We start from the raw sequence: 288,358 nt of genomic DNA on the forward strand, positions 1-288,358 counted from the left end.
CATCTAAGCTGCTATAGATAGGTGCAGGCACTGATGCATGCGCAGAGTGCATAGCGTCTAGGTTGCTATGGATAGGCGACAGTGCTCTGCGCTATATGTCAAAAGGAGCTGACGTTTAAAGAGATCTATGAAGAGGGATATGATAGAGTCTTAGTAAAGTAAACACATATGTTATATATATAACATATATATAGAGCTCCCGAGAGCTCGCTGACGTCAATGGCTCTCGAGAGGGAAAAAGGGAGGACGGCAGTCACGCTGTTGGCGTGAATAATTAGGATAATGCCAGAGTGTTAAGCTCTCTGTGTGACGAACACAGGTGTGCCACACTTTCATTAGCATAATTTTAAAAACGCTTTACCGAAGAAACACCTCCATTCTTGGCCAATACCTGTACCAGTTTAAAAGTTTGTTTGCCTAATGATGGGTGTCTCTAAATGGTACATTTCCTTTAAACCCTATGAAGCCAGATTATCATTACCATCTACGGCAATACTACTGTATTGCATTAGATGCAGTATTGGAGGAGATCTGTCACTGCCTGTAATACACGGGCAGCGTCAGATCTCTCCCATTAACAGGTGCTGGAGTCATCTGAAGACTCCAGGCTGCCATGGAAATGGATCATCGCTCCCCAATGACATCAAGGGGAGTGACAATCCTCCCAAGATGGCGGCGCATGAGATTTAAATGTCATTAGCGACTTTGCCAGCAGCATTTAAAAGGTTAACACCGATGTTACTGATGCAAATGCAGCAAACTACTTGAGCCCTCTATATGCACCCTTAACAGCTCCATAATGGATATATCCGCCATGGAACACTAAGGAGCTAAGGAATCTTCAAATATTAAAAGCATGTCATTGTGTGTTTTTATTACCTTGCACCTTGACAGAATCATCTGCTAAGGGGTTGGGCTTTGGTTTGCATTCATTAAAAATTAAACATGTGACTTGTCTGTGCTGCTCACTCCTCAGCTCTCAGTCCCCACCTTTGTGCACCTATACAGCTCCTCCCTCTTGCTTCTTTATTCACAGAAAATGAGCTCTTAGCCTGTCATCAGTGGGGGAGGGAAGAGCTGTACAGGAGCACAAAGGTGGGGCTGAGAGCTGAGGAATAAGCAGCACAGACAAGTCACACTTTTTTTAATGCATGCAAACCAAACCAAATGAGGGTGCAAGGTAAGTAAAAAAAACACATTATTTTGTAATGTAAATGCTTAGAAAAGGCATAAAGGCATATTTGCAATGCAGCTGTAATGGGCTTCTGCAAAAATTATGGCCCCGGGTGACAGGTACCCTTCAAAAGCTCCAAATCATGCCATTGTAAAGTTACTAGTGGCAGGAATTCATTGACAGGATTAATAGTAAAACAGAGAAATTTCCATAGACTCCAATACAAAAATATTGCATTGTATGGTATAAATAAGGCAAAAATTGCAGGTTGTAACCCATTCAGTGGAGGACTAGAAATTGTCATAAAGCAACACTGCTATTCTTTGTGCCTGAGAACTTCCTGCATAATATGTGGCTGTCTATTAATTCTGATGATTTCAGTGTTTTGATGGTCTAATCCATCTGCTTTAGATATTTTATTCTAGTTAGGCTACATTCACACTATGTACGGCGGGCATACATCGGCGCTTCGGAGAGGAGCAGGGGATGAGCACTGCTCAACCCCGCCCCTCTCCATAGGAAGATACAGCGCACGGCGCCGTATCACGGTAAAAGATAGGACATGTCCTATCTTTTCCCGGGCTACGGAGCGGTACGGTGCCGCACTTGTGCTGCACAGTACTGCTCCCGTACAGGGCCGTGAGCTCATAGAAGTGTATGGGGGACGTATATCGTCCGTATATACGTTGGCCGTATATACGTCCCCCACACATGTGTGTGAATGTAGCCTTAGTTGAACAATATGTCTGAAAAATATATAGTATGAGGCCATTCTACATTTTTTATAATTTCTCAAAAAAAAAACATAACAAGACTAAAAATAGAAAATTCCCCACTTACTTGACAAATCTCAGTTAGTTGTAGGGTAAATCCTCCTACTGATTTTTAAAGGAGGGGGGAGGGCAACAAAAATATTCTCCATTTACCCAAAACTTTTTACGCAAATGGAATAGAAAAATAAGCAAATCAGTTATTTGCTTCTTCTTCTGAGCGAAAGATATTTATTAATGCTTCACACTGAAGCAAAAAAAGTTAAATTCCAGGATTTAAGGAGCCCATACATTACATACTGCACATCTGAGAGCCCATGATACCCTAAACCCACCTCCAGACACACCCTACACAGTGAACAGCCTAAGACTATAATACACTAAGTTATTGGCATCAAGAGAGCTTCATCGGTGGTGATAATAGGCAGAAAAGTCTGGTTGGGTCTGTATGTAACTAAGAGTTGTTACATGGGGTTGGATCCCTGGATCAGACAACACCAAGATACTTGAGAGTGCAGACCGAATATATTATCTAGGAGTTGCTTGTAAACTGGACATTGCTGGAAAGTTATTCCTGTGGACGCTGCAATGGCTTTTGATAACGTACTGTGAGGTGGCATGGGTGCAGGATAAAATGATCTCTCATCCTTTTTGTACAATTACTATACAGGCAGTCCCTGACTTAAGTACACCCGACTTAAAGGGGCATTCCCATTTCAGCAAATTAGGTATAATGTTTTTATGACAAAAAGTTATACAATTTTCTTATATACTTTCTGTATCAATTCCTCACTGTTTTCTCGATCTCTGCTTGCTGTCATTCTATAGAAAGCTTCTATGTTTACCAACAGTGGGGAGAAATCTGACCATGGTCACACAGGTGCGAGACTTGTTAGTATCACAGAGAGTAATCAGAGCTGTGTGATATAATGAGCCCCGCACCTGTGTGACCATGGTCAAATATCTGTCCACTGTAAGTAAACGCAGAAGCTTTCTATGGAATGACAGCAAGCAGAGATCTAGGAAACGGTGAAGAATTAATACAGAAAGTATAATGGAAAATTGTATAACTGTAATGGGAATACCCCCATAACCTTTTCCCGCTCTGCCGTGGATATATGCGCTGCTGAGTGCAGTGACTTAGTGCTGCTGATCAGCGGTGCTGTTGCCTGCTCAGCTCTGGATCAGAGCCGAACTGGCATCAGGATACACAGGGTGCCGGTTGTAGCTAAAAGCCTACATCCCAGTGTAACACCAGTTTAACCCGTCAAATGCCGCGGCATTTAACATGCCTTCCAGGGGGTCTTTCCCCCACGATGACGCCCCCCCCCCCTGGGCGCCATCTTCGGAGGGAGCCAATTGTTGCCATGGCAGCCCTGGGGTCCAATTAGGACCCCAGAGCTGCCTGTAGACACTGCCTGAAAGATGGCGTCTCTGACAACATCTTAAAGGCACATTGTCAGCCTATGCATGTGACTAGGCCTAGGCAGACACTGCTAATACCCTGCAATACATCAGTGTTGCAGGATGTTATCATGAAGAAGCAATAAGATGATTGCTTGTTCATGTCACATGGTGGAACTAGTAAAAAAAAGTAAAAAAAAAGAGTTTTAAATAAAAAATAAAGTAAAAAATCTATAAAAATGTCCATAAGCCCCATAACATATAAAGAGACAAAAATTGTCTAAATCATCAAACAAACCTCACATATATAGTATCACCGCGTCCGTAATAATCCGTAGAAAAAAAGTAAATAATTATTGAACCTGCACGATGAACACTGCTAAAAAAAACTGTTAAAAACCTGCTAAAAATTATTATTTCTACCTATTAAATCCCACAAAAAATGCAATAAAAAGTGAACAAAAAAACACTCCAGAATAATACTGGTGCAAAGTACATGTGCTCAAAAAAAAAGCCATCAACCAGCTCCATAGCCAAAAAAGTAAAAATGTTGTGCCTCTTGGAAGAAAGTGATGCAAAAATAATAGATTTTTCCACACATTAGTGTTTTATTTGTCAAAATTTAGTAAAACGTATTGAAGTATGGTATCGCTGTAATCATATTGACCCATAGAATAAATATAATATGATTATTCAGCTATACAGTGAACACCAAAAATAAAAAAGCAAAAAAATCCAGTATAGAATTTTGCTTTTCTACTCCTGCCCTAAAAAAAAGTTCCTAAATTTTCAACAATAGGGGATACCAAATCCAAAATGGTAACACAGAAAAAAGAATCTCATTCCCCCAAAAAATGCTGTCACATGGCCCCATTAACGAATAAGCTAAAATTTTATAGCCTACAAAAGGAGGCAACGAGAAAACTAAAATCCTGGCAGCTGCAGGGTGCTTCCTCTCTCCTGCGCCTGGCTGTGCACCCATAAAACAAGTAACGGCCACATGAGGGGGGTCTCTGTACTCGGGAGACATTGCATAACAAATTGTGGTGGGTTTTCTCTTTTTATCCTATGGAAATGTGTAAAGTTTAGGGCTAAATGAGCATATAACCGACAACATTTAACCATTGTAAATTTCACCTCCATTTTGATTCAATTACTATGAAGATCTCAAGGAGTTAACAATCTTCCTAAAAGCTGTTTCTGATTGGTGCGAATTTGAAAGTGTGTTGGTTATATAGGAGGGTTTTGATGTTAAATATGTAAAGTTTAATTCAAAACAGTATTTATCCCAAAAATAGTCAATTCTGAAATTACGGAAAACCGATATTCTATTTGTGAGCCGTGTGACATCAAAATTATCCAGACATTTCAAAAATTATGAAAATGTAAAGTAGACACATGGTAAATGTTATTCAGCAATTTATTTAGGTGGTAAATCTATCTGCATGAAAACGAGATGATTTAAAATTTCAAAAATGACAGATTTTTCAAAAAAAATCTACATTTTTTCTTTATTTGTAAATAAACGCAAATAAAGCCAAAATTTACCACTGAAATGAAGTACAACATGTGGAGGAAAAACAATCTCAGAATCGTTTTGATAAGTAACAGTGTTCAAAAGTTATAACCATATAAAGTGACGCAAGTCAGAATATGAAAAATGGGGCTGAGCCTTAAGCTATAAACTGGCTGCGTCCTTAAAGAGTTAAAGACAACACCTAGTTACGACTGGACCTCATTGCCCACTGTGACCTCTGGTAAAGCTCTTTGTAAGCCCCTAGGCATATAGCCGTTGGGCTAGGGACTGCAGGCAGGTTTAGGGTCAGCTGGAGGTGAATGTTACATCCCCTTTAAGAATGTTGGTTGGGGTGGTCGTAGTGGCTACGTGACTGTGGGTGGGTATAATGGAAACCCTGCCCGGGGGGGTGGTACTATTACTTTAAAAGAGGGCTATTGGTGTCACTCACCCTCTTTCCTGGATTGCTTCCCTTCCTCCCTATGTACACAATAAACATACAAAATATCACAGCTGGCGGTTATTATTTGGGGGTGAGGACCTGAATGCCCTCTAACGAGGCTGGCTTTTCAACTGCCCTTAATCCTTCAATTATGGTCAATATGTTATTAAAGTTACTGCTCTATGAGTAGGTGTTATAATGTTAAAATATTTGAATAAAGCTGTGGCCGACTCCCTGTTGTCACTCCACAAGTTAGAAGTTAACATCTGTGTCTGTGTCATTTTTAAGGGGACACATTGAGCAGGTTTGTTGCGGGCCTATGCATGCAGTCCTGCACGCTGTTGATTTACTGAACTTTGCAGGTGTCTGCAATGAAGATTTATTGTTAATCCTTGCTCCCATGACCATCCAAAATTTTGAAAATCCAATAGTTTTAGGAAGAGTTACAATTATAACATACAACAGTTTCAAATTACTTACAAATTTAACATAAGAACAAACCTTTAAAACCTATCTTGTAAGTAACCTGGGCACTGCTTGTATTGGAATTAATATAATCTTCCTTTTCTTTGTAGTTTTGTAGTAGAGGACAAGACAAGATTCCCCCTTTTTTGCTTTTCAGAAAATCCCCAGAGAATGAATGTAAAAGATTTTTACTTTTAAAAATTTCTCTCAAAGTGGGTACAGTAAGATAATCTTTTGGGATATTAGGGTAGATGTATGTATGTATGTATGTATGTATGAACAGTTCACATATATATATATATATATATATATATATATATATATATATATATATATATACACTCACCGGCCACTTTATTAGGTACACCATGCTAGCAACGGGTTGGACCCCCTTTTGCCTTCAGAACTGCCTCAATTCTTCGTGGCATAGATTCAACAAGGTGCTGGAAGCATTCCTCAGAGATTTTGGTCCATATTGACATGATGGCATCACACAGTTGCCGCAGATTTGTCGGCTGCACATCCATGATGCGAATCTCCCGTTCCACCACATCCCAAAGATGCTCTATTGGATTGAGATCTGGTGACTGTGGAGGCCATTTGAGTCCAGTGACTTCATTGTCATGTTCAAGAAACCAGTCTGAGATGATTCCAGCTTTATGACATGGCGCATTATCCTGCTGAAAGTAGCCATCAGATGTTACAGGGTACATTGTGGTCATAAAGGGATGGACATGGTCAGCAACAATACTCAGGTAGGCTGTGGCGTTGCAACGATGCTCAATTGGTACCAAGGGGCCCAAAGAGTGCCAAGAAAATATTCCCCACACCATGACACCACCGCCACCAGCCTGAACCGTTGATACAAGGCAGGATGGATCCATGCTTTCATGTTGTTGACGCCAAATTCTGACCCTACCATCCGAATGTCGCAGCAGAAATTGAGACTCATTAGACCAGGAAACGTTTTTCCAATCTTCTACTGTCCAATTTCGATGAGCTTGTGCAAATTGTAGCCTCAGTTTCCTGTTCTTAGGTGAAAGGAGTGGCACCCGGTGTGGTCTTCTGCTGCTGTAGCCCATCTGCCTCAAAGTTCGATGTACTGTGCGTTCAGAGATGCTCTTCTGCCTACCTTGGTTGTAACGGGTGGTGATTTGAGTCACTGTTGCCTTTCTATCAGCTCAAACCAATCTGCCCATTCTCCTCTGATCTCTGGCATCAACAAGGCATTTCCGCCCACAGAACTGCCGCTCACTGGATGTTTTTTCTTTTTCGGACCATTCTCTGTAAACCCTAGAGATGGTTGTGCGTGAAAATCCCAGTAGATCAGCAGTTTCTGAAATACTCAGACCAGCCCTTCTGGCACCAACAACCATGCCACGTTCAAAGGCATCAAATCACCTTTCTTCCCCATACTGATGCTCGGTTTGAACTGCAGGAGATTGTCTTGACCATGTCTACATGCCTAAATGCACTGAGTTGCCGCCATGTAATTGGCTGATTAGAAATTAAGTGTTAACGAGCAGTTGGACAGGTGTACCTAATAAAGTGGCCGGTGAGTGTATATATATATATATATATATATATATATATATATATATATATATATATATATATCCAGCAGTGTTCTTTTTAAAAGCAGTCTTCTACTGTCCCTGATGAAGCTTTGCATATCCTGGTCTAGTTCAAGAGACAAGCAGAGCTTAAATCACAGATGCGTAATCACAAACAGTGTTTTTTGCTTTGATACATTAATTTGACTTCTGTCAAATGAATGATTAATATTTTTTTTAATGTAAATCTTTACGAATAATTTTTGATTCAAATCACTCTGATTGTACTGTAAATAAAATCAGTAGCTGCGTTTATGAGGAGTGCAGTGTGTGTAATTCCCTGTTTCATTATGAACTAATCTACTTAATAGTACTATCTTTCCATTTTTAGATTGAGCAGTCTGCTTCACTGTCAGCACCTGTTACCTTAAAGAGACAAGCAATGTCTCCTATCAAAATTTCTTCAAACACGCTCTACTTGGCTGATTGTGATGATTATAGGCACTCATGTTATGTAAAGTTTGTGGTCCACAATGCTGGTTAACACTAAAGAGCCACATCGAGACTAAGTGAAAATATACACAGTGTCAGGGAGTGTAAAGTCACCCACTGCATACTATACCACACAAAAAAATAGATTTTATATGCTATAGATCACTGTGAATATATAGCAACCTAAAAGGAAGAGAAAGAATTATCTCTATGAAAACTGAAAATGAGGGGTGATCTACATCATCCCATGTATCTTTGCCTTTTCTAGTCCATTCAACATGTGAGGGGGGTTGTCAATAAACCCAGAATAGGAGATACATATTTGTTTTCTTTGGGGTTCAGTCACTAGGGCACCTGGAGACTGACAGAACAGAGAACCATCTTCTTAAAGGGGTTTTTCCACCAAACATGTTAGGCCCTATCCACGATGGGGTCCAAGGTACTCATCGCTCTGCAAGACCCAGACCAAGGTGTACTAGAAAAAAGACTGCAAAAGTCAGATACACACAGTCAGCTCTGCTATGCCCCCCTCTCCCCTAGGTATGTAACTAGTAGAGTAAGTCTCTTCATCGAAATACCCCTTCAATGTATTGGACCTCTATTTTACTTGCAATATGCTCAGACAGTTTGCACAGGAAGGGCACATGTATATTTCATTTATCAGTAAGTGAAGTGCTATACATCCTACCTTCCCAGAAGATAAAGCTTGTCAGGCCAGCTAGCCACACTATGCTCTCCTTGATATCATTGGCTATGTTCCTGAATATAAATCTACCACTCTGCAATCCATTCTAAAGCAAGTCAATGTCACAGAGAAACAGCACTTGCACTGCCTCCACAGTGATGATAGATAGAGAAGTACAACATCATCCTCCTACATTGGATTTGCATTTTCTAAATGATGGAACTGACAGCATGCTGGACAGATTTAGTTAAGTATAAACACATCCTTTATTTCTTCTATATCGTTCAAAGCACTTGTGTGTCGCCCTAGAATCAGAATCAGTTGGCTTCATGTGTTTTATCATTTTCTAATAGAAACTATAAACACATAATGCACGTTGTGTTACTAAACCCATAGAATAAAAATTCTTTTCAAATAAAAATAAAGATAAAAATCAGTTTTCACACCCTGTCCATCTTGAAGAGAGGGAAAAAAACACAGCACTGGGATTTCCATCTGCTGACTCTGCTGTTCCGGATTCCCTTGGCTTAATGCTTCATGTTGGCTCATTTGAGTTAGGATAATACGGTTACTTTGAAAAAACAAAAGACAGCTAATATGCCAACATAATCCAAAGAAGACAGTTCTGCTGGGCAGCCAGAGGAAGCTGGAACGCTTTCCTGCATGTGTAAATAAAACATCTCCCTGCCAAATGGACAGAAATGTCTATTCATAAATCTAGTCATTATCATATCTCATTAATGACATGTGGTACAGGACCGGTGACCAGCTGGGGCAAAATAGGTTAAAAAATACAATAGAACCAATGAGTTCCTATTCCTGTTAGTATCCAATGGGTAGGGGAGAAGTTTACCTACCTTCAGGAATTTTCAGTTCTATGTACATTTGATTTCTGCAAATAATGTGTCAAAGGAAATTAGATAGATTGCAAATGCAGTGGAAGTGACAAAAAATAAATCATACTTTGACTTCTGCACATGACTGTGTGCTCACCGGAGCTGGGAGCCGAGTGTAGAACATGGCCGGCTAGAGAAGAGAGGGAGAGTGAGCACTTCTCACCCCTCCATAGAAAGCTGTGCCGATAATTCAACAAAATTTAGAACATGTACTATATTTTGCAGCAAAACTGACGGTTTGGTAACAGTGCAGTGAGATACTTTGTGATCACTGCATGGTCACTGGGTACCATAGACCTCTATTTTTACCGAGATCAATTTCTGAAGCCAATTATGGTTGTGTTTATGGGGCTTTAGTTATGACTTTTACTGTACAGCCCAAATGACACCTCCCCGTTATTCTTAAGGTCAGTATGATCATTGGCATGCCAAATTTACATGGTTTACATACTAGTTACATGTGGTGTAAGGGACATATATTATTTAGCAACACAGTGTGCATTGCTTATTATTATACAGTGGATATAAAACTGTAAGAGACTGTGTTTTTAAGTTTTTAAAATGTCATAACTCAGTCCTTTTCCTGAGCAGAGAAGTGACCTGTAGGTTGGTATATGCCACTCCTGCCTGTGTTTGATCAATACTGTGTAAGAGACAACTCTCAGCATGTGTAATGTAATTCACACACGGGTCAATGATCCAGATCTGCCTACTTAATGTGGACTAGCCATGCTGTATAGCAATGTATTTCTGTTGTTATTAATTTTGTCAGCATTTTTTGATTTGAGTGTGGGCATTTGGTGGCAGGGCGGGCACCAGCATGTGGGCCCAGAGCTGCTGGGGGGCCCACATAATGTTATACATAAGGATTGTATCTGATGAATCCATAGGGGTTGATGGGCGCTTTATATTAAAAAAAAACATGATATATAATGTATAGGGAATATTTTCTGGAAGTTTTAGACACTAGTTTTAGTGTCTAGACTTTTAATGCCACCATGTGAGTTCACTGCAAGGGAACCTCATTTTCAGACAGATCATTTTACCACCCAAATTAGTTACTAACTAATATTTCCCATACGTCTGCTTTATGTTTTCATAATTTTTTTAATAATTTTTAAAAAGCTTACAAATCAAACAGAGCTTTTCTGCATTTCCAATGAGATTTTTAAATCTGCAATCCTCTAACTATTTATAAACTGCTTTTGCAAAGCCTGTTGACCATTTGAGTTCTTCATAGTAATTAAAAAATGGAGGTGAAATTTAGAATGTTCAAATTTTGTTGGTAATATTTTCATTTAGCCCTAAAATTTACACATTCAAAAGGAAACCCATCAAAAATTTTGTTATGCAATGTCTCCCAAGAACGGAGACCTCCCACTTGCGGCCATTATTGTTATTTGGGCGCACAGAGGGGCGCAGAAGGGAAAGAAGGCCCTGCAGTAGCCAATTTTGCCCTAAAGGATGTAATGGTAGCTTACAATATTTTATATACTTTTTGCAGAATAAAAAAATCTATAGTTTAACATTTTTCTACGGAGCTGGTTAAGGGCTTTTTTTGTGGAACATGGTATACTTTATACCAGTACCATTCTGGAGTAGAAATAGTTTTTGGGATCACTTTTTTCAGGACAGGTCATTTTTTGTAGGGTGAGGTAAAAATCATAATTTTTTTGAAATGTCGTTCATCATGCGGGTTTGGTGATGATATAGATTTATTAAACGGGTCATTATGGACACAGGAATGCTTTATGTGCATGGCTTGTGTGATGAGTCTCACTTTTTCCCATTATAGGTAACTTTTATATGTAATGGGGGCATTGGGACATTTTTATTCATTTATTAATTTACAAACTTTCTTTTACTATTATTTTTTTATTACTCCCATTATGGGACATGAACAAGCAATCATCTGATTGCTTTCTCATAGGAATACCCTGCAATACTGTTGTATTAAGGGGTATTATCACAGTCAGCCTATGATACCGTGCCTGTAATATCCAGTCTGTTTTTTTTTTTTAATCAGACACATTCTGATAAGATAGATATGCTTTTGTGCAATTTCTGTTAAAGGGTTTCTCCAAATTAGCCCCAGATTTTATACTGGGGTGTCAGCTGTTAGTTACAGCTTACATCCCTTGAATCTTGATGCTAGTTCAGCTCCGGTGACATGCTGAAATGGCATCAGCACAGCAATGGATATATCTGTCAATGAGCATCAATTAGCACAGCTCAGCGAGGGATATATCCGTCACTGAGGGGCAAGAGGTTAACTAAATCTTTATTAATTTTATTGTTTTTATTTTATTTAATTTTATGACAGTATAAAATATACCATGCAAGATATATAGAAAACAAAATGTGAAATACTAGTGGAATAACAAAGTTTGCCTCAGTACCCCCTTATGCCTAAACCAATGTCCCCATCCTCCACATTATGCTTAAGAATACACATATACTGTATATACACTACAAAGACATATATACACAAAGACTATGCAATACACACATATATGGTAAATACATGCATGATTTATACCCTACATATACATAGACAAGATATATGCAGCAGATACACCATATACAGTATTTTTCGGACTATAAGGCGCACCGGAGTATAAGGCGCACCATCAATAAATGCCTGCTGAAACGTCTAGGTTCATATATAAGGCGCACCTGATTATAAGGATGAATGACCAGCAGGTGGCAGACCTGTGCACAGTTCAAGGCAGCTGTTGTCTGTAAGTATGGTTCATATATAAGGCGCACTGGACTATAAGGCGCACCTTTGATTTCTGAGAAAATCAAAGGATTTTTAGTCTGGAAAATACGGTATGCTACATACATGTACATGCATGAAACATATTTGTTGAGCACAAATTATTTACAGTATGTTAAGGCTACACACACATACAAACCTATAATAAAACATGTACTTGCAATCAATATAAAGGAAATTATAACAGTAATCAATATCCGACACATAAATATAACAGCAATAAATGTACTACACACCAGGGCTGCCATCAGGCAGACATATACATCCCATACTGCTAATATCAATCATAGCTAGTGCCTGGGAAGGGGCAGTGCTTGTCACTCCATAGGCAGAGGACCAGACAAGTCCTATACCACGGTCACGGTGTGATCACCGTGCCATGACCTGGAGCCACAGGAATCCATGGGTGCTGTGATGGGATTATGCAATCATACAATCATGCCACCAGGTAACGGCCCCCATAGCGGTAGTATAAGTGAGCTCTTAGTTGATGATTATTCACTATCAGTTACAGAATCTCACAATGACTTCCCGATGACTTCTACATGACTTATTGCTGTAGAATTTGGTGTCTTCAGCATCTTGTACCACATATTCACACTGCACTCCTAAGCAAAACTGACAATGCTGTGCCCTCCACATGTTCCAAAAATTGCACTGTGACCTCCTTTATATTTATTATAGTACAATGGAATGCAAAAGTGTTCATAAACCCTGAACTTTTTCTAAATTTTAAATGGTTCATTCACAAACATTAAATTATTTGTTAATGCTAAGCATCAAGTGTTTTTCAAGTGTAAAGAGTTAAATTTTATACTGATTCCATTTGTAAAAAATACATCACAGGTATGACTGAAAATGGATGTACTATTACTGTGGCCTGTGGCAAGGGGTATGTGGAGAGGGCTCAATGTATAGTATGACTGTTATCACTGGCAACATATAAATACCAGTGGCATATGCACACAGCCAATTTGGCCTGTGGGGTGTTTGGTTGCTTTGACGACTGGGACTCCCAGGCTTGTCATTTATCATATTGTGTAGGGTTCAAATAGCATTGAGGATTTAAAAAATAGTGAAAAGTGTGAATCATTATTTTTTTTTACAAAAGACTTACATTGTTTTAAATGCATCAAATCAGTATAAAACCTATAAAAAATGTGTTTCCCTGTGATCATATAGAAGCATAAAATAATCTTTTTAACAAAAGATTTACAATGTTTTAAATGTATCAGTATAAAACCTATTAAAAAATTTAAAAAATAAAAACCACAAGAAATTGATGCTAATGTGTTTTTTATTGGCCAATTTCACTGCATTTGAAATTTTTTTTACAGATTCCCAGTAAGCGAATACAAAAACATATCATAAATAATGAATAGAGAGGGAAACAAAAGATTGTATAAGTTCAGGAGATATTTCTGTATTCAGGGGACTGTTGGGTCCCAGCATTTAAAGTAAGAATCAACCATTGAATGAAGCTCAGCGGTTAATTCCTACATTCTCCTAATGTGCTCTATTTCCACAAACCAGTCTTGGGATGACCGTTCTAGCTGCCACAAGAAGGTGGCTGATAAAAGAGTGCGAAGGACGTCTGATTGGGACTAGGAATAAAGAGAGCAGAGCTAAATCTGGCGAGTTCTCTAGTTGGACTCCCAAGATCTTATTAATGACGCCAAACTTTTTGTCCCAAAACACCAGTGACCCTGTACCAGAGAGATAGCACCTTATAGTTGGTTTCTTGAGCTTTGTCAGCCAGGTTCATGCTCCCAACTCTGGACAAACAAGGGACAAACAAGTTATCTATCAGGATACTATGGACACAAGAAAGGATACCTGTGACCCACATTATCTGTGATACACAGGGCTTCAAATGGTGTTAAATCCCTATTAACTTGCAAATGTGTCATGCAAGAGTCATAAAAATGATGAAGGTGTCTGTGGAGAATCATGAAGAAGCAATCCTAGGGAAAGCAACGTGGACTGATTGGTCACATCCCCGAATGTCAAGGGGGATCTCGCTTATGTCTACCCATTAAAAAATGGACAAGGCCTGGAGAAAACTTTTGTTATATTTATTACTCAGTTTAATTTACCTTTCTTTGTATTTATCTCTCGGATTTGATCTTTTATTTTCTATTAATCTATCCATTATTATTTATCATGTATATGTGTATCTATATTTAGTATATCTATTCTTTATTTGTATACCAATTTATCTTATGAACATTTTATTGTCAGTTAGCCAACTTGTATTTTCTAAGTGAAATTTCGCTCTGCTAAACCATTATGTGTTGACCTCACACCAAAGTCATAAAGTGCTAGCTTGTCCGAGCACACACAACGTTCCTATTAATTACCGCTGTGAAACGTTGACTTAAACCGAACCAAGTGAATTAAGATAAGTAAATTCACTGATCACTCCACAGGATCGGTCTTAGTTTTTCTCCCCTGTCAGAGTGAGATTATTAAGGACACTGCTTCTTCCAGGCTGCTTTGATAAATATTCACTCAGGCACCTCACACAGAATTTGATCCTGTTTTCAGGGCAAGCAGCATTGCTGTGAACTGTAGGTATTCATTATAAGGTAATCAATTTAAGCCCCTTGAATTTTGGAAAGCATGTTTTTCTTATCTCGAGCAGTTTGAGAGGAGATGGATCATTTGCTGTGTGGGTTGCAGAAGTGTGAAAGTGTTACTAACCCTCTGCTTTATTTAAACTCGCACTTCCAAGTAGGACAGATGTAATATGCTGAGGTTCAAAAAACATGATGGATGTCTTTTTGTAACATTTTCAATGTTTACTATCCCGGCTCTTGCAAACACCGGAACCTGTAAATCAATACAAATAGCCTGACAGCAAACGTGTGCGAGTTATTTACACAATGTGCCGAAGATTAGGCCAATTCCATTTAAAAAAAAATAATTACTCTCAACATACAGAAAATATGCAAAGATATTTAATCCATATCACTTTTTTTATAATTACCATATATACTCGAGTATAAGCCTAGTTTTTCAGCACAAAAAAATGTGCTGAAAATCCAAATTCGCCTTATACTCGAGTAAAAAAAAATATAGGTTTTGCCAGGTTTTTGTTGTAAAATTAGGGGCCTCGGCTTATACTTGGGTCGGCTTATACTCGAGTATATTTGGTACATATTTTTTACTTTTCCAGATGTCATACTTTGTTTATCATTTTTAGTTAAAATACTCATTATAGAGGTTTCACACTTAAATCTGAAAGCATATTCTTTAAAGGGACACATGTTTTACCCCACTAAACTATGATATATTCTTTTTAGAATTCTTAACTGTCTTAATTAAAATAAATCTCCTCCAAAGTCAAAGGTAAATTAGCTGAAGAGAGGCTGGAAGGGAGGGTCATTTCAGATGCTTATCTCTTATGCTATATAGTAAAAACCATGATTTTGGTTGTGCAGGGAGGGGAATGTGTCAGGGGAGGGTTTGAATCATATGCTGCGCATCATGCCCCAGTATATAATACATCCTCCCCATAGTTGGGAACGTGAGCTGCAGATAAATATATTGGGGCATATTTATCAGGACCTCTGCGCCACTTACGTGCCCTGGAATAATCACAAATGCTAGCTTATTGCTAGCACTTGCGATTATCTGACCCAATCCGCCACCTTCACACAAGTGGGGCGTGAAGGGGGGGCGTGGCAGGCCAAGCAGAGGGTGCGGCCAGCCAGGAGTGGGCTGGCGTGGGGTGTTACTGTCCCCGCGCCAGCGCACTTGCTGCCTCCTGCGACTTTTCATATGTGGCGTAGGATAAGCGCTTTGCAGAGGCGGAAGCCTCTTGATGTATCCCGCTTCGAATATGCAGCGGTGGGGCTATCATATCCTCTTCCCACCGCTGCCCCTTTTCATTTTTGTGTTTCCATTTTTTTGATACCCTCTTTTAAAAATCCATAATTTTTTTATTTATCCATTGACAGAGCTGTATGAGGGCTTGTGTTCTGAAAAAAATAAGTTGTACTCCCTAGTGCATGTGCATCATAGAAACCTGGAAAAAGGTGCGGTGAAAGTTTTTATTTTGTGGAATGTGCTGCCATTTTCATTGTTACCATGGGAACTGTACTTTAATAATTTTTTATTAAAATTTCTGTGTGTTACTAAGAGGCGATTTGGACATTTGGGCCCTATTTTCCATTACGGGGTTCACTTTTGGGTCAGAACTTTTGGGACATGGTGGTACCTAACATCTTTTTGATTATGTCTGTTTATTTTTTTTTTAATTTCCAATACAGGGAAGAGGGTGGTTTGAACTGTTAAAGATGTTTTTATATTTTTTAATTTTTTTTTGCAGATCTGTAACAGTGTGCCAACACAACTTGGGGATGTTTATGTGTCATATTTATTTTTGATAATGGAATCCATGAAGAAGCCAATTATATGTTACATTACAAAGAGGCCAGCTTTATCCACACAGGCTGTGGAGTTAGTAAAAAAGCACACCCTGTCCCTGAGATCGACTCTCAGGAAACTCATTTAGGTATTTTAATAAATACCACATTGAATGCCCATTGTCAGTTGCAGTTATTGTCAAAGAAAATAGTCAATGTAAATTCTAAATTAATATATACATATATGTTTGATGATTATATATTTACACACAATGGCTCTTCTGCATACAATTGTTGCCAAGGATCTCATGGACATTACCTTCATTATGTTCCTCCCTTAAGTGTCTCCTGGTCTAGTTACAGCCCTCACAAAACTCAGTTGCAAGACAGCATAGGTTGCATTTCATGTCTTGGTTTTGTAGCTGAGAGCTGTTTCACACAAGCAGGTTTATTCCGACAATCTTGCTTCCTATCCAAACCTAGACTAGCACATTAGTTTAGTTCAGCTGCTCTGCGTTCAGGCTGGTAAATCCTGCAAATAAATTCACTGGTGTGCACCTGTCCTTTAGTATAATTTTGTTTGTTTGTACCAGAGGATTTTGCATGTATAGTCTGCATCTATAGAGACCTTGATGATACATTAGAACTACCCTGTTGAGCTGCCCAATATTGCTCTGGAGTATGACCTTTGGCATGAAACTGTCTTCCACACCCTAGCTTTTAATAATTTGGCTGTACTGTATCCTGATAAAGAGTATATGTACACATAGAGTTTACACAATTTTTTAAATGCAATTTTCACAAGATTTTGAGGAGGATTTTAATGAGGGTTTTGAGCTTGCCATTGGTACAGGCTATCCTCCTTTATTAAAAGGGTTGGCCACTAAATATAAGACCCTAACAGGGTCACCAATATCATAATTATCAGGATAAAATTTCACTGTAGTTCGTGGGAGTTGCGTGTCACAAGACCCCGCTGGCAACAGCACTCAGGACTTCTTGTTTCATCCCCTTTTAGACCTTTTTTTGGGCACCATTCAGACTTGTCCAACTAAAAGGGCATGGCATTTGGAAAATGGAAAATGACCTCACAGGAAAGGGGTGTTGTCAACAGAAAATGGTCTGTACACCAAAAAATTCTGGTGCACAGTTTAGACCAACTAAAACTATGTCTAAAAAAGGAACCAACGGTCTTGGGACTAAAGATATGGCCACCTACTTTAAAGATAAAATTTACTGCAGTAAATAATTTCCCAATCCACTAACTCGATTAATCCCCTTCCATCCTACTACTTGACCCTGTCTGCTCTCTTCCCTTGAGCCAGTCACTAGCTCAAAGTGTCCAGACTTCTTTCCTCTGCTTGGAACAGAAAGGAGAAATTACATGCTGCACCAGGTATGAATTAAAACCATAATATCCTTTCTTCACGATTCAAAAGTAGACTTGACTGTAGCCACGCATACTGAGTGACACTGGGGTTAGATGTAGAAAGAAGAAAACCTACGCATTTTGTGTGTACAAGAAAGCTTTTCTGGACTCATCCAGTGCTGCTAACTACCGACTAGTCCATAATCTCTCTTTCATCTCCCCTACAGTCTGGTTTCCATACTACACTTTCTACTAAAACTGTTCTTTCTAAAGTCTCTAATGATCTCCTCACCACTAAATCCAAAGGGTACTATTCTCTCCTCGTTCTTCTGGATCTCTCTGCAGCGTTTGATACTGTGGACCACAAACTCCTCCTCAAGATGCTTTGCTCCATTGGTCTTAAGGACACTTCTTTCTCTCGGTTTTCTTCTCATCTCTCTGTCTGTTCCTCCATCTCTGGATCTCTCTCTTCTCCTCTTCCCCTCACTGTCTGAGTTTCTCAGGGCTCAGTCCTAGGTCCTCATCTCTTTTACCTCTACACTGCCGTTGGAAAAACCATCAGCAGATATGGTTTTCAGTATTATCTTTATGCTGATGATAATCAGCTATATAAGGTTTCATGTAATATCACTGCTGTCTATCTGCTGTCTCTAACATAATGTCCTCGGTCTTCTTGAAACTTAATCTCTACAATATGGAACTTCTTGTCTTTCCACCATCTATTATCTGACATAACCCTGATCTCTCCATTTCCATCTGTGATATCACCATAACCCCAAGCCAACAGGCCTGCTGTCTTGAGTTGTGCTGGACTCCAACTTCTTCTTTGCACTGTATATTTCTCACAATTGAAACCTCTAAAACGCTAATTGTCGCTCTGATTCACTGGAATCTAGACTACTGTAACTCACTACTAATCGGTCTTCCACTTACTAAACTATCTCCTCTATAATCCAACAGCAGTAGCCAGGCTTCTCTTCCATATCAAATGATACATAGATTCCTCCAGTCTATGTCAGTCCTTGCACTGGCTCCTCGTCTCCTTCGAAATACAGTTTAAATTATTTAAAAGAAGACGTCTTTTCCAGCACTCGTTCTTTAAATTCAAAATCCATCTCTTTATTATCGCTTTAAAAACAGTGTACAATCCTGCAGGCTTGCATCGTAAAAGAAAAACCTTTTTAGTTTCGAAACTAAATGTTTTGAACAAAATACATACATATCAGTCCTTACTCAAGGTCAAAGGAATGAGATGTATGTATTTTGGCCGAAACTAAGAAAGTTTTTTGCAAAAATAGGAAGAATCGAGGAAGAATGGCACTCACCACTTGGTTGCAGATCTTCTTAATTGAACAGTTTATTCATACTTACAGGCACAAAACTAGCATGAAGGTATCAAGGGAGGACTTAGATAGGATGTAGAGGAGCGATGGCCATTTTGCAGCTTGCGATTCTTCTGGCTCCTATACAAGCACGTATATGTATATGATCATACCAGCCCAAAGAATAAAGCAGATATGTCATTTGGGGAGCACAGTGAAAGCCGTAAAAAAACAAAGCCCACAAGAAAATGCATTTTTTCTCCAATTTCATTGCAATTGGAATTTTTTTCCTGCTTCCCACTTCATAGCATGGGATATTAAATACCTTCACTATGAAGTGCTGTTTGTTATGCGGAAAACAAGCCCTCACACAAATCTATGAAAAAATAAAAAAGCTATGAATTTTTTAAGGTGGGGAGTAAAAAAAAAAACGAAAAAGCACCTAGTCATTAAGTGGTTAAAAACCCATCTACTTTTGTAGGCCTATCACAGTTCCGAACACACTTCCTAACTTTAATTCTTTTTTTATTAACCAATTCTGTGTTCTCCCCCCCATCTTGGTATCCGGCAAGCGCAGAGTACCAAGCTACAGGCCTCTCTACAGTCCCATTTACCCTGGACTATGTATATAAAATGGCAGCAGATGACTGGTTTGAACAGCAGCATTGTTATTTATTCAATTATTTTAATTACATTCCCTTATAAGGATTGGATGGACCATTTTATAAGCTCTTAGACCTCTTGTGTCATCCCTTTCATCCTCATAGACTGTAAATTCTTTTGTCACACCCTCATCCTTAAAGACTGTAAGCTCTCGGGAGCAGGGCCCTTACTATTGTTTCATATGACCATGTTATTACTCTGTAATGTCTTATTTTATTTGTATATGTTCCCCGTAATCTGTAAAATACTATGGAATTTGCTGGCGCTATATAAGTAAGGATTATTATTATTATCATTATTAATATACTTGTACAAAATCTGCATGGAATCTTTTCCTTCTTGTGGTTGGAAAAAAATTCTCACCTCTTTGAACAGACAGTGTGGTTTCTCATAAAATACTTTTTCTAAGTCTTCTACACGGATTTTGGTGTGTAAATGGTGTAAAGGCAAATTGGAGAACAACCCCTAAGCCTCCTGCACAGTTGTTTCAGTTAGTGAATGTTTTTCAACCTGTATATGAAAAAAATTGTACTTTGTGAAATTGTACCTAAATAAATTGATTCTGGTCTTCAAAGGGATTGTCCGGGTTTTAAAAATACAGTAATGATATAAGACTTGAAAGGGATATAAAACAATATAACAATTCTTAAAAGTCCTCTGTGAATAAAGCAGGGATATGTGGCTATTTTGTTCATTCACTTTGCTGGTTATTGATTGAAATAAACTATTAACATGTGCAATCCTTCTTTGCACTACTTTTTCTTCCATATCTAGCTAAAACTTTTGAACAGAACTGTAACTGTAACTTAATTAAATAATTTGGATTGCATCATGTTTTTCTCTAGTTATGATTCCTATGTACAGTATATAACACAAACATGTTCAGCCTGTGGAAACGGACCCTTACGTTGGCCTTATCCCACAAACTGAAAACATTGCACAGGATGGGAGTCTTTGCATCATTTAGAAATATGATGCAGGAACACTGTCTGCTTGGCAAACAGGAGCACTTTTAATATAATAACTGTTATAGTGTTCAGTCTGTGGGATCAGATTGTACGGTTTTACAACATGCTCAGCACCATTTATTGTCATAAAGGATCAAGAAATATTTTAAATATAAACTTTTAGCAAAAATATAGTTGTTGAATACATACTTGTGATCACATTTCTAAAATACTTTTTCATTCTACTGGGTGGGAATAAACTTCCTAAGGGAGCTATATTTATATCATAATTGACTGCATCATACAATAAATAAGAACATTTCATTTGGCCATCAGGAGATGAATGTGACAATATACTAACTTAATAATAGAAGTAATAATATAATATATTTTCTAATGTACAGCTTTTGGGTTCTGGAAACTGGTCCCTCAAAAAGAAAACTATTGCTACATGCATAAGGATGGAAGATATAAGGAACTGTTGTATTCATTCAGTGTTATCCAAACTGTCAGCAGAGATGGATAAAAGTTCCTATCATCAATTGATCCCTGAAGCATCTTTGCTGGCTATTTATTCTTTGATTATTCTACAGTCTGTTCTGTGACCTTTCTATTCCTTGCGTCATGTGGGTTTACTTTGTTCTTATTTTTATCACTAAAATACATTCCAGTAGAGCCTCCTTCTCAGCTATGAAACAGTTAAACCTACTTACCAGTAATTCTCCAAATGGAGGAATGTGTGATTATTGTGAGCTCAGTAAGTGCCCTTTGCCCATTCATATTAAGTGTAGTGTCTTTCTGAAAGCATCTGCCATGGCCTTCAGTGTGCGTATTGTACAATGTTCCTCTCTCAGCTGAGGTTCAATTCACTCAAATGGCTGGCTCCACTCTATTCTTTAGAAATGGCACTTGACTTGCAATTAAGCTCAGCACAACACAATACAAATGGGTTGCTGATGGCACACACTTAGTGTTCATTCACTGATTGCCTTCTACAGGCTGCCTTTCTTTTTACACAGTCCTGTATGGCTGTGTGATATCTGTAACACGTTGCTGTATAGGGGGAAGCAAGACCTCTGTTATCTAGGGAGACGCACAGTTTGGAATATGGCGGTTAACATTCAGCAAAATGCCGGTTGTGTGTTCCTTGATTGTTGCCATTTAGTGGTAAACTATAATTCCTCATATGGTATACCTCAGCAGGTTAGGAATAGACATAGAGGTAAATGGGGTATATAGAGTAATAATTTTGTGCATCCCTCATTGTCATAGAAAGTTGTAAAGCTGGGTATAATACAATAAAATAACAAGGGTCTGAGGAAAGTAATTCAATCATCAGAATGGGTTCATCCCATTTTCCATTCTTCTAATTGCATAGTAAGTTGCAAATTTATTTAAAAATCGACTTGACAAAAAATAAAAAAAACAGATCAGAATATAAGAATACCTATGCTTTGAGTATAACTGGCATACATAGTGCTACATAGTGTAATCAAACCACAAATGGGACAGGAACTACCAATATATAGAATTGTGATGCAGTCCACGTATCCTAAAAGTACATATAACCACCAAAAAGACACAAGGGAGGATACGTACAATGGACTAGAATAATGTCAAAAAAACTTTATTAGTACAAACATAAGTGTACTTATGTTTGTACTAATAAAGTTTTTTTTACATTATTCTAGTCCATTGTACGTATCCTCCCTTGTGTCTTTTTGGTAGTGCTACATAGTGAGACATTATGAGACATTTTCCTGAGTCTTGACTTACCCAACAAAAATAGGAGGAGTACTCTACCACCCCGCCTGCTTGACACTTTAAAGGGTTATTTAGAGTGCAAAATTATACCCAGTTGATCAGATAAAATGAGCTACTGGCCCACATTTGTTAAAGCGCCTGCACCAGTTTTTGTCTGACTTTGAATGTTCTTTTCAGTGCAAACTGCTTGCACATGTATTTATAAAGTGTTTGTGGCACATTTGTGTCGTGGCTGTTCTATACTCAATGCAACACAAAATTCTGCACTGAAAGGGGCATTCGGTGCACAGTTGGACCGTGCAACACATTTATCATGCAATGTCTGGCAGAATTGTGTTGCACACTCTGTTAAAGGTAAACCAAAAAGAAAAGTTGAGAGCAGTGCATGGAGCGCCATATTCATGAAGAACGTGCACCACATTTTCATTACACAGCTCCAGTACTGTACAAACATTACATTGCACAGATATCAGTGATACATTAGGAAAATTACAACATTTACTTACCCGTCCCGTTGACGCAGCTGATCCGGAATGTCTGACAAGGATTCGGGTCTGCCGCGATTCACTAAGACCGTGCGTCCAATTTCCTGCATGTGTCGCTTCCCCACTGAGGTCCGTCAGAGTTCACCTTCTTCTTCCCGGTGCATGTGAGTGCTGATCCCGCAACACAATTTGCTTTTTAAATTCCGCGGTTTGTCCGAATCAGTCGGGTTGTCTGACGTCCATGCCCCCCATTTTGTGTTGCATGCAAGTTGGTGCCGAAGCGCCACAATCCGATTGCCTTCGCCAAAAAGCCGGGGCAATTCAGGGGAAATCTGAGAAAAATTGCGAAACCTGATGAAAATTCGGTGTTCGGACACTTAGTAAATATATTCCATTATGTCTCATTTGTGTCTAGCCTGTATGAGGTATTTCAGCAGGTACTTTGACAGCAGGAGATTGTAAAGTGCCGATACAAGGCCTCTCATGCTCCCTGAGTGTTCCAGCAGTCCCAAAATGGAGAGGTTCCCAACCGCCGGGTCTACCTCTTTAAACTGTACAGATGTGCGCCAAAATTCATGAATCTGCCACCCACTGCACACTTCACCTAGTGCAGTTTGCAGTGGTTTTGATAAATGTGGGCCACTGTATTTTTAAAAACCTTATATTGGCTGTTATTTCAAATATTGTGTATGTTACATTTTCTTCTAAAACTCACTTATGTCTAGGTAACAACAATACAATTGGCAAAATTCTTTTGGGTTGTGACATTTTCTTTGAGTTGAAGTAGAGTATAATGAGCGTCATATGAATCATCATTCAGAAATGAATCTTTGATGTCACGGGTGCTCCTGCAACCCATGTTCTGGGTCGCAGCCACACCCATATTCCTCCCTGTGCCCCTTCATGCCAGCAGCCACCGCACTTACTTAGCCATTCTCCAGCGATGGTCTCCACACTTCAGCTCACCTCAGTGCTTCCTAGGGCACACGCCGGTCATCTGAAATTTAAAGGGGCAGCACACCACTAATTGACAACCTACACTCACGGCCACTTTATTAGGTACACCTGTCCAACTGCTCGTTAACACTTAATTTCTAATCAGCCAATCACATGGCCGCAACATTTAGGCATGTAGACATGGTCAAGACAATCTCCTGCAGTCCGAAAAAGAAAAAACATCCAGTGAGCGGCAGTTCTGTGGGCGGAAATGACTTGTTGATGCCAGAGGTCAGAGGAGAATGGGCAGACTGGTTCGAGCTGATAGAAAGGCAACAGTAACTCAAATCGCCACCCGTTACAACCAAGGTAGGCAGAAGAGCATCTCTGAACGCACAGTACATCGAAATTTGATGCAGATGGGCTACAGCAGCAGAAGACCACACTGGGTGCCACTCCTTTCAGCTAAGAACAGGAAACTGAGGCTACAATTTGCACAAGCTCATCGAAATTGGACAGTAGAAGATTGTAAAAACGTTGCCTGGTCTGATGAGTCTCGATTCCTGCTGCGACATTCGGATGGTAGGGTCAGAATTTGGCGTCAACAACATGAAAGCATGGATCCATCCTGCCTTGTGTCAATGGTTCAGGCTAGTGGTGGTAGTGTCATGATGTGGGGAATATTTTCTTGGCATTCTTTGGGCCCCTTGGTACCAATTGAGCATCGTTGCAACGCCACAGCCTACCTGAGTATTGTTGCTGACCATGTCCATCCCTTTATGACCATAATGTACCCAGCATCTGATGGCTACTTTCAGCAGGATAATGCGCCATGTCATAAAGCTGGAATCATCTCAGACTGGTTTCATGAACATGACAATGAGTTCACTGTACTCAAATGGCCTCCGCAGTCACCAGATCTCAATCCAATAGAGCATCTTTGGGATGTGGTGGAACGGGAGATTCGCATCATGGATGTGCAGCCGACAAATCTGCGGCAACTGTGTGATGCCATCATGTCAATATGGACCAAGATCTCTGAGGAATGCTTCCAGCACCTTGTTGAATCTATGCCACGAAGAATTGAGGCAGTTCTGAAGGCAAAAGGGGGTCCAACCCGTTACTAGCATGGTGTACCTAATAAAGTGGCCGGTGAGTGTATAAATGCTCAGTATCTTGCTGTGACCCCTGCCAGATCTTTGTGCTTTTATATCTGAGAGACAGCTTTGTTCCATGCCCTTTGTGATTATCCTGATTTCCCCTTGAGACCTCGATTCCGTTCCTGACTTCGCTCCTGTGCCTCCTGTCCTAGCCTACTGCTACGTCCCTGACTCTGATCCTGTGCTGTCTTGACCTTTTGCCTGTCCGCAACCACACTTCTGCCTCATAACTCTGTACTATGCCTTGGCCACCACCGCGGACAAAGTCGTGTCTGTGGAGCGATCTGGTGGTACCACGCCGCAACAAGTCCAACCCGCTCTGCTGCAGGCTCTGGTGAAAACCGTGTGCCACTTAGACTCCACTCCCAGGTGTCGGCTTACGTCATCGTCCACGGTGGTCCAGTGGGTCCACTACCTCTGGTGCCTGACATTTGACATACATCCGACCACTACATCTTTCAGTCTTTGGATCATTAAATCTGCATCTTTAGGAAAGAATGGGAGATGTACGTGCTCTTAGAAAGCAAGTCTTCTGGTACTGCATAAGTGTTTTAATATTACATTCCCCTGTGGTAATTGGCTACTATAACTTATAACATTCAAACACAGAAGTGTTCCCAAAAAATATAAATCTTCTCAGGAACTTCCTCCAGAAGTTAAGCTGCTGCCTAAGGTTTCCAGTTGGTGTCTGGCTTAAGGCCCTTAAGACAGCTATCTTTCCCCGCCACCCTAGTACACATGCATAATTGTGTAATTGTTTATTGAAATACAGGCAGACAAGCAGGATAAAAAGGAAGGGGAAGTTGCTGATGTTTCACTTATTAGTTTGGCTGTTTTCCATAAGAGTCTCATGGACATTGCTGCTGCTGGCATTTGCTTCGAAGGAATCCTCTAGCTGTAGTTTATAACCACAGAACAAAGGATAGAGGACTTGACCTCCACCTTGTTCTATCATTATCTCCCCTGATATTAGGCATCTGATCAGTCAGGGGTCCCAGGAATGCCCAATAAACCCATAAAGGTTGGATGATTTCCATGTAATTTTATGAGACCTCTTCTGCCCTATCCCTCCTGAAAACACATGTACACTCACCGGCCACTTTATTAGGTACACCATGCTAGTAACGGGTTGCACCCCTTTTTGCCTTCAGAACTGCCTCAATTCTTCGTGGCATAGATTCAACAAGGTGCTGGAAGCATTCCTGAGAGATTTTGGTCCATATTGACATGATGGCATCACACAGTTGCCGCAGATTTGTCGGCTGCACATCCATGATGCGAATCTCCCATTCCACCACATCCCAAAGATGCTCTATTGGATTGAAATCTGGTGACTGTGGAGGCCATTTGAGTACAGTGAACTCATTGTCATGTTCAAGAAACCAGTCTGAGATGATTCCAGCTTTATGACATGGCGCATTATCCTGCTGAAAGTAGCCATCAGATGTTGGGTACATTGTGGTCATAAAGGGATGGACATGGTCAGCAACAATACTCAGGTAGGCCCCCAAGGGGCCCAAAGAGTGCCAAGAAAATATTCCCCACACCATGACACCACCAGCCTGAACCGTTGATACAAGGCAGGATGGATCCATGCTTTCATGTTGTTGACGCCAAATTCTGACCCTACCATCCGAATGTTGCAGCAGAAATCTAGACTCATCAGACCAGGCAATGTTTTTCCAATCTTCTACTGTCCAATTTCGATGAGCTTGTGCAAATTGTAGCCTCAGTTTCCTGTTCTTAACTGAAAGGAGTGGCACCCGGTGTGGTCTTCTGCTGCTGTAGCCCATCTGCCTCAAAGTTCGACATACTGTGCGTTCAGAGATGCTCTTCTGCCTACCTTGGTTGTAACGGGTGGCGATTTGAGTCACTGTTGCCTTTCTATCAGCTCGAACCAGTCTGCCCATTCTCCTCTGACCTCTGGCATCAACAAGGCATTTCCGCCCACAGAACTGCCGCTCACTGGATGTTTTTTCTTTTTCGGACCATTCTCTGTAAACCCTAGAGATGGTTGTGCGGGAAAAGCAGTTTCTAAAATACTCATACCAGCCCTTCTGGCACCAACAACCATGCCACATTCAAAGGCACTCAAATCACCTTTCTTCCCCATACTGATGCTCGGTTTGAACTGCAGGAGATTGTCTTGACCATGTCTACATGCCTAAATGCACTGAGTTGCCGCCATGTGATTGGCTGATTAGAAATTAAGTGTTAACGAGCAGTTGGACAGGCGTACCTAATAAAGTGGCTGGTGAGTGTATACTTGTAGAATTGGCTGAACTAAAGGTGTAAGATGGAGTCATTAGAAATACCTGACAGACCAAAGACCATTCAACAAACCAATATTGAGATGTAAAGACACCAAGATTCATATTGTTTCTTAATGACAGATACATTGAATTTACTCATACTCAAAAGGAGGGCAACCTTTCACATGGAAGTCCTTGCTATAGTCAAATGTACTCTCATGTTGCACATTTCCTAAAAGCCATTTATTTCTAAGATCCCCTATTCTCATAAATGCAGATATTACAGATGTTGTTTAAGACAGGTACAAATTAAGCATTAAGTGAAAGAGTTTACCATGCAATTAACAGGACCCACACAAGGATACTGTAGATGAAATGACATTCATTTACACATACCCCTGTCCCCATCCTTCAATAACATTGAACAAAACTTTGAAATACCACAGTTTGCAAATTAAGACCTTTAAAATAATTGAATGGCTTCAGTAGCAATGGGATTATTAGGATAATGTGATGTTTAAGACGGGCTTTTGTTTTGCTTCTCAAAGGAGTTGCTTGAATTTTTGCTGAGCTCATTCCACAAGGGACCTTCTAGCGAGAGATCAGTTATGACTTTTATTAAAGTCAGCCAGGCCCAATACCTGGATGTGTGAAAGCCTAGAGGAATTTCTCTTTCTGTAGCTCTGATTGAAGTTTAATGGAAACTAGACAAAGGAAACACTCTTAACCTGCTCACCCACCTCTTCCAGTGTAGAAGTGTACTGGGGACATGTCCTCGTCCTCTGAGACTAAATCAAAACTGATAGCTTTTTCCGTCATCTCAATGCCTTGTGGAGAGAAAAATCTGGAGGGATTAAAAACTGAAAGTGAATCATGACCCTCAAGAGGCCAAGTTTTTGTATGAGTTCACCTTTTCCCTGCCCAGATCATCCAAGTAATGTGCTGTACACTGAAACAGAGTTGTTAATTCAGCAGCTTTACTTGATTTGGGTAAATAAATAGGTGTCAGTTTCTCCCTATTTATAAAAAACTGTCACTTTAATAGCTTTTTTTAAGCAAATAACAAAATAAAACTTAAAAAAAAAACCTTTAGAGTAGAAGTATAATGTCTTCTTTTGGTCTGTGTTTATTAGACTGTTGTAAACTCGGAGGTATAAAGGGGGTGCATTGGTTTATGATGCAGCACTGATATCTTTATCTTCATAAAATCATATGGAATTGAGATAGGATGAGGGGAGATCATATAACTAACATTGGATCCGGATAAAATGCAATATGCATCTGCATTAGAGATGAGCGAACATACTCGTCCGAGCTTGATGCTCGTTCGAGCATTAGCGTACTCGAAACTGCTCGTTGCTCGGACGAATACTTCGCCCGCTCGAGAAAATGGCAGCTCCCGCCGTTTTGCTTTTTGGCGGCCAGAAACAGAGCCAATCACAAGCCAGGAGACTCTGCACTCCACCCAGCATGACGTGGTACCCTTACACGTTGATAGCAGTGGTTGGCTGGCCAGATCAGGTGACCCTGGGATAGACTAGCCGCTGCCCGCGCTGCTCGGATCATTCTGTGTCTGGATGCCGCTAGGGAGAGAGCTGCTGCTGGTCAGGGAAAGCGTTAGGGTGTTCTATTAGAATAGTGTTAGGCAGGAGTGATTCTACAAGAACCCAACAGCCCTTCTTAGGGCTACAATAACGTTATACTTTTTTTTTTTCTGTTTGCTTGTGGCTGGGCTGTGCAGCTAGTACCATATTGTGAGGAATTTGCAGGGGGACTTGCTACCGTTGTGTTTAGCTCTTAGTGACACACATATCCACCTCAAACACCAAAGTGGGAAAATTTATTAGGGGTTGGATTTCAATTAGGCACAGTCTGGCAGTTTCTTTTTATTTTACGTTTATTTTTTCATAACTCAGCGTCATCTCATCAGTGTGCTTTCATACTTGGCTAGAAAATAGCCAAAGGAGAATCCAAACGGCTTACTTACGCCTACAATAGCGTTATATATATTTTATTTCTGGTTGATCTGCTGGTGGCTGTCCTTGCTGCAGTGCATATACTAGCCAATTGTCAGGAATTTGGAGTGAGACTTGCGACCGCTGTGTTTAGCGCTTAGTGACGCACATATCCATCGCAAAGACCGAAGTGGGAAAATTTATTAGGGGTTGGATTTCAATTAGGCACAGTCTGCCATTTCCTTTTTATTTTACGTTTATTTTTTCATAACTCAGCGTCATCTCATCTGGCATAGCAGTGTGCTTTCATACTTGGCTAGAAAATAGCCATAGCAATAGGATAGCATTGTTTGGTTTTAAAAACTAAAAAACACAAAAAAAAAACTAAAAAACACAAAAAAACATTAAAGTTATAACTTTCATTTTCAAAATGTTTAACCCGAGGGCTAGGGGTAGAAGACGAGGTCGGTGACGTGGGCGTCCAACTACTGCAGGGGTCAGAGGCCGTGGTCCTGGGCGGGGTGAGACACCACCTGCTGATGAGGGAGCAGGGGAACGCCGCAGAGCAACACTCCCTAGGTTCATGTCTGAAGTTACTGGGACTCGTGGTAGAGCACTGTTGAAGCCAGAACAGTGCGAACAGGTGATGTCGTGGATTGCCGACAATGCTTCGAGCAATTTGTCCACCAGTCAGTCTTCCACGCAGTCCACCCATGTCACCGAAATCGGCACTCCTCCAGCTCCTGCACCTCAGCCTCCTCCCCCCCAGTCTGCCCCCTCCCAGGAAAATTTGGCATTTGAACTGGCATACTCTGAGGAACTGTTTTCTGGACCCTTCCCACAGTCACAAACCACTTGTCCGGTTGCTGCTGAGCAATTTTCCGATGCCCAGGTTTTCCACCAGTCGCAGTCTGTGGGTGATGATGACCTTCTTGACGTAGTGGAAGAAGTGTGTAAAGAGGTGTCCGATGATGAGGAGACACGGTTGTCAGACAGTGGTGAAGTTGTTGTCAGGGCAGGAAGTCCGAGGGGGGAGCAGACTGAGGGATCGGAGGATGATGAGGTGACAGACCCAAGCTGGGTTGAGAGGCCGGGTGAACACAGTGCTTCTGAGACGGAGGAGAGTCCTCGACCAGAACAGGTTGGAAGAGGCAGTGGTGGGGCCAGACGGAGAGGCAGGGCCAGAGCAGGTGCATCAGCGCCAAATGTGTCACGTAGTGAAGCTCCCGTGGCGAGGGCTCCCGCGGCGAGGGCTAGATTTTCAGAAGTCTGGAGGTTCTTTAAGGAAACACCGGATGACCGACGGACTGTGGTGTGCAACCTTTGCCAAACCAGGATCAGCAGGGGTTCCACCACTACTAGCTTAACTACCACCAGTATGCGCAGCCATATGAATGCTAAACACCCCACTCAGTGGCACCAAGCCCGTTCACCTCCGGCCGTGCACACCACTGCTCCTTCCCCTGTTTCAGCTGATAGTCAGCCCCCTGCCCAGGACCCTGGCACAAAAACCCCATCGTCGCCTCCACGATCCTCCACAGCATCCACCAGCGTTCAGCTCTCCATACCCCAGACGCTGGAGCGGAAACGGAAATATAGTGCAACCCACCCGCACGCCCAAGCCCTTAATGTCCACATCTCCAGATTGCTTAGCCTGGAGATGCTGCCCTATAGGCTAGTAGAGACCGAGGCCTTTCGCAACCTCATGGCGGCGGCCGCCCCTCGGTATTCGGTCCCCAGCCGCCACTACTTTTCCCGATGTGCCGTCCCAGCCCTGCACCAGCACGTGTCAGACAACATCATCCGTGCCCTGACCAACGCCGTTTCTGACAAGGTCCACCTGACCACGGACACGTGGACGAGTGCTGCCGGGCAGGGCCACTATATATCGCTGACGGCACATTGGGTTAACTTGGTGGAGGCTGGGACCGAGTCTGACCCTGCGGCTGGTCATATACTGCCGACGCCAAGGATTGCGGGGCCTACCTCGGTCCAGGTGTTTCAGGCCTACTATGCCTCCTCCTCCTCCCACCCCTCCTCCACCTCCTCCTCCGAACTACCATCCGTGGGCATGGCGCCATCAGTCGGTAGCTCTAGGCACAGCAGCAGTGCCGTCGCTAAGCGACAGCAGGTGGTGCTCAAACTGCTGAGCCTAGGCGATAAAAGGCACACCGCCCAAGAGCTATTACAGGGATTCACGGCGCAGACTGATCTGTGGCTGGCACCGCTGAACCTGAAGCCAGGCATGGTTGTGTGTGACAACGGCCGTAACCTGGTGGCGGCTCTGCAACTCGGCAGACTGACACATGTGCCATGCCTGGCCCATGTGTTAAATCTGATAGTTCAGCGTTTCCTCAAGACATACCCCAATCTGTCTGATTTGCTCACAAAGGTGCGCCGCATCTGTGCGCATTTCAGGAAGTCCAGCACAGATGCTGCCACTCTCAGGGCAGCGCAGCGCCGCCTCCAACTGCCCGCTCACCGACTGTTGTGCGACGTGCCCACGAGGTGGAATTCAACATTAACCATGTTATCCAGAGTTTACCAGCAGCGCAGAGCGATTGTAGACTGCCAGATGTCAACTTCCACCAGAACTGGTAGTCAGGTCAGTCAGCTTCCTCAAGTCTACAATGAGGAGTGGACGTGGATGTCTGATATCTGTCAGGTGCTGAGTAACTTCGAGGAGTTAACACAGATGGTCAGTGGCGATGCCGCCATCATCAGCCTCACCATCCCGCTGCTTGGCCTATTGAAAAACTCTCTGATCAGCATGAAGTCGGAAGCTTTGCGCTCGTCACAAGAGACGGGGGAAGAAGATTCCCTTGTTGATAGCCAAAGCACCCTTAGGTCTGTTTCTCAGCGCATATCGGAGGAGGTGGAGGTGGAGGAGGATGAGGAGGAAGAGGAGGAGAATGTTGGTGAGACACAAGAGGGGACCATTGTTGAGTCCTTCACTGTTCAGCGTGTATGGGCAGAAGAAGAGGAGTTGGAGGAGTTGGAGGAGGAGGAAATGGACAGTCAGGCCAGTGAGGGGAGTGAATTCTTACGCGTTGGTACTCTGGCGCATATGGCAGATTTCATGCTAGGCTGCCTATCCCGTGACCCTCGCGTTCAAAGAATTTATTCCAGCACCGATTACTGGGTATTCACTCTCCTGGACCCACGGTACAAGCAAAATCTTTCCACTCTCATCCCTGGAGAGGAAAGGAGTGTGAGAATGCATGAATACCAGCAGGCCCTGGTGCACAAGCTGAAACATTATTTCCCTTCTGACAGCGATAGCGGCAGAGTGCGTAGTTCTGCGGGACAAGTAGCGAGGGAGAGTAGGCGAGCAGGCAGCTTGTCCAGCACTGGCAAGGGTACGCTTTACAAGGCTTTTGCCAGCTTTATGTCACCCCAGCAAGACACTGTCACCTGTCCCCAGTCTCGGCAGAGTAGGGCTGATCTTTACAGAAAGATGGTGAGGGAGTACGTATCTGACCATACCATCGTCCTAAATGATCACACAGCTCCCTAAAACTACTGGGTTTCAATGCTGGACCTGTGGCACGAACTGGCGCTGTACGCCTTGGAGGTTCTTGCCTGCCCTGCCGCTAGCGTGTTGTCCGAGCTGGTTTTCAGTGCAGCTGGTGGCATCATCACCGATAAGCGTACACGCCTGTCGACTGACAGCGCTGACAGGCTGACGCTTATTAAGATGAATAAAGCCTGGATTTCTCATAATTTCCAATCTCCACCAGGTGAAGGAAGCTCAACCTGAATAATTTATGCACTCCTCCTCCTCCTCATTTTCCGCCTTCTCCTCCTCTTTGTACACTAAAGCAGAGGAAACTGGCTATTTTTTGACAGGGCCCACTGGCTCTAGCTATAGTACTTTATGCATTTAATTTTTCTGGAGGGCCACCTACCCGGTCCTCTGTTTTAAACAATTTTTGGGAGTGCCACATACAGGCACTCAATCTATTTCATTTTTCTGGAGGGCCACCTACCTGCTCCTCTGGTTTGAAAACTTTTTTGGACTGCCACATACAGGCACTCAATCTATTTCATTTTTCTGGAGGGCCACCTACCTGCTCCTCTGGTTTGAAAACTTTTTTGGACTGCCACATACAGGCACTCAATCTATTTCATTTTTCTGGAGGGCCACCTACCTGCTCCTCTGGTTTGAAAACTTTTTTGGACTGCCACATACAGGCACTCAATCTATTTCATTTTTCTGGAGGGCCACCTACCTGCTCCTCTGGTTTGAAAACTTTTTTGGACTGCCACATACAGGCACTCAATCTATTTCATTTTTCTGGAGGGCCACCTACCTGCTCCTCTGGTTTGAAAACTTTTTTGGACTGCCACATACAGGCACTATCCAAATTAAATTGTCTCCATAGCAGCCTCCACACGTTGTCTCCATTGCTACCTCCAAAAGTCGTCCATATAGCTGCCTCCATACATCGTCCCCTTATCAAACGAGGTGTGTCAGGCAGAAATTTGGGTTGTTTTCATGGATTCCACATCAAAGTTGTTAACTTTGTCGCCACCCTGCTGTGTTATCCACAAAATATACTGGCAAACTTTTATCATTTACCAATATTATTTCAGCGCTTCTTGCGCATCTGTTTACATTCCCCTCACCCGCCATATCCCAAACTTATAAGAACGCTACTACACTTGATCTTATACAAAAGGTTCTTAGAAGTGCTGTTTGGGGAGTAGCCTAGAGACAGGGGCTTGGATTGGCGAAAGCTCGCCTGGCAGCGGAGCGCCAGCTCCATGCCAAGATCCAACTAACATAGTTTTAACTGCAGCACCTTTAATCTACTACTAGTTCACTGCCTCCATACATGGTCCCCTTATCAAACGAGCTGTGTCAGGCAGAATTTTGGGTTGTTTTCATGGCTTCCATGTTAACTTTGTCGCCACCCTGCTGTGTAATCCACAAAATATACTGGCAAACTTTTATCATGTACCGATATTATTTGAGCGCTTTTTGCTCACCTCCTTTGGTTCCTCTCTGCCACCCATTGGTTTGAAGCCTGAGTCCATTTAGGGTATGTCGCCATGCCACTCTCTAGCCTGCCGCTGCTGCCGCTGCCTCTGCATGCCGTCCCCTATAGTGTCAGGGTCAATTATTGGATGTTTTAGATGCTATCTAGCTTCATTCTGTCACTCTGTCATGGCCATGCTGTTGCCCATAATTTTGGCATAATGGTGCGATTAAGCAGCCTCAGAGGCATCCATGCATGCTGCCCCTGCTGTTTCCTGTCCATTTCCGTGGTGTTTCCATCCTTTTCTGAGGTTCCCAGGTGTTTGGCCAAGCTTCCCTGTGCAGAGCCTTGGTCCCCTTGAAAAATGCTCGAGTCTCCCAAAGTTCGTCTCGAATAACGAGTACCCGAGCATTTTAGTGCTCGCTCATCTCTAATCTGCATGTATGTACTTGCATACTACTACATAAGTGCTCCATCTAGATAACTAATTCCTAGCGGAATAATTTAATTATATAATTGAAAGGGAAGGGGAGGGGACATAAATCTTCTAATCAGGGGCCCCAAAATTCCTAGTGGCGGTCCTGGGTATGATACCACATAATTTTAGTGTGGATATCTGGGCAATGCAAGTAACATCACAGCCAGAGCACCAATTATTTATAACTTCCCTATCCTCTTGATTAGATCTGTCTATTTAAAGGGAATCTGTCAGCAGAAAGTGACCTAATAAACCACTATCAGTATGTTGTCATACAACTAAACACCTTCCAGGTTATGTTTCTTTCATGTCCCAGTGTGGTGGTATCATCCAGAAAATCAACTTTAAAGTAAGATGTAAATTGGTTGTATAAGGTCAAGGTGGCAGAGATATTAACACTGAAATAATGTTCCCTTTCACTGCTATTAATGGTCCTGCATCCAGACACATCACTAACCTGATCTCCCGAAGTCCGATGCATCATGTCAATCACAGAGGAGGAGGTCTTCTGAACTCCCTACCTTTAATTTAGTGTTAAATTCTACTCCTCCCTGACTTTATACAACCAATTTACAGCTCACTTTAAAGTTGCTTTTCTGGATGATACCACCACGCAGGACCGTGAAAAAAACACAAACAAGAAGGTGTTAAGCTGTTTCATAATATTCTGGTAGTGGTTGATTAGGCCAATTGCTGATAACAGGTTCTCTTTAAGGATTTCTCCATTTTGTACCCCCCCCCCCGCTCCCCCCTACCACTGTGTTAGATCATAGCAGGCAGAGGAATAAAGGGAAATGCTGAGTGAGCAGGAGGAGAGAGTGAGAAAGTTCAACAAACTCTGAAGCTAGAGCACAGAGGAGCTCTTATAACCCCCATGCAAGAGCCTTTCTGTCTCATTAGCATAATTTCAAAAGTTTATTTTAAAGGAAATGAAGCCATGGACAACAAATAGAAGAATTATTACCACAGTCATGGTGCCTGGATCTAAGAGTAAGTGTCCCTGGTTTATCATGATGGATTTTAATTGTAGATTTACTATAAGACTGTATTAGATGTATAAGACCATATCATTTCACAGTGTACTAAATGTGTCCAAGTGTAGCTACTAAGTGGTTATGTTGTGTTTTGCAAGTTACGGGTGGTCACATTTGTACACGGACAGGGAAAACTCCAGAAACTCTGCAGCACAAAATGTATGGAAGGTCAACACATCCAATCCTCTTAGAATATATGCATTTATTGTAGTATCAAAATTCAGTCCATAAAAGCAGTATAATTCACAGGCAGCTGTCCACCACACAAAATCTTTAAAATGTAGGAGAAAAAAATCAGTCTCTCTTCAATTTATATAACATTCAGATTGCTGATAGGTCATAGATTTTATAACAAAACCTAAAATTGGTATATGTACATCTTTAATATCTCCTCATCAGCGCTAACATGCAACTTCGCATAATGAGTGGTATATGTTCCATACAGGAAACCTTGATCATCTGTAACTCTACAAGGACTTTATTACAGGGGATGACAAATCTCTCTACTCAAGTGTTTCATTTCATCATTCGTCTGAACCTTCTCAGATCCAAGGCCGATAGGAAACTCACAATCTACTCTGTTTAATAATATGCATGTCCTAACCAGTATCAAATCCCATCTGCAAAGTAAGAAGATTGCATGACAGACACAGATACAATCTGACGTCCTGGAGGACGTGATTTATTAATGGCCACCTCACTGGTGGAGAACGTGGCAGAAAGCTAGAGCACAAATGGTGATGATGTATTGACCTAGAATGCTGGAGAACAAGTGTTGCCTGCATTAATTCGAAAGTTTGTTGCTGATAGTTTTTCAAATGTGGTATTTACTGAGGAAAAAAATGGTTTTCTACTCAAAACATTGACCATTTAACAGTAACTGCGGAAAAAACTGTATAGCAGGGAAACATGTTAAATAACATATGTTAACTAGTAAAATACCAAATGTTTGATATTAAAATATTTACATGTCAAATTCATACAGTATTCACCAAATATAAGATCCTGACACAGAAGAGACTGTTATTGTCGTAGTCCTATAGCTATGTATCATACAATACCAGTCACTTCTCAATGTATTCATATGTCTGATGATTGAAGGCTACAGCTAGTCAGTGTAGCAACCAACCAAAACCTAACCATGCCACAATGCCCAATTGCTACTTGGCTATTGGATGCTGTGGGTGTGTAGGGAAGTAGCCTATACAGTACACTATAACTAATTGTAGCCCTGTGATCTTCAATACAGACAGTTCCTTATACTAAAATTCACTATTCTTGGTAGCTTTGCCCATTAATAATAATAATAATAACAATAATAATAATCCTTATTTATATAGCTCCATTATATTCTGTAGTGTGTTACAAATCATAGGGAACATATTCAAATAAAATAATACATTGCAGAGTAAAAACAGTCATATGGAACAATGTGAGTGAAACCCTGCTCACAAGAGCTTACAGTCTACACACATTTACCTTCCTCTTTGATGTGCATATCAAATATAACAAAATATTTTGCTGAATGCTCCTATCTGTGGTTGTGCTGTGAACAGTGTTAAACTAGGGTACTGTGGGCCCACCAGTGCAATACCTTATGAGGGCATACCCATGATCATTTGGTTTCCCTCAATAACATATTGGGGGTTGTTACAATACTGTTGTAACTGTTGTTGGTAGGACATTATTTTGGTAGGACATTATTTTGTTTCCTGTTTTTGGCACAATTTTTTTTTGCACATTTAAACTAACAAAAAGTAAGTCTATCAACTTCTAAACCTTTGCCTGAATGGGGAGTATAATTTCTGACGCCCGTCTTTTCTTGTAGGAGTGCGCCAAATACAATAAGCCCTTGCCACACAATAAAAAATCACAGTACAAAACAACACTAAAGTCTGGCACCAGAAAGCAGACCTTGCACCACAAATAAATATATGTCTCCCATTTAGTTTACTGAGTAACATAAAATAATGGTTAATATAGAGTTTCTTTCATATCTCTTTGAAGGCTTCATGAGATGATCTCAAGTGCAGATTCTATAAAATTGATGGAAGCAATAATGGTACATGGAGCACTATTTCTTCCAGAACCTGACGGACCTCATTGTAAGTCAGCGGGGTCTATCCAGAACAGTTAATGTCTGACATATGACCCATCCATCACAGCATAAATATAATTTCTCAGCTCCTATGATAGGACAGAAAATAAAATTTAAAAGTGTTTCACCCAGGAATATAAAAAGTTGATAAAAAAGTGTGGTTCTCCCCAGTGCTGCTTTGGTAAGGCTATGTTCAAATCTTAAAGCTTCTGACTTACACCCTGAACATGTCCATAGAATTATGGACAGAGGCCTACTTTTAGCAACAGTTTTCTTAGTATAATCTGCATTCAGCATGAAACACTGGTATACATTCAGCGGAGGCAATTACAGCATGTGGGCTAGATGCAACTGTATGGCATCCATCTCCGTCCTCCGCTGAACATACATCAGCTGTTACATCCCTACGGAAGCTTCCTGAATAGAGATGAGCGAGCACTAAAATGCTCGGGTACTCGTTATTCGAGACGAACTTTTCCCGATGCTCGAGTGCTCGTCTCGAATAACGAGCCCCATTGAAGTCAATGGGAGACTCGAGCATTTTTCAAGGGGACCAAGGCTCTCCACAGGGAAGCTTGGCCAAACACCTGGGAACCTCAGAAAAGGATGGAAACACCACGGAAATGGACAGGAAACAGCAGGGGCAGCATGCATGGATGCCTCTGAGGCTGCTTAATCGCACCATTATGCCAAAATTATGGGCAACAGCATGGCCATGACAGAGTGACAGAATGAAGCTAGATAGCATCTAAAACATCCAATAATTGACCCTGACACTATAGGGGACGGCATGCAGAGGCAGCGGCAGCAGCGGCAGGCTAGAGAGTGGCATGGCGACATACCCTAAATGGACTCAGGCTTCAAACCAATGGGTGGCAGAGAGGAACCAAAGGAGGTGAGCAAAAAGCGCTCAAATAATATCGGTACATGATAAAAGTTTGCCAGTATATTTTGTGGATTACACAGCAGGGTGGCGACAAAGTTAACATGGAAGCCATGAAAACAACCCAAAATTCTGCCTGACACAGCTCGTTTGATAAGGGGACCATGTATGGAGGCAGTGAACTAGTAGTAGATTAAAGGTGCTGCAGTTAAAACTATGCTAGTTGGATCTTGGCATGGAGCTGGCGCTCCGCTGCCAGGCGAGCTTTCGCCAATCCAAGCCCCTGTCTCTAGGCTACTCCCCAAACAGCACTTCTAAGAACCTTTTGTATAAGATCAAGTGTAGTAGCGTTCTTATAAGTTTGGGATATGGCGGGTGAGGGGAATGTAAACAGATGCGCAAGAAGCGCATGATGCGCATGGAGCTGGCGCTCCGCTGCCAGGTGAGCTTTCGCCAATCCAAGCCCCTGTCTCTAGGCTACTCCCCAAACAGCACTTCTAAGAACCTTTTGTATAAGATCAAGTGTAGTAGCGTTCTTATAAGTTTGGGATATGGCGGGTGAGGGGAATGTAAACAGATGCGCAAGAAGCGCATGATGCGCATGGAGCTGGCGCTCCGCTGCCAGGTGAGCTTTCGCCAATCGAAGCCCCTGTCTCTAGGCTACTCCCCAAACAGCACTTCTAAGAACCTTTTGTATAAGATCAAGTGTAGTAGCGTTCTTATAAGTTTGGGATATGGCGGGTGAGGGGAATGTAAACAGATGCGCAAGAAGCTCTGAAATAATATCGGTAAATGATAAAAGTTTGCCAGTATATTTTGTGGATTACACAGCAGGGTGGCGACAAAGTTCACAAGTTTTCTGTGGAATGCCCTGTAATAGCTCTTGGGCGGTGTGCCTTTTATCGCCTAGGCTCAGCAGTTTGAGCACCGCCTGCTGTCGCTTAGCGACGGCACTGCTGCTGTGCCTAGAGCTACCGACTGATGGCGCCATGGCCACGGATGGTAATTCGGAGAAGGAGGAGGTATACTAGGCCTTTGAGACCTGGACCGAGGTAGGCCCCGCAATTCTCTGCGTCGGCAGTATATGACTAGCCCCCGGGTCAGACTCGGTCCCAGCCTGCACCAAGTTAAGTGTAGTAGCGTTCTTATAAGTTTGGGATATGGCGGGTGAGGGGAATGTAAACAGATGCGCAAGAAGCGCATGATGCGCATGGAGCTGGTGCTCCGCTGCCAGGCGAGCTTTCGCCAATCCAAGCCCCTGTCTCTAGGCTACTCCCCAAACAGCACTTCTAAGAACCTTTTGTATAAGATCAAGTGTAGTAGCGTTCTTATAAGTTTAGAATATGGCGGGTGAGGGGAATGTAAACAGATGCGCAAGAGGCGCTGAAATAATATTGGTAAATGATAAAAGTTTGCCAGTATATTTTGTGGATAACACAGCAGGGTGGCGACAAAGTTAACAACTTTGATGTGGAATCCATGAAAACAACCCAAATTTCTGCCTGACACACCTCGTTTGATAAGGGGACGATGTATGGAGGCAGCTATATGGACGACTTTTGGAGGTAGCAATGGAGACAACGTGTGGAGGCTGCTATGGAGACAATTTAATTTGGATAGTGCCTGTATGTGGCAGTCCAAAAAAGTTTTCAAACCAGAGGAGCAGGTAGGTGGCCCTCCAGAAAAATGAAATAGATTGAGTGCCTGTATGTGGCAGTCCAAAAAAGTTTTCAAACCAGAGGAGCAGGTAGGTGGCCCTCCAGAAAAATGAAATAGATTGAGTGCCTGTATGTGGCAGTCCAAAAAAGTTTTCAAACCAGAGGAGCAGGTAGGTGGCCCTCCAGAAAAATTGAATAGATTGAGTGCCTGTATGTGGCAGTCCAAAAAAGTTTTCAAACCAGAGGAGCAGGTAGGTGGCCCTCCAGAAAAATTGAATAGATTGAGTGCCTGTATGTGGCACTCCCAAAAATTGTTTAAAACAGAGGACCGGGTCGGTGGCCCTCCAGAAAAATTAAATGCATAAAGTACTATAGCTAGAGCCAGTGGGCCCTGTCAAAAAATAGCCAGTTTCCTCTGCTTTACTGTACAAAGAGGAGGAAAATGAGGAGGAGGAGGAGTGGATAAATTATTCAGGTTGAGCTTCCTTCACCTGGTGGAGATTGGAAATTATGAGAAATCCAGGCTTTATTCATCTTAATAAGCGTCAGCCTGTCAGCGCTGTCAGTCGACAGGCGTGTACGCTTATCGGTGATGATGCCACCAGCTGCACTGAAAACCCGCTCGGACAAGACGCTAGCGGCAGGGCAGGCAAGAACCTCCAAGGCATACAGCGCCAGTTCGTGCCACATGTCCAGCTTTGAAACCCAGTAGTTGTAGGGAGCTGTGTGATCATTTAGGACGATGGTATGGTCAGCTACGTACTCCCTCACCATCTTTCTGTAAAGATCAGCCCTAGTCTGCCGAGACTGGGGACAGGTGACAGTGTCTTGCTGGGGTGACATAAAGCTGGCAAAAGCCTTGTAAAGCGTACCCTTGCCAGTGCTGGGCAAGCTGCCTGCTCGCCTACTCTCCCTCGCTACTTGTCCCGCAGAACTACGCACTCTGCCGCTAGCGCTGTCAGAAGGGAAATACTGTTTCAGCTTGTGCACCAGGGCCTGCTGGTATTCATGCATTCTCACACTCCTTTCCTCTCCAGGGATGAGAGTGGAAAGATTTTGCTTGTACCGTGGGTCCAGGAGAGTGAACACCCAGTAATCGGTGCTGGAATAAATTCTTTGAACACGAGGGTCACGGGATAGGCAGCCTAGCATGAAATCTGCCATATGCGCCAGAGTACCAACGCGTAAGAATTCACTCCCCTCACTGGCCTGACTGTCCATTTCCTCCTCCTCCAACTCCTCCAACTCCTCTTCTTCTGCCCATACACGCTGAACAGTGAAGGACTCAACAATGGTCCCCTCTTGTGTCTCGCCAACATTCTCCTCCTCTTCCTCCTCATCCTCCTCCACCTCCACCTCCTCCAATATGCGCTGAGAAACAGACCTAAGGGTGCTTTGGCTATCAACAAGGGAATCTTCTTCCCCCGTCTCTTGTGAGGAGCGCAAAGCTTCCGACTTCATGCTGATCAGAGAGTTTTTCAACAGGCCAAGCAGCGGGATGGTGAGGCTGATGATGGCGGCATCGCCACTGACCATCTGTGTTGACTCCTCAAAGTTACTCAGCACCTGACAGATATCAGACATCCACGTCCACTCCTCATTGTAGACTTGAGGAAGCTGACTGACCTGACTACCAGTTCTGGTGGAAGTTGACATCTGGCAGTCTACAATCGCTCGGCGCTGCTGGTAAACTCTGGATAACATGGTCAGTGTTGAATTCCACCTCGTGGGCACGTCGCACAGCAGTCGGTGAGCGGGCAGTTGGAGGCTGTGCTGCGCTGCCCTGAGAGTGGCAGCATCTGTGCTGGACTTCCTAAAATGCGCACAGATGCGGCGCACCTTCGTGAGCAAATCAGACAGATTGGGGTATGTCTTGAGGAAACGCTGAACTATCAGATTTAACACATGGGCCAGGCATGGCACATGTGTCAGTCTGCCGAGTTGCAGAGCCGCCACCAGGTTACGGCCGTTGTCACACACAACCATGCCTGGCTTCAGGTTCAGCGGTGCCAGCCACAGATCAGTCTGCGCCGTGATGCCCTGTAATAGTTCTTGGGCGGTGTGCCTTTTATCGCCTAGGCTCAGCAGTTTGAGCACCGCCTGCTGTCGCTTAGCGACGGCACTGCTGCTGTGCCTAGAGCTACCGACTGATGGCGCCATGCCCACGGATGGTAGTTCGGAGGAGGAGGTGGAGGAGGGGTGGGAGGAGGCATAGTGGGCCTGAAACACCTGGACCGAGGTAGGCCCCGCAATCCTTGGCGTCGGCAGTATATGACCAGCCGCAGGGTCAGACTCGGTCCCAGCCTCCACCGAGTTAACCCAATGTGCCGTCAGCGATATATAGTGGCCCTGCCCGGCAGCACTCGTCCACGTGTCCGTGGTCAGGTGGACCTTGTCAGAAACGGCGTTGGTCAGGGCACGGATGATGTTGTCTGACACGTGCTGGTGCAGGGCTGGGACGGCACATCGGGAAAAGTAGTGGCGGCTGGGGACCGAATACCGAGGGGCGGCCGCCGCCATGAGGTTGCGAAAGACCTCGGTCTCTACTAGCCTATAGGGCAGCATCTCCAGGCTGAGCAATCTGGAGATGTGGACATTAAGGGCTTGGGCGTGCGGCTGGGTTGTACTATATTTGCGTTTCCGCTCCAGCGTCTGGGGTATGGAGAGCTGAACGCTGGTGGATGCTGTGGAGGATCGTGGAGGCGACGATGGGGTTTTTGTGCCAGGGTCCTGGGCAGGGGGCTGACTATCAGCTGAAACAGGGGAAGGAGCAGTGGTGTGCACGGGCGGAGGTGAACGGGCTTGGTGCCACTGAGTGGGGTGTTTAGCATTCATATGCCTGCGCATACTGGTGGTAGTTAAGCTAGTAGTGGTGGAACCCCTGCTGATCCTGGTTTGGCAAAGGTTGCACACCACAGTCCGTCGGTCATCCGGTGTTTCCTTAAAGAACCTCCAGACTTCTGAAAATCTAGCCCTTGCCGCGGGAGCCCTCGCCACGGGAGCTTCACTACGTGACACATTTGGCGCTGATGCACCTGCTCTGGCGCTGCCTCTCCGTCTGGCCCCACCACTGCCTCTTCCAACCTGTTCTGGTCGAGGACTCTCCTCCGTCTCAGAAGCACTGAGACCTATCAACCCAGCCTATCAACCCAGCTTGGGTCTGTCACCTCATTATCCTCCGATCCCTCAGTCTGCTCCCCCCTCGGACTTCCTGCCCTGACAACAACTTCCCCACTGTCTGACAACCGTGTCTCCTCATCGTCGGACACCTCTTTACACACACCTTCCACTACGTCAAGAAGGTCATCATCACCCACAGACTGCGACTGGTGGAAAACCTGGGCATCGGAAAATTGCTCAGCAGCAACCGGACAAGTGGTTTGTGACTGTGGGAAGGGTCCAGAAAACAGTTCCTCAGAGTATGCCGGTTCAAATGCCAAATTTTCCTGGGAGGGGGCAGACTGGGGGGGAGGAGGCTGAGGTGCAGGAGCTGGAGGAGTGCCGATTTCGGTGACATGGAAGACTGACTGGTGGACAAATTGCTCGAAGCATTGTCGGCAATCCACGACATCACCTGTTCGCACTGTTCTGGCCTCAACAGTGCTCTACCACGAGTCCCAGTAACTTCAGACATGAACCTAGGGAGTGTAGCTCTGCGGCGTTCCCCTGCTCCCTCATAAGCAGGTGGTGTCTCACCCCGCCCAGGACCACGGCCTCTGACCCCTGCAGTAGTTGGACGCCCACGTCCCCGCCCTCGTCCTCTACCCCTAACCCTCGGGTTAAACATTTTGAAACATTTTTTTTTTAACTTTTTTTTGTTTTTTTTTTTGTGTTTTTTAGTTTTTAAAACCAAACGATGCTATCCTATTGCTATGGCTATTTTCTAGCCAAGTATGAAAGCACACTGCCATGCCAGATGAGATGACGCTGAGTTATGAAAAAAATAAACGTAAAATAAAAAAGGAAATGGCAGACTGTGCCTAATTGAAATACAACCCCGGGCCCTAATAAATTTTCCCACTTCGGTCTTTGCGATGGATATGTGCGTCACTAAGCGCAAAACACAGCGGTCGCAAGTCTCACTCCAAATTGCTCACAATTTGCTAGTAGATGCACTGCAGCAAGTACAGCCACCAGCAGAACAACCAGAAATCAAATATATATAACGCTACTGTAGGCGTAAGTAAGCCGTTTGGATTCTCCTATGGCTATTTTCTAGCCAAGTATGAAAGCACACTACTATGCCAGATGAGATGACGCTGAGTTATGAAAAAAATAAACGTAAAATAAAAAAGGAAATGGCAGACTGTGCCTAATTGAAATACAACCCCGGGCCCTAATAAATTTTCCCACTTCGGTCTTTGCGATGGATATGTGCGTCACTAAGCGCAAAACACAGCGGTCGCAAGTCTCACTCCAAATTGCTCACAATTTGCTAGTAGATGCACTGCAGCAAGGACAGCCACCAGCAGATCAACCAGAAATCAAATATATATAACGCTACTGTAGGCGTAAGTAAGCCGTTTGGATTCTCCTATGGCTATTTTCTAGCCAAGTATGAAAGCACACTACTATGCCAGATGAGATGACGCTGAGTTATGAAAAAAATAAACGTAAAATAAAAAAGGAAATGGCAGACTGTGCCTAATTGAAATACAAGCCCGGGCCCTAATAAATTTTCCCACTTCGGTCTTTGCGATGGATATGTGCGTCACTAAGCGCAAAACACAGCGGTCGCAAGTCTCACTCCAAATTGCTCACAATTTGCTAGTAGATGCACTGCAGCAAGGACAGCCACCAGCAGATCAACCAGAAATCAAATATATATAACGCTACTGTAGGCGTAAGTAAGCCGTTTGGATTCTCCTATGGCTATTTTCTAGCCAAGTATGAAAGCACACTACTATGCCAGATGAGATGACGCTGAGTTATGAAAAAAATAAACGTAAAATAAAAAAGGAAATGGCAGACTGTGCCTAATTGAAATACAACCCCGGGCCCTAATAAATTTTCCCACTTCGGTCTTTGCGATGGATATGTGCGTCACTAAGCGCAAAACACAACGGTCGCAAGTCTCACTCCAAATTGCTCACAATTTGCTAGTAGATGCACTGCAGCAAGGACAGCCACCAGCAGATCAACCAGAAATCAAATATATATAATGCTACTGTAGGCGTAAGTAAGCCGTTTGGATTCTCCTATGGCTATTTTCTAGCCAAGTATGAAAGCACACTACTATGCAAGATGAGATGACACTGAGTTATTAAAAAAATAAACGTAAAATAAAAAGAAACTGGCAGACTGTGCCTAATTGAAATCAAACCCCTAATAAATTTTCCCACTTTGGTGTTTGAGGTGGATATGTGTGTCACTAAGAGCTAAACACAACGGTAGCAAGTCCCCCTGCAAATTCCTCACAATATGGTACTAGCTGCACTACTAGTGCCAGCAAGCCCAGCCACAAGCAAATAAAAAAAAAAGTATAACGTTATTGTAGCCCTAAGAAGGGCTGTTGGGTTCTTGTTGAATCACTCCTGCCTAACACTATTCTAATAGAACACCCTATCGCTTTCCCTAACCAGCAGCAGCTCTCTCCCTAGCGGCATCCAGACACAGAATGATCCGAGCAGCGCGGGCAGCGGCTAGTCTATCCCAGGGTCACCTGATCTGGCCAGCCAATCACTGCTATCGACGTGTAAGGGTACCACGTCATGCTGGGTGGAGTGCAGAGTCTCCTGGCTTGTGATTGGCTCTGTTTCTGGCCGCCAAAAAGCAAAACGGCGGGAGCTGCCATTTTCTCGAGCGGGCGAAGTATTCGTCCGAGCAACAAGCAGTTACGAGTACGCTAATGCTCGATCGAGCATCAAGCTCGGACGAGTATGTTCGCTCATCTCTATTCCTGAACAATAACTGCAGTAAATCACTACCTAATGTCGATGTTCACTCCTCACGCTAGGTATTATCAGTTACCAGTTGTCTCACCAAGCAACACAGCTTAGTGTTACCACCAGCTAGCTACTATAATTGTCAGTAATATAATTTACAATAGACAATGAGCTTAACTGGTTCAAGACCATCGACTGTATATTTACAGCTGGTCGTCCAGATCCATAGAGCACTTTCGACTAAAAAATATCATTGTTGGCACCACCTGTGTCATAGAGAGGACCCCAGAAGCAGTGTCATCACGCTGCCAGTGTTCTGTGTGAGAAGAAGCACAGTATACGAGTACACATTTTTTTAATTTCCAGGTTGTGCTGGGGTTCCTATATACTGGGGAGATGTGCAGGGCTACATATATAGTGGGGATATCTGCTAGGCTGCCTGTATATTGCGGAGATGTGCAGGGCTACCTATATACTGGGGGCTGGTGCTGGGCTACCTACATATTGAAGGCATGTGCTAGGCTTCTTATATAATGTGGACATGTGCTGGCTTATCTATATATCAGGGTGTCCTGATATAGGTAAGTCAGCATGTCCTGACTTACCTATAAACTGGGGGCATGTGTTGGGCTAAATATATACTGAGGCCATATACTGAATATTGTGCTTGGCTACCTATATGCTGGGGACAAGTGCTGACTTACATATATACTGGGGGCATGTGTAGGGCAATCTATATACTGGGAACAAGTGTTGGCCTTCATATATTCTGGGGGCATCTGCTCAGCTATCTATATACTGGGGACAAGTTCTGGCCTACATATATACTGGGGGGTACCTATATACTACGTACATATGCTGGCTTACATATATACTGGGGGCTGTATTGGCTAACCTATATACAGTGGGTATGTGCTGGATTACCTATATACTGTGTATATGTGTTGTCTTACATATATGCTGAAGGCATGTGCATGGACAACTCCTTTAATTATGCAGGCCACTGTATATGTTAGTGGATCAGTAGGGGTAGTGGGACTTGGTTTTGGTTAGTTGGCACATTTAGGTTCCTGGTGGTTATGTTCAGACACTGTGCTTGAATTACATTTGGGAGGACAATTTACAGTGGGGAAGAATTTCTCCTGATTGCATATGCTAAACACAAGGTGCACATTCCTGATCGCAAGCATTTCAGTGTAAATGTAAATGTGATTGGGAGGAACTGTCCCCACTGTATTTGAATCGTGTTCCTAAACTTAATTCAATTGCAGATTGTGAACGCAACCGGAGGCCGCATTTTGATTATGTGTTTGCAATTCAAATGCATGTTGTAAGTAGTAACATGTGTTTTGTCTTTTAACATTAATAGTGATCTCTCAGATGTAACAATGTCACAGACCACATGCATGTTGTTACAAAGAAAGTGTATTTACATTTGATGAAACATTTTGCCAATGCATTGTAAAACACAATCCAAACGCCTCCTGTGAATGCAGCCTAAAGCAGTTTTTGAATCTAATACTAGCAGTGGATCATTGAAGAGACTTCTCCTGGGTCCGCAGCGGCTCTTTCCTAGTAACATGCTGAAGGTTATTGGCAGAGATGTTCACTTGACAGCACCAATAGCCTAAGACATGTGCTGGGATACATATATACTGCGGGCATGTGCTGAGCTACCTATAAACTGAGCTATACCCTGGCTTATCTTTATACTGGGTGCATGTGCAGGGCTACCTAAATACTAAGGGCATGTGCTGGGCTTCTATTTGCACCAGATTTATTGCTGTTAGGCCTAATTGTAGATCCCATAGCAGATGGCCTCTTTTTTAATGGGGGGCGGAGTCGGCCCTTTTTCTGCAGCATTTCCACTACAACTTTACAAGGGAAGTGGGGCACAATTTTGCTTGTCGGCCTTGTCCCAGCCCTGGTCACCAATATTATACTTACACTGTTAAAGCGTGCCACCAGGCTGCAGCAACTTCCTGTTATGTTATATGCTGATTTCCAGCGGTAGAGGTGGGCTTGCAGTCTAAAAGCCCCTCTTCATCATAACTACACCCACATCATTGGATGGAGGGGCATGCAATGCTTTATGCTGCATTAGTTTATATTTATGCCATATATTATTAATTTGAACAAACAACATTAATATGGACTGTTTGCCCTTTATAATGTAGTATTTTATTTGCACATGTCCCATATGATTTGTAAAGCGCTACGGAATATGATGGCGCTATATAAATAAAGATTATTATTATTAATACATTTTGGGGCAAGAACATTTCTTCCACTGTGTCCTCTATTTGCATTGTGGCTACAACTGTGATATCCAATCAATGACACAAGACCACTGCAGATTATTACAGACAATAGCATAGATGAGGCTAGGGATAGCCTGCAGTGGGCATATACCATCAATGTGCTGTCAATTCTGCAGACGTCACTGGCCTAAGCTAGGCTATTGCCAGTAATAGTCTGGATATGGTCAAATAGCCATCAGATGACATCAACTTTCCCATCCCAGGATAATAGTGGAAAAGATTCACAACCTTCAGGATACAGGGAAGCAGGAGAGAAGAGGGAGCGCAGAAGACACCAAAACCTCTGGGCAATTCCAGAGCTTATTCTGCTAGCTCAAACACTACTCCCTTCACCTCAATACAGACTTTCCTTACAATAAACCTGCCAACTTGTTTTACTCTTACCTATTGTGAGTGTGCACTGAGCTTAGGCAGGGGGTTCCCAAGTCAACCCCTGACAGAAGAGGAAAACCCTCCTGCTTACCTACAGAGCTACAAGATTCAGGTGGAAGCACTGCACCATATTGAGTTTGAAGTCACTTTACACCCTTCCTGCAGAGGTTGGCCTGAAGGGGTGTTACAGTGGAGGCAGTGCTGAGATTGAACAAAACAGAAATAGCTGTGCACTGTTAAGAAACATATTATGCCTTATATGGTAAGTTCCTTCATACATCTGATGAAGAGATACTGCAAATAGTGAATGGACCTCATGGTATCACCCATGCAAAGGTGGTCAATCGCACGGGTAATGAGGACACCCAGTTTCCAGCAGCACTCTTAGCTACTGAGAAGCTTTTGGAAAGAGAATACTTTGCACCAGTTAGAGCTGTTCCACCAGAACACGGTCAGCAATGGAAAATCATATTGCCTATAAGGCCCACAGCGATTCTGAAACAGGATACAAACACGAAGCATACTATCGCATATAGTTTACCTACTATCCCACTGCCAGCCAGATCTGAAGACACACCTGCTTCTACTGATGTGCTAGTAGCATCTATGGAGAGGTTAGTGAGCCAATTTGCAAAGATACAGCCAGAACCAAGTTATGGTCGTCTGAGGATTTTTTCATGTGTGTGTCCAAACCCAACTGGAGAAGAGGGGTATGACGCATGGAGAGATGTTGCTCCGCAGTACCTGCAAAAATGGCAGTGGTCTGATGCAGTAAATAAACAGAGAATAGTGGAGTGTTTGAAGGGTCCCACTATGGAGGTAGTACAGGCATCTTGGCGAAGTAATCATCAAGCAACTTATCAAAACTATATGGTTGCTCTTGAGGATGCTTTTGGGACTGCAATAGATGCCACAGACCTTCTTTATAAGCTCTGCACCACTTACCAAGAACCAGGTGAGAAGCTATTTGACAATCTTTACCGACTAGACAAACTAGTTCACAGGATTGTATCCAAAGGCGGGCTCAGTTCTCAATATGTGCATTAGTGCCACCTAGATCTGGTACTGTGGGGTGCTTTTACCAATAATCCTATTGCTCAACAGCTAAGGTGTTGTGACAAAGAGAAGATTCCTCATTCCTTCCATCTGCTACTTAAGGAAGTCAGGAAGAAGCTTCTTTGGCAGCCAAGGAGGTAACATCCAAAAGAGTCACTGCTGCTGCTCTAACAACTGAACCAGGTCAACGAGAGGAGGAGTTTCTGAAAATTATTGAGAAGCAAGCAGAAAAGATTTCTCAACTTCTAAATAATCAGACTAAAGTAATGGAGCAGTTGAAAAAAAATGCCAATGCCGCTCCTTAGAGTCAGAAACAATCCACAGAAAGAGCCAGTCATCAGCGTAGAGATGGAGACACAAAGACATAGGTATGCTATGTCTTTGGGAATCCTAGCCATGTAGCTCGCCACTGTCCAAAGGGGTGGAATTATAAGAAGTTCCTTCCCCGTTATGAGAACAAGCCGTCGGGAAATGGGCAAGGGGGTCAGTAGTTTCTCATACTGGCCTCCCTTCAATATCAAGTGCATGCCCCACCGCACCATTCACTGATGCTTAAATGGGATAGTTTCCTAAAGACCTGGTGGGTCCAGACCCACATGTACCAGCCGGTATCAATGACCAACACTGAACTGTGCTGTTGTATAGCGGGTCTCAAGTATCCACCATTTTTGAAAAGTGGTACAAGAAATACCTACCAGATGTGCCCCTTTGGCTGGACTTGTTGTGTGGGGATTGAGTGAACATAGCTACCCATACAGAGGATATGTGTCTGTCATGCTATGTTTTCCAAAGACAGTTGCTGTAGTGGATAAAGAGATCCCCGTCATAGCACTAGTCTGCCCAGAGACAGAAGGAGACCAGAGATACACCTGTCATAATAGGGACAAATGCCACCATCACAGTGGTGAAGAGATTTTGAGGGTGATAATTATTCAAAAACCCTTACCATTCACCCTACCTGAGAAAGGAGGAAGAAAAACAGAAGCTACGTCCCGAGTGTTTTCATCCCTGCTTTGAAGACCTGAGAAAAGATGAAAAGGAGTCACTGCTAAAAGGCATGATGGAACTTAGCAAAACCTTCTCCTTAGGTGATTGGGATCTAGGCCTGGCAAAGGGAGTCGAGCATTGCATTAGGCTGACTGATGAGAAGCCTTTCTGAGAGAGGTCTCAAAGGTTAGGTTCTGCATATATTGAAGACATGAGGCAGCACCTACGAGGCCTACTAGATGTAGGAGTCATAATACAGTCCAATAGCCCATATGCTTCTCCCATCGTTATTGCATGAAAGAAAATTGGGGATATTCGGATGTGTGTAGACTACCACACGTTAAATCAGCCCACAGTCCCGACCAGTATACTTTCCCTAGGATAGACGCAGCTTTGAATTTCTTACAGGGCAGCCAGTGGTTTTCTGTGCTAGATCTTCAAAGTGGTTATTACTAGAGATGAGCAAACATACTCATCTGAGCTTGATGCTCATTCGAGCATTAGCGTACTCGCAACTGCTCGTTGCGCGGACGAATATTTCGCCAGCTCGAGAAAATGGCATCTCCCGCCGTTTTTTATTTTTGGTAGCCAGAAACAGAGCCAATCACAAGCCAGGAGACTCTGCACTCCACCCAACATCACGTGGTACACTTACATGTCGATAGCAGTGGTTAGCTGGCCTGATCAGGTGACCCTGGAATATACTAGCCACTGCCCGCGGTGCTCGGATCATTCTCTGCCTGGATGCCATTAGGGATAGAGCTGCTGCTGGTCAGGGATAGCGTTAAGGTGTTCTATTAGATTAGTGTTATGCAGGAGTGATTCTACAAGAACCCAACTGCCCTTGTTAGGGCTACAATAGCGTTATTTTATTTTTTCTTTATTTGCTTGTGGCTGGGCTTGGCACTAGTAGTGCAGCTACTACCATATTGTGACGAATTTGCAGGGAGACTTGCAAACATTATTTTTGGCTCTTAGTGACACACATATCCATTTCAAACATCTAAGTGGGACAATTTATTGGGGTTTTGATTTTTTTTTTCAAAAGTGAAAGTCGCAGCACAAAATCCTTTTGTGTGCTGTCAGTGGTGCAAATGCAATTTCATCTAGCTTAGTCTGCCTACTAGCAAGCTAGTCTCCAGAAATCCCAATCCACATTCTCCCTGCCGGTGAAGCGTACGGTACGTCACATGTGGCGTAATCTAATACGGTTTTGTGTTCACATTAGTATCGGGACATTCAGCAATCCGCATTTCAGTTTGCTTTCTGACTTCTTCTGCGTGTTTCATTCATAAAGAAATAAAAAAAAACAAAAGAAGTTATAAAAACCAAAAAAATAAAAATTAAAAATCTTCTCTTTCAAATTTTTTTGGGGGTGGGAAATCTCCGTTATAGCAATCAAATTTTGTCTACTGTAGTTGAATGGTTGTGCCTGCTACTGTTTAGCAACCTAATCTCCAGAAATCCCAATTCACATTCTCTCTGCCGGTGAAGCATACTGTACGTCACGTGTGGCGTAATCTAATATGTTTTTTTGTTCACATTGGTACCGGGACATTCAGCAATTTGCATTTCAGTTTGCTTTCTGATTTCTTCTGCGTATTTCGTTCATAAAGAAATTAAAAAAAAAAAAAAAAAAAAGTAGCAAGGACAGAGTAGGCGAGCAGGCAGCTTGTCCAGCACTGGCAGGGGTACGCTTTACAAGGCCTTTGCCAGTTTTATGTCACCCCAGCAAGAACCAGGGAGGACCTGTGTATCGTTGGGTACCACATGTGGAACCTTGGGTACTCAGCTGGACCAGTGTAACCCTGCTTTAAAACAGTGTCAGATTAAGACTGTCATGGCCCTAGGCTCTATAAATATTACAACTCCTGCAAGTCTGAATTCACTTCCTACATGTGGTACTAGAAACAGGCTTCTTGGCGAATGGAGGATGCGTTCCTTCTGCCTGCTTTCAATCTGTGGTTTCAGGACCTTTGGGGGACATTCAAACTTCCTGACTGACTGACCTCAGCATTTTTATTGTTTTGTAGTTGAGCAAATGTATATATTTTATAGACCCAAACTATTTGTAAAGTATCCATAGAATAAGTTTGTGGGATCCAACACTCAGTACTGCAGACCAGTTATTTTTAGCAGTTAATAAACAGAGAATAAAGCAGGAAACAGATAGCTTTGTTCACTGTATAGTGGTTACTGTATACTGGTTACTGTATATTGGCTTGTGGCGATTTGCTGCAGTGACTTATTTCAGCCACTAGACTGAGAATGTAGCTGATTCTATTCTTTGTATATCAGATGCTGAGAACAGATTATCTGTGAGGTTCATTGTGTGGTGACCCCTTCTAATCTTGTCTTCAGGGCCAATTCTTATTAAATATAGTCCACAAAACCCCTTTATGTGAGGGAAAGGGTAAACAAATCTGTATATTTTGTTTAGAACATACAGCATGGGACTTAATCAAATGTATTACCACAATCCGTAACCTCCAGTTTATACATATATTGTAACAATAATCTGATTTCATATATCATTCCTTAACTATTTTAGAAAGGGTTAATAGAGAACGACTGGGAAGAGCACTTTGTGTCTACTTAGCAATTTTGATCCTTTAGTGTCACAATAAATTAATGTTGATGTGATCACTTTATTCATAAGCAGGGGTCATTGTGTCTACTGTGCTAACCATAATGGTGCTTTGTGGGTTGGGAATGTCCATGAGATCAAATGCATCTTTTATACTGTATATCCCTGGTATCCATTGTTTGCCTGTTCATATGGAGACAAGGAGACATCTAATGCTTTGTGATACACTCTACTTTATTCAGGATGGTTCACTGGTTCGTTTCAACAAGTCTGAGTTCTTCAATAACACAGATATGATTCTCTGCCAGACACATAAGCATACATGCCATTGTGATCGGTCTTGGACCTTCTGTATAAATTACACCTACTTTCCTCAGTTACATATATCAGTATGAAGAAGTGAAAAGGGGAAATTGTAAAGAAAATGGCAGGATAATAGAAAGGCTCATGACTGGGACAATAGACAGTGTTATGAAATTATTTCCTCTATTTCAATGAAGAAATATATATGCCTCTTCTTTTAAGGTGCTCAGGATACAAAATAGGTAGAGGAGAGACATGATACACAAGAAGCTATTACTGTATCTGTAATGCAAAGAACACACAATTAAAACGGTTTCCAGCCGCAAATATTAATAACATACTGAAAGAAGAGGCCCTTAATATCATGCTTGTATGGTCAAAAGAAGATATCAACTATTCTCAAAACATTATAAACCTTAAATGGAAGCATATGACTCCATTCTAAGTGTAGTGGTCAGACCAGGTCAGTACAGATCAGCAAAATAATTTAAATTGGTGCCAAGCTGCAGCGACTAAGTTAATTCACCAATGCTCTTTGGGGGTTGTGGATGAAGGGCCTCTGCCAGTCTGATATTGTGGACCTATCATTAGGCAATCAGTCTTTTAAGACTGTTAAAAACACTCCTTACCATGACCTAATCTGAAGAATTACATGTCAATATAGTACAGTAGGGGATAGTAACTGGAAAATGGCTATATGATATGGCTATATTATGTGATGTGATAGGCTGTATATGCAGTAATTGCATACAATATTACAGCTTAATGTCCCCTGCTAGTCAGTAAGCCCCTTTAAACACATCCAGCCTGAGTAAAAAGAGTTCTGACCCACAATTAATTAGATTAATTAATTAGATAAAGCCCAGTTTCAAATGGTCAGCAGTCTAGTCAGTATTTGGGTTCTTGGACTGTTTTAAAGCATGCGTTTTTGAATGTGTACCATGTGTTTGGCTGCTTTGATCCTGTTTATCTTCATTTCTAGAAGCGTGGGCAGCTGTGAAAAAGATTAAAACCAGCCAAACGCATAGTAAACTTAGAAAAAAGCATCTGTTTAAAAACAAATGCGTTTAAAACTATCTAAAAACTATCCAAAAATGTTCCAAGAACGCAACGTGTTGCAGGACCCCTTTGCATCAGTATTTGTGAGCCAAAAAGTGGATCCTAGATGAAAGTCCCCGGGTTACATACAAGATAGGGTCTGTAGGTTTGTTCTTAAGTTGAATTTGTATGTAAGTCGGAACTGTATATTTTATCATTGTCATCCCGGCCAGAACTTTTTTTGGTCTCTGTGACAATTGGATTTTAAAAATGTTGGGTTGTCATAAGAATCAGGATTAACACTAAAGCTTCATTACAGACACCTGTGATAACTGTTACAGCTGATCATTGTAGCCTAGGACTAAAGTACAATAATTTACCAATATCCAGAGGTTCGTTTGTAACTAGGGGTCGTATGTAAGTCTAGTGTTCTTAAGTAGGGGAACGCCTGTATCTATAAATAGGAAATATTATGTATGATCTTACATCAACCTAATGTAAAATTGGATAATTGTAAAAAGCAATGTATATGAACATGTTATGCAATTCTAACCAATAAACACAGAATTGACAAAAAAATAAATAAATAGGAAATATTATAAATTTTCTATCAATGTGAGAAAAACTGCATGTATCTATTTATTATGTTGCTTTAATTGTAATAAAACAAGCCTCTAAACAAGTCTAAACAATGGGGTACATGTATGATAGTTTTTCGGCTGCCAGTTGTCCTACTTAATCATTGTAATGTATCCTAAGTTTTTTCCCTTTGTGATTCATGTGATGTGTTGCCTGTTTAGTCTCACTATTGTAACTTTTTGCTTCAGGTTGCGCAAATAGTAGCTGCGATCATTACAATTTACGACACCACCTGCCATCAATAAGACTCCAAACAGCATTTAAAATCTGCATCTAAGAAACTAAACGTGTGAACACACCCTAAGAGAGTCTAATCCTGGCTCTTCTGGTTGGACATTATATTTGGTTTCGGAAAGTATTCCTTCTGCATAGCCCCCTGTTGATGGGTTTGAGGAATCTGATTTGGAGACAGAATAAGCATTTAATTGTGGATCTTTACATCTTTTTTTAATATTTGTGGTGTCCAAAAAAGTGGATTTTTAAATCTGCCGAGACCTGCTTAATTTCCAGCATGCTTGAAAGGCTGTCAAAGGTTCACAGTTTTTGCATGGGTCCAACAAATGGCTTTTGAAAAATGTAAAATATATTTTAATGGCCTAACAGCAAAATAGTGTCGGAATTATTTGTATTGTCGCATTAGGCCATTGTTGGCTAAATATGTTTCCTTTTATTTTTGCTGACATTTTATTTTGAACTTGAAAGTAAGTCTGGGTCTAACATGTTCTGTTGTGCAACTTTTTAGGTGCAAAAATGCGACAAATTTGCAGTGAAAAAGTCACAGAAAACAAAGTGGTGTATAAAGATACATACGGCACACTGCATGAAATCTTTGGATTTCTTTAGATTGCTGCTAGCAAATGCGACTAATTAGTCGCAAGTCAATTAAGGTCACAGAAAAAGTCACAAGTTAAAAAGAAAAACAATGCCAAAGGAGTGATACATGTCCCCCAATGATTTAAAAAATGATGTACAAGTATGGCTGCAATATTATCCAAGCATTCATGGAGAACCCTATATTTCCTCTATTAAGCAGTAGAAAACATAATACACAAGATGGATCAGCTGGCAGTTGTTCTGTTGACACCACCTAGGGAGGAGATAACATTTGTAAGAGTTTACGCTGTTTGTTTTGTGCCAGAATTGGCCATTGTAGACACACAGGGTTAAACTATCCCTTTTTATGGCAGTGACAATCTGCACAAGAGCTCCACTAATTTCCCATCTCAAGTGATTACAGCTTTATGATCGGATGAATATTTGTAATTAGTGCTTCATAAAAAGCTGCAAATTACTTAGTATTAGTAGAACAAAATAATACTGCAGAATTCACTGGCCCCTTACAACAATGGTGCTTGGGATTTTTCCTGTATATGTTCTGCATTAATTAGTCTACCTAATACCTACAGGATTAAGATAATTTATCTGTATATTTTGGATTGGTTTTGTGTGTGTTTATACATATATATATATATATATATATGTATAGTTATGAAATCTAATAATCAGAGGGTGCACATATAGTTGGTGATGAAAATAAATAATAACATCTTTTAAGGTATGCTATAATGTATAGTACTATTTTATCAGAAATGATATGGATGATATGGTGTGTGAATAAGATCAATACCAGATATAGGTAGTTCTATAGATAATAGATAATGGGTAAGCAGTTAGAAACATAAAATGATGTGCAGGTGATATAAAAGATAGATATTGAAATAAAAAAGAAAGACAGATGGAAAGAAAGGTAGGGAAAAGATGGGTGGAAAGGCAGATATATATACTGACATCAAGCAAAATGATACTGGTGGATGATAGATACTGTAGATAGATTTCTAGATGGATAGATAGATAGATGGATAGATTAGACACCTTACAGCTGATCATTGCAATCTGGGACTATAGTAAAGCATTCAGAGACTTCACCAGAGGTCAGAGGGGTCTGTCTGTAACTATGGGTTGTCTGTAAGTCGGGTGTCCTTAAGTAGGGGACCGCCTGTATATATATATATATATATATATACATAATGTAAAGATAGAAAAGCAGAAAGATAGAAAATAGAAAGATAGGCAAATAGCTAGCTAAATTAAAAGACATGTATTGTATATAGTTCCTTATTAAATAGATAAGCGGATACAATAGATTGAAATACAGAAAGTTAGAGAAAGGTGGTGAGACACCGAAACGTCATCAGATTTGGAATAAACTTGCTGTTTCAATTTCTGGATTTGATGTCTACATGCACTGTTCCTGGACACTATGTGGATTTTTTTTTCTAGATAGATAGATAGATAGATAGATAGATAGATAGATAGATAGATATAATATCCACAAGATATAATGCTGTAAACATAGATATTATATATTGACCAAATATTGAATTATACAGGAGAAATGGTATAGGACTAACAAAAAGTCAAATCCCCAGTAAATCACTGAACTCTACAATGACCATGAAACAAGAAGTCTAATGAATTAGATGATTGATTTTTGTTTATTTAATTCAGAGTATCACTGGATATTGCCGGTTGGCTAGTAGAGGTCAGGAAGGACAAGCTAAGATTTAATTATTTGGTAGTGGGCTTAACCTTTCCCTACAGATAATTATACTCCTGGTAACAACCAAAGGAAGCAAGAACACAAGGAAAAGTATAAAGAAATCAATACATGTACATATACCTCCAGATCTTCCCTGTCCCAATGCTCTAATGTGTATATATGTATATATAGTCATTGTGAGGAAATGGAATATAATAATATTTTATTACTCTTTTTCTATTTTGTACTGTTAGGATTTTCAGATAAATGAACAATATATAGTTGCCTCTTCAACAGTTTCTTAAGATGTTTCACTATAGTTTATTAGATGGATATTAACATATACAATACAATGTGTGTCAATTCTGCTTTAAATATATCAGCTTTTATGATATTCAGTACAAAGAGTCCATTATTGTCCCTCTTTGTGGCTGTGTAAATATGAGATAAATGTGTCTGAAGAAAACAGAGTAAATAATTAAAATGAGTGCTAATCAGGACACTATTATTTGGTAACCGCCTTGGCCTGTCATTCCATGTACTTAGACATAATATCGGTGCACTTACCACAAAGATTTCCACAAAATAGTAGTTAATTTGCCAGTGTTCACTATTACTTGTTATTCTTCTTTCAACCATGTTAGTCACTTCACCCAGTGACTATGACCCCATCAAAAATGCAGCATTGTGGATCTGTCAAGTAGCACTCTCTGACGTGCAAAAGGAATGTGTTCAATGTCTTTATCTTAGTCAGGCTTCTTAAAGCGTAAGGTAAAAGAAAAATTTAGAATTTGAGTGTGAATGTTTATTAATCTAGCCATAGAAAATGTAGTAAAGAAAAATGGGAAAGCATTGGTTTTTAAACCTGAATACCGACTAGAGGTTGAAGGCTCCTGCCTAGAGCACCATTGTGGGTGAGCTGAAGGGACAAATTATTGACATTTGTTTATTGAAATTTATACCAAAGAATGTATATACTCAAGTATAAGCCGACCTGAATATAAAGCGAGGCTCCTACTTTTACAAAAAAAAACTGGGAAAACTTATTGACTCAAGTATAAGCCTAGGCTGGGAAATGCATCGGTCACATCCTCCCCCGAGCCAGCATTCCCCCAGTAGCCAGCCCCATTATATAGCAAGCCTTCTGCCCCTGAATATTGCCAGCCCCTGTTTATAGCCAGCCCCTGTATATAACACACATGTCTTTTCCACCATCCATCCTGCAGCAGCGGTTCCATGTCACAGTCTGGCACACAAGCAGTGACGTCAGCAGCCGCTGACATCACAGTGTGTTCCAGAAGCCAGCACTAACAATATTATAGCTTCATTGGCCAGCGTCAGAGCCTGTGACATCATAGCCATAAAATTGTGTGCCCTGGCTAACAGCACACACTGTGATGTCAGCGGTGGCTGACGCCACAGCTTGTGCTTCGGACCATGACTTGGACCTGCCGCTTCCTGACAGATCTCTGAGAAGACCATGGGGGGGGGGGGGAGCATCGAAAAAGGTGAGTTTTGACTTTCTTTTATTTTACTTGAGTATACAAACTTCCTGTTTGTGGCACATTAGTATATGGGAAGGGGCAAAACTTTTCAAAATGGGTGTTGATCATGGTGGACATTTTTGGTGGACATCATGGTTTCCCGTATTTTTCTGATTTGTGCCGTTTTTCCCTGAAATGCCCCGGGATTTTGGCGCACACGATCGGATTGTGGCACACCAGCGCCGGCTTTCATTCAACGGAAATCGGGGGCGTGGCTTTGGGAAAACCCGACGGATTCGGCAAAACCAGGAATAGGATAGTGAACTCCGGCGAACTCCAGTGGACCTCGGCGCAGCAGTGACACCTGGTGGACATCGGGTGCACTACCTTAGTGAATCGCTGGAAAACTCGAATCCTCGATGGAGAACGCGCCGCTGGATCGCGACAGGACCGAGTAAGTGAATGTGCCCCATTGTATATGTTGTAACTACAACATATAGATTTACATGTACAATATTACATTATGTTGCACACATTAAATGATTGGAACAGAACTGATAAAGATGACAATATTATTAAATTGTTAGTAGGTCAGGAAAGTTGAAAATACATAATACTATCAATAGTGCATAAATGAGCATTATTATTATTATTATTATTTTACTGTACCTAAGTATTCTGCACTGTGTCTGCCTTTAGATATTTTGATTCTATTTAGCAGTAAGCAATAGTGAAGAAAATACTTATCTGATATCAGCATGCATTGACTGCTGACAGGACTTCATTGTGTATTCCCTAAATGGTTCATTTTGTTTTCCTAAACTTCTGAAACACTCGATCCATTGAATTTCTCCAAGACAGAATCGATTTTATTCTTCCTTTTCTTTTTTCTTTCTTCCTTTTCCTTCTTCTTCTAAACTACACCTTGTTATCTTTTCTTTAGTAATTGGCGACTCGTAATGACTTTGGCAATTTAGCTTGTTCTTGTAGACACTTTCTCTCATTCCCCCTGATAGCTGGAGTCAGGAGAGAGGGCTTGTCTGTCAATCTCTACAGCCTGTCAACGCCTTTGATTGACAGCTCCTACTGCCTCAATGGAGACCACTTTCCAAACCCATTTCTGTTCTGTGTATTTCTGTTTTTTTCTTCTCTATTTTTTTTCTTTTCTCTCTTCTACGATAATACTAGAGGGGGTATGCAGTTCACTTTATAATCTGCATTTAAATCCAGCTTGATACAAGGCCATTCTAGACGAAATGATCACAACGTCTTGTTAGTTTGCATTGAGAAAAAACCCTAGAGGTTTTCCTAAGCTATGATTCCATTGTCAGTTAGTGACCTCCACAAGCACCTAAGCTCTCATCTCCAGCCCCCAAATCCCCATTAATTTCACTGAGAAAAACACAACATTCTTGTCCACGAGTCCTTGAACAAGGCATTGAACCAAAATACTATCTGTGTTGTCCATTATTATTTTTTTTTCTTTAGTTAGAAAATCTGAGCAGTTAACAATGCAGCAAATTGGTCTCATGATGGCAGAGATGCTAATATTAACAATACTAGTCATTTCCATTGCCAAATGATCCTTGCTTATCAGTCATATGTTGCAGATTACAGGTTGTAAAATGCTTTAGAGAAAAGATACTTAAATAGATTCTTTCCTAAAGCATATCATTATTTTACTGTTTTATTAATGTAAGCCTTAAGGTTGATCAAAGTAAATTTGCACTCAAACCATTTTATGTACAGTGCAGAAATGTATGAACATACTGATCCTTCACTGTTATCATAGAACATATTGTATCTAAAACCTTTAATGCAATAAATGTCTGAATAATTTTAGCATCGGTATTGTGCAGTAGTGCACTTATTTGTACAATAAAGAAGTTTGCCTCTCAAATATATTACCTTGTATGAACTTAAAGGTTGCCCAGGCTTTTTAAAAAAATATATAAGATTTAGGGGGCTATACAAGCAGAAAATATTTTTAAAACCTAGACAATCCCTTTAATTCACTTTTATGATGTTGAGCTATGATATACATTGAGTTACATATATATACTGGCGGTCTCCTACTTAAGGAAACCCGACTTACAAATGACCCCTAGTTACAGATGGACGTCTCTGTAACCTCCAGTGACGCTCTCTGGATGCTTTAATTTAGTACCAGGCTGCAATAAGCAGCTGTAAGGTGTCTGTAATGAAATGTTATTGATAACTCTTGTTCCCATTACAGAAAAAAATTTGAAAATCCAATTGTTACTGGGACAAAAGTTTTCTTTTGTCAAGTTATACTTATAAAATATACAGTTCCGACTTGCATACAAATTCAACTTAATAACAAACCTAAATAAACTATCCGGTATGTAACCCAGGGACTGCCTGTTTATATATGTATATATAGGCCGACCCCAATATAAGCTGAGGCCCCTAATTTTACCACAAAAACGGGGAAAACCTAATTACTCGAGTATAAGCCTAGGGTGGAAAACATATTGGTCACAGCCTCCCCCCAGTATATAGCTATTTAGCCTCCTGTGCACCAGTATATAGCCAACCTCTTGGCCCCCAGTATATAGCCAGACAGATCCCTTGTTACAGTATATAGCCAGTCACCCCCCCTGCCCCCAGTATATAGCCAGCCAGTTTCAAGTATATAGCAAGACCTCACTATATAGTCAGCCAGCCCCCAGTATATAGCCAGCCAGCCTACCCCCAGTATATAGCCAGTATATAGCCCTAGTATATAGACAACCAGATCGTACCCCCAGTATATAGCCAGCCAGCCCCTGCCCCCAGTATATTTTTGTTTTATTCCAGCTTCTAAAATTAAATAGTTTTGCCAGGTACGGTCTTATGCACAGTAGCATAATTTTAATACATACAGCAGTGTTTTCCATGGCTCCATGCATGAGACATTTGCCAAAGACAGAGCAGGTCCTATTTCTTCCTGAGTTTGCAGACAGTCTCTTCTCCACTTACATGAACCACAATCCTGTCCTTAGCAGAGTTTTTTTATTTACTTTGCCTCTTTCAGAAATAAAAAATTTGGACACTTTTTTTTACATCATTTTTAAAACATCTTAATATTTTATAACGACATCACATAACTATTTGAACAGCACATTTCCAGATTTTCAAGGAGGTTTCAGAATTTACGTTTCGAGGGATTTTAGTTTTAAATGAACTTTGAAATATGTAATATTAGAAATTGTATCACCCCATTTTCAAATCTGCAACCCTCCGACTATCAATAACCACTTTTACAAAGCTTTTTAACCATTTAAGAGCTTCATACTAACTTCATACTAATTTTGTTAGCAATACATTTAATTAGCCTAAAATTTTCACATCCACAAAGATAAAAGGAGTAAACCCATTTTAAAATTTCTTATCCCTCCATGTGGATATTGTATGGGGGCACATATCACTTTTTTATCACTTTTTATTGCATTTTTTGTAGGACCAGATAAGTAAAAATCATCAAATTTTGATGTTTTTTTTGTTGCATTCATCGTGTTCAATAATGATTAGGTGTTATTATGTGATCTGTTATGGACACATCAATACCATATGTTTGTTTAATACTTTTCACTTTTTACCTTTTATATGTAACGTTCATATGAAATGGAGGTTTTGAGGCATTTTAATAATTTATTTTATTTTTTTTCACTCTTCTTTATTAGTCCCAATGTGGGACATGACAAAGCAATCATCTGATTGAAATGAAGACACATAGGCAGACACTAAGCATTAGCTAGCAGATCTCAGTGAAGGGTATATGTCTGTCGCTGAGCAGCAACCAGGTGTCTTGGGCTTTTGGCTCCTTGCACATAGTCTAAAAACATTTTGATAAATGCCCTATATTAACTTGTATGGGAGAGAATTGTGGGCATGCTCTGTGACTGTGCAGAGGCCATTGTGCAGGAAGGGGAGTGGACCTGTGACCATCATCTACTGAAAACAGGGACTTTAAAATTCCTCATTTTGGAATGATCTTGCCAGCTGTGTGTCCATCAACTTTCCTGTCATGTTTCTTATGTATTTCATAATTAGATATACAAAGTAAGCTAGAGACAAAATCTAAAAAAAAATAAAGCATTTTGTTTGATAGTATTTCTCTCCAATTTCTCTGTATTTCTTCCAATTACATCCAACATTGTTTCCAAAGGTACCTAGCAAATAAAAATGCTAATAATAGAGGCAGGTGATGAGTGTGTGAGTTCCTTAAATTTATAACTCAAATTTGAAGCCGACCTGCTTGCTCTTAAGTGAAACACCTACTAATCATACTTTCAGCAAGGGATCCCCATGCTGACATTTTAATTATGGCACCATTCTTTCCCCGGCTTGCTGTTTTAATAAAGAGCCTTTCTGTTGCTTTAAATCTAAAATTAATTAAGTCAATGTACTCCTTGGTAGCATATGGATCATAGACAATGGACAAGAATGATACTAGAAAATATAGTGCACGTAAGGAAGTTGTTTGACAAGGAAATGACAATAAGTCTGCCAGAGAAAACGTTTCTTTCAGGGAATGTGTTGCTATCGCAGAGGTTTGCTGATTTGTAAGGATATTACAGCAAGAAGCCAATTGACATAAAACAAGCTTAGCTTTTTTTCTTCTGTTTTCTTTCAGACTGACAAAAAATTCTTTATCCCAGCAAATGAGGAAAATGAGTTAATGACCTGAATTATAGTAGGAAAAAATATTTACAGCACAGCAATTAGAGCATACAGTGTATGCCAGCCACTAAAAGATTTGTCTTTTTAAAGTTTGCTTAGTCCATATAGCCCTGTATTAGTTTACCATGGCATTTCATAACCCTTTACTACTGTCAATAGTTGAGCCATATTTTTTAAAAAATTGCTACTAACACAGGTTTTGTTTTTTGCTAGACAAGTTGCATTTTTTAATGGCACTGTTTTCAGGGCATACATATATAATGACCCAGATCTAATATTGTGTCTGCACCAGTTTTTTGTCCATCTTTGCACTAAAAAGAATGTCTTTGGAGCTTGCACATGTATTTATAAAGAAATTTGTACCACTTTTGTGTCGTCATTGCACTTTGACCAAGACTTTAGAAAAATGTGCACCAAGGAGGTGTGGTAGTGCTTATTCAGAGATTGTGAAACATTTATTACAGTGACTCAACACAGTTGTGTTGCACACTGTATAATGAAAGTGCACCAAAAAAAAAAAGTGAGCTAGATAATTCAACACCATTCAGTACTCTTGAATTATCTGAGGCTACCTGCATATGAGTGAGGCAAACTGCACACATTTTGATATATCTGGGCCAATGTATACATTTTGGGGGAAGAAGAACAAAACATATTAGGGCACATTTACTAATGGCTTTGCGACACACTTTTTTTGGACTTTGCCCTATCTTCATTGGGAAAACGGCTTGCACAGGTATTTAAGTAGAGGGTGCATTGTGATTGTGTCGCACATGACCCTTTTTTGGCGCAGCTGCGCTGACTTCCAGTTTAGGGGGCGTGCCATCGGACAGTTCGACTGATTCGGGCTGAGCGCATTGTTTAAATTTCAAATTGTGTCGCAAGCCCAAGCACTTACATGCACAGCTATAAAGATAGTGAACTCTGTCAGACCTGAGCGGGGAAGCGACACATGCAGGATATTGGGTGCACGTTCTTAGTAAATCGCAGAATGGTACATTATAGTAGGACAATGTACTTTCTGGGAACTCTGGGAACGGGGTAAGCAAATGTGCCCCAGTGACTCTTTTGGCAGATTCACACTGGCCTGTGCATTGCATTGTCCATTGACAACAGATCCATTTTGTTTTCGTTATGCTTCCATTTTTTGGCCACATCCCTTTTTTTTAGAACAGTCTCTAAAATTATTTCACTGGACAACAGTTGAAAACAAAAGAACTGTGAAAACATACATAGAAAATAATGTTTTGTAAGGCTTCAGTGACAATCAATGAAGCCTTACATGTGAATGAGTATTCACATTGGGTTTGGCTTTTAGCATATTCTTTTTTTTGTCTTTCACCATTTCATATTAAAAGAAATCTACGACTGCTTTATAGCTGTATTCACCCTTAATGGAAATCTACCATTAAAATCAAGCATGATACAGCTACTCATAGACCCAGGCAGTGTTACTGTGGTAATCCTATTATATTTGTTATCTATGGTCTCCTTCCTTCTAATATCAACTTTTACAATTATGCTAATGCAACTGAGGGGTACCGTAGCCTCTCTGTTTTACAGGCTGTTACACTGTCTCACCATCCCCTCTGCTTCCTCAGACCTTTCTGAACATAGTTTTTTGCAAATAATAAAAAGCACTACTTCTCTTTTTGAAAAAATAATACTACCAACATTGAATGATGGAAAACAACTGAAAAAGATGGATATATAGATATGGAATCTAAACGGATGTGGGCATACATTACAAGTCACCTTATTTTTAGTAGCCGTTTCTTCTTTTTATTAACAAATGCAGTCTATCATATATTCTGGTGGATCCTGACTGTATGAGATATTTATTTGAATTTGTTTAGTAAGAAAGAATGCTCTTTTAATAGACCCTTTATAAAATTACGCTTTCAAGAGAGACCTCAGATCAATACGCTTTTTAAAATTGCATCCGAATAAGTCACGGCAGTTAGGAGACCACACTGCGATTTATAAACATGAAAATGAAAGCCTCCATCATTCAGATATTCTATCTTTACATCTTGTATTATTTCCTTTGTATAAGTAGCTCATATTTTGAATCTATGTTTTTCTTTAATTTTGTTTCAAGTAGAATTAAACTCAAATGTTGTAGTCCTTTAGAGCATTGCCTTCAGCTATGGAACGATGAATGTATTGATTCATTTGTTCCATTAGATGTATCTCCATGTTACATATGAGGATGTTAATGAACTGTATTTATACACATGAAATGAAAGGTATCAAAACCATGGAGAAAGTATTAGTAAGAGTTTTACAATATTTATCATATTGAGTTTCTATAACACACAGGGAGATAAGACTGTAATGTATACTAAAATTGCTTTGTTTTGTAATCATATTCAGGGTTATTTCATTTTCTCCATAGTATAACATATCTCATACTGAGTCATTAGTTTGACCTACGTTTCCTCAGAAAGTAATATTTATAATAAAAACAATGTCTCTTCTACTTTGGTTCTCCTGTCTATGTGTTTCCCAGAAGAATTGTTCTCTCTTTTATTCAACTTTAACTGTGGTCCCTAAGACTTATCTTGTGCTGCACATATGTGTATAATTTGTACCATATCCTACAGATTTACAATTTTTTATTGACCATTTGGACCAATATCAACCTAAATTGATGTGTGTAAATGGCTATTTGATCTGACAGACATCAGTCTCATCTCCTGGAAGTCTGATCTAATGTGCATAGAATTTGTTTGACAAGCACAATTATTAAAGTGTGTATTTATCATCTGACAGATAACTCCATTATGGAGAATATTTGCATTGGGATGATAACAATATAGGACATAGATGAGATTTGTATATTCTATCCTATATCCTAACTAAATATGGGACCAATTTCATGATTCGAAAGCTTGTTCTGGTTGGTCTTCTGTGTCGGTTAACACTTAGCATTAGATATTTTTAGCTAATGACTTTTTCGGTGATTATCAATAAGACTCACTTACGACTTTATTCTTTTTACCTAAATAGGTATAGAAACATGTATATTAACTCTTATTTTGCTTATTAGTCTCTTAAAATGTCCATCAGTTTTTTCTATTTCCTTTAACATTAGTAAACATTATAATTGCAGTTCTGCACATTTTAAAGCCCATAATTACAAGGAATCAATTAGAGGACTTGGCTTGAGATCTAGAATAAATTAATATAATGTATAACATTCCTACGAGTGATATCTTTTAGGTTTATCATATATTGTAGATAATGAATGCTGTAGGTCACCTTCTGAAAGTGAAGGGGTTAATTTTCCATGCACGACTTGATGTTCAGTCTCCAGATTTCCCAGCATGGATTCGAAGACCGGAAAATATTCTTGGCCTACCGTAACTGGACAACAATGGCAGCCAAAAATAAATGGAATGACATTGTGGTCAATTGCAGAGTGAGTTTGGCAAGTAGCCCCTGTAATTGAATGATCAGTGCAATCATTGATCAGCATATAACATTGTTACAAAATGTAGTGGCTGTAGACAATTAATTCCTCCAAGTTTGCTGGGAGGCAATAAATAAATAAAAAATAACATCTTAACTGCCACGCAGAAAGTGATGAGGATCAAATAATAGGAATGGAAGACTAGTGACATGTTAAACTATAATCTTTATAGGATAAAAGCATTATATACAGTACAAAGAATATAAATCCCACATCATGGAAACTTGCTGAAACCAACTTGCAATTCAGTTATTAAACTGAAGATATAAACCAAGTTCTATAAATTGATAACTATCCTTAGAATAGGTGAACAATATCTGATCAGAGGCGGCCCAACCCTGCCAATAAGCAGTTTGGAGTGGTCTCACCAATCTGTCCATCACATCCATTCTTCATAGTGTCTGATTTCAGCTTTATTTTATTCATATGAATTTTAGAAAGTCAAAGTTAGACTAAACAGATTTACCATAGTGTGTGATGCGATATAAAGTAGCGCTGCAAAAAGTGAACTAATTACTATAGATCAGTGATGGCGAACCTTTTAGAGACAGAGTGCCCAAACTACAACCAAAACCCACTTTTATGTCGCAAAGTGCCAACATGACAGTTTGAGTAGTAACCACTTGATCTCTGCTGTATCACAAGTTTCAATCGCATTGGCGTCCTGAGGACACCAATATAATAGAAAGCAGGAGACATTTGGATTGTAGCTTCCCCTCCAGGCTCCCCTGAACAGGAAGAATCAGGGGACCCAAAGCAGGATCTCCAAAGATAATCCATCTCTGCCCACACCTACTCGCTACTCCTGTAGTCCTGGCAGCAAATAGGTGTCACTTTAAAATAGCACTGAGCATGGCGCGCCCTGGGCTTTCTTGGACTGAAGGAGGAAGCCTTGATCCTATCTGGTAAATTCTGTGCTGGGTGCCCACAGAAAGGGCTCCGAGTGCCACCTCTGGCACCCGTGCCATAGGTTCGCCACCACTGCTATAGATACTCTCATACTTTTCACATATACATGGCTAAACAACACTGGGAACTTTACAGTAGTGCTAAATGACAACCCTAAGTTGGACCATCTACAGACATCATTTGTCTTGTATTGAAGGAATAAAGACACCCACAACCCCTGGCTATCATGGTGTAATGACTGTACACCCCCGTTTATCCACTTGAAGTAAGCAGGACATGGGACATGGGAAGTCCCAATTCCTGATCCTGTGGCCACGTGACCCGCACCTCCTGGCAGGGAACAGGAAACTTGAATATATGAGCGACACTGTTTAGAGTCTTATACTTACCCTGTTAAAGTTTACTATTTGTGGCCAACCCCTTTAAGGAACTAAATGTAGATGGTTGAGGTGATGCTCACTTCTAAACACATATCATCTAGTGGTTACTATAACTTGACTATTCTTTATTAATTTTGTAAAAGGATCCTTCAATACTGAAGAAAATTGTGTCTGAACTAGATCAGGCTAGACACCCAAACATTTAAACACTGCGTTCACTGTTTAATTTCAACTTCTGTTCATTGCCCTATTATGTCTTATGACATCAAAAAGTCTTCCTTTCATTTAAATTTGAGAGCGTCTACAAGGATTTTTTCTTTCTCTATGAGAATTCAATGGATCCCATGCAGTATTACATTTTACTGCAAGGAAATTGAATAATTGCACCTGTCTGACATGGGTCCTACCAGCTTGTTCACAGTTGATAAGCTTAATGTCATGAGAACTGCTTCAGTAAAGGAGAACGCTTTTTGTTGGTTAAAGAAGATTCAGCCCATAACATACCTGAGCTCCACATTTTTTATTTTCCAAATATGTTACTGGGTTTTTTTCACTAATTATTATAACAATAAACATGGCTGCAAAATCATGGTAAGATAAGCAAATAAAACACATTAGGGCTCATTCAGATGGCCATCAACCAGATCTCAGCTCCCATAGATATGGTGTGTCACTGCTACACGTGTGACCGCTCGTCTGCCTATGGAGGGAGGCGGGGTTAGACTAACCCAAGGGTGTGAAATCGAAAGTACCCCGACACCTGCTGGCTCCGCCCTCTATCTGCAATGGTTCCTTCCCTTGCCACGCTGACCCCACTCGGTTTTTCAGTTCAGGACTTCAACTCTGTGCCCCATGGGGTAGAAAGCAATGATGATGCAGAGATCTATGAGCTTCTTTCATCATCACTGTGCCTCACTGCTGCATATGATGACATCATCACCTGCCAGCCTGTTGTACCCAGCAGCAGCAGCGAAGAAGAGGAACTGCTGGGGAACGTGCAAAGGTGAGCATGTGGTGTATGTTTTTTTTAATTATGCTACCACACTAAGAGGGGGGGGGTGAGGGGGACCCAGAAAAGTATGGTGAGATAAGTGGGGGCCACATTAAAAAGAAGAAGATGAGAAGGGCAACAAAAAAAGAGGAAAAAAAGTGGGAGCCAAGAAAATGAAGGGGCCAAAAAGATGGGGGGGAGGGGCACAATGAGAGGTGGAGTTGAGAGTGGGTCAGAAAAAGAGGGGTAGATGAGAGAGGGAGATACCAGAGGCCTCATAATAAGATGGAGAGATACAAGGGGATAACAACATTAAGAGGAGGGAGGTGAGAGCCATAAATGAGAGGGGTAAAAGGGGGAACAGAAGATTGGGGACCTACAATGAAGGGGAGATACCTGGGGGCGCACAATAAGAGGGGGGAGATGAGGGGGCTACAAAATGAGAGGGAAATGAAAAGGGGCAAATAATAAGAGTAGAAGATACAAGGGGGCAACAATAAGAGGAGGGAGTTGAGAAAACCACAAATGAGAGGGGAACATAAGATGAAGGGGGCAACAATATAGGTGCATATTAGAGTGGGTTAGAAAAAGAGGGGGAGATGAGGGGGGAATACCTGGGGACTCACAATAAGAGGAGGTTGAGGGGCTACAAAATGAGTGGGAGATACAAGGGGCAATATTAAGAGAAGGGAGGTGAGAGGCAGCAAAGAAGATCAGGGGGCCCACAATGGGAGCAAGTCAGAAAAACAGGGTGAGATACCAGGGGGATATCAATAAGAGAGAGGGATATGAGGGGCTACGAAATGAGGGGGGGGTTAAAGGGGATCCACAATAAGAGGGATATTTACAAGGGGGGGGGGGATTAAAGGGGGAAGAATAGAAGGGCCACAATAAGAGGAGGTAATGAGAGGGGACCCACAATTTTTTAGTGTGGACTAAAAATGTACTGTATGTACCATAAAACTGGGTAAACCTATTGACTTGCTTATAAGCCTAGCATACAGCTTGCCCCATCATATAGCCAGAAGCTCCTTGTCCCCAGTATATAGACAGCTCATGCCCCCACTATACAGCCAGTATATGTTCAGCATCCCCAGTATATAGCCTGCAGCCCCTTTCCCCAGTATATAGCCTGCAGCCCCTACCCCAGTATATAGCCTGCTGCCTCTGCCCCTAGTGTATATCCTAAAAGCCCCTGCCCCCAGTATATAGCCTGCAGCCCCTGCCCCCAAAATATAGCAAGCAGCCCTTGCCCCCAGTATATAGTCAGCAATCCATACCCTCCAGTATATAGCCTGTATCCACTGCCCCCATGTATAGCCAGCAGCTCATGCCCTCAGTATATAGCCTTACAGCCCCTGCCCCTGTATATATATACAGCATCCCCCTGTCCCCCAGTATATAGGCTGTAGCCCCTGCCCCAGTATATAAACAGCAGCCCCCTTTCCCCCAGTATATAGACTGTAGCCCCTGCCCCCCAGTAAATAGCCTGAAGTCCCTGCCCCCAGTATAGACTGTAGCCCCTGCCCCACAGTATATAATCTTAAGCCCCTGCCTGCCAGTATATAGCATGTAGCCCCTGCCCCCCAGTATATAGTGTGTAGCCCCTGCCTCCAGTAAATAGCCCGAAGCCCCTGTCCCCCAGTATATAGCCTGTAGCCCCTGTAAAATGCGGAGATCACTCGTAGGACAATAGCATTTAGAATGATATGAACTCCTTAATGACTTGTGACATATTACGTGCTACAAGCCGGCAGTCAAGAGTCTTTATAAGACTCCCGGACCTGTCACTGCTGAAGATTATACTAAAGCATGAAAATGTTATTAGCGTTAGACGATGTCAAAATGAAGAAATTTATTTTTAACAGGTTGTACAGGTTTTAATTTTTTAAAATGTGTGAAAACATAATAAAGTCTGTATAGTTATGATATCCCCATTTTCGTACTGACCCAAAGAATAAAGGAGATTTGTCACTGGAGCTCGGAGTAAAAGTTGTAAAAACTAGTGTACAAGAAAAGGTGCACATGCATTTTTTTTACTAATTTTACCGCATTTGTTTTTTTTCCCCCTTCACATTACATGGCATGGAATAAGAAATATTTTTGAAGGTAGAGAGTGAAAACTGGAAACACAAAAAAAGGGGTTAAAGAAGGTATTTTAAAATTGCTGACCAGAGTGAACCAACTGACCAACTCAGTTGAGCACGTTCATTTAGGGTGCTCCCGTAATATGAGATCCTTGTAACCTGTTAGCCACATTGGCTAGGATAGTCACAAATGAAATTGGGGTATCACCCCAATTCTATCTTTTAGAACAAGTTGGTTTAATAAATAGTTTGAAAAAATATAAATATTGGGCTACATTTATTAAAGTGTTTGCACCAGTTTTCTGTCTGACTTTGCACTGAAAAAAACCTGTTGCACATGTATTTATAGTGTCTTTGGCAGTTTTGTGTCACAGTTGCACATAAAAAATTTGCACCTAAAGGGGGGGTTCTGCTTAGTTGGAGTTTGCAGCACATTTATTACTGACATGCAACACAATTCTGTCTGTGCCACAATTCTTCAGCATGAACAAAGTGCATTAAAAAAATGGCGCACACTTCCAGAGCAGTGCAGGGGGCACCAGATTAATGAACATCATGCGCCAGTTTTGATGAATCTGGTGTACCCTGCACACTGCACAGGCAAACTGCACATAATACAGACTGCACTAGTTTTGCTAAATGTGGGCCATTATGGCTGAAAATTAGTATGTTTATTAAAAATGACTTTGCAAAAAGTCTGTGTAGTTTGAACTAATGTTAACTAAAAGGGAACCTGCCATGAGGATTGAGGTCCATAAAGGCCCAGCAACCTGTTATCAAGGACAGTGACATGATCACAATGCCCTATAAGCATTATGTAAAAGTAGATATTTGAAAGCTCTTTACAAAAGAACAGAAATGAGTCACACAGGAGGAGAAGACCAGGATGTCCTCACCTGGCTTTAATTAATGTTCCTTAGTCCAGGTACAACATCACAAACTTGGGTGACAGTTGCTGAAGATATCTGGACAAAAAAACTGTGCCTGAAAAGATACCTCAACATTATACAATTATGATTTTCTCCTTTAATTTTCAGTTAAGTTAAAGTTCAGTTTTTCAATTCTCCAAAATCTTATAAAAAGTTTTCTGATAAACCAATATTTTCCCCTTAAGGACCTTTCATTCTTAAGTGAGAACAAGCAGCTCTAAAGAAAGCATAGAAATATTATAAGGTCTAAATATAATCTAACCTCATCCCATCACGCATTGATCCTGACCATATCCATCACTACTTATAAAGCCCACAGGAAATCTGCTTCCTCCACTCAATACTAGGGCCTTAAGATGTCCTGAGCAGACCATCCTTCTTCAGGAGTGGGAGAAAATAATATGATTATTTATACTCTCTTATGTCCTATCTCCCCCCGGACTGCATTACTAGAAAACAAATGTGAAGGTGTTCCTACGGAAAGAGGGTCAGACACTAATAAATGCAAAAAAATGGGACATCTGAGAAAGCCCTAGAGGACCAAGACTTCAATTACATGAATTGGTATCCAGTCTAAGACGCCACTTAAAGTTCTTATTTTTTATTTTAATTAATAGCCACAGCTGGAAGGGCCCCTTTTTTCCGCATGGTCTTTTTTCTCTGTTTGGGCAGATTTCACCCAGAGAGATAAATGGATCTGGAAGCAGGTACATTTCTATCCTCAGCGTTAATCATTAGAGCTATTGAATATATAGTTACTGCAGCATTACCGGAGTGAATAATGGCTAGCACTAAAATTTAATGTATTATATAGATCAGAGCTAATTCCAGCAACATAACGATGTGTGTGGAACACCAGGCTAACATCTTTTCCTCTTGTTACCTCTCCTTGTTAACCCTGTAAAGAGACATCCAATTGATTATATGTTTTAAAGGAAGAGGTGCCTCCGATTTTCCTTTTATTCAAATCCATTACATTCCTCACTAATTACATGATCATGTCTTGTCAGACTCACACTTTTTGCCCAATGTCATGACAAATTCTCCAATTTGAATTATGAACTTTATGGCTTAAAGTGGTTTGAATATACCTCCTAATGTGTTGAGGTTTGTGAATTCAAGGAATGTGTTTCTGGCACAAGCACTGTATGGTCTAACATGGTAAACAAGATCAATGCTGCATTTTAGTAGGAAAAAATTGTGAAATATTGCCCGGTTATTTAGGTGTCCTATGATTTGACAAAATCATCAGTCACTATTTTCATGTCTATGATCCATGTGTCTGAGTGTGCTAAGAAAACCCATTACATCTTTTTTCACTGCATCAATCATCTGAAGTATTCTCTCCATAAACTGAACGCTAGCTAGTATTTGTTAACTATGTATATTGTTTAAACCTCAATATGCGGCACAAAGACGGACAATGCAATGTTTATTTATTATGCATCATTTATTTATATGGACTGACATATCCAGTACAGGAGGCGGTGAAGGCCCCAGGGCAAATATTTAGTAGTGACTCTATTGCAAGTAGAAGGGTCATGAAATGTAGGGATAATGTAAGCCATACATATTGGATACGGTAAAAGCTGGGAGATAACTAATGTCCACAGGATCTGACGTCAGTCATTTTTTAGACAGCCCTCCGGTGTCCACATTAAATTGATAGAATTTACTACACCATAGCCTTTGTGTGACATAAGCGATGCCACAGGTGTCTAGGAGCTACTTATCCTCACTCTCTACATATTCATACAGGAACACGGAAGCAACTCACTGATGCACAAGTAATTCAACTACGCAAAGGTTTTACCTTGGTTTGACTTGCACCCATGGGGGGTTATTTGTCATTCGCGGGCACTCTTGCGGCACTCTTGAGCAGACCGATACATCAAGTGGCTTTGACATCATGATGTATCCGGCGGGGGCTTGCAAAGCATTTATCTTTATGCCAGGCCCCGCGTGGCATAGAAATAAATGCAGCCAGCAACTTTTCACATGTGAAAATTTGCCTGCTGCAGCGAGTGCATGGGCCTGGGGACAGTAACACCCCGTGCCGGCCCACTCCCGGGTGGCCATGCCCTCTGCTCGGCTGGCCAGGCCCCCTCCTTCACGCCCCACTGGCATGAAGGTGGTGGATTTGGGAAAATAATTGCAAGTGCTAGTAATAAGCTAGCATTTGTGATTATTCCAGGGCTTCTACGCCACTGACCGAGGCCCTGATAGATATCCTCCATGTGGTTTGTTCTTCATGCTTCAAACCCTCGAGAGTTTACCATACCATAGTACTACCATCTATTCAGGTAGATCCAATGGTAGGTACCTCCAAACATCCTATGACCTAAACTATCTTTCCCTAATCCTTTACTACTTTCTAACCTGATATAAACTTTAACTAATATGATTATTTTTGACTGAGGCTACTGGGGTGTGGAGTAGACTCTTCAGGCAGTGTGAGTAAAGGCTACTCCACACCCCAGTTGCGTATGCTGTTCCGCCTCCAAAAACCAAACAGTGTGTATAGTCAGCCTGCTATAATAGACTCTGGGTGGACTACCCTTATAAGAGATATAAGACCTCATCACGTGAAAGGTGCTTCTTATATATACAAATTATATATATACAAATGCCCAGTCAGCCAGAGTATGACCCCCACTTTACAAGTTGCCTTTAATCCTTTAAGCCTTATCTTTCAAAAACTATTCGTATAACTACCAGTGTTAGAAAAATATGGACTGAGCGAAAGCATGGTTAATATACAATGATCATTGGTTCTCCAGGACTGGTAAAAAAAGAAAGATTTTACTGACATTCTTTGCTATTTATCGTTCAAAATTGTGCTAAATTGTTATATAGCATCACCTGATAAAATGCTAGATTTTATTATTGTTTCTTTTTATTGTAGAATATTTATTAAGGCAAAGTGAAGTTCATATGTTTGTGGGATATTCCCAGCATTATCGTTCTACAAGGGAAAATAGAAGAATTCACATACAATATTGTTCAACACTAGGGATTCAGATTCAGTTTAAGTAAAACCTTCTTATTCACTGTCTCTAGATAAAACTTGCAGGAATGCCCCTGGTGCCTCATTGTACCTATATTAAAAGGAATCCTTTTGTAATGATTGTGGGACTTAATTAGCTTCCTCGGCCCTGGTTGTAAAACATAGTGATAAATGAGCAAACAGGCCCGTGGATCATTATTCTTTCAGAGATGAGCTTATTAGCTGATTATGAATCATTAACAAAGTCTACAAGGGATTTCCTTATCTAATTCCTCTGTCTTTTGTTCTCCTCCTTTAACACTCAGTCCTATAATGTTTAGGTTATAGATAGAGATGTGGAAATTATCATTGCCGTCCTTAGAGGCTTGGGCTGACACAGAAGGTACAGCAATTACTGTATTCTCTGTACTGAAGATGCGAAAAGAAAGAAACCTTAGACAAACGTGTAGAATATAATGTATTGCAATAAAAAAACAATAAGTGATTTAATTCAAAAATTTTATCATATTCAGATGCAGCAAATTCACAATATACTGCAAAGTAGTAGTATGTTGTATGAGCGATCAGACCCACTTGGGTTCAAGTACCAAAGGGAGCCTAAAAAACTGTAAAAAGAAAAAGTTTCAAGAAAGAAATATAAAAAAAATTCAAAGTTCAAATCCACTTTCCTTTACCTAGAACAAAAACAAAATTAAACCTCCAAATGTTTTAATTTTTTGTCACATAAAATGTAAATAAAATGTGATGAAAAGGTTGTTCAGTTCCCAAAATGGTAGTAAAGAAAAGATCAGCACACCACACACCCAGTATGAAAAAGTTATTGTCCAAATATGGCAAAACAAAATATTTACATATTTTATATATTTTTTTATTAAAAATAATAAAGCCTAGATAAATGTAATGTTTCTGTTACCGCCCTGAACCATAGAACAAAGGGGAGGTATTATTTGGACTGTACAGGGAAAGCCTTAAAAACTACCAGTAAATGCATTTTTTCATCAATTTCACTGTATTTGAATTTTTTTCCAGCTTCCCAGTATATTGCAATGAAAATTGAATGTTGCCAATGGGAAGTACAATTTCTTCACATAAAACAAACTCTGACATCTGGCGGCAAAATGGTATTTTATACATAGACAAAATTGAAGCATTGAAAATACAACTTATCCCTCAAAAACAGACCCTCTTAAGATAACATTAAAGGGGTATTCCGGGAATATGAACGTCTGACACAAAAACCCATGAGGATATAAATAAATGAATACAACAATACTCAGTGTCATTAGTCACAAAACAGAGCTTACATAGTTTAATTTTATGATTTACAAAATTTATGGCCTCTCTAAAGTAGGTGATGTTATCACCAAGATGGCCACCACTGGAAACTACAAGTTCCATGATCCTTTAGTTCTCAATAACTCCTCCTACCTCTTAGGCCCCTTCCACACTTGCGTTACAGATCACGTCAGAGTCTGATCAGGGTTTGGTCAGTGAAAAACGCAAATTTTGCATCAGAGTGCAATCAGTTTTCAGTCAGAGTTTGTTCAGTGTCTCAGTTATTCACGTGCGTTTTCAATGCAATTTGTATGGTATGGTGCGTTTTTCACGCGCGTGACTTGCAAAAGTAGAGCATGCTGAGATTAAACGCAAGTGTGAAAGGGGCCTTATGCTCTGCTCCCCGTGATGATGTAACAGACTTTCTTGCTCTGTTATCATAGTAATGATGTGTAACTGCCATCCCTGCACATCACCACCACACTAGTCACACTGGATGCACTGCAACCAACTGACTACAGCCAAACATAGTGGTGATCACATGACCTGCCCAGGCAGGTGCAGGACATGTGATGTGGACATGTGACCAGCGGCCATCTTCTGTTCTGTGACTGCTCCACAATGGACCGCGTGGAGGAAATTAACGGACTGATTAAAGGGCCAGTAGCGTTTTAATTCTTCATTATAGTCTATGTCAGTAGCATTTTCTGCTAAAGGATGCACAATTTTAAATAACAACTAATAACATATAAGCTTATATTTTGAGAACCCATTTGTATATGAAATATGCGGATTCCTGGAATACCCCTTTAACATTTTTTTGGTTAATACAGGTTGTACTTAGGTTGTGAAATCTTCGCTCATATACATACAGTAATCAGGACAATGATATTTTGTCATTTATAAATTTTGGCCACCAGGTGGGCCGCTACTTAAGGACACCCGGCTTACAGATGACCCTTAGTTAAAAACAAACCCCTCTGCCCCCTGTGATCTCTGGTGAAGCTCTCTGAATGCTTTACTTTACTTCCAGGCTGCAATGATCAGCTGTAAGGTGTATTTAATGAAAAATTGATAATCCTTGGACCCATTACAGCAAAAAAATTTGAAACTCCAATTGTAACTGGAGCAAAAAAAATCTTGTCTAGAACTACAATTATAAAATATACAGTTCTGACTTACATACAAAATCAACTTAAGAACAAACCTATGGAACCTATCTTGTACGTAACCCAGGGACCGCCTGTATAATTGGACATAGTAAGTCATGTAGTATTGAGTTTAGTATTTAGCTATGGATTATTATTTTTTAGCTATAGATTATTGGTTGGTTGAGTCAGCCCTTTATTTTCTTGGCTAGAAATCCTGTTCCTGTGTTGTAGTACCACCTCCATGAGTTTTGTATCTCCTTTTCTGAAGATGACAAAAACGGGGTGGATGAGTGTTATTTGTTGGACAATCTCTCAATATAGTAATATATGATCATATGATTATTTTATGCTCATTGTTGACATGATAACATAAGCATCAGAAGGTGCACAATATTTACCATGGGTTGCATGCCTGAAAATAGGCATACAAGCCGTGATTTAGACGCAGAGCTGGAATTGCATATATTTTGCCCCCCTAAGCAATTTGGGTGAGGAGGGGGCCATACAGTGGATGGGTATGCCCCATGCATGTGCACTAGCTATAATTTGCACCAGGTTCATGTGCAGGCTAGTAGTTTTACACCAGTCACCTACATAGTTCCCTACTTTTGTATACTTTCTATTAGCATGTTCTGCATTGGTCAATATTACAACCCTTGTAGAGACCTGAAAATGAAGCAATTTAGAAGTCTTCACGTAAAATTTAGGTGCATGATAATTGTTCTACAGTGATGTCTAAAAGATTTGGGTGTGCAGCAGTAAGTGTGAGATTGAGTCCATTACGCTTTGGTGAGCAGCAAATAGTGTTACATTTTGTCCGTTAAATCTAGGTGTAAGAAAATTATTAGTGTGATAGGTTACTTCATTGTAAGGGATGAATACTTTGAATTGCAAATATATACTTTCAAGCAGACAGATACATTAGCTAAACCAGAAGTTAGGACAGGGGAGCTTAATCCCACATATGATACTTCTGCCATTTTAAATTCAAGGCTTTTAGTCCAAAAACTACCTATTACCTATTTTATATAAGACCTATTTGATTTTTACATCTTACTAAGATCAAACTCTCAACACGTTTTAATTGTGTGCTTTATATCTCTTGTAAATTGAATATAAAGGATCTATGTTTTGACTTATTACAAATCTAGAAAAGACCACATACTTAGGTAATTGTACATTTTTTTGCCCTCAGTGATAATTAGAGTAACCGATAAAGTCCCTTGAGTCCAATTAAAGTGGACTGGGTATAGTCTGTGGCTGAGACAAAAGCTTATTCTAGAACATAATATAACATTAGGCAATGAAGGAAGAGATTCAAGAAGCTAGATTCTGTTGAGAATTATGTACAGAAACTGGAACAATCTAGCAACCTATGAAAATCTCTAAAATACATGAAAAAAAAATCCTTAACTAAATGCTACATAATAACATATTACAACAATGCATTGTGATCAAAAATTTCCATAGGCTGTATGACTTAATTTTTCAGTTGGAGAGTGGGGTAAGCAGATTGAATTACTTTAAATACTGGTCAGTTCTCATATAGTGTGTGCCTCCACTTTGAAATAAAGATTTGTTTTTCTCCATCGATCTTCACATTGCTTTACTTTTCATGTTATAGTAGTAATATCAACCTAATCAACAGTTAATTGTACTTACCCCCTAGTGACCAGACTATTTTAGGCCCAAAAAATTAAAGGAGTTGTCTACTTTTAGCAGATAATACCATTTCTAACATACTTTCTGTTTTAATTCCTCATGTTTTCTTAGATCTCTGCTTCCTGTCCTTCTATAGAAAGCTTTACTTCAAGTGCATAGCAATCTGTCGATGGTCATGTGATGTCACACAGGTGCAGGAACCATTATTATTACAGAAAATAATCAGAGATGTGTGATAATAACTGCTCATGCACCTGGGTGTCCATCACATGACCATCGACAGAATCCTATCCACTGGAACTAAACAGGGCAGCAAGCAGGGCATCTTACAAACAGCAAAGAATTGATACAGAAAGTAAAACTTGTATAACTTTTTTTTACACAAACAATATTAATTATTTGCTGAAACTAGGGAACCACTTTTTATTGCAATTTTTTAAATTTATTCATTGTTACATTCTGAGAGCCCAGCATAATACTGTGTTGAAAACCAAACCACAGTAAATCTATGAAATACAACAATTTTATGCTAAGAATGGCAGATAAAGTAATGGCAGCGATCAAGTTGCTAAAATTGGATACATATACCATTGCAACAGATCCTTTAGTCAAATTCTACAATAACCCTTGTGCCAATGTATGTACTTGTTTATTATATACAAAAATCTGTAAAAATTCACAAACACAAGGGGTGGTCAAAATTATAAAATTAATTATGCCATATGATAAACACCATAAGTGGTGGTAAGCATTTTACAGATCGAGTGTCCAAACTACAACAAAAACCCACTTATTTATCGCAAAGTGCCAACATGGTAATTTAATCAGTAACTTTTCGCTCCCTGCTTTGTCACAGCTTTCAATCGTATCAGCACCGTGAAGACACCAATACAGTAGAAAGAAGGAGGAGAAATTTGGATTATTATTGTTCAGGGTCACCTGACCAAGAAGAATTGATGGTCTTAAAGCAGGAGCTCGAAGGATCCAGCATTGCCTACATCTTCTTGCATCTGCTGTAGTCACAGACGACTTTTTGAACACTTACCTTTACATAAAATCTGTATTTCTGGACTTTTGGAGGTAGAATCATAGCTTTTCCTTCTTTTTGTTTGATTTGGACTTGCCAACAAGCCATAGCTTGCTCTTTTTTTTCCCCAATTAGTACCTATTTATTTCATTGTTACTAGTCATAGATGTGTTGCTTTAAAATTGCACTGAACATGGCATATCCAAGGAAGACTGGGACTGCTGGAAGGGGTCTTAAATCTTGTCTGGTGAACTCTGTGCTGGGTTGACAGACTGGGTGTCCATAGAGAAGGCTCTGAGTGCCAAAATGTCAAAATGTCTGAATCAGTCACTTTGTTTCACTGTTAAAACGCTGAATAAAAATTTACCAAAAGGTTGTAAATTTCCCGAAATGGTATAATTGAAAATTATAGCTTGTCCTTCAAAAAAAGCACCTTATAAATATCTGGATAGGGTATGGATTCAGAGCAATAACAAATAATGTATTTTCATAATTGTGCTCACCCAAGCTATAACAGTGATGGGGGATACTTTTCAGGACTTATAAGTCCTATTTTTTTGTCATACAAACGCTTAAATAATCACAAATCATAGTTTAATGCCAGGAATTGCAATTACTTTACGCAACCTCCATGCTGAGCATAGTGTGAATGGGGCGCAGCATATATAAATAACTCCCAATTCTTTTCTTTTACTGGATAATTATATTCTTTTATTGGATAATGAATGGTGTAAAACAATACCATCCACAAAATCGGCACATTTTTTACCACATTTTTCCTGCTTTCCAGTACATTGTTCAAAATATTACATGGTGCCATTAGGAACGTGCAAACTGCTTGCACATATATTTATAAAGCATCTGCGCCAGTTTTGTGTTGTGGCTGTATTGTATCCGACATGACAAAATAAATGTGCAACTAAAGAGGCGTGTTAGTGCTTAGTCGGCGCTTGTTTATTAATGACATGCGCCACAATTTTGCAGCATGAAAAAAGTGCACCAGAAAAAAAATTGGAGCATGCTTCCAGAGCAGTGCACCAGATTAATGAAGGCCCGGAACTAGTTTTGATTGATCTGGTGCACCCTGCACACTCCACAGGCTGGAGAATTTCTAAGTCATGATCCAAATGCTTTCTGGGTTAAGAGGCAGAAGATGTCTTTATGTGATGTCCATTATCGGGTGTAATCATACCCCAGGAGCAGAACTATTATCCAATTGTAGTGTGTAACCATTAAACTATAATATATCTTATATCACAACATATTTAGACCATTTCAGAGATCCAGTTGCTCCCTACATGGCCATTAACCCCACCAAAAAAACAAACAAACACAGTGTATGTATAGAAAAGTTCATGCTGGCTATGACAGCAAGTCATCAAAATACACAGTAGGTGAAAGCCTTTTTTTTTTTTTTTTGCAGCAGTAACTTTAAACTGTAATACTGATTTGTGTTTTGAAATATCCAATGCAATACAATTGGAACATTACATAGTTTGCCAATTGTGTGGTACTGAAAAGGTTATTCTACACTACCTTGTACTAATAGATTATCGATTATATGGTGTCCAAGAAGAGCAGCAACTATATACCAGCAGGTCTAAAAATTAACTTTTCAAATCTAAAAATATCAAATCTTACTAAAATTATATTCACAATTTCATTCTAGTTAATTATACATCACTAACGGTCTTTTTAGTGCTATGTATGTAGCACCCACCAAGCTGGCTCATACTGTCATGTGAAAAGCAACTCAGGGATATTATTCATCTTGGAGCGGCACTCTCTGAAAGGCAATGAGCTCCTGGAGAAGCATACAGTAATGTCGATCACATAGGCACAGCAGGTGGCACCATCATAATGCATTGCTGCATCTGTAAGGCTGAAGCATATGTATAACTGTATATAAGATTAGAAGAGAACATTTCTTAAAGGGGTATCCTCAACAAATAAATGTTATACTTTTTATTACAAAAAGTTATACAATTTTCCAATATACTTTATGTATCAATACCTTACAGTTTTGTAGATCTCTGCTTGCTGTCCTATGAAAAGCTTCTATGTTTACTTCCAGTGGACAGAAATGTGACTATAGTCACACAGGTGCACTGCTCGTTATAGAAACAGCTTTCATTACTGTCTGTGTTATAACGAGCTGTGCACCTGTCTGACCATGGTCAGATTTCTGTCCACTAGTACCAAACATAGACGCATTCCATAGAAGGACAGCAAGCAGAGATCTAAAAAACGTGAGAATTCATACAGAAAGGATATTGGGAAAGTGTATAACTTTTTATCACAAAAACAATAACAATTTTTTGCTGAAATGGAAATACCCCTTTAAGGGAAGTTGGTCAACTTTTGTCTGGCTGGTGATGGCAGGTGATGTTAGGTCCACCTTAGTAGAAGACACTGGTACACTGGCCTTCATATTGTGGCCCATACAGGAGACTCCCATCCTGTTTTGTCCATATGCTACAAGATGGTCTATGGAAAGGCTCTGTCTTACTGAATAGACCTCTTTTAAATACTGTACACCTAAAATGCATCTATATGCAGTTCTGTATACTTTGACGTTATTTACTGCTTCCTTGGGTGTCTCCTTGATCACCTTCATTTTCCATCTTTCTTTATTAAGTCACTGTATATTCTAAGATCTTTTACAACTTTCTTATCACTGACTTTTAGATTATGTTTTTGTATATGTTCTATGAATACAAGAACAGCACAAAAGCAACACATTATTTGTTATATCCATCATACAAAAATATTCCCCTGGTTCACCTTTTTGCATGAAAAAAGCAGTCATCATAATCTTTCTCCAGGAGCAAGGAGCTGGCAAAGGTTTTCCATGCTGTAAGATTAATGCATTAACATAGCTACCTAACAACACATCCCTCACATAAGCAAAATACATTGACCGCATTTAGCTTGTGGCTAGAAACCTTGTTTGTCTCAGATTTTTCAGGACAATGTATGTCGATATATTTAAAGAAAACAAGGCTGATTAATTTCAGGCAGATTGAAATAGGGCAATGAACAGAAACATAACAAGGATTCCAAATGACTAAATATAATTTCTATTACTCATAATCACACCAAATGTATACTGTTATTTGTTTTGCATGAAATATGTCTGCTTTTAATCTATGAGGTTTTTTATGCTTATCTACATTCCTTGGATTGTTGCTCTTGGGAATATCTATTTTAGGAAGGTGTATTTAATGTATGGTTTGGTAACATAAGTCCTTTTGAAGAACATTATTAATGCAGCTATAAATATACATGATGGGAAGGTGCAGAGAATACTAAGTTTTAGAGGGGAACATTTACAAGGCTTTATCTAGACAAGGTGGTGTCCTTCAATAGAGGACAACGCTTCACTGTTACCTCAGCATTTATGTCAAATCTAAGTCAGTCATTTCATTCCACTTTTATACATATGCTTAGATGCTCAAAAAATTACTCTATGTGGAGGGGTATTAGAGAAGAGGTCAGCTGCAAGGTGGGGGGTCTGTGTATCCACAGTGTCTGTTTGTTTATTTCACTTCATTTAACCCTCAAGAAAATGGTTCCACAGATTCTACACGAGGAGGCACTTACTCCAGCAGTTAACACAGCACACTGAACACAACACATTTATTTCACCTATGTCTTATTGATAAGTATTCTTGTTGTATACTCTATTGTTGTTCTAATCATCGATTCTTTGCTGTTATAATTATAAATACACACACATATATATATATATATATATATATATGTATATGTATATATATATATATATATATATATATATATATATATATAAATACCGGTGTGTGTGTGTATATATATATATATATATATATATATATATATATATATATGTATATATATATATATATATATATATATATATATATATAAAAAGCAATCCATAAAAACATCATAATTGTTGTTAGGCTACATTGAAGATGTAGATGCATTGGAATTTTAATGCAGTTTTCTTGCATAACAATTTCTACAACACATTTTTCAACATTTTATGCATTTGTGCCTCACACTGTCCTTTTCTGAAATGTTGCTGTGCTTGGTTTGAGTCAGGCCGCGGTGTTAACTACCAAAGCCTTGCAGCGTTGCTGTGATTTACATCAGAAATTGACATACCCGTAATAATGAATTGGAAGGATCATTGCTTTGGCAACCATGGGATTAATATAGGTTTGCAGAATAATTCTTCCTAAATTGTCTTTTATTCTGTGTAAGTTCCATACAATGAATGAACACAATCATTACTTTTGTATGAAGTGGAACTGCAAAAAGTTCTATTTTTTTCTTTGTTTGTGTGTAGGGTTGTGAAATACTAAACTACATGCACAATAAACATCCCTAAACCCTCAATGCTACATATGCAGTTAGTAATCACAATGGTGGGTCGTTAAGAGTTAGAACTCTGGGTAATTCCTCGGTCTATAATAGATACGCAAGCTGACAAGATAAGCTCCTAATAACAGGCAACTTTGGGCCTTTGTGGCCAAGCAATTTCTTAAGTAAAATCCTTCCATGCAGCTTTTAATCCTTTGGCCCCATAAATTACTGTAAAAAGAGTTTCACAAGCATTTTCCATTTAACCAGGACTGGGTCAGAATCCTATCATCCCATTTTGTACTTGGTCCGGAACCTGGTCTAAAGGCGGTAAGGACACTGTTAAAAGTGGACTACCAACAGAAGAGACTTATGTTTTTTTCATTTATAGATTTTGCACCTAGAATTGATTGAGCTGTTTGTCATTGTTAAAACAAAGGAAACATAGTAGAAAACATGAAGCTGCCTTGTATAAAACGAAGCAGTGGGCCCTTGGGGTATGTATGCAAATGTTGTGGTCTAATTTACAGGCCTGGCGTGAAAACCATTCAGCTGTGCTTCTGAGTCCTTCTACCACTACCTGTGAGATAACACCATTAACAGGTAGGATGTAGCCCTGGAGGTAAAACGCATGATGCTTGCTTTCACTGCCTTCTTTTTTTTATAGATAATTTCTCTTAAAATTACTGTCACAATTCCAATGAAAACAGGTTTTTGAAGTTTAGGTATTGACATTTTGAACTTGCATGTGTGCATATCCAGCATACCATTCAGTACGGTCATTCAGGGTAGGTAGATCTAAGCATTTCTTTATATGGCACAGCGAAATTCATAAATTATTCCTTCAAAAAATAACTTGGAATCTTTTAATACTTTGATATATAGGCTAAAGATGTATATAAGTAAGTCCAGTTAAAACTGATTTAGCATAACTTATTCTGTAAGATTTAGAAGAGTTGAAACCTGGGCGTAGCACATGAGCACCCCCATGAGACCCCCAACATTGAGCACCCCCTTCCTCTGAAAGACAAGTGGCCAAATAACGTTTCAGACAGAAATATGTTCAATCAAATAGATTACCTAATTTGCCATTAAAACAATGGGCCGTATGTTAGGCATGAAAAAACGTTAAGGTACGGCTAGCACAAGGCCGGAAAATACTGTCATGTGCATATAAATCATGCAAGACATTGGGATTATATATCCTATATAGATTCAGTGCCAGAAACAAATGTGCTGCAGTGATACCTTGAATTGCAAGTAATTTGGTCTGCAAGCATTTTGCAAAACTTCTAACTGGGTTTACAAGCAGAATTTCATAATACAAGCATATTGGGATACCTCCCAACCCTCTACTGTACTGTACCTCTCTTTCTCACAAAATTGTATAGCACAATATTTAAGAAGTAGAAGAAATACATTACAAACAGTGACTCCAAATAAGCTGTAATAGCACCCCCTGTATTAAGTAATCTATCATCCATTAAGTAATCCACCATCCATTATGTAATTTTCCATCCATCCCCTTTCCCAGGGCCAGGAGAAGGCATTTTAGTCCCCAGACATTAAATATTTTGATCCCCCTTGCAAATTAATAGCGTAATTGGTAGAGAAATTTGTCAATTCAACCAGTCGGCTATTTCATGGGATAAAGCCATGGGTAGAATGAAATGCAGATAGGCTCCTCAGTATAGCTGTGGCCCACATTTATCAAAAACAGTGCAAACTGCAATACGTACAGTCTGCCTGGGAAATGTGCAGGGCGTGCCAGATTAAAGAATTGTGGCGCACATTCTTCATGAATGTGGTGCCCCCTGCAACTTTAACGTAGACTGTGTTGCATAAACGTGATGTATGATTCAGCTGTGCAGCGGAACATTCCCCCCTTAGTGCAGAATTTTGTTGCGTCGGGTACAAAGGTGATGCAGATACTTTGTAAATACATGTGTAAGCAGTTTGCACTGAAAAGAATGTGCAAAGTCAGAAAAAAAAACTGGTGCACGGGCTTTAATAAATGTGGGCCTATTTATGTATCTACAAAATTACATAACCTTTAAATCAGATTGGGACATGTCAAAAAGTGTGTTGGGCAGTTTCCGAATTTGAATGACGGACCTATCAATTATTCCCTAATTATTTATATGTATTCTCACTAACCTATTGCTTAAAAGTGGGTGAAGCCTCCTTTTGGCTAGTTATGAAGACATGTGATGTGATTAACCAACCAATTCAACTATTTTTATGGGTTTCCATTATCATTTGTATCCCCCCAGACATTTAATGTTATAAACCTACATCTGCGATCCTAAGTGAATAAACACTTTGACCAGTCTGGCCAGTCTGATAAAAATTTGTCTTCAGTGCATCATTTTACCTGACAAGAGATAGATATTCAGCCGTCAGCCTGCTTCTTTGACGGATTTCTCTGCATAAGAGACAAAATAGCTTAATTTCCAATGAAACCATAATAATGAAATTAGTTTTTACGCAATAATAGATGTAATTCAATTAAACATTGCCCTTGAATGAGTACAAATTGAAACCTTAATTGCTGTGTTTTGTCCTTATAAAGAGGTATATGATAAGTTGATTGGATTGTTTATGTGTGAGAAAGGTGTATATTTAGATGTGTACCTACACGGAGGAAATTCTCAAATTGCATCTGTTGCATTCAAATACAGTCTAAGCGAAGTTCCGATTTTAATTAAGTCCTTTAAATAGGCCGCTAATGTAGATTTAATACGACAGTTATTGCATGTTAATTAAGCATCAACTGATTGCTGGCCGTTTTGGTATAGATATTGAAGTTTACTAATTATCCAGGAGATAAATCAATTCACAATGTCGTAGTATCAATTTGCATAGGCAATACATCTGGAATTAGATTATGTATTACACGTAGAGTCAGATATATGTGCCAAGCAGAAATAAATTCAATAATCATTCCTAGAGTGGAGAATTTGCAGGCAATGTATAAAGAGTAGAACAGTATATAAGCATGCATTTTAATATCTCAAACACTTGAATGGTCAATACAATGAAATTCATCATGTGAGTAATATAATAACACCATTGTAATTTTATGAACACGTCTTTACTGGTATAACAGTACTGTACGAGCTGTTTAAAGCAAATAACATCTGCTCCTGAGAAACACTGGAAATAATGGATAAGCAGTAAAAATGATTCTCTGTGCTCATCACATTCTTAAATGATTGTAGTAGCTTTTAGACCATTGTTATTTATACTTCTAATAATGTTTTTTTTTTTTATGAGAAGCGGCAGATATACCAATTTTGTGCAAGGTTAGGTTACTATCCTAACCGCACCAAACCACACCACCTTTAGTAAAAATCAAAGTTATACCCACATAGAATCCACCACTAGAGTTAGCGTAGATTAAACGTTAGGTTTACATCATACTCAATAACAACACTCTCTGCAGCAAGCTGCTGGGCTCCCTCCAGTGGCAACTGCAATAAGCTGCTAGGTTTTCTCTCTTGGTGACTGGTACTGTCCAGGTGTCATGTCACAAGATCTAACTACAGTCATTGTAGAAATTTAAAGGACACCTGTCATCAGGTGTCTGTAACTATTTCTGTCACCACTACCTGTTGGAGCAGCTAACAAGAAAATATTATGTAAATGAGGCTGGTCACATGGTCAGAGGCAGTGATGTCACCCCTGTTACCCCTTTCCTCTCCTCGCCCTACTCATGTCTGTGTGTAATATATAGTAAAGCATTGCTAGTGTCTGTGCTTTATCTGCTGACATGTTCTCTCCTCCTAATACACATGTGAGAGACACAGACATCAGCTACACATGTAGCTATTATATCTCTCATACACACACAGAGGTTGCAGGGGACGTGGCCACCAGCACCAGGAAGCACATGGAGGAGCCATTACACCATTATACCTCATATCATTACACAGACTGTCAATCAAGCACTGGGGGGTGTGGCTGTGCAACTGGACAGCTTCAATATGATAATGACTCATTGGACATCTCACAGGGGATTTGCATACAGCTTTAAGTTTACAGGCATGTAGAGGCACAATGAAGGGATAGAGGTAATGCTTTCTAATGGCAGTTTATGAAAATATATTAAGTTTAGGGGTTAATTTGCCTGACGGGTTCTGTTTCAGTCTTCAAATGCCTACCAAACCTATTATAGTTTTGGGTAGGAATCTATACTAAGAACAGATTCTATACTAAGAACAGATACATTCTTTTCAGACCAGCTGTAGCACAGAGGTGCCCTGGAAACACCGACCAAGAGCCCTGCTTATTAAAATAATTATAAAAGTTGATTTCAGGAGGAAATACAAATCAAATATAAGGAGATGGCCACAGTCATTGTGCCTGGATCTATGAGTATGTACCCCGGGTTTATCATGTTTCATTTTGATGGTAGATTTACTTTAATGTTGCACTGGCTAACATAATGGACTTAACTCCTTATCCAGACATGATAACACAGTGTGTAGTGTTAGGTAATACAGGGAACAAACAGACTACATAAGTTAATTAACCTAAGTTTTGTCATCTAGTGCTACATATGTACTAGTAACTGGTGTTTAAATTAAAGACAGCTGGCAGTAGTGTGAGATTCTCTAGTGTACTGGTATTGAGACTGTCCTATGATGATACTGTATTGGTGTTACTTTTATATTAGCATGTAATAAACGTAAATAGCAATGTTATATTTTTCAGGATACATATATTAGTGTTATATTTAAGGGTATTCCAGGAATCAGCATAATAAATATTCCAATGAGTCATTAAAATATGAGCTTATATGTAATTGGTGGTTTAAAATTTTATTCCCTTTAGCGGAAAAATGTTGCAGAAAGTTGTACTGAATGAAGATTCAATATGTTACTGGCCCTTTAATCAGGACTGTGACTTTGTCTTTGTGGAGGAGACACAAGACAGAACATGGTCACATGTCCACATCACATGTCCTGCACCTGCCAGGGCAGGTCATGTGATCATCACTATGTTTGGCTGTAGTCGGTTGGTTGCAGTGCATCCATTATAGCCAGTGTTGTGGTGAGATGTCATCTCAGTGGGGTAATGTGTAGTGATGGCAGTTACACACATCATTACTATGGTAACAGACTGTCTGTTATATCATCACCGAAAGCAGAGCATTAGAGGGGGGAGATGCTACTGAGAACTTCAGGATCATGGGACTTGTAGTTGTAGATGGTGGCCATCTTGTTGATGTCCGCCTAAGTTTGTGAATCATAAAAGCAAACAATTTAACCTCTGTTTAGTGATTAATGACATTTAGTTTTATTGTATTCATTTATTTATAGCATTATAGATTTTTGTAGCAGACGTTCACATTCCCAGAATACTCCTTTAAATCTAATGAATAATAACCGGAATTGAAATTATTACAATGGACTCTTGACAAAGTTGGTTGGCACCCTTGCAATTTTTACATTCTAATAAATTTTATTGTATTCATAGAATCACTACATACTTCCATTTTAGTTTTTCATTAACATTAATATTTGTCAACCATTGTTAAAACTTACTATCATGTCACATACCAAAGACAGCGATATAGATGGCACTACATGCCAATCGAGAGGAGAATGAGTTTAGGAAATATTCATGTCTCTAATAACCTAATCTTCATCTGAGGCTTCTTCATGTGAAATTAAGCATGCTCTGCAATTGGTAGTGTGGGACATGACTGTGTCTTCCCAGAGATAAACAAAGGATGTCTTCCATGTCAGCGTCAGGTCCACAGCACAGCCGCTGGGACCCCTGACTGTGATGGCCTAATTTTTTCCAGTAGCCATGTGCCTGGAAAGATAGCTGAGCGTGCCTTACAGCACAGGGTGATTCTATGTCTCCAAATGTACAGTACAGCATATTCTCATGCAATTTTCGTTAGTAAACAAATTAGATTTACATATATACAGGCAGTCCCCGGGTTACATACAAGATAGGGTCTGGAGGATTGTTCTTAAGTTGAATTTGTATGTAAGTCGAAACTGTATATTTTATAATGGAAGTTCTAGACAATTTTTTTTCTTTTGCCCCAGTGACAATTGGAGTTTCAAAATTTTTGGTGTAATTGGACCAAGAATTATCAATAAAGCTTCATTACAGACATCTTACAGCTGATCATTGCAGTCTGGGACTATAGTAAAGCATCCAGAGAGCTTCACCAGAGGTCACAGTGGGCAGAGGGGTCCGTCTGTAACTATGGGTTGTCTGTAAGTCGGGTGTCCTTAAGTAGGGGACCGCCTGTATATAGATTTATATATATATATATATATATATATATATATATATATATTTGTGTGTGTGTGTAAATCTAATTTGATATATATCAAATTATATATCAGTTCATCCAATGAATAACGAAGAGAAAAATGGCATCACTCCAAGATTCCATCCAAAATTGTCTACTTTTACAGTTTCCACTCCTGAGGTCTTTCTGAAGCAAACCACACAGTGCAAAATGTGAAGTATATGTCAAGTAAGCCAATGAGCCAATAGTAATATGAGTATACCAGAATAATTAGCACATGTAAACATAGAATGACATGTGAACATCCAATAGATATGATCCAATAAAAAAATATATAATATTCATAATCTACCAATATTCATCATTTATAGTAATGTGAATTGTGAACTGTACATATGAGTATCTCCACAAATGTTAAAATATTTTATATACTAAGTTCTTGGGACCCACCACCTGTAGCTTTCTGCTATGGAACAAGCTACATTGGAATAAATGCCACTTATGTAAACTTATACAATTCTAACAGTTGGTCTTGAAGCATTTTATCAGTTGACTATAATTTAACTGCATCATTGTACATTGTAAGGTAGTCTGAAACATAACCCCCTGTCTGTCCAAGGAAGAAGGCAACAGCACTTTGGGGTATTAATGTGGAAAAGATTAAATACTTTATTTAACCAGCATAAACAGTGACTCATGTGAGTCTTGTCAAACCAGCTCCCCACCTGGAGGACCACATGTTGAAGACCACTGGGCTGTGTCATCTGGATTTTTAATGGTTTTGTATTGCCTTTTATGGGCAACATGCATAATTTAAGCAAATGTAATGTCTGCTTCAATCAGTTACATGCAGGAAAGTGTTAAGCTCTCCATTTTCATTTCCAGAACTCTTCAGCTGGATGATTTTTATAACTGACAGAAGAATCATCAAATAAACAAAAGTAGCAAGCAACGGGTAACAGGAGAAGCAGAAATTGTGCCTCAGAATATAATGTGACTTTTTAATCTTGTTTTTCTTTTTTATATATTCATCTCAGAGTAATGAATACAGAGAGAGTATGTGTTTGATTGTGTTGATCTGCTAGAACGGTCTTTATCCTATAAGGGAATAAGGACCAATGTAACTGCAATTCCCTACAATCATGGCAATTACAGCAGTGAATAATCTGATGGAAGAATTGCAATCTCGTACAGGTGCATGTTAATTATTTTACTTGCAAACTCTAATTAGACACTGCTACCACTTAAATGAGTTATATTTCCAACTTGGAGGTTTTTGAGATGAGCTTTGTTATGTTGTTTATTTTTTAGCACTTTTAAAGTGAATCTTCTTTTAAAGGAAAAGGACAATTTCTGCTCCAATAATGGGTAATATGTACAAGAATGAATGTTGAATGTTTAGAACACATATTAAATACAAGTGCTAATAGATTTAGAGAGATAAAAAAAAGATGGAGGTATGAAAATCAAAGAACCCTTTACTCCATTGCAACATAATGTTTTCCAACCTTGATATTGGTTTTCTTTTAAATGCCGCTGCTGACTGGTGGAGGTAGAGGTCTAGGGTGTCTCTGTAATATTGTATTGTTTGGTGTCAGGTGGAAAGCATTGTTCCTGGTCACATGACACAGCTGAGGACCAGAATGGAGTGAATAATTCCCAGATACAGCTACTTGCAGGAAGATTAACTTCAATATAATTTCAATATAAATGAACCTTTTTACCGAACCCAAGAATAAACATTTCAAATGGTCCATTGTTTCTCCAGTCTTTTAAGTGAATCTAGTAACTAGAAACTTGTAATAAGAAATGAGCAAACATCCAAGAATTGATTAGTAGAAGCTTCATCAAATTTTTAAAAAGATTTGGTTTGACTCAAATTTGTCTGAACCAATACGAATCAGAAACAATGGGGATTTGGAGCCTGAAAATGGCAGCTTCTTACCGAAATTTACAAACCAAAGAACAGATCCAGTTATTTTATAATTTTTATATTGTGTACAATATAATTCCATTATTTATTCCATTATTCCATAGTGATAAGTGGCGATGTTACCGCTCTTACCAAGCTGAAACGTCACCACTAGAGATGAGTGAACATATTTGTCCGAGCTTGATGCTCATTCGAGCATTAGCGTACTCGAAACTGCTTGTTGCTCGGACAAATATTTCGCCAGCTCGAGAAAATAGCATCTCTCGCAGTTTTGAATTTTGGCGGCCAGAAATAGAGCCAATCACAAGCCAGGAGACTCTGCACTACACCCAGCATGACGTGGTACACTTACACATCGATAGCAATGGTTGGCTGGCCTGATAAGGTGACCGTGGAATATACTAGTCACTGCCGCGGTGCTCAGATCATTCTCTGCATGGATGTCATTAGGGATAGAGCTGCTGCTGGTCAGAGATAGCGTTAGGGTGTTCTATTAGATTAGTGTTAGGCAGGAGTGATTCTACAAGAACCCAACAGCCCTTGTTAGGGCTACAATAGCGTTATTTTATTTTATTTTTATTTGCTTGTTTAGTGACACACATATCCATTTCAAACAGCTAATTAGGAACAGTCTGACGATTTTTTTTTTTTCAAAAGTGAAAGGGAAAGTCACAGCACAAAATCCTTTTGTGTGCTGTCAGTGGTGCAAATGCAATTTCTTCTAGCTTAGTCTGCCTGCTACTGTTTAGCAAGCTAGTCTCCAGAAATCCCAATCCACATTCTCTCTGCCGTTGAAGCGTACTGTACGTCACATGTGGCGTAATCTAATACGTTTTTTTGTTCACATTAGTGTCATCGCCATGCTGTTTCCCATAATTTTGGCATAATGGTGAGATTAGGCAGCCTCAGAGGCATCCATGCTGTTTCCATCATTTTCTGAGGTTTCCAGATTTTTGGTGAAGCTTCCCTGTGCAGAGCCTGGGTCCCCTTGAAAAATGCTTGAGTCTCCCATTGACTTCAATGGGGTTCGTTATTCGAAACGAGCACTCGAGCATCGGAAAAAGTTTGACTCGAATAACGAGCACTCGAGCATTTTAGTGCTCCCTCATCTCCAGTCACCACTAATTACTACAGAATTAAAATACCACCTTTTCACCTTACATCTACCTGTTTGAGTGTTGCTTTTTCACTTGTACGCATTTTGGAGGACCTGTTTGCCTGGCCTTGGTAGCTTTCACCCGCCATTTTTTTTTTACAATTGTACTGCAGAGAACTTTCCTTAAGCACTTTTTATATTGCATACAAGAATAATGTGGTTCTTTTTTCCTCTTTTATTCCTTACAATCTACACTGAATTCTGTCTCACAAGCATTATGCCTTAAGAGCTCAACTTTTGTCCAACATATAAAATAATAAAAGAAATCTTAATTTCTATAGTGTCGTAGTGTAATAATCTCCAGCACTTTACAGATCATGGGGTACATATACAGACAAAATAAGACACTACGGAATAGGACTGTAAGCTCTTGCGAGCAGAGCCCTCTCTACTATTGTTTCATATGACTTTGTTTTTACTCTGTACCATCTTATTTTAGTTGTTTATGTCCCTCCCCCAAATCTGTACTTTTCTATTGAATATGATGGTGCTACATACAATTAGATTGTTATATTATATCTCATTATATATTCTCAATCTAAAAATGTAAGATTATTATTATAAAAATTCTGAAAGATGCAGGCAATGCAGCACCCCTTGTGTAGAAAAGTAGTTCATTCACCCAACGTGAAAGCTCTTTTACGTTGGGTGAATAAACACCTTTTCTACACAAGGAATGCTGCCTTGCCTGAAATTTTTGTAATTAGCATTTAACAAATATTATACTTATGACTAGCCTCCATACTATGCAAGTTAATGTCAGAAATAGGGAGGAGCTTTGCCGCTGATGTTACTGAACGCTTAGCTCCTCACCAACTGACCTCGGAACCCAGCTAAAACAACCTAACGCCTCTCAAATTGAGAAATCCAATAAAGATAAGTACAAGGACACTCCTAGCACCTCCAAAGCAGGTAAAACACAAGCAGACCTGGAGATATACAAGATGGCACCTGAGCACATGCCGGAGACTGCAACGGAAGAAGACTCGGAGGAGGAAAGCACATGCGCCCAGTCAGACACAGGGGGGGAAGACACACAGGTACCTGCATTAAGGGGCTTTATTAAGAGACTCCTCTTCCAAGCATTAGCACCCATTGCAAATGATTTCTCAGAGTTCAAATCGGACTTTAAGATCTTAGGGCACAGAGAGGAGCAGATCAAATCCACAAAGGCCGCAATAATGCAGTTTGAGGGAAAAGTGAAGGTCTAAACCTAATTAGTGAGGCACTCACTAGAGCCAAAGTTTAGGAAAACAGGAGCCAGAGTTATTACGTGTGAATTCGAGGCCTTCCTGAAAGTTTAGCACATCAGGCTCTACCTGCAGTAGCACAGGAAATTTTCACCACACTCTTGGGGCAGGAGAAGGCAGGACCCCTAAAGCACCCCATGGAAAAAGAACCCTGGACGCACAGAGAACCATATGGACTTTGTGAGGGTATGGTATTTGGCAAAAGAAAGTTTTGGTACCCCTAGATCAGCACCAATGGAAAGCCTTGCAGAGGTTGGGTTTCATTACTTGCTTTAATTGCAGTTTACATGTAGGCACTTTATATTATCCTCAATCTTCACCAGGTTCCGAGGTGTAGATAAGAGGTTTAGGTCATTCTATGCAAACTAGAACCCCACCTTCTGGCCCCCACTCCATCGGCCATTGGAATCTAGCAGCTGTCCACGGGCTGACTGAAATGGAAGACCGCTTCAGTCTAAGCTACCGGTCCCTTTACTATCTTTATTGAGTTTACAAAAGTTTTTCATTTTTTCTTACAATGTTTTTTCGCCCACCAGACCAGCCTACCCATACCCCATCGACCCACCACACCACTTCTCGCACTCCCTTTGGGGTATTGAACAACCGGCCTATTAATACTCTTTGTCCACAGCGGAAAAATGTCCTTACTTGTGATTATGTATATCCATGACTGACATAGAATTTGCCTTGTATAACGTCAGAGGTCTGGGCATAGCACAAAAACAAAGCCAGGTCTCGTACATACTGAAAAGCAAGAAAACTAGTGTACTAATAAGGTTGGCTAATTTATTTACACCTAACAAAGGTCAACATGAGTGGTTTGCCCAGAATCTGACGAAGCTGCAAACTTTTAGGGAAGGTATATTATTAGCAGGAGGAGACATAAATATAGCCATCAACCCCAAACTAGACAACACGAGTACCACTCCACATTGGAAAATAACAAAAGTTTCCAAGGCCCTAGACTCAGCACAATTGGTAAATGGGTGTAGAACACTATATCCCCTGACAAAAAAGACAACACATATTTCCCGGTGACTTACCAAACATGTCACTGTTTGGACTACCTGTTCATTTCCAGGAGACACATACTTCGCGTGGCAGCAGCGGACGTGGGACCAATATTAAGATTAGGCCACGCTTTGGTTTTCCTGAAATTGTACATTCGAGACCTTCCAAAGGGAGATTGGTGATGGAATGGATAGAGCCAGACTTTGGAACCTGCGCCCTTGCACAGTAATTTCCTCCGCCAACAGTATTCTACATAAAGGTCTGTTTCTTTCACTGGCAAAATAAAAAGTTTTTTCACTGAATAAAAAGTTTTCCTTATTTTTGGGATCACGTCCACTTTTGCCACTTGATCTAATCCCATAGTTGGTGTCCCACAAATCCAATTTAACCCCGTCTGGAGAAACCTAAAGTACTACACTGTATCTGTGTTCTTTGAAAAGGAAGCAGTAATTGAAAGTGATTACCTCCTGAGTAAAATTGGGCTATTACTGTCTAATTTCATTTATGTAGGAGATTTTAAAGATACATGTATCAAACAAAAACGCAATTTGAAATAAAGCTCCTTTCAGAGACTTTGCAGATATTCTCCTGCTATATTATAAGCCCAGGTCACACTTTTTGCAACAATAGGAATTAGAATCAGACAAGCAATTCTCAGAGGATGACTGCAAAGTTATGCTACGCAACTCCATTGGTCTCTCAACTTGCTTACAAATAAAACAAAATTCATATAAGATCACCTCTAGGTGGTATAAGACACCCGAATGGCTGCACCTAAAGCAGCCAAGCATACCTAACAGCTGCTGCAGATGCAAAATAGGCAATATGAGTCATATATAGTGGGAATGCCCGAAAATCCAGACCAATTGGGAGAAAGTGAATAGCATAACCAATAGGATTTGTTCTAGTAAGATCCCTCTCACACTGAGCACAGTCTTATTGGGGAAACCGCACCCCTTTAGGTGGCGTAAACATGACTCATTTACTGACAGCAGCCAAATTACTAAAACCACTAATGTGGAAATAAAAGGTCCCACCTACCTTACTCCAATTGAAAGCAAAAGTATCTGAAATACATAGATTTGAGGAACTGCTATACTGGGAGAGTTTTACAAGGTCTAGTTTTCTAAAGATATGGTCCCCATGGCAAGCATATATTCTCCAAGCTCCCAACTCCACCACCACAACAGGTTAAGGACAGAATAGAGATAGTATCATTCACTTAAACCCCTACTCCCCCCCCCCTCTCCCTCCCACCCACTCCTTACCCTTATTCCCACTGTGTTTCCCTCCAAGGTTTTATAAACAATGCTTCATAGATAAGCCCCCCAGTCCTCCTTCCTTAATATCCCTAGCTCAAACCACCCCGTTATAGGTTACTCACTGATGTTTATAACCACCCAGTACAAGATACGCTGGGGGTCTATATATAGATCCCACAACTCAATCCTGGGCCCCTGGGTACTGTGCTTTAGCTGCACAGGAGCACACCGTAATGTAGGCAATTCATCTCTGTATGGGTTGGTGTGTGTCTGTTATTATTTGCTTTTATGTAAACAACTGTACATTGACTTGCTGAAGGAAGCTATGTAATATCTCTTGTACAATATTCTTAATAAAAACAGTTTTAAAACAAAACAAGTTAATGTCAGATATTGGGAATTGAATGCAGGAATCACCATTTCCTATAGCTACCTGTCTATAAATTTTGATTGATGTTTTTATGACAGGGAGGTCAATTAGTTCTGTCATAGTCAACTGACATTCTTTACAGTAGAGAATATTAATCATAGTGTAGAAGATTTATAACAAATCAAATATCAGAAAGCTAAGATCCTGAGGATGCTGAACAATTGTACAAACCCAGTATAAAATCAAGATGTTTTCTATAAAAAAAGAAGCAAGAAACTATGATAGTGTTAAGGGCACTTGGATTTTAATGGCTCCTTAGCCTAATGGTGTCATTTTTACTATGCTGGATAGTATGCAATGGATTTAGAGCAATAAATAAAATAATTATTCCAGTTAAGTTGCATAAATATATTGAAAATAAGACACTTACCTTTTTAACCCCTGCATGCCACAGTCCTTTTCAGCCATGACTTTTTATTTTTCTATTCACAGAGCCATGTAGGATAAATAGTTTTTCCTAGTGGTACCATCTAATATTGTGTGCATTGTACTGGAAATGTTTACAATATTTTACTAATTGATAATAAGCTGCTTAACATGGCAGACATGGAACATTGCCAATATGCTGCATAAGTGTCTGTACAGCATGGGCCACTTTTAGCAAAAGTAGTGCAAACTACACTACAGCGCAGATTGGGGCAGATTTATCAAGCAGTCTGAAAGACAGAATATTTCCAGTTGCCCATGGCAACCAATCACAGCTCAGCTTTAATTTCACAAGTGCTCATGAATATTTTAAAGGGGAGCTGTGATTGGTTGCCATGGGCAATTGGAAATATTCTGACTTTCAGACACTAGATAAATCTGCCCCATTGTGTGTGGAGTGTGCAGGGTGCACCAGATTCATGAAAAGTAGTGCTCTCGTTTTTCATGAACCTGATGTACCCTGCACTGCTCCGACTTTCATAAAGGATTTTGAAAAGAGGGACATAGTTATTGACTAGATTCCGCCATCTCCACAGCGTTGAAAAATATTTTGTCGCTCTGAATCACCTCCCTATGACACCCAACATACATACCTGAGGGGTGAGAAGTCTAGGAAACTTAAAGTGAGAATGAAGAAATAAGAGAACCTCAGACCAAATACCAGACACCCTTGGACAGTCCCGCACACAGTGTAGAAATGTTCCCACTGCAGCTCCACAATGAAAACATAGATCTGATGTAGATATCCCCATTCTACACAATCTGGCAGGTGTAAAAATATATACAATGCAGAATTCACAATTGAATTAGAAAGTCTCTGGCACTAACCACTGAGTCAAAAAAAGAATGTCCCATCTCCGACAAGTCAGGGATATCAGTACACTACTTGCTGCGGGCTCTATCAAATGGCCTGGAAGAAGTAGATCGGAGTAAATAATGGGCCTGTGTAAGCACCCCTGTACAATGTAACAATAACATTTCATCTGATTGGTCGTATAATTAGGCATTCCTTCTCAATCAAATATTTAACAGCTGCATTACCAATTTCATACACTGGAGGTCCCCCTGAATTGATCAGGCTCATTGAAAACCCTATTTAAAGGATGGAGGATATGATTTTGCAACACAAAGTTGCCACTGCGTTGGCAGGGGTGTTGCACTGAGACAAGCACTTTTAGGATCCCTTTTGCCTTCTGTATTAATCTTCTGTATTGATAAACTCAACAATCAACTAGGGCAAATTTTGGTATTTTTTTCTGTCTTGCTATATTCTAACATCAGGGGGAGATTCATTATGCAGGTATGATGGAAGCCCCACCTTTCAGGCACAGCTATGAACTTAAAGAAGCTCATGTATCTCACGGGTGTCTGCACAGGCCGCCAAAAGCTGCCAACTGGCATAGTTTTGAATAAAAACTATGCAAATGTAACATTGAACATTTGCACGCAGCAGTTGATTATAATATAGGCAGTGTGGCAAGCAGGCCCAAACCTTCTAGGGGGCTCATGGCCATCCATCCAAATCCTAACCACCAAATACGGATCACTACTGAATTTGGCAGACTCAGCACCCACCTCCCCTGAAGCTTGTAGATTGACTACTGAGGTGCTGTCTTGTATAATTTACAGTTTCAGCAAAATCTTAAAGAGAAAGTCTTACTATAGTTTGCAGTTCCAGCAAAATCTTAAAGGGGCAGTCTCAGTATAGTTGCAGTTCCAACAAAATCCTGAAGAGACAGAGCCTTTAAGATTTTTTCTGGTACTGCAAACTATACTGAGTCAAAGCCTTTAATATTTTACTGGAACTGTAAACTATAGTGAGACTATCTCAGTACAGTTTGAAGTTCCAGAAAAATCTTAAAGGGGCAGTCTAGTATAGTTTGCAATTCCAGCAAAATCGTAAAGGCACTATCTTAGTATAATTTGAAGTTCAGGCATCATCCAGCAATATCTTACCTGTCTTAGTAGTATTTGCATCATACAGTGATAACCTACAGTACCAGTCCTAGTACTATTTACAGCAAACTTTTAACACTGCCTTAAAAGATGCAATGGAAAATAGTTACCATGGATGGTATAAACAGACTTGGTGGTGGTGTCACATCCTCCCACTTATCACTTGGGAGGCGGTGGTAAACATTTAGACAACTGAAACAGCAGAGGGGACCTCAGGTGTTTCCATTTTTATTTGGTGTTTCATGGTAGATAACCTGTGATGGTCCCCTGTCCACATCCTTATCCTTCAACACTAGTCATTGGGCATCTTGTAACACCATCTCTGCAACTGGGGCAGGGGAGGGTGGATGGTCCATGCAATCTTCTCTAGCAGGGTTATCATAGAGAATTAGTGACTGCTTAAGACCTTTGACTGAGACATCTTTAATGGGTTGAGGTGGTAGAGGTCTGTTCACAAAAGAGGTGAATCCAATGGAGCTTGAGGAAATCTTTGCAATGTAATTAACCAATGCCTCAACTTCGCCTGGCCCCTCCTAAAAATACACACAGTATTTTACACTGCCTTGAAAAGGCCAACTATTTAAAATGTCTAGCTGCCCCTCACTGTTATTCTAGTTGTCTCCTCTCCCAATGAGTTTTCTAGAACACTGGCATTAAAAGCTTTTTTTCAAAACAAATTTCTTTATTTCTTTTTTAATATTATGTAATTGTTTTAAGTATTTTCCCTGCCCTGTTATTCCCACCATTTTTCAGACCATTTTTGGGTGTTAAAATTCAGGTCACTATTGTTTTCAATAGGGTTCCGTTTTAGATTCAAGTTTGTGCTGAAGCCTGGGTCTCAAAATTAAATTTTACCTGGTACTGGGACAAACTTGGGAGATCCGCATTTCCTCCAACCTGCTTATCACTAATTACTATAGTAACCAACACCCCACAATCTCCTTCAGAAAATAGTATCGTCTGGTCACAGCAAGATTTTTTTCCACTGGTGAAAACAAAAGATTTCTGTTATCTTCTACAACAATGTAATTTACACCATTGAATGTGTATTAGGATTTCCTGGAAGAATAACAAAGTGCTAAGTAGGTTTAAGAATAGTTAGTCAGGATGTTCTTTTCAGGAGGGAGGGGTAAAACAGGGGTGAATTTTGCACCTTTTTACAGAAGGAATAGCCAAAGGGCCAAGAGAATCTAATATGGTTTTGTTTGAATTATTTAACACATTAGCTATGAGCACAATGGCTATATATATGAAAATTACCTGTAAAAATAACATAACTTTGAAAGTGATATTGTGTGTCTTTAAGCTAAATGGATTCTCAAGAATGAGATGATACTCCTGTTTCAGCATTGTTAATCATAAAAAAAGAAATTCATTGAGATTAAACTTTATGGACACTTTTGAGAAGCATAGGAAACACTTCTGTGATTCTCTTTTGTGAACTAAGAGCTGATTAGTGAGTTGATAAGTAGTATGAATCTGAATGTAGCCCTCGGGTAAATAAATATGCAATCCTGCAGCCTATCGGAGTAACTTAAGCTAAAAAACCTACTCCATACATACCATTATTTTACTGCATAGATCCTTTGGTGATAGAATAAACATGTTAGAGGAAATGCATTGGTTACGTGCCCCCCAGTATATAGCCAGCATCCCCCAGTATATAGCCAGCCCCTGCCCCCTAGTATATAACCAGTAGCCCCCTGCCCCCAGTATATAGCCAGAAGCCTATATCCCCCAGTATATAGCCAGCAGACCCCTAGAATACAGCCAGCCCCCTAGTATATAGAAATCCGCCTAGTAGTATATAGCCAGCAGCCCTTTGTATATAGCCAGTGCCGGCCCCTTGTATATAGTCAGTACCTGACCCCTTGTATATAGCTAGTGCCTGCCCTCTTGTATATAGCAAGCAGCCCCCTGCCCCAGTATATAGCCACCAGTCCGGCCTGATATATAGCCAGCGTCTGCCCCCTAGTATATAGCCAGCCAGTCCCCTGTATATAACCAGTGCCTGCCCCCAGTATATAGACAGTGAGTGCACCACAGTATATAGACAGTGAGTGCACCCCAGTATATAGCCACTGCCTGTGCCCCAGTATATAACCTGTGCTTGCCCCCCAGTATATAACCTGTGCTTGCCCCACAGTATATAGCCAGTGCCTGCCTCCAAATATATAGCCAGTGCCTGCCCCCCCAGTATATAGCCAGTGCCTGCACCCCAGTATATAGCCACTGCCTGTCCCCCAGTATATAACCAGTGCCTGCACCCCCCGTATATAGCCAGTGCCTGCCCCCATATATATCCAGTAGCCCCCTGCCTAGTCTAAAAAACCCAAAAATATCTGTACTCGCCTTTTCGACAACCCCCAAGGGGTCCTCTTCTGTCTTAAGCTCCAACTTCGGCTCCCTGCACAGTCCTGTTGCTTAATCATGATGTCAGCCATCTGTACCGCCACCTATACCGATGGTGGTGCACACACTATGCTGTCGGCAAGCAGATGACGTCAGGGTGTGCGTGACGCAGTCAAGGGACCCAAAGACAGAACCGGAGCTGGAGCTAAAGGCAGCACATTTTTGTGCTGAAAAAACTGGCTTATACTCAAGTATATACGGTAATTAATATTCAAATGGGTCATTAGAATGGCCTACTTTAGAAAGCCTATAATATTTTGTAAATGATAAAAGAAAACTATTTAAGCTCCATCTTGTGATTAATGAAATAGAGTTTTGTTGTGTTCATTAATTTATAGCATTATGGGTTTTTGTATCAGACGAAATACCCTTTTAAGTCAAGTTCAACTCATGACAGCTCTCTCACTATAATAATCTGTGAAACTAGGATGTGTGACTTCTAATGGAAACCTTGATGCAGTGAAGAATCACACATATGATGAATAGAAAAGAGAACCTATGGACCCCAATATTTATTCTAGGGTCTTTAATGTTGATAATTCAATTGTGCATTTGTGCTCTAGTTCCATAGTGCTTTATTCCTGTTGTTAAATAAGAGTTGGCGATGAAGCCTCAGTCACATAATTCCTAAACGTAATAAAGATTAGTAAAGGATCTAACAACTAATGCAGTCATCTACAAAGTTTTATAAGCAAAATATACATATAGAAAATATAGATACATCTATTTAAAGGTTTTTTTTTCAGAAATTTTGAAAACAGCCTGCAGACTGGGGCAGTATATTTACCCTTCTCTGGTTCCCATTGGAGGGTGGTGATTTTCTTTTGCTGCCTCTCCCAGTTGGGCAGGAAGAATCAGTATTCATGCCACTGTTGCAGCCAATTAGAGCCCTCAAAAGCGCCAGTGATTTCCGTGTTGCATGACCTTCCGATCAATATGATGCACTCTTCTGCCTCAGCACCAAATTATCCCAATGCTCTTAATGCTAAATATATACATGTTACAGAATTCTGTCCCAATGTGCATTTACCCTAGGGTACATCCTTGTAAGGGCATTTGGACAACTGCATATGAACAAGGAGATCTATGCCATCTAGTTGGAGTAAAGCATAGGGCTATCAATACTACATGTCCTCATTAAAGAAATTTTTTAATCCTAAACTTTTCTGACATGTCAATCACAAACGTCATATTAAGTATGTCTGGGGATTCGGCAGCTGTGACTCCAACTGATCCCAAGAACAAAAAAAGTCCTGTTTCTCATGGGGAGATTATCATACTTGTGTGTCAATGTCTGAGAGTTACAGGAATTAATAGATATGGCACATTATTATTATTATCAGTTTCCAATAGCAGTAGAATATTTTGCATCATTTAGAAAAAGGGGGCATTAGACAATCCATGAAATCTGCAGTTCTTTCACCCTGGCCAGGCAATGAATAGAAGGATTTTAGTTCTCATATAGAAATAAATACTCAACCATTCCGTAGCTAGTTTCTTAAGGCAGTGAAAACTCCTAGTGGTATCCACCATATAGTGGTTAGAGACAGGACCACCCTGTATTCTTGTACTTTAGCAAAGCTGCTGAATAGATGCGATTGCTGTTTGATGCTGTTTCAGGGCCATCTCTTGCTTGCTTTGCTGGTGCTATGTGTAACTAGCATTGAGCATGTAAAAACCCACAAAGCTGAAATTCCTTCGAGAGGATCCTGCATCACTGAGTAGTATGTGTGCGCAGCAAGGCAGCGTGCCAGCCCATTGCACGCCGCTTGGTAAGTGAAAAGGAACAGTACAGCCGCTCTTAATAAATAACCTCTTAACCTCTTCTGTCAAAGGCGAAAGTAGAGTTGTATTTATGTGCAAATCTGAACCAGCACCCCTTCGGGTAGGCAGTGAAATATCCCTTGCTCCTTTTCTGTTTGGGATTAGTGGATTATCTACACGCATCCCCCCTCTCCAGTTTTCCCTCCTCCCTCATTTCAGCCTGTTATATCAGGACAGCTGCCCCTAAATCTTTTCCCAGGCAGACATGTCACATGGCGGGCCCCAGAAGAGCTGCGTTCAATTTTCCTGACAAAAGCCGAGAGGGGGCACATTTACCAAACAACAGAAAGTCCCTGCTAATCAATATGACCAGGTCCACGTGGGCCACACACTGCTCCTGATGGCTGATCGATGGGCCTTTCCTCCACATCTGCTACTGCGAGTGAAGAAAACATGGAGAGGACACTAAGGATCTGATCCCCAAACCACTGAACTGTACTGTTTAAATCCAACTCAGAATAGCAACTCAATATAAATCCAGCAAGGGAAGGGCAGCTTTTTGCCCATTCTAATATCTATCTTCTTTTACCTGGGTATGCATGCTCTTGCAGGGCAGAATGGTCATTTATTGTCATTATCAAGCGAAACACATTGGAACTGCTGAATGCCAATCTACATCAAGGCAAGGAATGACAGTGTAATATGCCCATATGTCTTCTTACAACATCACACAATAGAACATAATTCGTTCTTCAATTATTTCTGTATGATGCCATGTTAGGAGTTACTGTTAGTTCAGGAAAGTCCGGACAGGCCCAGGCAACAGCCATCTGGAAATGTGCAAATGAAAAGAGTACTGTGAAATAGGGTTTACACATTCTGTCTATGTGTTGTGTTGCTCTGTGTACAGTACAGTATGCTTCTTGGATTGCATAAAATAAGTCTGCATCCGCTAGTAATGAACCTAATACATAGTAACACTCTTACAATAATGATTCAGTCTTTTCAGTACATGTGACCTTATTGTACTCAATTTGAGAAGTGTACATAGAAATATACTCATGACGGTAATATATTATTCACAAAAACATAACTACAGAAAGGATAGTGCTGAGCCCACAACCGATATCCATTGTTTTTATGTTTTGGCTATAGCACCATGCTCAGCATTAAAAAGGTGCATTGCTGTATGAACTCATGTGACTTTTTACAACAGTGGTAAATTGGGGAATTTTAATAGTACCTTAGATAAAGGGTGAAGTTTAAAAATGGAGTCAAATCTTTGCATTTCATATAGTTCTTGTAGTTAACACCAGAAAACTGGGCCTAAATTCTGTCGCATTTTTGACGCAAGTCTCTGTTCCCAGCCAGATATGTTTCTTGTATTTAGGAAAGGCTGACCCTATTGCTAAATTCTGGTTTTGCTCCCATCGTATGTCTGTGGCTTGAGGGTGCCCCTATACACTGCAGAAGTGGTAAATGCATATGCTTCCATGGCAGAAGTGGCCAGGCTCTCTATGATATTTAATGAAAACAAGTATAGGTGCAGCTTGGCAAATAATCATAATAAAATGCATTTACTGCCACAATTATGTATCACAGGATGCTTATATTGTTGTCAATATGACCACCTTAAAAGATTTTTATGCCAGAAGAAGAGAACTAGGGAATAAGTGCTACATACTGTAATGGTGCGTAACAGGCTGCTATTATGATAGTTAAGCCCAGCGCCGATTCTAGCCTTTTTGCTGCCTGAGGCGAATCTTGAAAATGCCGCCCCCCCCCCCCCGTGCGCATGCACGCGCACGTGCGTGCGTGTGGGCCCCTTGGTGATGCTACCTTGTACACTAGTAGTCAATAGTCACAGATTTTAGTGACCTCTAGAACCTTATAGGTGACCATCTACTCCGGAGGGTACTTCTTTACGCTTTCTTCCGGCCTTGGTTTTCCTCTGAATTCACAAAGAAAGGTCTTCAACTCCATGCAGCCCAACTCACCATGGTGCCCCTAAAAATACCACAGTCACTTACAGTATAATAGATTGTTATTCCAATATATATTATCCTCACAACATGACTGAACAAACTATTCCCAACATAATAGCCTCCCCCAATAATGAACAGCCATTCCCCCCCATGTATACACAGCCTCTCCTCTACCCCCCTGTATACACAGACTCTCCTCTCTACCATTTATATACAGCCTTGTCCCCTACCCCCCTGTTTACACAGCCTCTCCTCTATCCCCCTGTATACACAGCCTCTCCTCTACCCCCCCCTGTATAAACAGCCTCTCTTCTACCCCCCTGTATACACGGCCTCTCCTCTACCCCCTGTATACATGGCCTCTCCTCTACCCCCCTGTATACACGGCCTCTCCTCTACCCCCCTATATATACGGTCTCAGCTACCCCTCTGGATACTGTCTCAGCTCCCCCACCACCCGTACACAGTCTCAGTTGTATACATGCCCCACACAATTACCCCCAGTAATGTCCCCCACACAGCTACCCCCAGTAATGTCCCCCATACAACCCCCTGAAATTTCCCCCATACAACCCCAATGTAATGTGTCCCACAGCCTCCCAGCCTCTTTTGGTACTACTCAGAGTTTGCCTTTACTGCGATACCATGCTGCTTTTGATTTCTAGAAAGTGGAATCTCTGGATGGTTCTTGAATTTTCTGGCTGATGCCTGTGTAACTATTTTGTACACACTTGGATGATCCACATATTGTTCTGTTATGGGTGTGATGGCCATTGGTTGATTTCCAGAATATGCCAGGCTTTTTGCAAGTCCCTCGGATAATGAATTGTGTATGTTTTGCCCTTGTGGGAAAATGTGATACCAAATGGGTATAGCCATCTGTATAATGTCTTGTGCTGTTGAAGGTGGTCTGTTTGGGGACACAACAATCATCTTTTATACAGTGCGGATGGAGCAGTGTTCTGGTAGCTGGATATGGGAACATTGGCAAACTTCAAATCTGTTTTCCTTTAGCTGCTTTCAGTAGGGGAGCTGTGTCACAGTAGCTCAGTAAGCCACAAATTATATCCTGAGGGGGCTCATCTGGTTTTGGTGCAGGCTTAGTGTATTAAATACAGCACCATTGACTGGGCTCTTTTCTTGGAGAGCAGTGTAGAAAAATTAGAGGTCACCATATCTCTTAACATATCTGTAATGGTGCTTTCTGGGACCCATTTAAGTTCTTTCTTGTGCTCCTTTTTTTCTTGGTCCAATGGTGTCCACTGGTGCGGCACACATGTTCTAGTGCAGCACTGTGCTCAATGATTGCGCTGTGGTTGTCATCTAACGTCTCTACTCTGTGGCCAATAGAAGATATCTTGGTGCGGATAGCTCTCTCATAAGATAGAGCTTGTGAAAGTATTATTTTGAAGGTGGCCTTGGACAGAGGGGTTCAGTCTGTGGTAGCTTTCTCTAGATCTTGGTCTGCAAGGTTGTCTGACTCTTCCAACACATCAAAGCCCAGTTGCAGGCCTACTGCCATCTTGGCCTACCGAGTCAGCAAAGCGAGGAGGTTCTTTCTAAGGTATGTTTTTTTGGGCCCAGGGGTATTGGGGTGCTCTGTCGAGTAATCTTTGCTGTTCTCACCCATGAATGGGCTTACTGTGTAGTACTGTGTAATTAGTCAATATCGGTCTGTGCAACAGGAGCTCATTGATGCATGTCTGCCATTGAGTGCGGTCAGACCCCCTCTGCATGGTTCTGAGCACTATACAGATTACTTTTCCTACAAAGTACATATATGGCATATGGTTGGTATATGTCATGATTGTCTATTAGGGTTACACCTAGTCTTAAACTCCCTCCATTTCCCAGATAATATATATTGTAAATAGTCTGTCAATGGTGGTCAGGATTTTACTTATAAAACTTAGAAATGCGTAACTGCCATAGAAGTAAACGGGAACGCATCTTATTGTTTACATTCATTCCACAGTTTCACTTCTACTGGAGTTACAAAAACATCATGGTAAGGGCAAAGCAGATGCCCAAAACTGGTTTACCTCATGGGATTCATAAGGGCATCAGCAAAGAACAAAGCATACCACATCAATGTTCTGACATGAGCCTGTATAATATCTATATCTATAATCACATTAATGCTACATTAATGCTACTGTTTCCATACTTTCATTTGATATGATATATGATTTGATATGGGCGGCACAGTGGTGAGTAGCACTTCTGCCTTGCAGCGCTGGGGGCCTGAGTTCATATCCCACACAGGTGAACTTCTGCAAAGAATTTGTATGTTCTCTCCGTGTTTGCGTGGGTTTCCTCCGGGTCCTCCGGTTTCCTCCCACACTTCAAAAACACACTGTTAGGTTGTTTAGATTGTAGCCCCATTGGGGACAGGGACCAATTTGACATTTGTAGCACTGCGTAATCTGTGTGCGCTATACAAAATAAAGAATTATTATTATTAAAATAAAGAATTATTTTTATTATTTGATATATTTTAGTAACATAAAGATGCTGTCCATCAAAATTCTGCTTATATCAATTGTTTAAACTAAGTAAACTTTCCCAGTAATTTCTGCATTCACTTTACCTAACAGCTAATACAAGCTACTACACATTGCTTAAACAATGCATATGTAATCTTGGCAGCACAAAGGGTTAATAGGCTTGTCACACTGTAGACCACAAACTGCAATTGGCAGAGCCAGCTCTGTCTAAACCATGGACTTATTTTCCGTTTTCTTTTAACAAGGCCATTGTGTTCTCATCTGACCTTTCACCCCTAATACGCAGCCCTGAACTGTGGTCTGGGATTCCCAGGAATGGGTACATCGAGGTGGGGTATAGAAAAGGGAGAAAGGAAATGCTTACAGTTGCTAGGGCAACATGACCTTGCTGTGTCTGTGGGTAACAAAGGAGAGATTCACGTCCATTCTATTAGTGGTCAGCCTCCCTTTCACCAGCACCCTACAGGAGATGTGAACACTGCACTTGGGGCATAACAGGACATGTATGCTGTACACCGCAATGTAGGACACTTGTTCAGTCGGAATCCTGTTAAAACAAAGTCACCTCCTTCCCATGTCTATCAACCCTGTCCCACCACACATTAGTCTGAAAAATAAATTCAGAGTAATAGCACTACATGCCAGCATTTGGAAGAGAAAAGATACAATTGTCAAATTATTTCAATCATAGATACAAATAAGTACATCAATATCCATTTCAAAACATCCTTTATGTTGATTTTTAAAAGCATAAATTTATGGTGGTGTCTACATATATATTGAAAATATACCCCATATTCACATACACAATTATATTCTGCATATTCTATAGACATAAGTACATTTTCTCGCTGGCACCATAGCAAGCTCAGGAATAGGCCAACCACTACAAGATAAAACTTTCAGCAGCACATTTAGAAATAAATTTTACTGTCATAAAACGGACAAAATAAAAACATTGAAGTCATAGTGGAGGAATAAAACACACAGTGATGTCACAGTACATGTATTGTAAATATGGCGATGTGCAGGAATAATGTACAGTAATGCCACATTACATGTGTAATCATGGCGCAGTAAAGAAATATTAAACAAAGTAATGTCAGAGTACAGGAAAATACACAGAGATGTCACAGTACAAGAATAATGCAAACAGTGAAACATTTTTCAGTAATTGTACAGTAAAGGAATTATATTTAATAATTACACCAGAAGTCATACCACAAGGATGATGTCAGGACAGGAAAGAGGTGCAAGCCCTGCGCTTCTTATAACTCCTCTCCCTGTGTGTTTTCCAGCCATGTGCTAAACCCCAAAACAGAATGACAGGCAACTAGGCAAAGTCAGACAAATTGGGTCACAACCAACATTGTGGTGAAGTACAAAATGGTAAGGCAGGAGAATAATCAAGGTTCGGGCAAAAGGTTGCGATCTCTGCAGAACACAGTATAAGAGAATACAACAGGAGCCAGAATAGGTACTGATTGATCAGACAGGTGAGTATCAATGGAGTGCCATCACTCAATTTGCCATCTTTGACAACCTCCAGCACGTATTACCGGGTGTGGTCGCAAACCAAGAAAACTCCAGAAAAAATCCATTCAGGGAGTTCTGAAAGATAATCTACGGAATTATATCATAGCTCAGAACTGGAGAAAAGCCACTGATCCTTGTACTACATCAACCATAGAAATCAGTGTTATAGTTATGTTAGTTAGTAGCTATACTATGTTCTCTTACTATGTAAATATAGAACCAAGCATGAAGCTTGGTTCTGGTAATATATCTATACTTATATACAGTATTTATAGATACACCATACAACAGGACACCATTAACTGCCATGTGATGTGAATTTACAGTTGGAATAGTAGAGGTTTGGTGTCACTCATACATAGTACATGCTATAGAAAGAGGCAACCTAAACCAATACTCTGTCATCAATAAATGCTTACTGGGAGATTGGGAACAAAGTATTCAACTTCAAATTGTATTTTCAATGAGCCAGTATTACCATACAGGCAAATATATCTTGGAGAAAGGTTAAAAATTACTTATTAAGAAAAGTGCTCCAAAAACTGTGTCTCTCTCAGTCACCCATCTGTCAGTGAAGAAGACAGACTTTCACACATACAATGTCTGTGTTAAACATAACTGTTAATTTTCTAATATTGAACTCTGGGCTGTTCCAAGTTTATCTGCATTGTGTAGGTTAGTAAAGGCGAAAAAAGGAAAACCTTGGCTTAGTTATAACTGATTTCACATTTGTTTTAAAGGAAAAGCTACATTTCTTGTTGGTAGGGAGCCATGTATACTTTTATCAACTTTTAAAAGTGAGCCAACTAGTAATGTTAATTATAAAAGCAGATTGGGAATTCATATTAAAATATCTGTAAGAACCTGTAATTAGGTCAGGTGTGATCTCGATGACAGGTTTCCTTTAAAGACTGGTAAATCTCTACCAGTGCAGGGACTAATTTTTGTAAGTTGTTGTAGTTGACCTTTATGTAACTTTATGTAACAGTTTATGTACAGTTATGCTACCGTATTTTTTGGACTATAAGGAGCACAAAAAATCCTCTGATTTCCTCAGAAATCAAAGGTGCACCTTATAGTCCATTGTGCCTTATATATGAACCATACTTACAGACAACAGCTGCCTTGAACTGTGCACAGGTCTGCCACCTGCTGGTCATTCATCCTTATAATCCGGTGCTCCTTATATATGAACCTAGACGTTTTAGCAGGTATTTATTGATGGTGCGCCTTATAATCTGGTGCTCCTTATTGTCCAAAAAATATGGTAAACGGATGCCTTAATAACACTGTCTTACCTGTAATTGATTGTGTAATTGGTAAGTTAATTAGCAACAATCCTAATAAGGTGGTCAATGCGTTGTTCTAGAATGGAAAATTTAATTATCTGATTAACTTAATATTTATTATGCGACCAATCAGGACTATATATACACCTGCATATAGCTACACTTTAGCACACATATAATTTCACATTTGCTGCGCATAGACCTCTTAAGATTGAGAGGTGATAAAATATTATCCATAACATTGTACCCATCTGTGAATAGTGTGTCACAACACACTTTGATGGCTATTCATACACAAAAAACCACTAGAATTATGAAAAGTATTTTAGTAGATGAAAGTATTTTAGTAGATGAAAGTGAAAAACAGTGGTCAAACCTCACATATTTTTATCAAGGAGTATAGTGAGTATTTTAGCCCACAGGTTTTTTAATCTTTTATTTTCTAGGATGAAGACAGTGAAAAGAGAATGTACAGAGCACATTGGGTGTACCAAATGCTGTGTTGTTTTACCACTTACCTCTTGGTTGGTTGGAGGGGGAATGGATGGGCAATCTTTTGGCTAATTCTGATATTATTTTCTTGTAAATACCCTAAAGAAAGTTAAAATGTTTGGGATTTTTATAGGTACACATAACATCTGAGAACATGTTTATTAGTTTATAATAATGAAGTTTTTTTTAACTTGTTTTTTTATAGTGTCCACCGTGCAAGCTCAGAAAATTTTTTAATTTCATTGTATTGGTTATTATGGATTGGGGTGATACTAAATATGTTGTGTTTGTTTACACTTTTAGGGGAATATTTTTATTTGTAAACTTTTCTAAACTTTAGACCTTGGTGGTGTCTCTGGATGCAGGACCATCAATTTTAGTGAAGGGGGCTTTCTGAGGAAGAGAGAGCTTGACTTCAGTGTTAGGCTGCATTCACATGACCATAAGGGGACGTATATACGGCCGCAAGCTTGCAGCCGTATATACGTCCCCCATAGGCTGGCAATAGGCGCACGGAGCGATATGGTGCAGCACATGTCGGGCACTGTACCACTCCGTACACGGGGAAAAGATAGGACATATCCTATCTTTCCCCGTGTTACAGCGCCATGTATCGCCATGGAAAGGGAGGGGTCAGAACGGCCCAGCGGGCATACGTTGGTGTGAATGCATCCTTAAACTCTGTCCCTCCTTGACGTTATACAACCAATTTACATCTTACTTCAAAGTAGCTTTCCTGGATGATGCCTCCACATTGGGTCATGAAAGAAATATGATCTGGAATGTGTGTCAGTTGCATGACAACATACTGGTAGTGGTTTATTAGGTCAATTTCTGTTGATAGTTTCCCTTTAAAGGTTGTAGCGTTATAAGCACTTACGGTGACACAGGGCGGATTTTAACAAAGAAAGGAACGGTTTCATTTCAGTTCAAAGTCAGCTCAGTTTAAACTTAGGATAGGTCATCAATATTTTTAGCCCTAAAATCTAAGCCCTTTCCTAATTCAAGCAATGTTAAGGGAGCTCACACCTGTATGCATTGATATGCTGATAGTTTTGTAACAAGAAGTTTACCAGTATACTATTAAACAGTATGCCATTAAACATTTAGCAATAGGGTATCCTTTCATTTTACGATAATCATAATGTAACAGAACAAGTCCTTGTCTGTATTTTTACATCTTGTGACTTGGCCTGATATGTTTGAAGCCAGGTTTCATTCTTGTCTATGCGTTTCTGTGTTAGCACCAATGACTGATCCCCTCATTAGTGTAGCTACATCTCTTTTGAGGAGTGTCCTTTCCATCACACTATCTCACCAGTGAACATTAAGCGGTAACTGCCTTCCTAACATATGTCATTACTCAATTAAGGGAGTCTTGGCAGATTATGACTGAGGTCTAATGACTTGTTAAAGATGTGTAACACAGTTTGATTTTTAATTTACAATGGATTGCTCTGATCCTGCCTTTTTACAGACATCTGGGAAAAAATCTGATAATGGACCAATTTAAAGAATGGCCGATTAAAAATAAAAATGAAAGTATTTTTGAACATTATTTGTTTTTGTGCTGTTAAAGGTTTTAATTAAGTATTATATCCTTAAAAGTGACTGATTTAGTTGTATGGCTACATTAACTGAAAATATGTTTGTAGTTGATGAAAGTGTAGTGAATTGACCATTATAATGTAAGAGCAATGGCTAAGTAGCAATGGGATCACAAGTCCTGAGTAATAGTTACAGTGGAGGATATACTGTATGAACCTCCTGGGCAATTTTCAGTTTAAGCTCAGTAACACGTTCACACGCATGGCACAAGAAACAGTTATGAAGTTCTGGAGTGACAAAATCCAATTAAAGTCCATGTCCATGTCCTATATTTCTACGGGGTATGGAGCGGTATGTTGCCGCACGTGTGTTGCACCGTACCGCTCCCATACAGTGCCGTGAGGCCATTGCGATGTATGAGGGACATATATACGCCGTATATGCGTTGGCCGTATAATCGTCCCCCATACGTTTGTGTGAATGTAGCCTTACTCTGCTATGTTCTATTGTTCCAGAGGCATTGGTCCTGTTTGCTTTGTGTACACTTCTAGCCAAATCAATCAGTGGCCTTAGTGGTCACTTCAGCCAGTATGGTAACATTCAGAAATGACACAATAGCTTCAGTGATTGCTGTGGCCACTTTTCAGCCACAGCAGTTATCTGCCCTACTGCTCTTATGCTGCAGTCAAGGTCTATCTTATCCTCCTGTTACACGCTGCCTGTGCTTGGACCTACTTGCCTTGTGACATAGGCTTCTGACAGGTTATATAGTGAGGATTGCTTCACTTGTTTATTATACTCTTGTATTGCATGTTGACTTTTTTGTTTACAAAGTTTGTTTACATAAGAATTTGACATAGGCTTCTGACAGGTTATATAGTGAGGGTTGCTTCACTTGTTTATTATACTCTTGTATTACATGTTGACTTTTTTGTTTACAAAGTTTGTTTACATAAGAATTTGACATAGGCTTCTGACTGGTTATATAGTGAGGGTTGCTTCACTTGTTTATTATACTCTTGTATTGCATGTTGACTTTTTTGTTTACAAAGTTTGTTTACATAAGAATTTGACATAGGCTTTTGACAGGTTATATAGTGAGGGTTTCTTCACTTGTTTATTATACTCTTGTATTGCATGTTGACTTTATTGTTTACAAAATTTGTTTACATAAACACCATGTAAATTTCTAACAGCCAGAATGGTCGTGTACAGTGTGCTTCATTGCACCTTTTAAGTGTTTTTAGGTTTTTGAGGTCTTGTGTCTATTTGTTCTAATAAAGATTACTATTATTATTGACAATTGCTGGGCTGGTATGACACTCTTTCTTTTCCGCTATATGTATTATTATAGTGTCTATGGCCTAAATATAACATCACTTGTGTTGCAGGACTCCACTTTTTGAAGTTGAATATTTGCCATCTTCCTCTGAAACAGCCACTCAAGAGTTCAAGCATAAATCCTCAAAAACAATTAAATCTACCACCAGGATGAAGGATTGTATGCAAATGAGCCTGAGGGGCTCCAGGCTCCATAGGTGTTTCTTTAACATTATACAAAATGACCACAAAATTAATAACATTTTAAATACCTAATGTTGCTGAAATGAAACTGATGTCTTTGGTATTTTGTTAAACTTTTAGTTACAGTTTTAGGTTTTTTATTCCTTAATCTTCTATCAACAGTTTTTACAGCTGTATGTAAGTGTTAATGTCAGGTCTCTAAATAACAAAATCCTATCAAATGCAGTCTCCATATACTGCTCTGCGAAACCTTTCCGAACTCCTAGTCCTTAATAAGATGGAATTTTAAACAGCAACAACTCAGTGTTTCCAGAATGACCCGATAGTAGACCCATTAGAAAAAGCCATTGAGTTAATTAGCATATAGATTTTTCCATAGAAAACTAATTTTCAAAATGATTAACACTTGAGTCTTTTGACCGCAAATCTATTGACTTTTCAACTCTTTTTTTCCATTTGTTTTTTATTTCATTTGCTTTATATTCCATTTTCCAAAATTTGTAGCCCTGGTCCTGGGTGCAGTCTGTTATAAGTTTTGAAGTTTGTCAACTTCTTTTCTGATTTCTGCTTGAAGCCACTGTATTTGCATTGCAAAACCCAAGCCTATAATATTCAAAGTGTCTTTCTAGCCTTGAAATATTGTGTATGGTATGCCAATCCTATGCATATTACGAGAACAGTCCATTCAGGCCAAGTAGCTGTTTTGCAGGCTAATTAGAGGAATAACGACACTTGAATTTACCTGCTTCCTTACCACATAACTAACATTTCAGTATAATCAGCAGGAGGGTCAGGAAAGTGAATACAGCAATGCCATTTTTGATGAGAAAGTAAATAAGACGTAGCATTTTAAATCTCAGATGTAATTCATAGGTCCATTGAAAGTCTCTACAAGAGCTACTTAAAAGTCCAGTTCTCTAGGCCATTTTTTTCTAGAAGGACACAATGAAAAATGTCGGTAACATGGCCAATTAAAATGGAGAAAAGTTTTAGTTTCGTGGCATCAAAGAACTTTAACTCGTCTGAGGTAGAAGGGCACAATTAAACCTCAAAAATCTATTGGTGATATGAATGTTCTCTAGTAAACTTTCACAACTGAATGAGACTTTTAACTCTTAAGATGATTCTTGGGCTGTAGCTAAAGGGGGTGTAGAGCTTACAGTTGCACCTTTGTCCCAGTGCTCAAGGAGGCCCGAAGGCCCTTCTGAAACATTAAAGATACTAGTATTGTAAATGTCAGGTACTGTAGGTATTTTGCATCCTGACCCAGGAGCTTCACAGCCTCTGGCTGATTTTTATACAACTCCACTATGTTATGTTAAACTTCAAGCTTAATAAATTCTTGTTGCTTTCCGTAGTTTTAAAAATTTTTTAGAGCTTAGAGAGTCAATGAAGAAAAGTTTTATCTAAAGAAAAGACCATCTACAGACATCTACAGGAGTCAGTAATCACAGCACTAGCCCCACATTAGCCGATAGTCACACCAGCAGCCCCCAGCAGCCATTATTCGCTGGCCTGTCCAAAGTAGTCAATAGGCATAGTGCCTGCCCCACAGTAGCCAATAGTCACAGTAACTACCCCCAATAGCCATTAATCCCAGTACTGGGCCTAGTAGCCACAGTTCTTGTGCCAAGTAGTTACAGGGCATGTCCCAATGGCCAGTAGTCACAATGATGCCCCCTGTAGCCTGTAAATGCAGAGCCTGCCTCCAGTAGCCTTTAGACACAGTGCTTGCCTCCAGTAATCACAGTGATGGCCCCAGTAGTCAGTAATAACCGTGCTAGCTCCCGGTAGCCCCAGTGCCTGCCCCCAGTAGCTAATGGTCACAGTGCCTACCTCCAGTAACCAGTAGTCACAGAGTATGCCCCTGCTAGCCACAGAGCCTGCACCCAGTAGCTGGTAGTCCCAGTGCCTGCCCTCAGGAGCCAGTAGTCACAGTGTTTTTTCCCAGTATCCAGTAGTTACGGTGCTTGCTCCCAATAGCCAAAAATCCCAATGCCTGGCCCCAGTAGTCACAGTGCTTCCCACCAGTAGCCAGTAGTCACAGTACTTTTTCCAAGTATTATTAGCTTTACCCCCACCACAGTCAGAAGTCACAATGCCTGGCCCCAGTAGCCACAGTGCTTGGCTCCAGAAGCACCAATATTTACCGCCAGTAGCTAATAGTCGCCCCAGTAGTCTTTTCTCTTTCCTTTCTGATGCTGGAGCTGTGCCACAGGGGACGCATAGCGACATCACATATTTGCCTGGTGACCACAGGCCAACGTGCCTTCAACTCGTTGCAGACGAATGCTTCATAAAGCATCACCTAACCTGCATCTAGTATCACACAGGAAACAAAAGCTCCCATGCTCTTTTGCATCAAGCCCGGGAAAGGTGCTGGCTCACCGCCATGCTTCATCCTGGCTCAGTGAGGCAGCTGATAGGGTGTGTCAGTCAGATCCCACCCTTGGAGACAGTGATATGTATGTGGTATAGTGCATCATAATAAACTGTAATTTGTTCCGGGTGGTTGGAAAGACTCTATACTAGACCCTCAAAATAGATAGCATGTGATTTAAATAGTGTCACAGCAAAGGGTCTGAATACTTATGACCCTGTGATATTTCAGTTTTTCTTGTTTAATAAATTAGCAAAAATATCTACATTTCTGTTACTTTCCTTACCCACTGTGCAATTTCTAAGAGAGCAATTGTGCACATAATTTACATAAACAAATAAAAGACACCAATTTATTATGTTTCTGATATCCATATAAAATATTTCTCCTTCTCCTTTTGCTGTTAGGAATGTTAACCTGTTGAAATTCTTCTTCCATTGCTTACTTCTGGAGTTAATATCTTATGATTTCTAAATGGTGTTTATATGCTGTGTGGTTGTACACATTTTTAACATTTTTGGAGGGAATTCTTTTTATATTTCGTGAAAGCATTAATACCAAAAGCCCTGGTGGCACAGGGGCCGAAGCCATCATTGTATTGGTTTATAGTAGCATAGCAGTTATTGCTATTAGCAATGGTGTCTTGAGAGATAGTGGCGATTTACTGTAAAAACTTCAATGTTGTACTATTAAAGCTCAATACAATCAGCTTCCTGCCTGCCACTGATATGAAAAATTGGTCCCGGGCAAAAGATGTAATAGAGTGTTGCAGCGACCTGCTCCCCATTTGTATATATAATTGGGCAGAGTGATCCATAAATTTACCTTTACACCATTGCTAAGGAAGTGGTCTGGGAGTCGTGGAGTCCTAGAACTCTGCTTGCCTGTGCTTGGAGGATCATCTTTTTCTTCCTTTTGGAAGAAACAATATGATGGTATATCTTCCCCAGGCATCCAGACCTGATACAATGCTGTGCTTATAATTGAATCACCTTTTTATTGATATAAGAACAATTTAGAAAAATTAATTTTAAAAGGAGTTTTATATTTATTTCCCAAGGCTACTTGGCATGAGAGTGACCAGACTGTACAGATATTTTGTACTGCAGCTCAATGCGTCGTATCATCCTATTTATTTCATATTCAGAACACACGATTAGCGATGGACATCAGTAACAGCTCTCATTGCCTCTGTACCGCTTAAATCTTTGCAATCAAATCCAGTTCTCAACACCTTGAGACGTTAAATTGAAGCCAATGCTCTGTTTAACACATAATCTTTTTTCTTTAGGTGGGGAAAAGTTTGAAACACTTCAGCAAGCAAAGGAAATATTAGTTAATGGCTTGAGATATTGCAGCGTTTAAATATTCAGTTTGGTGTAGTAGAAATGTATTGCAGCTGGCTTCTCCTGCTCCGATATAACTACTGATTCCTCTAGCATTTTGGCTCACTGGAATAAGTGAATAATTGGCCAAGATAGGAGGCGTTTATCAGGGAAAGTCCTAATCTGAGCAGAGACGTAAGGGTGATGGAAGAGTAATGGTTGGAAAACGTAGAAGATAAGAGGCTGGGGGTTGGATTTCCAGAACGTAGACACTTGCGATATGGAAAGAAAGTAGGTTTGTAACCAGTACTGGAAGAGAGGTGATATGGTATATCTATTGCTAGTTGCAGGTTAACCACTTAAACTCCTGAAAGCTATTAAAAGAGGTCACTGTGAATGTTCAACATGGGCAGGTTGTTCCAGAGAACTCTGTGATTCATATAGATTTAAAGATCCACTATCACTTGTAATATTATATATGTTTTGATAAGGATTAGATACTGTGGATCTAAGTAGATTGTGATAATACACGTTACTTCGGCCATGTTAAGGTTTGAAGGAAAACTAACATACAGGTAAATCATAGTGATTCCTATTGTAATTATTCCACAATTAGGCATATTTTTGTACAATGATTTTGTACAATGACAGCATATACATTAGTCTGGTTTAAAGTTTAAAAGTCACTAACTTTCCATAAAGATATAATACTAGCAAATACAATTTCAAGGGTCAGGGTTAGTGAACCTCCTGGACCACTACAAACAAGCCAAAACCTGGGACCGGAATCTTAGTGGCTCCTGGTCTTCACCGAGCCCGCAACAAAGCAGGTTGGTCTTGCTGTGGTGTGGTAGCACCAGGTCATTCCACAGGCACGACTTGTGCGTAGTGGTAGCCAAAGTCGAGCTACAGAATCAGCAGGCAATTTCGTAGTTGGGGACAGGCATATGGTCAAGGCAGGCGGCAATGGATCAAGGTCAGGGACAGAGCAAGAGGTCAGGGCTAGCAGCGGAGGAGTGAAGTCAAGAACAGGTCCGGGGTCACAATAGGAAATCAAAACACAAGCAGGAGACACAAGGAACAGCTCTCTCATCGCCAATAGCACAAACATCCGGCAGGGGCTGCTGGGAGAAGCTGGCTTAAATGGAATCCAGGAAAGTGGCCAAGGGCAATGAGCAGTGAGCAGGCCCTTTAAATAAGCGATTGTTGGCGTGCGTTCACCCTAAGGAGCAGGGATACATGCATCAGCCAGGATGGGAGCAGGAACGCGGAGAGGTAAGTGAGGTCCGGGGGAGCGGAGACTACCGGCGCTGCATAGAGGGGCACAGGAGCGCTAATGATCCGAGATGGGGATCCCTGGGGCACCCGTGACATACAAGAAGCTTTATGATATTTAATTTCTTTGTTGCATCTTAGTCCACTTTCTGAAAATTACTAATATTGTTTGTAAAATCAAAATTTATATAGTTTTCCAGTATATTTTCTGTAGCAATTCCTTCCAGTTTACAAGATGTCTGCTTGTTGTCATTCTATAGGAAGCTTTATTTATATTGTTTCCAGCTGATAAAAATTATGAACACAGGTGTACATTTTGTTATAACATTAATGATGCTAATGAGCTGGGCACCTAACCTGTCACCTGTTTGACATCACATGACCTTGGACATGTTTTGATACACTAGAACAAAAACATTTAATCCCTTAAGGATGCAAGGTTTTTCCGCTCATTTCTCGCTCTCCAACTTCAAAAATCCATAACTTTTTCATTTTTACGTGTACAGACCTGTGTGAGGGCTTATTTTGTGCGTGACAAATTTTACTTTCCTGTAACGTTTATTTGTACATGTCATGTACTTTGAAGCTTAAAAAAATTCCAAATGTGGAAAAATTGAAAAAAAAAAACGCACGTCACGTTCTTGTGGGCTCAGTTTGTTCGACTTTGACTGTGCACTCAAAATAACACCTCAGCTTTATTCTTTGGTTCGATGCGATCGCGGTGATACCAAATTTATATAGGTTTTATTGTGTTTTAATACATTTCCAAAAATTAAACGAATGTGTACAAAAAAAAAAAAAAATTTTGCCATCTTCTGACGCTAATAACTTTTTCATACTTTGGTGCACGGAGATGTGTGAGGTGTCATTTTTTGCGAAATGAGCCGACATTTTCATTGCTGCGATTTTGAGGTCTGTGTGACATTTTGATCATTTTGTATTTCATTTTTTATGTGATGTAAAAAGGTGTAAAAGTCGCATTTCGGACATTTAGGTACCATTTCCCGCCTCGGAGGTCACCGCCGGCCGTAACCGTTTTTATATTTTGATAGATCGGGCATTTTGGGATGCGGCAATATCTAATATGTTTGTGATTTTTACTGTTTATTATGTTTTATATCAGTTCTAGGGAAGGTGATTTGAATTTTTAATATTTTATTAATTTTTTTTATTTTTTTTAAACTTTTTTTTTCTTTTTTTTTCCCAATATTTCTTAGACCATCTAGGGTACATTAACCCTAGATGGTCAGATCGTTCCTACCATATACTGTAATACTACTGTAATGCAATATATGGCATTTTTGCAGGTCATTCATTACAATGAGCCACTGGCTCATTGTAACGAATCTCCAGAAGCCATGTAGCCTTGTGTCAAAAGAAAACCCGAGGCTATCATGGCAACGATGACGCCCACGCGCAAGCACCGACCGCGGTTATTAGCGGTGGGGGTTTTCTGCAAAATGCAAAAACCCCTACCTTTATATGAAGAGGACTCAGCCCTCTTCATACACGCAGAGCGTTAAGGGGTTAAGCTTCCTATTGAGTGACAGCAATCAGAGATCTAGAAAACCATGAGAAATTGATACAGAAAGTATATTGGAAAATTTCATTAAACAAACAATATCAATTATTTGCTGAAAGGGACAATCCCTTTAACTATCAGATGTAATAGGTAGTTGTTTTGGAAAGGGGGTAGAAGGTAACCAGGAACAGAGATAGAAAAGACACAGGCAAGTTTGCCATATGCTTCATATTCATAACCACAGCCATTAGCATTTATGTATAAAGTCCCATTCAGCTATTTGCCTGTACTTTCTTTTTGCTGTGTTTGGTAAATATGACAGTGAGGTGGAGCTTGCTAAAATGTCACAGAGGAGCCAGTTATTCTTCTGTCTTATATAGCAGGGTGATTGTTAAAAAAAATTGTCATGTAATATGTAATGTGTATTATTGTGTATCAAGCATCTGAAGACCTTCTTGCACTCTTAAAACAGATAAGGAATCTGTCAACTTCAGAAAGTTAAGGGGTGTGCCAAAGATTATCATAAAGGGGACAACTTACAGCAGTGACTTTATGACCCACTCCATCTGCCAGAAGCCAGCAGGAAAATGGACTTCACAGAAGGTTATGAGCCCTTCTGCAGTAGATCACATGACCCACACCTCCCAGAAAAGCTTTCCCAGGGTAAGTAAAATATGGGGAGACTTGTACTGAGAGTGGTCAAGAGACTATCTTTGAAGAGACATTTGACACTTTATTTCTCAGCTGTGAGTGGAGTATAGGACAGAAAGGTAATACACAAACTGTTTAAATAGGAAAGAAAGGCAGGACACAGGAAGAGATTTCTACAAGTGTATCACAAAGTATACTATAGTCATTTGCGCTATTGATGTATGCAAGTTTGTAAAAGGTTTAGTTACACTTAGTTACACAGATCCTGCAGCAGTTTTATACACTATTCTAAAGAGAGGCCTCTTTAGTACAACATATCTGCTCCTATAGAGACTCTATGGACAAAAAACACCTTAACTAGTAAAATATTAACAACTCAATAACTCAAGCTTCATCTAAGTAAAGCGTAATAAGGATGTCATCAAGCCAACATCACTATATTTTTGCATTCAGAAGAAATGTATCAAGAATTAAGGTCAATAAAGCTTTGTAAATGGCATCAAAATTATATGTGAGCACTGAATGGAAAAGTATATAAAGAATACCATATATTATACAAGTGCAGATTAAGTCAATAGTCCAAACTCTTTCAAGTCTGTATATGGGACCCATTTACCTGTTGAATATAGGACCTACTAACTACCTGAACTAAATGAAACTATCTATACCATAAACTATTATGGCCACACAAGTTCCAGTTTCAGTCCCCAAATCTCCTATAACCTTCGAATCATCTATTTCTATCTATTTTAATTACCTCTCATTAATGCAATGTGAAGTTGAGTTCTTTTCCGAGACTTTTCCATCCCACTGGTACATGACTGTGTTTTATTTTTCATAACCACCCCTTCTCTGACATTAAAAAAAAAATTAACTACGAGTCCGTTTATCCACAGCTATCAGCCTTGATTGAAAGCTAATGAAAATGCTGTCCCACGTCAGTTTATTCCTTGTATCCATTAAGAATAATTACGGCTGAACAATTTTTGATGTCTGTAACCTTCGCAAGTGTTGCTAATGGCATTATAAATTGCTCCTTGTCCAATGAGTAACGCAGGATGCTTAATTCCAAAGCTTTCTGTCAACGAGGTTGATTTGTACGGCTAATGAGTGCATTTTAAACAAGAGCCACAGCTCATGCATCCTGATGCCAATAACAAGATTTGGTTCAATAAAGAGGCTTGTCTGTAATAATTAGCTTAGGCAAAAGCTTCAGGTTGGTCTGAAGAAACATGTACATCTTTTTTATGTACTTGACGCATAATTTATTTACCTGTTTTTTGCAATTTTTTTATAAGAATGAATGTAAATATTTGCAATTAGTAAACTAATTGGTACAAGATCTATACCTGTAGTATAGTATCTATAAGTATATAGCTGCTATTTGGGTATACTCATAATAAAAGTCTTTCCCCCCATTATATATAGAGATTGGGAGGGCACCTCATGAAAGTCATCACTTCTTGGTAACTTTTCTTCTCTGATGGGAATGTGCCTGCACCCAAAAAGTCATAGGTTTTACTACCCCAAACTTAGAGCACCTTAGTAGCCTATGGTATTCCAAGATCAGTTTAGTGGAACCATTGGTGGCCCAGAATTTAAGAAAACATTTGGAAAATATGGACACACTTTAGCTGTATACTGTAAAACTTGATAGTAGTATTCTTATTGTATCTTTCTAAAGACAATGTTACCAAAGTTGAAGTTATCATATTGTTGTGATATACTATGCTAATCCTGGTTTACATCGTACTGAAGGGACAGACTATGAAATGACTGCTGCCACTATAATCCACAGAAATAAAACATACAAGGGGATATGGTTTATGTCTCTTCAGCCACATGCACATATTGTCCCCTATTCCTTGCATTTCTGTGCCTGTGAGTCCTCTCAATAAATTCATAACGTCGCTGGGTTGGGAATCTTCAATACAGGCGGTCCCCTACTTAAGGACACCCGACTTACAGACAACCCATAGTTACAGACGGACCCCTCTGCCCACTGTGACCTCTGGTGAAGCTCTCTGGATGCTTTAAAATAGTCCCAGATTGCAATAATCAGCTTAAAATTGTCTGCAATGAAGCTTTATTGATAATTCTTGGTCCTATTACAGCAAAAAAATTTGAAACTCCAATTGTCACTGGGGCAAAAAAAAAAAATTGTCGGGAACTACAATGATAAAATATACAGTTTCGACTTACATACAAATTCAACTTAAGAACAAACCTACAGTCCCTATCTTGTATGTAACCCGGGGACTGCCTGTACTGCTTTCCTGAAATGTATATTCAGGGCAGCTCACTGGTCATCTCAGATTAAAAGTAATTTTTATAAATTAAATCCTTATAAAGTCCACTAAACTTTGGCATCCAGTGTCAAGCTTCAGGGGTAGTGGACCCACAGGACCACCGTGGACCCATGACAAAAGCTGACACCTGGGACCGGAGTTTAAGTGGCACGCGGTCTTCACCAGAGCCCGCCACAAAGCCGGTTGGATTTGCTGCGGCGTAGTACCACCAGGTTGATCCACAGGTGGGACTTTGTCTGCGGTGGCAGCCAAGGCGAGGTACAGAGTCGGAAGGTGAGTTTGTGGTCGGGGACAGGCAGGAGGTCAAGACAGGCAGCAAAGGTTCAGGGTCAGAGGCAGAGCAGAAGGTCAAGATGGCAGCGGAGAAGCGTAAACTGGAACAGATCCAGGGTCACAATGGGAAATCAAATCACAGGCACAAGGCAAAAGTACAAGCTTTTTTAACAACATAGAACACGAAGATCCTGCAGGGAATGCTAGGAGATGCCGGATTTTAAATTTGAAAGTTTCCTGAAAAATACCAGCAACAATCAATCGGCAGTGTGCTGGCCCTTTAAATGTACTGAAGTCGGTGGGGTCGGGTCGGGAAGGGAGTCGGGAAGGGAGAAATGTGAGTGAGTGTATTGGGGCACTAGAGCACGCGAAGGTCCATGGGTGAGCCCGCGGCCCGAGATGTGAGTGGCGGGAGCATCCTTGACATCCAGATTTTAAAATGCAAATGAACTACATTATAAATGGAAAATCTGCACCCCAGTCTGTGCTAAAGTGTTCGTCAATGTATTATTCAATTAGATTAAGGTTGGTACTCTAATGGTTAAAGGTGCTTACTTGTGGGAGAAAATCCCATATCAAAGTAACAGAAACTACAGCACTCCAAGGAAAGAGTGCACATAATCATATTCTTCTTATGTACTATGCTCTTGACTGTGATCAAATAATATATGATCGCTCAATACAATTAATAAAAATGTGTTATGACATCAATATGCTATTGACAGCTTCTAAATTCATAATTTCTCCTACCATATTGTGACAGCAGAATTTTAAATACATCTCTGCTATGCAGAAGCAAATGTTAATATTACTATGATAAAGAAAACTGCTACATTTACAGTACAAATTTTATTACGTAGAAATTTCTTTTAGAGCGATTCTGTAGATGTCACTGGGGTGAATGGCAGAATCTGCTGAACAAACATGTTGTACATGAGCAACGCTGATCTTGTGGAGTACACATTTATTGTTTCTTGTAGTGAGCATGTCCACAGATTTAAAAAAAGAAATATAATATGTCATTGTAATACATTGCTTGTCATGGAGCTTCAGGTCTGTTGAGACGTGACTCTTCTGACCTCAAGCTTCCTCATGGGGCTCTTATAGCGAAATAGCCTTCAGGCTCTTGACTTGGTCTCCTTATCAAATTTAAGACTAGCCATTACTGACCTGCACCACAGTTAATGGTTGCGTATGTTTAGGGAATATTGAAAGGAGTATGCAATGGTGCAGATCTCCCCTCTAATTCATTGTACTGCATATGAATGTAGACAATGAATGTGTTTTGTCTTGCACCTAAAATCTTGCTCCTGCTGGTGTTACTTTGGATGTAGCAATGCTAAATGTAGTCTGATTACCTTCTAGCAATATTTGCTGGAGGGGGACATGTACAATGATGTACATTATCTCTGAAGACGTTCAGAATAGCACAAAAATCATTACTGATTTTTTTTTGTCAAATCCTTTAGAAATCAGCTATATACTGATGTTACTATAATCTGTTTAATATATTCATGTGTAATGAAAACTTCTGTCCAAATTTACCTTTATTTTAAGGGCAAATTGAACTTTTATAAAGAATGAATCAAAGTTACATGTTAAAGTGTAACATGCACAGTATGTATGGTATAAAGTCACTGTAGAGTAACATAGGGCCCGGCGCCGTATTCCGTAGAAAGATAGGACATGTCCTATCTTTCTACGGGCTACGGAAGGGTATGAGATATCACATGTGTGGCACCGTACCGCTCCCGTACGGCATCGTGAGGCCATTGAAGTGTATGGGGGATGTATATACACTGTATACACGTCAGCAGTATATACGTCCTCCATACATTCGTGTGAATGTAATCTAAATCGGATTCTGTTATAAAAACAGAAAAAAAAGTAAAAGCCATGATAATAGTTTGTTCCTTAATTGATATAATTCGTAAAGGATTTATAATCCAGAGTCACAAATGTTGGAAATAACAGATTTGTCATCACGGTTATATGTGGAACAAATAACACAATTCTATTCTACTAGTGGTTGATAGCAAACAACCACTTAAAGAGAACCCGTCATGGAAAATAACCCCCCTAATCTAAATATATTTTTATAAACTTCCCTTAGAGAGCATTGCCTCTATCCCTTCATTGTCCCTCTACATGCCTGTAAACTTAAGCAATGAGGTCCTAAAGCTGTATGCAAATGACCTGTGAGATGTCCAATGGGTCATTAGCATATTCAAGCTGTCCAGCTTATTCATGAGTGGGAGGCACAGCCACACCCCCCAGTGCTTGACTGACAGCCTGTTAAATGGTATGGCATGTATAATGGTGTAATGACTCCTCCATGTGCTTCCTGGTGCTGGCGCCCCCTGCAGCCTGTGTGTGTATAGGAGAGATACAACAGCTCCAGGCAGCCATGTTATAGCAGAACATGTCAGGTACTTGTGTAGCTGATGCCTGTGTCTCTGTGTATTAGGTGGGAGAGCATGTCAGCAGATGCAGCACACACACTAGCAATGCTTTACTATACATTACACACAGACATGAGCAGGGGGAGGAGAGGGGAGGGGGAACAGGGGTGACATCACTGCCTCTGACCATGTGACCAGCCTCATTTACATAATAAAGAAAAGATGATTTTATCATGATTAATGTATGAAATAACTAGATAAGGGCTGGGATGGATCCTCGTGAGCTGCTCCAACAGGTAGTGGTAACAGAACAAGTGACACAGACCTGATGACAGGTGTCCTTTAAACCTAAGAAGCACACTATTTGAAGGGAACTTGTCAGCACTTCTGTATATGGCGGTCAGGAGGTTGGGCTGTCTGACTGCATAGATGAGCAGCCCTACCTCTTTGACTGCGTTTTACATGAGAATAAAACATGGGAGCACATTTACTAAGCTACTGAGCTTTTCTGTCGGACTTTGTATGTTCTTTGTAGTGCAAACTGTTTGCACAAGTATTTAACCTCTTCCCGCCACCGCCCTTTTTTGTTTTTGCGTTTTCATTTTTCACTCCCCACATTCAAAAATCTATAACTTTTTTATTTTTCCATGTACAGAGCTGTGTGATTGCTTGTTTTGTGCATAATAAATTGCACTTTAAAATGGTGGTATTTAATATTCCATGCCAAATGCAGTGAAATTGTTGGCTTGGATTTTACGGATTTCACTGTAAGCCCCAAATGACATTCCTATTTTATTCTTTGGGTCGGTACGATTATGGTGATACCAATGATTTGTATAGGTTTTATAATGTTTTCGTACATTTTCAAAAATTAAAACCTCCTGTACAAAACATTTTTTTTTATTTTGCCATCTTCTGTCACTAATAGCTTTTTTATACTTTGGTGTACGGGACTGTGGGTGGTGTCATTTTTTTTCCGGACTTTTGATGATGTTTTTAATGCTACCATTTTAAGGACTTCATCACTTTTATAGATTTTTTTTATATTTTTTAAAATGGTAAAAAAGTGCCATTTCCGTTACAGGGTTAAACGCACCGAAAAACTGTTATTATATTTTGATAGAACGGACATTTTTGGATGCGGAGATACCTAATGTGTTTATCATTTTTACTGTTTATTTATATTTATATCAGTTATAGGAAAAGGTGATTATAATTTTTAGGTTTTTTTATTATATTTTTTTTACTTTTTTTAATTTTTATTTTGACTATTTTTCAGACTCCCTAGGGAACTTTAACCCTAGGTTGTCTGCTTGATCCTATTTTATACTGCCATACTACAATATGGCAGTGAATGGGGATTTTCCTCCTCATTCATTACAACTTGCTGATCGCACATTGTAATGAAAGGGTTAAAATGAGGCAGCCTCGAGACAGTCTGGGGGGTGCTGTTGGCTGCTATATACTGTGGGGGCTGTTGCCTGCTATATATTGGGGGGGGGGGGCTGTGACCAATGCATTTTCCACCCTAGGCTTATACTTCAGTAAATAGTTTTTCCCAGTTTTTAGTGGTAACATTAGGGGCCTCGGCTTATATTCGGGTCGGCTTATACTCGGGTATACATGGCACTTGCTAGGAAGAGGGAAAAAAATCCAAAGGCAGTGAACTTGACAAAGAAATGATTATGCAATATTTTCTTGTGAACTTTTTCTGTGCTTTTCAATGTATTCTTTGGGTCAGAGTGATTATAGGGATAACACATTTCTATAGGTTTAATTTGGTTTCAATAAGTTTTAAAAAAATGAAAACCTTTGTACTAAAGAAACTGTCTTCATTTTACCATATTCTGATGCTAATAACTTTATTATACTTTGGCGTATGGAGCTTTGTAAAGAGTTACTCTTTGCGGGACATGGTATTGTTTCCATTGTTACTATTTTGGGGACTATATGAACTTTTGATCACTTTATATTTATTTTTTTTTATGTGCTGCAAAAGGACAAAATAGTGTGGTTTCAGACATTTGAGCGCTATTTTCTGTTACGGGGTTCACTGCCGGGAATAGCTATTTTTATATATTGATAGATCGAGCATTATTACGTGATACCTAACATGTTTATGATTTATAGGTGATGTGGACTTTTAGGGTTTTTTTATTTTTTTAATGTTCTTACTGTATTTCTACACTGCCTAGGGCACTTTAACCCTTGGGGTTCTGACCACTTATACCAGTGATGGCGAACCTTTGAGAGACCGAGTGCCCAAACTGCAAACCAAAGCCAACGTTTCTATCGCGAGGTGCCAACACAGAAATTTAGCCCAATGGTGCCACAATACCACCTAACAATAAGACAAATAATACTGCCATATGATGATGCCACCTTTACAACCACATAAATAGCATCAAATAATAAAGACTATAGAAAGGCCAATGTTACCCATAGTACTGCTATACCATGCTATACAAATATAGCGATGAATATCATATTACTGCCATTCAGTGAGGAATATTACCGCCATATACTGATTATCATTACCCCCATACAGTGACAGTAGTCCTGAGTAGTTGCAGGGACTAGGGGACTGTGGTAAGTTAGCTTGCTCATGGACCAAATATTGCCATCTTTACCCCCTTTTTGTTTTTGCGTTTCCATTTTTACTCCCCACCCTGAAAGAGCTCTGCGTAAAAAATTGCACTTCATAGTGATGGTATTTAGTATCCAATTCCCTGTACTGGGGAGTGGTAAAAAATTCCAAATGCAGTAAAATTGGTTAAGAAAATGCCTTTGTGACGTATTCTTGTGGGCTTGGATTTTACAGCTTCCACTGTGCACCCCAAACAACATGTTCTGTGGGTCGGTACAATCACAGGGATAATATATTTACATGGGTTTAATAATGTTTGTATACATTTACAAAAATTTAAACCGCTTTTTCATACTTTAGTGTACAGAGCTGTTTGTGGTGTAATTATTTTGTGATCTGAGATGACCCTTTCAGTGCTACCATTTTGAGGACTGTACACCCATTTGACCACTTTTCATAACATTTTATTACATGTTGCAAAATGGCAAAAAAGTAGCATTTTGGGAGGTGGTTTGTAGGACAAAGTGGTTGTTGTGGGGTGGATGCACAGGTGGATTTGGGATCACCCATATGACAGCAGTCTGTGGCCACATATACACTTGCCTCTGTCCGCAGCGCTCATCACCTGCACGACCCGGCCAGTGATGCAGCATAGCACCCGGTTACATTGTGCATAGGGTGCTTACTGTGGGGTTGTCCTGGCTTCACTGGCCGCCATCTGCAGGTGATGAGCACTTCAGATACAGGCAATGTGGCCACAGACTGTCACACAGGGGGATTTGGGACACTAAACCACAAGTATTTATAGTTGGTTTAGTGTCACCTGCCAGGACCTCTGTAAGTGCACATCTCTGTGTGTGAGCAGCCCCAGCAGCTCCTGACCTCGTATCACTGCTCTGCAGCTGTCAGCTCCGTTCTGTGAGCTGCCTCACTCTGTTCTCTTCCCACTTCCCGGGCTGAAGAGGAGGAGGGGCGGGCACTGATCGGCTGCTCTTGTCTCACTAAGGCATCACTAGTGAGAGCAGAGCCGATCAGCTTCAGGACAGAGCCGGAGCTCCGACTTTGATGAGAATGGGGAGATGGTACGCGTGCATGCAGAGAGGGCTCTGCGTGCCCTCTCTGGCACGCGTGCCATAGGTTCGCCACCACTGACTTATACAATATATTGCAACACTACAGAATTGCACTACAGGCGGTCCCCTAATTAAGGACACCCGACTTACAGATGACCCCTAGTTAAAGACAGACCTCTCTGCCAAATGTGTTCTCTGGTGAAGCACTCTGAATGCTTTCTATAGTCCCAGGCTGCAATGATCAGCTGTAAGGTGTCTGTATCGAAGCTTTATTGCTAATCCTTGATAATCCTTGGTCTAATCACAGCAAAAAATTTTGAAACTCCAATTGTAACTGGGGCAAAAAAATGTTTGTTTGTATCTACAATTATAAAATATACAGTTTTGACTTACATACAAATTCAACTTTAGAAGAAACCTATGGACCCTATCTTGCATATAACCTAGGGACTGCCTGCATATTGTAAGTTAATTGAATCTGTAAAAGAGCCTGCTGATGGCAGGAAGCGGGGATAAATCAATTGCTGGGGAGCTAATGGGAACATTAATTTCTGGGGGGCATCAATTGATGAGGCTGAGGGGCATCAAATGCTTGGAGGGATGGGGGAGACATCCATTCTTGAGGGGCTTAGTGGGGCATCCATTGTTGAGAGAGCTGGGGAGAACATCAATTGAGGTAGGAAGGGCCTGTGCCGATTCTAGCCTTTTTGCCAACTTTAGCAAAAATTTAAATGCCGCACCCCTCCCCACATCCACAATTAAATTAACTAGTCACATTGCTAAACAATGAACATATAAGTTTGGACAGTCTACCTACCATCAGTAAATCTGGTAGATGTCCCTTATTGGTGCATGTAAATAGAAAAGCAGCCAAGAGAGCAGAGACACCATTATACATTCCCATACAAGAATGTAGCATTATAAGTATTGGAGGACAAATAAGTAGCATTATAACTCATTTTTATTATACACATTAATGTTTTCTATTTTTTTCGGGTCCCTATTGGATTATTTTTCAAGAAAAGTATTGCATAACATCTAATAAAATGGTCAATCAGGGCTCAGGGGGTTGGGGCTTAGTGCTAGCAAGAACCTCCAAATAATTACCCTGACTCCCACCGCCATCAGGGGTCTCGGGAAGTGCCAGGTACCCGCAGAAACAGACCACTGATGGTCTGGAGCGGCTGCAGGCTGGTATTACTAGGCCAGGAAGGGTTAATCACACCTGCTCATCCTGCCCTGGTACTACTAGTCTGCTGCTGGTTGTATCTGCTGGAGAAGGGAAAATATGGAGGGGGCCACATTTTTTTTTTATAATTTGAAAAACATGTGTGGGATTCCCCTAGTTTTTCCCAGACAGATACAACCAGCAGCAGCCTAGCAGAACCAGGACAGGATGAGCCGCTGTTATTGGCCTTTCCTGGCCTAGCAAAACCAGCCTGCTGCTGCCTCAGGGCCAGACTGTCAGTGTAGAGGGTCTGTTCCTGCAGGTACCCGGCTCTTCCTGACACCCCTAGTGGCGGTGGGTGCCGGGGTAATTATTTGGGGGTTGGGCTAGCATTTAGCCCCAGCCTTACTAATGGTCACGTCTATAAAATAGCAAATATTACTAAGTCTTCAATGTGGTAAAAATAAATAAAAACTCAACTCCCCCAGACCCCCGATCGACCATTTTATTAGATATTATAAAATCCTCTTCTTGAAAAATAATCCAAAGGGTCCCAAAACCTGTAAAAAAAATAGAAAACATTAATGTGTATAATAAAAATATGTTACCAGCCACTGAATCGCATGCAATCAGTGAGAAGCACCTGGTGTTTTGCATTGCTTACATGCAAAACACTGGCTGCCTACTACTGATCACATGCGTTTCAGTGGAAGCTCATAGAAGATCAGGACAAGCCTTCTACTAGACCTTAAAGGGATTGTCCTGTAATAGCAAGTTAGGCCCCACAGGAAAGGGCCTAACTTGCTGATCAATGGTGGTCTCAGTGATGGGACCCCAACTGATCACTGATAAGACCATCACTGATAAACAAGTTAGGCCCTATTGTGTGGATAGGGAGTAACTTACTATCACCAGACAACATCAGATAAACCCTAACTTAGGCCGAATTCACACAAACTTATGCCCATCCGGCGCTTTGCAGATCGGGAAAGATAGGGCATGTCTTATCTTTTCCCTGTGTACAGAGTGGCATGGTGCCACACTTGTGCAGCACGTATCGCTCCATGCTGCCATTGCCAGATACGGGGGACGTTTGTACAGACGCAAACTTGCAGCTCCCATACAATACATGTTCTCATACGATAGTGTGAATGTAGCCTTAGAGCATGCCAGTCATGCATACGTAATCCATAGAGCACATAAAGGGTGATCATGAACATTTAGCTCCCCCCCCCAGCACATGCTAGAGCGGCACCACTATAGCTTCAAATTGATGATCTGGCAGACGATTTATCTACTTCCATTCCATGATATAGGGATTGTTTGTGACTTTTTGGAAGAGATACCTTACTTACCCTTGTGTGATACATATGATTTAGGGTCAAATTTCTTTCCCCTGATGAACCTTCAAAATAACCTCTGGGGCGAAACTTGAGACCTTTTGACTTTTTTTTGTTTATATACTTTACACCTCTGTTTTTGTATGATACCTGGATCCCATACTAATTTAAGGGGACAATAGCGATTTGTTATCCCAGGGACAGGTTCCGGTCAGGATGACAGCTGGTTAGGGCTGTGGCCAATGTTGAGGCTATACGATGACATAGAATTTCTTGCCTAGGGTTTAGATGGGTTAGTAGATGGGATCCAATAATCTGTTTGGACTGGTCTCATAGAATCTTATTTGTCACCCCAGTCTCCTATGATTACTTTCATCTAAAAATTTCTGTTATTCTATGTACTTCCTCTATATTCTTATGTGATTTAGCCAATAAATATAAATAGAACCTTTGAGACATGCTGGCTCGGGACAAAGGAATGGTGCAAGACTATGATAAGAGGCCACTTGTGTTGTTATTTTGCACTAATGAGACTCTGGCAGGGTGGACTTTAGCCTGAAGGCATATGTTCATGATTATGACCTTTTAGATCATTGTTTATTAAAAGTAAAGTTTTATAATAAGTTTTATAATTCTACTTACCTACTGTATTTAGTGGTTTTGGCAATAACTCACTTGAGGGTCTTATGAATACATATGCATTGGGACCCGTCACCCCAGCAACACTCCTGATGCAGCTAACACCCATCCATGAGTCCATGAGCCTGCTGCATACATCCTTAACTGACCTGTGACTTACAGTTATGTCACATATCGGTAAGGGGTTCAAAATTGGAATTTGTGTCATCCTCCATTTACAGCAACTTGCAGGTCACAATGTGAAAACTTTCACTTTGAACTGTGAATAACATATGAATATCTTTTCATGTCATTGGTGAAACAGCGTAGCCATAGCTTTATAGTGTTTAATGTGACTTATTTCCAGAAGGCTAACAAATACCTAGACATGTACAAGTTCTTCACAATGTGTGTGGACAGGCGTAGTAGCATTTCTTTGCAATAATTTTAATGTCCTGCTTTGGTCTCTTGGAATATCAAAAAACACTCTTTTATCAGATTCACCTTATATAATGGAATTGAAATTATTCTGTAGTTGTGTTTGATTGATTGTACCAACAAAGACCATTTCACTGAGTGCCGCTGTCAATGGGATGATTTACAAATAACTCTAAATACCCGACTTACAAAAATGATAGAGTATATTTGTTTCAAGTTAAAATCTTGTTGTAGAAATGTATTACTACTGATAATTGTATTTTTAAGCTCCTGTGACCTTAGTACTTCCTTTCATTGTTATCAGCTGGATCAATTGTATATCCATCTAAAATTATTACAATGTAGTGAAAATCTCAAGAGTAATTGATTTCCACTAGTTCCTAAAGAAAATGTATTTTACTAGAATTTAAAGCTATATTATTAAAAGTCAACTACCCAAATCTATAGCTGTGTATAATCCATAAAAGTATAACTATGTGGCAATATCTTTAATTGAAGGTAATAAAACAATGTTCATGTAATGTGGTAGGCCGTTTGTGTCAAAAATGTAACAAATTTTAAAATTTACAAAAATTAAATCTTTATTTTAAATAACTAATACTATCATAATTTTTTTTGATTTTACATTGAATTGAGTTTTTTTTTGGAGTTTTTAGGCGTATATGGTTAAAGGGACTAAAATGTAAGTGCCCATTAAGACTACAGGCGGTCCCCTACTTAAGGACACCCGACTTACAGACAACCCATAGTTACAGACGGACCCCTCTGCCCACTGTGACCTCTGGTGAAGCTCTCTGGATGCTTTACTACAGTCCCAGACTGCAATGATCAGCTGTAAGGTGTCTGTAATGAAGCTTTATTGATAATTCTTGGTCCAATTACACCAAAAATTTTGAAACTCCAATTGTCACTGGGGCAAAAGAAAAAAAATTGTCTAGAACTTCCATTATAAAATATACAGTTTCGACTTACATACAAATTCAACTTAAGAACAAACCTCCAGACCCTATCTTGTATGTAACCCGGGGACTGCCTGTATTAGTTAAGCTTGCTGTTTGGAATGTTGATTAGTATAAGGTTGTTTGTTAATGAGATATTATTAAGCGAAGCTCCAGGTTGCTGGATTCATAGCCCATATAATCCAAGTACGTATCTGTTACTGAACTTGTCTGTTCAATGGAAAGCTGTGTAGTAATGCAGGGCCTAGCCATTGGGCTGCTTGGACAGCATCTAGGAACTAGATAAATGGCTAATTCCCAATTTACTCAGTTCTGTTATACTTGCAGTACTTATGTATATTCGGGTTTGGTGTACCTGAAACTCTGAATCTGTACCTGAGCCTATATTCATCCTGAACTGGCACCTTGAACCCCAGCTTCATCAGGGACCCAGAACCTGTACCTGAGCCTGAATCATGCCTTATTTAAGATGCATAAACAGGCAGCAATCCAAGGGTTCAAAAATTCAAAAAAGGAGGCCCAAGCCAGGACCTGTGGAGGCACTGCACGCCTCCTCCTGAGGAGTACCGACACTGTCTTCCCTCGTCCAAAATGGTGCTGTGATCATCGGTATCTGAAAAGAAAGGGGAGAAATAAAATGAATATTTGACTTGAAACATAATGCTTCAAGTAAAATATTCATTTTATTTCTCCCCTTTCTTTTCAGATACCGTTATCACATAATCACTTGCACATTGCTAACACTTCATACCTGAAGAATAGATCATCGCTGAGCACCTTAAGGATCAGATAATATGTATATTTCTAGTGATCTGAATCTCAATTTATATATATCGGGGGACCCCATATATCTATAATTAGGGCGCAAATAGTTTCTGACTGAAGGGCCGATGTCTGGGAGTGACTCCTGTACCCTAAATGTGCGCCTGCTGGACATGTCCTAGATGGCTGCTATGGGTCGGGTTGATGCCTAACACCGGGCTGCGACTTAGCGCCTGTGGTGTGAGCTTAACACTCCCTGGTCCACAAGAAACTCAGCGCCTGAACCATTGAGTTTCCACATTTTCAGTGGCCTCATACAATATTTACCTTCCTGGAGTCTTCCCTCGTCCAAAATGGCGCTGTGATCCTCAGTTCTGTAACGCGCATGTGCGCTGGCTGTTCCGATCACGTGCCCTCTTGCATATTACGTCACATGATCACTGATATGCGAAGTACCACCGGCAGGACGCCGAGGGCAGGAGTGTCATTTTAAACTGATCCTGAGGTGAGCGATTGATCGCTACTATGTATATTTACAAACTGCACTGCTGCACTTTATGATTCCACCTAACTGTACTATTATGTAACGAGTATTTACTTTTGATGTACATATATTTATTGTGACTTTGTAAATCACATGACTTGCTCACTATGATGTCATTTCCCTTGTATTTGATATAAATTGCCACTTTGTTATGTACACCTCACTTGAAGAAGGCTCCAGGTCTGAGGAGCCGAAACATAGTGTTTGGACACATGTGTGAATAAACTAGTTCATCTTTTTTTCACATTGAAGTCTCGGTGTGCTGCCATTTTTTCTTATTAATATATATATATATATATATATATATATATATATATATATATATATATACTCATCATCATACTTCAATTAATGCAAATTTAAGATGCAATGGGATCACACTGTCTGTGTTCTTAAAACATGTAATGTATCCATTTGTACACAACCAGACTGCAACACATAATATTATCTTCTCTTGTTTTATTACGTTTCCTTTATGTGTTCACTGCCTATATTGTTCGTTGAAGCAGATCAAAAGCAATACATTACAATGCTTTAGTGTCCGTTTAACACCAAAAGAGCCATTTTGGGAGCAAAATATATATGACCCTATATATTTTTATATTTCTAAGACAAACAACCATTACTGCTTGCCATTGATTTTTACAGAAGACTAGACGTTTTTTCCAATATTTCCAGACCAAGAGGTCAGCTTTAAATGCAGGTTGTTAGACCCACTGGTGTCCTTCAAGATAACTGCTTAACCCCTTTGATTCTAGAAATTCATTTTACTTAGTTTACTTTTATTAAAAAGAATTGTTTTCCAGATAAAATGAAATCTTTGTATGCTCCCTTAAAACAGAAATTATTAGTTGGCAAAACATTTTGATTGTTCTAAACATTAGCTCTATGTAAAATATCCTTAAGTTGTTTGAATGAATTATATGTGGAAAGAAACTGTTTTAAGGTAGATACGTATGATTATTTATATGCTCTTAGATGTAGGATTCAGCATATCACAGCCTTAATTCTAACATTGGCGGTTAGAATAAGGAGGTGAGGCTTTTGAAAGGTGTCTGCTTGCTCCTCACAACTCATTGTCTAAATTAATTGAGCATAGAAAATTGGACCTCCCCTCCTTCCACTTAATGCTGTTTCTTTCAGGTTACACCATGGGCCAGGGGAAATTCAGGAGCTGTACAAATGAGCAGAATCTCTGGCTAAAGGCAGAGGTCGCAGGTTAAATGTAGACGGCTTCTCCGAAGGACACGCGCCTGCATCCATTTACATTTTAATATCCTCTGTGAGAGGCACAAGATCTGCATTTTTAAGGACAGCTTGTTTGCAAAACACCATTAACGGGATATTTATAGGGCTAGCGGCAGGCCGACCCTTAGCCTTGTTTTGTTAAACACAAATGAGACATTAATCAGATGGACTTCCGTCCACAGTTACTATTGTCTTCAAATGTCAGAAAGACTGGGTATCCTGATTGTAGAGATTCAGCCGTAACTGCTTGCAGACTGAACTACAAACAATCTTCCAAATAGTTTATAGTATACAGCTGATGGATTGCATCCAGTTTTGGGCACATTTGTTTATAAATGGAAGGAGAAAAAAAGTAGTGAATGACCTTGAGACTCATTAAGGAATAAGGAATGACAAGGGTACTCAGAATGGCACCATTATTACTATTACTACTACTACTTTTATATGTGACTATCAATTTTACAAGTGTGGATTATTGTAAATCAAATCAAATAAAACATTTGTAACATAACATAAACACTGAATACAACTTTCACAATCAAGGTGAACTTAAAAAACCTTTATAATAAGCCTCCACCCCCTCTTTTATAAACAGTTCACTTATTCATAGTTTCATAGTTTATACGGTTGAAAAAAGACACTTGTCCATCAAGTTCAACCAAGGAAGGGAAGGGATTGGATGAGGAAGGGATTTAGGGGAAACAATCCTATATAGCATAACAATCAATGTTATTTAGGTGTAAAAAGGCATCTAGGCCCTTCTTGAAGATCTCTGCTGTCCCTGCTGTGACCAGCGCCTGAGGCAGGCTATTCCACAGATTGACAGTTCTCATAGTAAAAAAGCCCGGTGATTAAACCTTGGTTTCTCCAAACGGAGACAGTGCCCCCTCGTCTTTTGATTTGATTTAATCTGGAACAACTTACCACCATATTTTTTGTATGGACCATTCATATATTTATATAAATTAATCATGTCCCCTCGTAGTCGTCTCTTTTCCAGACTAAATAAATCTAGTTGTTTTAATCTTTCCTCATAACTAAGACCCTCCATACCCCTTATCAGTTTTGTGGCTCTACATTGAACCCTCTCCAGCTCCAGGGCATCCTTTTTATGGACCGGTGCCCAGAACTGGACAGCATATTCCAAGTGTGGCCGAAACAGTGCCTTGTATAGTGGTAATATTACATCCCTATCACGAGAGTCCATTCCACTTTTGATACATGACATGATCCTACTAGCTTTAGAGGCAGCTGATTGACATTGCATGCTGTTATTCAATTTATGATCTACTATTACCCCCAGGTCCTTCTCAACAAGGGACTCTCCCAGATTTACTCCCCCAAGGACATATTTTGCCTTTGGATTATTGGCCCCCAGGTGCATAACATTACAGTTATCCACATTAATCCCCATTTGCCAAGTGGATGACCAAACATTCAGTTTGTCCAAGTCACCCTGCAGCCTATGAACATCCTCCATAGACTGTATTACACTACACAGTTTGGTGTCATCTGCAAAAAAGACACAGTGCTATTAATTCCTACCTCTATATTATTAATAAATATATTAAATAGTAGTGGGCCAAGCACAGAACCCTGGGGTACACCACTCATAACTGGTGACCATTCCGAGTAGGAATCATTGACCACAACTCTCTGGATACGATCCTTCAGCCAGTTTTCAATCCAATTGTAAATGATTTCTGCCAAACCAATAGCCCTAATTTTACCCATCAGGCATCTATGAGGGACAGTGTCAAATGCCTTTGCAAAGTCCAAGAACACAATATCCACAGCTGCTCCTCCATCCAGGCACCTGCTCACCTCTTCATAGAAGCAGATAAGGTTAGTTTGACAACTTCTATGCTTAGTAAACCCATGCTGGTTATCACTTATTATTCTATTTGATGTCACATACTCCAGTATGTAGTCTTTTATGTAGTCACTTCAATGAGGACAGGCAAGGGCTCACAGTAGTGGCATCACTAGGTCAAAAGATCCAAGTCAGTAGGAGCTTGTTCCACTGCCTGGACAGCTTTCCCCAAATTCTATCCTGTGTGCTCTGTACACAGAGAGAGATAGGTACTGTACTGGAGCACAGGGAAATCTGCCACAAAGACGTCAGCTCCCTGCTCCAAAATGGAGCCCATGCCACCCACTATAAGCGCTGTAGGAGGCGTTGACGTCATTACATTGTGCCTTGAGACATGAGGGCACAATTGGGGGGTATTATTAGGTGGGGGAACAGTGAAATTAGTGGAATTAATTGTACATTGTACAAGGAAGTAATAGCCACTAGAGGAATAAGAAGGCAGCGTTAAATAATAGAGACATCTCGAGAAAATGCAAAAAAACATTTTTTCCCCTCAATTCAACCTTAAACTGACAAACTATTTACAGTTGCAGCAGTGATATATATATATATATATATATATATATATATATATATATATCAAAGCTATACATACAGTATTGTGATATTCCACAGGCATCAGTTCACTTGTCATAGAGAGTTCTTTGGAAAGGTAGAGAGATTTGGCCTTAACCTCTTATTAGTACGTCACACGTCATATTGCAATGTTTGGAGAGTGCTCACGGGCTGAGTCCTCTCTAGACCCGGAGGGTGTTTGCTATCACCGATGGCGGGTGTTTACATTGCGGTCGCAGCCATCAGAGCTTGCCCAAGATCGTCTCCATCTTGGTGAAGATCGTTGCTCCCTTTGACATCATCAGGGAAAGGCGATCTGGTCACTCAGGTAATACAAAGACATTTCGGATTTTTGCACATTGTAATGAATGATGAGGAAATCCCCATATTCTGTAATACTGTAGTATGGAAGTATTTGGTTGGATCAATCAGACAACCTAGGGTTAAAGTACCCTGGGGGGGTAAGAAAAATAGTAAAAAAAATAAATTAAAAAAGGCAAAAAAATAAATAAAAATTCTAATTACCCCCTTTATCAAGAACTGATATAAATGAAAAATAGCACCCAAAGCACCCATTTTTTCACCATTTTGCAAAATATAAAAAAATGTAATAAAAATCGATCAAAGGTCCGTACAATTCTCAAAATGACTTCACACCCAGCTCCGTACACTGAAGTATGAAAAAGTTATTAGCACCAGAAGAGAATGAAGATTTTTTTTGTACAGGAGGTTTTAATTTTTGTAAATGTATGAAAACATTATAAAGCCAGTAAAAAATGTGTATCACTGTGATCATACCGACCCAAAGAATAAAGGTGACATGTCATTTGGGGTGCTCAGTGAAAGTCCTAAAATTGAAGCCCACACAAAAATGTTGCACATCTATTTTTTAATGATTTCACTGAAATTGAAGTGTTTTTCCTGCTTCCCAGTACACAGTATGGAATATTAAATATCATCCCTATGAATCTCTATGAATATATATCTTTACATGATAAAATAAAAAAAATAAGGATTTTGAAGGTGGGGAGTGAAAAATTAATATGCAAAAATGAAAAAGGGCCTGGTTGTTAAGGGGTTAATTCACAGTGTCACAGACAGGACTTTTGTGCCTTGCAGTCACTGTGGGCATTTATTATGCCTTGTATGTCAGTTTTTCGGTGTACAAGGAATGAAATAGTTACAATACCTGGCCAAGGGGGCCTGATGATGCAGGGCAGGCTAGGGCAAGGATGCCTTTGCTAGGACCTGACACAGGTTATAGTAGAATTCTACACCAGACTGACCTATTGGTTGTCTCTGATATATAAAGGGGGGGGGGGAGATATCAAGACTGCTGCCCAATGCGCTCTTGATATATTCCCTCCCACTGAGTCAACTACAGAATTTAAAAGTATTTTTTAAGTCAACTGAGAAGCCATTTATCCAAATGCTGAAAATGAAACAACACAAAGATCCCAAGCATATCATATAACAGTATGGCTGAAAAAGAACAAAATCATGGGGTTGTAATGGTCCAGTCGAAGTCCAAACTTCATCTCAATTGAAATGCTGTACCAGGAACTAAAGTGCACTATGATAAAAAGTGCATAGTGATAAAAAGTGCAGTGAATAATCCTATGCCCACAAACCTTAATGAAATACAGGAACATTGTAAAGAATCCTCCAGATTACTATTACTAAAGTTACTAAATATGACTCTTCAATAATTCATAGGGTTTTTTTTCACACATGGCTTTTCCATATTGGCTTAATTTTTGTTAAATAAAAAAATCATGAAACGTTGGAACCTTATGTGTGTTGGTGTTCATCTGTAGTTGCAATCTAATTGTTAGACCTTCCTTGGATCTGTTTTTTTTATGTCCTGATAATTAAAGCCATGGAATTTTAGGGTTTACTATCTTTTTTGTCATGCAATATATACATTATGTCATTGACAAAATAATCTTTCATATTATTTTGGTTATTGAAACATGCTGGAATAATTCCAGCAATTTGACTCTTATCTGAAATTGCCAGTTGAAAACGTAATCACACAGTGTGGCTGTCAGTTGACAAGTGGGTTGTAAATGCATGATTTCTGTAGCAACATATGTTACCATGGACACAATCAGTGCAGTCCAATGTTGGTCTCCATGGATACAGATGTTACTGAAGAAGGTCAGCTAATCAAAACTTTAAATGGACAAAATGACTACTTTATTGAACCAATTTTTTAAATAATTTATATTGAATATTATAATGACAAATAGATAATTTCTCATTTTTCTTTAAACCTACATATGGCTTATAACTTCAAACTTTCTTACATCCTCTCAACACACACCTGAAAAATCTCAGACAAGACACTTACAAACTGTGGGGGTGATTTATCATTGGTTTTTCAGGGGTTTTTTGGTGTAAAAAGGTCACATTGAGGTTTTTTGAGACTTTCCACTGCTAAAAAGTCTCAAAGTACTATTTCCATCTCTTCATTAATCTTCTGTAAACATAGAACTACTGTTCAGTGCAGCTCTGTGACAGATTCCTGACTTTGGACTTTTGCATAAAGTATGTAAAAGTTCTCATAGTGCTGGAACTTTTTTATGTATAATGAGACTTTTTGGGGACTTTTTGAAAAAAAAATCCCAGAGAGAAGTAAACCATAAGAACATTTTTTTAAAGGCCAAAGCCACTGATGGGCACCAGAGCTTCAAAAAAAGACATAGAAATGTCTTAAGGAGCCTGGCGAATGATAAATTATCACTTGCGTCTTCTCATATTAACTTAGTTGGCAGGAGTGCAACGAAAGGCTGAGAGCAAAAGTGTGGTTTGTGGCCCCCGCACAATTTTTTCTCATGCTTCTCAGTACCTTTCAGCAGCTCTCATTACCCAGTAGTGATGCAGGATTAGCATTCAGATTCATTGCGTGATTTTAAAATATTGGTAATATTTGTCCCTCTCCCAAAGATATATATATATATATATCTTAGAAACAAGGTATCAATAAATTCAATGTAAAGTTGACAAATATTGACTGCTGTATGCAGCAAGGAGTAATTTTGCTCCTCTTATGTCCAGTAATATCTTTTCTGAATGTATTTAGAATGGAGTAAAAGGAAAACACTTTAACCCTTGCAGCTGCATATTTATCCATAGCCTCTCTTACTTCACTGACTTACTAGTATATATTGTGTATACTATTGTGCATTTTAGACTGCTTTTAGGGGGGTGTTGGTTCACTGGCTAATGGACAAGTATTGTGTTCAAGCCATTGTAGTAATATTTTATGGAACTCAACACATTTGCTGCCATTTTTAAATATTTTAAAAGTATTTGTGTCCATTGGTGTTATTATATAATAAACTGTGTTAACTATAATTATTGCCTGCCTTATTAGTCCTTGTTTCACTTTCTTACTGTTCGGTAGTCTGTTTGGCCACCGCAGAGATAGCACTGATATATCTACTTACTGTTTCACGCTTAACTCCCCCCAATATGATAACGAGAAGGTATTCTATGGATGCAAAGAAATACAATCATATAATATAAAAATAATTCTGTATGTCCCAGTGTAGACTATAATAGCACTGAAAATCTTTGTGACCATATAGGAGTATGTGAAGTAAATTGTACATAACTTCTTATAATACACCTATCCATTACATAAATGGCAGCAGCCATAGCAGCTGCTATGGGGCCTGCATTGTCAGGGGGCCTCGGCATCCCACCTGACACAATAAAGAATGGAGTATGTGCGCCATTATATACATATTTTGATGAACACGCACAACATAATATTTATATAAAAGTACACAGCATGAATCGGCATCTCAGATAAGAGAACAGAAATGTTGTTGCAGAGGCCAAGGACAACAGAACGACAGGACTAGGGATCGCTCACTTTGAATTCTACTTCCCCCATGTAGTAGGCAGCTACTAGGACATATCTGTGGGGAAGTTTACAAATTTATTTATGATATTTTGCGTAAATGTGTGCACATAAGTGTATAAATGTCTTTATGTTTATAAAAGTGTATAAATGTGTGAGTATACAAAAATGTATATTTTCTGAGGTGGTAATAGGGCCCATTCAGAAGTCTGCTATGGGGCCCTGTCTCTCCTAGTTACACCCCTGGTAGCTTGTATATACACAATGATTTTTTTTCTTTAAAAAAGAAAGCACAAGCACTACACACAATACATATCCACTATTTGATTGCTTTTTGGCACAAAAAAGAGGGAGATAAATGTCTATTTAGCACGGCTCATCGTTGTATAATTATCACTTTCTGAATATCAGATTTATTATTTACAGTGTATGTTTCCATTTACATGTATTATCTTGTCTATATACACTAACACTATATTATTTTATTTGACTGTACAGCCTTACAATACATAAAACCATTCATTATTTATGTGGCATGCATTGTAAATTAAGCATAAACATGGTTGATTGCTTTTAGTTTAGCAAGTGTTACCTTCATTTTTTCTCCTTGAACGCTTTGATATTTTATTTCATAAGATAGAGGGCGGATTTATTTCAGCTTCAGAAGGAGTTGTATTATTTCATGGTCCTCAGATCTAAATGTAAAATCATATTTTCTTGTTTAAAAATAGATCTTCCATCTTTAAAGCTCATTTGTAACCAACATCCTCCTAATAGAACTTGATTCTTCTTAAGAGGTTAGGAGAACAATGCGTCTTCAGAACAGTGCATGTGAGAGACATGATAGTAGGTCTAATTTGCACATCTAGGTCTATTTAAGCCACAGATTGCCTCATTGTGCCTCAGAAAGATGTAGCTGATAGGCCCTGGAATTAGGGCTCTGTACAGTTGTAGAAATGGCACCAATCGGCTGAATGATATATCCTGATTGCAGATCTAATCTTGCTGTAAAACCTAGAGGAGACCCCATGGGGAAATATTTATGAATCCTGATTGTGACATCCCATTCAGTGTCTCATTCTAGATTTACCTGCATTTACAACTCATGGATACATAGAAAAATATGCTAGAATTCCAAATAAAAAAGTTTAAACCTTTCAGATAAAAACTCATTACAGTGATTGTGCTTTACAGTTGATGTTTGGACTTTGGACTATTTTCAACCCCAGGTTCAGAGCAACATTTTGGATTTTTACTGTTGTATTTGTACTGATTGAATTATTGATTAAAAAATAATTAGATGTGACCGACATTTCAGACTGACCCAGCGGTCACTATTTGGACTACTGGTTTTAAGTACTGTGGAGATAAAGTTACTATATTGGCTATTGTGAGACTGTAATGGCTATCATGGGGACACCATAACTATTTTGGCTACAGTAAGGGCCCTGTAAATATAATGTTTGCTGTGAGGACACTGTTACTATATTGGCCACTGTGGGGAAACTGATACCATGCTGGCTACTGTGGGTACAACATAACCATATTGGCTACAGTGGGGACCTTGTGACCATAATGGCTACAGTGTGCACAATATTGCAGCCACAGTAAACAGTCATACATGGGGCTACAGCCACAGTACCTAGTCATACATGGAGCTACAGTTGCAATACACAGCCATACATGGAGCTACAGCCCACAGTACACAGCTAGACATAGAGCTATAGCCGCAGTACACAGCCATACATGGAGCTACAGTCACAGTACACAGTCATACATGGAGCTACAGCTGCAGTACACAGTCATACATGGAGCTAAAGTCGCAGTACATAGTCATATATGGACCTACAGCTGCAATACACAGCCATGAATGAAGCTACAGCCACAGTACAAAGCTAGACATAGAGCTATAGCCACAGTACACAGCCATACATGGAGCTACAGTAAAAGTACACAGCCATACATGGAGCTAGAGTCACAGTACACAGCCATACATGGAGATACAGCCACAGTACACAGTCATACTTGGAGCTACAGCCGCAGAACATAGTCATACATACAGCTACAGCCACAGTACAAAGCTAGACATAGAGATATAGCCACAGTACACAGCCATACATGGAGCTACAGTAAAAGTACACAGCCATACATGGAGCTAGAGTCACAGTACACAGCCATACATGAAGATACAGCCACAGTACACAGTCATACTTGGAGCTACAGCCGCAGAACATAGTCATACATGGACCTACAGCTGCAATACACAGCCATGCATGAAGCAAAGACACAGTACACAGCTAGACATTGAGCTATAGCCATAGTAAACAGCCATACATAAATCTACACTCACAGTACACAGCCATACATGGAGCTACAGCCACAGACACAGCCAAACATGGAGCTAGAGTCACAGTACACAGCCATACATGGAGATACAGCCACAGAACACAGTCATACATGGAGCTACAGCCGCAGTACATTATCATACATGGAGCTACAGCTGCAATACACAGCCATACATGAAGCTACAGCCGCAGTACACAGCCATACATGGAAATACAGCCACAGTACACAGCCATACATGAAGCTACAGCCACAGTACACTGCTAGACATGGAGCTACAGCCACAGTACACAGCCATGCATGGAGCTACAGTCACAGTACACAGCCACACATGGAGCTACAGCCAAAGTACACAACCATACATAGAGCTATAGCCACAATACACAGCCAGACATGGAGTTATAGCCGCAGTACACAGCCAGACATGGATCTACAGCCAAAGTACATAGCCATAAATAGAGCTACAGCCGCAGTACACAGCCATACATGGAGCTACTGTCACAATACACAACCAGACATGGAGCAATAGCCACAGTACACAGCAATGCATGGAGCTACAGCCACAGTACACAGCCATACATGAAGCTACAGCTGCAGCCTGCAGTACACAGTCATACATGGAGCTACAGCCACAGTATACAGCCATACATGGAGCTACAGCCACAGTACACAGTCATACATGGAGCTATAGCCAGAGTACACAGTCAGACATGGAGCTATAGCTACAGCACACGGCCATACATGGAGCTACAGCCACAGTACATAGCCATTCATGGAGCTACAGCCACAGTACACAGCCTTACATGGGGCTACAGCAGCAGTACACAGCCATACATGGAGCTACAGCCACAGTACACAGCCAGAAATAGAGCTATAGCTACAGTACATGGCCATACATGGAGCTACAGCCACAGTACACAGCCATTCATGGAGCTAGAAGCCGCAGTACACAGCCATACATGGGGCTACAGCAGCAGTACACAGCCATACATGGAGCTACAGCCACAGTACACAGCCATTCATGGAGCTATAGCTACAGTACAAAGCCATACACGGAGCCTACAGTCACAGTACACAGCCATTCATGGAGCTACAGCCACAGTGCACAGCCATACATGGAGCTACAGCCACAGTGCACAGCTCAGTTGCTGTATATGTGTACTGAGCTTGGCTATGGTATTGTTCTTATGAGCATAGTTCAGGTGCTGCAGTTATGTGCTGAGCTTGGCTGTAGTGTTTTAATTATGTAGTGAGCTTAGATCGGGTGCTGCAGTTATGTGCTCAGCTTGACTCAAGTGCTGCAGTCATGTACTGAGCTTAACTCGGTTGCTGTATTTATATACAGAACTTGGCAGACACATAGCTCCCAACCGTCCCGATTTTGACGGGACTTTCCCGTTTTTCGTACCTCTGCCCCGCGTCAAGGGCAGCTATGAGATTGTCACGGATTCTCCCCCCAGGTCCCGCTGTGTCCGCATAGTAAATACTTTGAAAGTCTGAACTCACAGTACAGAATGGCTTCTACAGACATCGGGAGGGAATCCTTTTCAGAGAAGTGTAGGGCTTAGCGGAGAGAGCAGGGACCACGTCATCAGCTTCAGATCAGCATCTGTCCATATATGGTCACTGCATCTCCTAGGGTTCCCCAGAGCAGACATCGGGCAGGGAATCCTTTTCAGAGAAGTGTCGGCTTAGCAGAGAGAACAGGGACCATGTCATCAGGTCAGATCTCCATCTGTCCATATATGGTCTCCAGGGCTTCCCCAGACACAAGCTATTTATATAATTAAATTACATAAAGTTTTGGCCAGGCTGGGATTCGAACCTGGGACCCTCTGCATCATAGACAGGAGCTTAACTAACTGAGCTATAAGCCCAGTGATATAGAGCTGAGGATTTCTGGTAACTAAGACATGTTATCAGCCAGTGTTACATTGTGATACAGACTAATGCACTGATATATAGAGAGGGATCTTCTCAGAGATTATTATTGTAATTATTGAGACTATTATTATTATTATAAATTTTATTATTTTTATTATTATGGAGATGATTATTAATAATGGTAAAAATAATAATAATAATCTCCATAATAATAATAGTCGCAATAATTACAATAATCTGAGAAGATCCCTCCCTATATACCAAGGCATTATATAGTCATAGTTCTTAGTTACCAAAATTCTCCACCTTGTTAATCACAGAGGCTATAGCTCAGTGGGTTGAGGCGCTGTGTTATTTTTGTACATGGACACTGCAGGTTCTGGGTTCAAATCCCAATGAGGATAATTTATTTATTTTTTTATTGAGATGATTTTTATTATTTTAATATGGCTAAAATTTGGGGCGTGGCCAGGGAGTGATTGGGGGTGTGGCTTAGGGGGATCGCCATTTTGTCCCTCTTTCCTTTCCACAAATGTTGGGAGGTATGCAGACACGTTTTTAGACACTTTGGAAACTGGTATTGTAACGCTGGTGACGGGTTCTACCTCTGGCCACATTCCCCATCACAAGCTTACCTTCAGCCACCATGTCTGGCCATGTTTCAGCAAACCCTTCAGCAGATGTACTTCTCTGTCAGGCATCCTTGTTACTCCAGTTTAGGGTGCATGCGGCATCTCTCTTTCCTTTTTAAAGAACAGGGCATATACCTGCAATGGCTGTTCAGCTTATCAGTGCACACCTATATCCATATAGCTCAGCATGCCCTGCTCCCCAGCGCCTGAGTAAAGGTTCCTAGCTTGCTAGTCCTGCTGTATGGCGCTTGTTTCTGTTGACTACCTGTGTGTGACCCCAGGCTTGTTTTGAGACTCGTACCGGTGTCTCTGTTTCCTCTGGGCCAGCTGCTATCTATACTGGGACCACCACAAGAGGTAGCGACCTTGCGACCTCTCCGCAGCGAAGTCCAGATTTCTCTACAGGGGAAAAGAGTGAATACTGGGATCAGGTCCGATTCTAGCATATTTGCTGCCTGAGGCGAATATTAAAATGCTCCCCCCCCCCCCTGCTCCCTGTTAAGTAAATCCTGAAACTTTACTAACAATTAACATCCCCATAGGCAGCTCCCTGACACTGTGTGACTGACTACAGATTCTGAGAGTCATTAGTGGCATCTAGTACCTTATAGATGACCATCTCTTCCATCAGGAGGACTTTATTCCGTGCTCTCCAATCCATGACATATCACTGCTGAGTTCACAGCCAGATGCCTTCATCTCTGTGCAGCATCTCCACCCGGCATTCCTAAAAATACCACTGACATTTACTTTATGAAGTCTCCTGGATAACAACACTGTGCTCCTAAATAATATATACCCCTCACAACACAACTGACCACATGATCCACATATATAAAACATCACTTCATTATACATATATATTGTACTGTAATTATAGCATGCACAGCACCAATCAATATACAACACCTCTAATTTATTAATACAGCCCCCCCTACATTTGGTTTATATGATGCAACGTAATCTATTGTATCAAATAACTAATAAATCCAATATATCCTACCGTTATTATGTTACATGCTTTTACATACAGTGCTACCCTGACCAAATATATAGCACCCCTTAATGAATATATACTGTGTGTATATATATATATATATATATATATATTCACCCCCCCCCCCCAATTTAATTATATACAGCTCCCATATGCAGATCCCCTGCAGCTTAAATAAAATCTTGGCCCACATATACAGTCCCCTCCCAGCTTAGTAATATACTGTACCCGATATACAGCCCCCCCAGCTTAGTAATATACTGTATCCCATTTATAGCCCCCCAGCTTAGTAATATACCGTACCCCATATACAGCCCCCCAGCCTAGTAATATACTGTACCCGATATACAGCCCCCAGCTTAGTAATATACTGTATCCCATGTACAGCCCCCCAGCTTAGTAATATACCGTACGCCATATACAGCCCCCCCAGCCTAGTAATATACTGTATCCCATATACAGCCCCCCAGCTTAGTATTATACTGTATCCCATATACAGCCCCCAGCTTAGTAATATACTGTACCCCATATACAGCCCCACAGCTTAGTAATATACTGTATCCTATATACAGCTCCCCCAGCTTAGTAATATACTGTATCCCATATACAGCCCCCCAGCTTAGTAATATACTGTACCCCATATACATCCCCCAGCTTAGTAATATACTGTATCCCATATACAGCCCCCCAGCTTAGTAATATACTGTATCCTATATACAGCCTCCAGCTCAGTAATATGCTGAAATTTGGCCCCATATAAATATATAACCCCCCCAGGACCATATAATATATACCGCATCCCCCCAGTATAAAATAATTACAGCCCCAAATAATAAATATATAGCATCCCCCCCAGTATTAAACGTTTTCTAGCCCCATAAAATACATACAGTACATAACATGGCACCTCCCCACCCACATATCAGCCACATTTAATTAATGAAAGTACATGAAAAATAATAAAATCATACTCACCTGCAGGCAGCTGCTCCCTCGGCACGCGGCTCCGGTCTTCACCCGGCTCTTTTGTGAGCCGCGGCTCCGCACAGTGACACAGGCGGAGTGACATCATGACGCCTGTGTCACTGCTTAGAACGGAGCGACGCAGCAGCCGTAAAGGCGCTGCGTCGCTCCGCATATAAATCGCGCCTGTGTCTTAAAGAGACAGGCGCAATTTATTTAGCTGGTGGGCGATTCGGGTGTTAATGGGCGCCCGAATCGCCCACTTTAGAGCGGCGAATTTCGCCGCCCTTTACAGGGATCCGCATTCTGCCGTCTGAGGCGAGATTTTAATCTCGCCTCATGGCAGATGCGGCCCTGACTGGGATGGTCCAGGGATAATGCCCTTAGTGTGTGGGTCTAAGTTAAACCAGTAGAATTGTTACAGGCATATTTGTGCATAAACTAAATAAACTAATAGGAGTCTCAAACTTAGCCTTGGCATTTTTATACTACTCAATCCTATACTATCCTCCAGTGTCAGAACGTGTGATAAATCTTTTGCAGTGAAAGATTGTCTAGTGTATTCTATCTAATCTTAAATGCTCCTGATATATCAAATGTTTAAACAAACATGTTTTTTCGTGAATTACTTTTTATTGGGTTTTTCAAAGATAAGTTTACAAACATCTTTTAGTCATCAAAATGAACAGTTGTACAATTCACATCTTTTGGGATTTGACAGGTATTTGCTAGATACTACCATATATTTACATAGTACATAGTTTCCCTTCCCATATCTTTCCTTCTTTCCTCTATTTGAGACTTTGTGATCCCAAAGTTGATGTTGTGTTTAACTATATCTCAACTTTATTTAACAACGAAGTTTAACCTGTAACCTTTGTCACAAGAGGAAATTTCAAAGAAATTTTTCCTGTCAACTCTCTTTTTTGAGTGTAAAGTAGGGTTCATGTTGTGGAGCATATACTATATTGCTGCCACGGTTCCCACACTTCATTCACCTGTTGGTGCTTAAGAAACCCATAGGCCAAGGTTTTTTCAAAATTATATGTTTTATTTATTGCTGCTTCTAGCTCGTTACGTTTAGGGCTAACAGCTGTTTTCCAATGTCTAGCCAAGACGATCCTGGCCATGGTGAAAATCTTGATCATCAATAAGCGTTGTTTGACCAATTTGCTCTGTAGGTCTAAGTGCAACAAGGCTTGTGCTGGACCTTGTTCTCCTATCAGGCCTACCATGGATTCCAACATATCATATACCATTCTTCAGTATGGTCTAATACTGTTCATCTTCATTTGTATATTCTGTACTTCAGGTAAGAGTAGTCTAATATTTTTATTTGTTTCTTGATGGATGGTTCCCAAAAATAATCTTCTATGGCATGCCCAAGACACTGATTGAATGTCAACTCTCAAGTACAACATGTGGGGCTCAAATTGATGCTGGTATTACTGTTTGTCTACCTATTTGACATTGACCTTGTCTACATTCCGGCAAAAAAGGTATGTTTATATGGTATTTTCAGGTGCCATGAATACCATTATGTTTGCTGAGAAATCTGATAGTTGTAGTGTAACCGGCATTTCAGATCATTTTTGTTATTGTGTGTGTGGGTTGGGGGTGATGGGGGGTATTGTGAACATTTTTCTAAAATATTTTATTATAGGGAACTTGTCACCAGGGATCTCATTTTCACTAAATACAAGTTGTAGAAGCCCATTACAGCTACATTGTAAATATGTCTTTCTGTTTTCTCTAAGCATTTGCATTACAATATACACTCACCGGCCACTTTATTAGGTACACCATGCTAGTAACGGGTTGGACCTCCTTTTGCCTTCAGAACTGCCTTAATGCCTTTGTGGCATAGATTCAACAAGGTGCTGGAAGCATTCCTCAGAGATTTTGGTCCATATTGATATGATGGCATCACACAGTTGCCGCAGATTTGTCGGCTGCACATCCATGATGCGAATCTCCCGTTCCACCACATCCCAAAGATGCTCTATTGCATTGAGATCTGGTGACTGTGGAGGCCATTTGAGTACAGTGAACTCAAAGGGATGGACATGGTCAGCAACAATACTCAGGTAGGCTGTGGCATTGCAACAATGCTCAATTGGTACCAAGGGGCCCAAAGAGTGCCAAGAAAATATTCCCCACACCATGACACCACCACCACCAGCCTGAACCGTTGATACAAGGCAGGATGGATCCATGCTTTCATGTTGTTGACGCCAAATTCTGACCCTACCATCCAAATGTCGCAGCAGAAATCGAGACTCATCAGACCAGGCAACGTTTTTCCAATCTACTGTCCAATTTCGATGAGCTTGTGCAAATTGTACCCTCAGTTTCCTGTTCTTAGCTGAAAGGAGTGGCACCCGGTGTGGTCTTCTGCTGCTGTAGCCCATCTGCCTCAAAGTTCGACGTACTGTGCGTTCAGAGATGCTCTTCTGCCTACCTTGGTTGTAACGGGTGGCGACTTGAGTCACTGTTGCCTTTCTATCAGCTCGAACCAGTCTGCCCATTCTCCTCTGACCTCTGGCATCAACAAGGCATTTCCGCCCACAGAACTGCCGCTCACTGGATGTTTTTTCTTTTTCTTTTTCATTCTCTGTAAACCCTAGAGATGGTTGTGCGTGAAAATCCCAGTAGATCAGCAGTTTCTGAAATACTCAGACCAGCCCTTCTGGCACCAACAACCATGCCACGTTCAAAGGCACTCAAATCACCTTTCTTCCCCATACTGATGCTCGGTTTGAACCGCAGGAGATTGTCTAGACCATGTCTACATGCCTAAATGCACTGAGTTGCCGCCATGTGATTGGCTGATTAGAAATTAATTGTTAACAAGCAGTTGGACAGGTGTACCTAATAAAGTGGCCGGTGAGTGTAATTATGTATTTTAACTTACCTTGCACCCTGACAGAATCCTCTGTTAAGTCACAGGTGTTGGGCTTTGGCTTGGATGCATTTCAAAAAACAAAATGTGACTTGCCTGTGCAGCAAACTCCTCAACTCTCAGACTCTGGCTTTGTGCTCCTGTACAGAGCCTCCCTCCAGCTTTTTCACAGCGCTCACAGGCTGGTGAGCTGACATTAGTGGAGGAGGCACGAGCAGTAGAGGAGCACAAAGGTGGAGGTTGAGAACTGAGGAGTTCGCAGTCACATGTTAGGGACTTCAAACACACAATTATATTTAATGAAAATGCTTAAAAAGAGAGGATGACATATTTGCAATCCAGCTGTAATACAAGTACAATGTTACTTCTATGTTGCTTTTGTCTACAGGAATCAAGACGGGTCTCTCTCTCATCTCTTCTTTTTGTTACACAGCTGTAAGTGTTAACACTTTTTGCTCTCTCCCTGGCTGTAGTATGCTATGAAAACTATATTCCAATATTAAGGGGTTAATCCTCCCTTATAAGGGCTGTTTAACCAAACGCAGATGTGAGCTCATACAGCCTCAATAGAAACACACTGTAAAGGTTGGAATACACATCTCTTTGGGAGGCAGTAGCTTGATTTTTTTTACAAACTAAGTACAGGTAGAATTTGCTAATGAAGTATATATGAAGTATATTAGAAAAAAATTACCATAATTAAAAAGTATCTCAAATAACAGTTACGCTTTAAAGTGTAACTATAAAAAAAGTTACTTACTGAATGTCAGTACATTACATGGGAGATCTTCAGGCTTATGGACACAGATATCTGTTGCTGCACTAAAGGATGTCTGCAGGCTCGAACTGGGGCGGCCGAGGACCGAAGCATCCTCCGGTGGGCCCCAGCACCTGTCTCTATGGCAGGGGCATCTGCCCGATAGCAGGCCCCTGCCAGTTCTAGCGATGCGGCAGGCACCGGCCGCTCCTGCACCATTGCCTGATGGATCTTTATCATGGCATCGGCATCTACAGATGCAACGCGGTGTCACAGTGCGACGCGGCTGGGACACTTTCCCGGTGCACGTCGCACTTTGACCCAGGATGCGCGGGCGCTAAATGATGACATCACGCGGCCGCGCAGCCTGTCCCCTGCAGGAGAATCAAGTCCTCTCAGAAACTCACCTCTCAGACGAGCAGAGGACACAGGGGACAGGAGGGGCCTAAACAGAGGACAGCAGAGCCCCGAATGTATTACATTTCTATCGCGATTCGCGGCATAAATGTAACAATAGATGTATGCAGGGGAAGCAGGAGGACGTGGGATGATGTCATCGTCACATGACCCTCCGGCTTCTCCTCTATACAAACTCCTGCGGAACAGGCTGCTAACAGTGAGGTGAGAGAAACTAAAACAGGGGGGCAGCAGGGGGGGACTAGAACTAGGGGGAGAAGTGAACTAGAACATGGGGGCAACAGGGGGGAATAGAACTAGGGGCTGCAGGGGGGTCTAAATATGGGGGAAGGGGGGGATAGAACTGGGGCAGAAGGGGAGAATAAAACTCAGGGCATGAGAGGAGGGTGGAATAAAACTGGGGGTAGAAGGGGAAAACTAGTGGCAGGAGGGGGGACTAGAACTGGGGCAGGAGGGGGGATTAGAACTGGGGGCAGGAGGGGGGACTAGAACTGGGGGCAGGAGGGGGGACTAGAACTGGGGGCAGGAGGGGGGAACTAGAACTGGGGGCAGGAAGGGAGGGACTATAATCAAGGATCAAGGGTTTCGGTTAATAGTGTGCCCCCCTGAAGGGTAGCAGTGTGACAATGCGGCCCTCAGAACGAAAAAGGTTGTGCACCCCTGGCCTAAAGTGTGAACAGAGGGACCTAGATGGAGGAGAGTGTGTCTGGGTGGAGGACAGAAGGGCCTACAATGACCAGAGTGGGGCCTGGATCTAGGACAGGGGGGCTTGTAAGAGGAAAGAGGAGTCTGGATGTAGTCAGAGGAGCCTGGGAGAGCATTGGGGCCTGGGAGGATGACAGAGGGGCCTGAAAGTAGGAAAGAAGGTGCCTGGAAGGACAGAGGGGCGGAAGTGATGAGAATGACAGAGGAGCCTGGAAAGAAAAAGAGGGGCCTGGAGGGAGGACAGTTTAGTCTGGAGGACAGAGGAGTTTGGGGGAGGAGGACAGAGGAGTCTGGGGGAGGTGGACAGAAAATTCTAGGGGAGGAAGACAGAAGAGTCTGAGGGAGGAGGACAGAGGAGTCTGGCGGAGGAGGTCAGAGGAGTCTGGCGGAGGAGGTCAGAGGAGTCTGGCGGAGGAGGTCAGAGGAGTCTGGAGGGAGGAGGACAGAGGCATCTGGAGGGAGGAAGACAGAGGAGTCTGAGGGAGGAGGACAGAGGAGTCTGGAAGGAAAAAGGGCAGAGGAGTCTGGAGGGAGGAGGACAGAGGAGTCTGGAGGGAGGAGGGCAGAGGAGTCTGGAGGGAGGAGGACAGAGGAGTCTGTGGGAGGATGACAGAGGAGTCTGGAGGAGGAGGAGGACAGAGGAGTCTGGAGGAGGAGGAAGACAGAGGAGTCTGGAGGGAGGAGGACAGAGGAGTCTGAAGGGAGGAGGCCAGAGGGGTCTGGAGGGAGGAGGACAGAGGGATCTGGAGGGAGGAGAACAGAGGAGTCTGGAGGGAGGAGGACAGAGGAGTATGGAGGGAGGAGGACAGAAGAGTCTGGAGGGAGGAGGGCAGAGGAGTCTGGAGTAGGAGGACGACAGAGGAGTCTAGAGGAGGAGGACAACAGAGAAGTCGGGAGGAGGAGGATGACAGAGGAGTCTGGAGGAGGACAGAGGAGTCTGGAGGAAAACAGAGGGGTCTGGAGGGAGGAGGAAAGAGGAGTCTGGAGGGAGGAGGACAGAGGCATCTGGAGGGAGGAGGACAGAGGCGTCTGGAGGGAGGAGGAAAGAGGAGTCTGGCGGAGGAGGTCAGAGGAGTCTGGCGGAGGAGGTCAGAGGAGTCTGGAGGGAGGAGGACAGAGGCATCTGGAGGGAGGAGGACAGAGGAGTCTGGAAGGAAGGAGGACAGAGGAGTCTGGAGGTAGGAGGACAGAGGAGTCTGTGGTAGAAGGACAGAGGAGTCTGGAGGAAAGAGGACAGAGGAGTCTGGAGGAGGACAGAGGAGTCTGGAGGATGGAAGAGGAGTCTGGAGGGAGGAGGACAGAGGAGTCTGGAGGAGGACAGAGGAGTCTGGAGGAGGACAGAGGAGTCTGGAGGATAGAAGAGGAGACTGGAGGGAGGAGGACAGAGGGGTATGGACGGAGGAGAACAGAGGAGTCTGGAGGGAGGAGGACAGAGGAGTCTGGAGGGAGGAGGGCAGAGGGCAGAGGAGTCTGGAGGAGGAGGAGGACAGAGGAGTCTGGAGGGAGGAGGACAGAGGAGTCTGTGGGAGGAGGACAGAGGAGTCTGGAGGAGGAGAACAGAGGAGTCTGGAGGAGGAGGAGGACAGAGGAGTCTGGAGGAGGACAGAGGAGTCTGAAGGGAGGAGGACAGAGGGGTCTGGAGGGAGGAGGACAGAGGGGTCTGGAGGGAGGAGAACAGAGGAGTCTGGAGGGAGGACGACAGAGGAGTCTGGAGGAGGAGGACAACAGAGGAGTCTGGAGGAGAACGACAGAGGAGTCTGGAGGAGAACGACAGAGGAGTCTGGAGGAGAACGACAGAGGAGTCTGGAGGAGAACGACAGAGGAGTCTGGAGGAGGACAGAGGGGCCTGGAGGGAGGAGAACAGAGGAGTCTGGAGGGAGGAGGACAGAGGAGTCTGGAGGGAGGAGGACAGAGGAGTCTGGAGGGAGGAGGACAGAGGAGTCTGGAGGGAGGAGGGCAGAGGAGTCTGGAGGAGGAGGAAGACGGAGGAGTCTGGAGGAGGACGATGACAGAGGAGTCTGGAGGAGGACAGAGGAGTCTGGAAGAGGACAGAGGAGTCTAGAGGAGGACAGAGGCATCTGGAGGGAGGAGGACAGAGGCGTCTGGAGGGAGGAGGACAGAGGAGTCTGGTGGAGGAGGTCACAGGAGTGTGGCGGAGGAGGTCAGAGGAGTCTGGAGGGAGGAGGACAGAGGTATCTGGAGGGAGGAGGACAGAGGTATCTGGAGGGAGGAGGACAGAGGAGTCTGAGGGAGGAGGACAGAGGAGTCTGGAAGGAAGAAGGACAGAGGAGTCTGGAGGTAGGAGGACAGAGGAGTCTGGAGGGAGGAGGGCAGAGGAGTCTGGAGGGAGGAGGACAGAGGAGTCTGGAGGGAGGAGGATAGAGGAGTCTGTGGGAGGAGGAAAGAGGAGTCTGGAGGAGGAGGAGTACAGAGGAGTCTGGAGGAGGAGGACAGAGGAGTCTGAAGGAGGACAGAGGAGTCTGGAGGATGGAAGAGGAGTCTGGAGGGAGGAGGACAGAGGGGTATGGAGGGAGGAGAACAGAGGAGTCTGGAGGGAGGAGGACAGAGGAGTCTGGAGGGAGGAGGGCAGAGGGCAGAGGAGTCGGGAGGAGGAGGACGACAGAGGAGTCTGGAGGAGGAGGACGACAGAGGAGCCTGGAGGAGGAGGACGACAGAGGAGTCTGGAGGAGGAGGACGACAGAGGAGTCTGGAGGAGGAGGATGACAGAGGAGTCTGGAGGAGGACTGAGGAGTCTGGAGGAGGACAGCGGAGTTTGGTGGAGGCCAGAGGGGTCTGGAGGGAGGTGGACAGAGGAGTCTGGAGGAGGAGGTCAGAGGAATCTGGTGGAGGAGGTCAGAGGAGTCTGGGTGAAGAACAATGTAGTTTTGTTATTGGGGGTGTGTGCTTGATATATATGGCGGCACAATGCGGTAGGTTGTGTAGGTGGATATTATTTAGGAGCATTTGTTGGTATATTGCAGTGACATCCAGGTGATATTATACTGTAAGTGACTTTGGTTTTCCTTAGTTACACAGACATGTGCAGCTTTGGAGATGAAGACATCAAGACAATTGGTGGAAAATTCTGCAGCCATAAGTCATGATAGGGAGAAGTCTTCAGCACATAAAGGATAAGATGTGTCACCTGTGAGGTAACAGATCCAATTGGAGCTGACACTTACACCCCTGAACACAGCCCGGCCCCTAGCAGGAAACCCACAAAATCAGGGGTAACTCTTATAACATACCAACATTAATGCCCTGACATATGGCCACTGCAGCCTCAGTAACAGAAGCCAAGCGAGAGAGGTAAGGAGAACTCCTGTATCAGCTATTCCATTGCCTCCCAATCAGTACCTAAATATTCCCTTATCTTAGATTTTTATAATGTAGGTAATGTTTCTATGTAGCAAGAGAGGGGGGCCCCCACAATCAATTCCTCTGGTGGGCCCCAGGCACCTCAGTCCGACCCTGGATGTCTGAGATTACTAATGGCAGTGGCAGGATGCAAAAGTATCCTCCAAACTTGGCTTAGCCCCTCAGCACCCCCCTTATAGAATGTTCTTAGGCAAGCTCACATTCATAATGCATATGGACTGCATTCAAGGCTCTCTTAGTAGAGAAAAATGAGTAAAAACCTTTTTCAATACAGGGGAAACCTTCATCACCCTGTTATCTCCTGAGGTGAGAAGGGGCATTAGGGAATGCTTTGCTGCAACAATGTGATACCAGGAGCGACAGCTCAAAGGAGAATCTCGTGAAGATCGTGCACTCTTGGTAGAACTTGCAACTAAGCTTTTTATGCTTTTCTCCCTAGCACCCAGGGCCGGTTCTAGACAAAGTGGGGCCCTGGGCAAAACTCAAAGTGGGGCCCCAAAATAAAACTATTTTATGACCAGTCACAGTCAGCAAGAGGCTCCCTTTAGTATGGTAAAACAAACCGTAATTTTGGAGAATTTTATATGAGATAGATAGATGATAGGGAGATTGATGGGCAGCATGGTGGCTCAGTGGTTAGCACTACAGCCTTGCAGCGCTGGTCAAGATCTGCAAAGAGTTTGTATGTTCTATCTGTGTCTGCGTGGGTTTCCTCCCACACTCCAAAAAATTACTGGTAGGTTGATTAGACTGTGAGGCCGACACTTGCCCCATTTTCAAAATTGTATCAAAGAGTTTATAGACATAGGCACCTTCATGCAACTTTGATTTGAACTGAAACATTTTACAAAAAAATACTTAAAATTTGACTTTGATGGCAAAAAATGTGCTCCAAACAGAAAATATTTACCTTCACATCTCCTAAATGTAATAGATGGACATGTGTAGAGTTCACACATGCCTCATATTTATATGTTCACATAAATAAATCCACATAATATCACTAAAACTGTAATAACTAGATATCTGCTTTTCAGCTAGAAATTTTTACACAGTCACAACCTGCAAAATATAGCAATAAAACAGAATAAAAAGTAAAGGTGCCATAAAACCTATAGAATTTTGAAAGCAGACAACCAGGCGATGCATTTGACAATTAACATTCAAAATTTCCTCTAAAATATGTACACATCCAGATACTTATATAAAGAAAATCTACTTTCCTAAAACAGTAAGATGTGAGGAGATCATACAGACCCCACACCAATATACAGTATTCACCAAAATATGCAGCAAATGGAAATGCAGAAAATTCACAGATACACAGATGTATCATTGTATGTTCCTTACACATTGGTCACCCAAATAAATAACAATCTATCCATAAACCAAGCTAATGAGATAACAAAAGTCACTTTTAGATGTGCGCCATTGTATTAGCCGCACAATAACAGAACCCTCCGCGCTTCATAAGAACGAGAGTGAGAACGTCATAACATCGGTGTAAATAATGGAGAATGGTGTGAAATAAAAACTTTATTCCAGAACATGTGTGTGTTTTTGGTGTTACATAACTTTATGGACATGTTCTGGTCGCGGTGTTAATATGTAGCCACATTAGGCGAAGAGGATCGAATGTTCATCGTATCAGTCAATTTTCCCCAACAAAAAAACTATCACAAAATAAAAGGGAATAAGAGAGAAAGTGTGTTCTTAGATAGTTCTGGATAGAAGAGGGTTAAAAACATGAATATTAGTTGATATTATCCCTTCTCAAAATGTAGTAACATATAAAGTGAATATTCCCATTATCTGTGAGGTGCAGCAGCTCCTGTGTGCAGCAAATTCTCCCTGTAGCCTGATGGCTAAGAATCTGGAGGGGGGGGGGGGGTAATTTCAGGGGGCTGTATCTCTGGCTCTGTGACAAATAGAACCTCACTTCTTTTTTCCTATGAAAGAAGAGAGTCTCCTCTGTTATATGAATCTAAATTTGTGTTTCTAAGTTTTAGGAAAGTGGAGATAATAACTGTTGAACTGCTGTCAGGAGTGATTTTTATATATAAAAATGGCACCTGATATTCCCACTTTAAACCTGAATATCTCTGGATCCATGGCACCTAGAAACAAAATTCAAGATTCATTTGAAAGAAGAGATTCTCCCCTTTCAGGGGGCCCTGGGCAATTGCCACCTTTGCCTACCCATAGCGCCGGCCCTGCTAGCACCTTCCCCCTGAATCCTATAAAACAGAACTATAGCACAATAAGGACATTTACCACACAATGGGGGACATGTGTCTTAGTTTTTTTTGGTGTATAATTGAGACATTTGGCAGCTCTCTTTTACACCTTATGTATGATCATGTCTTTTCTCTTGTGAAACATGTACAGTTTTTCCTGTCCTGGCAGGCGCAAATTTTCGCTTCTTTTTGCGACTTTTTGTTGCAAATGTCTCAAATCCACATGGACCCAAGCCACGTGAGGGGTTATATACAGAAGTGGACACTAGTGTAAATTTTGGATTTGAGTCTGTGTCCTGCATTTTTAAGCACTCTAGTCACACCCCAAGGAGATGATGACATATGAGGCCGTGGTCGCACATGGTATTTTAATGCATGGGTTTTCAAATGCATCACAACAGCTGAGAAGAGGAAATTTTCCTAATGACACTACTGTCAACATTGAATTTACAAAATACATGTGTTAACAAGATGTTACCATACACACTGACATATAGTTAGCAAATGTGTTTGTTAACATAATGCTAACCCTGATGTTAACTTTGTGTTAGCACATCTGTTTTGTAAACATAAAGTTAACAGCAATGTTATTAGGTAAATCTGCTCTTCTCAATTGTTGTGATGCATTTGAAAACACATGTTTTAACGCCATGCGTGACCTCATCCTTAGAAGTAACCTATACATTTAAAAAAATATATAAATGCAAAAATATATAAATAAAAAAAAAAACAGCCCAAACTTTCAATGCCCAGCAGGTTAATGTGCAAAATTTCAAACATTTGAAGCACATGAAATAATTCCAATTTACATGTTAGATCAGGGTCCATGAAAAAAAACTTCCTTTGCACCTGACCTGGACCATAAGCAAAAAAGCAAAAAAAGTGATACATAAGTGAAGAATTGAAGAATCAACCGTATAAACTATGAATTGCACGGAGCATCTAGAAAATAAAGGTTCAAACCAAAAGTCACAAAAATAAGACAGTTAAACTAGCGGAAATAAAAGTACCTGTCCCCCAATGTCACTAAAACTGCTGGATCTTGAACGGACATGAGGATTCACATGGACATTTCTGTTTAGTGCTTTTATGCGGGACTAAATGGAACTCAACAAACAATTGTGGTACCCTTTCCTTCCTTCCTATTCCCTTCCCTTAACCCACCCCCATAAGGTCTTCTGACCTAAGGTTTGTGTTTTTGACCAGTATTGTTTTATATTCTGAAATATCAATAAATATTTTAAAAATAATATAAAAATATATAGTTGCAGCTATGTGCATCTGGTTGTAAATAAAGGGCCCCTAAGTTAAAGGGATATTGCAGATATTTATAGAATAACCAATTATCATGCAATAAAGTAAGAAAGTTTCATTTCCAGGTCCTTTATATATTTTAAAATGTAACTCAACGCATGGAGAGCCATACACCCAAAAAGGCACATCATTTTTATTTGTCTGGGATATAGGTGTGGGAAAGACAGACAGGAGGAATATAACTCTTGGATATGGTGGGGTAACACACAGTATTCACATCTCTGAGATAGGAATAGCCCTATATTCTATATTACACAGGATAATCAAACATTTATCACTAATTTGTATAAGCAAGCAACCAATATAGAAGAATTAAGAGCAAAGACAAAAATGTGATATAGAGGAACATGATGAGGAACGTACAGGTACACAAATTTTATTTTAAGAGACAATAATATGTGGACATTCAGACTTAAGTTAACAGGTTTTATGGGATGACTTCAGAGAGGGTTCATGATGGGGTGCAGCCTCAGATCAGCATTATTTATGGCACTATGCTATGGTGTTCTGATTAAATTCTTATTGTTTCTAGCAATACGTCTAATTTATGAATATTTATGATATTTGATTTCCTTCTTATCTATGTTTTTTATGAAACCTATAGACATAGAGTTAGGGTTCAGCACTTCCATTCTCCCCCTGTGTCAAGCTGCTTCCTGCAGGTTATATGAGTATGATCTTTTCAAGGTAAATGCATATGAGGGATATTCACGGCAGACCTGTTTATGGTAATATATGATATGGTATGCAGAAGAGCAGGTCTATTACACTGAATGCTGAAGGCCACACCACACACTCCACGCTCATTACTGACCCACCGGTTCTGCCACAATCACACATGGTCTCCAGGAGGCTCAGCTCACAGTAAGCAGGGGAATTAATTAACAATCAGCAATACTATACATCAGGTACAGGGAATATTATAAAGTTATGGCAATGGTTAGAATAGAAAATCCACTTTATTCATTCCAAGAAGGGGTCATGCTTCAAAGCATGAGCTGAACACTAACAGTACATTTAAGTAGAAGCATGTGAAAAGAAAATGCTATTTAGTGCCCAGACAATATATGTTGGAAGTTGGAAAGTTACCCCATATTCATAGACAAGGTTCTGACATAGCCTCATAGCCAATGGATGTGCAACTGTACTTAAATATTACAAGTAGGGATAAGCAAGTAGTTCAGGTTCTGGTTCAGCAATGTTGAGCAGAACCTAAACTTGAAAGTTTTCTTCAGGTTTCAGATTCAGGAACCGTTTAAATGGTGGCTTGTACTAAGCGTGGGTGTTACCACGCTGAACTCAGAACCCAAACCTGGACTTAGGGCATAATCTAGGTTCGGGTACCCAAAACTAATGTTCAAGTCCACTCATTGCAAGTGAAAGAGTCAGAATCTGCAGATCAGCACTTGTTTAAGAAAAATTGCAATTGTGGAAGTGATTGTGTGGAGCACATTGAAAGCTTTATAGGCAAATCTTTTCTGTTTTCTGATGACATGTATTTTAAAATAATATATATAAAAACCAGCAGTCAAGAAGAGGCTGGACACAGGGCAGCATAGGAGGAAGGCTTGGAGTGGCGGAGTCCAGTAACTATGGGATGCATGGTGAGGCTGCTGAGAAGAGGACAGAAGAGGTTAGCAAGGAGAGGAAGTGGCGGCCACCATTTTAGTTTTACCAGCACACAAAACCCACTTGCTGCCCTGTTTTGGGTAGTTGTTCTACGGGTAAAGAGAGGGAGCATGATTATGGGGATGACATCTGCAGCATTTGCAGGGCCGGATTAAAGGAGGGGCTCATGGGGCTCGAGCCCCGGGGCCCCCACCACTTTCACTTTTTAAGGGGCCCCCACCAGTTTCGGACAGTCAGCGACTTTGCTCAGCTCTGTGTCTCTGTGCACAATGCGCAGCGGCTGGTGGCCGCTCGCAATGCACATAGGGGTCTAGGATGACAGCTATGTCAGTGAGACACAGCTGCCTTCGCTGGGGGAGATCACCAAGATCGCCATTTTCTACAGGGGACTGGCGGCTATAGTCTACAGGTGGCTTTATACTACAGGGGTCTGGTGGCTTTATACTACAGGGGGCTGGCAGGCTATATACTACAGGGGGCTGGCACGCTATATACTACAGGGGGCTGGCAGGCTATATACTACAGGGGGGCTGGCAGGCTACTAACCTCCAAAAAAATTGTTGGAAGGGCCCCCACCAGTTTGCGCCCAGGGGCCCCCACCACCCTTAATCCGGCCCTGAGCATTTGGCATAATTGCAGCTAGGGGTAAAGTCCTGTCATTTTGTCAGTTTAGAGCAGCAGCATGAAACAATGTGTGAACATAATCCTAGGGTCACACAAGTTACAACACAACAAAATGTTTGTATGAACTTTAAAATTGAAATTAGTTTGTTTAGTGCAGGTAAAGTTTTCAACTTCTTGCTTGCTTGTGTTTTTTTTTATTTTAGTATTGCAAAGGCTGATATGGGTCAAAGTGACCTGCAACATGGAATAATAGGTATTATGTGGGTGAAATCTGCTTCTGTACTGAAACTGAAAATCACAGCTGGTGAGAGAGTTGGTGTCCCATGTGGTCCTGCCTCATAGCTGCATTATCCTTTTTTTAAGGAGTGTAAACTGTAATTTATTTTTTATACAACATGCATGCATTTGTTTCATATAAGGACACTGTTTATATCGGTCATCATACTACAATGAATTATTACTAATTCCACCAGAGTTTCTCTTTCATGACTTGTAGCTGAAAGTCCTGGTCTGGGGTAGCCATGATACTTTGTAATTTGCTAAATGAATCTAAGTACATCTATTAATGAAGGAACTTTGGGGGAAGGGCAGAAGTCAGACAGTTGTATTTTAAAACCAGAAGAAAAGATTTGCAAGTTTAGCCCTGCAGGAGCTGAGAAATCTATTTCCATTATAAGAAGCATTGATTTTTGTATTAAAAAGTCTCATTACTTGAGATAATTACCCTGGGGTTTCTTGGTTACACCTCTGGTTCCTAAATCTTGTATCTCAATCTTTTTTTGTGACTCTGCCATAGCCTCCGAAGGTGAGAACAAGGAAACCCAGTGTCGTCTCACCAACAATGCCAGCATTCATTGTTCTCTAATGCATATACACTTTGTGGGGGGGATTTATCATTAGTGCTATGTAGCTTCTTGGTGTATAATTGTCGGAAATTTTTGCAAACATTGTTTTTGCTGGTGTTTTTAGCAAGAAAAAATGCAACTCTATATTCATGCAATGGGGGAGAAAATACACCAGAGTGTGCAACACCACATTTATCAAGTGACAATTTTCAAAAGAAGCTAATTTAATTGCAAAACTACACCACATAAGCGTTGGTGTATGTGGGTTCATTGCTACTACAGGGGGAAGTTTTTGCTCAATTTTATGTTTAAGGTATCTGAGAATTTCATGTGCATAAACATCGCAATAAGGCAGAAATTAAGCAGATGTTAAACATACGTGTGACTGGTGCAGTCTATTCGCATAGAGCACACACATCAGAAGGCATTTAACACTCCACATACACCGGACTATAAATCTGACTGTTGTAAACCTGCCAGTCTAACTTATAGACAACTACTCAAAATCCTGCCTAATGATAAATCTCCCCCTGTGAGTTTGTCTCTTTTGCATGAGTTTGATAAAGATTGTATAGGTCATGCTTGTCCTGCTGAAGTCATACAAAATTTTTATATAAAACCTACCTTAACCCAGGGTCAGTCTTGCATGTTCTACATTATTACATTTGGACTTTTCTCCAAACTTTCTGGGGAACTCATGTTATGGACATATTAGATCAGAAAAAGCATTGAAATCTCCCCATTGCTAAAGTTATTGGAGCAAAAAATTGATGATCTAAACTCATCGGTCACAACACTTTCTTTACCTACATGTAGACCAATAGAGTGGTACATGTTTGTTAGTGTACTGTATGTCTTATATAGTGCACACATCTTGCCAAATTAGTCCCTGCCCCCAATGGAGCTCACAATCTAATCAACCTACCAGTTTTTTTTGGAGTGTGGGAGGAAACCGGCAGACCTGGAGGAAACCTACGCAAACACAGAGAGAACATACAAGCTCTTTGCAGATGTTGACCTGGATAGGAGTTGAAGCCAGGACCCCAATGCTGCAAGGCTGTAGTGCTAACCTCTGAGCCACCGTGCTACCCTTACCTTCAGCAACATATGGAAATGTCAGTCAACTATGCATTTAAATCCAATTCTAAAAAGAAAAATTGCTATAGAAATAAAATATTACATGTTTTTTTCCTGCTGCAGAATGTTTGTATTCACTGCAGGTCCAGCAGCTTTCACCCTCAGTGATTAGGAAAATGCCCCTGAGTTCCCCAGGTGAATGGAAAGATGGTGTGCATTATTTTCTACTTCTACCTTCACTTCTATTAAGCTTTTCAGATGGCAGTCTCCAACAGCTCCTTCAAAGTGAATGGAGAACTGTTCTACTGTGTGCAATACTGCTCCATTCACAAAGGATGGCCAGGACCCTGTGCTCCTGATTGCTGGTTTGGCCAGATGAGAAAAGTGCTATTTGTTCTGTGAATAGAGGGTCATTGATATTATCAGGAAAACGTCTTCAGAATGCATTGTTGCAAATGCATACTGCAGGTTGAAATCTACTTGCATCTTGTCTGAGGCCTCATGGTAATGGCTAGGGAAACACTTTAACCTTGACGAAAACAAAGATTATATAGTCAAAGATCACAGTGTCATACTGCCTATTAGGAAGTTAGTCCTAATGTGACCTGCAAGTTGAGTGACCAGAATTTCATAGGCTTCATAGACCTGAGTCTTATTTAGTCCATGCTATCTTCACAGCTAAGCGTCTTTAGGATCTATAGCTGCATAATGATACTTTCATTCAGTACTCAAAAAACTATATCAATAGAAAGATTTCTGGTTTCATGTTAAAATGAAGCTATAAAGGGATCAGTGCCTCACAATAAAGTCTTCATTTCTCAAAATAACCTTTCACAAGAGTTGATAGGAAGGAATAGTAAAATTAAACATTAAAGTGAAGTAGTATTTATCTGTCAAAATCCATTTGCTTTGTGCCTGCAAATAAAATTCCTCTGTGTCTTATTTGAGACTACTCCGGAGGAATTTCTCAAATGATAAAATGGTTATGATGTTCAATGCAACTGGAATTCTACTGTAATACAGAAATTTAAGTGTTAAATGTCACACCAATATGTGAGATTGTGTGTACTCAAAACTAATTTCAAGGATATATTTTTTGGGTGTTTGGTGTTCCATTTTCTGTAATACATTAAGTCTTATTAAATAAAGAGTACAGACTTGTCAAGCTAACCTATAAAAGATCAAGCGGGAAAAAATTTAAACCTTTTTATCCATAGGGATGTAAATGTAAAAAGAACCTGTGAGGGCAATTTGGGACACTAAATCACTCACAGGTCTTTATGGAACAGTGCTTTAATTTCCCAAATTGCCCTTTATCAAGTTTCTCTGTTGGTACTATTTGGAAAAAAAATCTTTATACTTACCAAGAGATGGGTCTGATGAGGCATATTGGAACCCTCTATTGTGCTCCCCTCTTTTGGGCAGTACTTTAACTAAACCGGAGTTGTAGACCCTGTCTTCATTGCTCGAGCGCCGTAACTACAGTTTATGCGCAGTGAAGCCCAGTGAGGTTTAGTACGTCAGCTTCACTGCTCAACTATACAGGCACCAGAACCAGGTAAGTAACAATGTGTTTTATTTTAATAGCGGATACCTAGGGACTTTCCAAAGGATGATTTGGGAAACTGAACCACCAGTCCATAATGACCTGTGGGTGGTTTAGTGTCCAAAATTGCCCTGACAGGTCATCTTTAAGTCCTTATGCCATGGAGGGTGTGTTTAAAGGGTTTAGGGGCTAAGTTCTCTCCATATAGGGAGTTGTAACATTGACAGATTTTTTTTTTTCTCCTGCTCTAGTTAGTGTTAATGGTTTAAGATTTAAAGTTAAAAAAGGGCTGTGATTACTGTCCCTAAAATGACCTCTCATGGGTCTCTGCATGTCTATTCAGTGGAGCTGTACAACTGCAGAGTTCACTGTTACATGTAATACATGTCTTGGAAGGTAGGAAGCATCATGAAGTGTGAATCTCCCTAAACCAGTCCTATCTCTCTCTTTTGTTTAATAGTATAGAATTTAATAGTAGAACCTGTTGTAGGACAAGCCCCCATAAATTGACAGCAATCATAGATCCGAGTGATCGCTGGGTCCAGCAGAGGCATTACTTTAGTCAATACATGGCACTCATTGAAAACTATACAGTGTATAAAAAGGAAAATACAGTAATAACAAAAAATTGAATGAAAAAAGTCAGTGTCAAGCTGAGGCGTTTGATACATAGGTTTGTGGGAAATGATAATGCATAACTTTTTATTTCTTTATTTATATCTCTGAGTATTTATGGGGAGGTCAAATCAGTTGTTCTCTATATAAACAGTGATATAGGAAAGGCTATCGGTCACTGAAAGGGCAGCCCCAATAACCCCACAGCATAGAAATAGCAGCAATACAAATGAATTATATCTAAGTTATACTGAAACTTTTCCAACAAGAGAGAGAGAGAGAGTTCTGTTCAGCTCTGCCTGATATGTAACATGGTGTCTGTAAAGAACTTTGAATGTTGATGGTGATAGTTTGGCTTTAATACTTTAAAATGTTAAGTGGGGCAGGTTTAAAATCAGGTTGTTTTGTCCTTGTTAGGTAAAGGTAACCTTTCTGCACAAAGTGGTGTTATTATTAGGACCCGTTATCCCGATATGAAAGAATACCGTTCATTTTATTAAAGAAAATCTACCATTTGCTTTTATGCTTTATGAACCAAACATACCCTGAGAATGCTGTAGCTACACTGACGCAGAAACATATCTTGTTTAATCCCTGAATTGAGTGGTTTTGCTGAAAAAACAAATATAAAATTATGATAATGACGCTGTGGCTCACCCTAATTATGCACTGCTCCAGTCTTCTCCTGTCCAGCATAATCCACAAATAGGTCATCGCTGTGGTTTTTCTGACAGGCAGAAGTAATCAATTGCTGCACCATCCCACAGCTGCTGAGTATGAGTCATCCAGCTTAGGTAGAGTATTTGGAAGTAAAGAGTTTTTGTATCGCAGCCAGGGCACCCAGCTTTCCCAAGGTCCTGAATTTTATAATTGTTTTTTGAGCACTCAGAGATTAAACAAGATATGTTTCTGCATCAGTGTCGCTACAGCATTTTCAATGTATGTTTGGTTCAAAATGCATAAAAACAAATGGTAGATTTCCTTTAATTTGTCTACAACAAAAATGTATCCTAATTAGTGCAAATAAAAAACTGTCTAGAATGCCTGGTAACATATTTATTAAGAGGTAAGATATCCTTATTTGTGAAACCAAAGCATTGTAACTTTGTATTAAAAGGGTTTGGTAAAAAATGATGGCAGTGCTTTTATTGCACAATTGTAATGCATATTTCAATGGTTGCACACCAAAAGTTTACACTATTATCTTACAATAGGTAAACAGGTACTCAGGTAAACTGTCAGTAGCAATCACGGGTAGTGTGTGATTTATCCTTTTTACCATTCCCTTTTCTACATAACACTCCTCTGTGTACTATAAAAAAAATTCACCTACAAAGGTGCACTCTTAGGTAAAGTTATAAGAGAGCAGAATTGAAGCCAAGACTTTTTGAGGTTAGTCAGAGACAAGCACAACAACACACTATTAATTGTTTTACTTGACTCTTGCTGCATAAGTAAAAAGAAAACTAGCAGTACTCCTCATCCTTACATCTAGTTTTTTATTGGAAAATAAGCATATACCAGACACTTATTTACCACTGTTATATACAACTTTAGGACACCTCCAAAACACTGCGTTTATTTGCAAATATATTCATTGTTGAAGTAGCAAACTGCTATTTACTGCCACAACATCACATTTTCAGAAACCTCCAATGTACAGCTTTTATACTTACTATGGTAAAGTAGCAGATAACATGTACTTATTAATTGCAGTTCCACACATTTGCAGAAGATGTCTCATATATGTCACATTTTTTCATTGGCCAAGCAGTAGCTATTTGGCACCAATATATAGGGGCAGATTTACTTACCCGGCCCATTCGCGATCCAGCGGCGCGTTCTCTGCACAGGATTCGGGTCCGGACAGGATTTATGAAGGTAGTTCCTGCTGCGCTGAAAATCATCTGAACGCGCCGTTATACACCGAGCTGGACCAGGTGAAGGTAAGCGCTTCCCAAGCGACACTTTTTCGGTTTTTAAATGCGGCGGTTTTTCCAAATACGTCGGGTTTTTGTTCGGCCACGCCCCCCCAATTTCCGTATATTGGTGCCGAATAGCTGCTGCTTGGTCAATGAAAAAATGTGACATACATGAGACATCTTGGCTTGTCATTAGAACCAGGATTAACAATACAGCTTTATTACAGATACCTTTGATAACTGTAAATTACCAACATCCAGAGGTCCGTTTGTAACTAGGGGTGGTATGTAAGTCGGGTGTTCTTAAGTAGGGGGTCTTGTTTATCTATAAAAGAAACATGTTTCAGCACATGAAATAGGCCTTCCTCCGGCCTTCGTCTACCTGATAAAGGTTTGTGGACCTGAAATTTAATGCTTTTATTAATCTCCATCTCCAACATAGCAAAGCAGTAGAAACCTATAACTTTTCTGTTTGCCAAATTCTACAGGCAAAGCTCACTGGATTCCTGATCATAAAATGAAGAGCGATTCAAGTTCAGGATATAGAAGTTGTGCTAAGCTCCTCCTGCTCCAAAACTGAACACCTACAAATTGGAATAGTGCTTCATGCTGACAGGAGCCCTTTAATATCCAATTGGAATTATCAGGAACAAGATATATTTTACTTTAAGGTTTAAGATTAGAGATGAGCGAACATGCTCGTCCGAGCTTGATGCTCGGTCGAGCATTAGGGTACTCGAAACTGCTCGTTGCTCGGACGAATACTTCGCCCGCTCGAGAAAATGGCAGCTCCCGCCGTTTTGCTTTTTGGCGGCCAGAAACAGAGCCAATCACAAGCCAGGAGACTCTGCACTCCACCCAGCATGACGTGGTACCCTTACACGTCGATAGCAGTGGTTGGCTGGCCAGATCAGGTGACCCTGGGATAGACTAGCCGCTGCCCGCGCTGCTCGGATCATTCTGTGTCTGGATGCCGCTAGGGAGAGAGCTGCTGCTGGTCAGGGAAAGCGTTAGGGTGTTCTATTAGCTTACTGTTAGGCAGGAGTGATTCTCAAAGAACCCAACAGCCCTTCTTAGGGCTACAATAACGTTCTACTTTTTTTATTTTAATTTGCATCTAGTACCATTTTGTGAGGAATTAGCAGGGGGACTTGCTACCGTTGTGTTTAGCTCTTAGTGGCACACATATCCATAGCAAAGACCGAAGTGGGAAAATTTAGTAGGGGTTGGATTTCAATTAGGCACTAACTCAGTGTCATCTCATCTGGCATAGTAGTGTGCTTTGATACTTGGCTAGAAAATAGCCATAGGAGAATACAAAGAGCTTACTTACGCATACAGTAGCGTTCTATATATTTGATTTCTGGTTGATCTGCTGGTGGCTGTACTTTCTGCAGTGCATGTACTAGCCAATTCTGAGCAATTTGTAGTGAGACTTGCGACCGCTGTGTTCTGCGCTTAGTGACGCACATATCCATAGCAAAGACCGAAGTGGGAAAATTTAGTAGGGGTTGGATTTCAATTAGGCACTAACTCAGTGTCATCTCATCTGGCATAGTAGTGTGCTTTGATACTTGGCTAGAAAATAGCCATAGGAGAATACAAAGAGCTTACTTACGCATACAGTAGCGTTCTATATATTTGATTTCTGGTTGATCTGCTGGTGGCTGTACTTTCTGCAGTGCATGTACTAGCCAATTCTGAGCAATTTGTAGTGAGACTTGCGACCGCTGTGTTCTGCGCTTAGTGACGCACATATCCATAGCAAAGACCGAAGTGGGAAAATTTAGTAGGGGTTGGATTTCAATTAGGCACTAACTCAGTGTCATCTCATCTGGCATAGTAGTGTGCTTTGATACTTGGCTAGAAAATAGCCATAGGAGAATACAAAGAGCTTACTTACGCATACAGTAGCGTTCTATATATTTGATTTCTGGTTGATCTGCTGGTGGCTGTACTTTCTGCAGTGCATGTACTAGCCAATTCTGAGCAATTTGTAGTGAGACTTGCGACCGCTGTGTTCTGCGCTTAGTGACGCACATATCCATAGCAAAGACCGAAGTGGGAAAATTTAGTAGGGGTTGGATTTCAATTAGGCACTAACTCAGTGTCATCTCATCTGGCATAGTAGTGTGCTTTGATACTTGGCTAGAAAATAGCCATAGGAGAATACAAAGAGCTTACTTACGCATACAGTAGCGTTCTATATATTTGATTTCTGGTTGATCTGCTGGTGGCTGTACTTTCTGCAGTGCATGTACTAGCCAATTCTGAGCAATTTGTAGTGAGACTTGCGACCGCTGTGTTCTGCGCTTAGTGACGCACATATCCATAGCAAAGACCGAAGTGGGAAAATTTAGTAGGGGTTGGATTTCAATTAGGCACTAACTCAGTGTCATCTCATCTGGCATAGTAGTGTGCTTTGATACTTGGCTAGAAAATAGCCATAGGAGAATACAAAGAGCTTACTTACGCATACAGTAGCGTTCTATATATTTGATTTCTGGTTGATCTGCTGGTGGCTGTACTTTCTGCAGTGCATGTACTAGCCAATTCTGAGCAATTTGTAGTGAGACTTGCGACCGCTGTGTTCTGCGCTTAGTGACGCACATATCCATAGCAAAGACCGAAGTGGGAAAATTTAGTAGGGGTTGGATTTCAATTAGGCACTAACTCAGTGTCATCTCATCTGGCATAGTAGTGTGCTTTGATACTTGGCTAGAAAATAGCCATAGCAATAGGATAGCATTGTTTGGTTTTAAAAACTCAAAAAAAAACAAAAAACACAAAAAAAAAAAAAAAACACAAAAAAAAACAAAAAAAAGTAAAAAAAAAAATAAAGTTATAACTCTCATTTTAAAAATGTTTAACCCGAGGGCTAGGGGTAGAGGACGAGGGCGGGGACGTGGGCGTCCAACTACTGCAGGGGTCAGAGGCCGTGGTCCTGGGCGGGGTGAGACACCACCTGCTGATGAGGGAGCAGGGGAACGCCGCAGAGCTACACTCCCTAGGTTCATGTCTGAAGTTACTGGGACTCGTGGTAGAGCACTGTTGAGGCCAGAACAGTGCGAACAGGTGATGTCGTGGATTGCTGACAATGCTTCGAGCAATTTGTCCACCACCAGTCAGTCTTCCACGCAGTCCACCCATGTCACCGAAATCGCCACTCCTCCAGCTCCTGCACCTCAGCCTCCTCCCCCCCCAGTCTGCCCCCTCCCAGGAAAATTTGGCATTTGAACCGGCATACTCTGAGGAACTGTTTTCTGGACCCTTCCCACAGTCACAAACCACTTGTCCGGTTGCTGCTGAGCAATTTTCCGATGCCCAGGTTTTCCAACAGTCACAGTCTGTGGGTGATGATGACCTTCTTGACGTAGTGGAAGTGTGTAAAGAGGTGTCCGACGATGAGGAGACACGGTTGTCAGACAGTGGGGAAGTTGTTGTCAGGGCAGGAAGTCCGAGGGGGGAGCAGACTGAGGGATCGGAGGATGATGAGGTGACAGACCCAAGCTGGGTTGAGAGGCCGGGTGAACACAGTGCTTCTGAGACGGAGGAGAGTCCTCGACCAGAACAGGTTGGAAGAGGCAGTGGTGGGGCCAGACGGAGAGGCAGGGCCAGAGCTGGTGCATCAGCGCCAAATGTGTCAACTAGTGAAGCTCCCGTGGCGAGGGCTCCTGCGGCGAGGGCTAGATCTTCAGAAGTCTGGAGGTTCTTTAAGGAAACACCGGATGACCGACGGACTGTGGTGTGCAACATTTGCCAAACCAGGCTCAGCAGGGGTTCCACCACTACTAGCTTAACTACCACCAGTATGCGCAGGCATATGAATGCTAAACACCCCACTCAGTGGCAACAAGCGCGTTCACCTCCGGCCGTGCACACCACTGCTCCTTCCCCTGTGTCAGCTGCTAGTCAGCCCCCTGCCCAGGACCCTGCCACAAAAACCCCATCGTCGCCTCCACGATCCTCCACAGCATCCACCAGCGTTCAGCTCTCCATACCCCAGACGCTGGAGCGGAAACGCAAATATAGTGCAACCCACCCGCACGCCCAAGCCCTTAATGTGCACATCTCCAGATTGCTTAGCCTGGAGATGCTGCCCTATAGGCTAGTAGAGACCGAGGCCTTTCGCAACCTCATGGCGGCGGCCGCCCCTCGGTATTCGGTCCCCAGCCGCCACTACTTTTCCCGATGTGCCGTCCCAGCCCTGCACCAGCACGTGTCAGACAACATCATCCGTGCCCTGACCAACGCCGTTTCTGACAAGGTCCACCTGACCACGGACACGTGGACGAGTGCTGCCGGGCAGGGCCACTATATATCGCTGACGGCACATTGGGTTAACTTGGTGGAGGCTGGGACCGAGTCTGACACTGGGGCTGCTCATATACTGCCGACGCCGAGGATTGCGGGGCCTACCTCGGTCCAGGTGTTTCAGGCCTACTATGCCTCCTCCTCCTCCCACCCCTCCTCCACCTCCTCCTCCGAACTACCATCCGTGGGCACGGCGCCATCAGTCGGTAGCTCTAGGCACAGCAGCAGTGCCGTCGCTAAGCGACAGCAGGCGGTGCTCAAACTGCTGAGCCTAGGCGACAAAAGGCACACCGCCCAAGAGCTATTACAGGGCATCACGGCGCAGACTGATCTGTGGCTGGCACCGCTGAACCTCAAGCCGGGAATGGTTGTGTGTGACAACGGCCGTAACCTGGTGGCGGCTCTGCAACTCGGCAGACTGACACATGTGCCATGCCTGGCCCATGTGTTAAATCTGATAGTTCAGCGTTTCCTCAAGACATACCCCAATCTGTCTGATTTGCTCACGAAGGTGCGCCGCATCTGTGCGCATTTCAGGAAGTCCAGCCCAGATGCTGCCACTCTCAGGGCAGCGCAGCGCCGCCTCCAACTGCCCGCTCACCGACTGTTGTGCGACGTGCCCACGAGGTGGAATTCAACACTGACCATGTTATCCAGAGTTTACCAGCAGCGCAGAGCGATTGTAGACTGCCAGATGTCAACTTCCACCAGAACTGGTAGTCAGGTCAGTCAGCTTCCTCAAGTCTACAATGAGGAGTGGACGTGGATGTCTGATATCTGTCAGTTGCTGAGTAACTTTGAGGAGTCAACACAGATGGTCAGTGGCGATGCCGCCATCATCAGCCTCACCATCCCGCTGCTTGGCCTGTTGAAAAACTCTCTGGTCAGCATGAAGTCGGAAGCTTTGCGCTCGTCACAAGAGACAGGGGAAGAATATTCCCTTGTTGATAGCCAAAGCACCCTCAGGTCTGTTTCTCAGCGCATATCGGAGGAGGTGGAGGTGGAGGAGGATGAGGAGGAAGAGGAGGAGAATGTTGGTGAGACACAAGAGGGGACCATTGTTGAGTCCTTTACTGTTCAGCGTGTATGGGCAGAAGAAGAGGAGTTGGAGGAGTTGGAGGAGGAGGAAATGGACAGTCAGGCCAGTGAGGGGAGTGAATTCTTACGCGTTGGTACTCTGGCGCATATGGCAGATTTCATGCTAGGCTGCCTATCCCGTGACCCTCGCGTTCAAAGAATTTATTCCAGCACCGATTACTGGGTGTTCACTCTCCTGGACCCACGGTACAAGCAAAATCTTTCCACTCTCATCCCTGCAGAGGAAAGGAGTGTGAGAATGCATGAATACCAGCAGGCCCTGGTGCACAAGCTGAAACAGTATTTCCCTTCTGACAGCGCTAGCGGCAGAGTGCGTAGTTCTGCGGGACAAGTAGCGAGGGAGAGTAGGCGAGCAGGCAGCTTGTCCAGCACTGGCAAGGGTACGCTTTACAAGGCTTTTGCCAGCTTTATGTCACCCCAGCAAGACACTGTCACCTGTCCCCAGTCTCGGCAGAGTAGGGCTGATCTTTACAGAAAGATGGTGAGGGAGTACGTAGCTGACCATACCATCGTCCTAAATGATCACACAGCTCCCTACAACTACTGGGTTTCAAAGCTGGACATGTGGCACGAACTGGCGCTGTACGCCTTGGAGGTTCTTGCCTGCCCTGCCGCTAGCGTCTTGTCCGAGCGGGTTTTCAGTGCAGCTGGTGGCATCATCACCGATAAGCGTACACGCCTGTCGACTGACAGCGCTGACAGGCTGACGCTTATTAAAATGAATAAAGGCTGGATTTCTCAGAATTTCCAATCTCCACCAGGTGAAGGAAGCTCAACCTGAATAATTGATCCACTCCTCCTCCTCCTCATTTTCCTCCTTCTCCTCCTCTTTGTACAGTAAAGCAGAGGAAAATGGCTATTTTTTGACAGGGCCCACTGGCTCTTGCTATAGTACTTCATGCATTTAATTTTTCTGGAGGGCCACCTACCCGGTCCTCTGTTTGCAACAATTTTTGTGAGTGCCACATACAGGCACTCAATCTATTCCATTTTACTGCAGGGCCACCTACCTGCTCCTCTGGTTTGAAACATTTTTGGGACTGCCACATACAGGCACTCAATCTATTCCATTTTACTGGAGGGCCACCTACCTGCTCCTCTGGTTTGAAAAATTTTTGGGACTGCCACATACAGGCACTCAATCTATTCCATTTTACTGCAGGGCCACCTACCTGCTCCTCTGGTTTGAAACATTTTTGGGACTGCCACATACAGGCACTCAATCTATTCCATTTTACTGCAGGGCCACCTACCTGCTCCTCTGGTTTGAAACATTTTTGGGACTGCCACATACAGGCACTCAATCTATTCCATTTTACTGGAGGGCCACCTACCTGCTCCTCTGGTTTGAAAAATTTTTGGGACTGCCACATACAGGCACTCAATCTATTCCATTTTACTGCAGGGCCACCTACCTGCTCCTCTGGTTTGAAACATTTTTGGGACTGCCACATACAGGCACTCAATCTATTCCATTTTACTGGAGGGCCACCTACCTGCTCCTCTGGTTTGAAAAATGTTTGGGACTGCCACATACAGGCACTATCCAAATTAAATTGTCTCCATAGCAGCCTCCACACGTTGTCTCCATTGCTACCTCCAAAAGTCGTCCATATAGCTGCCTCCATACATCGTCCCTTTATCAAACGAGGTGTGTCAGGCAGAAATTTGGGTTGTTTTCATGGATTCCACATCAAAGTTGTTAACTTTGTCGCCACCCTGCTGTGTTATCCACAAAATATACTGGCAAACTTTTACCATTTAGGGATATTATTTCAGCGCTTCTTGCGCATCTGTTTACATTCCCCTCACCCGGCATATCCTAAACTTATAAGAACGCTACTACACTTGATCTTATACAAAAGGTTCTTAGAAGTGCTGTTTGGGGAGTAGCCTAGAGACAGGGGCTTGAATTGGCGAAAGCTCGCCTGGCAGCGGAGCGCCAGCTCCATGCGCATCATGCGCTTCTTGCGCATCTGTTTACATTCCCCTCACCCGCCATATCCCAAACTTATAAGAACGCTACTACACTTAACTTGGTGCAGGCTGGGACCGAGTCTGACCCTGGGGCTGGTCATATACTGCCGACGCAGAGAATTGCGGGGCCTACCTCGGTCCAGGTCTCAAAGGCCTACTATACCTCCTCCCACCCCTCCTCCACCTCCTCCTCCTCCGAATTACCATCCGTGGGCATGGCGCCATCAGTCGGTAGCTCTAGGCACAGCAGCAGTGCCGTCGCTAAGCGACAGCAGGCGGTGCTGAAACTGCTGAGCCTAGGCGATAAAAGGCACACCGCCCAAGAGCTATTACAGGGCATTCCACATCAAAGTTGTTAACTTTGTCGCCACCCTGCTGTGTAATCCACAAAATATACTTGCAAACTTTTACCATTTAGGGATATTATTTCAGCGCTTCTTGCGCATCTGTTTACATTCCCCTCACCCGCCATATCCTAAACTTATAAGAACGCTACTACACTTGATCTTATACAAAAGGTTCTTAGAAGTGCTGTTTGGGGAGTAGCCTAGAGACAGGGGCTTGGATTGGCAAAAGCTCGCCTGGCTGCAGAGCGCCAGCTCCATCCCAAGATCCAACTAACATAGTTGCAGCACCTTTAATCTACTACTAGTTCACTGCCTCCATAATAATAATAATAATAATCTTTATTTATATAGCGTCATCATATTCTGTAGCGCTTTACAAATCATAGGAAACAAATACAAATGTAATGTAACAGAGCACAACATTTGTATGGAACAACAGGAGTGAGGTCCCTGCTCGCCAGAGCTTACGGTTTATGAAGATGATGGGGTAACACGAGGTAAAAGAATATTTAATGGTCAAGCCATTCTTCTTAGGGAATAGAAAAAAATATAATAAATGGAATTGCTGTCGCTTGAACCACTCAGCCGTCATCTTATATACCAGGTCCAGGGTGAATGGGACTGCAGAGAAGTCTGGTGCCTGTTGGTTGCTGGATAACAGATGGGAGGACGACACAGGACGGGTTAGTAGAAGAGTTAAAACTTCATGCAGTTAATGAGTGTTATAGGCTTGCCTAAAGAAATGGGTTTTAAGAGCACGTTTGAAACTTTGGAGGTTAGGTATTAGTCTGATAGTCCAGGGCAGAGCATTCCATAGAATTGGTGCAGCTCTAGAGAAGTCTTGGAGACGCGAGTGGGAGGTCCGCACTAGGGTAGAGGTTAATCTAAGATCACTGGCGGATCTAAGAGCACGGGTTGGGCGATAGACTGAGATAAGAGAGGAGAGGTAGGGGGGTGCAGCATTATACAGAGCTTTATGGATGAGGGTTATTATTATTTTAAACTGTATTCGAAAGGAGACTGGCAGCCAGTGCAGCGACTGGCATGAACTGTAAGCATACATGGTCCCCTTATCAAACGAGCTGTGTCAGGCAGAATTTTGGGTTGTTTTCATGGCTTCCATGTTAACTTTGTCGCCACCCTGCTGTGTAATCCACAAAATATACTGGCAAACTTTTATCATGTACCGATATTATTTGAGCGCTTCTTGCTCACCTCCTTTGGTTCCTCTCTGACACCCATTGGTTTGAAGCCTGAGTCCAATTAGGGTATGTCGCCATGCCACTCTCTAGCCTGCTGCCGCTGCCTCTGCCTCTGCATGCCGTCCCCTATAGTGTCAGGGTCAATTATTGGATGTTTTACATGCTATCTAGCTTCATTCTGTCACTCTGTCATGGCCATGCTGTTGCCCATAATTTCGGCATAATGGTGCGATTAAGCAGCCTCAGAGGCATCCATGCATGCTGCCCCTGCTGTTTCCTGTCCATTTCCGTGGTGTTTCCATCCTTTTCTGAGGTTCCCAGGTGTTTGGCCAAGCTTCCCTGTGCAGAGCCTTGGTCCCCTTGAAAAATGCTCGAGTCTCCCATTGACTTCAATGGGGTTCGTTATTCGAGACGAGCACTCGAGCATCGGGAAAAGTTCGTCTCGAATAACGAGTACCCGAGCATTTTAGTGTTCGCTCATCTCTATTTAAGATGATAAAGTCTAGGCTGAGAATTTGCCTATAGACACATTGACACCAATATAAATCTTGAATTGTAGCAACTGTCGTGTCGCATAAATGCATGTCACTGCTTCGAGTATCTAACTCCTGTGACAAGGACTTTGTAACCTAGTACAAACACAATGAATTCAGCCTTTTGGATGCATAAAACGATGCAAAGGAATTGTAACAGCAATCATTCAATACCAGATCTACTGATAATGTACAGAAATTCCTTTACATGAAAAATAAGCCCTGTCTATTTCACTACAGCAAAGCACAGTAACAGGATCACGCTGTCTAAAAAGACTTTTTAGGTCACCTCTGTTTTCACTTTTTCTTTTCCGAACATGGCTTATATCTCTCTATGGTCTTGTGGGGCTATTCTACTGTATGCTATAAATTAGCAATGTGACTTTATTTCGCTACATGTATATATAGATACATGCATATATACATATGAACCTTGCTCAGCTGGTTGAATTAAAAAAAAAAGTTAATATATCGAACCATCGTGCTAAGGTGGTTGATAAGATGACCTAGTGCCTGTGGGTCCCGATCACTCCAGTCTGGTCACATCTCACTCCATCTATTGGAGAGAAGGGGATTTAGTTGTAAATAATTCTGGGATAAGTAAATATATGTAAATTATTTTGCATGTCTCGCTTCTGTTTAATCTCTGTTGCTGTCAAATGCCAAATAATTTCTTTTTTTCTTTCTGTCTTTTTTCTTTTCTTTTTAAACTTTTTAAAATCAGAAATCTATTTCCACTGATGTTAAGATGTGCAGATAAGATATTGTTTCTTCTATGTAAGATTGGAAATATATCTCTTGATTCATGTCAATCCAAGCTGACTGAACAAGTGCTGGCCTGATAATTCCAGAGGGATGATCAAGGGAATATAGCCAATATTTAATTTGCTTAGAGGAAGAAATGCTCTAGAGATGTTAATTAACAATCCAGTTTGAGAACTTGCCACAGATACAATGTTGAGTTCAGCCCTGTCCTCAGCAGAGGTGAGCTAGGTGTCTAGCAGGATGATTTACTTCCCATGATTTGGGCTGAGATAAAAGTAGGTGCAAATCATCATTAACATTTTGGCTTAATGTGTTAAGAAATCTGAAGATATGTGTATAGCTCCTGTCTCTCCATGATATACCTACTTAACTTATTTTTAGTGTGTACTGGAACCCCAGTAATACATGTCATATGACAACCTATACAGTATAGCTGCACTGCACTATGGCCCTACTGACAAGGAGACACTGCTAGCTTGAAAATAATAGCACCCCCTATGGTTTGTCATCATGCAGGTGACATTACGAATAAATGCCACCTACGATTAGCTAGGAGGGCTCCTTCACACATCCATTTTTAATGGACTTTTATGTGACAAGTTACTTTTTCTATACATTGTGATTATATTCAAACTCCTCATAGTCAAGTTTGTCTGTCTGAGGAGGTAACAGTTTAGTCTACTGAAGCTGAATTTCATCTATCTATCCATATACCTACTAAGGATTAGGAGGTGGTAGGGTGACACACCTGACCCTGGTAGGTTGGAGTCCTATTACAGCCTCTCTCAATTTCTCCCTTTCTCCCTTTCTCTCTTTTCTCTTTCTCCCTTTCTCTCTTTTTTTCTTTCCCCCTTTCTTTCTTTCTTTCTTTCTCTCTTTCTTTCTTTCTTTCCCCCTTTCCAGTACACTAAAAAGCTGCATACATACACATTTTACTTGACAGTATTTGGAAAGTAGTTTGTAACCACATAAAAATGTTGTCTGCACTTTGGAAAAAGAGAAGCAATGTAACAAGCACTGACATGGAGAGTTTGTTTACAGAGATGTTATTCAGGCCAGCAAAGCAAGAAGGGGTGAGAAAGTGGGTGACTCAGCACTTTAAAAGATGGCCGAGGGCATTATAAGACACCTGGATGGGATAGCCAAAGGGATTATTGGTAGCGTTATGAAAGCTGGAGAACACGCCAAGCAAAATGTTATTTCTATGGCAGTTTGTAACAGTTTTTCAAAGTGATCTAGCCCTCCAGCTTTCAGAACTGGGACAAAATATTATGACACCAGACTCATATGAAAAAGAAACATTCACATTTACAAGCAAATTGTTTTATTTTTAGCAGTTTTTTTACATATTAAAGCGACAGTTTTTTTTATATATATTAAAGCTAGTGTGCAGCATAAAATATTAAGTAAATGCAAAATATCAAATTGCTTGATAACTTACATTTTATTATTTTTCTTACTTTTACAAACTAATCCTAATCCTTGTTATTTCTGTTTAAATGGTACTAATATGTATCTTTCAATCTTACAGCTGTATCTTTGTTGCATGCTCCAAATGCAGTTGGATACGTGCATTGCTTTCATGCTAACTAGTCATACTGATTATTTGTGTATGAAAGCAAATCTGTTTCTCTTCTTCTACTGATACGTTGTGAATGTGCTGGTTGCTCTGGGGCTGCCTGCTCAAGCCCAGAAAAGCTGAAGGTCATGGCCCCTATAGCTTGCTCTTCAGCACGTTTATGACTTACATCACACCAGAGGACACAAGGTGCCAGACAAACAGATGGCTTCTTTTCTCTGTGTGCCAAGGCAGACTGGCTACCTCTGCCCCTCATTGAAAGGCAGAATCTCTTTCCACAGGAAAGCTAGGACAGCTAGGAAACAAATCATGCAGCCCAATACCAATTTGTTATGAGATATACAATATGTGGTGCAAACAACTTATGCTTTACAGACTGTGCTTTCTGTCTGTATTTCCTCCTAAAAATGTATTTTTCTGTCCGGTTAGTGTCCTATACCATGTAAAGTGATGTCTGGGGGTGAACCTAATACACATCTATGCTCCAGTGGTCAGAGTAGGGATTTTACTGTTAATAATAATAATAATGATCTTTATTTATATTGTGCAATTATTTACAAATCATAGGGGACATATACAAATATAATATTACATTACAGAGTACAAACAGCCATATGGAACAATAGGAGTGAGGGCCCTGCTCACAAGAGCTTACAGTCTATGAGGATGAAGGGGGTAACACATGAAGTATAAGAGCTTGTATAAAGGTCCAGTCATTATTTATAATGGAACGGAATAAAATATTTTAATATATAAAATTTCTGCTATTTGAATCAGCCGTTCTATTCTCAAGTCAGCCATAGTGTCATTGTTATTGCTTTGAGAGGATTGGCTGCATTTCATCACTGTGTGAATCCCTTTGTTTTTTGGGACTCACGCAATTGGTGGCAGTGGTGACAAGACATTCAGGCAAGCAACCCTTTGACATGGGGAATAGGAACACCAAGTTGATTTAATTAATTAATTTATTTATTTATAATAAGTATAATAAGATGGATAACGAGGAAAGGAAAATGCTGAAAAGTTGCTTCAGAATAAATTTTACATGGAAGTAGCGAGTATTTAACAAAACAAACATGACAGGAGTAGTAACAGAAAATATTTCTAGATTATGACTAAGGCAAGTTTTACATGGTTATATGCCCATTGAAAAACCATGTTACAGACAAAGCAACCTTGATCCAAACTCACTGCATCATAGTCATTTGTGATACAGTGAACTCCCATATAGAACACTCCAATATAGATATAGATATGACATAAAATATCAGGTTGGTACAGTAGTTTACTCTCTCTACCAGATGTCAATGCATTCTAACTTATTATGACTGTTGCTGGTCTGGGAAAAGCAGCTAATGATTCTTAGTTGGAACACAGCTTTATGAAACCTGCCCAAGGCTGGCTTTCCATGGGGTGCTATAACTGCCTGATAAGTGCAAGCAGTTTGTGCCTGGAAACCTGCAGCCGTAGCTTGTGACTCTTAAAATACAAAATCCTTTGTTCTTTTTAAAAGTATTTGCATGTTTGGCTGAACTTGGCATGTATGTGTATGGAGTAGTATTTTGGAATAGAAATTGACAGCTATTGTAAGCGAATGGAGATTAGAAATGAGTGAATCATCTAAGTTTCTATTCGTACAAGCTTCATAAAATCTTTCAAAATACTGTATACAAATTGGATCAGAATGGGATCCCTCTAAATAAAGTCTCTCTGAGCCAATGTTGCTCCCAATGTCTCCCTAATAGAGACCCAAATGTTTCTGAGCATTTCTACTTTACCTTATCAGAAATTATGCTCTTTTAATTACAGAAAATCCTAAAATCCTAAAAAGTGGCTTCAAGAATATTGAAACAACAATCATGCTTTTCTTTTGTTTTTACCAAAACACATAATGCTACAGTTAAGATTCCATTATAACAACCTCTCCCCAAACCTCTATATGGGGTCTGTAATATACATAATAATATTCAGGTGACTTGTCATTACTGTCTTCCAAGCTATAGATGGATTATTAACTCTTTTATGCGCACCGTCTGATGATACCCGAACTAGTAAAAGTTGCATCTTGTGCTAGTACTTGAAATTTGCACAACAAAATTATTTGTTTGTATTGCCAGCAGCCCCTACAGTTTTATCTCCCGCGGGCAAAGGCACTCTGGTGTTTTGCTTGCCCCTGTCCTTAGCCTGCCCTGTTCTACAGCTTGCTCACTTTGTCATATCTTGTTAAGCCCAGGTAGCAGCTGAAATTTAATTGACACTTCTCCAGCTGCAAGACGCCATCCCTGTTTGTTTATATCTCGCATCCTTTCCTCCGCACACTTAAATTCCATGTGGGCAACATTAATGGCAGAGCATAGATGCATTATATGTGAATAATGTATTATAATGATACAATTTGGGTCTCTTAGCTCTAGCCTAGACCAACGCCGCTCTACATAATTTATCATTTCCACACACCTTCCAGAACCTTTTGTATGTAAATATTTAATACGGGAGGCATGTAAATCCTTTCAACATGATGGAACGTCCAGTATATCGGAAAAGATTATTGTAATTAAAGCGTGTGCCCATTCACGTCAAGGGGGAGAGGGAAAACAAAAAGGGAGCTTTTGAATATTAAAGGATTTATGGCTTTGCTATTGTTCTAGTGTTGTTATCTAGTCAAGATTCTGCGTGTGGCAATGATGTACAGTATTTTACATCCTTCCAGATCTGGAGAGCACAGCGGAGTCTCAACTAAAATATGTTAACTATACAACATCTTAGCTGTTGTATTTACACAAGTGGTTATATACTGTTAACCCTTTAATAAGACAAGTCTCTAAATGTGCACAAGATACAAAGAAGGTTTTACTTCACAAGACACAAAGCTGTCATAACAATAGTAGACTATAAAATAGATTAGCAGCTTATAGATGTTTAAAGCTGACATAGACCCCTGCAACTAGGGAATATACCTACATACTGAGCTGCAAAGTAGTAAATTGACTTAAAGTGAATTCTTTAACTTTTTAAAGGACATATTTATGGAGATCTATAAAGCTCTTCAAAGTGAGTATAGCAGGAGCCTGCAAACAGGACACTTATAGGACACCTGTCACCCAGAAAAATAGCTCACAACAAATCACATTTTCTAAATAACCTCCTTAGCCCCTGTGTAACAATATTTAAAGTATGTTCTTATCTTTTATAGATCTTTTACAATTTAATATAATACCTCCAGTGCATACAAAGAGAAGGCGCTCTGGACAATTTTCCTCTTCTTCACTCCCCTTTAATTTGAAGTCAAACTATGGCGAGTAGCAAGAGCAAGAGGTACATTCTGGAAGGCAAATCTACGACTGCTCTTGATGAGGCATAGAAATGAGCTTGCAATTGATTCCGACTTTTTGTGACTTTTGTTTTAAAAAGTCACAAGTTCACTAAAGGCCAAACACCACATATATAAATAAGGAATAACAGAAAAGTCAAGAAAAGTCCCAATAAACAGATGGACAAAGCCGGATACATGTACCCTATTGTGTAAATTTTTTTCATTTTGTCAGACAAATGGGTGTGGCTTTGCAACAATGATGGCAAAAATTGACCCAAAACTCTATCCCTGAATTCTAGAGAAGTCTATGCTAACTTAGACTCCCTCCCCATGACCGTGTTCTGCTCATGGGCTTGTGGTACATTGTTTGTAACCCATATGTCTTCAGTGCAGAGCTGCAAACATGGACAGGAATAGCACCTGCTCTGAATTTTGCATCTTGCGCTCTAGGCTCATACACATCATTGTAAAAACTATCGCCATTTGCTCAAGCCCATAGTAATAAATGGGACCGTGTGCTATCCATTGAAACAACACATGTGCATGAATACTAATAGGCAGTTTTAACTTTGATAATTTAAAATGGACCAAATAATTCATTAGAGTCACTGTGATAAATCAATTGCCTGTTGAGTACTTGTTTGTACTGTCAAACTATAGGACAGAATAAGTACATTGTCCCACTGACCCTTACCCTTACTGTGATTATGTGTGGAATAGGCCATTTAAGATGTATTTCCATTTAATGAAACTCAAAACAATATAAACATTTTAAAAAGTACAAATCCCAACTATGGGGGTCATTTACTAAGGGCCCGATTCGCGTTTTTCTGACGTGTTACCCGAATATTTCCGATTTGCACCGATTGTACCTGAATTGCCCCGGGTTTTTGGCGCACGCGATCGGAATTTGGCGCATCGGCGCCGGTATGCACGGGACGGAAATGGGGGGGCGTGGCCGAACGAAAACCCAACGTATTCGGAAAAACCGCCGCATTTAAAAAAAAAATTGTGTCGCGAAAATTTCACTCACTTTTAACCTGGATAGGCCGGTGTATTTCGGGGCATTCCAGCGGACTTCAGCGCAGCAGCCCCAACTGGTGGACGGCGGAGGAACTGCTTTGATGAATCCCGGCCGGACCCGAATCCACCGCAGAGAACGCGCTGCTGGATCACGAACGGACCGGGTAAGTAAATCTGCCCCAATATCTCCCAGTTATCCTAAAATAAAAATGGGATTTTGGCACTGTGCAATGTGAAAAGGGACACAAAAATCATCTTGTCAACCAGAAAAAAAAGTTATTAGAAGTAAAAGATTCTGTGCTGGTCCTCAATTACTGTGAGGATGAACTGATTAATTGTTGTTACACATGAAAGTGTATAGCCGGTGTATGTGTGCTGTATGGTGGCATGATCCCACGTGCTGCACACAGAGCAGTGGACGGGAGTCCTGGCATTATATATTCGGTAGAAATTCAATGCAGGGGCGTTCCCTCTGCCAGCCGAACAGCCGCGCCGCAACTGTATTAACTATTATGCATATGTTTGGCCAGTAGAGGAAACGTTCCTTCATTATATTTCTATGTAATGCAGGGACTCCTGTCCACTGTACTGTGTGAAGCCTTTGGGATCGTGCCATCATACAGTACACATACACCAGCTATACACTTTCATGTGTAACAACAATTAATCAGTTCATCCTCACAGTAATTGAGGACCAGCACAGAATCTTTTACTTCTAATAACTTTTTTCTGCACGCAGAAAATTCTATTTGTCAGGAATCCGAAGTTTACGCTCATTCGTGGGAACAAAGTTTTTTCCCCCCTCTTTTTTAGCTAAATGGGTGCGAGCATAATGTGTTACATGGGGCAGAGAACTCTGGGAAGGAGAAAGTGACACCCTCGAAGACATCTGCAGACCTGTAAGCCAATCAGTGACCAGCAGGCTTATGTGATGTCACAGAGCCCTATAAAGACAGTCAGTTATTTGCAATCTTGGCATTTTACGCTGCATGCGCTGTCTGTAGCGTCTAGCTGCTTTTACTGTACTGCACTGTAGTGATTTCTGGTTCTCTCCCAGGGTGTGCATTTAGGGTGATCTGTGTACTCCAAATAGCAGTTATTTTTTGTTTCTGAAGGAATTGGAAGAAATCTTTCAGTTCAGTGTGGCAGTTTTTTGTTAAGACACCAGAGGAGCTGAATGTGTGGACATCCAATGGCCTGGAAGAAACGGGTCTCAGATGTGGTCCATCCTGGCACACATGCCTTTTCAGCCAATCAAGGCTCCAGCACCTTGGCTGAAGGGAGCTGTTTGTCTGTGACATCATCTACGGGTCCCGATGCTCCTGCTCCTTGCTACGCATGGCGCCAGCAGCGAGGCAATTACAAACAACTGTATGCGTACAGCCATCCTAAGGTGCAGAAGCTGACCGTGCTCCTGTCCAAGTTGTTGGTACTGCGGTCTCTCCCTTTCCAAGTCGTAGACTCCGCACCCTTCAGAGAATTAATGGCTTGTGCCGAACCGAGGTGGTGAGTTCCAAGCCGAAATTTCTTTTCTAAAAAGTCAGTACCAGCCCTTTACAAATATGTAGAACAGAAGGTTGGCTAGTCCTTGAGCTTATCGGTTTCTTCCAAGGTGCACGGCAGCGTGGACATGTAGAGCTGTAACTACAGTCATGGCCAGTACTGAGTGACCAGGGCCAGAGTGAGCTTTCCGCCTAGCCACACCAACAACTTGACCAGGAGACGCCGCTTTCTCCTCCACGTTGTTAAAAAGCTGCTCATGCGCCAATGTCCGCCTCCTCCTTCTCCACCACCTCAGCCTCCACAAGTCTAAGTGCTGCTCCATCATACCACATGTGCAGGGCACAGCGGTGTCACGCAGTTCTACACCTGGTTTGCCTGGGCGAATGAAGTCACACAGGGGAGGAACTGCTCCGCATCATGCAGCAAGAAATCAATTTCTTGTGGCTTTCTCCTCGACAAGTGCAAATCAGAACCATGGTGACAGACAATTGGAGGAACATGGTGTCCGCGCTGCTCTGAGGAGAGATGGCCCATGCGCCCTACATGGCGCACATGTTCATTCTGGTTGTCAACAGGTTCCTGAAGTCTTCCACCCATTCCAAAAATGGCCAGGAAGCTGTGCATGCACTTCATCCATTCTTACAAAGCCAAACTCACCCTCCTCAAGTTGGAGCGGCAGAACAGCCTCCCCCAGCATAGGCTGATATGCGATGTTTCCACCTGTTGGAATTACAGCCTCCATCTGTTAGTCTGTCTGAATGAAAAGAAAAAAGCCATTAATGATTTTTTGATGATGCAAGCTGACAGGAGTACTCCCCTCTGTAACTTTGATGTCAGCCACTGGCAGCCCATGCGTGACACCTGCCATTTGCTCAGGCCCTTTGAACTGTCCGCGTTATTTGTCAGTCGCCAGGACTGCCGGATGAATAACGTCATTCCACTGCTTCATGTCCTGGAACAGATGCTGCAAAATCTGTCTGGTCAGGGCACTGGAGAACAGGCGACTGCATCTCATGGCCACATGAGTCCTTCGGGCGCTGAACTGGAGGAAGAGGAGGACATTGGAGCACAAGCAGAGTCTGGTGAAATTTGTGGTTTTTCTACTTAGGTGACAGGAGAGGAGGAGCAGGAGCATCCGGAGAAGGTAGAAGATGACCCATAAGCACTGTGGCAGTATACAGTGGAGATGAAGGGCGGGAGTCCCTCAGAGTAACTTGCCTGCAGCATGCTACTTTGCCTAACTAGTGACAGCCAAATAGTCAACATCCAGCATAGGGATGACTTTTGGCCCTCCACCCTCTTGGTCCATCGCTACCAGTCAAAAATGGGTGACATTTTTCCAGCTGCCGAGAGGGAGAAACAGATGGCATACTATAGAGATATACAGTGCAGACAGTTGGCCGCTGCCTATGTGCATAATTGTCTATCCTCTGTCAGGTCTGACCGGGGGATTCCTGGCAGTCATCGCTCTAGATTGGGGGGTAGGAGCAGTAGCAGCTCCATCAGCAGCAGCTTAAGTCTGGAGTCTTTAATGAGCAGCTTCCTTCACCCATCTAGTGAGGAGGGTAGCCGCCACCAGCAGCAGCAGGACATGGAGCAGACCCTGCACCAGCTTGTGCACCTGTCATTTTGAGAGACTGACCTTTGTCAAGAAGAATCAGGCTCGGATCGGCCAGGATTTCAACACACCAATGCCTTATTGTGCCACTCTCTGACCTCCTGCTGCTGCCACTGCTGCCCCCACTCTCTAACATTGTGCCACACTGTGGCCTACCATGTTGCTGCCACCTAAAGAATTTGTCATCCTGCCACTCTCTGACCTCATGCCGCTGCTGCCACGGCCACCTTTGAAGTACTTTTTTGGAAAAGACATAATGGGGCAGATTTTCTTACCCGGTCCATTCGCGATCCAGTGGCGCATTCTCTGCGGTGGATTCGGGTCCGGCCAGGATTCCCTAAGGCAGTTCCTCCGAAGTCCACCAGGTGGCGCTGCTGCGCTGAAGTTCCCCGGAATACACTGATCTTCACCAAGCCGGACCAAGTGAAGGAAAGGCGAGTCCTGCGACACTTTTTTTTTTTTAAATGCAGCGGTTTCTCCGAATTCGTCGGGTTTTCGTTCGGCCACACCCCCCGATTTCCATCGCGTGCATGCCAGCGCCGATGCGCCACAATCCGATCGCGTGCGCCAAAAACCTGGGGCATTTCAGGGAAAATGGCGCAAATCGGAAATATTCGGGTAACACGTCGGGAAAAGCGAATCGGGCCCTTAGTAAATGACCCCCATTATTTTCAGGGAAATTGTAATGGATGATGCATGTGGTATCTCTATTCTTCAAATTTAAATTAAAGATTTCAACCTCAAGTTCATTTCATACTTCAAGTTCATTTCAAACTTCAAGTTCATTTTAAACTTCAAATTCATTGTGCGACTCTGTGGCCTACGATGTTGCTGCCACCTCCATAATTTGTCAATTTGCCACTCTGCGGCCTACTCATACTGCTGCCAACTGACCGCTGTCTCCCTGGAACACTCTGTGATTTCCATAATGCTGTTTTTACCCTCCACCACTCTATGACGTTGCCACTATGTTTGGTTTTCCCCTTTATTTCATCTGTCAGAAGGAATGAAAAGCTTCAGTATTGAAAGCCACAAGCTGGAGTGGATACAGAACAAAGAGGACATGCAAATATTGCATTTACTGGTCAGCCCTGTTCTGGATCCACTCCTGTTTGTTTTTTGCTTTATCAATACTGATGGATTAATAACCGATTGAAAGCGGACACGACTCCCTCTCCATTCTTTTGGGAGATTTCTACATGTATCCGCGTTTAACAGAACAGGCAGATGGAATCATCTGATGTCAGTGTAAACAGAGTGCACTCTTTGATGTTATGGTGGGATCTTAGCCCTCAGCTCAGTCCTTTACATTGTCAGGCTGCGTTCCAGCTTCACTTATTTGGTAAAGTTGGCCCCTCTAAGTGCCCATGGAATTGAAGAGTGAATCGATTCTAAGAGCGGCGGCAGGCATGTGCGTGTCATACTAAAACATAGCATTGTTTGAAGACCAAACCATGCTTCCTATGCATATTTAAGAATGGCACAATGTTCTACAACACCCTACAGGCTCTCTGCAGCCAGGAAACACCATTTTTTTAATGTGATTTGTCATGATCCGATTCGGGTCGAATCAAATTTTCTCGAAAATACGGCGAATCGGTTCGAATTTCACCAAATTTGCCCATCTCTAATTATAGTGCATCTCAGAAAAGAGCTGGCCTGTTGGACACTTCCCTCATTTTCTTTTTCTCTGTCCCGGGTTGGCAGGGGGTATGTCCTGGGGCTGCCCAGATAAAATTATTCACAATAAATATGCAGAGAGCTGTGAGCTCCCTGTATTATTACTGTTCCCCTGCTGCTGCTTTGTACAGTAGAGGCCGTCAGTTGCAATGTGATGACGTCATCCTACCTGCAGGCTACACACCGCAGTACATAGCAGCAGCAGTGAAGAAAAAAGGAGGAAGCAGGACTGCTGCGAGGGAACAGGAAGAGGTAAGTAACCAATGTTAATTATTATTTAATTACACAACAACATTAGGAGGAGGAGAGGGGGCAAAAATATTATGGGGTATCACAATGTGAGGGTACCACAATATGAAGAGGTTCACTACATGAGGGTGGCCACGGAGTGAAGGGGCCACAATATGAGGGAGGAGCTTGGAGAGATATCCATTGCTTTTAATAAGAGGTCCCAGCTAATGCTGGACCTTAAGGCTGCATTCATATGATGCACTTGAACTGCATTCTGAAATTAATTTCAAGCACATCTTGAGTTACTCATCCCAGAACACATATGTTTTTAAGCCATAATGCTGTTCAATGTGTTTAATAATTAGTTAGTCTTTCATGTATGCTTTTGGGGAGGAGATACCCCAGATGTTCTTCAAATGTGTTTCAATACGCTATTCAATCAAATCATGTGAATGCTCCCTTATGTATCATTTGTTTTAGAATGCCACAAGAGTTACTCTTTATTAGGATTATGGATCCTACATATTTTATTCCAGCATAATTCCTCCATTTTTTAGACGAAGTAACATGTTCAATCCCACCTTCTGTATTCACCATTTGCTAATATGACTGTGCATGCAGCCTGTGTGTGCCTGTGTCAGTCTCCTCTCCTCCACACTCATGTAGCTCCCTCCCCACTTCCTGTCATGTCCAGTGAGCAGGCAGTTTAGTGGGATGGAGTGAAGGAGAGGAGGAATGCACGAGGATATACAGGCATTCCAGTGGACAGAAATCTGGTGACAATGGTGCTTGTTAATACTGTGCATACGGAAAGTATTCAGACCCCAATATTTCACTCTTTGTTTCATTGCAGCCGATAAGAAAGATCAAAAAGTTCTTAGAAATGTAGACATTTTTGCTGATTTATTAAACAAGAAAAACTGAAATATCACATAGTCATTAGTATTCAGACCCTTTGCTCAGGATTCAGTAGAAGCACTTTTTGAGCTAGCACAGCCATGAGTCTTCTTAGGAATGATGCAACAAGTTTTTCACACCTGGATTTGGGGATCCTCTGCCATTCTTCCTATCAGATCCTCTCCAGTTCCCTCATGTTTGATGGTGAACATTGGCGGATAGCCATATTCAAGTCTCTCTGGAGATACTTGACTGAGTTAAGGACAGTGTTCTGGCTGGGCCAGTCAAGAATGGTTGTTGAATTGTTGGATTATGGAGGCCTCTGTGGTCTTAGGAACCTTGAGTACTGCAGTTGTGCCTTGCCACAATTCTGTCTGAGCTAATTGGGCTCATGTGTTCTGACATACATTGTGAACTATAAGGTGTTATATAGACAGGTGCATGCCTTTCCTAATCAAGTCCTAAACAAATCAGTAATTAAACACAGCAGGACTTCAATGAAGGAGTAGAACAATCTCAAGGAGTATCAGAAGAAAATGGACAGCATGTGAATAAAATAAGAGTGTCAGGGCAAAAGGTCTGGATACTTATGACCATGTGATATTTCAGTTTTTCTTCTTTAAAAATGAGCAAAAATATCTACATTTATGTTTTTTTCTGTCCTGGTGGGGTGCAGAGTGTACATTAATTTTTGATCTTACCAATTGGCTGCAATGTAAAAAAGAGTGAAAAATGTAAGGGGGGCTAATACTTTCTGTACCCAATGTTTTATAGAGGGTAATCAGAACAGTGTGTGATAATGAGCAATTCGCCAGTGTGACATCACATGACCATGGTCAGATTTCTATCCACTGGAAGAAAACAGATGCTTCCTTTAAAATAACAGCAAATAGAGATCTTGAAAACCATGAGGAATTGATATAGAAAGTATAACTGAAATTGTTATAACTTTTTGTTATAAACATGGCACCAATCATAATCTTAATTGTAGTGTCAAATCATATGCAGGCAATTTAAACAGACTATACTAATAGTATATAACTTTTTTGTTTCTGGTTATTGTCTAATATTTCTCTAGTTATATGGCATTGCCTATCCTGAACTGCTACTGACCTGGCTCTCACACCTTTGACTTGTTACCTCGGTTTTACTTTTGCCTTTTGTTTGTCTTAATTCACTGTCTTCTGGCTTGATCTTGGCTTCCTCCATTTGCAGGTTTAAAGTTCCATGCTCTCCTGGGCTAATCTCCTCTACTTCTAAACCTAGATTTATGCTCATAACATAAGCCTTGTGCCTTGGACCAGTGTCCTTTGCAGTCAAGACCAACCCTTCTTTTTAGGAGCAATGGTGAACGTCTTAGACTCAGAGGGTAGCCTTAGACCTGGATTTTAGGTAGCTTATGAGAATTTGGAGATTTGCTTAAACAGCCTTTTTCACTGGCCCAACCTGAACAGTCCATTTTTTACAAAAGTGTTACGAGCAGTGGAAAAAGCATTAAAAATTCAATGAATTGCTCTGTTAAGTTTGACTTGCAATTCTGGTATGTCTAATTGCAAAAATATCACTGCATACAACAAATTTGGTTTTGCATCACAAATATTGGGCACCTTCATGAGATATTAATAAACAACTGTAATGCAAATAATTAGCTATTTATATTTGTAATTATTATTGAAGTTAAAAGATTTCTTGTTGAAGGTATTCCCCCTGTAGGTTGTTATGATGTCGATGCAATCTATAGAGAAAGTCATTTTATTTATGTAAAATGTTATAAATCTCATATTGTGAGTGCACAAATGACACTTCTTACTGCTTTCAGTAATGTAATATTATTATCAGAGAACAGTATGTAGCTAATAAGAGCGACGCTGGCAATGCTGGGTTTGAATAGAAAAGCAGTCATTTTTCACAGGTGGAAGAAGAATGTTTAAGGATGATTAGACTTAGTGAAATAAATGAATGCACTGTACACTTTAATAACCCTTACACTGTACAAGGTGCTAGAGTGAAAGGGAATATAATTTAATGCTTATCCAAGCAGCTTCTTGCCTCAAGACTCCCTACGGTGCTGTAAAACATCTTACAAAAATTCAGTCTATGGATTGTAAGAACTTATTAAGGCAGGGTCATCTTTTCAAAGAATAATATTTAGCATATATAACCCAAGTCTCCTTCAAGATCATCAGTGTGCACAACAAAAGCAGAAGTCATGGTTTTTGCTAATTTCTCTATTCAAAAAACCAACCATTAATTGGTGACTGACAACAAAGCTGAAATCTATGATCACATTCAAAGTTTTCAGTTCAGAAATGGTTATAATTTTTTACTTCTGAATGAAATGTGCATGTGATATTTCTGTAGTAGTATTAATGAGGAATACACTCTAGGTTTGTTAATTAAAGGAGCATTAATGCTTTTAGTAATTAATTAGTGTTCTAATCCCATGTCATCCTTCTAGTTAAGTAATGATAGCTCTTAAAGTTACACTGAAGTACTTACTGCGAAAGAAATGTAAAGTCGGTCACATTTCTGTTAAGTAGGCCAGGGAGAAAGTAAAATATACTGTATAGTGGCAAATGGTTGCCATTAGAGATGAGCGAACATACTCGTCCGAGCTTGATGCTCGATCGAGCATTAGTGTACTCGTAACTGCTCGTTGCTCGGACGAGTATTTCGCCCGCTCGAGAAAATGGCAGCTCCCGCCGTTTTGCTTTTTGGCGGCCAGAAACAGAGCCAATCACAAGCCAGGAGACTCTGCACTCCACCCAGCATGACGTGGTACCCTTACACGTAGATAGCAGTGGTTGGCTGGCCAGATCAGGTGACCCTGGGATAGACTAGCCGCTGCCTGCGCTGCTCGGATCATTCTCTGTCTGGATGCCGCTAGGGAGAGAGCTGCTGCTGGTCAGGGAAAGCGTTAGGGTGTTCTATTAGCTTACTGTTAGGCAGGAGTGATTCTAAAAGAACCCAACAGCCCTTCTTAGGGCTACAATAACGTTATAATTTTTTTTTTTTTTTTTATTTGCAGCTAGTACCATATTGTGAGGAATGCATGAATACCAGCAGGCCCTGGTGCACAAGCTGAAACAGTATTTCCCTTCTGACAGCGCTAGCGGCAGAGTGCGTAGTTCTGCGGGACAAGTAGCGAGGGAGAGTAGGCGAGCAGGCAGCTTGTCCAGCACTGGCAAGGGTACGCTTTACAAGGCTTTTGCCAGCTTTATGTCACCCCAGCAAGACACTGTCACCTGTCCCCAGTCTCGGCAGAGTAGGGCTGATCTTTACAGAAAGATGGTGAGGGAGTACGTAGCTGACCATACCATCGTCCTAAATGATCACACAGCTCCCTACAACTACTGGGTTTCAAAGCTGGACATGTGGCACGAACTGGCGCTGTACGCCTTGGAGGTTCTTGCCTGCCCTGCCGCTAGCGTCTTGTCCGAGCGGGTTTTCAGTGCAGCTGGTGGCATCATCACCGATAAGCGTACACGCCTGTCGACTGACAGCGCTGACAGGCTGACGCTTATCAAGATGAATAAAGCATGGATTTCTCCTAATTTCCAATCTCCAGCAGGTGAAGGAAGCTCAACCTGAATAATTTATCCACTCCTCCTCCTCCTCCTCCTCATTTTCCTCCTTCTCCTGCTCTTTGTACAGTAAAGCAGAGGAAACTGGCTATTTTTTGACAGGGCCCACTGGCTCTACCTATAGTACTTTATGCATTTAATTTTTCTGGAGGGCCACCGACCCGGTCCTCTGTTTTAAACAATTTTTGGGAGTGCCACATACAGGCACTCAATCTATTCAATTTTTCTGGAGCTCCACCTACCTGCTCCTCTGGTTTGAAAAATTTTTTGGACTGCCACATACAGGCACTCAATCTATTCCATTTTTCTGGAGGGCCACCTACCTGCTCCTCTGGTTTGAAAACTTTTTTGGACTGCCACATACAGGCACTCAATCTATTCAATTTTTCTGGAGGGCCACCTACCTGCTCCTCTGGTTTAAAAACTTTTTTGGACTGCCACATACAGGCACTCAATCTATTCCATTTTTCTGGAGGGCCACCTACCTGCTCCTCTGGTTTAAAAACTTTTTTGGACTGCCACATACAGGCACTCAATCTATTCCATTTTTCTGGAGGGCCACCTACCTGCTCCTCTGGTTTAAAAACTTTTTTGGACTGCCACATACAGGCACTCAATCTATTCCATTTTTCTGGAGGGCCACCTACCTGCTCCTCTGGTTTAAAAACTTTTTTGGACTGCCACATACAGGCACTCAATCTATTCCATTTTTCTGGAGGGCCACCTACCTGCTCCTCTGGTTTGAAAACTTTTTTGGACTGCCACATACAGGCACTCAATCTATTCCATTTTTCTGGAGGGCCACCTACCTGCTCCTCTGGTTTGAAAAATTTTTTGGACTGCCACATACAGGCACTATCCAAATTGAATTGTCTCCATAGCAGCCTCCACACGTTGTCTCCATTGCTACCTCCAAAAGTCGTCCATATAGCTGCCTCCATACATCGTCCCTTTATCAAACGAGGTTTGTCAGGCCGAAATTTGGGTTTTCATGGATTCCACATCAAAGTTGTTAACTTTGTCGCCACCCTGCTGTGTTATCCACAAAATACACTGGCAAACTTTTACCATTTACGGATATTATTTCAGCGCTTCTTGCGCATCTGTTTACATTCCCCTCACCCGCCATATCCCAAACTTATAAGAACGCTACTACACTTGATCTTATACAAAAGGTTCTTAGAAGTGCTGTTTGGGGAGTAGCCTAGAGACAGGGGCTTGGATTGGCGAAAGCTCGCCTGGCAGCGGAGCGGCAGCTCCATGCCAAGAACCAACTAACATAGTTTTAACTACAGCACCTTTAATCTACTACTAGTTCACTGCCTCCATACATGCCCGCCTTATCAAACGTGCTGTGTCAGGCAGAATTTTGGGTTGTTTTCATGGCTTCCACAACAAACTTGTTAACTTTGTCGCCACCCTGCTGTGTAATCCACAAAATATACAGGCAAACTTTTACCATTTACGGATATTATTTCAGCGCTTCTTGCGCATCTGTTTACATTCCCCTCACCCGCCATATCCCAAACTTATAAGAACGCTACTACACTTGATCTTATACAAAAGGTTCTTAGAAGTGCTGTTTGGGGAGTAGCCTAGAGACAGGGGCTTGGATTGGCGAAAGCTCGCCTGGCAGCGGAGCGGCAGCTCCATGCCAAGAACCAACTAACATAGTTTTAACTGCAGCACCTTTAATCTACTACTAGTTCACTGCCTCCATACATGCCCGCCTTATCAAACGTGCTGTGTCAGGCAGAATTTTGGGTTGTTTTCATGGCTTCCACAACAAACTTGTTAACTTTGTCGCCACCCTGCTGTGTAATCCACAAACTATACTGGCAAACTTTTACCATTTACGGATATTATTTCAGTGCTTCTTGCGCATCTGTTTACATCCCCCTCACCCGCCATATCCCAAACTTATAAGAACGCTACTACACTTAACTTGGTGCAGGCTGGGACCGAGTCTGACCCTGGGGCTGGTCATATACTGCCGACGCAGAGGATTGCGGGGCCTACCTCGGTCCAGGTCTCAAAGGCCTACTATACCTCCAAATCCTCCCACCCCTCCTCCACCTCCTCCTCCTCCGAATTACCATCCGTGGGCATGGCGCCATTAGTCGGTAGCTCTAGGCACAGCAGCAGTGCCGTCGCTAAGCGACAGCAGGCGGTGCTCAAACTGCTGAGCCTAGGTGATAAAAGGCACACCGCCCAAGAGCTATTGCAGGGCATTCCACATCAAACTTGTTAACTTTGTCGCCACCCTGCTGTGTAAGCCACAAAATATACTGGAAAACTTTTTTCATTTACGGATATTATTTCAGCGCTTCTTGCGCAGATATTTACATTCCCCTCACCCGCCATATCCCAAACTTATAAGAACGCTACTACACTTGATCTTATCCGAAAGGTTCTTAGAAGTGCTGTTTGGGGAGTAGCCTAGAGACAGGGGCTTGGATTGGCGAAAGCTCGCCTGGCAGCGGAGCGCCAGCTCCATGCCAAGAAACAACTAACATAGTTTTAACTGCAGCACCTTTAATCTACTACTAGTTCACTGCCTCCATACATCGTCCCCTTATCAAACGAGCTGTGTCAGGCTGAATTTTGGATTGTTTTCATGGCTTCCATGTTAACTTTGTCGCCACCCTGCTGTGTAATCCACAAAATATACTGGCAAACTTTTATCATGTACCGATATTATTTGAGCGCTTCTTGCTCACCTCCTTTGGTTCCTCTCTGCTACCCATTGGTTTGAAGCCTGAGTCCATTTAGGGTATGTCGCCATGCCACTCTCTAGCCTTCCGCTGCTGCCGCTGCCTCTGCATGCCGTCCCCTATAGTGTCAGGGTCAATTATTGGATGTTTTAGATGCTATCTAGCTTCATTCTGTCACTCTGTCATGGCCATGCTGTTGCCCATAATTTTGGCATAATGGTGCATTTAAGCAGCCTCAGAGGCATCCATGCATGCTGCCCCTGCTGTTTCCTGTCCATTTCCGTGGTGTTTCCATCCTTTTCTGAGGTTCCCAGGTGTTTGGCCAAGCTTCCCTGTGCAGAGCCTTGGTCCCCTTGAAAAATGCTCGAGTCTCCCATTGACTTCAATGGGGCTCGTTACTCGAAACGAGCACTCGAGCATCGGGAAAAGTTCGTCTCGAATAACGAGTACCCGAGCATTTTAGTGCTCGCTCATCTCTAGTTGCCATAAATATTAGTGTAATGGTTCCTGACCCCGGAACAATTAATTAATTCAATTAATTATAATTTTTTAGATACGCTCTGAACAAACAGGTTCTGGGAGGTGCAGAAAGTGAGTTAGAGTTATCCACACAACCCTGGTATGGCACCTAACTTGCCCACAATCCTGAACGGCTAAAATACCCATTTCACTAGCCTAAGTGGAACAGTGGGGCACATTTACTAAGGGTCCGAACACCGCATTTTTGTGGGGTTTCCCGAATTTTTACCGTTTTGCCCTGAATTACCCCGGGTTTTTGGCACACGCGATCAGATTGTGGTGCATCGGCGCTGGCTTGCATGCGACACAAATCTGGGGCATGGACGTCGGACAACCCGACTGATTTGGACAAATCGCGGTATTTAAAAATGAAATTGTGTTGCAAGATCAGCACTTACATACACCGGGAAAAAGAAGGTAAACTCCGGCGGACCTCAGCGGGGGAAGCGACACATGCAGGAAATGGGATGCATGATCTTAGTGAATCACGGCAGACCCAAATCCTCTTCGGACAACGTACAGCGGGGATTGCGACGGGACGGGTAAGTAAATGTGCCCCAGTATCTTATCAGAGGGATAGACTGCCACCAGCTCTCAATTGATACAAGACAGGTCCATAACAGGATTATACCGGGTTAGAAGCATGAATATAACCAAAGTATCGACATGGAGATTTGTAGATCAATATAAAAAAGCAATGAAGGTTAAATATTATATTTTGTTGTCTTAAAAGGGTTTTCCCACGACAGGAAATTCTCACATTTCCATCTCCTAGTGATGTTAACACAATAAAGATCATTTTAACCCTTTACTTTACAATTTTACTCTGTGTTTTTGCTGTTTTAGCTCCTATCTCTCCCTCGGTGTGATCCCAGGGTGTGGGTGGGGCAAAATCCCAGGGTGTGGTTAGATTATCAAGTACAAGGTGCATGCACATCAGGAATATGCACTTTCATCTGGCTTCTGACATTGTACTGACACATAGAGAGAGAGATGAGACAGATCAGAGATGCATGAGATTACACAGAGGCTGACAGACCATTTCACTGTTACAATGTGAAAACTGCTACATCTCACAGCTGTGTGCTTGCCTCTCCTTCCCCGGATCCCTTATCTTCTTGTAGCTTGTAGTTTGCAGCTTCTCTCTCTGCTCACCATGTGCTGACAGGATGTGAATCAGTGAGAGTCTCTGAGCTCCGTGCGGGCGACGTGGCTACAGTCAAACAGCAGAGACAGACAGAAATCTTAGCTGCACGAGATGGCGTCTGACCCGATGTCAGAAGTTACAGGGTTGTGTCTAGGTGCAACTGAAATTGTGTACAGCAGGACTGATAGAGACAGGTTGGGCTTATATCAGTGAAGTGCTGCATTTTTGTTAATAACAGTGAATTAGAGAGTGTGTTATTTTGCTATCCTGAGTTCATATAAGAAACTTATCTAGACAAACAGTACACAGAATAGATGTGTACATATAAATACAGTTTAGCAGAGTGCAGGTTACTGTAATGTCATGGTAGGTACCCGTATGATGCAGAAGGAACCGACACTGGATCACTGGACTGCAGACTCAGAGACAACTTTATTCCATGCTTCTCCTTTGCTCTGTATGTAACAACTGCCCTAAACCAGACCGCTCCTCCTCCTCAGTACATCACTGTTGCTGGGCAGAACATGCAAAACACATTAACAGTAAACATATTAGCAGAACACATATAACAACATCACATCCCTCCCCTCCTTACAAAAATTTTAAAAAAAACATAAACGTGGCACTTATATAGACCGTAAATCCAACAGTTCAATTCCACAAAATGTTTAGAGTTCTTTGCGGTTAAAAGATTTACTGAAGAATATAGTCTGTAAGATGTTCCGGTTGCCGGCGGTTTTCTCGTCTAGGATAGCGTTGAGCTATGCCACTGTAAGGGCTGCTTTGAGAATTTTCTGAGTCAGATGTTGGTGGAGTTGTTGAAACAGGAACCGATCTCAACTCCGGTGATGGACTATGGAGCACACTTGTGTCTGGAATAAAATCATCTTCGTCCCGCTCTGGACTGGCTACTCCTGGATCATATCCTTGAAGCTTTTTGAAATGGGACACGTTGCTTGTAACCTGATGACCATGGTGTTGCGCGGTGATCATGGTACCTTTGACCTGAGTCACTTGAAAGGGTTCAGGATAATATGGGGAAGACAGTTTGTCACTCGGTCTCAACCTCTTAACTAGGACCCAATCTCCCACATTTATTACTACCTTTTTGTAGCGATCCTTGCCTCTATCAGCATATCTCTTCATCTTTTCTTTTGATAAGGAATCCTTGAGAGCCATTGGGAACTCATTGGGAGTTGAAGGGCCATTTGGGAGTTTGATGCGCAAAGTCCTGTTAAAAAGTGCAGTTGCTGGCGGTGTGCCTGTAGAGGAGTGTGGTGTGGCTCTGTACTGTCTAAGGAATTTGTACAATTCTTGTTGCAGATCCCTGTGTTCCATGGTGGCAATCCTGAGAGTTTTGTTGATAGATTGCATGAAACGTTCCACTTCGCCATTTGCCTGAGGCCAGTATGGAGTTATTTTCCTGTGTGTGAACCCAAGATAGGTGGCAAAAGATTTAAAGTCTGCACTATTGAAGGGTGGCCCATTATCAGTTTTTACTGTTTCCGGTATGCCATATGCCGAAAAGATCTTATCCAATTTAGGTATAACTGCCCTTGCCGAGGTTGTGGACACAGGCTCAACCACTGGAATCTTGAAAAATCATCCATGACCACTAGAAGATTAGAATGATCTGGCAATGAGCAGAAATCAACGCTAACTGCGGCCCATGGACTTTCAGGCAGTGGTGTCATTTGTAGTGGAGCTTGTCTACGGACCACTGTCGCTGCTTGACAAGGAATGCATGCTTTGATGAGGGACTCCACCTTATTGTCAATTCCTGGAAACCATACTTTCTCTCTAAGTAGTTGCTTAGTTTTTACAACACCTTGATGAGCCTCATGAGCCAAATCAAGCACTCTGTCCTGTAGCTTCTGAGGTATCACGAGGCGATTGTCACGCAGGAGTAGATTTGTGTCTGACACCGAAAGTGAATGCCTTGCTTTGAAGAAGTTTTGAAGGTATGTTGCTTGTTCAGATGGTTGAAGATGAGCCTCAGTATTGAATGAACTCCAATTTTTGGATCGTACAGTTTCAATAACCAACTGAAGTTGTGGATCAGAATCCACTGCTTGTTTGACTTCCTCAATAGTCATAGCTCTTGGCACAGAATGTTCAACAACAAAGTTTACATGCTCTTCAGCTAGAACAGTTGCTGGTGTGTCATCCTTGGCAGAGTGTGGTGAGGGGTGTCTTGAAAAATAATCTGCAGGATTTCCAACTCCTGCCTCGTACCTTAGGGAAAAATTGTAGCTTTGTAGCCGGAGTACCCAGCGTTCAATTCTTGGGGGAGGTTTTGAGGAATGCTTATTGAAGATTGGAATAAGTGGTTTATGATCACTTACAACTGTGAATTGACGACCAAAAAGGTAAAGATGAAAATGTAAGCATCCCCACACAACCGCCAGAGCTTCTCTTTCAGTTTGTGAATAGCGCTGTTCTGTCTCCGACAAGGCCTTGCTTGCATATGAGATTGTAGAAATGCTACCATTATCAGACACCTGAGTGAGGATTGCACCAAGGCCTACTGGACTGGCATCCACGATTAGTTCTGTAGATTTCAGAGGGTCAAAATAGGCCATAACCTGGTCAGTCGTTAGGCTGGACTTCAGTGTGTGAAAAGCTGTCTGATGTACAGTAGTCCATGACCAAGGAATATCTTTCTTTGTTAGCTGTCGCAGAGGTTCAGAAATAGTGGCCAGGTCGGGTATGAAACGTCCACAGTATGTGACCAGTCCAAGAAAACTGCGAACTGCAGAAACATTTTGTGGCTGACTAGCTGATTTTATAGCATCAACTTTTTGAGGGTCCGCTGATACACCATTTTTGGAAAAAATATAGCCAAAAAAACTTAACGACTTCTGGTTGAATTCACATTTGGATGAATTTAGTGTTAGCTTGCAGGTTTCCAGTCTTTGAAACACTTGCTCTAAGCGGCTGTCATGTTCCTCCTGGGTGGTGCCAAATACTAAGATGTCATCACTAACATTGAGGACTCCGGGTATTCCTGAAAGAACTTGGCTGATAATGTTTTGGAATATTTCAGCAGCTGATGAAATTCCAAAGTTTAGCCTCTTGAACCTTCGCAGCCCCACATGAGTGCTAAATGTGGTGATGTACCTCGAGTCTGGATGTAATTCAAGCTGATGGTATCCTGATTTGAGATCCATTTTAGAAAATACTTTCGCGCCGTTGAGATCTGTTAGAATTTCATCAATGGTAGGTGTGATGTGCCTCTCTCTCTGAATAGCCCGATTGGCATGTCGCATATCCACACATAATCTGATTTTACCAGGCTGCTTTGGTTTAGGCGCAACAACAATTGGTGACACCCAGGGTGTTGGACCTTCAACTCTTTCGATAACATCTGCATCCTCTAAGTCTTGAATTTCTTGCTCCACCAGCTTGCGGACATGAAATGGGATGCGCCTGTGCGGTTGCACTGTCGGTTGTATTGACTGATCAATGTGTAATTTTACTTGAAAGTCTTTTAGTTTGCCAAGTCCCCTAAAGAGATGGGGATATTTATTTACAATTTTTGGAACACGTGAATTGTTGACATTGTTGACCAGCTTTACTAAACCTAGGGCTACTGCACTACTGCAGCTGAGAAGCGTGTCTGCAGTGCAGTCCACTACATAGAACGTGTCACTTATGGACTTCCCATCAATTGCCAGTTCCGACAGAAATTTACCACACAGGGGTAAGGCAGTAGCTGAACCATAAGGAAATATTTTCAGATTGGCATTTTGCAGAGCAGGTTTGTTCTTAAGACAATCATAGACAGCTTGACTAATGACATTAACAGATGCCCCTGTATCCACAAGCATTTCCACAGGACTGCCATTTATGAAGATGACCTGTTTGGGATTAGTAACTGCATGCACAGTGTGAGAGCCCTCTTCTGTGACAGAGAATAGGTAAGTACTGCTGGATTCATCAGTAGGTAGCACTGGCTGCACTGCATGGACTCTCTGTGACACTCGCTGTTTATAAGGGACAGGGCCTTGTGGTTTAGATGAGGATCTGCAGACTTTAGCAAAGTGATTCTGTTTCCCACAGTTATGGCAGACTGCTCCCTTTGCTGGGCAGGTTTTCTGGTGAGGATATGCACCACCACAGTTGTAGCAGGTTGTACCCTGTGTAGGAGGCATGTGTGGTTTCTGGGTGAGCTTTGCTACATAAGATGGTGGCTCTGACTCTGCCCTGGTCTCTATGAGTTTAGCCTGATTCTCTGCAGCATCATTTATATGTGCAGTCTCCAGCAACTTTGTAAGAGTCATAGTGGGATCTCTCAGCGCCTGTTTCCTTAGTTTAGAAGAGATGCAGCCCTGTATGATTTGCATTTGAATTTCATTGTCAATGTCAGCAAATTCACAGTATGTAGCAAGATGTCTGAGCCTGACATGATATTCAGCAATGCTTTCTGATGGGGACTGTTTGCACTGTCTAAACTTGAAAACCTCAAAAGCTGGATTTGTATGTGGAGAGAAGTGCTTGCTTAATGCTGCTTTACATGCCTCATAGTCAGTGTTATCTCCTGTGTGAGGCAGAGTTGTGTAAATATCATAGACCTGCTCTCCAGCATAGTGCAGCAGCATGGCTTTCTTTCTTGCATTGTCAGTAATGTTTATAGCTTGCAAAAATATCTCAAAGCGTTTCAGCCACTTATTCCAGCATGCTCCTAAGTTTGCCTGGGACTGGTGCACATCAAAGGAAGGGAATGCAGGTAGACAGGCCATGGTGGATGCTTATATCACAGTCTGGGTGGCTCTTCTGAGTTACTGAAATACCTTTACTTGATAATAGTTTATCCTCGTCGCCAGTTGTAATGTCATGGTAGGTACCCGTATGATGCAGAAGGAACCGACACTGGATCACTGGACTGCAGACTCAGAGACAACTTTATTCCATGCTTCTCCTTTGCTCTGTATGTAACAACTGCCCTAAACCAGACCGCTCCTCCTCCTCAGTACATCACTGTTGCTGGGCAGAACATGCAAAACACATTAACAGTAAACATAATAGCAGAACACATATAACAACATCACAGTTACAAATGTAGGACTACAAATACAAGCAATTCCATTCCGTTATGCAGAACTAATGGGGAATGATAGTTCACACTTCATGATTTTTCCTGCCTGTTCTTGTGATGGTAATATCCCTCTTGACAAGAAACATGGACACAACGGGGCTTATTTACTAAGGGTCCAGCGGCCGCATTTTTGTTGTGTTTCCCGACTTATCAGGGATTGCGCCGGGGATTGTGTTGCATGTGATCGGATTGTGTCGCAATTGCGCTGGCTTTCACGTGATACAAATTGGGGGTGGGTCGTCAGATAATCCGACTAAGCGCCGGATTTAACATTCAAATTTGTGTGGCAAGCCAAGCATTTACATGTACCGGGAAGAAGAAGGTGAACTCCAGCGGACCTGAGCGGGGATCAACACATGCAGGATATCGAGCGCACAATCTACGCGGCAAAGCACATCATTGTTAGGGAATGCACCTCGGGGATCGCGACTCAGACAGGTAAGTATATGTTCCCCAATAGGTGTCCTGATTATATTAGGTGCAGACACGCCCCTTTAGACCCACAGGAGTGGGGCTTCCTCGGGATCAAGATTGACTACAAATAAAAATAATCCTAGGTAAACTTGGATAGAACCAGAATATTGGGTTCCATTTTTTGGCAGTGCCATTTCAGCCCCTTTTCTATTTATGCTGGGTGTCCTCCTCGGGATTAACAACTAGGAGTAGGACTTTAGGAACAGAATCTTTTTTCAAACTTATCCTGTATGATAAACTTGCAAATGTTTAGGTTTAGTTGTCTGGTGTAAAATAAAGGTAGCTGCAGCCCGTTAGCCAACTCCATACCCCTGCAGCCAGCATGTGATATAGTAGTATGTCACATAACGGTAAGGGGTTAAACAAATACTATCAATTTGCACAGGGTAAGTATAAATTCTGTGTAACTGTAAGTTCCAAACTATTTTGCAAGCTGCATAATTGCATAAAACAAGTCTCATGCTTCCTGAAAAGAAAATAATAAATGTATGCTGCTTTAGAAATATAGTTACTTGCAGTTAAATAGGTCCATTGGTAAAACTATTTAAAAAGGCCTAGGATGGAACGGGGGTAAACACTCTGGTAATGAAGCAGTTAAAGTGAAATGTAAAATAAAACAAGAATTATTGTTAGGCCTCATGAATGCAATCATTTTTTTTTTGAATGACCTCTTAAACTTCTATTGTGCTCTGTGACTGTGCCAAGCAGCAGCCCCAAGGGGCACTCCCACCGATGCCCACTGGCCAATATAGGCCGCAGACTGTGTGCACAAGGCCTTATTCTGATACATTGTTTTGTTACCCAATAACACATTGGGGGTCATTTACTAAGGGCCCGATTCGCGTTTTCCCGACGTGTTACCCGAATATTTCCGATTTGCGCCGCTTGTACATGAATTGCAACGGGTTTTTGGCGCACGCGATCGGATTGTGGCGCATCGGGGCCGGCATGCGCGCGACAGAAATCGGGGGGCGTGGCCGAACGAAAACCCGACGTATTCGGAAAAACCGCCGCATTTAAAAACCGAAAAAGTGTCGCTTGGGGAGCGCTCACCTTCACCTTCTATGGGATGGTGCATTCCGGGGCGTTAAGATTATTTTCGGCGCTGCAGCGCCACCTGGTGGACGACGGAGGAACTACCATCTTAAATCCCAGCCGGACCCGAATCCTGTGCAGAGAACGCGCCGCTGGATCGCGAATGGGCCGGGTAAGTAAATGTGCCCCATTGACTGACACAGTAGTAGCAAATTGGATAATGATTTATTAGCACAAGAAAAAAGGAGAGAGCACCATTTGAATTAGTGCATATTGGAAACAATGGCTGGTGTCTAGGACACTATCTATGTGTGTAAAGAGCCATGTCTTTCTGTGGTCTATCTACTCTATTGCATGCTAATGAGACAAAGGCCAGCTCTCATATGAAGAATGCTTACTCCAGGGTGCTGCATGAAGAAATTAATTCACAAAATACCTGGGAATAGGCATTCTGCAGGGGAGTATGGGATTTGGTCTTATTTGCATGCCATATATTTCTCTCCTCTCTAACCTGACCTGGTGAACAGGGCTCTATATAATGCATTACATATATTTGTTATTAAGACTCTTATTTAATGGAAAGGTAAATGATGCACACTTGGGAAGATTGTCACTGAGAGGTTTAGACAGTTCCATTATAAAGGAATTACTCAGGCTTAAATGTAAGGAGAACAAAAAGAATAAAACAAGCAATTTCTTGGGCACCTCAAGCACATGTATCTGATACAAGACAATGTAAGCAATTAGGGTGAAAGAGAGTCCTTCCATATGAAACAGGTCTGATTACATGACGCTTCTGTAAACAGATTCAATGCGCATTTAGCCCTTCACTCTCCCATTATCTACATCTTCTTCCAACTATATATGTAAAGTCATTTATAATACACATGTTCAGGGGGAAATCTGTCATTTCTGGGACCCTAAGCAAAGTTACATCAGGAAACACTAATGTTGGGATCCGCTCTGTATGGCAGAGCAATAATTTTAGTGCCCAAACAATGCACACCTACTCACTGTAACACTGTATCACTTTCCTTCCAATAGTTATTCTTTATTCCAAATTCAGTACAGGCGGTCCCCTACTTAAGAACACCCAACTTACAGACGACCCCTATTTACAAAAAGACCTCTGGTAATTGGTAATTTACTGTACTTTACCCGCAGGCTACAATAAAAAGCTCCAACAATTATTAAAGGTGTCTGTAATTAAGCTTTATTGTTAATCCTGGTTCTTGTGACAATCCAACATTTTTAACATCCAATTGTCACGGAGACTAAAAAAAATTTTACGGAGTAACAATTATAAAATATACAGTTCTGACTTACATACAAATTAAACTTAAGAACAAACCTACAGAACCTATCTTGTACATAACTCGGGGACTGCCTGTAAAAACATAGTTATGGCCAAACACCACAGACAGCTGTCAACATGTTTCAGCTCACGCCATAATCATGATCTGAATACATGTATTTATAGAATTTAAAAAGGAAGTTCTCGCCAACCTCTGACTATTTTTGTTGTGGGGGAGGCAACAGCATACATAATATATATTAAAAAGAGGTGTACACATACTTCTACACATTCAAAAACCACTTGAAATGAGCTAATAGCTGTACATATCTATCCAAGCATATGTTATAGTACAAAAGTCTATAATTTCAACAGTGGAATCAAATGGGAATTGACCTCAATGGGTAGTATTGCTCAGTTTTCACATCTTAAAGACCTGAAAGTAGTAAAGTGTCATATTATACATAACCTCTATGCATATTCTTCCCTAGTATAAAATACTATGTTTGGGATTCATGCTGTGCTATTGTTTGGAATTCTATGGGCATTCTGTGGATGCTGATAAAACATTTATCCACATAGCTCAGCAACCTGCTTGGATGCATCCCATCATTTTGTGGGGCCTCCTAATCTCCAGGATCTTGAGCATTTATATGGTTTTCTTTATGAGTAAAGTCACCTCTGTATATGGTATAGTATGGGTACATGTAGTATAGTTAGACAGCAGCACACTCCATCTAGTATAGCTAGAGAGCAGTGCACAATATATATTACAGTAGAAGCATATAATATAGTACTGTTATAGAGTAAGTGGTATACACGTACCACCAAACTTTCAGAACTCTTTCCCCTTTAGCGTCCATTACACTGTAATTTCCAACAAAATCTTTAATACAGACACAAACCATAGACAATCTATCAACATTTACACAAATACAAGTACATATATCATGTTATATAAACCAAAAAGGGGGTATACATTGAGAACAACAAGAAAAATAATAAGCAGTATAAACTGAAATAAGAGAAAAAAAAGAATGTGTATAAAAGCCAAGTCACACCCAAAACATTGACCTTTGGTTTTTTTGCCTTTGTTTTGCAGGAATATAAATGTATTTTTTCTTTCTGAAAGTTTGAGTTTTTAATTATGGCTTAATTGCTACTTATCCTCCTCACATATTTTTGCCGGGCTGCTTTTAAGCTCTGCTCCGTTTGGACACAGCTTTAGCATATGATCACAGCCTAGCTACAGTGTACCTGGACCCCATGTTCTCCACTTCTAATACAGCCAGAACTCCCTCCTTCTCACACAGCCAAAACCCATGTGTCTCCCTACTAACACAAACAGAATTCTTATGTCCCTATACTCACATAGTAGCACCCATTAATCCTCCTCTTCCTCACACAGCCTGCACCCCTATATCTCCTCCTTCATCACACATCCAAAGCCCCATGTCTATCTCACACAAACAGGGCCACACAATATCTTCCTACTCTCGGTTGGCAACACCATGTCCTCCATTTCCTAAAATAGCCTGCACTCCCATGAAGGTACTGGTACTGTGTTGCAGCTATGAGCAAAAAATTGCCATGGGAAATAAATAGCATGCCATTTTGTTTTCATTTAAGCTCCCGAATGGATGGTCATTTCTTTAAAAGCATAGACTATATGACTAAGGCCCCTTTTACACTTGCGTTTTTCACGCACGTGTTCTGAGTGTGCTTTTGACGCACACAACTTGCATTGCACTCTGACCCATTGTAATCAATGGGCTTTTTCAGACTTGCATTTTTTTCACGCACACACGTGCGTTTTTTTAACACACGTTTAAGTCTCAGCATGCTCTACTTTTGAAAGTCACGCGCGAGAAAATGCACCATACAAGTCTATGGAGACGCATCAAAAACATTGCACTCTGAGACACATGCAAGTGCAATGCAAGTGCAATGCGTTTTTCACGCATCAATTGCCATAGAAAAGATAGAGCTCAGCCCTGAGTCCTTTCCTTATCTATGCGTGAAAAACACATTGAAAATGCATTGAAAAAGCATGTGAAAAACTTGACACTTAACAAACTCTGATTGAATTCTGATGGTAAATGTCAGTTTTTCAATGACCAAACCTAGGAAAAGTGATTCTTCTGCAGGAGAACATGGCACAACATAGGACCTCACATTTACTTACAAAGTGACTAGAGTTAACTTAAAGTGCAATGCCTGTGTATAATGCTGTGTGCAGTGATTCACTGAGATCGTGCCAGAAATCATGAATGTGTTACATCCCCGCAATGGGCCGACATAGTTCACCATCTTTTTGTGGTGCATCTTTAACATAGGTCGTGTGACACAATTATAAAGTTAAATATGGAGCTCGGTCCACATCAGCCCCTTAATATATGTGGCATCAGGACCAGCGCAGCTGCGTCACAAAAGGGTCAGATACGACACAATCGCAGTGCAGACACTTCTTAAATACCTGTTTGACAAAAGTGTAGTGCAAAGCCCTTAGTAACTGTGCCCCATAGTCTTGTGTTATGGAACCCTAGGGTCTCTATGTGCTGCCATTATAATTTTCTCTGCTTAGTGTCCTATTGTTTTAATGTTGTATTTAGGCTAAAAATGTAAACATGAAAACACATGTTGCACCACAGCAATTCATAAACTAGATGCTGCCGATTCATTTGCATAGACTAATATACAGTGCCTCATTATTGCTGTATTCAAATTATTCAGCATCCTGGAATAAATAAAGGAATTTGAAGAAATAATTATAGTAATACTATCATAATGTTTTAGTATATTCCCACCACATTCAAGACAGAATACTTGTCAATATTATTTGCCTAGACATTTTAGGGTGAGGCATTACCTTCTTAATTATATGCAAATTTGAGGTGGTGGGCAGGGCTGTAGGGTTTTCAGCATTTTAATATTCAGGAAACTGTAGTTTAGTGAACTATTACGGTAGTTCAGGGAACTATAACTAGGTTCATTACAATTTGAGCTTGATTGGGGTTCCATTCTATGTGATCAGCGGGGTCCTGAATGTTGAATTCCTGCTGATCTGATATTGATGATCTAACCTTTAATAGGCAGATCTATTAAAGATCTATTAAAAGGCTATTGAGGCGCACAGGAACGGATTTCATGTGACACAAATGGCGAGGCGGGCCTTCCGACGATCTGACGAATACGGACAAACCACGGGATTTTACTTTAAAATTGTGTCGCAAGCCAAGCACTTACATGCACCGGGAGGAAGAAGGTGAACTCCGGCGGACCTGAGCGGGGAAGCAGCATATGCTGGATATCGGGCACACGATCTTTATGAATCGCAGCAGAGTTCATCCTCGTTGGACATTCCAGATCGGGGATCGCGTAGGGACCAGGTAAGTAAATGTGCCCCATTGTGTTACGTTTTAGTTATCCATTGGTAAGGCTCCCAGTACCAAAAAATCCAACTTATCCCATAAACTCACATAGGGGAGCTTGTTTGGTCACTGGAGGAAGTCTGAAAACTAAAGAGTCTGGAATTTTTCTGTATTTTCCTGTGTTTTCTGTATTTTCCTGTAAAAAGCTGTTTTCCTATGAAATGATTGTGTTTTTCTACTTAGGTGTGCATATAAGAATACCTATCAATAACTTCAGATAAAATCAGCACTCCCTGGCTTCCTTTATTAGGGGCTTGTAAGTGAGGCTTTTTCTTAGCATCTTGGTAACTTTTTGCATTTAAGTAAGGATAAACTCATAGAAAATACGAATCTCGAAGCTTAGAATTTCCCCACTTTTGGTGGTGAATGTCTCCAGGTTACTCACAGTCTTAAACCATTAGATCTACTACCTCTCCCCAAATGCTGCCTGTGTGTGTTCAGGCATTTGGTTTCCTGTCCCAAGATATGCACATGCCATATACACACAATGGTCCAGTGCATCCTGTACAAGAGTGTCCCTGTCCCCCAGGATGTTCAATAAGTGTTAAATGTCCCTAACTCCCTAGTCCCTTGCAAAGGATTTGAGATACTGATTAACCTCCATATTCCTTTCATTATGACTCAGTCTTTGATTCCTCAGCTTGATCCTGATCATTTTCTTTCTGATCCCCTTCTCTTGCCTTACACAAGCACCTCCAAATCCAGCCAAGTCAGCTGATAGGGGGTGTAGGGTTGAGAATTGGTGACCATAACTTTACACAGCTTAACTGACTTGGTAGCCCTGATTTGATTGCCCCGTGGCTCCACATTGGCATTGTACTGCTCAGACCCCCGTTGACATAAGCAAGTATAGAGCTCTGAAAGCAGTAATATGCATTGTATAGAAATTGTGAAATATCATTTGCAGTACTGTAAGTGATATTAATCATTTATGTTCTAAGTAACTATTTTTTTTATTAAAATTAAGTAAAACATTGTTAGTTTGCAATTATATTATAAATTCTATGTACCATTTTGCCAGTATAGAAACAATTTTCTATACATTTAGAAAACATCAATATCTGACACTTTGAATGGAACTAATTAAAGTTTTGCCATCTAAAAAGCTTTTTTCCTCTGAAGAAATTCTTTTAAAGAACTTACTTTATTTATATATGTAAGATCATTGATTATCATTGATACAATGCATACAGGTATTGTAATGAGCCCCTCAGAGAATGTGCTTAAAGTTTTCCTCGTTTCTGTTGTAATGTCCTTGAATTACATCAGCAGACTAAAGATCAGAAGCATCAACCGATGAGGTAAATTCTAAAAGAATCCTGGGAGCAGGCATTGGCATTACAACATCTTTAATTGATGCTTAGAATTAAACAACACTAAAGGCAAATAAATACTGGCCACTTAGACTAGAGTGCATTGATTTTTTATGAGACCACAAGTAGATGGTACACCTTTCTGCCCTGACATGTCTGTCCAGAGAGTACGGCTTTAGAGAGGAAACAAATCTAGACCCCAGAGTGTAACACATGACAGCATGTTTTCTGTTCAGATAAAAGTATAAGGTAATTCTAGCAATAATAAATAATATCCACCTATGGAATTGTACAATATGTACTGTATATGAAAATGAAACTGTATTTTGGTTTGTATCCTTTTATCAAAAATAGATATAAGACTTCAAATCATGTAAGAGTGGCAGATGAGTTTGTATATTCCTGGAATATCTGTGTGGATATGACTTTACACTTTCTGGAAATATGGGATAAGGACATTATGATACAAATACATCAATATATATCTATCAATTATAATCAATGATTGTACATATATAAATAAAGTAAGTTCTTTAAAAGATATTCTTCAGAACAAAATAGCTTTTTAGATGGCAAAACCTTTATTAGTTCCATTCAAATTGACAGAAATTGATGTTTTCTAAATCATCTAAATCTAAAGTTCACACCAGTGGGGCATGAAGGGGGGCACGGCCAGGCGAGTGGGCAGGTGCGGGGCGTTACTGTCCCCACATCTGCGCAGTTGCTGCAGCCAGCAAATTTTCCCATGTGAAAAGTCGCTGGCTGCATTTATTTCTACACCAAACAGGGCCTTATGTAGAGAGATAAGCGCTGCACCTGACCCGCTGGATCCATCAAGAGGCCCGGCCTCTTGATGTATGGCGCTGCGCTAGAGTGTAGGCATATTATTAATAACCCCCATTGTGTTCTAGAGGTGTTTTGTAAAGGGAAGTGTGAGCTTTTTGATGCTACCTGAATGCAGAAAAAACTATTAAAAATACTGTTATTCCTTTTATGACTATTATTAACCACTTAATGTCTATCTAATTTTAGCCCTTAATGATCATGTCAATGGGTCTCTCTGTGAAGTTTAGTGCCTTCTGCTTTTTCTTAAGTTAGAACATGAAAATTAGTGAGAACTTGTAGCTCAGTGAGTTCTCAGTGACTGTGTTGTCGTTTAAGACGCATTTGCCTCGACGGTCAATACGGATTATGCAACACTAATAAATAAACAAATAAATAAACAATAATAAATAAACAATTGTCTGCTGGACCCATGAGAATTTGTTGTAGCTCAGTGAACTACAGGTTAAGTCGCTAACCTAACTCTGTAGGATGCACTTGCAAAGTAAGGTCCGGTGTAGCAGGCCAGTATAACCCCTCTCAGATTATACTCTGGGCTATTATCCCCCCAACCCAGAATATGCCCCTTCCCCCTGAATATGTACCCCTGGGGATAAACTCTATACACAGAGGGATAAAATAACCTAGGCCCTATACATCCAGACCTTAATTTTATCACTTCACTGGTTTTCTCACCTTGAAAGTTGAAGTTTCAAGAAGTTTTCTTGTTAAAGTGATACAGTCTATTGTGGGTTTTTGTCATGGCTTCTATGCAATAAAAATTTTTCAATTCCCGGCTATTTATTTCCACCTACAGCAAGTGGGTGGGTAGTGGACTTTGGGGGCACTTTTTCTATAACCTACACCCTAACTAAGCATTGATTGGGGTATAATTTGGCCAGAGGGGTATGAATTGGACTATGCTAATTTAAACTCCAGTGTATAATTTAACCTAGACCAGCATTGTTAGCGCTACATGAACACAATATTAGCCTTCATTCACACACTTTTCATTAACATTGGATTTACATTGCGTTAATATCATGTTTATTTAATCCATGCTTATCTAACAGCAACTTGAAAACGATACTTATACCACATTTATATAAATGTTATGTGAACACAATATTAGCCTGCATTCACAGTTTTCATTTACTTCACGTTTACATTGTGTTAACATCGCATTCACGTAAATCCCATTTATGTAAATGCAATTTAAACATGCTTTCACCACATTTATGTCAACGCAATATCAGTACGATATTTGCACTGAGTTTACATCAAGGTGATAATTACACAGCGTTTACGTAAATACATATTGCACTTGGTGTTTACATCACGTTTACGTGAACACAATGGGGGATATTTATCAGGACCTCTGCGCACCGCCAGTGGCGCAGAGGCCCTGAAATAATCGCAAATGCTAGCTTATTGCTAGCTTTTGCGATTATTTTTCACAATCCGCCACCTTCACGGCAGTGGGGCGTGAAGGGGGGGCACGGCCGGCCGAGCGGGGGGTGCGGCCTCACTGGAGTGGGCCGGCGCGTGGCATTACCGGTTGCGCTTTTTTCTACGCCAGGCCCTGTCTGGCGTAGGAAAAACATTGCGCAACTGGCAGCCCGATACATCAAGAGGCAGAAGCCTCTTCATGTATCGGGCTGCGAATTTGCAGCGGCGGGGCGAGCGCCAGCGTATGATAAATATCCCCCAATGTGAATGGGATGTTAGGCTACAATCACACATTGGGGCTCATTTACTAAGGGGCTGCGGAGCGCATTTTCATCGGGTTTCCTGACAATCTCAGTTTTGCGCCGAATTGCCCTGGGTTTTTGGCACACGCAATCAGATTTTGGCGCATCAGCGCTGGCTTGCAAGCAACAGAAATAGCGGGGGCATGGCCATCGGACAACCCGACGGATTCGGACAACGCACAAGATTTAACATTTAGAATTTTGTCGCAAGACACGCACTTACAAGCATCGGGAAGAAGAAGGTGAACTCGGCGGGGAAGTGACGGATGCAGGAACTTGGGCGCACGATCTTCATGAATCGCGCCAGACTTCATCCTTGTCAGACCGTCCGAATCGGGGTTCGCAACTGGACCAGGTAAGTAGATTTGCCCCATTGTATTTACATTTATTTACTGTTAACATTGCAATGTGAATGGGATGTTAGGATACACTCACAGATTGGGGCACATTTACTAAGGGTCGTAGGGTGCACTTTTGTGGGACAGTGCACATTCTTCATAGCAAAACCGGCTTGCACAGGTATTTAACGCTTTCACGACCCATGACGTAATAGCACGTCACGGGTTGGCTGCGGATGCATGGAGAGGGCTCACTGGCCCTACTTTAAAACTTTTTTACACCAAAAAAGCCCTGGAAAACCAATGATATATGTGTATATACAGCAGCCAGGAGGGCTGTCCTCACCACAGCTGTGCCCGCTACAGCATTAGTTTCAGGCAGTAGCAGGCACGTGGCTGTGGTTGGGACATCACTGCTGGCTGCTGTATACAAACACAGACCCAGCAGATATAGCCAATGGGAGAATGGAGAGAGGTGAGTATATGCCCTGTGTTACCTTTAAAGTCCCCACAGCCATAAATATAAAAATATATTCGCTTTTAACTAGAAAGTTTCACTTTAATCCCTAAATTAAGGTATTTTCCCCTTCACTCTATCCCAACTGTTATTTTTTGAAAACTTCAGTCCTTCTCTTAACTCCATCACAGAGATCCTTTATTAGAATGAAACAGGACGAATGAAGCAGAAAATCATGTTTTTTGGCAATAGCTATAAAGCCACCAGTTAAACTATGTATTGTTTTAATTAGCCGACGATAATAACTGCAGCCTTTTAACTTCAGTTATTAAAAAGCAGTTGGATTTTTATTAAAATTACCAATTGATATCCACCATCCTTCCCCACAGATAAAACTGTGTTTCCAACTAGATGAAATTCAAAATTAATGAACAGAGCAATCCAAGTTTGTATTTAAGAGGTTCTTAAAAATACATCATAAACAGCACATTGAATTCAATTAACTAGAAGCAAAAATATTATGCTCCAGGGAGAAAATGTTGGATTTCATTCAAGGATAAATCAGCATGGCTTTAATTAGTCCAGGAGTGAAAAAAAAGAAAGAAAAACGTCAGCTTTGTGTCTTAAAAATGGAGTGGAAAAAAAGAATGAATCGCTGTGCTTATTAGGTTAATGACAACAATTTACTGAGAATTGGGATATTCAAACGTGTTAAAATTTATACATGATTGTTATAATTGTTTGAGTACAGTAAAGTAAAATTTAAGGAGAATTGCATTAGCTGGAGGGTAATCTACTGTCACTGGGGCCGTAAGAATTGTGGATTGTTGTTGAAAAAAATAAGCTAATGTGAAGAATTAAACAGATGATGCAGAAATCATTAAATCAGATTGAGAAATTTGTGTATTATAGCCACATTGATCTGTATTCTGAATGTAACACCTGTAACCCTTCATTTGTTTTATCAGAACAGTCGCAGTTAGTCTTAGTGTGACATCCAAAATACAGAGAAATGAGACCCACTATATAATTTAGATTGGCGAAGATCATTTCTCATACATGTAGTGATATCGTCCCTTAGAAATGAAGGACAGCTGCTGCTAGGGTGACTACACAAGAAAATAGTTTTTTCATGTGAAATCACCAGGAATTACTGCAGAACCCACAGCCATCCTGCGGTGTGGAACACTGAATCCAGGTGGTTGGGTGCATCAATAGTGCATATGTAGTCAAAATGCAGGGTGGTCATATCCAAGAACAGCTATCTTGTTTCTAAGGGACAACGTGGCTAAATTTATGGAAAAATATCTTCATATAGGTATTTTTTTTATAAAATGCAATTGAAAAAATGAATATAAATGGCAGATGAATTAAATTAAATGTGAATGTCAGGATGCGTATGCCCCTTTGAGGCACTAAATGTTATTCTCACACCAGTAACTCTGGTGATGTTTTCTAGGTAGTAAAAATAAAGAGGAGTATAGAGTCTGTGTGGTACAGATGATTGTAAACTTTGTCCCCAGCAGCACTTTATTTTGTCATCGCATTCACATTGATGGAAGGTACTACTATAATTATATAGAAATACTCAGATTGCAGTATTTCAGACTTTCTATCCTGTACCCTGGAAACCTCCACTGTTTCAGACATTGAAGTAAGCCAGTCTCCTTGGTGAGAATTAATGTAGTGGAGGTTCTGGGATCAGGATTGCAGATCTTAAAAGGAAGATCTGAGCAGATTTGATAAATAAGGTATATTAGTAATAGAAAAGCCATGGCAACACCTTATTTTTTTTAAACACTCTGTGTATACTGCAGATCTTCTAGTGTACAGACTGAGCAAATCCATAGACATATACTAGCATTCCTCCTGCTGAGAAACATATACACGGAGCAGAGAACCTAATAGCCAATGGGGGAATGGATGCAAAGTATTTCTTCCATTCCCAACCTCCACTGTGCTTCCTTATAAGGACAGTTATATAACTGGGGAAACAACCCGAACATCGCAGCAGGCAGTTACCAGACGCAGAGGTGTAACTACAGGGGTAGCAGCCACAGCAGCCGATATGGGACCCGCAATGTCATGGGACCCCAGCATTTAGGGTATTGGGTGTGAATATGTTGTATGTGTGGTGTGTATATACTGTATTTGTATGTGTGTATATGTTGTATGTCTGTATATGGGATATCCATGTGTATATTTTCTACATGTGTGTATATTTGATGTGTAACGCTGACCACGTCGTCAGGAGCGCTGCGTAGGCACAGGGAAACTAAAACACTTACCTTTCCTTGTTCCCCAGAAGCAGCAGCTGTCCTCTTCTTTGCTCCAATGTGCGCCAGGTGTATGCGCTGACTCTGAGGGCATTTTGGCTACTGGGGACACTAGGAGCACTGTGGTTACTGGGGAAACTGGGAGCACTGTGGCTACTGGGGGCATAGGGGAACACTGTGGTTGCTGGGGGCACAGGGGTAGCACTGTAACTACTAGGGGCATTGTGGATTTTGGGGGACACTGTGGGTGTACTGTGGCTGGTGGGCATGCACTGTGGGTGCACTGTGGCTACTGGGGGCACTGTGGGGGCACTGTGGTTGCTGGGGGACACTGTGGGTGTACTGTGGCTGGTGGGCATGCACTGTGGGTGCACTGTGGGACACTGTAGCTGTTGCTGTGGGGGCATGATGATTATTTGTTGCTGTGGTCTACTGTACATGCAAGTCATGCCAGTCTGTCAGGTTATTGTTATTCAACACTATGTTCAACATTGTGGTTGCCCTCAAAGAGCTGATTGTAATGGAAACACTGTATGAATGTAACTATTAAACAGCTAAAGTAGCATGACAATTGTGTCTAAGGAGTCATAACTGTGTGATAACACAATTGAGCTATGATATAATACCCCTTACAAAATATGGAAATGGAAAGAAGCAAGAACAGTAGGGATGAGCGCTCCCAATTAAAAATCCTATTAAGGTTTGTGTTCCGGTACCAAACCTGGACCTGGACCATGCCTTCAGTAACAACCGCGATCTATACTAAAATGCCGTCGCTCCCCATATATCAATGCCAGTGCTTAGCATTGTGGTGCTCATGTGCGCGATCAACTTATATGTCACAGTTGACTATGCCAGCGGCATTTTAACAGTTAACACCCTTGATCAGTGTCAGCACTGTTGTTACTGGCATGTGGTTTGAGCCAGACTCTAACTTCTGATAAAGCACAAATCAGATCCACTCGTCTGTTTCCAGCAAGCCTCGGAATGTGCCAACTCATCTGTGTTACCACTGAAGCAATCCCACATTACACAATATCACATTATTATAAGAAATGAGGCCATGGATAACAAATGTAAGAAGATTACCACAGTCAAAGTTCCTGGATTTACAAGTAAGTGTCCCTGATTAATCATGCTTGATTTTAATGGTAGAGTTAATTTAAGAGTAGCAGTAGATATAGTTATTTCTTAAAAAACAGGCTTTGTACAACATTTTCCACAGCATCTTTACCTAAAAGGGAAAACAGTGCTATTACTGCTATTGGCAACATGTCATGCACTTATGTTATACTGGGTACCTACATGACTGTTCACCCTATGGTTCCTAAGATGACATTATCAAGACACATGGGGAACATGTATCTAATTTTTGGCTTTGCTTTTTCTACTTTATATAGATTTTTTGTACCACATGGGCAGTTATGCATCTCTTTATGCACCTACGACAATCTTCCTACAAAGTGATTGAGTTTTCTGCAGTGTACCCTGAGTTATCACCCAAATTCAGATGTTAAAGTTACAAGCTTAAAAAGTCACAACCAAATATACAAATTTTGGCACAAAATCACACTGCTTGCCCCCTCTTAGAAGTAAGAAATAGCGTGGAGTTGTTTGTGACTTTTTAGATACATGCACACTTTTTCGTACTGTGCACCATTTTCGGAGTAAAACGGCTTGTACAGTTATTTAAGAAGAGTGTGCGCTGAGATTGTGGTGCACGTGACCCTTTTGTGGCGCAGCTGGGCTTGCCTCCATGCGACACAATTTAGGGGGCCTGCTTTCGGACAGTCCGACTGATTTGGACTGAGCGTGAGATTGAACTTTCAAATTGTGTTGCAAGCCCTAGCATTTAGATGCACCACAAAAATAGATGGGGAACGCTGTCTCACCTGAGTGGGGAAGCGGCATATTCATGATATTGAGCACACAGCATCTTAGTGAACTCCAGTGACCCTGTAATTAAATGTGGCCCATTAACTCCTTAAATGCTACACTTAATACTTATGAGAAACCACAAGATAGATCTGACCAATAAAAAGGCCCTCAAAAAGGAGGCGCACAAAGCCAAAATGAAAGGAAATCTACCATCTGAAATCTACTTTTTTTAGTAGTTTCAGAGGTAGATTCCCAGTCGCTGCCTTATCCCATGTTTTATTAGTTAATAGAAAGCTGTTTATCTGGTTTTAAACTTTATTTTGTGTAGATGCAAATTACCTTCAGAGGTTACTAAGACCATTCCATGCCCAGAGTAGAATCTGCAGAACAGCCCACTGCACCTCCATGTCACTTGTGAATGCAGACACAGTAGCTCTTGGTGCATCTTATCAAAATGAAGCCGGCAGGGGACCAGGAGCTTCTGTGCATACGCAGTGCTCCCCCTAGTCAGGGACACACCAGGAGGCACAGGGAGGTGGCTCTGCAGAAGCTACTTGGAGTGTGCCCGAAGTAGCCTCTGAAGGTAACCTGCATACACATAAAATTAAGTTTAAAAACGGACAGGCAGCTTTCCATTAATAAAACATGTTTGGAGACAAGGCAGTGAATGGGAATCTACCTTTGGATCTACTAAAAAAAGTTAAAAAAAAGCTACTAAAATGTGTGTGCCAATGACTTCGGCCCATTTGCTGTTTAGATCCTTACTTAAATAACAACCAATGAAATATAAATTTAACAGAGGAAAATGAAGTTTGTTAGAGATCAGTTTTCAAATGGAAAACCAATTCTATCTCCAAAACACTAATATGTCATTCACTGTACATATTTAGCAGATCAGCCATCTATTATGATAGTATACTTGGGTCATAGATCAGTTTAGTTAGAAAATTTATCACAATAAACACAGAATATAAAAGTTTCAGTATATACTAATAGTTGCTTTTGAAGTCATTGGGGCAGTTATTTTAGCCAATGTACTGTAGAAATACTTTTATAAAAACAATATTTGGCCATGGCCCTAGTCTACAGATTATTCAGCCAATTTGTTCCATCCCAAGAAAATCCTTCCATCCCTCAATGAAGGGTGGAAAGGTTTATTAGCTTAGATTCTACAAATATGGTTCTATTAATCCTCAAGTCATCCTCTAGTCTATTGCAGATAAACTTGCCTTCTGGTCAAAAGTTCCCTTATCTCAGAAGCACAAGGTTAATCTCATAACAATTACATTCTTGAAAACATGTAGACATCTATTTAGAAATCTGACTATCTGTCTGCCTCAGTACTATTTTTGAGAAATTCAACAAATTGACTAGCCTTTTTTTAGGGGTATTTAATTTCACCAAATCAGTCTTAAACTATTGAAGCTTCAAGCCTCTTTCCATTATGGGTTGATGGGTCTTACCAGGCTCAGACTTCTTTGTGCTCAAAAACATGGCCCACCAATGGTTTTCGCTTTAGAGATAGTCAATGCAAATTTACAGATTATCAGCATTGGATAATCCTAAAGTTCCACATAAATATATCAACTAATATGTTTATATAGTCAACATACCTTCTGTTACAATTGTTCTTTTCCTGAGAGGAAGGTATCAGACATATTATTGATAAAATGGGATGTACTACTATTTTTAAAGCGCAGGTCTTTTTTACAATTTATGTGCACATATATAATAAAAAAAAATGTTGTACTGATCAATACCAAGGCAGCCATTATAAAGCTTATTTATTATAGATAATGTTAACGTATGTATGTATGTATGTATGTGTGTGTGCATGGGTTGTAATTGTGGAATAATAACAAGTTGTATATTCTCTAAAGATGAATATACAGGGATAAATTGTTACATTATGGGTTGTAGGTGTTTAGCACCTAATCAAGGTTGTTTTGGATCATATGCGAGAGCACACTCTAAAAGGTTCAGATAGGAGCACTTTGTCGCAGTAAATAGTATAACAGATTTAGCCACATAAGGTCATCCCCAAGAATTCGGCCTGGGTTTTCAAAACTTATCCTGAGATCATCTGTAAACTTACATTTTGTGCATAATTGATAGGTCATACACTATGTCCAAGCTGCTAGAGGGCATGGTCAATTGTAATGGAGCATAGTGTATGCCATACAAACTGTAACCTGTTGTAAAGTGTAAACTACTTGTAAGGATCGCCTGACATAAATGTTGAGTACCAGATAGACTTGGTATCTCAAAATAAATGCATAATTAAAAACCTACATGGCTCATTTCTATGGCTGTAATGTTAAAAATAATCTGTTTGTAATCTTATATGCAACTCACCTGATGTCAGTCCAATGATAGTAATGAGGTCTTGCATATGTAGATATATCATAGCCTTGCCCTGACTCTCTGTTCCTTATTGACCGGTCTCACTGCTACAAACATGCTCCTGGTATAGAACTAGTACTTAGGAACCATCTGTCAATATTCAACTATAGACAAATACATCTCCCTTTACTTTCAGCTTCAGGGGCAGTAGTAAGTTGTACACAATCCTTTGCTAAAATGTTGAGAGAGAGAAACATAAACAGTGGATGGGACTCTGCACTGCTACATTATCAACCAGTCCCTCAGAAAGGTGGGGACTGAGAGAGAGACTGGCTATATGAAGAGAAATCAACCTGAAGCTGCCTTCAGGAATTGTCTTCAGAAAGTCACGTCTCTCTTTCATTCATTATAGAAAAGGCGAGCAGGGAGAGACCAAAAGTGTTCATAGAGTAGTAGATTGTAATAATGGTGAGAAGTGGTGGATTGATAAGAGTAAGGCTCACCATAGTGAAAAGCGTAGGTACCGTATGGGGCTGCCAGTCGACTGTATCTTCATAACTCAGTAGCACACCGGTTTGGATCAAGTAAAGTCGATAAAAGAGTTGTTGTCGAAGCGATGCACTCAAGTAGAGAACGGAAGCAGTTCGAATCTTCATGCGAAAATTTAGATTTTTGGAATCTCAGTAAAACACGTTCCAAAAATAAAAATTTTCGCATGAAGATTCGAACCGCTTCCAACAACTCCTTTATCGACTTCTTTTTCATTCATGAGAGGACTAGGTTACCAGGGTCAGCGTCATTGAGCAGGTTCCATTACTGGAACAGAGGACATCAGTAAAAGAATGGTGGCTGTAATCCCATGGATAGAGGCATCAGTGTAACACATATAAAGAAAATACTATTTGTGGTTTGTGGGGGAAAGATGTTCCCTGCTGAGTTTTCTTTAAATACTGCTTTCACTGAAGCCAGCCAAAAATGCACTGTGCAAGGGGCATATTGCATAATGTTCCTTCATTGTTATTGATATCTCAGATTTGAGTTGGTCTGTGTTCAGTGATGGTTTCCTCTGTCAAGAAGTATAACTGACAAGTTGTGGTACAGTAACTGTCATGCTAGTTGTTCCTCTGCAAGACTATTTTTAATCACAAAGCGAATTGCCGCATACTAAAGTGGGGTCCAAAAATCAACTCACTGCTTGGGTAACAACTCAAAGATTTGTTACCTGTATACTTATACAGAACAAAAGCATGGCCAAATAACTTAGGGTCTGGCCACTATGGTGACTCTAAATGGGTGTACATTCTTTGCCCTGCCAAACTATTGACTTCCTCCAGAAGGGGGGGGGGGAGGATTCCTCATTAAAGTGTTGGCAGAATTAACCTGAATCAGCTGGGTGTTGAATATTGAAGTGTCACCTAGAAGATGTTTAGCGGTTAATGCGGCCCCATAACACAGGTTTGTTCGGGCCATTGTGGTATTCTTTTTGGCTCCTGTTCCTGTGCAGATCCCAGAACATGTGAGCAGGGGCAAGGTTTTTCAATTACCATCTGCTAAAGCAAATGAGTAGATGGTTTGTTCTTTAATCCATGTGTCGAAACCAGGAAGGTGCTACAGCGAGACATCTGGCTCTCTGCCCAAACTATTTATAATTGATTTGCAAAGGGAGCAGTAGGAGGATGGATTCTGCATGCATAACAACTAAAATTATGCAAAGCGCGAATACAGTACAGGCAGAAAGATGCCAATGACACTGTCCACGAGCAGCACTTTGTTATTGTATCTCTAATTAGCTAACTATTCCTGAGACCTGGCCAAAAGGACTAGATAGGTGTGAAAATTATAGATTACAGAAAATCTGCAGCCAGCCTAGCTAATATTTCTCTTGTTTCATGCTGTTTTACAAGCATTTTCCACTCACACATTTTTCTCATCCTGCCTCCAGATAACTGCCATCTGAATATAGCATAAATTCGCCATACAGCAAAAGCCGTTATTCACATCTCCTGGAAAAGGGTTAATTTCCTGTATGCCATGTCTCTCGAAGTAGTTTATCATGGTCAATCCATTATCGCATATGACAACACAACCATATACAATACTGAGAAATCGTGAGAGGGAAATGCAGAATTTCTGCTTCTCTGTGAACCATTAATGCCATCCTCCCCCGATACATCCCCACCCCCCAACCTTATAAATTAAGCAGCCTGTGAGGAAAAAATAAAATAAATAAAACCCATAGAACAACCGCTTGCAACTTTTTTATGGATGTTTGGGAAGTTTAATCATTTTGCAAAATGCAATTCCTGGTCGTAAATTCTGCCACCAGTGCGGATTTAGGAAGATGTAAAGGACTGGAGCGGGTTGATAGGTAAGTTTTAATCTGACAAGGCCAAAAAGCCTGCTAGATTTATACCTAGCTGGTTTCTTCCTAGTAATTACCATAGGACATGCACTTACTCTATCTAAGCAGAGAAGAGACGGCTTGATACACAAGAAAGAGGCAAAGTCATCTTTGTAATATTTGCTTCTCAGAACATTGGAAACATTTTGAGTGTCCACAATTACACTTTGTGTAACGTATTGGCTTACATATATATACAAGGTGTAATATGTCAATCTAAAAGGAAAGTAAAAACATGGAACGTGGTGCTGGAAGCAAGAAATAAAATCTTTTTCTGGTATTTATGACATTCAAACCCTGGCTTTTTTTTAAAAGCTTTCACTGAGGTGATCCTCTACAATGGTTGAATTGAGGGGTGAAGCATTAAACCAAATTTAACAGTAATATTTAATAGTGATCAACATATGGCCAAAGTGATTATGTTATGGACCTGCTTACTTCATTAGTTCAGATGATAAAGTAAAAGCTGTCTTACTTTCCCTTCGTGGTACATACCATCATGATATCATGCCTAATGAAGGGATCTTAGCAGTCCCAAAAGCTTGCTTGTTACTTTATTTGACATATCAAAAGCAAATGGTTCATAACATGAAATGGGACTAACTTGGGTATGACTCCTAGTGTTAACTGGTAACACTTTCTTCACAAATGTAATATGTAAAAAGATATTTAAATGACCTATGGAAAATAAATCTTAGGCTCTATGCACATGAATGGATATCCGTCCCCAAAGAGGTGTCATGGAACAGTGTCACCATGCTGTCCCATCGACGGGAAAAAGATGGAGCATGCTCTATCTTTTCCCTTATGTACAGCTGGGCTGCACACGTCTCTATGGAGAAGGGAGGCGTAAGCAGCACTCACCTCTCTGCGTCTCCAGATGAACGTATGCTACGCTGCATGCATGAAGCCTTATGCATTGTAATACTTCATTTTTACCAAGTCTCAAGATTACACCCAGTAATTAAAAAGAAGCATATTTTATTTCTTTGCATGGCAGTGGCCTCCAGTTCAATGTCAAGAGTCAATGACAGTATCAGAGTGAGGTGTCCAAGGCCCTTTGATTAAAGGGAACATGTCATGCAAATTAACCCACCCAAAATACAAAATAAATACTTCATTATACCTATGATTAAAAGTATTGCCCTTATCTCTAAATGTTTCCTTTCCCTGGCTGCAAGGAATCAGTTTGTAAACTAACATGCAACTCACCTGTCATGAGTCTAATGTCACTTCCTGAGTACAATAAAGCACTAAATATTCATGAGTTACTTGCATTGCTCTGCCTCCTAGCTCCTAATTGGTAAGTGTCAATGTTACTGCTATGTGAAACATTTAGTTAAAGCTCTGTGATATGATTGGCCACTTTATGTAATGTGACCAGGATAACATTATCTAAGGTCCTGTTACATTTTCACAGTCTGCCCCATGTATGTGTCTGATCACATGAAATCACAACAGACTCCATGAAGGATGGGGAGGAGTAGAAGTCCACAAAGGCATGCTGTAGTCATGCCATGTTATCAGATATATGCATTGTGAACACTTTGATTATGTTAGGAGGCTAAATGACCTGTGATGTCATGTCCTGTCCTGGTCACAAGACATGCTGAGAAGAAGCATGGGACACGAGGAGGTATAGATGGAAGGGTTTGGACAAACAGGACACGCCCTCTTTGATGCCAGGTAATACAAGATAAAGTTGATTTATGGGTATGTAAGGGAAACAATTTTTAGCTAAAAGAAGGGTGTCAGTTTGTTAATAGGGCTCAATGGGAACCTATCACTAGCTGTATATGTGAAAAAGTGGTGACAGGTTCCCTTTAAATAACCTTAACAGGCCCACCATATAGTACCATGTAAATATCATATATAATTCAACTACAGCCAAATGATGACACCTTTCTAAGTCGGTGTGGTTTCGTATCTCTTTACAATAGGTGTTTTCCTGTCACATGAAGGTTTTTGTACTGTAGCATTAACCAACACAGCCCTTTCTCTTTGCTACTACCCATATTCTACCCAGCTTGCAATTCTATGTGTACAAAATAGGTCCCAGTACAGATGTTGATTGTTGTTTTAGAGGGTGCTGCATGTGGACCTAACCAGTCTAACCCTGCAGTCTATTCTCTAAAAATGTGATCCCCTTAGCAGAAAAATGCTACGGTTTTACATTGTAATGAAGAATTATAATTCTACAGGCCCTTTAATCAGCCCTTTGATTTCCTCTGCACGGAACAGACACAGTACAGAATAAAGCCACCGGTCACATGTCCACATCACATGTCCAGCACCTGCCTGAGCAGGACATGTGATCATCACTATGTTTAGCTGTAGTCAGTTGGTTTCAGTGCATCCAGTATGGCCAGGGTTGTGGTGAGACGTCATCTCAGTGGGGCAATGTGCAGTCATGGCAGGAGCAGAGTATAAGAGGTAGGAGAAGTTAGTGAGAACTAGAGGATCATGAGACTTGTAGTTTACAGTGGATGTCATCTTGGTGATAACTCCACCTACTTTAGAGAGGCCATAAAATTTGGTGAATCATAAAATCAAACTATTTAAGCTCCATTTTGTGACTAGTGACATTGAGTTTTGTTATATTCATTTACAGGCAGTCCCCGAGTTACGGACAACCCGACAACGGGGCACTCGGAACGCTGCACATGTGCAGTACACTTCCTGGTTTCATATCGCTGCTTGACATGCTGCGCGTCCTCATTGGGTGGGCGGGTCCACCTCCTGGTTTCGTAGCGCTGCTTGATGTACTGTGCGTCCTCATTGGGCGGGCGGATGATAACGGGGTTCCTTGGGCGGAGCTAAAGACTGCCGCCGCCATGGAGGTGATGGGGAGCACAATGGAGGTGACGAGGATCCGCTGCCGATGTATATAGTAAGTAATTGCTGGCAGTATCGCGGGGTACAGGTAACTATGGAAGCGTTCTCTGGTGTTCCGACTTACATACAAATTCAACTTAAGTACAACCCTCCAGTCCCTATCTTGTACGTAACCCGGGGACTGCCTGTATTTATATCATCGTGGGTTTTTGTATTGGACGTTCATATTCCCGGAATACCGCATTAGACAAACATTGTATACCTTATTACATCACAATTATTTAAATTGTATTACATATGCATTTCAAACTTGTCTGCCTACCTCATTAAGAGGCTGCAAAGGGCATTTACTGATATTGAAATTGGACAACGCCTTTAATTGAACCAACCTAATTTGGGGCTCTAGAAGGGTCCAGCAGCAGCCAAGTAGCCAGTATGACAATTTCACAAGCATCTATTGGAGCTCTCACATCCCCTTTTTGGCAGCATTTTGGCACCATTTTAGCATATGTTATCTACTGTAACATGTATTTTTTGTTTTCTCCAGCTATTATTCTACTGACATATTGTAATTAAGAAAATCCCTTTCAGGAAAACGCATTTACTATATATAATCTATATAAAAAATTGACATCAAATATACAATATTTGCCGAGCAGTACCACAGTCCTCTATTTTCCTACACATTGACCAGGTGAATCTATAAAATCAAGTTTTAATGTAAAGCTACACCATTGTTAGAAACACAAAATTTCCTGCTACCGTTAAGACAAGAAAAGGAAATCAATAATTAAGGTCAAGAGGACCCCAGCCAGGAGGATAATTGCTGCATCTGGGTTCCTGTCTGGCAACAATACCATTATGATTATTTAGATGCACTATATAAGGGAAAGTAAAATGACTAGGTTGTTATGTTGTATTATAGCTTAACCCCTCATTTTTCTTCAGAAGCCATACCAATTAATGTTGGAGTCCCTATATTTGCATCACATACTTGAAGGGACTGTCTGAAAATGTCCACAAGATATTTTTGTCTGATAGGTAAGCTAATGAAAAAATTGGGGCCTGCAAGTGCCTCATGTGATGGGAACCATGGTACCTAAACTGCAACATCTGCATTCCTGTAGTGTTGTTTCTTACTATAATGAGACTTTCATAGAAGTGAATAGTGTTGTCAGATCCCCAGTAAACAGATTTCCAATCCGCTAGTGTCATTGCAAGACAAGCCCTTTGGCCAGGCAAAGTTGGGAATGTATTTAAAATTGTACTTCAATACTCTACAGTATGTGATGCCATAGGCTACAAAGCATACCTAAACATATAACCAAATTTCCTAATTGAACAGTTTAGATGATAAAAGTACACTTAGCAATACACATTTATTGCCAAAAAATGTTCCTGTGTCCTTTTTCACCTTTTCTTTCTCCTTAAAGCAGCATGCCTAAATAAGCTTTCCTTCCCCTAATCATACTGAAGCAGTTGGTGCACCCAGGAAATGTCCTTAGGATCCATAGCACTGCTGCTCCTGCCTGGACCACTACCCTCTGCCTTAAAAAAGAGGTAAGCATGGGGGCAACACTGGAAAAAGGGGTTGATTTATGAGGGAATTGCAGTGAACCGGATGCTGAGGACGACGCAAGTGCCTCATTAGCATCCAAATTTAACTGGGAGTATTTTTGAAATGGCATAATGGACAGAAATAATAAAGGTTATGTCATAACTATCATTTTTGTATCATTTTTGAAATGTTGGCTCTCTACTTTTTTCTACCTATGACATGTTAATTTTGTCGTCTTGAATAATTGTATACTAATAAAAAATTGGGAGGAAAAGGTAATAATAATTGTATGTTGGAAATCATTTTGCATTGATGTCCCATTCTTTTTCTGTTGTCAGATTTCGAAGAAAAGGAGGATTCTACATGTGGATTAGAACATATTGATCTTTTTTGGAGGTTGGGAAGTCCACCACCATAGGTGTCTGCCATTGACTACCTACTCTTTCCTCATTTAGAACATGTAAACATTTAGCTGGTCTAGGTGGGTATGGGAAGAATAGCCCAGTCAACTTAATGATTGAATTTACGAAAGAGGTTCTAGAACAACGGTAGGTCTTTTGGAAGTGAGTTTAAATTATTACTCTACTAAAATTATCAAAATGTCAAAAGCTTAAAAAATTATTTGTTGTTCAATATACTGTTTGTTTGTAGATTTATGTATTATTGCATGTAACTGAACACTTCTACTACTATCATACTCCAAGGAAGTCATAGTCACACTTTCCTACCTGATGATGAGACCCCAAGTGGTAAGGGGTCAGCAGTGCACAAGATTGCTCATAAAACATTACCATCCACAACCAATACACTGACAAAGAGAATATATCATGACAAAAAAGCTACATACATTCAAACCTGGGGGATTTTTTTTTAAAAATATTGTCCTATACACATGAGGTTTAAATGGATTCATAAGCTTGTATGAAATGGAGTCATCTCTCAGCCTTCCGAGACTCACCACGCAAAGTATATAGCTGCAAAAACATGGTTCTCAGATTCAAAGATTTAAAGAAATTGGAAATAAGTGAGTTTTAATTGGACTGTGAGAATTTTTGGTGACCTGACAGTCTTGAAGGGTCAACAAATCCCTGTACAGCTTTAATCCAGCAAGTTCTAGAGGAGGTCAAAGGTGCAGACCACACGGCCAGTATGTTTTTAGAATCAATAAGAGGGTGCCATTATTATGCAGTGCTGCTCTTCTTGCCTGATCCCAAGAGCTCAACTGATGGTCATTGGATATCACAAGAACACCAAAAGATATAATAAAGGAAACTAGAGTTTTTAAAAGATCTGGAACTTGTAATCTTTTTAGAATACAGATAAAACAGACCATTTTTTCTGAATATATGTAGCTCTGTGTTATTGGTACTTGCTGTTTAAAATCTGCATAGCATCATATTAAAAGCTTGTAGGGTTTATCAGAGCTTGTACGCCAGTTTTCTGGCATATAAGCCTTGATATAATTGCATGCTGCCAAGAATTTTGACTATTTCACCCCTCATGGGACCTCCATGCAAATGGACGTGGAGGGGCATATAGTTGGTACAGTTGAGTAGGCTTGGGCAGAGCATTCATGCTTTGTACCTGTGCATCTATACCCTGCATCCATGCATTGGGGCCGGGTAAATATCATTATAACACCCCTATGTAATGTGTGGGTTCTACCAACAGTAGATCTTGCTTAGGTCTTTAAGAAGTGCCTGCACCACAATTGTGTGGTAAGCAACCGTTTTGTGGCGCAGCTGCACTGGACCGTGTGCCAGATTTGACATGCACGCCTTATGTTAAAATTGGAACAAAAAAAGTTTGTGCACTCTGTCAGGGCAGTGCAGGAAGTACCAGACTCATGAAAATTGTGCACCAGAAATCCTGAATCTGTTGCACCATGCACACTAGTGCATTTAGTGCAGTTTGCACTGTTTTTAGTAAATGTACCCCATTGTATTTTTGGTTCCAAACAATTCTGCCATAAGGAGATCTAGCCAAAGTTACTCCGAATGATAGCGCAAAGCAAAATATTGCACTTCCTAAAAAATACAGTCAAATGAACCATTCTTTTAGGCCAAAATTCCCAACTTGGATTTACATTAAAAAAATTTCTACTGAGCATGTGCATGTGAGATGCTATGCAGTGATGTGAAATCTGGATTAATCCGTTAAAGGTCATCCCACAGCAGTACGACTTCTTATGAAACAGATCAATTAAACATTTTTGAGGCATTAAAGGGCCCAGACTGCTCTATAAATTAGGAGGAGCATGGTGGCTCAGTGGTAAACATCACAGCCATGCAGTCCTGATTGTGAGCCCCATGGGCACAGTGACCGATTCTCCAAGTTCTGTGTGTGCGCTATAAAGGAATTATTATTAATTATAAATATAAAAAAAAATACTTAAGATAAAAAAAATTTTCCCATTGACTGTATTATTCAGATCAGATTTTCTATAGTCAGACAAGTCCTAAGATATAATGTACAACAGTTGCCAGTGGACAATGTAGTCAAGTGATGGCAAATCACTAAAATGAGTCAATAGGGCCGATCATTCATTGTGTGCCAGGTATTTGGTGCACAGGGCATGAAAAAGTTGTGATTACTTGCGCACATCATTGTAATTGTAAATTTGAGTCCCTTTGACATCTATATGGAGGCCCAAAGTTGTCTGTGCGCAGTGGCATAATTAGAAGCTGATGGGCCAGAGTGCAAAGTCTGTTTCAGGCCCCTGACTATAATGTATGGTTTATAGTAATAGTCTTCTCATATGGGAAAGTGACACCATAAGGGCCCCCTAAATGTCTTGGGCCTAGGTGCGATCGCAACCTCTGCACCCCCTAAGGTTAGCCCCTGTCTGTGGGTATTGCTGTACAAAACATCAAGATAACATTTTATCCTATACCTGAAATTGCTTAATTCTTTGCTGACCATTCAGAGATCACTTATTGTTACTATGTCTTAATAAAGATTTTATATTACTCTTACAGATTTTAATGACCCGATTTGACCACCAGCGAATACTTTCCTTTCAATGATACAGCAGTATTTTTGGGACCACCTAGGACCATAAAACAGAACTAAACTCACAGAGATTGTATGACCAACATGACATGAGAAGGATTGGGAAATTTCATATGCTACATTTTCTGATAATGATTTCTTTTTCACATTATGTGATTTTAACCTTTTCTTTCCCAGGCTGTATTGAGTAATGCTTGTTAAAGAATGTTTTCTGATCCTGCCTTCAGAATACCCACAATGTGACAGTAACAAATCACCTTGTATTTAATCATTCCGTCACTCAGGACAGTAACTGACAGTAGCTTAGTAGTACAGTAGATACATTTCTCTTCTCTCCTACTGCTGCTGTCAATCACATACACATACAACTCACCTGGAAACCTCAGGTAAAAATGTAATTTTCGATTGAGAATACACATTAGAGACTCTCTAAATGAATAATTACTACTATCCCCATGCTTGTTAGGCAATGTGGCTGGGTGACAGAGCTACATCACCATGCTTCCATATACAATTGCTGTATTTGTAGTATGTATTTATATGCACCAAGCTGATGGCTAGTGATATAATAGGAAAATCTTGAAAATTATGAAAAGAGGCAATGAAAAATTTTAAAAACAGATAAATACAGTGTGCATAGCACATCATACTAAGTGTTTACCCTATGCAATGCCCAGTTATATAGGATATAACCCCAACTTATATACAGTATATCACTTCTTTGTATCACTTCCTAAAATGTATACCAGCCAGACACCTAGCCAATTACACAGATATAGATTTCTCTCAAGGCCCCCTAAAATATGCAAATAGACCTTATATAATATAGATCAATTAAATAGAGATTTTAAAGCATAACTATAAAGTTACTTGACAAAAATTAGTTTTAGCAGAGCTGGAGAGAGCCAAAAATTCCAATGATACCTGTATCATGTTTCTGACTTCTTCCTATCCTGAAACATAGCCTGATATATGTATCGGCCCTGTCTATAAAATCCTCTCAGCTGGGAAGGATTTCCTGGTTGTGACATCAGCTAAGGGCAGAGCACAGGGCAGTTTTAATTTTTTTTCCATTATACTCTATGGAAGTTGCCCCCTATCTGCAAAAGAGGTTTGACTATATTTATACTGTACTGTGTGTGCAGAACCTGATTAGAACTGATGGGGAGCCCGAGATCTGTCTAAATTTGTGCTGCATTCACACTTCCATACATACACATTTCTGCAACAAACCTTCAAACACACCCATTTCTGATACATATTATTGGACAGTATGCCAAATCTTTAGTCCAGACTGCAGCATTTTTGTATTTTTATGAACTGAAGCATGTGATCAGGTCCTAGAGTTTTTTTACATGCTGCCGGGACTGATATTCTCCAGCACCCAGCAGCTGCAGATTGTATCCTCCTGCCCCTCCCAACAAGATCCACCCACCTGCTACTCTTCTCCACCATCTAGATACAGATTCCGATGGCAACCAACCAAAATAAAAGCAGAGGGACAAGATAAAACCTCTGGTAGCAGGCAAATGGCTGCAGATAGCTATTGAGAGTAAATTAGAGAATTTCTTATTTTAGCTTAGTGCAAAGATAGGCAAAAGTTTTTATACTTTACAGTTGCTCTTTAACTCCTCTTAAAAACAGCAATAAAACAGACTGGACTGTATATAGTGTACAGAACCCAGAACCCAGAAACCACAAACAAGTCCTCCTGATTAGATAACCCAGAAAAGTCTCCTAAGCATACAAAGACCCCAGATAAGACCTTACACCAGATATTCACATACTCATCTCTCCCTGTACCTTAGAGAGAGTCGGCAATTATCATTGTAAGTTACTGCAAGCAGTGCAATGCATTTTTCCGTATAATTTACGCTGGTTAATTCTGTTGTAACGGTGGGGCAAATTATATACAATTTGTGGCAAACATTTTTTTATAGATATCAACCCTTTAACCCCTTAATGACGCAGCCATTTTGTAGCTTAAGGCTCAGTCCCATTTTTTGGATTCTGACTTGTTTTATATGTTTATAACTTTTGAACACTGTTACTTATCAAAGTGATTCTGAGATTGTTTTTCCCCACATGTTGTACTTCATTTTAGTGGTAAATTTTGGCTTATAAGTTTTGCGTTTATTTAAAAAAAAAGAGAAAAAATGATGAATTTTTGAAAAAATTTGCCATTTTTCGAAATTCGAAATCATTGCATTTTCAGGCAGATAGATTTGCCACCTAAATAAATTGGTGAATAACATTTCCCATATGTCTACTTTACATTTTCATAATTTTTGAAATGTCTAGATAATTTTTTTTATGTCACGTGGCTTACAAAACAAATATCCCTTTTCCGGATTTTGAGAATTGACTATTTTGGGGATCAATACAGTTTTGAATAAAATTTTACATATTTAGCATTAAAACCCCCTATATAACCAACACATTTTCAAATCTGCACCTCTCAAGCTATCAGAAACAGCTTTTAGGAAGATTGTTAACCCCTTGAGATCTTCATAGTAATTGAATCAAAATGGAGGTGAAATTTAGAATGGTCAAATTTTGATTGTTATTTGTTCATTTAGCCCTAAAATTTACACATTTCCAAAAGATAAAAAGAGAAAACCCACCATACAAGATGCTGTGAAAAATGCTGTGAAATTGGTGAAAAAACGCATTTGCTGTGTTCTCTTGTGGACTTGGAATTTACAGCTTTCACTGTGCGCCCCACAGGTTTTATAATGTTTTCATACATTTACAAAAATTAAAAACTTGTTGTAGAAATGTTTAATTTTTATTTTACCATCTTCTGGCGCTAAGAACATTTTTATACTTTGATGTATGGAGCTGTGGCTGGTATCTTTTTTTGCAACTTTTGATGAAGTTTTCAATGCTATAATTTTTAGGACTGTTTGGCATTTTTAATCACTTTTTATTGATTTTTTTATATTTTTCAAAATGGCAACAAAGTGCCATTTTCGACTTTGGGCGCTATTTTTGGGGTTAAACACAGTAAAAAAATGTTATTATATGTTGATAGATCGGGAATTTTCGGATGCGGTGATACCTGTTTATAATTTTTACTGTTTATTTATATTTATATCAGTTCTAGGGAAAGGGGTGTGATTTGAATTTTTAGTTTTTTTTATTACAATTTTTTTTAAACTTTTTTTTTAATTTTTACTTTTACTATTTTTCATACTCCGTGGGGTACTTTAACCCTAGGTTGCCTGATTGATCCTATCATATATTGCCATACTACAGTATGGCAGTATATGGGTATTTTCCTCCTTATTCATTACAATGTGCAAATAGCACATTGTAATGAATGGGTTAAATCCAGACAGCCTCGGGTCTTCGGAAGACCAGAGGCTGTCATGGCAACCGATCGCTAATCCATGATGACATCATGGGGAGCGCCGATCAACAAGATGGCAGCGCCCACGGTATAACAATACCTATCGAATGCAGAATGACAAAACCAGCATTAAATGGAGCTTGAGTACACTGGACAATACAAATTAACACAGCTGAGACATAAAAACACTAGTAGTAATACAGAAACACCAGCAACAATAAGACAGGTAAAAATGCTGGTTGAAATCCTGACACTTAGTATTTAAAGTAAAGCTGCCTGGATCAGAAATGTCTGTTGCCTCATCAGCTGCCATTCCTGTCCATAAACTTGTTGGAGATAGAGGGTCATGTGAAACTAACTGTCCATGGCCAATCTCCCTTCCAGGACCTTAAGCTTGTATTCATCAATACTATCATACAGCTCTGGTAGATTGATTGGTTATGCACAATTAGGATTAAATTACCTAATATCCAGCCCTCCCACTTGCACACATAAAAAATATGATGTAAAGTGGCCAGTGCCTTTAAGTCTAATTTTATCTGTATCTAAAGCACTGTGCTATATTTGTAAGCTATATGAATAAAGAATTATATTATTCTCTCTGTTTTTTTCTAGCAATGTAAATCCTCTGGGGAGAGGTCATCTGCACAGCTCCTGAGCAACCAGTAGCAAAAGGATAAACCCAACCAATTGTTTACAATTTAAACTTTTTAGAAAAGATTCCTTATGTCTTCATCAATCCAAGCTTAGGTCATGTCCTTACACAATATTTTAACTTTTTTTCTAAAAAGTTAAAGTCTTATTTCCTGGCACCAGCAAAAAAAAAAAAAAAAAAGGGTAAGAAAAAAGAGCGACACCTAAAATGAGGACAGACTCCCATATGGTTACTCAGAGGGACAGAGGCATATGAAATATATATTAAGATTAGTCAAATGGAATTAATGTTTCTAATATCGCCTTAAGCAGGCTCATATGCATCCGATCTTTATAATATTGTACTTTATCAAGATGGGATATTGTAGATATATATTAACCACCTGTCTCTCCATCTTTCTGTCTTCTACCAAATGAACCAGGAACAATCCTCAGTGTTAAAGTAATGTATCTGCAGACAGGAGATGAAAAGGCCTTGCCCCCTGAAAACATATGAATATTTAAATTGCACTTAATTATTTAACATTCAGATTTTTTATTATTATGTGATATTGTGTGTGAATTTATAGATATACATTTTTTCTAATTCTTCGCATCTGTGTCAGACATATGAATTAACCTATGTGAAGCCAGAAGTATCAGCAATTTTTATTTTGACAGTGTAAGTCTTAGATGCAATAACATTAAAAATCGAAACCATAGTAAATATTAAATGAAATAAATAATACGCTCATGTCACTTGAAATGAATCCTGGACTTTTCACATTGTGTTTTAACACATCACTGTAGGACAATAATCCTGAGAAGTGATGTGTGCAATATTAGTAACATTTACTGAATACTGCATATTAGACAAAACTACATATGTGAACCAAGAATAAAATGAATCCATGATCAGGATTGTACCAAAGCTCCTGGACACAATAGCGATTACATGGCAGTTCAGCAAGCAGGACAGGATGATGGTATCCACCAAAGGGGTAACATTATGTTCCTGGGCTAAATCTGAGACAGGGCGCTTCACATACAGTGAAACCGCTAAATTGTCTTTGTTGTCCATTTTAGCCAATCAACAATAATTCTTTTAATAGTTGCCCTGTGATTGGTTAATAAAGGCAGTTAAAGCATGTTGAAACGGGGTACATTCTGACTACTGCACTGTAGAAACCAATAGTTTTTTTTCCCAGCACAGTGGATGGGATTTCTCCATGCTGCTAAAATAAATTGACACATGTCACAGGTGATTTTATTGGGGACAACCTGCAGCAATTTTAATTTCAAGTGTGCCCTTAGCATTAGACATTGTCATGAATCTGCCCAAAAGTCCTACCTTTAGTTATGATCATGTGATCATGTGAGGAACTTTTGGACAAGCCAGATCTAGTTACAATCCTTGATTTTCCACAGTGGGCATTGTATAGGCCAGCAATGTTTCCCCAGCAAAAAGTATGAAAATATACCTCAGTCCATAAAAAGAATGTTGTGCTTCTCAGAAGAATTGTTGGATGTAATTCCAATGTACACCTTATAATGTTTATGTGACAAAGTTTAGTTTTACTGGCTCCAGATGATTGTTCCTAAATGCAATTTCAGTATTACCATTCCGAAATGGTGGGGTAAATAAGTATTTGTTACAATGCAGATTTGGATTTTTGCAGATGCAGATTTTGACAGAATATAAGAAAATCCAGAAATTCTAACTGTGTTATTTGTATATATACTCGAGTATAAGCCTAGTTTTTCAGCACAAAAAATGTGCTGAAAACCCAAACTCGGATTATACTTGAGTAAAACTAATATATTTTTTACTAGGTTTTTGTGGTAAAATTAGGGGCCTCGGCTTATACTTGGGTCGGCTTATACTCAAGTATATAGGGTAATTAATTTGCATGAAATGAATATTTGATGACCTATCAACCAGCAAGAATTGTCCCACTCTTATGCCTGTTAGCTTTTATTTTGGCCAGCAACCTCCATCTCTCAGTAAGACCATTGAAGATGGGTCGTGACTGGGTCTTCTAGCATGAAAGTGACCCAAAACACCCAGCTGTGATAACTAAGGAGTAGCTCCATAAAATATATTTCAACTGTTGGCATAGCCAATCTCCAGACCTGAGCTCAATCAAAAATCTTTGAAGGGAGCTAATACTCAATGTTGAATCTGAACCCTGAAAGATCTGGAAAAGATCTGAAATTTGAAGTGGATCAAAACCCATGCTGCAGCATGTGAAAACTACAAAAACTAGAGAAAAAGTCTGACCTCTGTAAATGCAAAGAAAGGTTTCTGTACCAAATATCAATTTCTTTTTCTATTCCATGCAATAAAATGCAAATTAATGTTTTTCAAAAACATAAAATGAAATATTGAGCAATTTTTTGGATTCTGTATCGTACAGTTTTAGTGCGAAGAACTTCAACCTCTTCCTCTGCTATTGCTAATGTTGCCATATATGTTTATATGCAAATTATTAGGGTCTGTATGTATCACTATACAAAAATATTAGGTCTAGACTACTTGTACATAGAGCAAACCTTAGGGACTTAGGCTCCTGGCTTGCTACGGTAGCCCATGGGCACGTTGCTTTCATGCCTTATACCTTAGTTGAACATAAAGATTCTTGCCTAACATGCTGAAAGAAAACAGATATAGACCGAAAACGTGTCATAAATGAGGGTCTGCTACAATTTCGCATACATAATCATCTGCTGATTTTGTCTTTGAACCAAAATGTAGAATCACTCTTGAAACTATCAACCCCTTAGGGCAAAAATAGACAGTGCAGCAGTGATGCAGTTGTGATGTGGCCAGTCGCATCTAGTAAGGAATTGTGACGATAATTCATAGCAAAATTATTATTTAGTGACAGTTTCAAGTTCTGTGGTTTTCTTTTCCCCTGAGCAATGGTTAATGCAAGCTTAAGAAATGCATTATGTCTGAATTAATAAACAGCTAAATGCTTGTGGAATCTAACTCTTCCTGTTCACCAGAGTGTCAGTCCTTACTGCAATTTCCACATTCTGTTTATTAATCCAGAAATTCAGGGTCACTTGAGCTAAAGGACTACAGGTATATATGTATGTATGTATATATATATATATATATGTATGTGTATATATATATATATATATATATATATGTATGTGTATATATATATATATATATATATATATATATATATATATACACATATATATATATATATATATATATATATATATATATATATATATGAGCTAGTGCCACAGTATAGGAGGCCACATTTAAAAATAAAATGTAAAAAACTAATTCAAGGGGAAAATATATTCACCAAGTCACATATATACAGTAGTAAATTCTTGTGACTGCCACCCATCAGGATTATTTGCAACATCATTCTTAGCTGCTCTGTCATTTTTGGATGAAAAGCGATTTACTTTTAGTATTGACATTCGTGAGACGTAAACGTTATGGGATTATAGAGTATGAAGGGCTGGCAGGTTGTATAGTGACTAGATAAAAGTTTGCCCATTTTCTGGAAATGATTCTAGTTTCTGCTTAGTACTATCCTGCATGTGGCATGTTTTACATTGCTTGGCAGTTTTGCAGTGCAATTCTGCAGGGACCGCTCTGTACACAGCTCCCTGAGTCCTCTCCTTACCATTCTTGCCTGCAGCAGTCCCAGTGTAGAGCACCAGAGGCAAACAGGTCTGTAGTGAAACCACTATATAACACAACACAACCCAGAGAGGCGTTTGGCAATTTTAGCTCATTAGACATGTTTTGGGTCTGATGACTGAGCTGGGATAATAAATAAGTATAAATATTATATTTGCCTGTGGGTCATGTTTAAAAATGTATTCCTTTCTCTCCTCTTTTTATTTTATTTCTATCCATTCAGCACTGGGAGAGAAGGATTTAAACAAAGTGTCAAGTAATATTAAATACAAATGAGAATATCTGCTTTTCCCTGGTTTATTTTATAACGGATTTCATCGTGAAATTAATGTCCAGTTTATTGAGCTTTTAGTTGCATGTTAATGCCTTTACACAACAATAAAACTAAGCTGTAGAACAAAACAATCTGGAAACTAGGCCATGTATAGCAGCGGCAGATCTAGATTTGGATGTAGTATATGGCTCGCTAGCAGTGGTTGGTTGAGTGCATCTTAGGCCCTGGGATGATAAAGAGCTTGGTCCACTATAGAAAATGACCACAGTCTTTATAAAGTCTGCCCTGGTGCATGTTTCTCCATAAACTGCTCTGGACAAATCTGAAGCCTAAATTTAATGGGATAAAGCTAAATTAAAGCTGAATTCAAATATAAGTAATATTAATAAAGAATAAAACATTGGCTTGCTACCAGATTTATTAAAACGTGGCTGGATGGCCATGAGATGAAATTGTATGAAATAATATCCCCCCCTCTATGACATCAATGCTTCAGTGATGACCCTGGTCTGGGGTCCAATAAAGGTAAGTATCAGGTACAGGACAAGCAGTTTGTCAGGGATCAGAGTCCAATACTAGCACAAGCCTGTGGTAAAACAACAAAATAAAGATTTTAAAAGTAAAAAAACCTAGACAAGATCTACCAAGCTAGGAACTTATGTAGGTTCATACATAGGAAATTGACTGAAAATAAAATTCAAGTTTAAAAGATTCCAAAAGGGTAAAGGCACGCCACAGGCAAAAGATAGTAAAATAAACCCTATGGAGAGTAATAGTAGTGCAGTGGACTGAGGAAGAATGTAAGAGAGTATAGCCAGTCATCCTTGCAGACGGCAGAGCCTATGTAGTAGTTCAATGCAGAAAGCTAAACGTATAACAGTGCAATGCTGGGTTCACTCATCGTTTTTTCCATAACATATGGCACAAACATATCCTACTGTATGCTTTTATAGTGGCAAACATTGCCCTAGGACCCCTTCTCCTTCCTGAAAGCGCAGCACAGAAAGCATGGTACATCGGCAGCAGACGGAGATTGGCTCCTACATCGTACATCGTTTTTTTTTTCCCGATACATCACTGGGTCCCGCTCCTGCTGAGGGATGTATCCTCACAGTCAGCATGGAGGAGGGATGAAATATGCTGCATCCGCTCCCCATAAGGGTTTATTGCCTCCCTTGACCGTATTATGTTGCTCAGCAGGAGGGAGCAGCATGTAGCTTGCTACATCTTTGCATTCTGTCTTTTTCAGCAGATGGGTCATATACTGGTCAGACAAACCCAGCAACTATGCCCTCCGCTGCCAGTATATGTCAATGGATACCCTTACAGTATAGATCAAGAGTTTTGCCTGATCTAAGCTGACCGTATTCCAAAAATAACATGTGAACCCAACCTAAGGACCCCCAGTTTAACTGGAAAAGTGATCTAAAAATATAATCCCATATTTCACAGTGCTGTTGTTACTAAAAATATACAAAAAGGTACATTAAAGGTATCTTTAATGTTACATGCAGTAATAGTATGGTGCTAAGGATGTATGGAGAGGGTTATTGATGCTAGCTGCAATTGTTAATTTTTCAAGTGCCACAATCAAACGCAGGACGTCATGAATGAGATTGTCTCCCACAATCTATTTGGATGCCTCCATGACTTCTTTGTGGGTAGCAATCCATTTCTATGAGAGCCAGGGGCTTACCAGGCGCCCAATAGCTCCCACATGATGATCTGCATTAGATTCTACCAGAAGCAGGGTATAATGCAGATTGAATAAATAGCCAACGTACTGAAATACAATAGCATCATCTATCAAACCCCCTAGGGTTCAAACACCCAGGGGACCTAAAATATTTTTTTAAACGTTTTTAAGAATTGCAAATGAATTAACAAAAATAAAAGGGCCTAGTTACATGGACTAGGCAAGTACAGATTATGGATGGAGGAATCTAACATGGGATCTACCTTTATAGTAGGCTTCCAGACTTTTATACCATTTTACCACCCACAGATCTTTGAATAAAATGTGATCAACACGACCACACCTGGCTCTTTAAAGGGAAAAACAAAAGAGTTCTAACTTTTCAAAGGTGGGGAGTTAAAAGTGGAAAAGTAAAAATGGAATGGGACTGCAGTATCAAGGGGTTAAACAGCTCTACAATGTTCTTATGTACCTTTTTCAAGGTTCAAACTGCTGAAAAACTCCCTTTAAAATCAGTTTTTCAACTACATTTTTTATAGTAAAATTAGCAAAGAGAATGTATAGTATTTATCAGATCCTGAATTTAAAGTCACTTTCAAACTTTGATATAGAATTACACAATAATACACACTTATATCATATAATTCAATAGAAAATACAATTTGTAAAATGATGACTCATAGGTCTATGCTTATTTTTCAAAGAAAGAATGTCTAGCTTTTTTGTAGACTTTTGGGTGAAGATATGCTGCCAGACTCTGTATTAAGCTGTGTATGCAGCCTACTGTAGTCAATCCATTTATTTCCTATTGCAAGTCGCTAAGCAATGATGGCCAGTATGCTGAACGTGTTTTCTAGCGCTGACAACCCTTCTTGTATCTCTAAGTGTTTACCAATCAACCCTACAAGCTGTAATGTTTATATTCATAGCCATGCCACTGGCAACCTAAAAATACCGGTTACACTGAGCACAACAAATTGCTTTCCTTCAAGTGCGCTCTTGTGTCTGTAAATATTTTATAAATATGGCCGCCTTCTCCATTGTTGTATATACATTCAGTACAAATTTAGTGTCCTGTCATTGTGAAGTAAACTTAATGAACTAAAATACTCTTTCCATCAATCTGATTTATTAATATGAGGTACAATGGTCCAGACCTCAGTTCACACTTGGGTCAACATACATAAGAGCTAAGTGATAAGCTATGTATTATTAACTGAAATTTGCTGGTATTTTAGATTAAACAAATTCATGGATCTTTTTTCAAGAGAGAAGTTGATGTATTCACTAATAGTATCATTGGACCCAAGATATTAGCTATTTTAATGAACAATGAGTTACAATAACTATAAAAGTCTACAGGCTTTACACTTACCAGGAAGGAGGTTTGACTAGAGTATTGTTCCCCAGATTATTGAGCCAAGGGAAGCAGTACAAATGTGAAAGAGTTATCAGTGTTATCACTTAAACAAATTATACCTTCTTCAGAAAGGTTACCAAGTATCCGACAAGCAGAATCGGACATCCTATTACATGTTTCAGAATTGAAATCTGAAGGACAACGTAGGTGCACAATTAGGATGAGCCATCAGAGAAGAAGGACAGGAGGTTCGCAAAATCCTCAATGGGGCCGACCGCATATAGGGCAACAGGAAATAGAACCTAGAGCGGCTGGCTATGATGGCAGCTAGGTTGCGGAGGTCACAGAAGTCTGAGGTTCTGATGTAGACCTCCTCCGCAACTGACAAGGTCAACCAAGTAGAGGTGGAGACTATAGATTGTATCCTTCAGGGGCACTCCTGGTATAGATGTCTATCTCCCTGGCAGATGTTGTGTGGGAGGCCCTGCACTGTAATACCCTATTTCAGCCAGTGGCCCTGACTAATTGGCTTTACCCTGAGTTGTGGCCTAATGGGGTAATCAGTACCACTAGGTACCTTGGGGTCAGACTACAACAGTTAATTTCGTAATGGCCCAACTCAAGAACATTACACGCTGGGTTGTCAGGATTACATGTTCTAGTCAGACAAACCTAAAGATAAGGCAGAAGTCTGGTGAGGATAAAAATTGAGGTTGAATATATGGCTGAAATATCAGATTGGCGAAAGTCTGACCTACCACCCTAACTGTTTTATAGGATATGGTACAAACTCTTTCCTAGTCCTGTGCACCCATTACACTCTGTTAGATTGCTGATATATTTCCCATTTTGCTCATTAATTTTAAAAAGCATTTAAACCCCTTGAAAGAAAGGCAACTATTTTTTTTTAAACTTAAAGACTAATGTTTTTGGCCGACCCAACCACATGTATCCAGATGATTATTAACTCAATATTATTAGTCGCTAATCACAGGGCAGCTGTAACAGTGTTAAATAAATAAAATCTACAATTTATTGCGACCAATTGCTTTAGTTTCTACTTTAGACCCACATTGTTAAAGGGTATATGGCAACTAAGGTAATAACAGCACTAGAGATGAGCGAGCACTAAAATGCTCGGGTACTCGTTATTCGAGACGAACTTTTCCCGATGCTCGAGTGCTCGTCTCGAATAACGAGCCCCATTGAAGTCAATGGGAGACTCGAGCATTTTTCAAGGGGACCAAGGCTCTGCACAGGGAAGCTTGGCCAAACACCTGGGAACCTCAGAAAAGGATGGAAACACCATGGAAATGGACAGGAAACAGCAGGGGCAGCATGCATGGATGCCTCTGAGGCTGCTTAATCGCACCATTATGCCAAAATTATGGGCAACAGCATGGCCATGACAGAGTGACAGAATGAAGCTAGATAGCATCTAAAACATCCAATAATTGACCCTGACACTATAGGGGACGGCATGCAGAGGCAGCGGCAGCAGCGGCAGGCTAGAGAGTGGCATGGCGACATACCCTAAATGGACTCAGGCTTCAAACCAATGGGTGGCAGAGAGGAACCAAAGGAGGTGAGCAAGAAGCGCTCAAATAATATCGGTACATGATAAAAGTTTGCCAGTATATTTTGTGGATTACACAGCAGGGTGGTGACAAAGTTAACATGGAAGCCATGAAAACAACCCAAAATTCTGCCTGACACAGCTCGTTTGATAAGGGGACCATGTATGGAGGCAGTGAACTAGTAGTAGATTAAAGGTGCTGCAGTTAAAACTATGTTAGTTGGATCTTGGCATGGAGCTGGCGCTCCGCTGCCAGGCGAGCTTTCGCCAATCCAAGCCCCTGTCTCTAGGCTACTCCCCAAACAGCACTTCTAAGAACCTTTTGTATAAGATCAAGTGTAGTAGCGTTCTTATAAGTTTAGGATATGGCGGGTGAGGGGAATGTAAACAGATGCGCAAGAAGCGCTGAAATAATATTGGTAAATGATAAAAGTTTGCCAGTATATTTTGTGGATTACACAGCAGGGTGGCGACAAAGTTAACAAGTTTGTTGTGGAAGCCATGAAAACAACCCAAAATTCTGCCTGACACAGCTCGTTTGATAAGGGGACCATGTATGCCTACAGTTCATGCCAGTCGCTGCACTGGCTGCCAGTCCCCTTTCGAATACAGTTTTAAATAATAACCCTCATCCATAAAGCTCTGTATAATGCTGCACCCCCCTACCTCTCCTCTCTTATCTCCGTCTATCGCCCAACCCGTGTTCTTAGATCCGCCAGTGATCTTAGATTAACCTCTACTCTAGTGCGGACCTCCCACTCGCGTCTCCAAGACTTCTCTAGAGCTGCACCAATTCTATGGAATGCTCTGCCCCGGACTATCAGACTAATACCTAACCTCCAAAGTTTCAAACGTGCTCTTAAAACCCATTTCTTTAGGCAAGCCTATAACACTCATTACCTGCATGAAGTTTTAACTCTACTACTAACCCGTCCTGTGTCGTCCTCCCATCTGTTATCCAGCAACCAACAGGCACCAGACTGCTCTGCAGACCCATTCACCCTGGACCTGGTATATAAGATGACGGCTGAGTGGTTCAAGCGACAGCAATTCCATTTATTATATTTTGTTCTATTCCCTAAGAAGAATGGCTTGACCATTAAATATTCTTTTACCTCGGGTTACCCCATCATCTTCATAAACCGTAAGCTCTGGCGAGCAGGGACCTCACTCCTGTTGTTCCATACAAATGTTGTGCTCTGTTACATTACATTTGTATTTGTTTCCTATGATTTGTAAAGCGCTACGGAATATGATGGCGCTATATAAATAAAGATTATTATTATTATTATGGAGGCAGTGAACTAGTAGTAGATTAAAGGTGCTGCAGTTAAAACTATGTTAGTTGGATCTTGGGATGGAGCTGGCGCTCCGCTTCCAGGCGAGCTTTCGCCAATCCAAGCCCATGTCTCTAGGCTACTCCCCAAACAGCACTTCTAAGAACCTTTTGTATAAGATCAAGTGTAGTAGCGTTCTTATAAGTTTGGGATATGGCGGGTGAGGGGAATGTAAACAGATGCGCAAGAAGCGCATGATGCGCATGGAGCTGGCGCTCCGCTGCCAGGCGAGCTTTCGCCAATCCAAGCCCCTGTCTCTAGGCTACTCCCCAAACAGCACTTCTAAGAACCTTTTGTATAAGATCAAGTGTAGTAGCATTCTTATGAGTTTGGGATATGGCGGGTGAGGGGAATGTAAACAGATGCGCAAGAAGCGCTGAAATAATATCGGTAAATGATAAAAGTTTGCCAGTATATTTTGTGGATTACACAGCAGGGTGGCGACAAAGTTAACAAGTTTGATGTGGAATGCCCTGTAATAGCTCTTGGGTGGTGTGCCTTTTATTGCCTAGGCTCAGCAGTTTGAGCACCGCCTGCTGTCGCTTAGCGACGGCACTGCTGCTGTGCCTAGAGCTACCGACTGATGGCGCCATGGCCACGGATGGTAATTCGGAGTAGGAGGAGGTGGAGGAGGGGTGGGAGGAGGAGGAGGTATACTAGGCCTTTGAGACCTGGACCGAGGTAGGCCCCGCAATTCTCTGCGTCGGCAGTATATGACCAGCCCCAGGGACAGACTCGGTCCCAGCCTGCACCAAGTTAAGTGTAGTAGCGTTCTTATAAGTTTGGGATATGGCGGGTGAGGGGAATGTAAACAGATGCGCAAGAAGCGCTGAAATAATATTGGTAAATGATAAAAGTTTGCCAGTATATTTTGTGGATAACACAGCAGGGAGGCGACAAAGTTAACAACTTTGATGTGGAATCCATGAAAACAACCCAAATTTCTGTCTGACACACCTCGTTTGATAAGGGGACGATGTATGGAGGCAGCTATATGGACGACTTTTGGAGGTAGCAATGGAGACAACGTGTGAAGGCTGCTATGGAGACAATTTAATTTGGATAGTGCCTGTATGTGGCAGTCCAAAAAAGTTTTCAAACCAGAGGAGCAGGTAGGTGGCCCTCCAGAAAAATGAAATAGATTGAGTGCCTGTATGTGGCAGTCCAAAAAAGTTTTCAAACCAGAGGAGCAGGTAGGTGGCCCTCCAGAAAAATGAAATACATTGAGTGCCTGTATGTGGCAGTCCAAAAAAGTTTTCAAACCAGAGGAGCAGGTAGGTGGCCCTCCAGAAAAATGAAATAGATTGAGTGCCTGTATGTGGCACTCCCAAAAATTGTTTAAAACAGAGGACCGGGTAGGTGGCCCTCCAGAAAAATTAAATGCATAAAGTACTATAGCTAGAGCCAGTGGGCCCTGTCAAAAAATAGCCAGTTTCCTCTGCTTTAGTGTACAAAGAGGAGGAGAAGGAGGAAAATGAGGAGGAGGAGGAGTGCATAAATTATTCAGGTTGAGCTTCCTTCACCTGGTGGAGATTGGAAATTATGAGAAATCCAGGCTTTATTCATCTTAATAAGCGTCAGCCTGTCAGCGCTGTCAGTCGACAGGCGTGTACGCTTATCGGTGATGATGCCACCAGCTGCACTGAAAACCCGCTCGGACAACACGCTAGCGGCAGGGCAGGCAAGAACCTCCAAGGCGTACAGCGCCAGTTTGTGCCACATGTCCAGCTTTGAAACCCAGTAGTTGTAGGGAGCTGTGTGATCATTTAGGACGATGGTATGGTCAGCTACGTACTCCCTCACCATCTTTCTGTAAAGATCAGCCCTACTCTGCCGAGACTGGGGACAGGTGACAGTGTCTTGCTGGGGTGACATAAAGCTGGCAAAAGCCTTGTAAAGCGTACCCTTGCCAGTGCTGGACAAGCTGCCTGCTCGCCTACTCTCCCTCGCTACTTGTCCCGCAGAACTATGCACTCTGCCGCTAGCGCTGTCAGAAGGGAAATAGTGTTTCAGCTTGTGCACCAGGGCCTGCTGGTATTCATGCATTCTCACACTCCTTTCCTCCCCAGGGATGAGAGTGGAAAGATTTTGCTTGTACCGTGGGTCCAGGAGAGTGAATACCCAGTAATCGGTGCTGGAATAAATTCTTTGAACGCGAGGGTCACGGGATAGGCAGCCTAGCATGAAATCTGCCATATGCGCCAGAGTACCAACGCGTAAGAATTCACTCCCCTCACTGGCCTGACTGTCCATTTCCTCCTCCTCCAACTCCTCCAACTCCTCTTCTTCTGCCCATACACGCTGAACAGTGAAGGACTCAACAATGGTCCCCTCTTGTGTCTCGCCAACATTCTCCTCCTCTTCCTCCTCATCCTCCTCCACCTCCACCTCCTCCGATATGCGCTGAGAAACAGACCTAAGGGTGCTTTGGCTATCAACAAGGGAATCTTCTTCCCCCGTCTCTTGTGACGAGCGCAAAGCTTCCGACTTCATGCTGATCAGAGAGTTTTTCAACAGGCCAAGCAGAGGGATGGTGAGGCTGATGATGGCGGCATCGCCACAGACCATCTGTGTTGACTCCTCGAAGTTACTCAGCACCTGACAGATAACAGACATCCACGTCCACTCCTCATTGTAGACTTGAGGAAGCTGACTGACCTGACTACCAGTTCTGGTGGAAGTTGACATCTGGCAGTCTACAATCGCTCTGCGCTGCTGGTTAACTCTGGATAACATGGTTAATGTTGAATTCCACCTCGTGGGCACGTCGCACAACAGTCGGTGAGCGGGCAGTTGGAGGCGGCGCTGCGCTGCCCTGAGAGTGGCAGCATCTGTGCTGGACTTCCTGAAATGAGCCCAGATGCGGCACACCTTCGTGAGCAAATCAGACAGATTGGGGTATGTCTTGAGGAAACGTTGAACTATCAGATTTAACACATGGGCCAGGCATGGCACATGTGTCAGTCTGCCGAGTTGCAGAGCCGCCACCAGGTTACGGCCGTTGTCACACACAACCATGCCTGGCTTCAGGTTCAGCGGTGCCAGCCACAGATCAGTCTGCGCCGTGATGCCCTGTAATAGCTCTTGGGCGGTGTGCCTTTTATCGCCTAGGCTCAGCAGTTTGAGCACCGCCTGCTGTCGCTTAGCGACGGCACTGCTGCTGTGCCTAGAGCTACCGACTGATGGCGCCATGCCCACGGATGGTAGTTCGGAGGAGGAGGTGGAGGAGGGGTGGGAGGAGGAGGAGGCATAGTAGGCCTGAAAGACCTGGACCAAGGTAGGCCCCGCAATCCTCGGCGTCGGCAGTATATGACCAGCCGCAGGGTCAGACTCGGTCCCAGCCTCCACCAAGTTAACCCAATGTGCCGTCAGCGATATATAGTGGCCCTGCCCGGCAGCACTCGTCCACGTGTCCGTGGTCAGGTGGACCTTGTCAGAAACGGCGTTGGTCAGGGCACGGATGATGTTGTCTGACACGTGCTGGTGCAGGGCTGGGACGGCACATCGGGAAAAGTAGTGGCGGCTGGGGACCGAATACCGAGGGGCGGCCGCCGCCATGAGGTTGCGAAAGGCCTCGGTCTCTACTAGCCTATAGGGCAGCATCTCCAGGCTAAGCAATCTGGAGAAGTGGACATTAAGGGCTTGGGCGTGCGGGTGGGTTGCACTATATTTCCGTTTCCGCTCCAGCATCTGGGGTATGGAGAGCTGAACGCTGGTGGATGCTGTGGAGGATCGTGGAGGCGACGATGGGGTTTTTGTGGCAGGGTCCTGGGCAGGGGGCTGACTATCAGCTGAAACAGGGGAAGGAGCAGTGGTGTGCACGGCCGGAGGTGAACGGGCTTGGTGCCACTGAGTGGGGTGTTTAGCATTCATATGCCTGCGCATACTGGTGGTAGTTAAGCTAGTAGTGGTGGAACCCCTGCTGATCCTGGTTTGGCAAAGGTTGCACACCACAGTCCGTCGGTCATCCGGTGTTTCCTTAAAGAACCTCCAGACTTCTGAAAATCTAGCCCTCGCCGCGGGAGCCCTCGCCACGGGAGCTTCACTACGTGACACATTTGGCACTGATGCACCTGCTCTGGCCCTGCCTCTCCGTCTGGCCCCACCACTGCCTCTTCCAACCTGTTCTGGTCGAGGACTCTCCTCCATCTCAGAAGCACTGTGTTCACCCGGCCTCTCAAACCAGCTTGGGTCTGTCACCTCATCATCCTCCGATCCCTCAGTCTGCTCCCCCCTCGGACTTCCTGCCCTGACAACAACTTCACCACTGTCTGACAACCGTGTCTCCTCATCGTCGGACACCTCTTTACACACTTCTTCCACTACGTCAAGAAGGTCATCATCACCCACAGACTGCGACTGGTGGAAAACCTGGGCATCGGAAAATTGCTCAGCAGCAACCGGACAAGTGGTTTGTGACTGTGGGAAGGGTCCAGAAAACAGTTCCTCAGAGTATGCCAGTTCAAATGCCAAATTTTCCTGGGAGGGGGCAGACTGGGGGGGAGGAGGCTGAGGTGCAGGAGCTGGAGGAGTGCCGATTTCGGTGACATGGGTGGACTGCGTGGAAAACTGACTGGTGGACAAATTGCTCGAAGCATTGTCGGCAATCCACGACATCACCTGTTCGCACTGTTCTGGCCTCAACAGTGCTCTACCACGAGTCCCAGTAACTTCAGACATGAACCTAGGGAGTGTAGCTCTGCGGCGCTCCCCTGCTCCCTCATCAGCAGGTGGTGTCTCACCCCGCCCAGGACCACGGCCTCTGACCCCTGCAGTAGTTGGACGCCCACATCCCCGCCCTCGTCCTCTACCCCTAGCCCTCGGGTTAAACATTTTGAAAATGAAAGTTATAACTTTAATTTTTTTTTAACTTTTTTTTGTGTTTTTTTGTGTTTTTTAGTTTTTTTTGTGTTTTTTAGTTTTTAAAACCAAACAATGCTATCCTATTGCTATGGCTATTTTCTAGCCAAGTATGAAAGCACACTGCTATGCCAGATGAGATGACGCTGAGTTATGAAAAAATAAACGTAAAATAAAAAGGAAATGGCAGACTGTGCCTAATTGAAATCCAACCCCTAATAAATTTTCCCACTTCGGTCTTTGCGATGGATATGTGCGTCACAAAGCGCTAAACACAGCGGTCGCAAGTCTCACTCCAAATTCCTGACAATTGGCTAGTATATGCACTGCAGCAAGGACAGCCACCAGCAGATCAACCAGAAATAAAATATATATAACGCTATTGTAGGCGTAAGTAAGCCGTTTGGATTCTCCTTTGGCTATTTTCTAGCCAAGTATGAAAGCACACTGATGAGATGACGCTGAGTTATGAAAAAATAAACGTAAAATAAAAAGAAACTGCCAGACTGTGCCTAATTGAAATCCAACCCCTAATAAATTTTCCCACTTCGGTCTTTGCGATGGATATGTGCGTCACTAAGTGCTAAACACAGCGGTCGCAAGTCTCACTACAAATTCCTGACAATTGGCTAGTATATGCACTGCAGCAAGGACAGTCACCAGCAGATCAACCAGAAATAAAATATATATAACGCTATTGTAGGCGTAAGTAAGCCGTTTGGATTCTCCTTTGGCTATTTTCTAGCCAAGTATGAAAGCACACTGATGAGATGACGCTGAGTTATGAAAAAATAAACGTAAAATAAAAAGAAACTGCCAGACTGTGCCTAATTGAAATCCAACCCCTAATAAATTTTCCCACTTCGGTCTTTGCGATGGATATGTGCGTCACTAAGCGCTAAACACAGCGGTCGCAAGTCTCACTCCAAATTCCTGACAATTGGCTAGTAGATGCACTGCAGCAAGGACAGCCACCAGCAGATCAACCAGAAATAAAATATATATAACGCTATTGTAGGCGTAAGTAAGCCGTTTGGATTCTCCTTTGGCTATTTTCTAGCCAAGTATGAAAGCACACTGCTATGCCAGATGAGATGACGCTGAGTTATGAAAAAAATAAACGTAAAATAAAAAGAAACTGCCAGACTGTGCCTAATTGAAATCCAACCCCTAATAAATTTGCCCACTTCGGTGTTTGAGGTGGATATGTGTGTCACTAAGAGCTAAACACAACGGTAGCAAGTCCCCCTGCAAATTCCTCACAATATGGTACTAGCTACACTACTAGTGCCAGCAAGCCCAGCCACAAGCAAACAAAAAAAAAAAAAGTATAACGTTATTGTAGCCCTAAGAAGGGCTGTTGGGTTCTTGTAGAATCACTCCTGCCTAACACTTTTCTAATAGAACACCCTAACGCTTTCCCTGACCAGCAGCAGCTCTCTCCCTAGCGGCATCCAGACACAGAATGATCCGAGCAGCGCGGGCAGCGGCTAGTCTATCCCAGGGTCACCTGATCCGGCCAGCCAACCACTGCTATCGACGTGTAAGGGTACCACGTCATGCTGGGTGGAGTGCAGAGTCTCCTGTCTTGTGATTGGCTCTGTTTCTGGCCGCCAAAAAGCAAAACGGCGGGAGCTGCCATTTTCTCGAGCGGGCGAAGTATTCGTCCGAGCAACGAGCAGTTTCGAGTACGCTAATGCTCGAACGAGCATCAAGCTCGGATGAGTATGTTCGCTCATCTCTAAACAGCACCACACATAGAACTTAAAAAAGAAAATGCAACTTGAAAATTGAAGCCCAAAGTTCAGTGCCAAGTCAGTAAAGTGCTTTTGATGTTACTAGTAATTCCTGCCAAACATCAGCATCTTTATTCATGCTTCATTTTTGTGTGAAAATGAGGGTCAAACACAAGGCCCGCTGGCCAGATTATCTTTGTTATCTGGCCCAGATCATGTTTCCCTGCCCCTATGCTGAGTTCGTCAGGAGCACAGCATAGTCGCAAGGCAACTCCAATCTTTCCTCACCCCCAGAAGCAGCAGCTGTCCTCTTCTTTGCTCCAGTGTGCACCATCTGTACACACTGGCTCTGAAGCCTGCACACGTGATTTAATCAGGTGAGAGAGCACTATGAGAACTGTGGCTATTGGTGAGCACTAGTAGCACTGTGTCTGCTGGGGGGTATTGGGGTAGCACAGTGGCTATTGGGGAGCACTATGGCCACTATTGGTACTGGGGAGCACTGTGGCTACTGGGGAGAACTATGGATACTGGTGGCATTGTGGCTTCTGGAGAGTACTAGGAGCACTGTGGCTATTGGGGGGGCATTGTGGCTATTGAAGCACTTTGGTTGTTGGAGGGTAATGTGGCTGCTGGTGGTTCACTATTGTTATTTAACACTATGTTCAGCATTGTAGTTGCCCCCAATGAGCTGATTGTAATTGCAACACTGTATAAATGTAACTACTAAATAGCTCTAGTAGATACATTTATACAGTAATAAAATGACAGTCGGCCCCTTAATGGAAACCACGAGGTTGATGTGGCCCCTCACGAAAATGAGTTTGACACCCCTGTACTAGAGCACCTGTTGTACTTTGGATAGCTGTCAGAGTTCCTGCCACCATTGCATAGAGCAGTGGTGGCGAACCTATGGCACAGGTGCCAGAAGTGGCACTTTCTGTGGGCACCCAGGCCTTCACCCCAACACAAAGTTTGCCAGAAAGCACTCAAGCCTTCCTCCTGCGGTCCAAGACAATCATGAATGTGCCATACTCAGCGCTATTTAAAAGCGACATCCTTGGCTGCCAGGACTACAGGAGGAGTGTGAAGGTGTGGGCAGAGATGGATTGTCATTGGAGCTCCTGCTCTGGGTCCCCTGATTTTTCATGGGGCCTTGAAGGTAAGCTTCAATCCAAATTTCTCCATCTTCTTTCTATTGTATCAGTGTCCTCAGGATGCCAATACAATTGAAACCTTTGATACAGCAGGGATCAATAATTTATTGCTTAAATTGTCATGTTGGCACTGTGCGACTTGTAAGTTGGTTTTGGTTGTAGTTTTGGCACTCTGTCTCTAAAAGGTTTGCCATCACTGGCATAGAGGATCAAAATTCTTTTTCTATACACTGCTAACTCTGTAAGTCTATGCAAAGGTGTAGCTTTCCTTCAAGCTCCATAATATGGGGATAATTCAGCTTTTTCTGTTGTCAATCTTTAGCCAAAAATAATGATTTAGAGAATAAAACAGGGGAAATACAAGTGTAAGGTTTGTTTGTAACTTTGTTTTTCACCAGGAAGAACATGCATTGTTGTCTCAATTAACCTCACATGTCTGTGGTCTGCAATTAATATATATACTTAGAAATCAGATCATAAGCTGCAGTGGGAGTACAGTGCCGTTCACCCTGATGCTGAGAATCCCGCTTTTTTCCATACCCACATGGTTGTATTATCTTTTAAGAACAGAACACCAGAGAACAGGAGATTTTAAAGTCGGTGCACTTTGCAGGAGGTCCATTAGCTGGAGACATCAGATGCCAGTGGAGATGAAAACATTCTCTAAAAGCTTCCTTGAAGTGCCACACATTACAGTTTCCAGACTGGCTGCACATATAACACACTAAGCCTGTTGCTTTATAGTATTATTAGAGAAGTAATTGCATTGCTGAGCTCCACACTTTGCCATTCCAGCTGTTTCAAAGTTTCAAGCAGTCCCCATCATTTCTCGTCTTTGTGCGACTTTACAACTTGTTGTGTACGTTTTCATCCAACAACACAGCATCTTGCAGACCTTAAAGCTGTGATACTCACTGCATGAGCTTTTCTGCTCTCTGAGGCTCATCCCATAATGGAAATTGAGCACGACTTTTCCAAATTCGACACTCTTAATTATTTCAAGGCGAGGGTTCGTCATGAAATTGCTGTGCATTGCTCTGGAGAGAAACAGAGGCATCTCGGGTGAAATGGGTCTCAGCAAGAAATCAGATCACAAGCCAAAACAGATTTAATCTGGGCTCCTTAAAACAAGTGTCGCTTGCAATGTATAAAAAAAAAATGGAAACTATACCAAAAGCATATGTTCAATAAATATAACATTTCATTCTGTTTTCAAAACAGTGTGATTTGATTACTACATTAATACCCATGAAACTATGCAAATATTAAGTGTGATTTACGCTACTTAATAAACTGCAAAACAAAAATGTCCTAAGAGGAGAAAGAAGAAAATCAAGTAAAAAACGATAACTTTGTATATGTCCTTGAAGTTTATGTAATTGGCTGTGCATGTCAAAAACTAGCACAGTAGTGGTTAATGATTTCAAAAAGGGGAGAGAAGACCACAGCATCCAATATGATGAAAAAAGGTTAAACCTTTATTCACACAGGCATAGAAAAAAGTGCAACGTTTTGATTCACAATGAATCATGCAAGCATGCTTGACAAAGATTCACTGTGAATCGAAATGTTGCACTTTTTTCTATGCCTGTGTGAATAAAGGTTTAACCTTTTTTCATCATATTGGATGCTGTGGTCTTCTCTCCCCTTTTTGAAATCATTAACCACTACTGTGCTAGTTTTTGCTCAGAGCTTGCTCAGGAATGGCAGCAGGCAGGTGTGAGTGTATCTGCACGCACTGTGAGGTGGAGACTCTTGGAGCAAGGCTTGGTGTCAGGGAGGGCAGCAAAGAAGCCACTTCTCTCCAGAAAAAACATCAGGGACAGACTGATATTCTACAAAAGGTGCAGGGAGTGGACTGCTGAGGACTGGGGTAAAGTCATTTTCTCTGAGGAATCCCCTTTCCGATTGTTTGGAACATCTGGAAAACGGTTTGTTCAGGAAAGAGAAGGTGAATGATACTACCAGTCTGGTCTCATGCCAACTGTAAAGCATCCTGCAACCATTCATGTGTGGGGTTGCTTCAGCGAAGGGAATCGACTCTCTCACAGTCTTGCCTAAAAACACATCCATGAATAAAGAATGGTACCAGAATGTCCTCCAAGAGCAACTTCTCCCAACCGTCCACAAGCAGTTTAGTGATCAACTGTACCTTTTCCAGCATGATGGAGCACCTTGCCATAAAGCAAAGGTGATAACTAAATGACTCAGGGAACAAAACATAGATATTTTGGGTCCACAGCCTGGAAACTCAGATCTTAATCCCATTGAGAACTTGTGGTCAATCATCAAGAGGCAGGTGGACAAACAAAAACCAGCAAATTGTGACAAAATGCAAGCATTGATTGTGCAAGAATGGACTGCAATCTGTCAGGATTTGGTCCAGAAGTTGATTGAGAGCATGCCAGGGAGAATTGCATAGGTCCTGAAGAAGAAGGGTCAATGCTGCAAATATTGACTTGCTGCATTAAATCATTCTAACTGTCAATAAAAGCTTTTGTTACTCATAATAACATGATTGCACTTGTATTTCTGTATGTGATAAAAACATCTGACAAACAAACATAAAAACCAGAGGGCAACAGATCATGTGAAAATATAATATTTGTATCATTCTCAAACTTTTGGCTATGACTGTAGATTTACTTTAAAGGTTATTCTCACAAATAACTGGATTCATTCACCAGTAATGATGTGAGGACCCAAACCCCACTAGATCTGTACCAAACATCGTGGGTTTGAGTTCCGGACTCAGACTTCAGCCATAAGTTCCGGTTTATGCTTTGTCACACCCAAAAAAGCTGGTTGATGACCATCTGAACAGCCAATTAACCAGAGGTTAGCCGCTAGGTAGTGATGAGTAGATCCATTGAAGTTCAGGTTCAACAAGTTTGACCGAACTTTGGGAAAAAGATAAGTTATGGTATCAATGTCACTGCACTTTGATAAATGCAGGAATAAATGGATGGAGTTATCACTGATACTGCACTTTAGGAATGGATGAATGCAGCTACAATTGACACTGCACTTCATCAATATACGGGTGTAGTTATCACTGTCACTGCACTTTAAGGATAAATGGATCTAGTTATCACCGACGTTGCACTTTAAAGATAAATGGATCCAGTTATCACTGACACTGCACTTTAGAAATATAGGCATAAGAAAAAAAATTACCTGTGTGAAGATCATTTCTCATAAAAGTAGTCATATGGTCCCTAAGAAACAAGGCTGTGTCCTTGGATAGAGCCACCTCTGCTGGAATGATTGCACAAGGAAACAAAAGGTTCTTGTATATGAAAAGTATGGGAGTTACTGCATGTCCCACAGCTGTCCTGTGGTAATGATTGCTGAATCCTGGTGGTCAGGCAGGACTTAATAGCGCATGTCTGAGTGCGGGGTGGTTGTATCTGAGGAAGCCATCTCGTTTCTTAGGGACAACATGGATACATTTATGAGAAATTATCTTCACACAGGAACATTTTTTTAATAACATCCAATTGAAGAAATGTTTACATATGGCAAATGAATTGAATTAAATGTAAATGCCCAGATGGGAATACCCCTTTAAGCAATATATACGGATGAAGTTATCACTATCGCTGCACTTTAGAAATATAGGGATGAAGTTATCAGTGTCACTGCACTTTAGAAATATAGGGATGAAGTTATCAGTGTCACTGCACTTTAGAAATATAGGGATGCCATCATCACCGAGACTGCCCTTTAGGAAAAAAGGGATGCAGTTAGCACTGACACTGCACTTTAGAGATTGCACAGTTGTTCAGACTGCCCTGAAAAACGCAATTATTTCAAATGTCTATCTGTCCCTAGCAGCCTTTTCAGGGCAATCTGAAGAACTGTGACAGACAGTAATAACTGCATCAGAATAATCCTAAAGTGCAGTGCTAACTGTATGCATATATATCTAATGTGCGTTGCCATTGATAACTGCATCCATATATTGCTAAAGTGCAGTGTTATTCATAAATGCATTTGTATGTTGCTAAACACCAGTGACAGTGAAAACTCCATGTTTATTCCTCAAGTGTAGTGACAGTGGCAATTGCATCCATATATTGCTATACTGCAATGTCAATGTTAACTTTATCAGTTTATTAACAAAGTGCACTGTCAGCGATAACTGAATTTATGTATTGCTACAGTGGAGTGTCACGGATAACTGGATCTGATTCCTGTTGCTTTTCATAGGTGATATGATAACTGCATCCTTACAGGGCTAAAATGCAGCGTCATTGATAACTGCATCCATATATTCCTAAAGTGCAGTGTTAGAGATAACTACATCCAGGGCCGGTATTAGACAAAGTGGGGCCCTGGGCACAACTAAAAGACGGGCCCCAAAATAAAACTATCTTGTGAATAGTCAAAGTCAGTAAGAGGCTCCTTTATACAAAGTATTATAGTGCAGGGATACACACAGTGGTAGGGTAAGGCAATCTGATATATGGGGCTGTAGGAGAATTTTATAGGAAATAGGTGATAAATATGAAAGATTATCAAACATATCTATCTATATAGATAGAAGATCAATGGATATATTAAAGATTGGAGATAGATAGAGGATATATAGATAAATAGATATACTAAAGCTAGATAGATAAATGGTTAGATAGATAACTAGACAGATAGATGATAAGTATCTTCACAAGGAAAAGGGGTATTAAAGGAGCAATACATCCTCTGCCCACAAAAGCCCACATGCAGGGGCCCCTGTAGGATAGGGGGCCTAGGACAAATGCCCAGTTTGCCGCCCCCTAACGCCAGCCCTGACTGCATCCATATATTCCTAAAGTACAGTATCTCTGATAACCACATCTGTATATTCCTAAAGTATAGTGTCTCTGATAACTGAATCTATATATTCCTAAAGTACAGTGTCTCTGATAACTACATTATTATAATGCTAAAGTTCAATGACAGTGGTAACTGCATCCGTTTATTCCTAAAGGGCAGTGTTAGCGAGAACTGGATCCATATATTCCTAAATTGCAGTGTCTCTGATTACTACATCCATATATTGCTAAACTGTAGTGACAATGGGCTGCAATTATCTTAGTCTGATGCAGGTTTTTTGGTTGTAATTTAGTAACTTTTTGCACAATGTTTTACCTTTGCCTCAAGACTAGAAGGTGCAGTGTACAAATAATGTAGAAAAATATACTGAAATCCAGGACTCAAATTAACAACAGGGGAAGATTTATCATTCAGTTCACACACAAATCAAAGAGCCAAATTATAAAGGTTAATTTTGGAAATGTCAAGTTAATATGATAGCTAAATTATGAGGGACAGTGAGGTCTTATGTCTCCATACCTGCAAAAGGAGGGAATCCTGGTTTAAAACTCTATGGGGCTACACAAGTCTATAACATATGGTTATCTACACCAACACACATGTGCAACCTCCACACCATTTTACTTTTCTTCAGTGAAGACAAGGCATCCCTGTCCTGGTAATCTGTACAATGTAAAATTCCTTACTATGAAATTGAGTGGATGCTATGAATAAATGGCTTTATGCCAGCCACTTCACTGCTTGACAATCTTCTATTTTGGACTCCATGGGGCAAATTTACTTACCCGGTCCTGTGCAATCCCTGCTGTGCGTTGCCCGACGAGAGTAAACTTTGCCGCAATTCACAAAGAATTGCGCCCGATTTCCTTCATCTGTCGCTTCCCCGCTCAGGTCAGCTGGAGTTCACCTTCTTCTTCCCGGTGTATGTAAGTGCGTGTCTTGCGACACAATTTTAAAGTTAAATCCCCCTCAGTCCGAATCCATCGGATCGTCTGACGGCCCGCCCCCTGATTTCTGTTGCATGAAAGTCGGCGTGATTGCGGCAAAATCTGATCGCGTGCAACACAATACCCTTCTAAATACCTGAAAATTTCTAAAAGCCGACGAAAGTGCGATCCGCGGGACCCTTAGTATATAAGCCCCCATGTGTGAGAAAAGAAAATGTATAAAGGTTTGTCAATACTTTGTACATTATGTATTAAATCATCATTTCAGAAGTCAAACTAATTAGAAACTGTAACAGCAAAATCTGTTTTCAAACTTTGGAAACGTCATCTACTGATACCACCTCCACTGGAAGGATGCTCTGTAAACAGGAGCAAAAAGACACTGGGCACTAAATGATTAATGCTACAGCCTGCTCTTCCTCTGGGAATAAGTGACACATTTCCATGCTGCACACAGCAGACAGTGAGCATATTTTCCTATTATTCCAGGAGTAATATACCAAGGGGAGGAGGTGGAGGAGAAGGGCTTGTACGGCTCGTCCACCATTTTATTATTTCCTTAAAGAAATCAATGACCTGAAACATTCCCTCTGGACCTATCATAATTTATTTCACTGTTCTGTCAATAAATTTAACAAGGTTTAGGTTTATATCAGCAGCGTCGGAGGATTCAATTGGGGAATTTTATATTTGTTCGGCTCGATTACAGAAAGCAATCAATACATGGAAACAGAGGAAGATCGTACTCTGCTAGAGGAGAGAAATATTGAACCTACCCAACTTATTATGTTGAAAGGACATTACAATGTTTTATCCTGCTTTGTTCAGTTTCGTTTCTATAGCAGAAAGCTTTTTCTGTTCTTCTTAACATGTCTATTATATAAATTTTATCAATAATGCAAACATATTAATGGCTTCCTGTTCTCTCTACATATGTATATACCGTATGAGTGTATAAGTATATACTATATATATATATATGTGTGTGTGTGTGTGCAGTATATAATGTTACATTATATCAATTCCTCTGCTTTGTGTTTCAATTATTGTAGTCATTAATATAATGTAGTCACGCTTTATGATAATGACTTATTTTGAGTGGGACTGCCAGTTTGATTGATATGAATGTAGCTAATTGTAAAAATATCATAGGTTGTATCATAAAAGCACTTTTGCTGTAACTTGATTAGTCTTGAATATATTGCTATTTATATGTTTGGGCTATGCCTCTTGTATACAGCTCCAGTAAACACTCTATAAAGATTTTGCTGAATTATGAAGCACTTATCATTGGTAAATAGGTTCACCACCAAAATTTCCATGGTGTCATTTCCAGGACTAAGGCCAAGAGATTGAATTGTGACTTCTTTTGCTCTTCCGCTGTTCCTTGCCATCGTAGCATATAGCTGGAAAACTGGCGTAGAAGCCCTGAAATAATCGCAATTGCTAGTGACCTGCCAACAATTGTGATTATTATCCCCTTTATGCATCTCTACGCCAACAGTGCATGGAGGGGGTGCAGCCTTGTGGGAAATACATCTGCCCTACGCTGTTGCGGCAGCCAGTGAACTTTCACAAGTGAAAGTTTGCATGCTGCACATATTTCTACACCAGGTGGGACCTGGCGTAGAAATATATGCTTCATAGCTGACCCACCAGATCAGCTATGGTCTAAGCCTCTTGATATATCTGGCAACACCAGAGGGGCAATGTTTACAAAAATCTCTCCCATTGAGTCTATATGCTACAGTATCTGCATTAGATGAAAGACAGGTATTCCATTCATTATTTGGTATTAGCACCTTTTTTCTGCAGGTTGTCCAAATATAAATAGGTATTTTTTGTAGTTTGCTTCTTTAGCCTTAACATTTACTATCTATCTAATAGTTAGACATGATAAAGTTAAACTAGACAGTCTAAAACTGCACCAGATGTATCAGCGTCTAATGCTGAATTAGAATACTAACACATAGTTACAATCTTTTCTGTTAACACCAACTATTCCAAAAATGCTACACTTTATAATTCACATAGTGATCCTAGGTTTGTGTGCTGCTGCTTGTCTATAGAATATCATTTCATGCAGCTCTTGATTCCAAGATGTTCTGTCATAACTACATTACGGTAATTCCTAGCTGCTTCCCATTGTTGTAACAGCACTTACAGTTGACCGGTGCAGATCTAGTAGGTGAGAAACATCACACACTGGCTTTATATCTTTATGTAACTGTATATCTCTGTGATTACATCACTTGTTGCTTAATTTATATGCACTAATTTACAAGAAATGTGGCTGCAAACCTAGCTCACTGACTAGGTGGCCACCAAGGTTGGGTTGACCAACAAGTGTACCTGAGGATCTTCTGGTGGGCATAAGTTCTCACATATAATAATAGACCTAGAAGGTCTTGCAAAAGACAAATTCACTTAGAGACAACAGGAGAAATCATTTGATATTATTTATTAAGGGATAATTTTATTATTAATATTATGGATTGTTACATGATAAATCCTACATGGAGATGCAATGATCCTGTGTCGAGGACCACCCTGAGCCTTATTGGTTGGCCAAATGTACCCCAGATTTTCCACATGCTTATGAATATATAATGTTTGTCTCTGTTGGTGAATTTACATGTATATTATTTTCCTATATTTGACACTCCTATCATTGTCCCACATGCCTTCCGCTAATTTGATGATGCCACCACACCTTTGGAAAGTATCACCTTTCTCTTCAGAGGACAGAGAATTGTTTTGACTGTTAATTCCAATCTACTGTGAGATTGATTGCCAATTACAGTGCTTTTCTTCCAAAAATAAAAATCAATTAAATGTTTTTTCAACAACGTCCTTCCGTCACGGCAGGTAATTTCAGGTCCTTGTGTCTGGGTTACCAGCTTCTAATTAAATTCATAATTACATGTAAATGATGCAAGGCCGACAATGAAAGAAAAGGCTCAGTTATTACATCTGTGTACAACAACATTGTTTGGAAAAGCAAGGCATATCAACACTGTAAAGGTGAGATTTATTTAAATAGGATTATTATTGATCAGGGAAGAAAATGTACCTGATTTGTAACATTATCTAAGCCACTTCTCCACATAGGGGATTTCAGCTTGTGCAAGCAGCGGGTTTTCCAATACTACATGCACTTTAAGCTGACGATCTATGTACAGTTGGGCTCGTTCAAGTGCTTGATTTTATAGTAGTTGTAAAAGTGCAATAACAAATATCATTAAACACTGCAGCTACCATTGATTTCTGGGAAAGTAATCCTGCTAGCAACATGAATAATTATATTTTTTGCACATTCTTTATATTTTCTGTGTTTTTTGAAGTACAGAGAATACTAGAGAAGGTTTATCTCAGAACAGTTTAGCGTTGGCAGTATGCACTTTATAATGTAAAGTGTGAGATTCCCAAATTTGTTATACTGGTGAGAAACTTCATTAGATGAGTAAGCTAAGATACCACTCAGACCTGTTAAAGTGTCAGATTTGAGAGGCATTTGATGACCTGTTCTTGTCAGTAATGAAATGCAGCATAAGGCAATGCAATGAATTGGGGGTGATTAGGCAGCAGGTTGGACGTGTAGCACTGAGGTTGCAAATGGCATCTTGGGTGGCAGGTGGCATTCAGTCTCTGAAGCTGCTGGAGTTGGGGAGAAGGTCAGGCTTCTAGTAAAGCTTGAGTACTATCATGCCAGGGCATGTTGATGGGTGGGTAGAAGCGATGACATCATTGCTGCCATCTGCACCAGAACACAACAAACTCAAGGAAGAGGCCTGTCTAGGCCTGAGTATCCTGTGATTTGGCGGTCAAATGAGAATGGGCCAGTCCAATGTTGCTTGTGTGTGGGTTTTTCAATTTCCCACACTACATGGTGACTGTCCCAGACACATCTTGCCGTGTCCCAGAAGTGCATCTCTCACTGCTGCTGATGTTTAATCCCCTTCCCCCTTTCAAGGTCGGAACAGGACGACATATTCCACTGTATGTACATACAATTAGAGTTTCCCTGACTTATCCTTACAATGTGCGGCTTTGACATGAAATGAATGTAGCCTTCGCCTGATCTAAAAAATCTGGAGCATTTAAGGGAGGGATTTGCACACAAAAGACAATTCTCAAATTTCTAGTGATGTTTACATAATAAATAACATTTTAACCCCCTTATTTTACAATTGCATTCTGTGTTATTGCTGTTTTAGCTCCTCAGTAATGGGTACTGTAAGATTCCAGATTGTGGGCGGGTACTCTTTAAGCAGACACTTCATGATCCCTCTACTGCTGTGGGATACAGTGTCTTGACAATGAGGTTAGATTATCAGGGATCACGGTTTATATACAATTTCAGTTTATAATACATTGTATTAGTATCTGAAACATAGAAAGAATGATGTGACAGATCAGAGATGATGAGATCCATGAGATCCATATTACACACAGTGACACAGTCAGCTCTGCTGCAGATCTGATGTGTCTACCCCCCTCCCCAGATAAAGAACTTATCTGTCTGTAGCTTGCAGCTCTCCTCACGTGGTGATGTTTTGTTTACCGGCAAGAAGTCAGTGGAAGTCAGTAAACAGGGTTGGGATCTAAACAAAGTAGTTGAACCCAGTCAAGGGCTACATACATGCGCAAATGAACTATGCAAAAATGAAAACAAGAAAGCATGTGTGTCAAAAGATTACTTTATTGAAAAAAATTGGACAAACAACAGACATCGATAGGACAAAAATAAAACCATTTAAAAAGGATACACCATAGTGCACCCATAAATACAGAGTCACCTGGAGCCCGACACCTAATAATGTCAGGTTATCCAGACCTGAGCCCCCAACAATCTCACAACACTAGCCCCGAAATATATCAGTATAAAGACTGGGCATGTGTTTGTAGGCTACAGTGGGATCGCCACAATCAGCAAGTCTGGCATGAGGATATGCAACAATATGTGCAGAAATGTGCATAATATCCCTCTGTGCTGAAATGGCTGGCATGCAGAACATAGAACCACAAACACTAGTCCAAGCTGAAAATTTACCGGGAGATGTGAGCTGGAGGTAAGGGCTCAGGAATACCCCTTTAATAACAATTTGTTATTTAAAGAGGTTTTCCAGTTTTCATAAAAAAATGTTTCTATAATGGATAGTGAAAAGTTCTACAATTTTCCAATATAATTTCTGTATCAATTCCTCATGGTTTTCTAGATCTGTCATTCAACAGTCATGTTGTTTCACACAGGTGCATGTCTTGTTAGTATCACAAAGAATAGTCTGAGCCGTACACCTGTGTAGCATCACACGTCCATGGGTCGATTTTTTTCCACTGGTAAAATACATACAAGCTTTAGGCATCATGCACATCGACCATTATTTTGCCTGTGAGCTGGACCCACAAACAGTGCCCAGCTCACAGCACCCATAGAGTTTCATGTGCATGAGGCCTTCTATAGAATGTTAGTTAACAAGCAGAGATCTAAAAAACCACAAGGAACTGATATAGAAGAAATCTATAATAAAGTAAGTTTTGAGGCTAATATTCTTAAGAAACCTGAGATAGGTTCTAAGTAGTTAAATTGTTTCACCTATCCAATATTTATATCTATATCACACTGCATGTGAAAGGGACAACTGATGTTGATATTTCATGCCACTTCAATGCCATGGAACACACAATATAGTAAAATTCCAATGGCTGACCTATAGTAGGGTGCGATATTAACATCCTTGTGTTATTCTTCAAGTGTATACCTTGAAACTCTATAGGGTTTTCTATTCAACCCCCTATGAGTGTGATGGAGAGAATTTATAAATACAATAGCGTAGAAAATAATGCACTAACTTCCAGCACTAATTACATGATAATTAAGTGTGCACACTGAGCTAGTGAAGCAGTAATAGTGGTGATTAAAGCTTGGGAGAAAATTGTTATTTATGCATGTTTTCTCTGTTTGGGTCTGCAATGATTTTTTTCCTCTAGAATCATATCTAAGGATGGCCCATCTAAACATAAGCATGCACAGAGTCAGGTTTCACAGACTTATCATGATATGTATTTTTTATAAGCATCATACTTTTTTTATTAGCCAGGCAAGAAGAGAGCAAACACTTTCTCAATGAGTTTCTTTTTTACTACATACAATTCCTGAGTATTAGATCTATGATGGTATCTGGAGACCATATAGCAGTTTTATTCAGTCACTAGATATATGTTCTTTTTCCAGTCACTGTATATTTGTATTATTTGAAAGTATAATACATATTATTTTATAGGGGGAATTACTTGGGGGTAGTTATTTTAGGGTTCTATAATGTGGTGTTTCAGATACTGTATTTAGAGATTCTAACCATGCCTCTGGAATCAAAAGCTTTTGTTCCACAAGGCATGTTACCATGGTCATACAAATGTATATTCTGAAGATGTTACTAAACGTAAAACAGAATGATAGTCTACAAGATTGAACATCTGAGCACAGTAAAAAATAATTGCCCTGTATACTGAACAAATAGGACCTGACTTCAAACTTAAAGGGAACCTGTCACCAGGGACCTCATTTTTTACTAAAGACAGTTTGCAAAAGCCCATCACACCTGCAGTGCAAATATGTCTTTCTGCCTTTTCTAAGCATTTGCAGTACAGTATATTTGTGTTGTGTGCACCCTGACAGAAACCTCTGTGTAGTCCCAGGGGTTGGGCTTTGGTTTGGATGCATTTAAAAAAACATGTGACTTGTCTCTGCTGCAGACTGCTCAGCTCTTGGCCCCCACCTTTGTGCTCCTCTACAGCTCCTGCCTATCCCACTTATGTCAGCTCACCAGGCTGTGTGCTTTGTGAAGGAGCAGGAGGGAGGAGCTGTAAAAAGGCACAAAGGTGGGGGCCAAGAGCTGAGAAGTCTGTAGCACAGACAAATGACATGTTGTTTTTTTAAATACTTTCAAACCAAAGCCAAACCCTCAGGACTAAACAGAGGATTCTGTCAGGGTGCAAGGTAAGATATAACACACAATTATATGCAAATGCTTAGAGAAAGCAGAAAGACATATTTGATGGGATTCTGCATCCTTTTTTAGTGAAAATGAGGTCCCTTGTGACAGATTCCCTTTAAGGACACCCTATTTACAGGTGACTTCTAGGCACAGATGGACCTCTCTGCCTACTGTGACCTCTGGTTAACCTCTCTGGGTGCTTTATTTTAGTCCCAGGTTTCAGTGATCAACTGTAAAGTGTCTGTATTGAAGATTTATTATAATCATTGTTCCCACGAAAACCCAAAATCTTTAAAATGGAATTGTCGCAGGAACCAAAAAGTCTGATATTACAATTATATAATATACCAGTTCCGACCTACCTACAAATTCAACTTAAGAGCAAACCTGAAGAACCTATTTTGTACGTAACCAAGGGACTGCCTGTATTAAAGAATATTGCTACAACTCTTAGGTAAACTAAATTAAAATTATGGTGCAGAAATCTTCTGTAAAATAGGATGATTTTTCATTGCCCTGTATATAAGACTCTGCGTTTGCACAATTACTAATTACATTGACTACAACCTCTGAGGACAGAGAGGGCTGGGGCTGATCTGTAAAAGGGGAACAGTTTATTCAGATGGCACATTTTCTCATGGATCCCAAAGGAAATGTTCCTGCCACAGAGGTAAATAGCCGGGGAGCACAGATTAATGACTAGAACTTGCCACTATCAGGCAGTCTTGAGAAATACATAGCACAGAAATACATACATAAGTTCTGCAATTTAAGAAGGTATCTAGTGTAAATATTAATCAATACAGTTAATTAATACATTTTGGAATATTAATCAATACAGTTAATTAATACATTTTGGAATTTTTTTATTTAAGGGAAAAGTCAGTTTCTAATGCTTTAGATTAACATCTATAGCCGACCAGTGTTTTTCTGTACAAACACTTAAAGGGGTTGTCCAGTTGGTATAGGTAAACATTTTTCTCTTCAGTGTGCAGTTCCTCATCTCATCTTCAAGATACACAATCTTATCACCCTAGTCTTCTGTTGTGCAATTTTGTAATACCTTTTTTTTCATTTTCTGCTCACAGCTCCGGCAGCTACTATTCAAGATGGCCACCAATGCTTTAAATAGACTTATTTTCCCATGTTACATCTCTTCTGTGTTCACAGCACATATATTGCAGTAAATATCTCCCTGCCACAAACCCTGAACATACTCAACTGAATTCCAGGTTGAAGCACTCCTAGTCATAGGTTCACCAAGACTGTAGTGGGGGATTCAACCTAACAGGTTAATGAAATGTCAACTTTTTAAAGTAGGCTATGCAGTATATGTGAACAACTCCAATGTAAAATATGGAGATATATAAAATGTGTTACACTCCCATGTCCCCATCATCCAAACAAAGTCAGCAATGTCCAAGTTCACCACCACCAAGTTCACCACCACCACCAGCAGCACCCCCATGTCCTCCACTCTTTATATAGCTATATGGCAAAAACTGGTTAAAAAGAAATCAAAACTCCATAGTTGGCCCTTATCCTGGCACCAAGCAGCGACCCCTGGAGCAGTAAGCCCATTAGGAAAACTCCATTGCCTGCTGCAAATGAAGCTCAATGGAATTGAGCATGGCTAAGCCACAGTACCAGTCACAGCTACGCTTGAATGGATATTGGTGAAGAGGATATTGAAGTGAAGTGGAGCATTGTGTTATTGTTTTTGGTGGGGTTTCCAGTGTGAAAGCATCATCTATCATACACTGTTAGTCAATGTTAAAGATACATAAACCCCATTACAGTGGTTGTCTGAGAAAAAACCTCAAGGCGTGCCAAGGAGGCTGAAGTTGTCAGAGCTGCAGTGCATTGACCCTGTAAACAAAAAGGAGCATGACACCTAGGGACAGCGGGAGCCCCGGAAAAGGTAAGTATTTTTTTGTATTGCCCCTCAGCCACCTCAAAATTTTTTTGCAATGTCCGACAACCCCTATAATGCAAAATCTGTAAGAAACTCTTTTATGCTCAGAAAAATATGTGATTGATACACAAGACAAAAATTAACTCACATTGAGGAACACATTTTTATTTTTTGAATTGATAAATGTATAAGCATATAACTATTAATATACTTAAAGAAGTTGTGTGAAATTTAATAAATGTCATATAATAAATTGCTCACCGACCCAAAATTCAACTTAATAGATGAACTTGACTAGAGGGGTTAGACCTTAAATAACATTTGGACACTTTTCCTCACCCTTGACAACTTGAGATATTTTTGGAATTAAGTTTTCTCACTTAATAAATTTAGCCTTTGGGGTGTGTAATCTTGCATCATCACTTCAAGTTCTGGGTATTATTTTGCATATGTGCCTCAAACTAGCTTTTGAATCGATATATACCCTGAATAACTCTAATAAAGTGTCTTCAAAGATGACATATGTGAGATAATAAACCATAGGGTATGAATTAACTGTGTTTTTTCATGTGAAAACGAAACATCTATATACACTTAAAATCATCATGCATCATGTAAGTATTTGTATGCAACTTATTTTTTAACCAGGGATATCAATCTTTTCGGTCTTTAGTCACAAGTTGTCTTGACTCAATTTGCTTTCTTGATTCAGTTAAAAGGGTTTGCTACTTATTTACAGAAGCAAGTGTTGTTTCTATTGCAATAAGTTAACAGTTCTAACTGTCTATACTGTCTTATTAGGTTATTATAACTAACAGAGGAAGTGGACCCACTCTGCCATCACGTTGGGTAAACTTGGTGCTAATCCCAAGGACATTATCCAAGTGATTTTGTTGGTTTTCCCCATTTAACTTCTATTGGAGGTGGCAGTGGTCAGGCAGAGTCCAGGTATATACCAGAGCTTGGTGAAGGCAGCCACTGATCAAGGTTAAGTCATGCAGAGTTTGTCACGAAAAACAGAACATGTTTGTTACTGTCATTTGAAAATAATCAATAAAATTATTTTTTAAGAAAACAGAGTATGGTATACCTGTGGCATATGTTTGTTGGCAACATATTTCAGGAACCAGATATAAGCCAAACGTACACATTTGTAAGTTGAAATCAGAATCCTTAAAGAGAACCCGTCAGGCAAAATAACCCCCCTAAACTAAATATATTTTCATAAACTGCCATTAGAGAGCATTGCCTCTATCCCTTCATTGTCCCTCTACATGCCTGCAAACCTAAGCAATGAGGTCCTAAAGCTGTATGCAAATGTCCTGTGAAATGTCCAATGAGTCATTAGCATATTCAAGCTGTCCAGCTTATTCATGAGTGGGAGGTACAGCCACACCCCCAGTGCTTGACTGACAGCCTGTATAATGGTGTGAGGCTGTATAATGATGTGCTTCCTGGTGCTGGCGGCCACGCCCACTGCAGCCTTTGTGTGCATGTGTGTGTGTATGTGAAAGATACAACAGCTCCAGACAGCCATGTTGTAGCAGAACATGTCAGGTATTTGTGTAGCTGATGTCTGTGTCTCTGTGTATTAGGAGGATGCAGCATGTCAGCAGATGCAGCACACACACTAGCAATGCTTTACTATAGATTACACACAGACATGAGCAGGGGGAGGAGAGGGGAGGGGTAACAGGGGTGACATCACTGCCTCTGACCATGTGACCAGCCTCATTTACATAATAAAGAAAAGATGATTTTACAATGATTAATGTGTGGATTGACTAGATAATGGCTGGGATGGGATCCTTGTGAGCTGCTCCAACAGGTAGACATGGCAGGACTAGTGACAGAGACCTGATGACAGGTGTCATTTAAAGCTTAGACATCTTCTAATGGGAATATGTAAATTTCATAACTGGGGGTGCACAGGTTTAGGATGTGGTTAGTGTTGGATGCACATGCCTTGAAAACAAAGTCAGTTGACTCATGTCTATACCTTTTGTTTGCAAATGATAGCTTACTTTCAATTTTAATAATTCTGACATCTTACTTTAATTTTTCATCATGTTCTTTGTTGATAGCAAGCATCTCTCCTGACACAACAGGAAATATTCCCCCACTTTCCGACACAGGGAACAGTCTCCTTTTAGCACTCACATTCAGGACTCAGAGCCCTTGGTCTCAGAGTGAACAAGATAGTGTGGTGAGTCAAAGGCTCATCTGTTAAAAAGGAAAAGAATTTTCTTATCCTCAATAGCAATCTTATTAGCACAGCACAAACTACTGACATATGGAACCATATATTTATAGAGACATATAGAAACAGTTACGGAAACATGCACAAACATGTGCCTATGATGAAGATTTCTACTAACACTGTGGGGCAGATTTATCAAGCAGTCTGAAAGTCAGAATATTTCCAGTTGCCCATGGCAACCAATCACAGCTCAGCTTTCATTTCACCAGTGCTCATGAATATTTTAAAGGGGAGCTGTGATTGGTTGCCATGGGCAATTGGAAATATTCTGACTTTCAGACACTAGATAAATCTGCCCCTGTATGTCGCCCTGAGTTAAAATACCTTCAGAGACACATTATAAAAATGGTCTCTAATGTATATCTGTATGCATCTCAGTTGCAGTGAGCGTGGTAAACATGGCGTCATCAGCTCTGACCATAATGGTGGCATTACAGTACTGAACAAATGTCCCTCATGGCAGTCCAGTTGATCACTACTCACCTACCCATTCTGAAGCCGTAATTTAAGAATTTCATGCTGCTGCTTATACACTCTTTCTAGCATATGTAAAATTACACTTAGTTGGTACATCATATATGAGGCAGTGGCTGGGCAGTACATAGTTCCATTACAGTGTAGATAGATGAGCAGCAGAAGGCTATAAGCACCAAAAAATGCAAACAAACATCATTCACCCTAAGCAGCAACCTGACTGGGCCCAAAGCTGCAACAAGGTTTTGGCCATTGTCACATACCACCTTACCAGTTGCAGTTCAGCGGCAGCAACCACTTGTCTGTCCCTGAAACCCAGTCCACAGTTATTGGGTGGTGTGTGTGGTATTTCGCCCATACAGATGCGTTTCAACACAGCAAGCGACCGCTGAGATGACCGCTGGAAATGTGGCAACCTTTTGCTTGTCTTACTAGCTGCTGAGGGCTTTCTAAACAACACCTCATCGTCTAAACTATCACTGTCTTCCACCCATGTAGGGTCTTGAACCTCATCATCAACCTTCACTTCTTCTACCTCACTTCTTCAACCCTCACTTCTGGCGCATGATTATGATTTATCTGGCACACCCTGCACTGCTCGGGAAGTATGCACCAACTCTTTTTGGTGCACCTTTAACATACAGCATGCTACACAATTCTGTTGAGTCACTCTAATGTGTTGCTCAGTCCAAATCGACACTGTTGTGCCCCTTTAGGTGGCACAAACACTTCATAAATATATGTGTTGGCACTTTGCACATTTTTTATGTGCAAAGTCAGACACAAAACTGCCATAACACTTTAATAAATGTGGGCCTATGTCTGGGGCAGGTGGACGAGACCCAAATTTCCAGCTAGGAGATAAGAGTGGCCAAGATAATCCATGGAAGTTGAGGCACTGCCTGCAATGCCCAATGCCTTAACTTTATGTGGCCTCTTGGGGCTTACCCATATACGCTGCACACTCTGGCACCTGCTTATGCCAGAGGAACTTGGAACAGGCAGAGTTTGAACCTAATCTCCCCCAGTAGCACCATCACCAGCAACACCACGGACATGTCTCTGTCCTTTAATTAAAGCTTTGCTCATTTAAAAAAAACCTGCAGTATTGTTTGAGGATACAGCATGAAATAATAACTACGGCATTACAATGTTGTACTATATGACACAAGTAGGTCTAAGCGTGATAGTGTAAGTTAAAAAAGATGCACATACTTGAAGAAGTGTGAAGTAACATGAAAATAGGGCTAAAAATGATATGTTTACTTAACATTGGGTGAAAAAAGCGGTAAAACAATTGTTGGCATAAAATAATACTCTTTATTGAAAGCAAATACACAAATTCAACATTTATATCCCTCACATGGGAAAGTATGAATACAGTATGTGGGGGACACAAGTAGCCCCAGATGGAAGATAGGGCAGCACAGAAGACCAGTGGTCACCCCTATTAGCCCAGGGTCCTAATAGTATGTTTAGCAGTATTAACAATGCAGTCAAATGTGAGACCAAAGCAAGAAGGGGATAAAGTGGCAATAGTGCAGTGAAGAGTAAACTGTACACAAACTGGAGGTACCATCCAGTATTCAGAAATTCATATTGCTACTGCACACTTACCCGCAAACATGATGTACTGACACTGGGCAGATCAGGGGAAGGCCAGAGGGTACACCTGACGCGCGTTTCGCACTGATGCTTCGTCAGGAGGTGCTGTAGTGTGCTGTCAGATTTTGATGCAACTTCAAACTATGCTGAGATTGTGCCTTTTAGGTTTAGTTGGATAATGCTGTTTATGCTATGATAGTACTTAATCTTGTCCTGCATCAGAAACTCTGTCTTAACAGTGCCATAGAAAGTGCAATAATTTCAGCTTTCCACTTGTCCCTAATCCACAGCCTTGTCTCCCTACCCAAGTGGCCTGAGGGCAGTCGTTGGTATTGCCTGTCTGACTGATCCTATGAAGAGCAGCAACCTCTCCCTAGCTCTGTCTCCTACGTGTAATGGTGTCACATGGTTAGCCTGGCCAATCACAGCCATGCCCAAAGAGGACTTGTCTGTGGTTGCTAAGGGGTTGCAAGCTGGTTGACTGGCTGTGGCGCCTGTTCGGTTTCGGAGGTCATGGGTGCTGAAACCTCCAAACTCAGACCCGCATTTTGCGGTTAGTGTTTGCTCATTACTAGTGAGCAGTACAGCTCCTATCATAGAAACATTAATGGAAGTCACTTAGTAGTTTATCTGTAGGAAAATTGGTGGATAATCCCTTAAATCTTTTTCCTTAGCGCTTATTTTTGTAGACGATAAAAATAAATAAATCAATAACCACTTGCTGTATCTTATTGTAAGAAGTAGTACAAATTCACTAGCACATTGTGATGAGCACATGATTAATGTGTGAGCAGAAATGCTACAATGGCATGCTGATCAATGACTGTTCATGTGGTCAGCATGGTATTATCACACTGCACACACAGCAGCTGTCATGCTCTTCCTCCATATAGTGACTGGCAGGTTTCATTGGTAAGTCACAGAAAAAATAGGTTGATGACCAAATTTGAGAATAAAACACAATACACAGCATGAAACAAGTGTATCTGTCTTTAACATATGTGCATGTGACATACAGTATACATGGAAATTGGATTGAATTGCTTGCAGTAATTGTTCCTATATTTGGAACTTGTTAGGTTACTAATAAAACCTCACCAGAATTTGGGAGCCATTTGTGCCAACGGTTTATACAGTACTCTGCACCAAAGTATTAAAAACTGTCTAAACTACTGAACAAAAAAATAATGTGGCTTGTCAAGAAAGAACCATGGCTTAAGATGCTAGAATGCTTGATAAAAAATTCTGAAGTAGTGTAAACCAACATATAGATGGTTTAAATCTAGACTAGACAGTCTAATGATACCCTGCAATTTTTTGGCAAGTCAGATTATTTATCGCAAATAACACACATAAATCCAAGACAGCACTTTAGTTTGGATGAGGTTTGGACATGACTAGGCCATCGCAACACAATTCTTTTATTTTTAAGCAATTCTTTAGTAGATTTGCTGGTGTTTTTGTGATAATTTTCATGTTGTATGTCTCTGTTTTGGCCATGCTATTGCTATTGAACCTTGAGTTTGACCAAAGCTGTTCAGGTCCAGAACAAGCCTAAATAATCATCACTGCACCAATGTGATTGATGGTTAAGATGCTGTGATTGATTTCCGCCAATTGAGGTGCCGAGAACAATATATAAGCATTTCCAATTTAATCTTGTCTTTGCCAATGACATTGTTCCAGGAGTTTTATGATGAAACTTTGCCAGCTTAAAGGAACACTCCAGCTTAAAGGAACACTCCAGTCAAAGCAGATTTATTTAATTATACCTTGTGCAGGACCCAAAGGAAGGAGCATGCTTCTAGGCTCTAGCAAGGTTCTACGAACACATTGAAAATGAATCATGTTCCTCCCTTCAGGCACCATCAGTATTTAATGAATTATCTTTGAGTGGAGTTTCCCTTTAAGTTATGTTGCCATGTTCTTTTCAGAAACAAGAGACTTACTCCAACCAGCTTTTTCAATGAGGCCATAAATGTTCAGTCATTTTCAAATTGTACTGTGATGAACTTGAACTTTTGTAGAGTCTGATGATATCTGTAATTTTTCTGAGCTTTGTATGGTCTAACCCTGAAGTGAATTTGCTTAGATGCCCACTCCTGCGAAGACTGTCAACTCCCTTAAATGTTTTTAAGCAAGTAAAGAAGATTTTTTTCCCACCATGACCTAGTTGGCCTTATAGGGTTTTTGTTGCCTCTATCTCTGAATCAACACTGTAGGATTAAAAACGGGGGTACTTTTCCTTTTTCCAATAATATAAATGTAAATTTACATTTATATTTACTTTTTTCTATATGCATTGAAGAGTGAAGGGCTTGATTTATTCTCCAATATTACACTAGAAACACTTAAGACACACCAAGCCTATCATTGAGCATGGAATCTGCATTTTTAGACTAAGCATCTATGTTTATTCTGTCTAACTATTGAATCTTAATAGATGTGGGCCATTGTTCCTGTGCTATGTTTATTATAGACCATACCTATGTTATAGTTTGACAAATGTCTGTATTTTTCCTTACTATTCACAAGTTTTTCTTGTAGCAATACAATCTTGCAAAAGTAAAATGATGGCTTATCTATTAGTATACAGCCAGGAAAATACATCTTTATGCAAACAATACTTTGTCTGTTGGACACTTTGCAACATGGTGGGTAGTCTGCAGTATGACAATGCCAGATTCTTCATAGTTTGATACGCTCTCCTCCACATGCTGTATTTTGACAGAGATAGTGACTATGACAAGCATTTGTCTTCAGGAGTGTGTGGGAGCTGATTTTCTATTCCACTTTGAAGGAAATTCATTTTTGATGAAGTTGTGGAATAGCCTCTCAGACGAAAACATGTTGGTTGCCTTAAAAAAACGGTAACCAATAAAATAATAGGAAATGTAAATAATTACTGTTATTAGAAATATACTGCATATTCTGAGAGGCACAGAAAATTATAAACATCCTATTGTTCTGTATCTAAGACTAAAATACACAGCAATGAGTTATTCCACATCTTTAAATAATGTGTACGGCCATCACAGTCTGGTGTCAGAACCTCAGGATTATGTAAAGATGAACTGAGCTATTCTAGCTCTGAAAAAGAGGTTTGTTACATCAGGTTTTACAACGTTCCATATCCTAAGTCAACTACTGGATGACATGTAATGCTATCTATTTTTTTTAAAGAGGTTCTGTAGCAGCTGCTATTATAAATACTATACCCAGATATTTTTTTTTTTTACGAAAGGATGGTGGCATTTTAAATCCACTTCCAAAGATGTTCAGCAGCAAGTCATGTGTGCAGCATGAGAACTTTATATTATGAGACTATTAGCAGTTAACTTGAAATGCTTATATTAATACATTCAGCTGGTAATAACTAGTTATTTAGCATAATTTATATATATTGTATATTATCACACCTATTATGCACATACTGTATTAATTTCAAGTCTGACTCTTCGATCACATTGAGGATCAATTAATTATGATGTTATTGGTCACCTTCAATTTTATTATGTAGAAATTAAGAATTTCCCCCAGAAACCTTCCAGGTAACCTGGGCTCTGTTGTTTCCCCCCTCTATGATGTAATCGGTTTTATTTGAAGACCATTTAAATAAACAATTCCAAGCATTGCATCAGTCTTTCATACATAAAATATGGAGAACCGAGGCTTGATTGCATTTCAAAAACCGCTGAGCGTTTAAAAACCAGCCTGTTATATAGTAGATCTTGTGGTTTTTTTCACTTACAAGCCCCAGAAAAGCCTGGGTGTATAATACCGATCAAACAGCGATGGTCTCAGATTAAGGAGTGTATGATAAATGACCCTGGGGAACGTTGAAACACAATTACAATATTATACATTATACAGGGAAAAAAATAATCCATCACAAAATCGTAAGCGATACAACCAAGCAATCATTTCTTTAACCTTTTCATGGCTGGAGACCTTCATGGTGAGACCAAAGCTGTGATGGGGTTAAAAAGGTCATCTTCAGTTCCCAGCTCAATCAATTGCTATATTTGAGAGCCAGTCTGGACATGGTGGGGATTAAGTGGTCAGCATGCCCTTGACTGCCCTCTGGAGAGCAGAGTTCATCATCACTGCTTGGCTACTTGGGGCTTATGTTAATCAGATTAATGACAGACAATCTCTCTTTCTGTATTCCTGTATAAACCCTTAAAGGATTTAGGCGAAGTGGCCACAAACTGAGGTTCTCAGTCACTAATGGTCTCTTAGCCTTCACACAGAAGTGGTGACCAGACTGAAAGCAGATTGCTGGAAGAAATGATATTCTACCTGTTATGACACTTACATCAGTCATGGGTATAGGATTGCGATAATTACCTGTAACTATGATTGCAACTTTAAACAAAGTAAATGGAAAGAAGCATCTCTCACAACATAGAATTCCTTCAGTCTATACTGTGTGTATACCTATGTGTTTTATATTTTTTCCATAAAGTTTTATATAAACAAAGTTTTTCATTCTCATTCATTTTTCATACATATTAGAGCAGCCTTGTAATAATTTGAATTGTGGCAATAAATGAAATCTACCACATGGATGCAGTGCTTCTAAACCAAGCACACTTACATGCTGGCATGAGCCTCTGAAACATGATCCATTCTTGTTTTTGCTTCTAACAGTTTTGTTTTTTTGTGCGAAATGCCTGTAAAAAAATATGTAAATAAGCCACAGAGGCTCCTAGTTATGTCACAGTAGCCTCTTTTGGTTAATTATTAATGCCTATACTCGGGGAGTGTAGAGACGGGCAGAAATGCTGAATGGAGGCGAGAATAATAAGCAGATGACAGAGCCAGAAGGGGCTTCTGTGATGTAGCCAGGAGCCCCTGAGGTACATTTGCATAATTTTACAAGACATTTAAAAGCACTGGAATCATGTGGTAGATTTCCTTTAAGGAATGCCTTGCAGCTATACCACAGACAATATATTGCCCATTGAATTGTGCTTAGTCTGTATGGGGTTTTTGCAGCAGCCACTTGTATACCATCCAATAGCTGTAGTTGCTCTCCTACCTCCTATACTCTGGGTTTGATCATTTTGCCACCGAAACTGCATGACCATTAACAATGAATGTGTTTTTTAATAACCTTACCAATCTAGACATTAGTGTGGTTTTATCTACAAAATGGGGATCCCACACAAATATATAGTCAAACATCTTCTTTTTCTGGAAAAAAGAGGTTCTGATATGCAGGACATATATTGTAGGAAATATGTATATTGTGTATAATGTTGATTAATAATAATTTTGAGGTCAAGAATCAATAAAACAAATAAAAGAGGGGCACATCTACTGTACCACCCATATGTGTTTTCTGAAAGTGGGCTGTAGGGCTGAAACAATGGTTGGTGAGTGCTTACTGATAAAATCTTAAAACCATTACATAAGTCATCCACTATTACTCTATGAGTAAGCCATCACTTTATCCACAAACACTATCCAATCATCATTAGATAATGTGTCTGATTATCTAGAGCAGAAAAAAGCTGAGGATAATTTTTGACAGGAAGGTCAGGTGTCAATCTGAGAAGATCTTAAACTGGTAAGGTCCCTGCCAAAAGGTGCTAATTCATGCTGAGATAAGGCAAAGGTCAGATACTTGATTTAAACGTTACAATGTGTATAGCTAGGTTAGACCTGCTAAAAGTACCACAGCCGAGTCTGAGCATACATTGCATTAGTGGAGAAAGATGAACTGCATGTATGTATACATCTGCATTCATGCATAAAACTGAGCGTGCAAGCCCAACAAGCATTATGACTTGGAATGCAGCAATAAGCACAAGAAAGGTTCAAAGGTTATGTGAGAAAGCATTGTCTATGTGACTGAGATCATGGAGGCTTGATCAAGTTACCAGATTTGTATGTTTTATTGCTGTTGTGAAAATGAATATTTATTCTGAGTACATAGAAGCCGAAGATTTTAATAATATGAATGACATTCTGTTAAACATTGAAATGACCATAGAATTGGAAAGATACACCCAGCTATCCCTCTGTGCACTGGTAATTTCCCTTCCAGTATAATCTTGACGTCCTGCTGGTTTCTCCCTTTGCAGTAATGTGTTTCCTGGTCACTTTTTAAGTCAAAAGAAATACAGGTTATAGCAGCATCTACCTTAGTATTGTCTGTCATTTCTTTGTTACCCTCATTGTATGGTATATATGTACAGTATACGTTTAGATGCATACTGCAGTAAAAAAGAAGAAATCACACTTTTATAATCAAGGCTTTCTCATCTCATCGCAGTAACTTTCCCGCTGTTCTGTGTATTGCTCTGTACGAAGCTTTTACAAATTTGGGAGCATTCTGGGATTCTTCATATCTCCCTCCCACTGCCTGCATATGGCCAAGCAAAAAACAATGAGAGGAATAGACAGCTTGTATCTGTGTGTTTGTTCTACCCCCACCCTCCCTTCTTCTCTCATCACTGAGGAGGGATCCCTGCTGAGCGCAATCAAGATACAGACTGTACCCTGCATCTATCGCACAGACATGCATATTCCAAGCTCTCTGAACAAGCAGAAAGCAGCACAATTTTACATACTAACCACGCAGAGAAGAGGGCCACAGTTAGAGAAGGAATACCAGGACTTCTCCGCTCAAACCCATCTAGTCTTTTTTAACTCCTGCAAGGACTAGTAGTATTAAATCCTGGAATAACATTCCCATAACAGCAGGAAAAGAAAGTTTCACAAGTTTATTAGCTATGAGTAGATAGATATCAAGTGTAAATCATGGAAACCTAGTGAAGATCAAGAAGAATTTAGAACCACACAGATCTTCAATGAGTCATATACGGTCAATGAGACATGCACCTTGTGAACCCAGGGCAGCCCAGATGGCAATACCTTTCCATAGTTGGAAGATTTTGGAAAATGTTGTTGTAATATTAAGTACTTCATTGTCCAATTGTACATCAGCCATTTTTTTGGGCAAAATGCCATGTGTTTGGTCCACAGATCTACTTGGAAACTTTATTTTTACATATCAATTGGATGAAAATGAAGGAACAACATAGGTCATCAGTAGCTGTCAGTGCATTTGTTTTTGTCACTCACCTATAGACAAACTTGTATATTGTTCTTAATGGGAAAGAAAAGCAAACCCCTAACAAACTTCTGTAGTGGTATCTTATCTCCATGATCAATCATTGAAATTCAGCATGCCCAATCAGGCTCAGACGAAGATATGGACATCTTTTCTTTAGAAGTGTGATTTTTCTTGAATCTTAGTTATATAGCAGGGCATGTTACCGCATCTCCCATGTCTGATGGACCTTTCTTTTTAATGGTGATGTCAACCTATGAGGTTAAGGTCTGTATTGAAACCTAAACAAGATGGCAGCTACAGTGCTGGACAGGAGGGAAGTAAGTAACTTCATACTTCCCATTTAAAATTAATATTTTTACCTGTTAATTATTATGTTTGGGCATACACACTAAAAATCATTGGACAAGAATGTATCATTGTTTGCCAGTTTTTGACTTTCCCCCTTCTGCGCATGTTGCCAGACATACTATAAGGCTATGGCCGGATTAATTCTACTTCAAGTACTGGCATTGGCGCGGGTTCTCCAGCCCAGTTTTCACCCATCCCCACCCACTCTGCCTGAAGTGGCCGTAAGGGGGGAACTGGCATATAAGCCATAAATGCCCTGCATTGTAGGTTTCACATTATTACACAAAAAGTCATTCATCTTCAAAGACAAAGTTGTGCTTTCACAAAGATTTAATTTGCTTCCCAAACAGAGTAACTTCCTTCCCAATATAAACCTTTGCATATAGATTTTAATTAATACTAAACTCAATCTCTATCTTATAGGAATTAATAATAGCAGAAGGAAATTTACAAAAGAACAGTTTACATGGATTTAGTGCTCTTGTATATTGGTCGCCAACTTGACTTCAGCCGTCATGTTGAAAAATCTCTTTGAATAATGTTTAATGCTTTATAAACCCTCAATATTTCTTCCTATATAATCTGAATTTCACGCCACCAACCAAAAAAGAGTATCATACTATGTATGAGCATTTGCACTGTTAATGCAATCTATTTCGATAGCCAGTTTACAGGCGTAATGAAGATAATCCAGTCTTATATCTGTACCATACGGATACTAAAACGAGTAAATGCAAGAAATCTCGCAAACTGGCTCAGAACTGCTTGTTAGAAGGGAGACCCTGTTGTTGGCACGCAGCTTTATGGAATTTCACTGAGCATTTTACCTGACACTGTGAAGAAGTTGAAAGAATCTCCTGCATCTGTATTTGCTGCTAAGCGCTGTTTCCGTTTACAATTGACACAACAGCAGAGATCGCTGGAAGCTTGTTACAGTTTTTCTTGTCTCTAAATTGTTTATTTTGGTATGCAAATTCACCCACTTTTCTAAAAACAGTTTGAAATGCTTTATATCTGTCAGCTCTCTGAATCTATACCTTAAAATAAAAGAGCTGTGCTAGCCAGTGTTTAGATGAATTCGTTGATTCCTTTTATTGGTTAACTAAAAAGGATGAAGACATTTTCAAGCTTTTGAGGCTTCTCAGGTCTCTTCATTAGCATTATATAACACAATGTGGCACATAAGGCTTTGCGCCACTTTGCAACACATTTTTTTCAGACTGTGACTGTGACTGTGACCTTTCTTCAATGGTAAAATGGCTTGCACACATATTTAAGTAGTGGGTGCACTGTGATTTATTGACACCCAACCTTTTTGTGGAGCAGCTGCGTTAGCCTCCATGCGACGTAAATAAGGGGGTATGCCATCAGACAGTACGACTGATTCTGACTGAGCGCGGGATTTAACTTTCAAATTCAATTCAAGCCCAAGCTCTTAGATGCAGCACTAAAAAGATGGTGAACTCTGTCAGACCAGAGCCGGGAAGCAACATGAGATCAAGCGCACGATCTTAGTGAATCGCGGCACAGTGCATTATACACTCACCGGCCACTTTATTAGGTACACCATGCTAGTAACGGGTTGGACCCCCTTTTGCCTTCAGAACTGCCTCAATTCTTTGTGGCATAGATTCAACAAGGTGCTGGAAGCATTCCTCAGAGATTTTGGTCCATATTGACATGATGGCATCACACAGTTGCCGCAGATTTGTCGGCTGCACATCCATGATGCGAATATCCCGTTCCACCACATCCCAAAGATGCTCTATTGGATTGAGATCTGTTGACTGTGGAGGCCCTTTGAGTACAGTGAACTCATTGTCATGTTCAAGAAACCAGTCTGAGATGATTCCAGCTTTATGACATGGCTCATTATCCTGCTAAAAGTAGCATCAGATGTTGGATACATTGTGGTCATAAAGGAATGGACATGGTCAGCAACAATACTGTGGTGTTGCAACAATGCTCAATTGGTACCATGGGGCCCAAAGAGTGCCAAGAAAATATTCCCCACACCATGACACCACCACCACCAGCCTGAACCGTTGATTCAAGGCAGGATGGATCCATGCTTTCATGTTGTTGACGCCAAATTCTGACCATACCATCCGAATGTCGCAGCAGAAATCGAGACTCATCAGACCAGGCAACGTTTTTCCAATCTTCTACTGTCCAATTTCGATGAGCTTGTGCAAATTGTAGCCTCAGGTCCTTGTTCTTAGCTGAAAGGAGTGGCACCCAGTGTGGTCTTCTGCTGCAGTAGCCCATCTGCCTCAAAGTTCAACGTACTGTGCATTCAGAGATGCTCTTCTGCCTACCTTGGTTGTAACGGGTGGCGATTTGAGTCACTGTTGCCTTTCTATCAGCTCGAACCAGTCTGCCCATTCTCCTCTGACCTCTGGCATCAACAAGGCATTTCCGCCCACAGAAAAGGCCGCTCACTGGATGTTTTTTCTTTTTTGGACCATTCTCTGTAAACCCTAGAGATGGTTGTGTGTGAAAATCCCAGTAGATCAGCAGTTTCTGAAATACTCAGACCAGCCCTTCTGGCACCAACAACCATGCCACGTTCAAAGGCACTCAAATCACCTTTCTTCCCCATACTGATGCGCGGTTTGAACTGCAGGAGATTGTCTTGACCATGTCTACATGCCTAAATGCACTGAGTTGCCGCCTTGTGATTGGCTGATTAGAAATTAAGTGTTAACGAGCAGTTGGACAGGTATACCTAATAAAGTGGTCGGTGAGTGTAGTTGGACAATGCACTTTCTGTGAACTCCCGTGACTGGGAAAGTAAATGTGCCCCGATATCTGAAGAAATGCATATTTATGCACAAATGCAATGTAATGGTTGATGAGACAAGTGATATGGAACTCGTCTCAACCACAACATTGCCATGTCCTTTTGTGTATATAAATGTTTCCTATCTTTCACAGCTTCAGAGCTCCTCCACAACCGCTCATTTCTGCCATTCCTGAAAAGTAAAGTGCTAGTTACCAGTGAGCCCTGCATCCATCTGCCAGGAGAAGTTCTTTTTAGCTATTTTATAACTTTATTCCTCATAATGAATCTTCTTTCTCAAACCCTGAGAGGAAGAGAGAGAGGAGTGAAAGTTTGTCAATGAGCAGACCAATTTGATGTTTATTTTACAGAATGTAGAGATACAGGCAGACAAGCAAGCTGGACTTCCCACAGGGTGAGAAAAGCAGTTACAGCTTGTAAAATAAAAATAAAATTACTGCGTTTAAAAGGTACAGAAAAGATTAAAATTCTATTAGAGTATATATTTGTGATTTCTAACTAAGCGTAATGAAGAACTTTTATTTTAATATGCATTTCTGTAATTATTTATTAACAAATTGTACCATAGTTCAAGCGTGTGATATATTTTAAAATATTGGGGCACATTTACGTAGAAAGTCAGAAACTGCACTAAAAGTGACCTTTTCTTTGTAAAATGCTGGGTGCGGTGATTCACTAAGATTGTGTGCCAGAAATCATGAATCTGTTGCTTCCCCGCACTGGGACGACAGAGTTCAACATCTTTTTTGTGGTGCAGCATACGGGATGCGACACAATTTGCAAGTTAAATACGGTACTCGGTCCGAATCAGTCAGACAGACAGGACTCCCCCTAATTTGTGTTGCATGGAAGCCAGCCCAGCTGTGCCACAAAAGGGTTGCATGCGACACAATCGCAGTGCAGACACTTCTTAAATACCTGTGCAAGCCGTTTTATCCTAGAAGAACATGCAAAGTCCAACAAAAGTGTGGCACAAAGCCCTTTGTAAATGTGCCCCATTGAGTTAAGCAATCTGGAATTCTGCTACATCTGGTAATGCCAGCAGGGCCCAAATGAATAAAGCAGGGATTGTTAATGTCACCAAATTGAGGGCCATGACCGAGTTAACTGTCCTTACCAGTTTTCTATATACCCCATATGGTGACTTTCTAGTGCACTCTGTACCCGAATGTATGCATAACAAATTCTAGTTGCATACTTTAAAATTGCCCATTGTGTTACTGGATGATTTTTATAGGAAGAGCCTTCCAACAAATGAGTCTGTCAGAATTAAGACAACAAGGAGTGATTTTCATTAGGGTAACTTTTAATGGCATCTTCAAACATTGTGATAAGTTCATAACCTGCTAAGCCTGTGAATACCCAAATTGATGTCATTTGAACAAATGATAATATAACAGGATATTGTATGTTGAGGTGTTGGTTTAGCAAAAATTCAAATTGTAATTTGGGAATCAAAGGAAATGTATTTCTTTTTCACCTTCTTTTGATTCAACACAATGGGGTGATCAGAAAGTAAAAGGCAGAACTTGTATCGTTTTTCAGCCTAAATGACAATGTGACTATGTATTCACAGGCAATGTATAGAGAGAGCTCATTCATCAAAGTCTCACACAAGGAAAATGAATATAAATATGCGCATAGCCATGCAAATGTCCCTACCTACCTGCCTGCTGAGGTGATAGCGAGCAGACCCAGAAATGTAACAAATAAGCCATAATCATCCTTTTACACTACAATGTAACTGGAAATCATGTGAATGTAAGCATCTACGTACAATCATAGTCATTTAGAAGCAGATCAATTACTTATACAAGGTACTTACAGTAACTGAACTCTACTTGGTCTGTGTCCAAGATGGAATGTTATACTATTGCCATGCATTGGCTTTGCCACTAGATTTTATTCTGCATGCGATTGGTATAGTCCACATTTAAAGAGGATATTTCAGTATTTTTTTCCAACAACATCCTTGCATCCTTTACCCAATATGCTATATGAACAACCTTCATGGTGGTCCTTTGATTTAGTAAATAAGTTTTTTAGTTATATGTTGCACCATACCTCAGTTATTCCTACTCAATACTTATGAATTGACAACTAGGTTTTATCAAGGAATTTATCAAAAAGGTGTGTAACTAGAAACTCCACCTAGATTGGATACACTCAGTTGTCAAAGTATTCATTCATTTGTAAGAATTATAATGGTGGAGCTGCTATACACAGTCCAAAATTAAGGATAAAAGATCTACAGTCTGTGTATTACATAATGTGGAAATGGACACTGTCATGAACAACATTAGTACAAATCTAATTTTGACAAATTTCTGCAAGCACTGATCTAGTCCCAGCTGCTTAGTCCTACAGTCATACCAACCAATGAAAAATATTTAGGATAAGACCCTTGTTCAGCTCTAAACATTTACCTGCTCAGCAAATCAATTCTTGATTTGGTCAGAACATGTAGATCAATGGGACTGCCTGAAACTCTACACGATAAATGAGTATATCACAGCTAATCAGGAATATTATTAGCAGAGGACTGATGCATTCCAATGAGTTTTTCTAAAAGGCAATCGAGCCTCTTTATTTCCACTAATGTTTAGAATGTGTCTGAGGACCTGTGTTGACACTATAACCTTCATCGGAAGAGTGTGTTTTTTTGAGGCCACAGTAAAATGTCCCCTTTTGGAATACAG

The sequence above is a fragment of the Engystomops pustulosus genome, chromosome 2 (genome assembly GCF_040894005.1).
Source record: "Engystomops pustulosus chromosome 2, aEngPut4.maternal, whole genome shotgun sequence".
NCBI classification, from domain to species: domain Eukaryota; kingdom Metazoa; phylum Chordata; class Amphibia; order Anura; family Leptodactylidae; genus Engystomops; species Engystomops pustulosus.